The following is a 211,519-nucleotide window of genomic DNA, read 5'->3' on the forward strand; positions in this document are numbered from 1 at the left end:
AATCCTTACCGAAATTTCACCAACAGTCAATTTTGGCTTTATTTGGAATAACATGGAAAATAACAGATAACACTTAACATTATTTATTGTTAAATGATTATGCTGCTGTAATTTTCATGTGCATTTTAAACATTTATTTATTTGTAACTCCAGTGGAGTTAACACACAGTGTTATATTAATTTCTGGTGTACGACAAATATGCTGTAATTTTTATTGATTAGTTATTGAAATGTCTGAGGCATGGCATTTAATAAAAAGGGTTTGCCGGATGAGTTACAGTTAGGTACCTAAGAATCCAGGAAACCGCCTGGGTCAGTTGGACACCTCAGTCTCTGGACTTCAGTTTGCTCATCTGCAAAACAAGACATTATCCCTTCCTGGAGTCCTGGGTTTTTAGATGAAAATGGAATTCAGAAGGGAATTTAACACAGTGAGCACTAGAGGGCAGTAGCTGGTTAGTAAGTACAGCATCATATGAAGACAAACGTGGGAAATGACAGAAACAGGCTTTTCTCCTGTTTCCTCCTTATATCTTCCTTCTGCTGCTGCTGCTGCTGCTGCTGCTGCTGCTGCTGCGCGCGCGTGCACACACACACACACATACACACACACGCACACCAGTTTACACTAAGCTCATAAAGCTCATTAACAGGAAAGCCGGTCTAGTGAATATTCTACTTTTCATATATTTTCCAACTTAACAGCTTGACACAAATCTCCAAGGGGTTTACATAAGCTTTAAGTAGGTTGAATAAATAAAACTTTGAATCAATTTAACAAGTATTTATTGAATATCCACATGTAGGCCAGAATCAGATTAGTAACTAAATGCCTTGGAATTTTAAAATGTCTACTCTCTTTGTTAACAGAATTGGTTAGTGGGAATCTGGCTTTCTGTGGGTGTTTAGAAACATTTTCTTCTGGCTCTTTCATAGCTCTCTGTCTACCTTTTTGCACCGCATTCTTTCTGGCAAGGGAAAGACTTGAGCAGGCGCCCAGATGAGGGTTGCTTTGGGCCCCGACTCTGGTAGAGAGTCCGGGATATGCATTGTAGGGAAACAGCTGGATTTAAGACATGCATCTAAGGAGGAAAGAGTAGCTCTTCTCATGCAGCTCTCCCTGCTTATAACCCCCTGCTGCTGGGTCAGTGAAGAGAGCCTGCCTATGCTTTCTTGCAAATAACTTTAACAGTGACTAGATTGGTCAACCTTTTAGACAAGGTGAACTGAATTATGAGCCCCCTCCTTTGGTTTGTGGGAAGAGAAGTTGACAGCTAAGAAGGAACCTGAATATTAGGAAGGAAGCCCTGCTCAAAAATATCTCTCCATATTTTACCAACAGGGACTTTTCCTGGGTTCAAAAGCTATTCTTTTTTTTTTTTTTAATTTAAACTTTATTTTATTTTTTCAGTGTTTCAAGATTCATTGTTTATGCATCACACCCAGTGATCCATGCCCCCTCAATACCCACTACCAGGCTCACCCAACCCCCTACCCCACTCTCCTCCAAAACCCTCAGTTTGTTTCTCAGAGTCCACAGTCTCTCATGGTTTGTCTCCACCTCCACTTTCCCCCAACTCACTTCTCTCCAACTCCCAATGTCCTCTGTGTTATTCCTTATGTTCCACAGGTAAGTGAGACCATGTGATAATTGACCCTCTCTGCCTGACTTATTTCACTCAGCATAATCTACTCCAGTCCTGCCCATGTTGATACAAAAGTTGGATATTCATCCTTTCTGATGGGGGCATAATACTCCATTGTATATATATGGACCATAGAGGATGTGGAGAAAGGGGAACCCTCTTACACCGTTGGTGGGAATGCAAGTTGGTGCAGCCACTTTGGAAAACAGTGTGGAGACTCCTTAAGAAATTAAAAATAGAGCTTCCCTATGACCCTGCAATTGCACTACTGGGTATTTACCCCAAAGATATAGATGCAGTGAAAAGAAGGGCCATCTATACCCCAATGTTTATAGCAGCAATGGCCACAGTCACCAAACTATGGAAAGAGCTAAGATACCCTTCAACAGACAAATGGATAAAGAAGATGTGGTCCATACATATAATGGAATATTATGCCTCAAAAGCTATTCTTAAAACAGCTAATGACCTCTGAAGGGTGAAACCTATGGCTGACTCACTCTGAATAAAGACTTCTACACTCTTATTTCTCAAGAACCCCCTGCCTGAGTGAGGCATCCTTGAAACTACTTAGAAGGCTGTGGAAGGCGCTGCAGTTATCCATACAACAGCTGGCCCCAGTTTCACTTTTGCCTCATTTGTTGTAGGTTAGAAGTGTCAGAGTTTTTCCCAGTCCCTCTTGAAGTTAGGCATGGGCCCATGGCCCAGTTCTAGCTGAAAGGAAACCTACTAGGGGCTTCTAGGAAAAATTCTCCTCCTTAATAAGTGAGGGCGGCACAAGGAAAAAAGTCCTTTTTCCTTCCAACCCTCCTTTCCTACTTGGAATGCCAGTCGTGTAAGGGCTTGATACTTGGAGCAATTGCAGCCTTTCTGCCACCATGAAGGGAGACATCACTAACAAGCTGAGTATGGCAAAGTGCTATATGGGAAGAGACTGGTCCTTTATAACTTGGTTATCAAGCAACAGCACCAGCTCTGGAACAGTCCACTTAAAATCTTGTTCCATGATAAGTCTCTAACATTTATACCATTTTTAGTTGAGAATTCTATTATTTATTAATAATGATAGCAAATACTTATAACGTACTTGACAATGTGCCAGGCACACTTCTACATTTATGAAATTACTCCTGTAACAGCCTCATGAAGAACTTATTTTGCAAGCAAGGAAACTGAAGCACAAGAGGTTGAAGTCTTGCCTAGGGTCACCTGCCCAGGTAATCCGGCTCCAGCATTCTCACTCTGCATTCTTTTAACTGGAAATCATACACAGTGTAACCAAAAAAGAGGTTTGCAATAAATGAGACACATTTTAAAAAACAGCTTTTTTTAAAAAAAAGATTTAATTTATTTATTTGACAGATAGAGACCACAAGTAGGCAGAGAGGCAGAGAGAGAGGGGGATGCAGGTTCCCTGCTCAGCAGAGAGCCTGATGTGGGGCTGGATCCCAGGACCCTGAGATCATGACCTGAGCTGAAGGCAGAGGCTTAACCCACTGAGCCACCCAGGAACCCCTAGAAAACAGCTTTTAAATGGTGTTGAACCGAACTGTTCAGAACTACTTAAAGAGACTTTTTAAAAAATATTTATTTATTTATTTTGAGAAGGCGAGTATGCACACAAGCAAGGAGAGGGGCAAAAGGAGAATCCTAAGCCCACAACCCATGAGATCATAAACTGAGCTGAAACCAAGAGTTGGATACTTAACCCACTGAGCCCCCCTGGTTCCCCTTAAAGAACTTTTAAGTTATGTTTTACTTTTAGCCCAAAGTCTGGCAATTAAGATCAGTTGTCTCATTCTAGGGTAGGCTTCATGCACTTTGTCAGCCACTGATATCCTGTCTTCTTGTTTGGGCACTGACCACCTGTGGTGCTGTCAGTGTTGATTCTTAAGCCAGGAGCACACTGGAGTCAAGAACCCAACCTGTTCTGAGTTGACCTCAGTCAACAGTACCACCAGCCACCCAGTCTCCCTTGTATTGAGCAACTTCAAAGTCACACTCTATTTCTGCCTCCCCCTCAGCCTCCACATCCAGTGCTTACCACATATTATCTCTTCTCTTTCAGAAATGCTTCTCAAGTGACTTGGGGAAATTCGGAGGGGAGGACAAACCATGAGAGACTGTGGACTCTGAGAGACAAACTGAGGGGTTTGAAGGGAAAGTGGGGGGCTTGGGTGAGCCTGGTGGTGGGTATTATGGGGGGCACGTATTGCATGGAGCACTGGGTGTGGTGCATAAAAAATGAATTTTTGAACACTGAAAAAAAAAATAAAATCTTATAAACATTTGGGTCCAGCAGTCTGTCAATGTAAACATTAAGTTCCAATAAAGAATCCCACTTCAGGGCGCCTGGGTGGCTCAGTGGGTTACGCCGCTGCCTTCGGCTCAGGTCATGATCTCAGGGTCCTGGGATCGAGTCCCGCATCGGGCTCTCTGCTCAGCAGGGAGCCTGCTTCCTCCTCTCTCTCTCTGCCTGCCTCTCTGCCTACTTGTGGTCTCTCTCTGTCAAATAAATAAATAAAATCTTTAAAAAAAAAAAAAAAAAAAAAAAAAAAAAAAAAAAAAAAAAGAATCCCACTTCAGGGGAAAAAAAAAAAAAAAAAAGAAGTGCTTCTCAAAGTCAGCCCTTCCCCCCACCACCTCCTGTTTGGTCTCCTAACCTGTTTTTCCTTACTGCCAAGTTACACACTCCCTCTGCACAACCTCCCGTTACCTTAAAAGTATGACAAACACATGCATGCATGGGGTGCCTGGCTGGCTGAGTAAGTGGAGCTGGAGTCTCTTGATCTCAAGGTTGTAAGTTCAAGTCCCGTGCTGGGTGTAGAGGTTACTTAAAAATAAAATCTTGGGGTGCCTGTGTGGCTCAGTCGGTTAAGTGTCTTGACTCTCTTCTATTTTTTTTTTTTTTAAGATTTTATTTATTTGACAGAGAGAGAGATCACAAGTAGGCAGAGTGGCAGGCAGAGAGAGGGAAGCAGGCTCCCTGCTGAGCAGAGGGCTAACGCAGGGCTTGATCGAGGACCCTGAGACATGACCTGAGCCTAAGACAAAGGCTTAACCCACTGAGCCACCCAGGAGCCCCTAGCATCCCACTATTGATTTGAGCTTAGGTCATCATCTCAGGGTCATGGGTTCAAGCTCTGCCTCAGATGCCATGCTGGGTGTGGAGCCTGCTTAAGATTCTCTCTCCTTCTTCCTCTGCCCCTTCTCCCCTCACTGGCTCATGAGCATGCTCTAAACAAATAAATAAATAAAATCTTGTGAAAAATAAAAAATAAAAAGAAGATAAAAGCACAACACATACAATATACCACGCACTACACCTTTGTGGTCCCCTGTTGACTACAGGGGTGATTCCCCCCTGAGTGTGGGATAACAAAGCTCCCCATCTCTTGCCCCAAACTATCTGTCCATCCACCTTCCCTCCCACAAAACCTGGGCTGCAGCTACACATCTCTCTTCGCTATTTCTCGTATGTGCTAGGCACTTTCCCAAGCCACTCTATTCCCTCTGCTCATAAATACCCTTCTCTTTCTTCACCTGGCAAAGTTCCACTTGCCTCTCAAGACTCAACTCAAACATCATCTCCACCACAGTCTTCCCAGAGTCTCCCAGGAGAGCATTCCTCCTCGCAGATTTCTGGCTCGGCTGTTGATTTATACCATTAGCAAGACCCTCGCATATAACGTATCAGTTTATATATTCCATCACCGGACTGATACATTAGAGAACAATGTTATTCTGAGTCCACCATTCTCCATAGTGGGCCTGATGCATAGTAGACACATGGTAAATGATCGCGTGTGAACTTTAAAGCCTGTTTGTTACAGTTCATTCCTTTCAGCGATGGAAGGTAACGTGATCAGCTGTACATGCAACACCTCCTACATCATGAAGAGAGAAGCCAGTCGAGACCCCACTTACATGCCTTTTTTAGGAGAGTGGGATACAATCCAGGTCTATACAGCACTGAAGTGTATACTTTTATTTTAACTAAGACCATGTGCTGAGGATAAGCATTTTGGTTTTGTTTATTTTGCTCTTTAGAAGGGAGGTAGTACCGTTTACTCAGCCTGTAGGACGGTGAGCTGGCAGAATTTGTTTTTCTTTTTGCACTTATATTTTTGGCTCATTTTTTAAAAAGATTTTATTTATTTATTTGACACACAGAGATCACAAGTAGGCAGAGAGGCAGGCAGAGAGAGAGGAAGGGAAGCAGGCTCCCTGCTGAGCAGAGATCCCGATGTGGGGCTCGATCTCAGGACCTGGGATCATGACCTGAGCCGAAGGTAGAGGCTTTAACCCACTGAGCCACGCAGTTGCCCCTTTTTGTCTCATTTTATTTTTTATTCTTTTTCTTACTTTTTATGATTTTATTTATTTGTCAGAAAGAGAGAGACAGAGAGAGAGAGAGAGAGAGCACAAGCAGGGGGAGCAGCAGGCAGAGGGAGAGAGAGAAGGAGGCTCCTTGCTGAGTAGGGACCCCGATGCAGGGCTCAATCCCAGGACCCCAGGATCATGACCTAAGCCGAGGGCAGAGGCTTAACCAACTGAGCCACTCAGGAGTCTCTATTTTGGTTAATTTCAAAGGTAACTTTTAGAGTACCTCTATAGCCATGTTCAGGCCTAGAATCTAAGCTTTCTGTTCCCAAATTAAGATATTGCTTAGCAAAAGAGTCAAAACTGAAACCAAGAACTCTAACCTTTAGATTCAATATTCTCTCCACCATACTGTACTGAGTCCCTATAGAAATAATGCATCTAGTATCACACTCACCCAGAACATTAGGAGGGGAAGGTCCAATTTTTTAAAAAATATTTTACTTTTAAGTAATCTCTCTACCCAACATAGGACTCGAACTTACAGCCCTGAGATCAAGAGTTGCATGCCCTATTCACTGAGCCTGCCAGGTGCCCCAGGGGGAGGGTCCAATTTTGAGCCTGAATTTCGTTGTACATTATACAATTTCTAATGTCTTTGGTCATATTTGTTTGTCATCTTTTCTCAATGGGAAGTACCCATTTACATTTAAATAATAGAAAAGAAGGACACATAGGACTTGTTAAGGACTAAATTCTATCTCAGCGATTATATTAAAATACTGTCTTTATCAAGGGTCAACTATGCAACCTTCTGTATTCATCTTTTTATATGGATAATTTGTCTTCCCAGCAGTATGGAAAAGTGCCTGGAAAATTAGCACTTTACATTTCTTTTTTATCTGTTAGTGTCATTTATTGTTTGTCACCTGTGGCTAGAGGCTCAAGCCTATTTTTTTTTTCTCACCAAATCCTAATTACAGCCCATTAAAGGATAAGAAAAATACAGTTCAGAGAATTGAAGAGCTTGCCCAACCTTGTCCTCTGCTTCTCCATCCTTGCTTTTTCTGCTGCGACAGCTCCTGCTGGCCTGTGCATTGAATCGGTGATCAGTAAGCATCTGTTACTTGTAACATCTTGCAGACTTCTGAACTCTAAGGTTTGGGGCCTTTCTTTTGTGGGATGAAGGGAAGCCCAAAGGCAGCCAGACAAAAATGATAAAAATTTGGAATGGTGGTGGGCTCTTGCATACTTCTGTCCTGTGCCCCCCATCCGTCTTGTTCTTATCTCCTCCCTCCCCTGCACCGCCCTCAACGCCTCAGGCCCTGGGAGCATTGTTCCCCACCCAGAATCCTCTCTGCCTTGTGTGGCATGGCTCGCCAGGAAATGGGAGACTTGTGGAACCGGCGGGCTCTGCTGGAGCTGCCCATCTCCTCAGACCCTTCACCTGTTCTCACGGTCCCTGAAAGCCGTGAACTTGCACCACCATAGGAAAACCTTACAAGCTCTCACAACACATACCTGACCCTATACATTGGAAGGTCTTTCAAGGCAGGCTTATGCATAGTAAACATAAAAAAATGAAGAACTCTGAAAGGATAATGTGGAAGGAAGAAGGATCTGAAGCTAGTGTACACGTTTATAAGTGAGAGAGGAAGGGAGAGTGGGGGAAGGAGAGGATTCCAGGGACTTGGACAGATGAACCATGAGCCAGTGAATTGATGTCATTGGTTTACATTTAAGGAAAGTACACTCGGTGCTAAATTGATCGGCCTTGGCCAGTGAGCCCTAACAAACCACGAGGGTGTTCACGCTGGTGTTCACGTCCAGTGGTGCATGGGCCCAGAGCTGCTGCCTCACCTCCTCCTTTTTTCATGCCCCAGGGTAGAGAGGAACAGGGGTCAATGCATTTTCGCAGACAGGATGAGCTACCAAGGATGATCCCTTCCCGTTTGCCTGAGCCTGCTAGGGGGGCCTCATACTCCAGTCAGTCTCTACATCCTGATTTTCTTCATGTCACCTTCAGTTAACATCATCAGCAATCTTAAGACTTGGTGGTGGGGGATGGGGGAGTGAATTGGGATAACCCCCAAAACTTATCTTAAAAAAAAATGGAGGGGTGCCTGGGTGGCTCAGTCGGTTAAGCAGCTGCCTTCGGCTCAGGTCATGATCCCAGGCTCCTGGAACTGAACCCTGCATCGGGCTCCCTGCTCAGCGGGGAGCCTGCTTCTCCCTCTGCCTCTCCTTCATGTTTAAAACTAAGAAAAGAAAAAAAAAATGGAAAGCCCTTACGTTAGGAGGACTTTTTCCAGCGCAGGCACAGTTACTCTCATCCTCCCCACTCCCACGCAGTGGCAATAACAGAACGGGTATCCCTGGCTGGATTTATGACCTCTGGTCCTCCACCCCTTTAGAGGAGAGGAAAAGGTCACAACTCTGAGAAAAACAAAGTATCAGAGGTTGACGGTGTGTGCTGAACTTGAAAATGTTAAATTACGGTGAAAAATATTTTGGAAGAGAAACTATCTTCGAAATTGTGCTACATAGTAAAGTTAATGGAGCCCATATGTCGTCTACTAAAACTTAGAAAAACAAACTAAAAACAAGCCTTTCGCGTCTGCCAGGCTGAAATGTGATCTACTCCTTAATATTCACTCAACCCAGAGTAAAATGCTTTAAAATGGTAATGATTCCAAAGTGCTGCCTGAGCTCAGTGGATAAACAACAGACCTTAGACACAGTGGCGTTTATGTTCTGATCCCAGCTCTGGGCACAGAGCTTAATCTCCTGGTTCTTTCTCAATATTCTCAGCTCTAGAATGGGGATATCAGTGTTTCACAAGGTGTTTACAAGGCATCCTAAAATGATTGAAAAGCACTTTACGAATGTTCAATCACTGATGCTTTCTTCATAACTTGGCTTTGTGACAGCCTTCACTAGTCATTCAGTGATGTGGAAATCAATAAAGACACGCCAAATGAGCACAGAGGCTCTTTATTCCGAGTCTGGTATAGTAAGAGAGTCAGCCACCGTCACTTGCTCTTGGTGGGTACAAGAGCCAGGCAGGGGATTAGCTAAACCCTAGAGTGGGAAAGACGGAAGGCTTCAGGTAATCCCCAACTGGAGTTTATGGATATGGGGAAGGCGGGGGTGGGCTATCTAGAAGTGATGGGGTTGGAGAGCATATTTGGCTTTCTCGGGTTGGTCCTGGTTAGAATGGGGGTGGGGATCCTGAGTTTTAAGCCAAGTTGCTTGGCTTCTTCAGATGATTGCAGAAGAGGCTGTGGGTCAGAGTTCTGCTGCCATACAGGCCATATATTTGGCCACTGCCTATTTGTATATTCTGTCTCTAGGTGGAAAGTGAAAGGTGGGAGAGATCTAAATACACAAATTCGCACTGATACAACTAGGTACCTGCCTAGTAGTCTAGCAAGTAGCTTGTGCTTTTTACACCTTTCAATCACTTTTAGAGCCAGTGAATTCCGAAGATAGACTCCTGAACTAATAGTATTCTCTGTCCAGAATCAATGGCCATACCGCTCGACTTGTAATTAGGACCACTGGGTTCTAGATATGGTGATTCCATTGTGTCCATCCCCCAACCCCAGCCTGAGACCAGTGACACAACCTACCAGTTTCCTCACAAATAGGCTGAGAATTCCTATCTGTGTAATGTATCTCATGCTTAGGTTTTAAAAATAAGTGACTCGGGGCAATTGTCTGGCTCAGTCAGTGGAGCATATGACTCTTGCTCTCAGGGTTGTGAGTATGAGCTCCATGTTGGGGGTAGAGAGTACTTTAAAATAAAGTCTTGGGCGCCTGGGTGGCTCAGTGGGTTAAGCCGCTGCCTTCGGCTCAGGTCATGATCTCAGGGTCCTGGGATCGAGTCCCGCATCGGGCTCTCTGCTCAGCAGGGAGCCTGCTTCCTCCTCTCTCTGCCTGCCTCTCTGCTTACTTGTAATTTCTCTCTGTCAAATAAATAAATAAAATCTTTAAAAAATAAAATAAAATAAAATAAAATAAAGTCTTAAAAAATAAGTGGCTTAATGTTGGTACAAGGACCCTATAAAGCAGGTATTTTGAACTCTACAAAGCAGGTCTTTTAGGAGGCATTCTAAAAGTATCAGAAGGAAGATAATGCCTTTAAAGTTTCACCTAGTGGACCAGAACCTTAAATACTTCCCATGTGTTCTGTGAGGAGACTGGCTGACACTCCCTCAGACTCACCATCTTTCCCATCTCTACTTCCATTAAGCCTCCCACGCCTCTGCTTTTCTATTTGCCATCTCTCTGACAGGACCAGTAGAAACCTGGGAATTTCTTTAAGGCCCTAGAGGAAAGCTGCATACTTGATTTCTACTTCTCACTAATTTTCACCCTTTATCCAGATACAATGTGCTCCTTACTGTTATTTTTAAGGTAAATTTTAAATACTTTAAATAAATATTATTGAAATTTTTCATTTTTAAATTCTAATATAGTAACTATTGATTGCTATAACCAATATAAACAAAATCTCTTTAGGTCTTCAATGATAGTGAAGAGTGTAAAGGGATCCTAAGACTAAAAAATTTGTTAATCAATCCTAAAATTTGTTTGGAACCAGAAGAGACCCCAAATTGCTGAGGAAATGTTGAAAAAGAAAAACAAAACTGGGGGTATCATGTTGCCTGCTTTCAAACTTTACTACAAAGCTGTGATCACCAAGACAGTATGGTACTGGTACAAAAACAGACACATAGACCAGTGGAACAGAGTAGAAAGCTCAGATATGGACCCTCAACTCTATGGTCAAATAATCTTCAACAAAGCAGGAAAAAATATACAGTGGGAAAAAGGCTGTCTCTTCAATAAATGGTGCTGGGAAAATTGGACAGCTATGTGTATGAAACTCGACCATTGTCTTACATCATACACAAAGATAAACTCGAAATGGATAAAAGACCTCAACATAAGGCAGGAATCTATCAGAATCCTAGAGGAGAACATGGGCAGTAACCTCTTTGATATCGGCCACGGCAACTTTTTTCAAGATGTCTCCAAAGGCAAAAGAAACAAAAGCGAAAATGAACTTTTGGGACTTCATCAAGATCAAAAGTTTCTGCACAACAAACAGTCAACAAAACAAAGAGGCAACCCATGGAATGGGAGAAGATATTTGCAAATCACACTATAGACAAAGGGTTGATATCCAAGATCTATAAAGAACTCCTCAAACTCAACACACACAAAACAGATAATCACGTCAAAAAATGGGCAGAAGACATGAACAGACACTTCTTCAAAGAAGACATACAAATGGCTAACAGACACATGAAAAAATGTTCATCATCACTAGCCATCAGGGAGATTCAAATCAAAACCACATTGAGATACTACCTTATACCAGTTAGAACGGCCAAAATTAACAAGACAGTAAACAACATGTGCTGGAGAAGATGTGGAGAAAGGGGAACCCTCTTATACTGTTGGTGTAGCCACTTTGGAAAATGGTGTGGAGATTCCTCAAAAAATTAAAAATAGGTCACCTGGGTGGCTCAGTATGTTGAGTCTCTGCCTTCAACTTGGGTCGTGGTCTCAGGATCCTGGGATCGAGCCCTGCATTGGGCTCTCTGCTCAGCAGGGAGCCTGCTTCTCCCTCTCTCTCTGCCTGCCTCCCTGTCTACTTCTGATCTCTCTCTCTGTCAAATAAATAAATAAAATCTTTAAAAAAAATTAAAAATAAAGTTACCCTATGACTCTCCATTTGCACTGCTTGGTATTTACCCCAAAGATACAGATGTAATGAAAAGAAGGGTCATCTGTACCCCAATGTTCATAGCAGCAATGCCCACAGTCGCCAAACTTTGGAAAGAACCAAGATGCCCTTCAATGGATGAATAGATAAAGAAGATGTGGTCCATATATACTATGGAGTATTATGCCTCCATCAGAAAGGATGAATACCCAACTCTTGTACCAACATGGATGGGACTGGAAGAGATTATGCTGAGTGAAATAAGTCAAGCAGAGAGGGTCAATTATCGTATGGTTTCGCTTATTTGTGCAGCATAAGGAATAACATGGAAGACGTTGGGAGATGGAGAAGAGAAGTGAGTTCGGGGAAATCGGAGGGGGAGACAAACCATAAGAGACTGTGGACTCTGAGAAACAAACTGAGGATTTTGGAGGGGAGGGGGGTGCGGGTTGTATGAGCCTGGTGATGGGTATTATGGAGGGCACATATTGCATAGAGCACTGAGTGTGGTGCATAAACAATGAATTTTGGAAGACTGAAAAGAAATAAAATAAAATGAAAAAAAGTAAGATAAAGACTTAAAAGTAAGATAAAGACTTAAGATAAAAGATAAAAAATTTGTTAATCGCTGCTTTAGGTAATATTCCTTTTTGTCCCAATAATCTAGAGCATAGAATTATGCATAAAAATTCATATATAGTATGTTCATTGCAACACATTTATCAATATAACCAACCCAAGTCTCTCAACAAGTTAAGTTACATAATTCATATTATATTCTTAAGGTTACTGGCATATTGTCAAAGAATTCTAATGGATACAGACAACTGTTTTGGACAAAGGTGCCAAGAATACACAGATAGGAAAAGGATAGTCTTCAAAAATGGTGTTGGAAAGACACTGTACCTACATGCTAAAAATGAGGTTGGATGATTATTTGACAGCATACACAAAAATCAGCTCAAAATAGATTCAAGACATAAATCTAATACCCCAAACTTTAAAATTCCTAGAAGCAAATATAGGCACTGGTCTTGGCAATGATTTTTTCGGCATGACACTCAAAGTACAGGCAACAGATAGGACTACATCAAACTAACAATGTTCCACACAACCAAGGAAACTATCAATAACATGCAAAGGCCACCTATGGAATGGAAAAAAAATTGTCAATCACATATCTGATAAGGCATTAATACCCAAAATACATAGAGAACTCTTAGAATTCAATAGCAAAAACCATACCAAACCAAACCCAAATAATATGATTAAAAAATGGGCAAAGGACCTGAATAGACTTTACTCCAAAGAAGACATCCAGATGACTAGGAGACCCGTGAAAAGATGCTCATCATCACTCATCATCAGGGAAATTCATATCAAAACCACAATGAGATATCACCTCACAGCAGTCAGAATGGCTAGTATCAAAAAGACAGGGAATAACAAATGCTGGCAAAGATGGGGCAAAAAGCAACCCTTGTACACCATCGGTGGGAATGCAAACTGGTACAGCGACTTTGGAAACCATCATGGAGGTTCCTCAAAAAATTAAAAATAGAACCTCCATTTGATCCAGCAATCCCACTTCTGGGTGTGTTCTCAAGGGAAATGAAATCACTAACTTGAAGAGATATATGCACCCCCACATTCATTGCAGCATTATTCACAATAGCCAAGGTAGGGAAATAACGTAAGTGTCCATTGACAGATGAATGGAAAAGAAAATGTGGTGTGTATCTACATTTACAATGAGTATTACCCCACCTTTTAAAAAAGGAAATCCTGCCATTTACAAAAATGTAGATGAACACAGAGGGCATTATGCTAAGTGGAATAAATTGGAAAGAGATAGGCAAATACTCCATAGTATCATATATATGTAGAATCTAAAAGAAAGAAAGAAGAGAAGGGAAAAGAAAAGATCATATTTGTAGAATCAGGGTAGAACAGTGGTTACCAGGACCTGGAGGAGATGTTGGTCAAAGCGTATAAGCTTTCAGGTGTGAGTAAGATGAACGAGATCTGAGGATCTAGTGCACAGAATAGTGACAATGGTTAATAATACTGTATACTTAAGATTTGCTGAATAGATCTTAAGCATTCTTACACACAAAAAAAGATAACTGTGTGATGATGGATGTGTTCATTTTATTTTATTTTTAAAAGATTTTTTTATTTATGTATTTGACAGACAGAGATCACAAGTAGGCAGAGAGGCAAGCAGAGAGAGGAGGAAGCAGACTCCCCAATGAGCAGAGAGCCCGATGCGGGGCTCGATCTCCCCACTGAGCAGAGAGCCCGATGCGGGGCTCGATCTCCCCACTGAGCAGAGAGCCCGATGCGGGGCTCGATCCCAGGACCCTGAGATCATGCCCTGAGCCGAAGGAAGAGGCTTAAACCTACTGAGCACCCAGGCGCCCCAATTTTATTTTTAATCAGTTCGATTTGACTTCAAAATGTATGTATATATCAAATTATCATGTTGCATATTTTAAATATAACTTTATTTGACAATTATACCCCAAAAAACTGGGAGGGAAAGAATTCTTATGATATGGGGAAATGCTAGCAGGGTAATATTATATGAAATATGATACCATATTAAGTATAATCCCCATTTTGCTTCTGTGTGTGTTTTTGTATGTGTAAAGGTATAAAGAAAATTTACCAAATACACCAAAACACTCATGATGATTATCCATCTTTGGGTTATCAGATTTAGGGTGATTTTGTTTCTTTATATTTATCTGTATTTCACATATTGTCTATAAAAAACTAAAATTTTTATAATTAAAAAACACAAAACTCATTTTTTAAAAACACTTAAAACATCATATATTAATTACATTATATTATATTATTATATGTTATTTATTATTACTTTTTTTTAAGTAGGCTCCATAACCAGAATGGAGCCCAATGTGGGGCTCAAACTGCAAACCATGAGATCAAGACCTGAGTGGAGATCAAGAGTTAGGCCCTTAGCAGACTAAGCCACCCAGGTGCTCCCCACATTTATATTTTTAATGTTGAAGCTTCCAGCCCCCCAAAAAGATAAGGATCCACAATTTACATTTTTTTTTAGAAAAGGAGCATTTGCTACAGTGCTTATAAATATGAAAATTTACACAGCCACTGTTTCAATGTCTAATAGTGTGTCTGGAGTCTGAAAAGTCATCTCTTTCTTCAAATAGGTCTTTCCTAAACTCTAGCCAGGACAGGCCAGAAATCAGGTATACCAGTGGAGATAGGTGCATGCCTAAGGATGTAAGCCTTGAAGAAAATACCAAAACCCAAACATAAACCTAAAGGGAAAAGACAGATGGACTTTGACTTCTATAACCCAAGTCACGGTAGTATCTGAAGGTCAGCCCAAACTGGGGTGGGGCAGGCAGCAGCAGGTGATGGGAAGAAGGCCAAAGAGGCCATTGGCAAGAAGGAGATTCAGCAGCAGGGACTCAGGCACCAGCTCCAGGTACTGGAACTTATATGAGTGATTTGAGGGGAAGGAACCAGTGCACATGGTCCCTCAGTTCAAGAGGCTGTTGATAAAAATGGGAAAACCATGGTTTCAGAGACATACCTGAATGTCCTAGTTCAGACATACTCAGTTCAGCCAAGCCACCAAGTGCTAATTTCTACCTCGCAGGGTTATGGTGGAGATAATAAAACATGGCCGATGAAATATCCAGCCCAGAGCCTACATGGTAGAAATAAATTGAAGTCACCACTGTTATTATTGTTAGTGCTTTTCAACTCTCTCATCAAATGGGGACTTTGGTGTATGTTGTTAAGAATCCATGTTCCTTGGGATGCTTGGGTGGCTCAGTCCGTTAAGCATCCGACTCTTGATTTTAGTTCAGGTCATGATCTCAGTGTTGTGAGATCGAGCCCCCAAAAGGCTCCACATTCAGAATGAGTCTGCATGTCCTTCTCCTTTGGCTCCTCGGCGCCCCCTCCCCACCATTCCTGCACACCTGCTCTCTCTCTCAAGTAAATAAATAAAATCTTAAAAAAAAAAAAAAAAAGAATCAATGTTCCTCCCAAACATTTTGCCTGATGAACCAACTCAAGAAATTCTTGAGTAAAGTCCACCTGGGACACAGATCCCTCTTGACCTGCAGGAGCCTAGGTAGAGGGTAACCTCATAATGACATGCAGATTATTCTATCTCTAGACAAGGCTTTTTCACCTGCAACAGCAGCTTCTTCTTCTGCACCACACCTGTGGGTGCAGCCTGTAAAAATGGGGTTTTACTGCCTTTATTGGTCTCTGTTGGAATAAGAGGAGTTCAAAGCCAAGTTCACTTTCTTCTCTTAAGCCTTAAATCATAACATTCACAAACATTACACATTTTATGGTTAAGAAACAGAACCACACATATAGATTATGAATAATATTTTAACCCAATTGGCTATATGTTATATAACCCAGTTGAAACTTTCTGGGGAAGGATTATAAACGTTTACCTTCAAATTTCCAACATTATATCAACCACAACAGAAAAAAGAAAGGGAAACTCCCTTCTCATTTTATGCCCTTCACTCAAAGCTAGGAAAATATGCCCATATCTTTTGCTGCTACCTGTGTTGGAGCCTTGTGTTCCCAGACTTGTTTACCTGATCCTGAATGAAAATAAGATTCAGGCACAGCTAGTAATCACTCTTCAGGCCATGTATAGACTTCATGCACCAGGCATAATTAGATCCACAATCATAATTATTTTTTATTTTTTCCCCCTGCCCGGCATCCCTCCTGCTCCTTTAGGGAACACTATCTTGTGTTTTTGGTGGGTGTCGTGGATAGGAAGGGGCAGAGTAGGGAAACCATTCCTCCCTGGGGCCATATAGTCATGGTGGAACTCTCAAAGCCCTCTGCTTCCCTCACACGGGGATAGGCAATGCATTTATGAAATAAGACTTTCAGACTCCAGATATGTGATAGGATATTTAGGCACTGGTTGTACCAACCATCCCTTGAGATTCTGATTCAACTGGGGCCCAGGCCTCAGTATTCAAGTTCCCCAAGTGGTCCTAGCATGCAGAGAGTGTTGAGATCCACAAGATTAAGGTAAGCAAGCCACGACAGGAGATGCTGAGAGCTCCTGTCTCTCACTAACTCAAGGAGCTCTCTTGCCCTCTGTCCTTTTTTCATCTTTCTCCCTCTTTAATTTCCATCTGGCTTATCATATCATAAAGTAGATATTTGTGCTGTGACAGTTAATACAGAATTAAGATTTTTCTGATTTTAACTCTCCCCACCCCCCGAGGGGCGCCTGCATGGCTCCATCTGTTGAATGTCTGATTCTTGGTTTTGACTCAGGTTGTGATCTCATGGGTTGTGGGACTGAGCCCCACATCAAGCTCTCCACCCTCTGCCCCTCTTCTCATTTGTGAGCACGCACATGCACTCTTGCTCACTCACGCTATCTCAAATAAATAACGAGGGTGCCTGAATGGCACAATAGATTAAGTGGCTGGCTCTTGTCCTTGGCTCAGATCATGATCTCACAGTCCTGGGATTGAGCCCTGTGTCAGGTCTGTGCTCAGCGGGAAGTCTGTTTCAAGATTCTCTCTCTCCCTTGCCTTCTGCCCCTCCCCCCTCAAATAAATAATCTTTAAAATAAATAAATAAATACAATAGTAATAAAAATCCCACCTGAGGACGGGGGGATCATTTATGATGTTTTTATTATTCTCAGACCCAACTGCAGGTTTGCGTTATCTTTAACAGACTCTACAATTTCCAACATGGAATATTTGTGTTAACAGAAAGATTATTCCGCTAGTCCTGTGAGAAGGGGACTAGTAATGAGAAGCAGAAAGGAAGTTTGGAGGCTGTTTCTATAGTAGAGTGGGCATATTCTGTAATCCTAAAGTGAAGGGAGACCTGTGGCCCGATAAGATTAAAAGGAGCTTTGTAATTCTGTAAAAAGACAGACATACTCTTCTCACGGTTGTGCTGGACACCAGAATTTGTGGACACCAGAATTTTGGTTTAGAGACTTAAGTGGCGGGGCACATATGGTTCTGGAATCAGGTATATCTACATGTCCAAAACATACAGTTTTGATTCCTTCAGTCAAGACTTTATAAAGATAACAGACAAATGGGAGTGTTTGAAAAGACTGAGCTCATGCTGTGGGAAGCACACCACTGCACAGTTTACTCTCCCAGAGTAACAAACTTGAACATGATACTTGGTGTGGAACATCATTCAATATCTTCCTGGCAGCGGCAGCTGGACATTACTGTTTAAACACTTCACGCTCACTGATCCACAGGCTACCAAGGCACAGCGCTCAAAGTATTTAATTCCCTGTCTGAGGTTAGCCTTCCACCTGCTTTCCGGTTCAGTGACAGAGACACCTGTTGTAAGGCAGTCTGAGTTCATAAAAGCCAATGGTCTCCGGCCGATCTACAATTTTAATTAGTGAAATTTGAAAGCAGTGTTGGGACAATTTTCCTCCTTGCCCTCATCCATTCAACCTGCAGTGATGGAGCAACGTCTTGGTGTCAGGCATTGTGTTAGGAACTGGTGATTGAGAGAAAATACACAATTATAAGAAGTTGGGCCATGCATGATCCTAGAGGTAGGAACAAAGTATCATGGAGAAACAAAGTTTTTTTTAGGAAATTCAAGGTCTTTTTTTTTTTTTTTTTAAATAGGGGAAGTCATGTTCAAGTTGGGTCTTGAAGAGTAGATGCATGGGAGTTTCCCTAAGAGCAGGTAGACAATGGCACTCCAGGCAGAAAGAATAGTATGTACAAATGCATATGAGGGGGAAAAATTGTGGCAACTTTGAGAGGAGTGAGAAATTTAGTGTCACTAGTGCAATGGGTATTGCGAATAGGATTATACATGAGACTAGTGAGGTAGTTTTTTGGAAGGGTTTTTGGTAACCCTGCTTGAGAGTTTAGATTTTACCATATGAGCACACAGAGTAGTCATTTCTGAACATATGTTTTTGTTACAAAAGAAAATCTACAGGCTGTATGAGGAAAAGACTAGAAGTGAGAGGCAGAAAAGGCAGCCTCAAGGCTTTCTAGAGCAACAGTTCTCAACCAGGGGAGATTTTTGCCTCCAGGTGATGTTTGGCAATGGCTAGAGATATTTTTAATTTCATGAGGGGGGTTGAGGTTAAGGAGGAGCTGGTGGTGGCAATAAACAGTGAGAAGACGTCAGGGATGCCTCTAACACCTTACAATGGACAGGACAGCATACTCCCCCCAAACCCCAAATGAATTATCCAACCCAAAATGACAATAGTACCAAAGTGGGGAAACTCTGTTCTAGGCTGTAAGTGGGCAGCTTCTGCTTTGGGTTGCTGGGTGTCTCTTCCTTCTTCTTCTTAGGAAAAGCACCTTGATTTTTTCTTTTCTTTTCTTTTTTGTTTTCTTTTCTTTCCTTTCTTCTCCCTTTTCTTTCTTTCTTTCTTTCTTTCTTTCTTTCTTTCTTTCTTTCTTTCTTTCTTTCGAGAGAAAGAGAGCACACTCACCTGTGCCCACCTGGGGTGGGGAAGAGGTGAGGGAGGGGCAGGGGAGAGAGGGAGAGAGAGAATCCTAAGCAGGCTCCATGCCCAGCACAGACTTCCATGCTGGGCTCAATCCACCACCCAGAGATCAGGACCCAAGCCAAAATCAAGAGTCCCACACTTAACTCACTGAGCCACCCAGGCAACCCAGCATCTTGATTTTTTCATTCAGATGTTCGCCTTTTACTATAAACCCATGCGCTACAGGGGAAGCTGACCCCTCCCCAGCCTTCAAGGTGGGGCTGAATTGATTAAGCCAATCAGCTCATTCCGTTCCCATGGAGTATTCATTTGGGTAGAGGCCAAGATACGGTAACAAAGAGACTCCAAAATAGTTCTTTATGTATAATGGAAATTCACCTCTAACTCTCAGGAAAGTCAGTGACGGGAAATCTGGGGCTTGGGGGGTAATGCTGTGCCACCTGCCGTTAAGTAACACAGATTACTTTCATTTTACTATGCCGCATCTCCTAAGGTGTCATTCTCCCCCGGTGGTTGAAACTGGATCAGCTGCACGCCCTCGTTCCTTTCTGCAGGCAGAGCCAAGAGACGGTGCACTGGAGGCAGTTTTTGGTCTCTAAGGGGATGATCTGGAAGTCATACACATCACTTTCTCTCCCACCCCATTGACTTGAACTCAGACACAGGATCAAGTCCACCCAAAAGAGAAACTGGGTACAGGCCACGTTCTAAGCTGCAAGTGGGGGAAGTGCTGGTTCTTCTGCTAAAAGGAGAAAGGACAGTGTGGAAACTGAGGGGTAATTCATATCTTTATCACACCAAGTCGAGTCAGGGTTTGGCTGGGGAACATGACCATGAGATAGGAAAAATGTGAAAAACACATTTTCTGGTAGTAAAATTTAAATCAACCTAGAAATAACTTACGACGACCTGATATTTTTGTCGTAACCTTATTAGATCTCTTCCTCCAAACTGCGCTTTTATTCTTTGCATTTCTACACTGCCCTATTTCCATCAGTGGAAATCACCATCACATTCTTCCTATCATAATGAATTGATACTTGACATTCTCTTTGTAGCCTGATTACTAGTCCCTCATGAAATAAAAGTTCTATTTTCTTGTCCCTTTTTTCCCCCAACAACTTTTTATATCATTCCCATACCCTACAGTTTACTCATTTACAATTATAATTGCACCCAATTACAATATACATTTCTATGGTTTTTAGTATATTCACAGATAGGTACAACCATCTATAGTCAGTTTTAAAACATTTCATCATCTCAAAATGAAAGCCCACACCCTTTGGCTATCACCTCTATATATCTCTCACTCTCAACCTTAAGCAACCACAAATTTACTTTCTAGCTCTATAGATTTCCCTGTTCTGGACATTTCATAAGAATGGGATAATACAGTATGTGGTATTTTGACTGCCCTCTGTCTCTTAGCATACTGTTTTCAAGGTTCATTCATGGTGTAGCATGTAGCAGTGTTTCATTCTTTTTTATGGCTGAATAATATTTCAATCATGGACATGCTACATTTTGTTTAGCCATTTGCCAGTTGAAGGACATTTGTTTTGTTTCTACTTTTTGTCTACTGTGACTAATGCTACTCTAAACATTTGTGACCATGTTTTTAAGTGGATATATATTTTCATTTCTCTCATGCTTATACCAAAGAGTGATTGCTGGGTCATATGGTAATGCCATGTGTGAACAGTTCAGGAACTGTCAGACTGCTTTTCAAAGCTGGTGCACCATTTCACATTCTGACCAGCAGTGTTAAGATTTCTGATTTCTCCATATCCTTGCCAACACTTATTTTTTGATTCTAGCCACCCTCTCTCCTTTTCCAAGAGGCATCATCTAGTGTAAGCCCTCAAATGGTCCACTGGGCCCTGATTTCAAGGCTTTTCTAGCACTACCTCTATATTTCCTGTCCCCGACCCCCTAGTTATTCAAAATGAACACTTGGTTTACTCAGGTCCGCCTGGCCTTGCCTTCCTGCTCCCATGAGAGAGACCCATCAGGCAATGTGCAAGTTATCTGCTCCAGAACTGCCAGACCTCCCTACACACACTGAATTGGAAAACATTAAAATACCATGACCACAACATTATTGGTAAAAATGTAATATGGTATAACAATTATGGAAAACAGAGTGGTGGTTCCTCAAAAATTTAAAAATAGAATTACCATATGATTCAGTAATTCCACTTCTGGGTATACACTTGTGATGGTTCACTCCTAGATGTCTACCTGAGATGTGTCAACTGGATTGGGTCACAGCATGCCCAGGTGTCCAGTTCAACGTTATTTCTGGGTGTGTCTGTAGGGTATTTCTAGATACGATTAGCGTTTGAACAGATGGGCTGAATGGTATAGATGACCCTTCCCTATGTGGATGGTCATTATTCAGTCTATTAAGGACCTGAATAGAACAAAATGTGGAGGAAGAAGAATTCTTTTTGCCTGAAGGTTGAGCCGAGATATTGTTCTTTTGTTCTCAGAATGGGATCTACATCATTAGTGCCCCTGGTTCTCAGGCTGTCAGACCTGGATTAGAACTACACTATTAGCTTCCTTGATCTCCAGCTTGCAGATGGCACATCATGAGACATCTCAGCTTCCACAATCACATGAGCCAATTCCTCATAATAAATCTCATTACATAGTAATTTTCTGTATATATCTACAGTTTCCATTATATACATATATATAATTTCCATATGTATGTATCCTATTGTTTCTCTGGAGGACTGTAATATAATACACAAATGAATTGAAAGTAGGAGCTTGAACAGATACTTACAAACCCATGTTCATAGCAACATTATTCACAATAGCCAAAAAGTGGAAAAAACCCAAGTGCCCAGGTGTCCATCAACGGCGGAAGGGGTAAACAAAATGTGGTGTACACATTTGGAATGGAATATTATTTAGCCTTAAAAAGGAAGGAAATTCTGTGGCGCCTGGGTGGCTCAGTCAGTTAAGCATCCGACTCTTGATCTCAGCTCAGGTCTTGATCTCAGGGTCATGAGTTCACGCCCTGCTTTGGGCTCCATGCCAGGTGTGAGGCTTTCTTAAAAGAATTTTTTTTTTTAAGATTTTATTTATTTATTTGACAGAAAGAGTGAGAGAGAGAGAGAGAGAGCGAGTGCAGAAGCAGGGGGAGCTGCAGAGGGAGAGGGAAAAGCAGGCTCCTTACTGAGCAGGGGGCCTGATGTGGGGCTTGATCCCACGACCCCAGAATCATGACTGAGCTGAAGGCAGATGCTTAACTGACTGAGCCACCCAGGCACCCCTTAAAAGAAACTTTAAGCTTTTTTAAAAAGGGAGGAAATTCTGACACATGTCACATGAACGAGGCTTGGGGACATTACAGTAAGTGAAAAAAAGCCAGTTACAAAAAGGACAGATACTGCATGATACCACTTATAAGAGGAACTTAAAGCCATCAGATTCACAGAAACAGGAAGTGGAATGGTAATTACCAGGAACTGGGGGAAGGAGAAACTGGGGATTATCTTTTTTTTTTTTTTTTAAGATTTTATTTATTGATTTGACAGAGAGAGAGAGAGATCACAAGTAGGCAGAGAGGCAGGCATGTAGGAGGGTCGGGATTATCTTTTAATGGATACTTCTCAGTTTGAGAAAAAGAAAACATTTTTAAATGCATGCTGATGTCAGTTGTACAACAATATAAATGTACTTAATGCTACAGTATTGTACACTTAAGAATAGTTAAGATGGAAAATTTTATGTCATGCATATTTTACTACCACCAAAAATTATAAAAATCATGACCACAAAATACATATAAATGAGGTATGATTGAACCATAAAAGAGAAATGAAGCACTGACATATGCTACAATGTCGATGACCCAGAAAACACTAGTCTACATGGAAAAAAAACAGATAGAAAAGCTTATATTGTATGATTCTACTTATATGAAATGTCTAGAATAGGTCAATCCACAGAGATGATGGTTGCCAAGGGGCTGGGGGGGAGGAGGCAATGGGAGAAACTGCTGAGTGGATACAGAATTGTATTTTGGAGTGATGGAAATATTTTGCAACTAGATAGAGACTGTGGTTGCACAACCCTGTGAATGTATTATCACCTCATTACATTAAAATTTTTAAAAGAATATTTATATACAACATATATTAATAAAAATGTGTATATATGTATGTTTGTGTATGTATGTATATTATATATATTATATATAATATATATTACTGCTCAACACCAAGCACTGGAACTGCTCTACGTGGGGCAGCCCCAATTATATCCTCCTGTAGGGAGGCTGGTCATTCAATGACCCTCTTCTTCTCCTCTTTCTTAGGTACTCCCCCCCCTTTTTTTTTTGCCTTCTCTCGATTCCTCGACCCTCTTACCTTCTTCATTACCAGGCCTATCAGACTTGTCCCCTGCCTGACCCTCTGAGCTCTTTCCTCTCACCTTCCCCTTTGCTTACCGTCCTCCATGGACACTGGTCTCCCATTTGAACAGGTCAGACATGGTGTTCCCTCAGCTCTTGTACCTGCTGCTCCCCCAGCCTGCAAGAGTGGTGCCACGGCACTTGCTTGCTTTAACGCTCCCTGCATTTGGGTCCCCCTTCTAATGTCACCTACCCAGAAGGGCCTTTGTAGCCACTCTATCTACATTGCTAGTATTATCCACTGTGCTCTCTGTCTCCTTTCTCTGCATTTTTGTGTCCTTCAGAACAGTTATCACTCGACTTGTCGTATTTGTTTCAGATCTTTCTGAAATACAGAATATAGATGAAAGTCTTTTTCCCATCTCCCCCAATGTCACTCCTTTTTCCTCATTTACCAGAGGAAACCGCTACCATAATTCATGTGTTCTTCTACTCACGTTTTTATACTTCTAATCCCTATGTGTGGGTATAAGCAGCAGACAAATGTCTTTTCTCTTTGTTTGTAAATATTTTTATACAGTTATCTATCATGCTGCCTGTATCTCTACAACACGCATGCGCACACCCTTGTGTCTATCCAGTTCATTCATTTTAAGGGCTGCACTATATTCTAACAAAAGAATATACCTCAAATATTATGTAGCCCCTTATTGATGAAGGATTCCCCATGGTTTATGGTTACTATGATCCATGCTGCAAGATAATTACTTGGCATGTCCTTTCGCACATGTGGAGTTTCTACAGGGTGCAAACCTGGAGGTAGGATCATGGTATTCCAGATGTTCTCCATTTGCCCCTCAGACCCACTCTCTCCTCTACTGTGCTCTACGCCCCAGGAAGCCGGCCTTTATGGACTACATCTACGAATGCCCTCTCCCTCTACCTTCTTGCCGGATTTGGCCAATGAGAAGTGCTAGCAGGAAAGCAAGAGAGTGGGTGGGTGAAGGAAAGGGAGGTTGATATCAGGACCTTTTTCCTCCTGGTCCCCACCCTGCTGGGTCTCTGCGGGTTGGCTGTATTCACCTTTCTAAGGCTCCCTTAGGTTCCCCAAAACTGTTGCTCCTTGGGTTCTGGGGATCTGGTGACCATTTTCTCTCTTTGCCCCTTCAGACATAGGGATAGCAAGGAAGTTCCCCAAGCTTCCCTGATATTGCTACCCTTCTTGTTTTTTTAAGTTTCCATTCACCCTATCTGTGTTTTTGTAACTAGTTCTGTTATTAAATTTCAAGAGAGAACATTCTGTTTCTTGAAAGATGCCAACCAGTATACAATGATATGTGCATCTTCAACCTTACTACACGCCAATCAATTAAACCTTCCAGTCTCCATTTCTTCCAGGGTACTCACTGATGAAATCTTAAGATATTTTCTAGTGTTACGAAAATGTGACTTCTTTGCTTTCACCACCTGAAATCTCTGCTCCAATCAGACTGGGCTAGTCACTGGTTTCTGAACACAATTGCAGTCTTGGGCCTTCCTTGAATAGAATAATCCTCTCCATTCTATTTCCCCCCTTTTCCATACTGTGATCATCAGAGTCCGTCTACTTCTCCTCCCCCTCTCCCAGCTTCCTATGGGGTAATCTCACTTTGCTTCATGAAATCAAGCTACTGAGGGAACCAATGACTATGAACTCCTGGTACCTATTGTCCCCACCATGCAATTGGCTCTCTGCCTCTCAAAAATATCTTGTGAGATGTTTTCCACTATTAATTAGTTTTTCTTATGTATATATCTATTTTCTTCAACTACACAACACTTCCCTTAAGTGTAACTGACTCCGAGCTTTGTTTTTGTGGTATTCACCCCTATTATTTAAGTGCCTTATATAAGAGGTACTCAGTTAATTCTGTTAATGAATCAATAAATGAATTTACTGCTCTAATATCATTAATCAGCATGTAATATGATAGCCTAAAATCCTTTCTGCACTTGCAAATAGATGTAATTTTCCTTTTCTTGCCAGTTTAATTCGTTCTTAGGTCAAATGTGTCCTGTTGAATATAGGCTGTGTGTCTGAGTACGGAGAAGTGTACATTTTGGTTTTGAATGAATTAATGTCCATGAATTTACTGTAGATCTAAAACTACCATTACAATTAAAATTAAAATACTTATATTCTTGGGGCTTCTGGCTGGGTTAGTTGGAAGAACAGGCAGCTCTTGATCTTAGGATTGTGAGTTTGACCCCCATGTCGGGTATGGAGAATACTAAAAAAATAAATAAATAAACTTTAAAAAGAATTTGTAGTCTCATTATGAAAAAATTTCTTAGCAGTGAAAACAAAGATGATGATAACCAACCAAGTTAGTTAACAGGGATCAAGGGCCTTCTATTCTCCACCTACTCCGATGTGAAAATCTGAGGTTTCTTTATTGACTTTGAAGTATCTGTTAACATCTGCAGACATCCTAAGGGAAATTGGCACACAATAAATAGATCCATGCTATTTTTAACTCCACCAGGGGAAAAAGAAAGCAAGGAGAAATTAGGTTTCTCGAGGTGAAAACAGGAAGAGAAATGTTTTTCAGGAGTCTACTTAAGCAAAAAAAAAAAAAAAAAAAAAAAAAAAAATCAGTCTCAACCTCCTTCACAGTCACCCCAAATGTTGTCACCTTTCTCTTTCTATCTAACATATGCCCACTGGTCATAAAGTTATAGATAATCTTTAAGAACAGTCAAATAGTGGGCAGAGTGGACAAAAGATCACAGAGCATTAACAGAGGGAATGAACAGGGAAGAAAGAAATTGATCGATATAAGCAATTGTAAGCATTTGCAAGAAAAGGCGAGAAATAAAGTGATGTTAAGAAGTAGCTCTATTGGGACGCCTGGGTGGCTCAGTTGGTTAAGCAGCTGCCTTCGGCTCAGGTCATGATCCCGGCGTCCTGGGATCGAGTCCCACATCGGGCTCCTTGCTCCGCAGGGAGCCTGCTTCTCCCTCTGACTCTGCCTTCCACTCTGTCTGCCTGTGCTTGCTCTCGCTCGCTCTCTCTCTGACAAATAAATAAATAAAATCTTTTAAAAAAAAAAAAAAAAAAAAAAGAAGTAGCTCTATCAAGGGAAGGTGTTTTTGTCATTATGAATCTTGGATGTTGGCTGATAACGCTTGTCTCAGTGAAAGCACTGGCAGGATTATCTGTTGAGGCTAGAGATGGAGGGGGTGTTAGGGTAGTGGTTAGGGTGGTGGTCCTCAAAGTCTCGTCCCCAGACCAACAGCAGCACCTGGGACCTTGTCAGAGATGAAAATGCTCGGGCCACACCTCAGACCAACTGACTCAGAATCTCTGGGGGACAGGACTCAGCAGTCTGCACGTTAACAAGTCAGGCAGTGGATTCTGATGCATGCTCAAGTTTGAGAACTAGAACTACCATGCCAGGCCATTGTTTACACAATACCTACCTGTATGTGTGCCTCTGCAGTTAAACTATTTGAGGGCTTTTTTTCTGTCAGGAAATGATTCCCACTTTTTTCATCACTCATTCCAGCCAGGTGCACCTGTGAGCTCAGATGGACTCACACTCAGAGGTGCTATACACTGAGGACAATGTATAGAACTACAGGCAGACCAGAAGGTCTCTAGTCTGTTCTGGATGTGCTGGTTACCCGCATGTCTTTCTTTCCTATCCAGACTCTTCTTGAGCTCACAAAGTTACACTAATGAAAGTTGCTAAATATGAAAGGCTACACCCCTTCCTTCTATGACCTCACTTCTGTGTCTCTCTTGAGCCTTCTCCCTGCTTTGATACTCTCTGGCAAGCAGTCTGTGCAAGAAAACTAAGAACACTTTTTATGGGGTTCCAGCGCCACTGGATTAGCTCACAGACCTTTATTACCTGCCTGATGACAGGGGCTGTGCTAAGGACTGGGGTAAAAAAAGAGTATACCATTTTCTGCAAGAGAGAGTAAAACAAACAAAAACAAATGATTTAAATAGAGTAAATTTCAGGCATCGAGTAGTGGGCAGAGTGGAAGAAAGGTGAAAAGCTTAGTCATTTAAGCATCTGCCTTCAACTCAGGTCATGATCCTGGGGTTCTGGGATGGAGTCCAGCATCCCATCAGGCTCCCTACTCAGTGGAGAGTCTGCTCCTCCCTTTGCCTCTCCCCCTGCTTGTGATCTCTCTCTCTCTCTCTCAAATAAATAAATAAATGAAATCTTTAAAAAATAGAGTGAAGTTCAATGCTATGACAAAGGTCTTTATGGGATAATGTGGAAGCACAAAAAAAAGGACATTCAGATCAGAGAAGTTGTCCTGGAGAAATTAGTACCTGCTCTTCAGAGTGTAGTTTTAAAGAAAAAGTATAGAATAGCTGAGAGAAAAAGGGAGGTATATGCTTCTGGTAAAAGGAATAGCATCATCAAAGATAGGGAATTCTAACAGGACAGCAAATGCTAGGACTAGAGATTCTCAGAAGGCCACATTGAGAGGAGCACTTTAGGAGCTGGAGAGGGAGTCACAGCCATACCTGTCTGACTTTACCCAGAATGGTCCCAGCTTTAGCACTGAAAGTCCCCTGTCTCCCAGTTCTAGACAAACCAGGTTGGTTGGTCACACTCGGCTAGCAGCCAGGGTGCAGAAGGTCAGATGTGCCATGAAAAGAAGTACACACTTGACCATCAGGATGCCACTAAAGGCACCAGGATATATTTAGGAAAACCTTACACAGCCACATGAACTAGAATAGGGGCTCTAGTGGACTAAACCTACATAAGAGAAGAGAGGGCAAAGGCAGGCTCCCTGAGTTTTGCTGTCTCATATAAGTGGGAAAATCAAAACACATATTAAAAAGCACTGTTAAAGAGGGAGGAAGGCAAGGGGGGGCAGGGATAAGACTTGAAGTCTGGAGTTCTGTGTTCATTGTTTCCACTTACTCACACACATTCTGTAAGCTTCAGCTTCCACATCTGTGAAATGGGATAATACCTACCTCCTGGCTTTGTTTTGATGATCAAACAGCAGAGTGCATGTGAAAAAGCTTTGTAAACTATAAAGCACTGGATGAGTATTACTAATAAGAGCCCTATCAAACTCAAAATATATCCAACCACATCAATCTAGAGAGCGCAATTCAGGTTGTAGTTGCATCACATTGTTGCCTGCTTTTTACCAGCACTGTCATCATTAAAACTCCTGTATGTCAGCTGGCTTCAGTGGGGTGGGGGTTGCTGGGAAGAAGTGCCAAGGGAGAGGCAGCCCAGATTCTTCCTTCTCTTCCCCCATACCAGAAACATTCAAACCAGGAGAAGTGGCATTAAAGAACAAGCATGGGGACAGAAAGAAATGAAAGCGATTTGTTCTGGATTGAAAAATACCAACCTAAGTGTTGATATCAAATCAGATCATGCCCTGTTGATTGCCGTTTAATAATTCTCTTTTGCAGTCATCCTTCTTTGTGTTCTCAGTGTCTGGCACATACTAGGTGCTCAAGAAATACTTGGCAAGTGAATTGATAAAAACACAGTCCAGGGAAAACTCAAAATGGCCATATGTTGACCCTTGGCAATATCCTAAAAGGCCACGAAATAGGATCTTAATCCCTAAAAATCTGTATTTTTATAAATCTGTGTAAAATTCATAGTTCGATTACTGTTTTTTTGTGTGTGTGTTTTGTGTTTGTCTTTCTTGGTTTTGGTTGTTTTCTTCCTCAGCTGCCTCTCTTCCCTGTTTTCATCTTGGGTAGGGTTTCTCAATCCTGGCACTAACAATTCTTTGTTTTGAGACTGTCCTGTGATGGTAGTCTGTTTAGCAACAGTCCTGGCCTCTCACCCACAAGATGCCAGTGGCATCTCCCACCCCTGGTTTTGACAACCTAACATGTCTCTAGACATTGCCAAGAGTCTGGGAGAGGGGGCAAAATCCACCCTTAATCCCCACCACTGAGAACCACTAGTCTAGGGAATCTGCTGAAATATTTTTAGATAAGCTAAATTTTGGTAAGTACTGATTTTTCTCTCTTTTTCTCCAAGGCAAACATTTGATTCATATCCCTCCAAATTGAATAGATTATGACAATGGTGAAGAAAAGGAATTCCTCTTTCCCTATCTGCAGTGTTCCTTTATGACCTCATTCTCAGAAATGGCAAGGTTGGGGATGGAGGTTAGGACTGCACTTTATTTATCTAGACATATGCCCTCCAAATAGCAATTGCATATTTCTTTTATTTCATTTTGTGGGAAAGTGAAAAGAATGCAGTGTTTTACAATTCAAATTAAAGCTAAAAGCACATCAAGCTGTCTGATTTTCTGGGAGTGAGAAGTGGGGGAGGGGCTTTATTATGGCACAGCTGCATGAAAACTTTTCAACACCAGAAAAACTTTATGGCATGAAAGAAAAATGTGTATATTGAGAAAGAACCTGAATGCTGAAAGCACATTGTTACTATAGATTTTGAATCTGAGATACAATTCACAATGCTGCTTTACTAATAGTGCAATTTTAAACCTATTTAAGCTGGGAAATTTGTTATCAGGTGACTCATACATGTGGGGAAATCCAGTTCATCTGTGCCAAAGATGAAAGAAAGCGATTAGGTGTTTAAATGTTAAGATTCCATTCAGTCTTGTGAATGAACTGCAGTAATCTTGGATGAGGAGAAAAGAAAGGGCAGTTATTCATCAAGTTGAAAAATGTTAAAGGGCTTTCTGGATTTAAATAATAAAACCTTATATTTATAACATATTTATCTTCCAAATACCATAAGTACTTTTATTTCTTTTTTATTTCAAAACATTCACAAAGTTAAAAAAAAAAAAAAAAAGGAGTTAAGTACAGTACAAAGAACTTTTTGTCCTTAACCATTGGAGAGTCAGTACAGACCTGAGGCCCCGTTACCCACAAATACTTTTTCCTACAAACAAGGACTCTGTTCCATCTAATCATGATGCAACCATTAAAATCAGACAAGTGACACTGATGCATGACTATTGTCCAGTCCTCAGGCTCTCTACTCAAGTTTTGTCAATTGTCTCAGGGACATGTTTTCTAGCGACAGGCTAGAATTCCAAATCCTACACTGCACTGATTTGTCTCCCTCAGCCCAGAACAATTCCATGGTCTTTCTTTGACTTTCATGACCTTGACATTGTTGAAGAAGATGAGCTAGTTATCTTGTAGCCTGTCCCTTAATTTGGGGCTTAACTGGTATTTCCTTATGATTATATTCAGGTTATACAACCTTGGCAGGAATATCATAGAAGTGAGGCTGTTTTCATTTCTTTATATCCTGCCATGTGGCACATGATTTCAAGCTGCCCCATCACCAATGATGTTCAATTTGATTCCTTCCTTAAGGTAGTATCTACCAGGCATATCCTCTGTGAACATATTCTTTTTCCTATTGAAGCCATGTAAATAACCCCTTTCTCATCAAATTTTGAAGTACTCATTTACTTATGTCTTCTTACTCATAATTAATGGGTGATAATATTTTCCTGTCATTTTAATTTTGATGCTCAAGTTGTTACTGACTTGGCCAGTAGAAAGCCCTTCAAGTTGGCTTCTAGGTCCTTTTGAGACATTCATGTCATTTCTTGAGCCCTGCCTTGCTCTGACCCAGCAAGGTGTTCTGGACTCAGACTTTCCCTGCCCCAGATGTGGGGTCCGCCATTTCTCTAAGCAGCCCTGGTTCCTCTTGAAGGAAAATGTTAATTAGAAGCCAAGATCTTGAGACTAGCTGTGCTCATTGATATCGGGCTGTCAGTGCTTCCAAACTTGCCGTGGTACCTATAAAAATGTGTCACTCAGATCTCCTGCTACAGGGATCATAATCGATTGATAGCCCCAACTATTGCCCCTTGGATCTACCACCCAGTTTGCAGTGAGGCCATATCTCCCAAGGGTTACTCCCAGTCAGTGTTTAAGCACAGAAGGGACCAGTGGGCCCATTGTGGCAAAACGTAGGAATTCTTCCATGTATGACTTTGACTTGGGAACTCCCCATCTACTAGTAAATCCCTCTTGGAACTGTGCTGCTCTTCCAGACTTTTCCTACTCCAATCCTTCCTTCTTTGTCTCCTTCCACTAATGTCAGAATATATCTCAGTCTGTAGGATCTCTCTCCCTTCTTGTTTCCTACTTGTATTTGTTACAATTTCTCCCAAAATATATCAGTTTAAAACAAAACAAATACTTATTATTTCATAGTTTTTGTAGGCCAGGAATTTCAGAGCAGATTAGCTAGTCTGGAAACTCATTATGTGCTGTCAATATGTCAGCCACAGTATAGTTATCTGATGGCTTGGCTTGACCCTAGAGGATCTATTTTCAGGATGGCTCACTTGGCTATTGGCAGGAGATCTCAGGTCATCACCACATGGACCACTCCATAGGACTACTTGAGTGTCCTTGTGATATGACAGCTGATTTTCCCCTTACAGCAAGTGCTCTGATAGAAGAAAGCAGAAGCCACTGTTAAAAACAAGACAACAGGTCCAAAATGGAGTCACTTATGCTAAGCCCCATGTCACCAAACTGAAACTTAATCACAGTTTTGGCCTCTCCCAGAAATGGAATCTTAAACCAATCATCAGGAACCACCGGGTCAGCCCTAGTGAGGTAATTTGCCTGATAGACCCCAGCCATTCCCCGAAGGAAAGTAACTGTGCCACAGTGAATGCACTTTTTGTGGTATGACTCTTGTCCCACTCCTTCTGTCTATAAAAGTCTTCCATTATGTATAGTTCCTTGGAGCTCCTTCCTATCTTCTAGATGGGTTGTGGCCTGATTCATAAATTGTTGATTAAGCCAATAAGGTCTTTAAAATTTACCCAGTTGAAATTTGTTTTTTAACCATGTCTTTTACTGTCTAACCTTAAATTCATACTGTGTCATTGCAGCGATAGGTCAACTGTATTGAGTACAGGAGAGGATTTCACAGAGATGGGATTGCCAAGAAGTCAGAATCACTGGGGGCTGCATTGGAGGCTGTCACACTCCTCCAATATGTTTCTTGCACATCTAATCCTGTCTTGGTGACTCCTTCTCAGTAAATGAACTGACATATCTGCTTGGTGGACAGAGGTAGAGAATCCCCACTCACGGTCAGTACACATTCACAGCCATGTTCATTTCTATATCTATCCCCATATATTGAAAACCATGAATCCATATCAATACATCCAGCACCAATACAGCATCACAGCGTCTGTTCTAGTTTTTTTCTGTTTCTGTATTTGTAATTCCTTTGTATACATTGAGATATCCAGACTTGTACATTCATCTATTTTATCAAATATGGGGCGTTTTTGGCTCTTGCCTCTTCAAATATTCTTTCTGCGCTTTTCTCTTTCATCAGGAGCCCTGGTTGCTGTAAACCTTTGACTGTCTTCTAGAGCTCTGATAAAGAGGATTCTGCTAATTTTTGCCAGTTTTTTTTTTTTTCAGTGTTTATGGGAAGAGACAGGCCTTTAGATTTCCCTACTGCACCATTTTCATTGACATGGGCACCACCCTATTGCCCTTATATCACGGCTAGGATCCCTCCTAGAGCCTCAGGAAGAAGCCTGTGAAAGTGCGGTGGAGGGAGGAAGCTGGAATTTCAGCAGCTCTTGATAGGCACTCTCTTTCTCCCTTACCTGGAAGTGGTGGTCCCCCTCTTCCTCCCATCCAGGGCTAGTCCATCCAGCACTCTCCCTCTCTCTTCTTCTCTCCCTTTCTCCCTTCCTTCACTCTTTCTTTTCCTAAACAAAATCCCACCACACAGAACATAGTGTTCTCTAACTTGCTCTTCAATTAACAGTATATTATGGCTACACTTCCAAACCATATATATCAATCTACATAATTCTTTTTAACAGATGTATAGTATTCCCCAGTGAGGATAGCCTGTTGTTTATTCAACTGTTCCCTTTTGAAATGTGTTCAGGTTTTTTAAAATTAGATTGAACCATATAAAACTACCATATTTATAGGTTTTGGGGTTTTTGTTTTGTTTTGCTTTGTTCATTTTCTCTTTCTTTCTTTCTTGGTTTATTTATTTGTTTTAGAGCAAGGGGGGAGGGGCAGAGGGAGAAGGATAGAGAGAATCTCAAGCAGATTCCCTGCTGAGCATGGAGGCTGACACGGGGCTTGATCTTATGACCCTGAGAACATGACCTGAGCTGAAATCAAAAGTTGGATGCTTGGGGCGCCTGGGTGGCTCAGTGGGTTAAGCCGCTGCCTTCGGCTCAGGTCATGATCTCAGGGTCCTGGGATCGAGTCCCACATCGGGCTCTCTGCTCAGCAGGGAGCCTGCTTCCCTTCCTCTCTCTGCCTGCCTCTCTGCCTACTTGTGATCTCTCTCTCTGTCAAATAAATAAATAAATCTTTAAAAAAAAAAAAAAAAAAAAAAAGTTGGATGCTTAACCAACTGAGCCACCCAGGTGTCCCTGTTTTGTTCATTTTCTATTACAGTGTTATAGTAAATATCTATGTACATATATGTCTATAAACTTTTGTTCCTGTGGATAAAGTTCAAGAGGTGGGATGCTAGTTTAAAAGGTGTGTATATTTAACTCCTTGATTGCATCCCTAAAATGTTGGCATAATATATGCTGCCATCAGTGACATTTTTGGAAGTTATAAGTCACAGAGGCCTCATTTCAGTGGTTCTCATAGCAGACTTCTCCACTGCACCCTGTATTTGCCAGTTAAAATTTTATTTATTTATTTATTTATTTATTTGAGACAGAGAGAGAGAGAGAGAGAGAAAGAAAGAGTAGAGTAAGGGCAGAGGGAGAAGGAGATAATCTCCAGCAGACTTCCCACTGAGCATGGAGCCCAGCACAGGGTTGGATCCCATGACCCTGAGACCATGGCCTGAGCAGATCCCTCCGTTTGTTCCTAGGTATTTGTATTCCACAGGAATCTGCTTTCGCTCACTTTTCTAGTCACACTAAATGCCCTATTCTCCCCTTAGGTGTGGTTATGGCTTCTGCTCTAATCTTTACCTGTAGCCCACCAGTGAAGTGACCCAAAGTTGCCTTCACCTGAATTAGAAAAAGCCTTCCCTTCCTTATGTCTTCCTGTCACCATCCAGAAAACTGTGGTGGTAACTATTCAATCACTCTTCAATATTCCACGGTACATTCCTGGATTGTGTGGGGTGCAAGCTTCACAATCATCCGCAAACAGCTCTAGTTTCCATTCCTCTCCGGAGTCCAAACTTCTACATCAAAACGGTATTCTGGGTATCTCCAGCGGGGTGTTTTTCAGATAGGACCAATATAAAATATCCATTGTTTAACTTATCATCACCTCTTTTGAAATCATCCCTACTGATGCATTTCTTTTCATAGTAAATGAGCCTCTCATTCGCTTGGGTGTACAACTTAGAAACCTGGAACTTCCTCCTAGACTACTTCTCACTCTTCCTCTCTATCGCTCTCCATTTACATCTTATAGTTTACCACGTCCTGCGGTTTCCACCCTATATTCCTCAAATCCCAGACTGATCTCTTTTCAGTCCCCAGTGTTGCTGTCCTGATCATCTCTTTCACAGACTATAAATAACTTCCTCTTTGGTCTTCCTACTTTTGGCCTTGCTTCTCTTCTATTACCCACACTGCAGTCAGAGAAATTATTTAACAGGCAAATCAATTCTCTACCATGATAAAAATGCTTCAATGTCCATGCTGTCAGCAGGCTAAAATCTAAACTTCTAAGCATGATTTAAAAAGCTGTTTCTTATCCAGTGTCTACTTAATGGTTTGCCTCATTTTCTAACATTCTCTGGAAGCACCCTATGCTTCAGCTATATGGATCTGCTTTCAAATCTGCAACATGCCAAGCTCTCTAATAATTCAGTGCCTTTGCACCTGCTACCCTTCTACTTGGAATCCTTGTCAGTCTTGTTGGCCTGACAAACTCCTACTGAAATTTCAAGCCTCAGCTCTAGGGTTATTTTCCTTTTTAAAAAACTGTGCAGGCAAAAAAACAAAAAACCAAACACACACACACACACACAAACTGTGCAGGCAGACAAACGCTTCAGGCAGACAAACACTGGAGTTCCTTATGGATAGGTTAAACACCTGCACCCTAGCATTTTTAACATTTTAATGATTTGTTTTATCAAGTAGTGTTTCCAAACTAAGTTGTAAGCTTCTTGAGGGTAGGGACCATGATTAATTTCATCCTTGCAACTTGAGCACTTAACACAGTGACTAGTATTGAATATTTTTAATAGTCACTTGAATGGTTGCAAAAATAAACTCGTTAATTAGTGGGAATAATGTGCAGGCTAGGGTTTAACCTTAAACTATAGGTTTTCACTTAAGTACCTTTAAAAATTTGGAAAAAAAATATAGAATGTATTAATGGAAACTTAAGAACAGAAAAGTAAAGCAACTCTCATATTATTTTATGATCCTAATACCTGTTTCAACATACTTATTATTTACTTTTGATCTTTGCTCAAATATGTGGTAAATAAAAAATGTATGTTTGTACACGTATATATTTATATTTCACATAGCTATAACTCAAATGTATCTGCACTTTATTATGGTTTCAAGTTTAACTGTAAACATTTTCTAACACTGTTGCAAAGTCATCTGAACTCTCATTTTTAACAATGTATAATACTTCATCCCCCTACTTAGGTTGACAGCCTAAAGAGATTAGGTTGTACTCCATTTCCTGTTATAAATAGGAACAGATTCAGGTTTTGTGGGACTTGAAATTTATACAATTTTGAGAGATGTTTTCAGAAAAGGAATACAGAACCATCTTACTTTTGCAAACCATGAAGGCTCCCCCTGCCCCCTACCAGGGTTTGGAAGGGGCCTGTGAATGTGAGGCATCCTGAAGGTCAGTCTTCATCAGCCTCATGGTGATCCACTTCCAGTTATAAATAATCTTGCAATAAGCATTTTGAGCATGTGATTTTTTTTCCCCTCTTCTATTATTTTCCAAGGAATCCAAGTTATTATGACACCATTCACCTTGAAGAAGTTGGGAAAGGAAATGATCATTTATTGAGCACCTATTATATATTGAGCAGTTTATATATATTATTTAATTTAATCCTTACTAGAAGCCTGAAGGAGGTATGAATCCTACTTTACAGTTGAGAAAACTGAGGTACAGTGCATTTAAATATCATGCCCAAAGTCACACATCTTGTAACTGGTGGGGTTTGGATCTTTACTGTCTCAGTCCAAAGCTCATGCCTTCTCTTCTCTACTACATCATGGTCTCTTCACAGCCTCACTGGCTTCACAGTAATATTTTCTAGGCTGTTGCTAAAAAACCTCGTTCTCAGTTATCTGTTTCGAGGAGGCCAGGAGACAAAACTTGCAGTCTCCCCCCCCCCCCCAAATTTTATTAATTTATTTGAGAGAGAGAGACAGGCAGAGATAGTGAGAGAGAGCATGAGTAGGGAGTAAAGGGAGAAGCAGACTTGTGCTGAGCAGGGACTTTGAGATCACGACCCGAGCTGAAGGCAGACGCTTAACCCACCAAGCCACACAGGTGTCCCAAAACTTGCAGTCTTGACAAGGTTCTTGGAAGAAGGTGGTTTAAATCAGTGGTGGTTAGACTTTCTCAGATGAATCTAGGAAAAAGTGATTTGACTACTTCTGCCCTCTGTCTGCTAACAGACACGTGTCATCTTGGTTCAGCACACATTCCTTGAAAGAAGAATTATCTGAAGTTGAAAGACTTGGGCTGGGTTCGAGTCCTGCTATTCACTGGCGTGGCCTTGGTAAGTCATTACCAAGTAAGAAAACCTGCCTCACTCCAGGCTAGTTTTGAGTATCCAGTGTGATGATGTATGTGCAATCACCTAGTGAACTCCCATGTTACTGAGGGACCGTAGTGCCCCTTATCTGAGGTTTTGCTTTCCGAAGTTTCATTTACCCATGGTCAACCACAGTTGGGAAGTAGATGATTCCCCTTCTGCCTATTGTCAAAAGATCAATAGTAGCCTAAGGCGACCTCACAGTGCCGCATCATTTCACCTCACTTCATCTCTCATGGATACATTTTTATCATTTCATATCATCAGAAGAAGTGTGAGTACAGCACAAGAAGATAGTTTGAGAAATCACAATCACGTAACTTCTATTATAGTATATTGTTGTAATTGTTCTATTTTATTGTGAATTACAGTTGTTAATCTCTTACTATACCTAATTTATAAATTAAACTTTATTTTGGGTCTATATGTCTGGGTAAATACAGTGTATACAGGGTTGGGTATGATTCATGGTTGCAGGCATTCACTGGGAGTCTTGGAGGCACCCCCTTAAAGGTAGGGGAGCCTGCTGTATTAGTAACATTGTGGGAGTTGTTCCCCGCGGATGTGCCTCCAGGTAGGGCCCTGTGACAGCTGGACGGAATGCATCTGATGGCTCCATTATGGTTAACTCTGGCTGGAGTTCCTTCCTAGGCTGAAGCTGCCACTTCTTTTCAGGGGGATGTATGGGATGTTAGAAGAGGCTGTGCAAAACCAGTCTAAGACTCTAGTGAATCTCTTCCTCCTCAAGCTGCGAGCCGATCAAAAATGCCAAACACTTAGCAATAATCGCAACTTGTAAAATCCCAAACATAGTCCTTACCAATTGTCCCTTTGCTCTGTCTTAGGCGCTGACACATTTATCTCGGCATTTCACCGGCCGGTATAAGAAATCGGTAGTCCCTGTTGGACTAATGCTGGGGACAGTCTGTAATTTTGCAAAGCCAGGAGAGAAAGACAAATCTCCGCTTTGAGTTGGCGTTTGAACATCCTTTCGCTGTATCACGTTTACAGCTGGTGTTAGCAGCATTCGTCTTTATTTTCCCTAAAGGAAAAAAGCTGAAGCCCGTCCCCAAGCCCGAAGATTGAGCTCACGGCCCCGCGTCACGACCCGCGCGGCTCCCCGAGCACGGCCCGCAGCCCCGCCGGCGGCCCGCCGGCTCCCACAGCCCCGGCCCAGGTGTCCGTCAGCGGGCGCCCGGACCTCCACCTGGCTCGGCCGGCAGCGACCGCACAAAGAGCGGCGCAGGCGGCAGCCCGGCCGAGCCGCAGAAAGTAGTCCCGACCAGGCCGGGCCGATGTTGTTCGACGTCGCTTCACGCCCTCCGCGGCCGGCCCAGGAAAGAATCCCATAGGAATGCGCCGGCGGGAGGCCTTTTGCCTCCAGCTCTGCTCCGCTTGTCTGGCGGATCTCCCGGGGTCTCCACGCGGAGGCCGCGCGTGCGGCCCCCCACTTTCTTTCGTGGCTGAACGGGAGGCGGCGCCGAGGGAGGGGCTCGCCCGCGCGCAGGGAGACCTTCGCGGCGACCCGTGGCGGCGGCGGCGGCGGCGGCGGCGGCGGCGGGCCCGCGGTATCCCTGCGCCGCTGCGTGAGAGGAAGAGGCTGAATGAGGAGCTGCGCGGGGGAAGCGGGGCGCCGGGGGAGGAGGCGGAGGCATGGAAGCAGACGCTGGCGTCGCGCGAGCCCCCGGCAGAGCGGCGCGGTAGAGAGGGCGGCGGCGGCGACGGCGCGCGCGGAGCCCTGACGTGCCCCTTTCTTTCTTCTCTCTCTGGAAAGCTGGGAAGCATGAGCGTGCAGACCTGCCGCTGCGGCGGCCGCTCCGGCTCCTCGCCTCCCCCTCTTCTGGCCGCCCCTCGCCGGTGAGAGAAGAGAACGCGAGAAGGGAAGATGGGGGCCGTCCTGAGGAGCCTCCTGGCCTGCAGTTTCTGTGCGCTCCTGAGAGGTGGGAAGGGGGGAACGCGAAAGTTGGTGGGATTTGGGGGGGGGGGGTGGCCTTGTTTTGTGTGTGACTGGGGGGAGGGGGAGGGAGGGAGGAGAAGGGGAAGAGGAGCCAGGAGCGGCCTGGTCGTGGGGAAGGAGAGAGAAAGGGGCCCGGGAGAAGGGGCTGTGCGCTCCGCCCGGCCACCATGCAGACCCCTTCCCAGGGTTCCGGACCTTCCCTGGACAAATCGGAGCCTCAGTCCGGGCTGCTGGTCTGGGTGAACCCCTGGAGCCCCGTTCTGTCGCAGTGACTGAGGGGCTGTGCGTCTCTTTCTGCCTGGAGTCCTCCGGGAGAAGGGTCTTTGTATGCATTTTGGCTTTTAAAATGTTTGAGCCCAAGATGCCTTACCGTTGGTTTCCCCTCTCGAAGCCCCCACCTTTTCCGTGTCTCGTACGTGAACTTTTCGAGCCTTCTTACTGTTTTCCCAGGCCTCGTTACTACTAGTGATTGGCTTCCTTTGGGGGTAGAATGATCCTGGGTGAGGGCACAGTTGGAAAGTGACTTCGGGGTTATAGGTCCGAGTGTTTCAGCATTGGGATTCTTCTGAGCCTCAGCCCATCGTAGACAACGTTGCGGTTGTAACCCCGGATATTCGGGACTTGCCCCTATTTTCGGAGCATGCAAGTGTAGAGTTGGCACTAATAGGAAAGTCATCCATGTGGGAAGAGGCGCCTATCCTGGGACCCAAGTTATCATTTGCTGCGCTCCCCTGGGGACAGCTTGCACTTTGGTAAATAACATGGGCTAGCCTAGATAACTTGCTCAGAGAATCGCCTACATTCGATGGCCCTGTGGTTTTTTGAATTGGCCTGTAAAGCTGTCACATACGCTGTGACTTTTATTTTGTGACAGTTCACTGGGGTTTTTTGATTGGCCCGCAAGATTTCAACAGCTCTTCTCAAACTTATCAGTGTTGAACTGCTGATGACTCTTGTGCTCTTGAGCATTTTACCAGCAGAGGAATTTAAGTACGGATCGATGCTATTAGCTCTGGCTGTGGTTTGGTTAAAATTCTCATTTGTGTTCGTGGTAAATTCTTTTCAGGTAGAAGACCTTTTGTGTCGATGGAGATTTTTAACTCTTAATTTAACAAGCTAAACTTTTGGTAAGCCTCCAGAACTTGGTGAAGTGAAGTTTACAGGGCACGATGGTAACTCAGGATCTTGCACAAATGAGCCCAATGTTGCCATTTCTGTGTGTGTATATTTATTTTGGACGAATGCAATTGACTTTTTTTTTCTTTTTTGGAGGAGGAAGAATTTTATTTTACTCTTCTGCAGGATTATTGTTAGCATGTTATATCTACTTATACTTAATAATTATGACTCACTCTAAGCATATTCCAAACCATTTTCATATGTAACCCTTTAAAGATAGTGCTTACTTAATTTTCTTGGCAGAGAATTTAATGCAGTGTTGTGTCTTTGAGAGGTTTAATAAGTGTATGTTTATTTCGTTATAGTATACTCTTCGTTGAAAGGGATTTTGCTATAACTGTGAGAATCATATTTGATATAAGGATATGTACATTTTTAAGGACAGGAAATTAGTAGAATTAAATGTGAGAGTCAGCTGATTGGTTAAAGTCTTGGGGAGGTCCATAACCTGGGATACTTCTGGTTGCTCAGTTGTATTTCTCTGAGGGTAAGAGTGTGATATAAAATGCCATTTGTTTATTTTAACACCAAATTTGAGCCTAGAGTTGGGTTTGTTCCTTCCTGGAGTTTAGAAAAGTTGCACTTGGAGTATTAATTTGAAGTATGGTGTTATGTAACAAGACCTAAAAGAGTTAATGGTTTAAACAGCCTCATTTCTGGTATCAAAGTTTACATAAGTGGACCTCTCGTTTTAAATGTAGCATCTAATGATATAAGATGGTCTTTGAATTTAACATTACTTAAATGTGAGTACATAGTATTTGAACTAAAAAGGTATTTTGATGTGAAAGATTTTTATTCATACTGTAGATTCTTTTCATTCTTCTGTCATTCTCTGTTAATAATGGTGGCATTAGTTAACCTTGGAGTCTAAGAAAGATGTGATTAATTTGTTGCATTAAAATAATTATTTTTTCACAGAATGGGTATTAACATTGAAAATTTAACATTGGGATGGTGGGATTATGAGAGTTTGAGAGACCTTTTGTGCTGTAGTGCTGTTAAATCAACATCTGAAAGCCAAAGAATTACTTGCTGTCATCATCTGGGCATCCCTATCCCTACCATGGGAAGACAAAGTGTAATGGAAAGATTTGGGGATTTCGACACTAAAATCTTGGGTTCAAAGTCTGTGCTTCTCTACTTAATAACTGTGATTCCAGTCTAGTCATTTTCTCTGGGCTTCAGTACCTTACCTCTAAAATGTAGGTAGTAATGATCTGATTTACATGTGTAATGGGCATATTAAATGAAATGATCAATATTAATGATTTGCTAACATTACTTTTGTTATAATTTTGTATTGTGGACATACCCTCAAATGGTAGGAATTTGAGATTTAATTTGTATAAAATTTACAAATTGTTAGAAGTAGAAGAGATCCTGATAATTTTGGTCTAACAGCTTCATTTGCAAGGGGGGTTACTCAGATTCAGAAAGATTATGATTTGATTAAGCTCCTATAACTAATTAATGGTAGAGGAATATTAGGGATTTATTGGTAGGAATTTATTAATGGTAAGGATTTATTGTTTGTTCTTTTAACCCACTGAGCCACCCAGGTGCCCCAAGTGTTCATTCTTTTAGCAAATATGTTTGGAATACCTACTGGGTATCAGGTTCTGATATTATAGTGGTGAGGGAAATAGACATGTCCCTGTTCTAATAGATCTAACAATCTGGGTTGTCTTCCTTACTATTCTTTTAGTTTCATCTAGGTATTGATTAGAAAAGATTATATCTCTGATTTTTCTAGAGGGAATATTTTTATAAGAATATAAATTTTGGAATACCATTGTGCATATGATCTGCAGATACTTTTTCTCAGCTTGAGGAGGCTTTGTTGTTTCATAAACATTTTCTGCTACTTAGTTTTTTAAAAAGTATATTAGTTTTGGTGGGATGGTGAAAAATACTGTACAGACAAGCCACCGTGTTTTCCATCTTATCTTTTGTAGAAGTGGTCCTTGGGAAAGCTTTTTCTTTAATATCAAATGTAAAATCTCAAGGAGGTAGAATGAATTTTGGAGTGGGCATCAGGAAAATTAGATTCTGGTTCTAAGTTTGTCGTTAACTGTCTGTGTTTTAACCTTGGTTAAGTCATTTAATCTCTGTACACCTTATTTGCATGAGGATGATGAATCCTTCTTTTGGAGATCCTTAATTTACATTAACATGTTAAGGGCTCTGATAGAATGTGAAGTAGAGAGACCAATTTTAATTTTGTTTAACCCACTGTTTCCCAAACTTGATTTTTTTTTAAAGTTTTATTTATTTATTTATTTGAGAGAGAGAGAGAGAGAGAGAGAACACACAACCAGGCAGAGGGCAGAGGAAGAGAGAGAAACAGGCTCCCAAATGAGCAGGGAGCCCGATGTGGGACTCAATCCCAGGACCCTGAGATCATGACCTGAGCTGAAGGCAGATGCTTAACTGACTGAGCCACCCTACGTGCCCCCCAAACTTGGCATTTTTTTTTCCATAAATCCTTTTAACATTCGGCTGCACCTTTGATGCAGGCAACACACTTGGAGAGAACTGGATTGGATGACCCTTTGAGCATGAGGTTGATTAGTGTGATGATATTTAATGATAATTTCATGTAGTTGAATTTGATACTTTCCTACTTATTTGGTTTTAGGTTTGCTCATCGAGCTAGGGAATAATCTGATTAGTTATGTGTAGGGTTTCAGTTCATTGTTAATCATGAGGCTTAACAGAGATTTCCCATAGTTTGGTTTCTCAGAGTCTTTTATTTTGCTTTAATTGGAGGTTTGTCCATTTGCTGAACTGAAGTATTCTTCCATACAGTTACATTGCTTTATCAGAAATGACTGTCTTTTTTGACTATCAAAGAAGATTGTATGGAGGGTATATAAAGTGAGAATATTTTATGTGAGCTTAAAATTTAAACATATCAGAAAAATAAGTAAAATAGTAACCTGTTTAGGTCATGGGTAAATATTCTTGAATATTTAATCTCATCTTGGAAGTTTTATTGCAAGTTTATATTCAAAGAAGACTGTAAAGTGGGGCACTATAGCAGGAAGGTATGGGCTTTGTTGATAAACCAAGTACTACTTCATGCAACCTTGGATAAATAACTAAGCTTTAGTTTCCTCTTCTGTTAAATAGGGATGATACCTTACTAGATTTTTATGAGAACTGTTGAGATAATATTTGCAAAGGGAGAGTATAGTGCATAGTCAGTAGTAGACTTTGAATAAATGGTTACTAATATTTAGGTGGCTAAGTTAAAAGAAATATTAGTGCTCAGGAAAGATTAATAAAACATTTAAGTGTCAGGCACTGCTATAGGGAGTCAATAGTTTTAGGTCAGTGGTTTTTGAACTTTTTTTTTTTTTAACTCTTCCTCAAACAAAACAGAAGTTCCATGAAATGCTTTCACTTATGAGATATATATATATATATATATATATATATATATATATATATATATATATAAATAAACAAACTCAGGACCTCAGAACCCTCCTACAGTGTTGGTGGGAATGTAAGCTGGTGCAGCCACTCTGGACAACAGTATAGAGGTTCCTCAGAAAGTTTAAAAAAAAAAAAAAAGTTAAAAATAGAGCTACCCTATGAGCTAGCAACTGCGCTAATTGGTATTTACCCCAAAGATACAGATGTAGTGATCCAGAGGGGCATGTGTACCCCAATATTTATAGCAACAATGTCCTCAGTAGCCAGACTGTGGAAAGAGCCTAGATGTCCATCAACAGATGAATGGATAAAGAAGACGTGGTGTGTGTGTGTACACACACACACACACACACAATGGAATATTATGCAGCCATCAAAACCTGAAATCTTGTCATTTGCAGTGATGTGGAGGGAACTAGAGGACATTATCCTAAGCAAAGTAAGTCAGTCAGAGAAAGACAATTATCATATGATCTCCATGACATGAGGAATTTGAGAAACAAGACAGAGGATCTTAGGGGAAGGGAGGGAAATGAAATAAGATTAAACCAGAGTTGGAGACAAACCATAAGAGACTCTTAATCTTAGGAAACCCACAGAGGGTTGCTGGAGTGGAGGGTGGTGGGATGGATGGGGTGGCTGGGTGATGGACAGTGGGGAGGGTATGGGCTATGGTGAGCACTGTAAGACTGATGAATGACCTGTACCCCTGAAACAACTAATACATTATTTGTTAATAAAGCAAACTCAGAACCCCAAGATCAAGAGTCACATGCTCCATCATCTGAGCCAGATAGGCACCCCACTTCTGATATTTTCTGTTTTATTTTATATAACTAAAATGGCTACTATATTAAATTTATTTTAAAAGATTGCAGCTTTAACACTTTTAGGTGATTATTATAAATAAACTAGAGGATAAATAGTAGAGTTGATTGTGATACTTATTTACTTATTTAAGAGTTAAGCATGGGCAAAATAATTTTATCAAAACATTGTTTAACTGAGAAATTTTTTATTGTATTATTTCATTACAACAGTTATAATTATTCAGTTGGTAGACTTCTCCCTGCAGGATGGGTAAATGCTATACTGAGTTCTTGCATTACATGTTTAATTCTTTGTGTGAGAGTTTATGTATGTCCTGTAAAATGAGCCTCATCTTAATGAATAGAACACCATCATGTGAATAACTTTGAAATACAGTCAAATACGCAGACCAGGCAACCTAAGAATGGGATATTTGCCCTTGAAATTACTAATTTAAAAAATAATTTGTCATAAATACAAGGAAAATAGTGTTATTTGATATTACTAGCACATGCTTGGTTTCTTAGACTTGTGTTATTTGTGGCAGTGACTATCCTCACAAACAGTTCAACGACATTTACATGTGAGACAGGAAAATATTAAAATGTGTCTGGGCTCTATATGGTGAAGATTACTGGTACTTCAGTGCTATGATCCTTTTTAGCAAGGTAACTTGCTAATTTTTAAAAAGATTTTATTTATTTATTTGAGCAAGTGAGAGAGTGCGCAAGAGTGTGAGTGCACATGTGCACAAGTGGGGGGTGGTGGAGGAACATAAGGAGAGGGAGAAGCAGACACCCTGCTGAGTAGGGAGCCTGACATGGGGTTTGTTTCCAGGACCCTGGCATCATGCATGACCTGACCTGAAGGCAGATGTTGAAGCGACTGAGCCACCTAGGTGCCCCATAACTGCTAATTTTTATTTCTGTGATACCTTGTGTGGAAGGGCCAGGAGATTGGGGATGCAAAGGGAAATCATATTTTTAGGCAAAAAATTTATTAAGTGAATTTTTAAGTTATAAATTGACATTAGGACTAAAGTTGTTGATTACATTCTCAGTAAAAAATGCAGAGGTGAATATGATTGACAGTGATCCTGTTTTTCAAGGAAGTAGTCATTCAGATATTGGAAAAGTTACCTTTATCAGATTATGTATGTTTGGCCACGAAGCCTTTTTCTCTGATGGCCTTGGTTAGTCATTACTTTATTACTCTTAGACCAAAATCACATTAAGTGATACCCATATCGTTGATATGGGTATAGGGGTCTTTCTCATTATTGGCTAGCTTTATTGGGAGATGTAATTTAATTGTATCCATATATCCAATTTAAAGATGATGTATTTTGCAAGTCTGAGAAAGCTACATATGAACTTCATTAACATGAATTCTTAGCTACACTGTTATATGGTCTCTATTTGTAAGTTTCTTGATTAATGCCAGTGAAGACAACAGCTCTTTGTTAGATATAAAGTGTTTCAAGAATAGATTTTTTTTCCTCTTCATAGACCACCATGAACCAGAGCTTTGCATATATTAAATATTCTAAATTTTACACTTAACATGATATTAAAAGATGAGAGTTTTTATGACATTTATGCAGTCTAGGGCTTCATTTTGTGTTTTATCTCAAATTATTAGACATAATTTAAATTTGTAGCTACTATAATTTTTTTCTTATCACAGATTAGATAGAGAAAACTAATCAGAAGTAAATCAGTGTGTTTATGTCTGAGATTGAATTTGAAATGTGGATTTTGTAATGTGTTTTCTGATTTTAGGCTATAACTATTGCATTGTTAATACAATTAACATGTGCAAGTGTTTTTTTAACCCAGTTTTTTTTTAAAGATGTAATTCACATACCATAAAGTTCTCTGTTTAAAAGTGCCACTTCAGTGGTTTTAGTATATTCACAGGGATGTACAGCCATCACCACTGTCTAATTCAAGTACATTTTCATCATCCCAAAAATAAACTCTGTATCCCTAGTAGTCACTTTCCATTTCCCCTTCCCCCAGCGGTTGGTAATGACTAATCTACTTTTCTGTCTCTATAGATTTGCCTGTTCTGAACATTTCATATAAATGAAATCATACAATACGTGGCTTTCACTTAGCATAATGTTTTCAAGGTTCATTTATGTTTCTAGCCCATATCAATACTTCCTTTTTATGACTGAATAATATTCCATTGTGTGGTTATGTGAAGTACTTACAATGAGTATGGGTTTGATCATTGGGATCTTTATCTTCAGAAATTATTTCTGAAATCTCTTTGAAGTTATAGAAATAGATATGAAAAAAATCTAAGTTCTTGTTTTTCTGCTGGAAAAGTGCTCAGTTCACCACCACCCCATTTCTGTGTATTGACTTACATAGAGCCCTGTCTCAGTTGAACTTTTTTACCAAATTCCTATTAGATTAATAGGATAGAAGGGGTATTAGCAATTACCTGACCCAAATTCTTCATTTTTATAAAGTAGAAAGGTGAATGAATAACTTAAGGTTAGGGTGCTGGTACTTTGGACAGTAATTTCACATGTAGTGCTTTTTGTATGCACCTAATTTTACGTTGGCCTTTAAGTTTTGTACCAGTCATTTATTTTTTTTATTTTTATTTATTTTTAATAGATTTTATTTATTTTATTTGACAGAGAGAGATGACAAACAGGCAGAGAGGCAGGCAGAGACAGAGTGGGAAACAGGCTCCCTGCTGAGCAGAGAGCCCGATGTGGGGCTCGATCCCAGGACACTGAGATCATGACCTGAGCCGAAGGCAGCGGCTTAATCCACTGAGCCACCCAGGCGCCCCTACCAGTCATTTTTAATAGAGGAAAATAAATGCCATTGTTGTTTTGGAGTTTGCAAATTGGTGGTTTGTCATAATACTGTTAAATAAAAACCAGTCTGGATTTAGGTAAGGGGAGACTTTTCAAAATAATTATTAAAAAAGGAGAATGCTCTGACTGAAAGATCTGCAAGTGTCTCAAAATCAAACACACAAAAAAACTTTTATAGAGAAGGCTAACCAGGACCAGCAGGAACTTTGTATGGGAGTGAGTGAGGAGGGTAGGCTAGGTAAGCAGATTACATGATCAGGATAGCTTAACTGGATTTGTTTTCCCCTGTGGTCAGCTGATACTTGGAATTCCCTGTTAAGGAGGAAGTCCTGCACTACTTGCTTAACCTTAGGGCAAGCCAAAGTTTAGGAGCTTGTGGGAAAGAAGAAAAGCTTGACTAAAGTTTGGTCAAGCCAAATCAGTGGATAAGTAATGAACAGCATGAGCACATGGTCAGTTCTTCTGTTTAAAACAAAATTTTTCACTATTAGGGATATGTTTTAGTCAGTTAAGGCTTATAGCTTTTTGCTATAACAAAAATATTATAGACTGGATGGCTTATAAACAACAGAAATTTATCTCTCACAGTTATGGAGCCTTGAAGTCCCAAGATCAAAGGCGCCAGCATGGATGGTTTCTGGTGAGGATCCTCTCTGGGTTGCAGACTGCTGACCTCTCTCGGAATCCTCACAGGATAGATAGGGAGAGAGGAAATAAGCTCTTGGCTCTTGAAAGGGTACCTAATCCCATTCATGTGGACTTTACCTTCATGGTCCCTCACCCCCATGGTCCCTCACCCACCCCCCCTACACTCATGACCTCATGTAAGAAGGGCTAATAACTCCCCAAAGGCCTCACCTCCTGATACCTTCACATAGCGGGGGTAGGGTTTCAAGAGGATTTTGGGGGGCACATTTAGTCCTTCACAAGGTAGAATAAAAGTCATTGTGAAGTTGATATCATTATATTTGACCTGATTATTTCTGTAGGTATAGGCCTTGTGAGTTGGCCTTGCTGAACGTTTTTTTTTTTTTTTTTTTTTTTAAAGATTTTATTTATTTATTTGTCAGAGAGAGATCACAAGTAGGCAGAGAGGCAGGCAGAGAGAGAGAGAGTGGGAGGGGGAGGAAGCAGTCTCCCCGCTAAGCAGAGAGCCCGAAATGGGGCTCGATCCCAGGACCCTGGGATCATGACCTGAGCAAAAGGCAGAGAGAGGCTTTAACCTACTGAGCCATCCACGCGCCCCTTGCTGAATGTTTTTATAAGGAATCTTAGATTGGACTTGAAGAAAAAGTTATTATTAAAGTATAGTTGACATGCAGTGTTATAACATGCCATGTTCTGTTTCAGGTGTACATTATATAGTGATTTGACAGTTCTGTATATTACTCAGTGCTCATCATGACAAGTGCAGATGTCCTCTGTTGCTGTCCAGTCTTAGTTACTGGCTGTATTCCCTGTGCTGTACTTATCACCTCTGTGACTTATTTATTTTGTAAGTGGGAGTTTGTACCTCTTAATTTCTTTCATTTTTTCCCCATCGCTTCCCCCATCGTCAGTTTGACAACCATCAACTTGTTCTTTGTATTTAATAGTCTGGTTTTTTTTATTGGTTTTGTTTTTTAGATTCCACATATAAGTGAAATCATATGGTATGTGTCTTTGACTTACTTCATTTAGTATAATACCCTCTGGGCTCATCTGTGTTGTCACAGATAGCAAGATTTCATTATTTTTTTACGATAGAGAAGTAGTCCATTGTATATGTGTGTGCATGCACGCCTCATCTTCATTCATCTGTTGATAGATACTTGTGTTGCTTCCTTATTTTGGCTATTATAAATTATGCTATAGAAACAAAAGCGTACATCTATCTCTTCAAATTATTATTATTATTATTATTTGTTTTCTTTGGGTAGATACCCAGTAGTGGAATTACTGTATCATATGGTATTTCTATTTTTAATTTTTTGAGGAACATCTCTGCTGTTTTACAGTGGTTACACTTGTTTACATTCCCACAAAAAGTGCATGATGTTCCTTTTTTTCCACATTCTTGCCAACACGTGTTGTTTCTTGTTTTTTTTTTTTTTTTTTAAATTATTTATTTATTTATTTGACAGAGAGAAATCACAAGTAGGCAGAAGTAGGCAGAGAGGCAGGCAGATGGAGAGGGAGAAGCAGGCTCCCTGAGCCTGACGTGGGGCTTGATCCCAGGACCCCGGGATCATGACCTGAGCCGAAGGCAGAGGCTTAACCCGCTGAGCCACCCAGGCGCCCCTGTTTCTTGTCTTTTTAATACTAATCATTTTCACTGGTGCAAGGTGATTATCTCATTGTGGTTTTGATTTTCATTTCTCTGATGATTAATGATGTTGAGCATTGTTTCATGTGTCTCTTGGCCATCCGTGTCTTCTCTGGAAAAATATCTCTTCAGGTCCTCGGCTCATTTTTTAATCAGATTGTTATTTTGGTATGGAACTGTATAAGTTTGTTAGGTATTTGGAATATTAATCCCCTATCAGATAAATGATTTGGAAATATCTTCTCCCATTTAGTAGGTTGCCTTTTTGTTTTGTTGATGGTTTCCTTTGCTGTGCAAAAGCCTGTATTTTGTTGTATACTCAATAGTTTATTTTGGATTTCACATTTTTTGAAAGATTTATTTGAGAAAGAGAGACAGACAGTTCTCTTCCCTCCTTGAGAGAAACCCAATCAGACTCTACACTGAGCAAGTAGCCTACTTGGGGTTTGATCTCATGACCCTGAGATCGCAGACTGAGCAGAAACCAAGAGTTGGATGCTTAACCAACTGTATCTCCCAGGTGCCCCTGGATTTCAGTTTTATAAAAACCTCTTGAAGCCAAGGAAGCAAAGTCAAGAATTCACTATCAGGTTTCACAGGTAGTACCTGTAGATTCTGGTGAATTCTTGAGGTTCTCAAACATATCCCAGAGTTTCTGGGCCTGGAAGTGATCTTGCTTACCTCACCTGTGAGGCTGGGAACCCCAGGCCAGGTACCAGTATAGTTTTCCTCAGAGAACTGTGAGCACTGACTTCATGAGGTCAGCCATAGCTCCTTAAAACTGTCTGGTTATATTTAATTAAATGAGCACTGCTTTCAAATATGGCATTCTAGTCAAAGCCTCAGTTGCATAAGCAATGTTTGTTTCCACCTAGGGGACAGACTCTTATTGAACCTGTGCTAATATTTATATTGCTGTGAAAATAAGAATACACAATAAAAGTTTTTGAATGATGGAAGAGTTAGGCAGGGAGGAAAAAAAGTTTTATTTCTGTTTATAAAAGCATAGTCTGCTTTAAGTCACTAATAAGTTATAGATAACATAAAAGAAAAAAGAAAAGAGTTCTTTATATCCAGAAAAAGGAACATTAAAGCATCAGCAATATCTCAAATAAAACTCGTAAACATCCTTCATTGGTTTGTTCTATTCTTGTTCTGCTAGATCTTGGGTTAGTAGTTTTAGGAATCTGCTTCTCCACTAGCTTTTTGGAAATCCTGACTTAGTCCATTGGTATGGTCTCAAAGTTATTTAAGGGATGCCATTAGAAGCCCAAGACTATACTTGGTATAGTCCTTTTTCAACAGACCTTTTTGTTGTTGTTGAAGATGAGCACTCTAGCTTATAGCTGATTTGCAAGCACTTTCAGAGAAGCATCAGATAGAACAAAAAACTTACTGTAGATGACAGAAGACTTAAAATGTGGCGATTAACTTAACTCGATAATTTAATTAATTAACTAGTTAATTTTTAAATTATCTCCATGTCCAGTGTGGGGCTCAAACTCATGATCCTGAGATCAAGAGTCAGCTGCTCTACCAAGTGAGCCAGCCAGGTGCCCCACTCTGGTAATTTTAAAAGTGAAAGATCTGATGAGAGTGTGTTATAAAATATAATGCTAGTAATGAGGAAATTTGGTTGTTTGGTGGCATGCAAATCAAAGTCAGGTCAATCCAAAAAAGTTTTAAACAAATTATCTGTAAGCATAATAATTAACCTTATTTTAAAGAAGAATAGCTATTACATCTAATTTATGTATGAATGTGTATATGATCTTTGCAGAGAATGAAACTGTAAAATATATAATAATCCTGAGCCACATGTGCCATCAAACATATAGTTAGAGGACATCAAGAATATATCAAGATTAGGAAGGGGTGGTGGTGGAACAGGGTGGGAGGGGAACTAAACCAAAAAGAATATATCAAGATTATTAAGTAGAATTTTTTAGTAAGTCTAGAATAAATCCTAAACATTTGTATAATAAAACTCCTTAAGTAAGTGATGAGAATTCTGATTGAGAAACACTGGCCTGTCTGGTAGAATATAATGTATTAGATATACTGTACATGACCAAGTTAACATAAAACTAACTATATAACTGAAGTTATCAGTGATGATACTATAATATTGTAATCTAATATTAGACAAAACAGCACCAGGACTCCTGATAAATAGAAACATATGGATGGTGAGAGTATTGATAAATTTCTAGACTTCATATAACTTCTGAAATAATAATAATATATTTTACTTATATAGATTTAACCTAGCAAAGGTAAGCATCACTTCTGATTTTGAAGTGCTTCCCATGCAAATCATAACATTTGATCAAGTAAAACTAATTATAATTATTATTTTTTTTAGAAGATTTTATTTATTTATTTGAGAGAGTACAAGTTGGGGGGAGGAGGGAGAAGCCGACTCCCCACTGAACAGGGAGCCCAGTGCCTGGCTCGATCCCAGGGCCCTGGGGTCATGACCTGAATTAAAAGCAGATGTTTAACCAACTGAGCCACCCAGGCACCCCAATCTAATTATTTTTAATACCTCTCTTTACAAGGTGAAAGAAGAAATTCGTTGTGAATTCCCAGGAAACCTTTGGGAAATTTCAAAGATAGTCATAGGGGCATCATTTAGGATTTGATTTTGAAAAGGTGGAATGTCAGAAGTTGTCAGGAGAGTTAGAGATTTGAACATTTGGTTAAATAGGATCATGGGTCAGGGAGAAGAAATACTTGGCTACTTATTTTACCAAAGTGTCAAAAAAATTTTACTTAAAGTAAACATAGGAAGGAACATGATGAACCATAGCTCTTTCAAAAGTGAGAAGACTTTGTCTTTTTTTAAATAGTCAAGATATGATAAAGTCAGTTTCAAGCACAGGAAATTCTGATAAGATGCAGTGTTTTTGCCTTCTAGGGCGATTACTCAGAAGGTAAAGAAAAAACTTTTATAACCTTTATTCATTAAAATTTATTTATTTTAGAGAGTGAGCACAAATGGGAGAGGGAGAGAGAATCTCAAGCCGACTCCACATGGAGCCTGGTGTGGGGCTCCATCTCAAAACCCTGACATCATGACCTGAGCCAAAACCAGGAGCGGACACGTAACTGACTGCACCACCCAGGTGCCCCTTATAAACCCTCTTTATCAAGAGTAGACCAGTGACTCCAGAAAATTCTGTATTTTAATAGAAGATCAAATTTTCACTTTGTGCAAGTAACTGTATTTGATACTAAAGCACTTTTCAAAGCTCTTACAAAATAAATATATCAGATCTTAGCCAGCTTTGACCACAGGTTTGACATGATATAGACTACATGAGAGGTGGCTGAAAGTTTTAGGCACCCAGACATGGGGAAGTAGATTTTGGTGGTTTGAGTCCAGCTTTGGACTCAGAACTGGGATTGAGTTTTTTTTCTCTGCATCATAAACTTAATAATTGCTGGTCTTGAGTCAGGTAGTTAATATCTCTGAGTCTTGATTCTTCATCTGTAAAATTGGCATAATGATACAACCTTCCTTACAGGGTCGTTTTAAAAATTAAATGAGACACTGTATATAAAGCACTAAGATGCTGCTATCATTGTCATCATTATTTGCATAACTGTTTTATATTCTGTTGACATTTTTGGCATCATTCTGGAAGAGTAGAGTTGTGGTTATGGTAAGGCACTGTGGGTAAATGTCAGAGTGAGCAGTTCTTTTAAGAAAATCTGGAACCCAGAAGAAATCTAGGTTCTTCACTTACTGGCTCTGTGACGTGACCATGGATAGGTCATTTCTTTGCGTCTTTGTTTTCTTAATTACCAGCAAAGAAGGGACACCTGACCCAAAACCCTCACAGGGAAGTGATGAAACCAAATGGAATCATACATGTTAAACTGTTCTTAAAAATATAAAAATACTATATGTAAATGTTACAAAGATTAAACGTTAGTGAAGTTTTGGTGGGTGTGTCTCCCAAATGGGGCCCTATCAACAGGCTACTTGAGTGCCATTGCTCACATTTTGATTAATATTGATTATTAACTTGACCATATCATTATAAGAAGAACATTTATTTTAAGCGTACTGTGTGAAAGACATGGTGACCTACTTTCCCCTCCATACCTCTAGTATTGGAGGCAGGGAACACGGCTTCAGCACCAGCACTATCCTGTCTAGATACGGGACTTTGGAGTGGTCAGTTGACCTCTCTAGACATCTGTGCTCATTTCCGCAGTAAGGAATTGAGAGTAGTCTCTCTCTAAGCAATTCACTGACACCCATGTGTACCCTGGTTTAAGTGATCACTCTCTTGTGTGGAGTGCTGCAAGTCCTAAGTGATTTGTCTAATTTTGCTGCCTCTCCAGCTTCTTCCTCCACTTCTGTTTCACCTTACTGGTCAATCTTTTCCAGTGGTCATCTTTAGTACCTTTTTCTGTTGCCCTTGAGATAAAGACAAGCCCTTTTCTTAGGCCTCTAGACCTGTCCTGGTCTGCCCTGCTTGCCTCTTCAGCTAAAAACAGTTGCAGCAAACATCTATCTATATATCTATCTAAACACATAAACAGACACAAATAAATAGCCTATAGCTTCAGTTTGGAAGTTTCAGCCCACTGGTAGTCTATATAAAAGCTCTCATTGTTCCTTTATATTTTTACCATGGTTGTGTTTCTGGTAGATGGGGCAAGTTGAGGTTACCTGCCCAGTCAGTATGAGGACTGAAGTGTCTCCACCAGTATTTGTGGAGGAAATCTTTTAAGACTTTCTTTCCCTCATGTGTAATCTTATGGAGACTGTGTACCAAATTTTGGGTGAGAGACTAAAGACCAAGGGCTATCTGGGTGTCTAGATAGCTCAGAGCTCATCTGAGCAGATAAAAGATCCAGGCTGCTTCCAAGTCTGTCTGTCTTTCTTTCTTTCTTTCTTTCTTTCTTTCTTTCTTTCTTTCTTTGAGTGCAGGAGAGCGTGTATATACAAGTGGTAGGGGAAGAGCAGAGGGAAAGGGAGAGAGAAGCTTAAGCAAGTTTCATGCCTAGTGTGGAACCCACCACAGGGCTTTGTCTAATGACTGTGAAATCATGACGTGAATTGAAATTAAGAGTTAGATACTTAAATGACTGAGCCACCCAAGTGCCCCTCCAATTCATATTTTTAACTCAGGTCCCTGAGAGCCCCTGACGAGTTTCTATTAGGGAAAAGGGAGGTTAATGCTCAGGTGACTATAGGGAGTTGAGGGTTTGGAGTAGGAAGGGAAAGGTCTGATAGGGTAGATAGAGGGTTGGAGGAGATTGGGGTGCTAAAGGAGGATGGATAAAGGATTCAAGGAAACTGACAGGAAGGTTGAGGGTGGTAAAAAGGACGAAGAAAGAACAGAGGGTGATGGGAAAAGGAGAGGTTTTAGCTGAACCAGTTTGGGGAGGTGCCAAGTTTTGCAAGGAGGATACTGAAGTTCTAAATTGTCTCTAGTAAAGTTTTGCCATTTAAAAAAATTTTTTTGTAAGATTTTATTTATTTATTTGCCAGAGAATAAAGTTTTGCCATTTTTGAAGACACTGAGCTGAATTAGTGCTAAAATGGTGAAGCATGCAGTCAGTGGGGGAGGAGGGAGGGTGCTCAACAGAATGAGTTTCTTATGGGATTAAATGATTAAATCATAAATAAGAATTCAGAGGGGGGCGCCTGGGTGGCTCAGTGGGTTTAGCCTCTGCCTTTAGCTCAGGTCTTGATCTTGGGGTCCTGGGATCGAGCCCCGCATCGGGCTCCCTGCTCAGTAGGGAGCCTGCTTCTCCCTCTCTCTCTGCCTGCCTCTCTGCCTACTTGTGATTTCTGTCTGTCAAATAAACAAATAAACTCTTAAAAAAAAAAAAAAGAATTCAGAGGAACTGGGAAAGAGTACAAGTGTACATTGCGGATACTGTGGGTTTGCTTCCAGACCACCATAGTTAAGTGACTGTTGCAACAAAAGAAGTCAAATGAATTTTTTAGTTTCCTGTTTTATATAAGAGTTATGTTTACACTGTACTATATAGTCTTTTAAGTGTGCATTAGCATTATGTCTAAAAAAACAACATATATACCTAGATTTTAAAAGTATAGCTAAGAAATGCTGATCATATTCTGAGCTTTCATCAAGTTGTAATCTTTTTGCTTGTGGAGGGTCCTGATGTTGATGGCTGCTGACTTATCAGGTTGGTGGTTGCTGAAGGTTGGGGTGGCTGTGTTAATTTCTTAAAATAAGAAAGCAGTTGAAGTTTGTTGCATTGATTGACTCTTCCTTTCATGAATGATTTCTCTGTACCATGTGATGCCATTTGATAGCATTTTACCTATAGTACAATTTCTTTAAAAACTGAAGTCAGTCTGGGTGCCTGGGTGGCTCAGTCGCTAAGCGTCTCAGGTCATGATCTCTGTGTCCTGGGATAGAGCCCTGGCTTCCTGCTCAGCGGGAAGCCTGCTTCTCCCTCTCCCACTCCCCCTGCTTGTGTTCACTCTCTTGCTGTCTCTTTCTCTGTCAAATAAATAAATCTTAAAAAATTCAAGTCAAACCTCTCAAACCCTGATGCTACTTTATCAGCTAAGTTGACATAATATTCTAAATCCTTTGTTGTCATTTCTACAGTCTTCACAGCATCTTCACCAGGAGTGGATTCCATCTCAAGAAACCACTTTCTTTGCTCATCTGTAAGAAGTAACTCCTCAGCTGTTCAGGTTTTTTGAATTGGATGAGATTGCAGCAATTCAGTCACATCTTTAGGTTTTACTTCTCATTCTCATTTCTGTCACATCTGCAGTTACTTTCTCTGTTGAGATCTTGAACCTCTAAAAGTCATCCATAAGGGTTGGAATCCAAACTCTTGTTAATATTAATATTTTTTATCTCTTTCCATGATTCATGAATATTCTTTTTTTTTTAATTTTTTAATTTTTTATAAACATATATTTTTATCCCCAGGGGTACAGGTCTGTGAATCGCCAGGTTTACACACTTCACAGCACTCACCAAAGCACATACCCTCCCCAGTGTCCATAAACCCACTCCCCTTCTCCCAACCCTCCTCCCCCCAATTCATGAATATTCTTAATGGTATCTAGAATGGTGAATCCTTTCCAGAAGGTTTTCAGTTTACTTTGCCCAGATTCATCAGAGGAATCACTGTCTACAATAGCTATAGCTTTATAAAATATATTACTTAAATAATAAGACTTGGACATTGAAACTACTCCTTGCTCTGTGGCCTGCAGAATGGATGTTGTGTTAGCAGGCATGAAAACAGCATTAATCTTGATGGACATCTCCATCAGACCGCTTAGGTGACCAGGTGCATTGTCAAAAAGGAGTAATATTTTGAAAGGCATTTTTTTTTTTGAGAAGTGGGTCTCAACAGTGGGCTTAAAACATTCAGTAAACCCTGTTGTAAACAGATATGTTGTCACCCAAGCTTTGCTGTTCCATTTACAGAGCAGGCAGAGTAAATCTAGTATAATTCTTAAACACCCTAGGATTTTCAGAATGGTGAATGAGCATTAGCTTCAACTTAGAGTCACCTAACAAGAGAGTCAGTCTATCTTTTGACAATTTGAAGCCAGGAATTGACTGCCCTCCAGCTATAGAAGTTCTAGATTGCATCTTTTCCTAATATAAGGTTGTTTTGTTTTCATTGAAAATCTATTGTTTAGTGTAGCCATCTTCCATAATTATCTTAGCTACATTTTTTGCATAACTTGGTTCTGCTTCTATATCAGTACTTGCTGCTTTACTTTACATTTTTTTTTTTTTTTGTTACAGAGATGGCTTCTTTCTTTAAATCTCACGAACCAACCTCTGCTAACTTCAAACTTTTCTACAGCTTCCACACCTCTCTCAGCCTTCATAGAATTGAAGAGAATTTGGGCCTTGCTCCGGGTTAGGCTTTGGCTTAAGGGAATGTTGTGGCTGGTTTGATCTATATAGACCACTGAAACTTTTTCCATATCATCAATAAGGCTGTCATGCTTTCTTATCATTTTTATCTTGACTGGAGTAGCACTTTTAATTTCCTTCAAGAGCTTTCCTTTTGCACTCCTTGGCTAACTGGTGCAAGAGGCCTAGCTTTCAGGCTCTCTCAGCTTTTGATATGCCTTCCTCACTAAGTGTAATCACTTTTGATTTAAAGTGAGGAATCTGTGACTCTTTCACTTGAACACTTAGGGGCCATTGAAGGGTTATTCATTGGCCTCATTTCAGTATTGCTGTGTCTCAGGGAGTACAGGGGCCTGAGGAGAGGGAGAGAGGGGAATGTCTAGTTGGTGGCGCATTCAGAACACAGAAAACACTTACCAATTTTGTTTTTCTTATATGGCTGCAGTTTGTGGTGCCCTAAAGTAATTAGAGGAGTAGCATTGAAGATCACTGATCAAAGATTATCACAACAAATAAAATTATAATGAAAATGTTAGAAATATTGGGAGAATTACCATAATGTGAAATACGTACGTGAAGTGAGCAAATGCTGTTGGAAAAATAGCACTAATAGACGTGCTTGATGCAGAGTTGCCACAAACCTTTAATTTGTAAAAAATGCAGTATTTGGGAGGTGCAGTAAAGTGAAGTGTGAAAGAATGAGGTGTGCCTATATTCCCTTGTGATGAGCCAAGGAAATTCCCACTGTAATCTCCACTGGAGGAGTCAAGGGATAATAGAATAGCTGGGAATATTCCTTCTCAGGAGTCAGGGTGTGATTCTCAAAGAGCCGAAGAAAATTTTCTTCACTGGAAAATATCAAAGTACCATGTTGCAACAGACTAGATGTCTGGAGCACTGGTTCAAGAGCTGACCTTAAGGAAAGAGACATGAATCTCTGGACAAGAAAGGAATTTAAATATCATTATCAAAGTGGGGGTTGTGTGTGTTCACTGGTGAAGTCCAGCCCTCATCCAAGTCATGTCAACATACAGATATCAAAAATAAATCCCTACTTAGGGAGATTATTCAAAAAGATTATTGTAATAGGTAGAATATTCTGACCACAAGATATATAGGTGTCTCAAGAGCAAGCACAAAAAGACAGCTCTGGAGGTGAATAGTGCCAGGAGGAACTTTTTGGGAGAGTGGGATAAGCTGGTGGGAGCTAGGAGATGACATGGCCACGGTAGTTTAACAGGACATGTTTTTTTCTTGTGGTCACCTTATACTCAGAATGAGTCCTTAAGAGAGGGTGTTCTGTGTTTTGCTTAAGCTGAGAGCTAGCTAAAAAGTTCAGAGGTCTGTGGGGAGGAGATAAGCTTTACTGAACTTTGAACAAGTCAATAGGTCAGTAATGGGCATTTGTGAACTCTTGGCCAGAATTAATGTAAAATTATTTTGGGTTTATGACAAATATATTATTAAATCAGGTTCTGCAGCATTCTTTTTGGATATTAGGAGATATATTTACCGTATCACTGTCAGGCAGTGAACTCTTGCTATGTACTGGGGATAAACTTAGTTATATTGCTCCTGTTCCCAAAGGGCAGAGATCCTAGTTGAAGTAGAAAATGCTAATATCAGAAAAGTGGGAAAGACTGTAAGAACTCAAAAGAAGGAAAGCTGAAGCAATTGGGAAGATTCATGGAATAGATAAGATTTGAATTGGCCTTGAAGAGTTTGCCTGCTGGGATAATGAAAGGGAGGTATGGAGTGGGCGGGAAGATGAATATGCTATAGTAATGTAGTATGATGTCCTCACAGTCAATCTGTTCAAAACCAGCTTGTATGATGCAGAGGCTATAAAATTTAGAGTCTTAGGTAGAAATCACCTGGTGGTGTCCTGAAGTATTGAGACTTTATGTTAGGCAAAGGAAATCAGAAAGCTTTTTGAGTTGGATCAAGTAGAATTACTAAAAGTGGAAAATGGTGGGAGAGTGTTGAGATCACTTACTATTAAAGTAGTTTAGGCATGAGGTCATGAAGGTCTAGAGTAGGATAGTGGTTCTGAAAATGGAAAAGAGGCAGATTTAAGGGCATGCTAAAGAAGAGTCAGCGGGACAGTATTTGACAGACTGGGGAAAAGGGAGATGTCAAAGAGGGTGTCCACTGTGTACCCATAATATTAGGAAAATGGTACCACTGACTTTTGAAGATATATTTATGTATATGTATACATAAATCACACACACATATGTGTATGTATGTGTGTAGTTTTTGGCAGGTTGTGGGGGAGGTGATTAATTTAATTTAATGTATGGAAGAGATGGCCAACAAGATGTTATAGATGCAGTACTGACGTTTAGGCTGGAAATGATGATGATGTGATAATTATCTGAATAGAGTTGCTTTATTGACTAGGGGTGAACTTGCAGATTTTCTGTTTTGTTCTTTACATTTCTGGAACAAGAGACAATCTTGGGCATACCCATATTTGAGAAGTGGGAGGAAGATTTGAAACTAAAAAGCAGATGAAGCATGACCAGAAAAACGAGTAAATGTAGTATAAGGAGACTTTTACGTAGGTAGGGTTATGGTCTATTGTTGCTAAATAGAGGTCAAAATAAGGACTGAGAAAAGGCCACTGGATTTGCTTCTGGAGACTTGGCGAGAGCAGTTTTAGGTGAGTGATGGGTGGGAAATTAGTCTCAGTTAGACTAAGATGGTAGTATGAAGTGTATTTAATATTGTAAGATTTTGTGGCTAGGAGAAACATAATTCTCTTGGTGGTAACAAGGTTAGGGTTATTCGAAATTTTTTTGATAGCAGGCATCTGGCAGGAGCCATTGGAGACACAAGAAATAGGGAATAATCCATAGAGCAAAGTAGAGACTGAATCAAAAGTATTGCTTCAACCATAAAAAGGAGAAAAGGTAACTTGTCATTTGTGACTGAAGACCAGATAAAGGAGGATGGGTGGGATATATAGAAATCTTTGAGAAGTTCAAATTAAGATGTTGGGGATATATGCCATTTACCTTGCTTCCTGTCTCACTGAGATTATTTTAGGAGATGATCTGAGATGGAAGGATTCAAGGCATGGAATTTTTCTTTAGGAAAGCAGAAAAAGTTTAGAAAGGCTACTAGAGAAAGTTTGGTAGGAAGTTAAAAAAGGAAAATGAGGATTCCTAAGCATCTATGCAGGTTCCACTAAAGGGATATGTTGGCAGATATTTGGATTATCTGGCTATTAGGAAGTTAGAAGGTAAGCTCTTTGGAATGGAAGTTAATGGAATGCATGGCATATATGCTACAATTGTGTGTGTGTGAGTGTGTGTGTGTATGTATCCATTGTATTTCTTTCATAGAGTAAAACAATATTACCAATCAAATTATACCTTCCAGATATCTCATTTAACATATTGTTGAATAGATATTCGTTGTAATATTGTAGAAAGTATTCAAATATCAGAAGGGTGGTTAGACAGAGTGAATCCTGGATTTCCTTTTAATAGTTGGTAGGTTCACACAGTGTTCTTTATTTTTTTGAAAAGATTTTAAAGCAATCTCCACACCCATCATGGGGCTCCAGACTCACAAAACCAAGATCAAGAGTTATATGCTCTACTGACTGAGGCGGGTAGGCGGCCCTACGAATAGACCCTTAGAAATCTTAATTATAAATAGTACTGCTCAGTTAAAAGAAGTTAACTCGTCCCCCAATCTCAGCCCTCTTTTTTTACACCTTGTATGTAGAAGCCTTTTGAGATCTTAAATGATCAGAAAGGTTCTTTGGGTTTTGTAGATCAAATATTCAGTAGAAATATTAATGTTTGACTTGAAAGTCATAAACAGATAGCTAATACCTGATGCCCCATACAGATTTAGTACACAGTTTTCCAAGGATAGTGCCATAAAGAAAGATGCTCAATGAATATTAGATTATTATCACTTTTGGATTTTAAATTGTAAGTTCTCTCAGGCAGTTGTTTAACCTGCTTAGCCCTGTGTAGTACTTAGCATTGTGCCCCTAACTACTGGGGACTCTTTTCCTGATTTTTGTAATTGGTTCATAGCATGAAGGGCTCAGTATAAGAGAGTGCAGTGGATACTGGGTACTTATAAATCATTGTGCTGAATGAAGGCATGAAATTAGTTTAAAAGTGAATCTGTGAGGGAAATTTATTAATTTGCCAAAAGCAGTATTAGATAAACAGAATAAGCAGACAGGGCTCTTAGTTACTTTTTTAAAAAAAACTATCCACCTGTTTGTTTTTGATTAAAACAGATGGATTTAAGCTTAGGAGGGACATTCATGTTATACTTCTAGATGAAAATTGTGGACTTTATAACTCCACTTGGCAGCCATAATCCATAAACTGGATTATAGATTCATAAACTGGATAAACATCGCTTTTTTCTTCATACTTTTTTAAGCACCTTAATTTTTTTGAAATTAAATTCTCAAACAAGGTAGTGGTTACTTATTTATTTATTTATTTTTAAATATTTTATTTATTCATTTGACAGACAGAGATCACAAGTAGGCAGAGAGGCAGGCAGAGAGGGAGAGGAGGAAGCAGGCTCCCTGCTGAGCAGAGAGCCTGATGCGGGGCTCGATCCCAGGACCCTGGGATCATGACCTGAGCCAAAGGCAGAGGCTTTAAACCCACTGAGCCACCCAGGTGCCCCTAGTGGTTACTTTTAAATGGTACTTGGTATTGCCTTTGGACGACACAGCTTTAGACCTTTAGTTAAGTAATTGTGAGAGAAGATTGTGTACATTATTGCATAACTCTGTTATTATTTTTCCTCCCCTCATTTGTATTCTTCATCTCAGCCTTTAGATCTATGCTATCCAATACAACCACTTGTCTATTTAAATTTAAGTGAATTCAGGTTAAATAAAGATTTAATTTCTTAGTCACACTAGCCACATTTTAAGTGCTCTCTAGCATGTGGCCAGTGGATACTGTATTACCCAGTGGAGAGTATATTTCTATCATCAGAGAAAATTCTTTTGGATAGTTGTGCTCAAGATGTTTTTTTTTAAGATTTTATTTATTTATTTGACAGACAGAGACCACAAGTAGGCAGAGAGAGGAAGGTAAGCAGGTTCCCCGCCAAGCAGAGAGCCCAATGGGGGGCTCAATTTCAGGACCTTGGGATCACAACCTGAGCCGAAGGCAGAGGCTTTATTCCACTGAGCCACCCAGGTGCCCCCAAGATCTTTAATTACTAATGATGCCAGGAAAGTACGTGTCAGGAACTTGGAAAAGATATATAAAAACTCCCAAACCATAGAATTTATACAACTTACAATTCTACCAGTTTCAGCCTTTTAAAGTTAAATATTATTTCTTTAGGATAAGCCTTATATTTAGTTTTGATATTAGGTCTCATTCAGAGATCATTCTTTTTTTTTTTTTTTTTTTTAAGATTTAAAAAATTTATTTGACAGAGAGGGTACAAGCAAACAGAGTGGTAGGCAGAAGGAGAGGGAAAAGCAGGCTTCCCACTGAGCAGGGAGCCAGATGCAGGGCTTGATCCTAGGACCCTGGGATCATGATCTGACCTGAAGGCAACCACTCAACAGACTGAGCCATCCAGGTGCTCCCAGAGATCATTCTGATAACAATTGGAAACAGAATAAAGTAGTTGTGTTAAAAACGGCCTCTGCCAGATTGTTTATTTAACAGGTTTATTAAGATATAATTGATAATGTAATAAATTATGCATATGGAAGTGAATTTAGTAAGTTTTGATAAATATACCTCTCTCGAACTGTCCTCATAGACATAATACACCTATTACCTGTAGATTTCCTCGTGCCTCTTTATAATCTCTCCCTGTATAATCCTTTTCTTTTTGTCTACCTCCAGACAACCACTGATCTGCTTTCTTTCACAATAGAGTAATTTGAATTTTCTAAAATTTTATATAAATGGAGTCATGCAATTTATACTTTTTTGGGGGGGGTCTCACTTCTTTCACTGTATATGATTATTTTGAGATTCACATGTTACATGAGATCCCATGTTATGTGTACAAATAGTTCATTACTTTGTATTATATGAATATATCACAGTTTGTTCATCCATTAATTTGTTGATGACATTTGTGTTGATCCCCGTTTGGCCTTACTTCATATAAGCTGCTATGAACATTTATGTACAGGTCTTTTGACTATGTTTTTTTTTCTCTTGAGTAAATACCTTGGAATGGAATGGCTGGATCATATGGTAGGATGTATGTTTAACCTTTTAAGAAACTGTCAAATTGTTATCCAAAGTGGCTGCACCATATACATTCCCCTCCAGGAGAGTGTGAGTGTTGCACTGGCTCCATATCCTTTTGAATTCTTGGTATGGCCAAACTTTTTAATTTTATATGACAGACTGTTTTAATAACAAAAGACTGACCTAGTAGAATTATTTCCTTGCTCTTGCAACTTTTTGTATTTAAATGCTGCAAAAATAGTGTTTTGTTTGTGAAGAGACTTAAGACAGTCTTTTGTAGATTTATTTACTCTTATTTTTTATAGTATTTGTTCACTAATGTTGATTTGAAACTCAATTTATAGGAACCATTACATTTTCTTTCTTTTTACTTACATATTTTTCTTTTTCTGTTCTAGCGGCCCCTTTGTTGCTTTATGCAAACAGACGGGACTTGCGATTGGTTGATGCTACAAATGGCAAAGAGAATGCTACAATTGTAGTTGGAGGCTTGGAGGATGCAGCTGCGGTGGACTTTGTATTTGGTCATGGCTTGATATACTGGAGTGATGTCAGCGAAGAAGCCATTAAACGAACAGAGTTTAACAAAACTGAGAGTGTACAGAATGTTGTTGTCTCTGGATTATTGTCCCCTGATGGGCTGGCATGTGATTGGCTTGGAGAAAAATTATACTGGACAGATTCTGAAACAAATCGGATTGAAGTTTCTAATTTAGATGGATCTTTACGAAAAGTGTTATTTTGGCAAGAGTTGGATCAACCCAGAGCTATTGCCTTAGATCCTTCAAGTGGGTAAGTTTTGTGCAATGTACAGACAAGACTATCTCTGTTTCCTGGTTTCCATTTGCTAGCATAGACAACCCCCATTCCCATCCCCAAGAGAAAAAGAAAGATCAAAAACTAAATTTCAGATTCTTTGAGCTTCTTTGTCAAGTAGACTTGAATGTGGGAAATTATGTTGTGTTCTTCAAGTAAGGTGTTCCTGTAAATTTTGTGATAATTGTGTTTCTGACATTACTTATGGGATAGCCATAGATAGAGTTTTTGCATTTAATAATTACGAGAGGATAATTAGATGGCAGAGAAGAAGGGATGAAGACCTTACAAGAGTAGTATTTGATAGCTCAAGACAATGTAAAGCAGTCTTATGGATCTTACAACTTTTAGTGTATATGCAGTCATTTTGTTATACTAGTATCTTTTTATTAAACTTTGAAGTATTATTTAATATGTCAGTATTGAATGAAAAACAAAAATTGTTAAACAACTCATTTCTATTTAAACATATATGTGCTGTAAAGGTTTAAAGGTTTATTTTCTAAACAGAAGGGAAACTTCAAGCTATGAGTAAATCCCATTAGAAAATGTGAACTGTCAACACATGCTCCTGCTACTGTGCTTCACTTCTGTCATATACCATTCCTTGATACTTGTTTATTGAATATGTTCTTATGCCAGAGTCCATCATGATAGATTACTAAACATTAACCTGAAATGAGTTACTTGTAATTGTTTAAAATGTAAAGATACGTAACTTGCAAATAACCATCTTAACACTCTGTTTTCTTTGACTTTCAAGTATGTTGGAATGCTTTAAAACACATTTCTAGAAGGGAGTGGATTGATATTGTATAATAGAATGTGGGGGGGGGATGAAAGAAAGTTTTATGTGTGCTCCTTTGTGTTGGTATCAGGCCTTACTTGATGACAAAATTTAAAGAAGATGCCATGTTGTAGGAAAATGAAAAGATTTGTCTGTCCCTGAAAGATAATGTGGATAATACTGTAGTGAAACTTTAGGGAGAGAAGTTCTGGAACACATATATGTAATTTGTATAATATATGAAAAATACATTTTTTAGAGGGACACTAAGCGGTATCTGCTAAAGTCAGATGGTCTCTTAATAAAGCATCAGAAAGTATGTGGCTCTCATGATAGGAAAAAAGGGTTGACTGTCCCAAGGAGGAGATCAGAGATGCTGGATATGCAGTAAACTGTACTGATGAAAAATTTGGTTGTTGAGAACTTGCAAGATACTTTTGAGAAGTGGAATCTTTGTTTTGCCAACAGTTTGTGAGTCGCAGAGAGTGTTGAAATGTTTGTGAGGTTACTGCTTTATAGAATACACAGGGTTTTGGTGCTCTCAGTGGTCATTAGGGAATAATACTTTGGTGAAAAGAGAAATATTTCTTAAATTGTTTTTGACAAATTTAATCTTATAACTGTAAGGGCAGTGATGGCAGTTTAGCCAAATATCTTTTAAGTAGTATGTTTAGAGCTCTGCTTTTTTTGTACTATTGTTAGGGAGAGAGGAGGGAATATCTTTAAGGATTTACAATCTTTTTAAGGACAGAAAACTTGGACAAGAGAACTTTTCCTTCTTCAAAAGCATGTTTATTTGTATTATACAGTATGTATGTGGTGAGAGGAAGAGTGTTAAAGGGAATTGGAAGGGCCACAGGAGCTTTTATGGAGAAGGGGTGGATAATATAGCTTGGTTACCACAATTCCATAGCAGCATTTAGATCATTTCTACAAGGAATAATGATTTTATGATAGTACATACTCAAGGGAGCCAAATTCATAGGGAAGTCTTGACTACTCAGGATCTAATCATCTAATGATTAAACAAATCATTCTCATTTTGTATCCTAAAGTAATGGACTTTACTTCTTGGTGTCAGGTCTGATAAGTGTCTTAGGGAGTAAGTTTATCATACTATTAAAAAAATACATTAGAGTTTCTGTGGCTTTAGTTTACCCATGATACTTACCAGCACTGAAGGTGAGAAACTGCCAGTGATTTAGCAGATCAAGAATATTATTAAAAGAATCAATAAAAGTGTGCATTGAAGGTAGAAAGTAGTGTTATTTAAGCTTCTAAGGGATAATCAGTGAATACTTTTTCTTGAGGTCTTAAATTTTGATCAAATACTCAGCGAAATTTTTTTTTCATTATTTTTGATGGTTGTGGTTAGTGTTGCTTATGTGTATGAATGTGTGAAAATTTACCCTTCCCCCCGTTCTTAAAATCTTTTTTTAATTTTTGGAAAGTTATGGATCATGTGGCTATTTTTAAAATTACACAACTGAAAATTAATAGAATGCATCCAAATGGTATACATTTGGTAATTAGCATGATGGAGTGTAAAATTATATTTTAAACTCATGCATTTAAAAATACATTCTATCAGTCTTCACTGTTGATCTTAGATTTATGTTAAGGATTGTGGTTTTACTGGAAAAGTAATTTTGGATTGAGTACATCACTTATTGAACAGAAGAAATGATTTCCAGATTTATTTTGGGGGAGAGAAAAGAAGTTTACTTTCCAGAGAAAGTACATGAAAACAGTGCTGAAGAAAAGTGTAGGCTTTATCAGAGTTCCAGTATCCTGGGTTATAAGGTTCAGAAGAGCTGAGTGAACTCTCTCACATCAGCTTATGTAAAAGGAAAGCTATTGAATGACTGGTATTGTTTGAGCCCTGGGAACTAGTGCAGACATCTGTGTGCTTTCGGATGTATGGAGTTCTTTGTGTAATCAGTCCATTTAGCCTAGACGGAAGGAAGATTTTTATTTCCCTCCTGAAATTTGGCCTCTGTTAGTCTGAGATTTTTTTTTCCTTTTGAGTGATGGCAGTGTAGAATTCAGAATAAGGAACAGGAAAACCTGTGTATAGAAATTGTTGTAGGAATGAACAAACATACTTAAAGAGAGCAGTATTCTTTTAGTGAGGTAATTCCTGACTATTTGATTGCTCTACTTATGGAGTTCCTTAGTCTGTTCCACAGTGACTGAACTAATCTTAGTGATGTTGAGGGCCAGCTGTTTCAGGTACAAATAAAGTAGTTTTAAGGGTTTTTTGTTGTTAAGGATATCTGTACATATTCCAGATTCTTCTGAATATTTTTTAAAAAGTTAAACTTTAGGGATTCAGTCTGAAGTAAATTCATACTTAATAGCTTTAAGAGATACTTTTAAAATATATTTTTTATCCTCAGGAATATTTATAACACTAAAAGTTTCACTTTAAAAATGCTTGCAGAACTAACACAAAGAAAAAATAATGTATAATTTCCCTAACAAGTATGTATGTGTATATGTATGTATGTGTGTATGTATGCACACACACACACACACACACACACACATATATAATTGTCATATCTTGGGTATGTTTAGAAGTATTTAATACACTGGTGTGTTCCAGCTGACTAAACTCATTCCTGCCACATAACAGTGTTCAATAAATATTTTTGAGCAACCAGACCTTATACTTCCTTTCACAATCCTGTTTTCGTTGTTAGAGGAGAAAGTATTTTCTAAGCAAGTACAAATTTTAGCATCGTTTCATGAATTCTACCCCAGTATGGTTTTGATTACAATTGTTTATTTAAAGCATATTTAAGATTTTTAGTTGTTTCAAGTTATCAAGACAATAGAGCTTGTTTCATATCACATCTATATCTCTTATTTACCAGCAAGTCACTTTATTTTTTTGGACTTTAGTCCAAAACATTAAGTTTGAAAAGTGAGATATTTAAATAAGTACTCTATTTTAAAATTTTTATTTTACAATTATGGACATTATATAAGTCCGTTATTTAGGTATGCTAAACTTAGAATGTGTTTCTACAGAACAGATTTTTTTTCAAAAGTTTTATTTTATTTTATTTTATTATTTTATTTTATTATTTATTTGTCAGAGAGAGAGAGTGCACACAAGCAGGGAGGAGCAGAGGCAGAGGGAGAAGCTTCTCCCCACTGTGCAGGGAGCCTGATGTGGGACTCTGAGCCAAAGGCAGTCACTTAACCGACTGAGCCAGCTAGGTGCTGTATGGAAGAGAGTCTTGAAATTTTGTTTCTGTTGTCCTTATTGTATAAGTCATCGTACTCAACCTCCTTTTTTATGGCTGTTTGACCCATAACACCAGTTTGCTGATTCCACTGGATGTAAATTAGAAAATACTTTAAAATTTCAAAAGATTCTTTTTTTTTTTTTAAGATTTTTTTAAAGATTACATAGATTCAATATAGTTTGGTGGTGGGGTTTTTGAGATTGTCCCAATTTAAGAGAAATGTGTTAGAACAGCCACTAATCCAGGAAATTCAAGAATAGGATACCTTTAACTGAGTTTTGGCTTTCTGTATTTTGGTGGTCTTACGTACCTTGCTCTATTCCACTGTGACTGGCTCTTTAGAAATGTAGTAAATTAGTTTTGACTGGCACCAAGTATTTGTGCCATTGAGCCTTTAAGATTTTAGAAGGAGGAGTTTGCCAGATAGCTAATTTGTGAAATAGGAATAAAATGATTGTCTTTTTTTAAAAAAAAATTTTACTTATTAGACTGCATGCACATGATAGAGAGTGTGCTCCGGTGTGCGCGTGTACAAGGCAAGGGGAGAGCCAGAGGGAGAAGAAGACTCCCCTTGAACCGGGAGCCCAACGCAGGGACTCCATTCCAGGACCCTGGGATCATGACCTGAGCCCAAGGCAGACCTGGTAGACTGGGGAAGCCTATTTTCTACCCATTAAATCCTAGACCTGATAGGGAATCTTGAGGATCTTATAGTTAAATGCCTTCACTTTGAGGCTGAAGAAACCAAGGCCTTGGCTAAAATAGGAGACAGCCAGATTCTTAGTTGAGATTTTCCAGTTCCACATTTGTTTCTTTTTTCTTCATGAAAAGTATCTTGCTAAAGTAGTGTGTTTTGTTTTACAAATGGAATTACCTTAAAAATGCAATGTGTTAGCTTTATTTAAAGGAGGCTTTTATAAATTCTTTGTTTTTAGATTTACTCTATCAGTTTCTTATTTTACCATTGCTTTTTGCATCCACTTAATCCATTTGGGTTCAGTTTCCTTCTGCTCAGAGTATGTTCTTGAATATTTCTTTCAGCAAAAGTTGCTTAGTGGTAAACTCTTGGTCTTCACCTGGAAATGTGTTTAATTTGCCCTCATTCCTGAATGATAATTAGTTGATAATGGAATCTGGATGATAGTTATTTTCACTCAGTTGTTGGAGGGTATTATGATTTTACTTGTTGCTGTGAGACGTCTGGTATTTCCTAATTATTGTTGCTTTGTAAGTACTTTATCTTTTTTTTGTTTGTTTGTTTGTTTTTCCTGCTTCTTTAAAAGCATCCCCTGTGCATCTTTTGATATTCTGTAGCTTTTCCTACCCTGTGTCTAGTTGTGGCTCTATTTTTATATATCCTGCTTAGAATTCATGTTTGTAGAATCTAATCCTTATTGTTATCTGATAGTTCTAACTTACTATGCATTATTTCTTAACTTTTCCTTCATCATCCTTAGATTCCCTTGGAGCTCCTGTTTGATGTATGATGGACTAATTTTGTGCTCCATGCCTCTTGATCTTGCTTTCATATTGTCCCTCTCTTGGCTACTATGTGGTTTATTTTTTCACTTGTCTTCCAGATAACTAATTTTAAAAAACATGAGTTCATGTTGATATCTCTGCCACAATCCAGTTCCAATCCACCACCACAGTATTACATTAGAGTGTTGGCCCTTTCCTTTTTTGGTCAATTCTGTGTCAGTCAGAAACCTGGTTTATCAATATAAATATCAAATATTTATCAGATACACAATAGATTGTCATATATTATTCGTAGTGTGCAAGGATTTCAGAATTGCTAACCTGTACTCTTATGAGCAACAAATTTACTGTCTAGAGTACAATACTATGAAACTATTGTCTGCAGAGTCAAAATACTGTTTTCCAAATTTATTTGGGTAATTTCTTTCTTACCTGTTGCAATGTGGCTGTATTATTCATTCGTAATATATTTATCATGGTTTGTATTCATTTTGAATATCCACCTCAATATCCTAGCTGATTTTAAGTATTGATTTATATTGGAGTTATGTGAAACAGTTGCCACGTTTTTGAAAGTTAGAGATAACGAGAGTTAGACTGTGAGCAGTTTTCCTCCTCCCCATCCTTCTACCCTGGTCCTATTCTCCCTTTCTCTCTTGTCTGTTCCCTCTTATTTAGAGATACCTTACTCTTACTAATTTTTGGTTTTATCCTCTTGAAATCCTTTTTGCACAAATGAACTAATACATGAGTATTTTCTTATATTCTCTTTTTATCTTACATGAAAGGGTAACATACTAAAGTGCTCTTTGGCATTATCTCTTTTTTTACTTACCAATACATCCTGAATATCATTCCATAGAGCTCTTCCTCATTCTTTTTTACAGTGATTATAGTATTCCATTGTATGAATGTACCATAGTTCATTCAACCACCCTCTTATGTTTAGACATTTGGGCTGTTTTTTTAGCTCAGATATTTTAAAGCAAACCCACACAATGATCCCTCGCTTGTGAATGCTTCATTTTACATTCCTAAAAGAGAAAAACATTTTCTTCCATAACCACAGTACTATAATCTTCCAGATACTCCAAAATGAACAATTCTTTAATATTCTAAATTACTCAGCCTACATTCAGATATGCAAAATAGTCTCAGAAATGTCCTTTATGGTTGGTATGTTTGAATCAGGATCCAAAGCAAGGTTCAAAAGTTGCATTTGGTTTTGCCTCTCAAGTTTCTCTAGAACACCATCCCCTCCATCCCCCTCCTTTTTTTTCTTTCAGCCTTGACTTACTGGAAAGATTGTGCAGTTGTCCATTAGAATGTTTTAGATTTTGGATTTTCTAAGAGATTCTTGTGATGTTTAACTTAATTTTATTCTTTTGTATTTCTTATAAAATGAGATTTAGAATAGAAGACTTAAGTGACAAATTCAGTTTTTGTCATGAATGTTTCATAGGCAGTATAGTAATGAGTACTTCATATTCATCACATCAGAAAGTATATAATGTCTTGTCCTACTTACAGTGATACTGAGATTGTTCAGTAGGTTCAGATGCTGAAAGTTAGTATCTTTATTATAAGGTTGAGTTTTTCCTCTTGTCTGTGAATAATTTGTGGGATGATCCTTCTGTACCTACCAATATCCATTTCTTCATCACATGATTGTTTTAACACCCACTGGGGATCATTTTTTGTGTTATTTCATTAGGGATATTTGTTACTGTTTTATGATGTTTTACCGCATGTATTGTATTCCATCTTTTTATGTGTTTTAATCGTTGAAATATTTACAGTTTCTATCAGATTGGTCAGTTGTCTGAAGTTCTTAGAAATTCACTTCTGTTCTTTGTTATATTTGCTGATTCTTGCTTAAGGTGAACTGTTTCCTTAGATGTCATATAGTTTGGTTATGAGCTGATCTTCAAAAGGGTTGTCAAGAATCCTGAGTGCCTCATGGGGGTGCATATTCCTCCAGAGAGGTTTTAGTTTGTTTCTACCAGACACCCTAGGGGTGTTTCCAGGAACAATTTTATTTTTTCTTTGTAAATTAAAGTATAATTTCTATACAGTAGAATGCATAGACCTTAATCGTGCAGTTTTGACAAATGTGTACATCTCTATTATCATCTCATTCAAACAGAGATTACTTTTTATGTTTATTTTTTTGAGTTAGAAGTTCCTGTACCATATACTGAGAATTAATTCAAATTCTAAACCTATGTGAGCGAGCGTTGGATACAGAGTTTTTGGTGATTTTCCCCACCTTTTCAGAGCTTAGGCCAAGACTGTGAAAAGCTTCTTTGCCTTTCTCTGCCAGTGGCATATTTTTCTACTTCATTGTTCCCTGAGGGTCTGTGCTTTGTGCAAGAATCTTACATCTAACACAATGCTTCTTATGTGTCTGGGCTTTATCTTCCCTGTTTCACTGTGGAAACACAAGTACCTCAGTTTCTGAGATGAGAAAATCCTACAGGATTGTTGTAGCATCAAACATCCACTGTTTTTTACCTCCCTGTTCATTTTTGGCTCTGTAGATTTCTCCTACTTTCACGGTACCTTAGCTGTACATTTAAGAGGGTTTATGTATTTTTATTTTGTGTATATGTATTTATTAGTCTTTTTGGGGTCTTTAACAAAATACTACCTACTCGCTTATAATGACAGAAATTTATTGCTCACAGTTCTGGAGTCTAGGAAGTCCAAGAATAAGATGCCAGAGTGGTCCCTTTTTAGTAAGGGCCCCTTCCTGGTTCATAGCTGTGCCTTCTTGCTGTGTCCTCACGTGGTGGAACAGCCTAGGGTTTGCTTTGTAGCTCTGTCCTCACGACTAAACACCTCCCAAAGGCCCCACATGCTAATACTGTCAACTTTGAGCATTAGGACTTCAACCTGTGAATTTTGAGGGAACGCAAACATTCAGACTATAGCAATGTATAAATCAAATAGACTAACCAGTGGTTCTAGAGGTTTTGTGAAAGGAGGGATTTCTGGTTATTTTGTTACTAAATTATCAGAAATAGAAACTCTGACTTTTATGTTTTTAAATATTGCCTTTTCTTATTGTGGATATATGTACATGATAGTTGAGCATTATTCATACTTACTAATAATGTGTATTAATGACTTATTTTAATTATAGGTAGATTATATAAGTAACTTCAAGGATCATGAAGTGATTTATGATCTAGTATAGATCTGATTCACTTAGTTTTTATGACTCAGTTCTAAATGTTTTCTTAATTAGCCATCATTTTGTGTAATTACATCTTGTAAAGGGTGAAAATTTATCCCTTCAGTTTAGGTTTATTGAATATTTTTGAATATTTTTGTTATGGGAGACTGGATGCAGATTGAGTAACATGCTAGATTAGGGGTTTGTGAATATTTTGGAAAATTTATTATTTTACCCTTACCTAAATTTTAGACATTATATGCTTTGGAATGTAATAAATCTGTATAAGACGAATTTGTATAAAATGGCTGGAATGTAGTCTGATTGTTGGTTGAGATATTTTTACTTTCTGGCATAAGAAATTTTGATGTTTTGAAAACTTAATATTTTCTTTACTTACTGTAATTACTTCCTAATTTAAAAAAATCCCGTCTTCTCCCTTCACTTCATTTAAAATTTATTTTCCAGAAAGTATTGCAGTGAATATCAGGCCAGATACAGTGATAAAATTACATTTGTATGGAAACTAGTGAACAGCATTTAACAACCTGGTACTGGTTTATGATTTTTGATGAATAGCAGATGTGAATACTATGTTAAACTGGCGCTGTAACCATGTATATTTAATTCTTCAGTATCAAGTAAGAATGTTTATCTTCTCTTAAGTCAAAGCCAAAATAGAACGCATTGAAGCCAAAATAAATTAGGGGCCAAATAGACCACATAATTGGAGAGTTGGTAATAATTGTTGGTGAAGAGAGATTTCTTCTATGTGAGCCTGTAGCCTGGGTTTTGAGAAGCCACAGGATATATTTATCAGACACTCTTGCATTTCCTAAAGGATACTAAAATTAGCTTTTAAAAAAAAATACTGATAAAAAAGCCTTTGCAGAATATATACACAGCTAGTCGAATTTACCAACTTTATTGTTAAGTACTTTTAGGTAATCAAAGGTTTCTAAGCTAGGTTAACTGCCCCAAACAAAAGAAGTAAGCCTAACCAAACCTACTCCTTAATATGTGTACCCCAATTATTTTTTATCTTTGGAAAGATAAAGTGATGTAGTCAAGAAGTTTACCTCATAGTCTAATTTTTTTTTTTTGAAGATTTACTTTTTTATTTGAGAGAGAGTGTGCATACATGAGACTGGGGGATTGCAGAGGGAGAGAATCTCCAAGCAGACTCCCCACTGAGTATAGAGCCCTGCACTGGGCTGGAACCCATGACCCATTAGACCAATGACCTGAACCAAAACCAAGAGTCAGGTACTCAGACAAGCCACCCAGGCACACCAACCTCGTAGTCTAATTTTTAATTGCTGATTTAAGGGGAAGGTTTGAAGCCTCAGTGTCAAATATTCCTTATTCTAATAACAGAAAATGTTTATGTCCTATCCTAACAGAGAATATGGAGAATTTTTTTTTCCTTAGGAATCTTTTTTCCCCCTGCATCCTGAAATCTCTATTCTGCTACAGTCTAATGTTTTATTCTACTAGTAGATCTTTAAATAAAAAGTTTACACCTCTCTTATTGGCTGGTGCCCAATCCTCTTTAAAGATTAATGCTCTCTTAAGAATATCAACACCTAGATATTGCTCTTTATTAAGTCTGATACCTTGGTATGTCACTCAGGCTTTAAACAGGTGCCCTTTCCCATAACCCACCTGATTTCTGACAGTCTCTTACACAGCTTAACAATTAGAGCCAGACTTTCTATATATTTTAGTGCTGGAAATGGTCTTCCCTTGCCTTTCCAGCACAGATGTAACTCTTTATGATTTATTTGACATTCATTGCCCCCATGATGCTTTGTATTGGCAACTCTACTCTGTTTCTGGAAATTATGAAGTCAGAAGTATTTTGAAAAATGACAAAAATCCCTAAAGGATTCAATTTTGTTTTTAAATTATCTCTGTATAATAAATTTATGTGAAAAAATTGGAAAGTTAAAAAAGTTTACTGGGAATTCTTTTTTAAAGATCTTTTTATTTATTTTAGAGTGCACATAAGCCAGGGAAGGAGGAGAGGGAGAGAATCTGAAGTAGACTTCCCGCTCAGTGCAGAGTCCAAGCCCAGGGCTCAATCCCACAACCCCGAGATCAGGACCTGAGCTGAAATCAAGAGTTGGATGCCCAACTGACTGAGCCACTCAGGTGTTCCATTTATTGGGAATTTTTAAAGCTAGTTTATAAACTTGTAATTTTCTTAGTTCACATAAATCTTTCAGACACATAGAATGGACTTTTACTTTCTTTAGTACCTAGATGTCTGTTACATTTGTAGAGATGTTTTATCTTTGTACCATGTCTGGATTATACATATTTGAGAGCAGAACATGCTAGTCTTTTCTTGGACTACACTTACACTAAGGAATATAAATTGATATTCATTTGATAAAGTTAAAATACTGTAACTCAACTTTTTCTCATCACCTGACCCAAAAAAGTCCTCAGATAATCATAACCTAGGTTACAGAGTAAATCCTCTTTGTCTACATTGGATACAGAAGATACTTTGTTTAATTTTGGAGGACAAATCCCGTGTAGGTGTTTTCTTTTCTCTCACTAAAGTTGTTCTCTTCCCGTCATGCTGAATGATGAGTTTGGGTTGCAAAATGGTACCATCCTTGAGAGTAGCTGCTATAGTGCTTCAGCATCACATCCCTCAGAAGTTCAGTAGCTTCTGTTCCCTTTGGATCAGCTTCATTGATGCATCCCTGAGTGCCATGAATGCTTCTTTCCTGACTCTTTAGGAGTAAAATTGCCATTTTACTGCACTCCCTGGAGAAGGAAAAAGTCTCTTAAGGCAGATTCTGAGCCTGAACCCTAGGGAGAAATATTGTGTGACTGCTGTGGAGAATACTCCATCACAGAGTCTCATTCTGCTGTCAGGTCATTGCATTACTGGAGATACTCACTAGTTACATTTTAGAAATAACATTTATCTTTTTCAGGCTCTGTTTCTTATTCCTTCCTGTAGACACATAATTTAGCTGCCTTTGGGAAAATGTTCCAATTGACGATTTGGTACTAATCTTACTGACCAGTGCAAATGAGCTTTATAGAACAGCAAGGCTTTATAGAACAGCAAACTAAAATAGACAGGGCTTTGTCTTTTTTTTTTTTTTTTTTTAAAGAGCAGTTTTCGGTTCATAGCAAAATTGAATGGAACAAAATATTTCTAATTCCTCCCTTCCATAATAAAAGTTTTTTATTTTATATTCACTTTATTCCTCCGCTAATGCTTTTTCTTTAACGTAGACCTAAGTTTCTTACTCATGTCATTTTCCTTCTCTCTGCAGAACTTCTTGCAAGGTAGGTCTATGGGCAATAAATAACCTCAATTTTTGTTTGAAACCATCTTTTTTTACTTTTGAAGGATAATTTTGCAGAGTACAGAATTTGAGATTGGTAGGGTTCCCTCCTTTCACCTCCGTAAATATTTTACTCCAATCTCTTCTTGCTTGCATGGTTCTGAGAAGTCAGATGTCATTCTTATCCTTGCTCTTCTGTATATGAGTTGTGTTTTTTTTTTTTTTTCACCTGGATTTTTTTTTTCCCCAAGACTTTTTTCTATATCTTTGATTTTCTAGAATTTGAATATGATATGCTTAGGTTTTTGGTTTGTTTATTTTGGTTTTGTTTTTCTTTGTTTTTGATGCTGCTTGGCTGTTCTGTGATTTCCTTGGATCTGTGGATTGGTATCTGACATTTGGAGAAATTCTAAGTTATCACTGCTTCGAATATACCTTTTTTTCTTTTCCTTCTGGTATTCTCATCACTCATATGTTATATCTTTTGTAGTTATCCCGCAGTTCTGTTTTCCCACACCCCCTTATCTTTTTTTTTCTTTGGCTATTTCTGTGGACATACCTGTAAGGGCAGAGATTCTTTCCTCAGCTGTGTCCTGTCTACTAATGAGTCTATTAAAGGCATTCATTCGGGGAACCCTGGGTGGCTCAGGTTAAGCATCTGTCTTCAGCTGAGGTCATAATCCCAAAGTCCTGGGACTGGGTCCTGCTGTGGACTCCTTGCTCAGTGGGATCCTGCTTCTCCCTCTGCCTGCCGCTCCCCTTGCTTGTGTCCTCTCTCCCCCACTCTCTCTCTCTGACAAATAAATAAATAAAACCTTTTTTGTTTTTGTTTAAAGGCATTCATTTCTGTTACAGTGTTTTTGATCCCCAGTATTTTTTTTTGGTCCTTAGAATTTCTAGCTCTCTGGTCATATTATTCATCTGTTCTTTTATGTTGCCTATCTTTTCTATTAGAGTCCTTAGCATATGAATCATGGTTATTTAAAATTCACAGTCTGGTAATTCCAGCATTCCTACCATATCTGAGTCTGTTCCTGATGCTTGCCTTGTCTCTTCAAGATTGTTTTCCCTTTAGCTATGTCTTATAATTTTTTGTTAAAAGCTGGGCGTGAAATACTGGGTAAAAGGAATTGCACTGAATAGGCCTTTAGTAATGTGTTGAGATAATTGCAAGAGGAGAAGCATTCTATAATTCTGTGATTAGGTGTCAGTCTTTTAGTGAGCTTGTGCTCCTGAGCTGTGAGCTTCACAAATGCTTCCCAGTTTTTTGTTTGTTTGTTTGTTTTACCACCCCTTAGATGGTGCAGGATGCTATAGGTTGCTGGAGTAGGGTAATTCCCTTCCCTTAGGTCAGTTATGCCCTGGTAAAATCTGTGGTAAAATAGTTTCTCTTGAGGACAGGCCTTTTTGTTTTGTTTCGTTTTTTTTTTTTTTTTTTTTTTTTTTTTTAAGATTTTATTTATTTATTTGACAGACAGAGATCACAAGTAGGCAGAGAAGCAGGCAGAGAGGAGGAAACAGGCTCCCTGCTGAGCAGAGAGCCCGAAGTGGGGCTCCATCCCAGGACCCTGGGATCATGACCTGAGCTGAAGTCAGAGGCTTTAACCCACTGAGCCACCCAGGTGCCCCGAGGACAGACCTTGTTAAGAAGAATAAAATGCGCTGATGTATTTAAAAATGGCTAGCTTATCTTTCCCACTGCTGGAAGCATGAGGTGATTTTTCAGTGATCTTCACTGTGAGGACCTGGTAGAGTTCCTAGTGGTAAAACTTACAACAAAAGTGTGAGGACCCCCTCATGACTGGTTCCCTCTGGAATTTTTAACTTTCAAATTTGTCCACACTAAGCCTCTTAACAAGTCAAATATAGTTTAGGTTTTTCTCCCCTGGTACTGGTTCCCATGGAGGTTTCTGTTTATAGGTTTCTGCTCCTTAAGTTGTGACTCTCTGGATTTGCTTGTCTGTCTCCAGTTTTAAGGGCAGCAATTTGCTTTGTAACCCTTTTTCTCTGATGGATCTAAGAATTGTTAATTTTTCAGGGTTTTGCTTGTTGTTAGAATGGAGTGATGGCTTCTCAGCTGCTTTTATCCTGGTCTGGAAGTTGGAAGTCAGGGTTTTACTTTTCTTGCATTAAAAATCTGAATACCTGAAGCGTGGGAAAAGAATAATATAATATCTAGTAACTAGGAGGATCTTACATAGTATAGTCTGGAATTTTAATTTGGATAGATGAGTTCTAGGAATATTCAGAGGTTTTTTATCTGGATTGGGGGAGGCTTTTAGGAATAGAACCTATATGCTCTTAGGTCTTATTTATATCCTCAGTCAAATTCCCTGAGCCATTGGTATTGGATCTAATAATATTGTTATTTATTAAAATAGTTTATCTACGGTAAACAAATACTGTTTAGGCTGACTTTGTTTAAAAATCTTTAGTGTGACTGAGCTGAGTACGTGAATCTACATCATCTCAGTTTATATATAGGAAGACCAAAGTAGAAGAAAATCAGTGAAATGAATTCATAACTGTCTTTATATAAGCTTTCTTTACTTTCTTAATGATATAAGTGTAAGTGAAACTCTCAGAACTTGGTTGTAAAATAAGGTGAAATCTATTTTCTTATATAACTAACACTTTTCTTTGAAGACTCATCAGGAACGACTATTAGTAATCTGGAAGTAAAGTTTTCTGAAATGAGTCTCTTCAGAGATTGTGGAAAAAGTGGTATGTGCATGGAGATAAGATTACAAACATGTAAACTCTGTATCCTGTTTAGTAGAATTGAAGATGGCTTTGGAAATGTGTGTGTTTGCCTGAAGCATGAGTGATAAAATCATTTGTAAGATGTTTTATATTTATGAGAAGCGTCATAAAAGAGCACACTATACATTTATCAAGACCCATAGATCTTTACCTCAGAAAGTGGATCTTAATGTATATAGTATAAAAAATCATTTAGGAGGTTAGAGGATCCCAGGGTATATTGCAGATTGAGACAGAAACATCTAATTCTCTTAGAAATTATGAAAGAATCTCACTGAATAGAATGGGGGAGGAAAGGTGCTGACCTAATTAACTTTGGAAATGCATGGAACTTGTAAGACTGAAGGCAAAAGAAACTGAACATAAGCAGTGTACTCTAGTTGTCAATATTGCTTCCCATAGAGGTACATGAACAATTCTGATAGCACCCTAGAATGAAACAATTAAGTAAAACAAATGGTATGTGGTGGGAACCAGGTTTCTTACTCTTGGAATGGGAAGTTACAGATAAACAATGAGAGAAATTTAGAAGGATACTTATGGTAGAGGGTTACAATTGAAGACATCAGTAGGAGCTTATATTTAACATAATATACAGTGTACATTTTAAATGAGTTTAGTTAATTAACTTCAAAGCAATCAAAAGTAAAAATTTCAGCCCTGGAGTTAATGCAGTGTTTGTTTGTTTTGTATAATTAAAATAGGACTAGTAGAAAAGTATATTATAGTTAATATTTTCAGCATTTGCTTTAAAAAGTATTGTAGGATTTGTCACTTCTTACAGAATGTGGGAAAGTCCTAAGTCCATACCTGTGTATTACTAATCATATTGTTGAATGATTTCTGATATGAGGGAGATTTGATACAAATATATAACCCTTGATCTAAAGATTTTATTTAGCAGTATTTGTAATTTTCTCTAAATTACTGTTAAATTTATGTGGCATACTGCTTTCTTCTCTTTCATTCCCAAGAGGAAACACAGAAACAGAGTTTCAATGTAGGTAATACTTGTGCCTAATTTTTAATTCAATAGTTTGTGACAAGACTTGTAGAATGGCCATTTTTCAAGTCCTTGTGGGAGGCTGAGATAAACGACTATAGCATGCCATATAAGGGCTTGCGAAAATACAGGCCCTATATTTTCTTTTGATGAAAGAAAGGGCTTGAATAAAATAATTAGGGAAATATTTCTTAAAAACCTTGGAGTATCTTTGTAATTTGTATTATGCTTAGCTAATGGCATGAATGCTTACCACATTTTCTGGGAGAATGATTTAAAATAATTTATCTTGGTGTTGGGCTATGTCAGCTATAATTTTGGGTTCAGAAAATGCTGTCACAGTATCATTGAGATATGATTGATGCTTTTTCTGAATTGATGTAGATTTATCCTAGAAATATTGCTTTTCTAGAGTTTTATATATTACTTCTATTACATGTTCACTGAGTGTTCTATGATTTTATAAAGACACATCTGTATGGAAAAGTAGTACTTTGGTTTTACTGTCCTGTAACAATAAAGATTCTGATTTAGTAGTTCAGTGTAGAACTTGAGATTTGCTGAGACTGTTGGTACATTGTTTACATTTTGAGTAGCAAGGGGGGTCCAGAGTTTTCTGGAAAGGTCCAGGTTATAAATGTTTTAGTCTTTGATGGCCACAAACGGTTTCTGTTGGATGTTCTTTTTTCTTTTTCGTTCTTTTCCTTTCTCTTCCCTTCCCTACCCTATCTGTCTGTCTTGTTTTTACCACCTTTAGAAATGTAAAAACCATTTTTACCACATAGGTTCATACAAAAAGCAAGGCATGCTTTGGATTTGAACCCCTGACCATAGTTTTCCTATTTTTGCTTTAGAGAAAGGGTGTGTGCATTTAGTTGTTGACATAAGCAAAAATTCTAGAATTGGTGTTTGTTGTGACTTTCCTGCATTTCAGATGACTATATATCATTTTCTTTGACATATTAATGAAGTGAATTATCACTGATGGTTCAGAAGCTTGTTGCTGTTGTTTTCTTTTCCTTAGTTTAATTGAGGTATAATTTTACATACAGTAAATTTCACCCTTTAGTGTATGATACCGTGAATTTTGACAAATGCATACAATTGTGTATTGTCAAAACTGGAAAAAGCTGGACCCTAGTTAAAACAGTAAGGACAGAGTTTAACCATAATATATTATCGCAACATGGAAAAGAGTGCAGCATAATTGGAACCCTACTTTGATTTGTACATGAGTAACTCAGTGTTTTAGAGGGAGTAGGGAGGAGGTGAGCAGGGGTTCAGTAGAGTCAGGGGAGTGATGAATTACAAAAAGCTGGAAGGGGAGATTGGTCTATGTGAAACCATCTGGGTTGGCTAACTGGCACTTATCCAAGGTTCCTACCCTCCCACAGAGACTGGCAGACAGGGGCCCTATGTTCAAGTGTTGGCTGAAACAAATAGTAAATTCTTTTGGCAGCAATGATTTTCTCAGGCAGGCACTTTATGAGGGACTAGGGTCATCTTAGGGATGTGGCCTTGAGATGTTAGAAACTATGTTAGTATTTTGTTTAAATCTTTGCAGGTCAAAGTTGAGGCCAAGCTGAAAAAGGCCTCAGTGGAGCCTGGCTAGAGTTCGATATCAGCATTGTCCATATCAGCACCACAATTGAGATGCAGAACTATTCCATCACTCCTCAGAATTTCCTTATGCTTTGTTGTACTTAACCTTCTTGACCCCACTCTCAGCTCCTTGTAGTTACTGACTTGTTTTCTGTCCTGTAGTTTTCTGGAATGTCTATGAATGGAATCATACAGCATGTTTACAGCCTTTTGAGATTGGATTCTTTGACTCCGCGTAATACATTTGAGGTTTATCTGTGTTGTTGTGTGTATCAGTATTTTTGTTGTGGCTAAGTGGTAAGTATTACAGTTTGTCTATCCATTAATTAGTTCAAGAGCATTTTGGTTGTTTCCAGTTTGGCAGTTACAAATAAAGGTTCTTTAACTATTCATATATGGGTTTTTGTGTGAACTTAAGTTTTTTTTTTTTTTTTTTTTAAAGATTTTATTTATTTGACAGAGAGAGATCACAAGTAGGCAGAGAGGCAGGCAGAGAGAGAGAGGAGGAAGCAGGCTCCCTGCTGAGCAGAGAGCCCGATGCGGGACTCTATCCCAGGACTCTGAGATCATGACCTGAGCCGAAGGCAGCGGCTTAACCCACTGAGCCACCCAGGCGCCCCTGAACTTAAGTTTTTATTTCTCTTTCATTACTCTTGCGTAAATACCCAAGAGTCAGATTGCTGGGTTCTGTGGTAACTATAATTAACTTTATAAGAAACTGAAATTTTGCCAAAGTGGCTATACCATTTTTTATTCCCACTAGCAGAGTATGAGAGTGTGAGTAACTTTGCATCCCCACCAGTACTTGATATTGTCCGTTTCCTTTAAGCTATTCTTAAATGTGTGCAATGGTATCTCGTGTGTGTGTGTGTATGTGTTTTAAGAACTGTCAAATCAGCTTTATTATTCAGAGCAGAATTCAGAGTATACAGCATATGCATTTCATAGGTTGTTTATATTTATTATTCTAGAGATACTCAAGAAGATTCAAGTATAAATGCAGTGGAGTCTGAGCCTTGCCATGTGCTGCTTCTAAGCAGGGAGGGTGGTGTTGTCCAGCTTGGGGGACAGATGGCCCCCATTCTCAGGGCTGATTAATCCCTGGGTAAAGTCACTAATTTAGGCTCTACCTGGGTTGGCATATAAGTCAGGGTATGGCTGGTAAAACATAGGCTACTCTAGGTTTTTTTAGACAGGAGATTTTTAAAAATTATATTCCATAATTATATTATTTAAAAGTATAGCACTTGGGGCCCGCGGGTGTCTCAGTCGGTTAAGCATCTGACTCTTAATTTCCCCTCAGGTCATGGTGCTCAGGGTCATGAGGTTGAGCCCCCCCATTGGATCTGCACTGGAGATGGAGCCTGTTTAAGAGTTCCTCTTCCTCTCTCTTTGGGTTTCCCCCCAACCCCCTGCCCCTTGCATGCTTTCTTCCCCCCCCCAAAATTGTTCTTTCTAAAGCTTTTAAATTTAGCTGACAGATCTTATTTTTAAAATCAAAGTATAGTTGACATGAAGTACAATAGTTTTAAGTGTATAACATAGTGAATCAACAATTATATACATTATAAAATGCTCACTGTGAGGAGTGTAGTTACCATCTGTCGATATACAAGGTTATTACAGTATTATTGATTGTATTCCTTATGCTGTAGTTTTAATCCCTGTGACTTATTTATTAACTAAGTTTTTAATTCTTTTTTTTTTTTTTTAAGATTTTATTTGTTGATTTGACAGACAGAGATCACAAGTAGAGAGGCAGGCAGAGAGAGAGAGAGGGAAGCAGGCTCCCTGCTGAGCAGAGAGCCCGATGCAGGACTCGATCCCAGGACCCTGAGATCATGACCCGAGCCGAAGGCAGTGGCTTAACCCACTGAGCCACCCAGGCGCCCAAGTTTTTAATTCTTAATCCCCTTCATCTATTTTGTTCATATACCCTCCTTAAAACCACTTTCACTTTTGACACCAGTTGCACGTGGGGGGTCCACAGGACTAACTTTAGGATCAGTCATTCACTATTACTCTCTCAGAATTCACTGAAGGTTGTTATATGTTAGTTATGGTTTATATCAATACAAATAGAAATACCATAGAAATCAACCAGGGAAAGAGGTGCACAAGACAGGGTCCACGAGAGTTCCAAATGGGAGATTCCAGTGGAGTTAGTTGTGTGGACTGTTTACTTCTGCAATGTGTGAGAACATGCAGAATAATGTAAACCAGGTCATTACTTCCTGTTTGGCTGACTTTAGTCTCTAGCCCCTCTAGAGATTCGACCTAATCACACTGTTCATCTAGATTATCTGAGGTGGCTTATGGCCTCAGAGAAACAAAAAGACTATCTTTAGACAGAGAGTCTAAAAGACTCTTTTCAGGAAGACAGTCCAAGGGTTTAGAAATTAACCTTTGCCCTGGCTGAGGGCAAAGACCAGACCTCTCTTAGGGCAGGGTTAATCATTTATTGCATATCTGTGTTTAGAAGTATATTGGTTAATTTCCAAATTTTTAGGATTTTGTAGATAACTTTCTCTTATAGGGAGACTAGTCTAATTCTCTTGTGGCCAAAGAACGTACTATATTTCAGTTCTTTGTTACATGGCCCATATTCTTGTGAATATTCTATATATATGAGAAGACTCTTTATTCTCCTATTTTGGGGTGTTTCCTTTTCCTGTCTGCGTAGTTTTTGTTTTAGGATTAGAATTATTTGGTTTTAGAGAATTTTAGGGTTTACCAGTAGATATGTGGGCTCTGTCCTCCCTTTTGCTCCTACCTAGGAAAGATAAATTTACTCTTTTGATTTTATTAATAGTTGTAGCTTGTTCAGGTTTCTAAAAACTTGTCTTGATATAGTTTTGTAAGCGCATGTTTTTCCTGTGCTTTTCTCTGTGGTGCCTTCTTTCTTTTCTTTTTTTCTAATACTTTGGGGATTTCTTCTCCCCTTATTTTTCTTGTACTTTCTTTGGATTAGCTCTTTACTTTAAATACGTTTAGCTTTTAGTAATTTAAAGGTCTTTGGTACTGTTTTTACCTGTTTTGTGTTCTTTTGCAAACTAAATCATTGTGAAATGAACCTATTTAAAATACATTTTTCTGATGTTTAAAAAAAAGTTTTAAATAACTGCTTCTGTTTTGTTTTTTCAGTGGTTACCTTAAATTTTTTTCTTTGACTTGTTTGACTCCACGGTGAAATTAGGAGTAACTTATTCCTGCTTTTTGGCTCCAGATAGTATCCAGGTAGCTCTAAAATTAGCACTATTATCAGAAGACTGGAGATCTTCTAGATCATATTTCACCCTGATTCTTGGAGTCTCAGAAAGAAATGGAGTCAGTAATTTTGTCAAAGAGTTTTGATGTCTCCCCTACCTCCACAAAGAGTGAGTTGGCTTTGCGGTGTATCTGTCTGCCATGGGTGTCTGATTAAGGTTGAAAACTTTTCTCTGCTTGATCTATGTGGACTTGAAAAAGAGAGTAATTTGCGATAACTTTTATTTTCAGGAGTGTTTAAATGCTTAGAAGTATACCAGTTGTCCCTGGTGAAATCTCAGAATTATTAATTGCTTTTGAGTGATGAAGTTTTGTTAAAGTCATGATGGCTTCTTAAATATTGATCTCCTACTTGACTGGACCTACCTGAAGAACAAAACAAAAAAACTGTAATTACCTTAAAAAACGTTCGTTCTGTGGTCTTTTTCACACTTCAATTGGCATAGCTAAGGGTAGATGTGAGTCACACAGTGTCAAAGTTAAAGATTGTCAAAGTGACTATTTGTAGTGTATATATTTTTATGAAAATCATAGGTAACTAACATGCTTCTTCTCCCCCCCCCCCCCATTTTGGCAGCATGTTCCAAATTAAGAATAAGAGCTTTTAAGGGATATTTATTATATTCGTTTGTTCATATCCTATAAGTAAAATGAGGCTCTGGTGTGTGTAAGACCGTCAGTGAACAAGCACACTTAAAACTCCATTGAGGGTTGCCACTAAATATTTTTGTATGTAAAGAATTGAAATCTAAAAGTTTGAAAATTTGTAATAGAGATTTGAAAATCTACTTTCATCTTTATATATTTTTGGGTATTTATACTTAGTACAATTTTAGCAGTAATTGTGAAGTTTAAAAAATCCCATTTCTCAAGTTATAAAACTTTTGAGGGAAATACGGAAGACTGTTGTGTGGGAAGTAATTTATTTGATGCTTTGCTTCCTTATATAATCTTCCACCGTTTTAAGAGCTACTTATTAACTAATATTTAGGGCCAACTGGTTAGTGAGTTAAATATATTAATGCTACTATGAAAGAACAAAGTGCTATGGATAAACAGATGCTTCAAGAAATCAGATTCCTAAAAAAAAAAAAAAAGAAATCAGATTCCTCTTCACTGGTTCTAAACCCTAAGTAAATTAGAATTCCTTGAAGAGCTTTTATCTTTTTAATTTTAAAAAAATATTTATTTATTTATTTGTTTATTTTGTTGTCCACCTGTTAAAGTGATGTTCAAGGCCTGAGCAGAGTGGGGAAGTGCCCTGGAATTGGATAGGCAGGCAAGGCGGGTGGTTCACAGGCCCACACCTGACCCCAGGAGAGGATGCCAGGTGGTAGGGGCTGGCCCAGGCACATCAAGGGGAGTACCAGAAGGGTGGCCCAGGCAGGCAGACCTGTAAGGCCAGCCCTTGAGAAGGTATCTAAGCCAGGTGGTGAGTGCCCAGGCCAGAGCCTAGCCCAGGGAGGCAGGGTTGGGGCTGGTTGGTGGCTCCCAAAGCCTAGGGACTGGTGCCTCTAGGACCCTCCCCCAGCTGCTGCTGGAACACAAGGCATGTCTGCCAGCTGGACTCAAGCAGCTCCTGGAGGCAGGCATGGAGGTGGTGGTTCTTCTCTGTGAAGGTGGTCCAGGTAGGAGTCAATCTCCTCCAACATGAAGTGGATGGTGGCATGTTCTGCTTTCCCAAAACTATTGTCACCTTTTGCACCTTCCTCCACCAGCATGCCCAGGTCCCCACTGGGGCCCGACCGACACCGTGGGCTTGGATGCCATGAGGGCTGCGCTGTGATGGAACATGCTGACAGCTGGTGTCAGTTGGAAGGTCGAGGAGCTTTTAGGCAATATTGATGTGTGTGGGTCCCAACCCAGACCAAATTAATTAGAATCTCTGATGGAAGAGCCCAAGTTACTGATATTTTAAGAATTTCTGAAGTCATTTCCAAATGCTGCCAGGTTTGAAAATTGGCATCATCATTATCATCACTAGTATTACTGTTATTAGTGTATTTGTGTTTGGAGTGGAGAGCACAGCCTAAGAAACATTGTGGTCGAGAAAACTTGTATTAGTCTATTCAGGCTTCTATAACAAAGTACCATTACTGGTGGCTTATAAAGAGCAGAAATTTATTTCTCACAGTTCTGAAGGTTGGAAAACCCAAGATCAAGGTACTGACAGTTTTGGTGTCTGGTGAGGGCTGGCTTTCTACATGGCTGTTTTTCACTGAAATCCCACAAGGTAGAAAGGGGCAAGGGAGCTTTCTTGGGCCTTTTTAATAAGGGCAATAATACCATTCATGTGGGCTCCACCCTTAAGAGCTAATCACCCCAGAATCCCTACCTCCTATAATACCATCACATTGGGAGATTTCAACATAAGGGTTTTGGGGGTGAGAGACTTTCAGACCATAGCATAATTGTTAATTATAGTTACAATTCTAGCTTCTGAATATTCAAGAACTGGTTATGTCATGGTCATTATGAATTGGTGGTTACTGGGTTTTGAAGTTATGAAAGTGAGTAGTGAGTAAATCAGACAGGTTAGTTGAGTTTTCATTGTTTATGGTGGCATAAATGCCAAATTTTAATGTGAATTTGGCTTTTCTGTCATAGATTATTCCACTTTACATCAGTTTTCATCATGATAATGTTTTAGATAAGTGTACAGATGGAAGTTTCAGGATGTAATTTGCCTGATAGTTCTCTGCTAGTCATTCTCATGAATGTTGACATTGGCCCTTATGAGAGGAGTCCTAGTAGATTGAGGGAAGAGCTGTGAAACTTTTGAAACATGTCATTTGTAAGATGTTGATATGGGGAGACTTCTAACATAAGAGGCTGTGTTGGTAGAAGTGTTGAAGTGACCATCTAAACTTTAAGGTGATGCTTTTGGATGGTGTTGGATCTAAAAATGCATGTGAATATTCATAGTTTTAAGTAATAGAAATCCCCGTGGTTTAAACAGAAAAGGTATTTTTAAAGACATTATTGGGTTACTCATAAAATTTCCTAAGTTGTAGAAGAACCAGGCTTGGAGTATGTAGCCAGGTACAATGTTAATAAAAATCATATCACAGACCTGGTTCAGTGATGGCATCACTGTTAGGTGGCATATTTACCACTGTTCATACTCTCACTGATGTGAGGCAACAGATACTCCTAAAGGTGCTGGTAGTGCTTCCTTGCAAAACTGGGTTAAAGAAGGATGGATTAATTCAAACTGGATTTAATTAGCTTTTGCTTTTGCCCCCAACCTCACCAGCATGGATTACTTGTGGGCCTTGCTGCTGCTGCTTTACTGATGCTTCCTTCTCTTCCGCCTCCATTTTCTCTTTTTCTTGGTTTGTCTGATAGGCAAAACCCAAACTTTTGCCCTGATTCAGCAGGAACAATACCAAAGAAATTTGTCACTATGGATATTATAGCAGCTTTCTTATGAGGACTAATGGGGGTAGAAATCAGTTTCATTATCAGGAGTAAAGATGGTTTCTCAGAGAATGACATGTATCTAAAGAATATAGGCCCCTATAAAAGTAGGTAAGATGAGCTTGAGAGGTGAACTGAGGAAATACTCAAGGGTAAGGGCAAGATTCTCCTCAAAAACTAATTTCCAGATTCCTGTAGTGTATCAGACAGTAATTAAAGGCATGACCGAAATAATTTTATCTTGAAAAAAGAAATTCTCTTCACCAGAGCATTATAAAAAAAGTGGAGCTATCTATGTAGAGCTTCTAGCTTTGGGTGATGGGATAATCTAGCATATCCTCTGAAGTGACCCAGTAGCAAAACATGAATAGCATAATTATATTAGTATGCTGTCTACTAAATAGACTAATTTATCTATCTAAAAATAGATTTATTAGTTATAAACCAGTTTTAAATTTAGGGAAATATTGTTCCAGTAAAGCTTTACAGATATTGCTATAGAAATCTGTACAGTGGGGGATCAAAGGAAAGAGTATTCAGTTTTATTTGGGGGGCTATTTCAGATTGGCATTTCCTAGCCGAGTGAGCAGTTTTTTTCCAGGGAGAGTGTATGAATATGGGTAATAGCTTTTAGTCAATAGGAACACTACGTGCCAGACTCTAATGCCATTGCACATTCAAGGAATAGCAAACAGCTTGTAACTGGAGCATAGTAGAAGAATAATGATATTCATTAAAATAGAATTCTGCCTTTATTTTTTAAGGACATGCTTTCTGTAATAATACACACATACAGAATGGCAGGTGTCGCAGACACATTAAGCATTTGAATGCTGACTGTACATACACTTGCCATTATATGAGGTTTTATTAGGATAAGGGATAACAATAAATAAAACAATAAATAATAACAACAATAAATAAAACAAGGACCTGGAATAAAGAGGGGTAGGAGTGTGTAAACAGTCCTAATATTGTATTATTTGAAATGTACAGAGGAGAGTATGCTTGAAGGAGTCGTGAAGTGCTTCACCAAAATTTGGTGACGTTTGAACTCTTCTGAAGAATCAGGATATTTATGAGAGTGTATAGAAGGAGGAGAGAGGCCTTCCAGACAGTTAATACATCATCATTATTATATTTAGAGGAGCTGAAAATGCATCACTTATAATTTCTTCAGAAAGAGGATTGTAGATAACAGCAATTGGGGAAGATGCATAATTGGGGGATATTGAGGGTTCCAGACCATGGCAATAAAGTGGATATCACAATGAAGTGAGTCAGGTGAACTTGCTGGTTTCCCAATACATATGAAGTTATATTTACATTGTCCTGTAGTCTGTTAAGTGTGCAGTAGCATTATGTCTAAACAAACTGTGTATATACCTTAATTACAAAATACTTTGAGGAAAAAAAATACTTTATTACTAAAAAATGCTAATCATCACTTGAACTTTGAGCCAGTCATAATCACTGGTCACACATCACCATAACAAATATAATAATGGTGGGAAATTGAAATATTGGGAGAATTACTAAAATGTGACATAGAGACATGAAGTGAGCAGATGCTGTTGGAAGAAGATTCCAGTAGACTTCCTTTTTTGCAGTGTTGTCACAAGTCTTCATTTTGTAAAAGGCATGGTATCCACAGAACATAGTCTAACAAGGTATGCCTGTACTATAGCTAGCATTTTTTTTTATAATAGTAGGGAATTAAATTGATTTAGTATATTATTTATTCCCAGGTTTATAAGCTTTTTCTTCTAGTAGTATACCAAATGTTATTTCTGAATTAAGTACATTCTTTGTATTATGCCCACTAGGTTTTAAAAATTAGTCACCTAGACTGGGCATTTAAGGATCATTCTTAGCAATCTAATTTTCTCTGTGAAAACCAGTTTATACATGTAGAATTCCATTCTGATGGATATTGTCACAGCAAAGCCATCTCCATATTCTTTCTTGTCCCTTAATAGTAGAATGTTTTTCATCTGATTACTATACATTTTCCTTAAAAACAAATCCTCTAAAATGAATATTTTCACTATCTTATTAATCATCTCTTATTTTTAAGATATAATACCAACACAAATAATTAAGTAGAGGGGAAGCATGGAATTATAACACTTATTCACAGTTTTTTTCTTTGTAGTTCTATCAGGAAACATATCCTTGAAATCTCCAACCTCCTCTTCACTTAAAAGCCCAATTTACTAACCAAAGTTAAGATGGAACTGGCTCAGGGATCAGGAAGTGGATGGATATATGAATTTTGCATGGTACCTTTTCTTTTCATTCTCATTAGAGTCAGAATTTTTTTTTCTACTGGTCATAAAATTTTACCATAATTTGTCCCATTATGTTCCCATTGACCCTTACACTTTGGGGCTGGTTTGGTTTCATATGCAGTTTTTTATTGAAGTTTCTTTTGCCCTGTTACTATAGTCCAACTTTGACTATTAACATCCTTTTAAATTTATTTGCCTTTTCTATGTTGCTTTCCTTTAATTTTTATTCTAGCTTTTCTTTTACTATGTTGACTGGTTCTTTGGCTATATAAGGAAAAACAATGAGGTGAAGATGCTAATTTCATCCTTATCTGAAATCATCATGTTGCCCCCTAAACTCTGTATTCCATATTTTGCTGAATGACACCAATATGGACTCATTCAAATTTGCCAACTCTTGAGAGCCATCCTACTCTCTCTTGTTGATCTTTCTTCTCCCACACTGATCCGTCTTTCAGCTTCTGTCTTCATTAGTTCTCATTTGGAATATTTCTGTAATTTCTTCCCCTACTAGCCAGTCCCTTGGTGTTATCACCAGTGATTAAAGGATAATCTTACGACTTGACTTTTCTGCTTAGTCTTAAGTACCTTGTCACCACCTATAGGTTATACAGTTCAAACTTCTTTGTACAGCAGAATAGGTCCCTTCAGTGGGACTCCTTTTTTTTTTTTGGCCAGGTGTTCCCCACTGTAAATATACTATATGCTGCAGCTCTGCTGATCTTTTTGCTCGTTCTTGAACATGTCATGAATTCTGATGTCTTTTTCAAATGCTGTGTCTTCTTCTGGGAATGCTGTTTCTCTTTTTGGCAACTACCTAAATAAAAGTATTGTTCTTCTGGTAAGCTTTTATTGAAAACTCTTAACATTAACTAGCTTGATTGAGTATCAATTCCTTGTACTCTTATAGCACCCTCTTCATACAACTCATGCCACATTTATCACTCCTTGCCTATATGCAATTTTCATACGGGCAGTTGTTTTGCCTTGCTTATTTTTGTATTATATCAAGGGTGATACAAGGCTCCTAATAGGTATTTAGTACATTTTAAAAAATTGAGTAATATCTTGGCAGTTTATAAAACACTTCTGTGTTTTTCTATTTCCTGTGCCTCGTTCCCTTTCTATATTAAATTTATAATGAATTTTTACTTTAAATGTTAATCAAATAACATGGAAATTTTAGTATTGATGAAATTTATTATTTTGCATTTTAAATATTTGGATAAATGAAAATACCCATAAGATTCACTTAAAAATTCGAAACTTTTATCATTCTTGATAGATGTCTCCATTTCTCTTTTTGTATTTGAAGTCTATCCTTGAAGTACTATGACCTGATACATTTTTTACTGTTAAATAATGTGAGAGTTATCTATTAGCTTTGAAGAAGCAGCAGCATGTAAATAATTTTATTACTGAAATTCTTATTGAGATAATTCATTTGTTAGCTTTTTATTTCACCCTAAACTAGATACCAAATTTTTACTTATAAGTTTAATGCTTACTTAGGTTAATGACATTTGTGAGAAATACCTAAATTTTATTATACAGAATAGACAACACCACTTACTGCTGTATCCATCTGGATGGTGTGCAAATTGCTTATGTTCAGTCCATATGAGTTCTTCATAATTTATATATAAAGTGTGGTAAGTACAGTGAAACCTGTTCCAGGAGCACCTAGGAGGGAGTAATGCTGGGTAAGCTAGGATATGCTTCTATAGAGAAGAAGGTACTTTTGAATTAGCTTTTAAAAAATCATCTCTTGTTTCTTATATGTGTTCTAGGCAACTTTAATGAGATATAATTTATATGCAGAAATATGCATATTTTTATATTTATAAAAGTTTGATGTTTTGATAAATGTATATGTCTACCATTACTCCCCCCAAATTTTCCGTCACCTCACTCCAGAAAGCTGTCCTGGCCCCTTCAAGTCAACCTCTGTTTCCACTCTAGTAACTACCGATCTGATTTCTATCACGATAGATAAGTTTTGCTGTATCTAGAACTTCATCTAAGCGTCATGAAGTAGGTACTCTTGAGTCTAGTTTCTTTTCTTTTGCCTAATTTTAAAAATCCATTCTTGTTGAATGTAAGAATAGTTACTTTGTTTGTATTGCTAAGTAGTATTCCACTGGATAAATATACCAGAGTTTATGTATCATCCTGTTAATGGATATTTATGTTGTTTCTTGTTTTTAGCTGTTATAAGTTTCTTTGAATTTGCATATACAGTTGTTGAGTGGATATGTTTTTATTTTTCTTGGATAAATACCTAAACATGAAATTGTTGATTCATAGAGTTTATAAGTTTATAAGATACTGCCAAACTGTTTTCCAAACTGATTATACTAGTGGTGTATGACAGTTTCAGTTGCTCACTTGTCACCAACACTTAGTATTGTTAATCTTTTAAATGTTAGCCATTCTAGTGCATGTGGAGTTGGTATGTTACTATGGGGTTATTTATTTTTTATTTTTGTTACTGTAGTTTTAATTTGCATATCCTTGATGATTGTTGAAATTGAGCATCTTTTTATGTGCCACTTGTCTACTCATGTGTCTTCTTTTGTGGAGTATCTAGTAAAGTCTTGTGTCCATTAAATAAATTTCAAGTGAAATTTACCTACATTACATTTACACTTTTTGGACTAGTATTGCTTGGGATAATAGCCCTCTCTGATTGTTTGCTGTGGAGAGCACTCTTATTTTTGATAACATTCCTGGGCATAGACTTTTCCATTACTTCAAATAAAGTCAGCATTCTCTTGCAGAGCCAGGTAGCAAGGTCTGTTGTGTCTGCTCAGGGTAGAACTTTGGTGCCATAAATCTAGCAGCGTGGATGGCGGTGCAAGTAACTTGTCACATTGACAACTTGAATTGTCACTTTTCCTCTGAGAGTTAGTAGATTTTCTTGAGTAAATGCTTCTCATCTTGTTGTTTATCCTTTGATCAATTTTCAGAGACTAATTATTTTTTACTATCTTTTCTTAGTTTTTCTTTGGTTTTAGAGGAGAGCCTCTGTGTATTATTTTTAGTTTTCCTCTAGTCTTTATCTCCACTGTAGCCAATCCCTTCTTCCTTAGCAGTCCTATTCCCCAAACCTCACAAAGCTAGTCATTTCACCTCCAGTATTCAAAGTCTTGAAGTATCTTTATGTTACTCTCAGAATAAAATCCAAAAATTTTAATATGGTCTAATATTGTCTGGCTTGTTTTTTTATATAGTTTTACCTTGCATAAATCTAATCATTCTCCTGCTCCTCATTCTGGATGATATCCAGTCGTTATCCTCATTTTAGGGAATACTTTGCTTTCTATTCCTTATAACTTAAAGCTCTGACCTGTGATAAGAATTGTCTTTGGAATCTGGGGGATGTAGGTTTGAATTTCTGTTCCCCATTTATTAGCTCTCTGACTTTGAGCAGTATACTAACTTCTGAATTGTTTCATCTGAAATACGGTGATGGACAAATAATATTTCATAACACTGCTTAAGTGAGATAAAGTATATAAAACCATTAGCACAATGCCCTGTGTCTAGGAAGTATGTTATTCCCTACTTCATACTCTCTTCCCATAATTTCATTGAGTAAGCAGTTTATATGAAATATCTATTTGTACAAATGGAATCATCTTAATTTACTATTTCACCAATTTTTTGAGTAAAATTTATACTTGAATTTTAGTTGTGCCTGAACACATTTATTGAGTACATAATATCTAGTTCATAGCACCCTCGTTACCTTTAAAAATATGTCTTTGGGGGAGCCTGGTTGGCTCAGTTGGTTAAGCATCCAGCTCTTGATCTCAGCTCAGGTCTTAATCTCACAGTTGTGAGTTTGAGCCCTGCATTAGGATCCACACTGGGCATGGAGCCTACTCCATGAAATATAGTATACTAAGAGTTTTACCTTTAACAAAGAAAATTTTTTTTTTTACCTCTGGAATGAGACTATTAATAGGAGACTTCCATTTTTTTTTGTATTTTGAAAAAATTTTAAACTTGTAGAATAGAAGCAAAAATGGTACAATGAAATCCTATATACCCTAACCTCATACCCTAACCTCAGTACAATGATCATATTTAGGAAATTAACATCAGTACATAGCTGTTATACAATTTGACAATCCTTCAGATTTTGCGAGGTTTCCCAATAATGTCTTCATAGCGCTTCCCTCAACTGATCAGTCCAGAATTATGCACTTTATAGTTGCCATGTTTCTTTATTGCCCTCTGATCTACATTGTTTCTCAGCCATCCTTTTCGTAACATTGATATTTTCAAAGACCAGTTGTTGTCTAGAATTTTCATCAATTTAGTTTTCTCCCTTTCCTCGTAATTTTGGTGAGGTTACAGATTTTTTTTTTTTTGCAAGAATACAATGCAAGAGAATATTCATGAAATATGGTTTGTCCTTTGCAAGTATGTCACATACATGACACCAACTTGTTCCCTCTTTCATTGATCATGTTAACTTAGATGATGGGCTTAAGGTAGTGTTCAGCACATTTATTTTCTCTAAAGTTACCATTTTCCCCTTTGTCCTTAATAAATAATCTGTGGGGAGATACACGGAGACAGTGTAAATACCCTTTTCCTCAGTAAACTCTGATCACATAGTTTTTTGCATGCTGATGATGCTTGCCTAAATCAGTCTTACCAGGGTGGTGACAAAAAGGTAGATTATTAAAATTTTGATAATTTCTAAGGGTTTCAGTAGTAGTGTTTTTGAGAAAGCTTTCTTTGTCTAATAGTGATAATTACAAAATACTGGGCTGTTAACCTGCTTATATCATGGGTTTATTTGTTTATATGGTTTTTAGGTTCATGTACTGGACAGACTGGGGAGAAGTACCAAAGATAGAACGTGCTGGAATGGATGGTTCAAGTCGCTTCATTATAATAAACACTGAAATTTACTGGCCAAATGGACTGACTTTGGATTATGAGGAACAGAAGCTTTATTGGGCAGATGCAAAACTAAATTTCATCCACAAATCAAATCTGGATGGAACAAATCGGTAAGATGGCCTCATAAATTTAATTTTAAATTTTAGGTAAATATCATGGTGTTTTAATATCATAATCAGATTATAAAGGCTAACTTTATTAAGAACTTAATGTGTTTTTGGCTGAATGTCAAAGAGGAAGAAGAGCAGACTTTTAGTTTGCTCTCAAAAAGAGGTAACTACATTTTCATCTGTCTTGGTAGGATTTAGAATTTACAGACTGTATTTTCTTTTTCTTTACTCTGAGCTAATTTAGTTCTTTAGTGATTCTTAAACAGGGATAATTTTTCTCTCCCAGAGTGTGGGAAATTTTGGTTAACGAGGAGTGGGAGTGTTGCTGGCATTTTACTTTTAGTTTATGGGGGGTCAGAGATGGTAAACATCCTGTGGTGTGCTGGACACCCTGAACAACAGTTATCCTACTTAGAATTATCCATAGAGCCCCTAGGTGCTGCTCAATATGATTTCTGTTGCAACTACTTACCTCTGCTGTTGTGGTGTGAAAGCAGCTGTAGATAACACATCTATGCCCATTCCCTTATGTATTTAGTAAAACTTACTTACAAAACATATGATAAGTCAGTGGGCTGTGGTTTGCTGACCCCAGGACTAGGAAGAAATCTGAATGCATGCTGCACACCAATATTCAAGGAAGACAAAGTTATAATACATAAACATGGAATTTCTAGTCAGATCATGTTCAGAATTTTAAGGATACTATCTATGTTCTTGTGTTTGAACGATTATTTTGGTTTCTAGTAGTCTCATTCTTAAGGTCTTAACAGAAACAGAGAGTCTTAGGAGCAGTTGAAGGCATTTTTTCCAAGTGTGAACATTTGTGAGTTATCTGAACTATGAATCAGGAAACATTTAGAAGTATTGAAAATCATGAAAGAATTTAAAGAATTTATTAAAATAAAGTTTTTGGAATTATGGAATTGAAGTTTTTTTGTTTTTGTTTTTGCCTCGTTTTAAAAGAATGGAAAGGGGTGCCTGCTTGGCTTTGTCACTAAGCGGCTGCCTGCAGCTCAGGTCATGATCCCAGGGTCCTGGGATGGACCCTCGCATCGGGCTCCCTGCTTGGTGGGAAGCCTGCTTCTTCTCCCATTCCCCCTGCTTGTGTTTCCTTTCTCACTGTCTCTCCCTGTTAAATAAATAAAATCTTCAAAAAAAAAAAATGAAAAGACATACAAAATGGTTTAAAAATAAATAGAAATAAGATGAGAAATAATAAGTATATGATGAATATAAAAACACAATTTCTTTGTTTGAACTTCAAATTTGGCTTTAAGAGGGATGGTAGGAAGTAAATCTGGCCATATCATTGTTTTTTTGACTTCCTCAAAATACACAAAAACTAATGAATAGCAAATCCAGAAACATACCATGAAACTAACCTCAGGCATCCAGATGAAAAAGCAGGTGTAAGAGCAAACCACTAAGAGCTGTAGCACCTCCATAGCGTTACTGTTTGTACAAGAGTAAGCTGAGAGAATTGAGTGGGGTGTTTCACAGATCTTAAAAGCAGGAGACCTCCAAAATAGCCTCAACTATTTACTAGATAATGTGGTGGACTATATTAAGAGCAGCAGCTGAAATGAGGTGGGGAGGGTTGCCCACTCCAGTATCAGCCAAGTACAATGTGTTCATGGTAAAGACAGGATAGAGCAATTTGGCTCCAAAGAATTCTTGAAATGGAGCTGCTAAAGATCTCTACCAGCGCACAGGGTACTGCACTGAATGGAAACAAAATTGAATACAAGAGTGGCATAAAAATTGAACAAAACAGGGAAAATTAGAGGATCAAAAAAGGAAGGAAAGAGAAGGTTCAGATAAGGATAGGCTGAGAAAGAGCTGGGAGGTCTCAGAAAGGAAGCTACCATATTGTTTAACATTACATGAAAACAACAGAAGAGTGAATTCTGTAGAAAAACTGCCTTAAACACCATCTTCTAAAATTTCAGGAAAACTAATTATCCATAAACTTGAGACACACAGCAGTATCAAAGTAAAAATCCCATTTAAGGTTATTATAAAGAACATCTTATATTTATAACAGTATTTTAAGCTAGTAACAACTTTGAATGCATCTTAAGCTTTATAGTTTTTACTCTTCCTCCCACATTTAATGTTTCTGATGTCACAGTTCACATCTTTTTACCTTATTCATCTATTAACACATTATAGTTATTTTTACTATAATTTTTTAACCTTCATACTAGATTTGTAAGTGATTTGCCCAACAGTATTACAGAATTAGAGTATTCTGAACTTAACTATGTATTTACCTTTTTACCAGTAAGATTTATACTTTCATGTTTTCTTGTTAGTAATTAGCCTCTTTTGTTTCAGCTTGGGGAAGTCCCTTTAACCTTTCCTATAAGGCTGATGTAGTAGTGATTAACTCCTTCAGCTTTTCCTTGTCTCAGAAATTCTTCATTTTTCTTTCCATTCAGAGAGCTTTGCTAGGTAGAGTAGTCTTGGTTGGCAGTTGCCACCCTTCCACCTTGGCACTTTGAATATATTTTGCCAAACCCTCCTGGCCTCCAAAGTTTCTGCTGAAAAATATGCTGATGGTCTTATGGGGATTACATTGTGTGAAACAAGTTCTATTTCTGCTGTTGTTCTTCTTGTTTTTTAACTTTTGATATTTCAGTTATAATGTGTCTTGGTGTGATTTTTTGGGGGGGGGGATTCATCTTACTTGAAAGTTTATGCATTATATTTGGATGTCTGTTTCTTTCCCCAGGTTAGGGCAGTTTGGGGGCATTTTCTTTCAATAAACATGTGGCACCTTTCACTTTATCCTATCTTTCTGGGACCCTTATCATGTGAGCAGTGGTCCACTTGCTGGTCTCCTAAAGCCATCTTCATATTTATTCTTTTTTCTTTCTGCTTCTTTGGATGAGTTCTGTTGCCCAGTCTTTGAATTTGCTGATACTTTCTTCTACCTGATCTAGTCTGTTGAACTTTTCTATTGAGTTTTTCAATTCAGTTTGAATTCTTTTCCTCTCTGATTTTCTTTTTTTTTGTTTTGTCTTTCCTGTATTTTCTGTCTTTGTTGAAATTCTCACCCTTTTCATGTATTGTTCTGCTCACCTTAGTGAGCATTTTTATGATTGTTATTTTGAAGTCCATCAAGTAACTCATGTATCTTTGTTTCATTAAGGTCTGTTTCTGAGTTTTAACTTGCTCTTTTGTTTGGAACATATTCTTTTGTTTCTTCATTTTTCTTGACTCTCTGTGTTGGTTTCTATACATTAGATAAAAAAGGCTCCCTTCTTAGTCTGGATGGAATGGTATTCTGTAGAACATGAACCTTATCTTATCAACATCCTGGTCTGAGTTCTTGGTTGTTTCTCAAACTTTTGTGATTGCCCAAACTGCTTTCTTTATTCTTAGTGGGACTTCTTTCTTTATTCTTTATTCTTAGTGGGACTCCCCAGTGTGCCAAGATTTGCCAGGTGTTCCAAAGGGGAAAATCACAGCACCTAGATGTAGGTAGGTTGATTGGAAGCTGGATCCCCCACATAGTAGCTGGGAAAGTATATAGTTAGGGGTCTTCCAGAGACAGACTTGGAGATGGACATTTTGTCTGCTCCCTCTGCCCTGGACCCAGGTATACAGCCACTGAAGAGGTTGCTATTTAACCCATATTTAAGAACTACTTCATTGCCTCAGTCCTGTGCGAAGTATGAATGCAGGCCCCATTGACTTTCAGAGACGGGTGATCCAGGGGCTCTTCCTTTGGGTGATATTTATAAAAGCTAGGGACACCAGATGTGTGTATAAGCTGATTGTGTAGAGATACTTGAGATTTGGATTGAGCTGGAGAGAAAAGGTGGAGGTGGTGTCTTCAGACTTCTCTGGTCTCCTGGGAGGATTGCTGTCAGCCCCTGGATGTCTGCTAAATTAGAAGCCTGACCTTATATTTCCTACAGGGAAATACTGGGGCATGGATCTTATTATTTCCTCTTCACTGAACCCTGCTGTGGCCAGTGTTGTACGTAAACCTCCTGGTAAAAACCAAAAGCAAAACATCTGTATAAATAGAAAAGATTAATAGGAATCTGAGCATACTACTATAGAAATTCAAATCACAAAGAAAGCAGAGAAGAACAAAGGAACAAATGGAATACAAAATAGCCAGAAAACAATGAAATAAATGACAATATTAGGTCTATACCTATCAGTAACTACATAGAAATGGACTAAATTCTTAAGTGAAAACATGTTGAGTGGCTGAATGGATAAAAACACAAGACTCACTATATTGTCTGCCTAAAAGAGACTTTAGTTTTAAGAGAACACACAGTCTGAAAGTGAAGGAATGGAAAGATACATTACATGTGAATGGAAACCAAAAGGAAGCAGGGCTTACTGATATCACACAGTGATACTGATATCACACAGAATAGACTTTAAGCCACAGACTGTAACAAGAGACAAAGAATGTCTATTATATAATGATAATGGGGGTAGTCCAATAAGAGGATATAACTTTGTAAATATTCATACACTCGACATCACAGTGCCTAAATAACATAAAGCCAACATTAACAGACTTAAAGAGAGAAATAGGAAGCAATGCAGCAATACTAGGGAGCTTCAGTATCCTGCTTTAAGCAACAAAGAGATCACCTAGGCAAAAAATCAATAAGGAAACATTGGCCTTAAATTACCTGCTAGCCTGGGTGGACTTAAGAGATGTTTAAAAACAGTCCATCCAATAGTACCAGAATACACATTTTTCTCAAGTGCATATGAAACATTCTCCAACATAGGTCATATGTTAGTCCACAGACAGGTCTTAATAAATTTAAGAAGGTCGAAATCATATCAGGCATTTTTTCTGACCAGTGGTATGAAACTAGGTATCAGTTATAAGAAGAAAAGTGGAAAATTATTACCTCATACCCATTAGAATGGCTGTTACGAAAAAGACAAGAAATAAGTGTTGGCAGGGATATGGAGAAAAGGGAACTCTTGTGCCTTGTTGGTAGGAATGTAAACTGGCACAGCCACTATAGAAAACAGTATGGAGATTCCTTAAAGAAAAAGAACTGCCATGTGATCTGGTAATGCCACTTCTGGGTATCTATCTGAAGAAAACAGAAACACTAACTTAAAAATGCATATGCATTCCCATGTTCTTTGTAGCATTATTTATAATAGCCAAGGTATGGAAACAACAACTTAAGTGTCCTTTGATGGATGAATGGATGAAGAAAATGTTTGTGAATTCCAAAAGTATTTTTATTCAGAAATAAGAAAGAATGAAATCTTACCATCTGGAATAACATTATGCTAAGTGAAAGAAGTAAGACGAAGATAAATACTGAACTCACTTATATGTAGAATTAAAAAAAAAAGAAAAGAAAAAACCCACAAAACCACCAAAGCTCATAGATACATGGAATAGATTGGTGATTGCCAGAGGCAGGAGTAGGGCATGGTCAAAGGACGGATGGAAGGAGTCAGAAGAAAAAGGTACAAACTTTAATTATGAAATAAATAATTCAGGGGGATATAACGTACTGCATGGCAACTATAATTAATAATACTATACTGCATACTTGAAAGTTATTAACAGTAAATGTTAAGTGTTCTCCTTATAAGAAAAATACTCTATGTATGGTGATGGGTGTTAACTAGATTTATTGTGGTGATTATTTTGAAATACATGAAACTAATATAATCCCTGTTATTCCTTAGTTTAAAAAAAGTTAAAAATTGGAAAATTTGCACATATATGGTGATTAAACAAGATCTTCCTGAACAATCTGTGGGTCAAGGGAGGAATCAAAAGGGAAATAAAGACATGTCTGAGACAAATGGAAATGGAAATGCAGTATTCCAAAACTTAGAGTACAACAAAAGCAGTCCTAAGAGGGAAGTTTTATAGTAATAAATGACTACATTAAGAAAAAAAAGATCTCGGGCGCCTGGGTGGCTCAGTGGGTTAAAGCCAGTGCCTTCAGCACAGGTCATGATCTCAGGGTCTTGGGATCAAGCCCCGCATCAGGCTCTCTGCTCAGCAGGGAGCCTGCTTCCTCCTCTCTCTCTGCCTGCCTCTCTGCCTACTTGTGATTTCTGTCTGTCAAATAAATAAATAAAATCTTGGAAAAAAAAAAAAGAAAAGAAAGATCTCAAACAACCTTAATTTAGAACTCAAAGAACTAGATAAGAAACTAAGCCTGGAGTTACCAGAAGGAAGGAAATACTAAAGAATTAGAGTGGAAATTCATGAAATAGAGACTCTAAAGATGAAGGAAAAGATCTGTCTGATCAAGAGCCCTTCTTGAAGAATGGAACAAAATAGACAACCCTTTAGTTAGACTTAACAAAAAAGACTGAAATCAGAAATGAAAGAGAAGACATTACAGCTGATATTGCACAAATACAAAGGATCAGAAGAAACTACTATGAACAAGTATATACCAACAAATTGAATAACCTAGAATATATGGGTAAATTCCTGGAAACATACAGCCTATCAAGACTGACTCATGAAGAAATAAAAAATGTGAATGGACCAATTACTTGTAAGGAGATTGAATTAGTAATGAAAAACCTTCAACAGACAAAAGTCTAGGACCAGATTGCTTCACTGGTGAACTCTACCAAACACTTGGAAGAAGAATTAATAACAGTCCTTAAAATCTTACACAAAATAGAAGAGAGGGGATCTTTACTCATTTTATGAGGCTATTATATTACCCTGATAGCAAAACCAGACAAGGAACCTATAAGAAAAACTATGGACCAGTCTTCCTAATGAATATAGATGCATAGATCCTTAAAAGACACTAGCAAACCAATTCAATAGTACATTAAAAGGATCATACACAATGATCAGTGAGATATATTGCATTGACAAAACGCAGTATTCATGACAAAAGTCTTAACAAAATGAGTATGGAGGGAATGTACCTTAACATAGTAAAAACCATATATGACAAACCCATGGCTAACTATATTCAAAAGTAAAAATCTGAAAGCTTTTTTTTCTAATCCAAAGAAGATAAAGATGTTCATTCACTCTTGCTGTTATTCAGTTTAGTACTGATGTTCCTAGCCAGTGCACTTAGGCAAGGAAAAGAAATAAACAGCATCCATAAATGAAAGGATTAAGTAAAACTGTCTGTATTTGCAGTTACATGTTATATGATGTTATATAAAGATAATTGTAAAACCACCACAAAACTATTAGAATTAATAAATTCAGTAGAGGTACAGGATACAAAATCAATATGCAAAAATCAATTGCATTTCTATACACTAGTAACAGACTATCAGACATAGAAATTAAGAAAACAATTGTATTTACAATAGCATAAAAAAAATATGTATATAGCCCACAGTAATCCATTTAACCAAGGAAGTGAAACACTTGTAACCTGAATATTATAAGGCACTGATGAAAGAAATTTGAAGACACAAATAGATGGAAAGATAATCCCTGCTCATGGGTTTCGAGAATTAATTTGTTAAAATCCCCATAGTACCCAAAGCCACCTACAGATTAAGTGCAATTTTTATCAAATTCCAATGAAGTGTTTCACAGCAATAGAATAAACAACCCTAATATTTGTATGGAACCACAAAAACCACCTATTAGTTTTGAGACACCATGCTCCCTGATTTCAAACTGCATTGCACAGGCTACAATAATGAGAACAGTATGGTGTTGGCATAAAAACAGACATAAAGATCAGTGGAACAGATTAGAGAGCCCAGAAGTAAACCAGTGCATATATGAACAATTAATTTATGACAGAAGGGCCAAGAATGTACAATAATGTAAGGATAGTCTCTTCTTCAATAAATGATATTGTCAAAATTGGGCAGCTGCACAAAAGAGTAAAACTGGACCTGTTTCTTACACCATACACAAAAATCAACTCAAAAATAAGTTAAAGACTTAAATTTAAAACCTGAACCCATAAAACTCCAAGAAGAAAACATGGGATAAACTCCTTGACATCATTATTGGTGGTGATTTTTGGATTTATCAACAAAACAAGTTGGATAAATAAATAAACAAGTTGGACTACATCAAACTAAAAAAGCTGCATGGTAAAGGAAACAAAATGTCAACAAAATGAAAAGACAGCATGCAGAATGGGATAAAATATTTGTAAATTATATGTTTGAATAAGTTGCTAACATCCAAAACATGTAAAGAACTCATGTAGCCTGATAGTAAAAAAATGTCATTAAAAAGTGGGCAATGGAACTTAGTTTAATTTTTCCAAGGAGGATTTGCACATGGCTGTCAGCTGCAGGAAGAGCTCAGTATCACTAATTATCAGAGAAATGCAAATTAAAACAACAGTGAGTTATCACTTCACACTTAGAATTTCTGTCATCAAAAAGTTAAGTATTGGCAAGGATGTCGAGAAAAGGAAACTTTTTTGCACTGTTGATGGGAATTGTATATAGGTGTAGGCAGCTTGGAAAACAGTATAGAGGCTCCTCAGAAAATTAAAAATATCACTACCATGTGACCCAGTAATTCCCTTTTGGGTATATTTCGAAAGTAAATCAAAATAGGTTCTTGAGGAGATACTTACACCCCCATGTTCATAGCAGCATTATTTATAATAGCCAGTACCTAAAAATGTTTATGTCTGTCAATAGATGAATAGATAAAGAAGATGTATGTATATATTCAGTGCAATATCATTCAGCCATGAGAAAGAAGGACATCCTGCTATTTGTGATAACATGGGTGGACCTTGAGGACATTAGGTTTAGTGAAACAAGCCAGGTAAAGAGAAATACTGAATGGTATCAGATATTTTTGGACTTTTTTTTTTTTTTTTTTTTAATGTTAAACTCATAAAAACAAAGAGCAGAAAAGTGGTTGCCAGGGGTTGAGGGGATGGTGTAAATAAGAAGAGGTTTTGTAAAAGGGTATAAACCTTAAGATAGAAAATGAATAAGGTCTGAGAATTTAATATATAACATTGTACTTGGAGTTGATAACGTGAGTTCAAGCCCCACATTCGAGCCTCCATGCTGGGCGTGGAGCCTACATCAAAAAAAAAAAAAAGTTCAGAAATGAGAAGGGATGACAGAACTAAGAATTATAACTAAAAGAAGAAAAATTATTTGAGTAAAGGTAGTTAAATTGGAAGGACCGAAGAGTGAGTAAACAGAAAAGATCTTCGGAGTTGAAAAGGAAGAAAAATCTGAAGACCAAAATGAAATGTAAAAATATAAAAAGGGTGGGAGAGGAAGTAACTAATATTGAAGATAGTCAAAGAAGAAGCAACACAAATAGAAGACCTTTTTAGGAAGATAACCAAAGCAAGGAAATAGAATACATAAGAAAAACTATAAGTCAGGAAAAATTACTTAAAACAAGATTTTAAAGTTCAGTTTGAAAGAGAGAACACTATTGGGGGCACCTGGGTGGCTCAGTTGGTTAAATGCCTGACTCTTGATTTTGGCTCAGGTCATAATCTCAGGGTTGTGGGGTGTCCACTTGAGATTCTCTCCCTCTGCTCCTTCCCTGCTTGTGTGTGCTATCTCTCTCTCTCAATTAAATAAATAAATCTTAAAAAAAAAAAAAAAAGCAAAGAAAAGAAAACACTATGTACCTGAGAATAATAGTCAAAGCAAACAACACCAAGACATATTCTAGTAAAATTATTCTATAGAGAAAAAAGTATTCTCTTGGCCTCTAAAATAAATTACTTAAAAGGAAAAGAAAACTGAATTAGCATCAGACTTTCCCACAGTTTCACTTCATGTCAGAATTAAGTGGAGTAGTATTTTCAAGATTCTCAAGAGTAAGAAAATGTGAGGCAAGCTTTTTTTTTTTTTTAATACATTATAACTGACTCTATCCTATAAAGCCACTATTACCAGCATGCAGGAAGTCAAAAAATACAATTTCCCTGAATCATTCCTGAAAATGTGCTAGGGTCTGAGCTTTAGACCAACAAAATGATGAGTGAGATATCAAAAAAGGTTTGATGAAGCACATTAAATATATAATTACTTGTAATATAAAAACTAAAGGAGGATTCAAATTCGGAGAGTATAATATGTAACAGTTATTTTTAGATAAGGTAAAGTATGACCTAAAAAACTGGAGGGAGAATAGAGGGTACTATATACAAAAACTTTGTAGAACTCTTCATAGTAACTACATTGGTATATTAATACTCATTCTGAGGTTTGTTTTTTTAAGACTGTTTAATGTTGGATTAAGTGAGTAATCATTGAGTGTATTCTATTGCCCTTGCATATGCAGGATTTTCAGTATGAAAGGAAGTAAATATAATACTGTAGAGCCCTGTTAAGTAAGGAAAACTGATAATTCTGAATTTCACTTAGAAGTACTGGGCACCTGGTGGCTCAGTGGGTTGAGGCCTCTGCCTTCGGCACGGGTCATGATCCTGGGGTCCTGGGATCAAGCCCCGCATGGGGCTCTCTGCTTGGTGGGGAGCCTGCTTCCCTCTCTCTGCCTACTTGTGATCTCTCTCTGTCCAAAAAAAAAAAAGAAGTACTGGCATGAGCTTATAAGGTATTTTATGTTACACAGATAAATACACACAAATATGTTTATTTCGTAACTATTAGCACTGAAGTGGAATAGGGGGAATAAAAGCACCCATGTTATATTCTTGGGAAACTGTTCCATCTTAAAAAATATATATACCTTTCAGATGAAGTTGTTTCTGTGTCTGTGGCAAGAAATACACAAGATGAGTGGGAATGTATGTCATACCAGATAGTAAAGAACTGTTAAGAGACTCTAGGGTTGTTTTAGTAAGCCTGGAGAAATAACTTGAGGAGCCTCTCTCAGTTCAAGAATGGAAAGAAACTCATCAAGTGTGTTTAAATCCTTGAGTTCATAATGATACTGTAGAAAGGAAGTGGTCCATTGGAGAGGATGGTAGGGAACCAATTCATCATTATTCCTAATGTTGGTAAAAAGGAAAAGAAGCAATTTATTTTCCCTTTCTTCCTACATGAATCTACCAGTAGCTAACAAAACAGTAGATAGGGGAAAGCTGTTCCCACTAATATATGAAAAACAAGTGATACTATTAGAACATCAGCAAAGGAACTATTGGATCTAGGCAGTGAACGTGAGTGGCTGCTAACATCACAACTAGGAAAAGAATAGACATTATTTGCCTGCATTTGGAGGAAAAGTGCACTGTTTCATTTTGCCAAAGGTATCAGTTCAGCATGAGTCTGATTGAACTTGGAATTTGCAGGAAAAACAGAGGACAGAGGAACATAGTCAGCTGCTGTTTGAGTTTGCATCAGTGGCTCTGGACCCAGAGGTTAAATATATCCCAGGTCCTTCAACAGATGAGCTATAAAGAATGATGATGGAACCTGTAGATTAAAAGAGACTGAAAAGAGCGTTGAGGGAGGATGAGTAGGCCAACCACAGGGTTTTTAGGGTAATGAAAATAATTCTGTATCATACTATGATGATGGATACATGTCGTGCATTTGTCCAAATCTGTAGAATGGACAATATCCAAGACTGAACCCTAAAGTAAACTTTGGTCCTTGGGTGATTATGATGGTAATCATAAACCAGTGTAGTTTCATCAAGTGTAACAAAAGTTACTTTTTTTTTTTATACTACAAAAGTGGTACAAAAGTACCATTCTGATGGGGGATATTAATGGTGGAGAAGACTGTGCATGTATAAGGGCAGGAGGTATATGGAAAATTTTCTGTACATTCCCTTCAATTTTGCTGTGAACCTAAAGCTGCTCTAAAAAAATAAAGTCATGAGACTTAACAGACATAGGAAACTAAAAACAACAGGTGGCCAAGACTAAACTTTTCTGTGGATGCACACTCAGCTAATAAAACTAAAAAGTAAAAGATTGCTGTAAAGTCAGAATAGTGGTTACTTTGAGGAGAAGGAAGGGTCGAGACAGGGTCCATGAAGAGTTTTCTGAGGTTGTTAGGAAATTTCTTTCTTGATTTGGGTGAAGGTTACACTGGGTTTTTTTCTGTATCAGTCTTATTTTATAATAAAAAGGTAAAAAGCAAGTTATATTGAAGCTTCTCAGCAGGTAGAGGAAAATGAATCACCAGCACACATTGGAAAGGTGGAAACTTAGAGGAGTTCTTTGCAAGAGAATGTTTTCATCAGATTAAATTCGATGAAAAAAAAATTGACATGTAGTCACTAAAGGATGTAATGTACTTTAAAAATGCAGTTTTTGTGTATATGTTAATTTTATATTACTTTCCCATGGTGGTCTCTGTTTAAAATTGGGGCATAATACAGTAGAGGTAATTCTACAAATGGGATAGACATCTTCTGGAAGTTAAGATAAGAATAGACCTTGGAGTACCCAGGGAAGGAATAAACTCTGTATGCCTTTAGTCTTCCTTCAGTGATCAGTGTTTTGATTTTTGCTTTTGATAGAAGCATGTAGCAGACCACAGTACCTAGTATTTTTTAGGAATTCAGTGAATGTGGGCCAGATGATATTATTTATTACAGAAGAATAATTGTGTGCAGTTCTTTATGAAAATGGTGCTTTTGACTAGTCATTAGCAATGCATGATATTTTTAGCTACTCTTCTGGTGATAATGGATTTGTCCTTAAACTTCTACACTTTTGAGTTCTTTTTGAGACGAACACCAATACATTTGTCAGAAAGCCTTACAAATACTTGAGGAATGCAGTTTGGTCTTGGAAGGAGTAAGCTAATTGATCCTCAGTTGAGAACAATATACTTAACCTTAGGTCAGTTACTTTCTGCAAAGAAACCTCACACAAAAGTAAAAAAAAATTATCTTAACCGGTTCAGTTCTGGGAAAAGCTACATAATTGTTGATTCCAAATCTGAAAAACCCACATGAGCTGTACAATTTCCATGATGAACTTCAAAGATTCATTTCTGCCCCTCTTCCTTTAAAGAAAATAAATAACAGGAATTTATAGTGTATACTTAGTTATTTACATTTGTATATCTCCTTTCAAACAGTCTTCATATAAGCTGTGCAATGTAGCTTTAAGTATCATTTGCCTTTAGACACAGGTTACTCAAAGCTCTCATAGGCATTTCCTAACATACATTAATATTCCTAAACACTATCTCTGCAGAAGATACATCACCTGTAAGAGTGTTATGTGCTTTGTGAGATATAAAATTCATAGTTCTTTGATCTTCAGTTGCAACAGGGGGAAAACTTCAATATATATCTTTGGGAAAACTACAATATTTAGTTTTTAAGAAAATTGTCAAGGTGCGCCTGGGTGGCTCATTCAATTAAGTGTTCAACTCTTGATCTTAGCTCCGGTCTTGATCTCAGGGTTGTGAGTTCAAGCCCCGCATTGGACTCCATGCTGGGCATGGAGCCTGCTTAAAAAAACAATTATCAATATACAGTTGACTCTTGAAAACAAGGGTTTGAACTGCACAGGTCCGCTTACTTGTGTATTTTTTAAATAAATACAGTACAGTAAATGTATTTTGTCTTATGATTTTCTGAATAACATTTTCTTTAGCTTACTTTATTATAAGATATAAATAAAGATACATATACAAAACATTGGTAAATTGGCTATTTATGTTATCAGTAATGCTTCTGATCAACAGTAGGCTATTCTTGTTAAAGTTTGTGGGAGTCAAAAGTTATGTTTGTATTTTCAGTTGTGTTGGGGGTCATTGCCCCTAAAAGTTCCAAAGGAATTTTTGAATGTATGTGTGCACACTTAAAAAAAATAAACAAAAAACAAAAACCCAATTGACAAATTAAATCTAAAGTTTGTCTGGGAATGTCTAGAATCTATTAAAATAGTTCAGTTGATTTTATCAAGGTAAAAAAACATAGCATCTTTCAACTTGATTTCAAGATTTACTGTAAAGCTAGAATAATTAAAACAATGAGGTATTAAATCTAAGGATAGAGACCAATGGCACAGAATAGATTTCAGAAACAGGTGCACGTATAGGTAACTGATTTTAAAGTAGATATCAAGGGTGTAAATAAGCTATTTTAACCTGCCTTGACAGACACTGAAGAAAAATAATAAACTTGAACATCTTTAGGGAGGGGCGCCTGGGTGGCTCAGTGGGTTAAAGCCAGTGCCTTCAGCTCAGGTCATGATCCCAGGGTCCTGGAATCAAGCCCCGCATCGGGCTCTCTGCTCAGCAGGGAGCCTGCTCCCCCCCCCCCTGCCTGCCTGTATGCCTACTTGTGATCTCTATCAAATAAATAAATACAGTCTTAAAAAAAAAAGTATTAAAACTAACCTCTTTAAGGAATAATAAAAGCCCTCTGTGAAAAATAATTCCTAACAGCTAGGGTCAGGTTTTTTTGTTTTCCTTATTTTATTTTATTTTTTTAAATTTATTTTCAGCATAACAGTATTCATTATTTTTGCACCACACCCAGTGCTCCCTGCAATCTGTGCCCTCTATAATAGCCACCACCTGGTACCCCAACCTCCCACCCCCCGCCACTTCAAACCCCTCAGATTGTTTTTCAGAGTCCATAGTCTCTCATGATTCACCTCCCCTTCCAATTTACCCCAACTCCCTTCTCTTCTCTAACTCCCCATGTCCTCCATGCTATTTGTTATGCTCCACAAATAAGTGAAACCATATGATAATTGACTCTCTCTGCTTGACTGATTTCACTGAGCATAATTTCTTCCAGTCCTGTCCATATTGCTACAAAAGTTGGGTATTCATCCTTTCTGATTGAGGCATAATACTCCATAGTGTATATGGACCACATTTTCCTTATCCATTCGTCTATTGAAGGGCATCTTCGTTCTTTCCACAGTTTGGTGACCGTGGCCATTGCTGCATAAACATTGGGGTACAGATGGCCCTTCTTTTCATGACATCTGTATCTTTGGGGTAAATACCCAGGAGTGCAATTACAGGGTCCTAGGGAAGTTCTATTTTTAATTTCTTGAGGAATCTCCACACTGCTCTCCAAAGAGGCTGCACCAACTTGCATTCCCACCAACAGTGGAAGAGGGTTCCCCTTTCTCCACATCCCCTCCAACACATGTTGTTTCCTGTCTTGTTAATTTTGGCCATTCTAATTGGTATAAGGTAATACCTCAATGTGGTTTTAATTTGAATCTCCCTGATGGCTAGTGATGATGAACATTTTTTCATGTGTCTGATAGCCATTTGTATGTCTTCATTGGAGAAGTGTCTGTTCATATCTTCTGCCCATTTTTTGATAGGATTGTCTGTTTTGTGTGTGTGGAGTTTGAGGAGTTCATTATAGATCCTGGATATCAACCTTTTGTCTGTGCTGTCATTTGCAAATATCTGTTCCCATTCCCATTCTTGACTGTTTTCTTTGCTGTGCAGAAGCTTTTGGTTTTGATGAAGTCCCAAAAGTTTGGCTTTTGTTTCCTTTGCCTTTGGAGACATATCTTGAAAGAAGTTGCTGTGGCTTATATCGAAGAGATTACTGCCTATGTTCTCCTTTAGGATTCTGATGGATTCCTGTCTCATGTTGAAGTCTTTTATCCATTTTGAGTTTATCTTTGTGTATGGTGTAAGAAAATGGTCAAGTTTCATTCTTCTACAAAGAGCTAGCTGTCCAGTTTTCCCAGCACCATGTATTGAAGAGACTGTCTTTTTTCCACTGTATATTTTTTCCTGTTTTGTCAAAGATTAATTGACCATAGAGTTGAGGGTCCATATCTGGGCTCTCTACTCTGTTCCACTCCCTTGTGTCTGTTTTTATGCCAGTACCATGCTGTCTTGGTGATCACAGCTTTGTAATAAAGCTTGAAATCAGGTAACGTGATGCCCCCAGTTTTATTTTTGCTTTTCAACATTTCCTTAGCGATTTGGGGTCTCTTCTGATTCCATACAAATTTTTGGATTATTTGCTCCAGCTCTTTGAAGAATACCGGTGGAATTTTGATTGGAATGGCATTAAAAGTATAGATTGCTCTAGGCAGTATAGACATTTTAACAGTGTTTATTCTTCCGATCCAAGAGCATGGAATGGTCTTCCATCTTTTTGTGTCTTCTTCAATTTCTTTCATGAGTGTTCTCTAGTTCCTCGAGTACAGATCCTTTTCCTCTTTGGGTAGGTTTGTTCCCAGGTATCTTATGGTTCTTGGGGCTATAGTAAATGGAATCGATTCTTTAATTTTAGGGTCAGGTTTTTAATTTAAGGTTATTAAAGAACACTTTTTTTTTTTTTTTTTTTGGATCAGTGTTATTTAGCAGCTGTAGGGAGTGGGGCAATGGTTGGAGGCAAGTCTAGGAGGATGGATGGAAGCCAGATCATACAGGTCTAGTATTCTAAGAAAAGGCATTTGAGTTTTATCCTGAAAAGTAGTTGGGAGTCATTGCAGATTCTCAAGTAGCAAACTGACTTGGCTAGATTTGTCTTTTGGAAGTCCCAGGTTGATAGTTGTATAGAAAATGGTTTGAAGATTATTTATAATTAGTTCACTTCCTTAAATCTTCCAGTAACTCATCGGTATTCTCAGGTGAAGTACAAACTCTTCATTGACTTAAATGATCTAATTCCTTTGTCTCACTTAGGAAAAATGGTCTCACCAATTCCTTCCTTACACACTAAGACCTAGTCCTAATGAACTACCTGTAGCTCTCTGAAGATATATCTTTGATGACTCCTTTTTCTACTTTGAATGGCTGGTTAGATGGAAGTGCCATTCCTTTGAGAGGGATTCAGAAGAGTAGAATAGGTTCCTTTTACTTCTCTTTTTTTCTTTCTTCTCTTTTTCCTGTCTTTTTTTTTTTTTTTTTTTTTTTTTTTAAATGTAGGAAGAGAGTGAGGTTGAGTTCAGCTTTAGACATGTTTGCAGTTGAGTTGCTTAGAGAAAACTATGGTTATGAATTCTGGAGAGCTTTGGATATATGAGCCTGCAGCTCAGCAGAGCAGCCTCACAGAGAGAAACAGATTTATAGTCATTATCAAGTTAAAGGTTATTAAAGCCATGAACTATAAACATAGGGGAATTTTGTATCAGTACCAGAGACTTAGGCAAAGATAACAAAATACCAGAAACCTTGAAGAATTTCTGCATGGTTCAGGATTGAAGGATGTCCCAATCTGACTGAAATGTTGTGAGATTAATCATCCATTTTTGTCTGGGTTTCAGGAAGCCCCTTAGACCTAGGCAGACTGACATGATTCATTACCTCCGGAACTTGTGTAGAATTGACTTCTCAAACAAGTTGAAGAGATTTGCCCAAATAAGCAATAATAACCTCATATCTCCAGAGATGATGGCTGGAGGTAGGGATGAGGAGGAGGAGGGAAAGGAGGTGGTGGGCTAGGGTGAAAGTAGGCCTCATCTGGATTCTGTTAGTACTTCTGGGAAATGTACCAGGTACTGAAGGACACATGTATTATGGCAACCATACTTGACATGACTGAGCACATTAGGCAAAGATCAGAGGTGTAGTTAAAGCTGGTTGTGAATGAGCACAATGGTGTCAGAGAATAAGCAGACTCACGACAGTAACAGATTTTTTAGGGTTACCAGAAACATGGGAAAAAAATACACGAATATGCTATTATTGCTAGCCTCAAATTCTCCCCCTCTGTGCGTGATTTGATTTCCAAATCAGTCTACGGCCATACCACCCTGAATGCGCCCGATCTCGTCTGATTTCCAAATCAAAGTAAAACTGCAAATGAAAATTTATTTACCTTCTCTCTTCTTGAACTGAAAACCTGGACCAGGAATTTATAGGCTATAACAGAATTGATCTCAACTTCCAATAAAGTATAGACTTTTCTCTAAAATATAAGCAAATAGAAAACAACAACAACAGAAACAGGGCATAAAGAAGCTACTACAATCCAAAGAATGACCTGTATCAAGGAACCAGAGGAAATGACTTCCTGTAATCTCCTGTAAGATAGTGGAGAAAAAAATTATCAGAGTTCAAGAGGACACAGTATACATGCAAATAGAGTTAGTAGTATGAAAGAATACATTTAAGATCAGTAAAAACAATGATAGTAAACAGCATGATTGTTTAAAACATTTTAAGCAGTGAGGAGTAAAAAAAAAATCAGTGGAAGAGAATTTAACCTTGAAAAAATCTCCCAGAACTCGGAGAAGCAGAGAAGAAATGATGGAAGAAAAGATCTGAGATCTGATGGTTGATGCAGGCAGGTGTTGTTCATGTGTTAAGGCAACAGAAAGGCATAAGATATGCAAAGAATCAAAATAAACTATTTCCATTTGCTCTCTCTGAAAAAGTTACTTGATATGCTTTAGAATTAAAATGTAGAGCTTGGGCGAAGAAGTCAGATAATTAAATATTTGTGAAGAATGAAACCAGTTAAACGTGAAGCTAAATCTTGTAATTGCTGTTAAAACAAAAGTGTTTTTAAAACTTAGACCATGTGATATTTTGAAATAGAAAATAATGACGTGCATAATAAATATGTAACTATCAGGTGTTATCAGTAAAAAAGAGAAATGATGGTGGGATGATTAGATGAGGAAACAGGGCCTGCAGTTGTAAAATCATCTTAACATCTTCCCTTGTATGTAGGGCTCTCAGGATAGATATACTGCTTATTCTTGCAGTTGATAGCTATCTAAATTGGATCAAATATGATTTAAAAACATAACGATAATTGAAGTTGAGTAAAACAGTTTGTATATCCTCCAAATACCTAGAAACATAAAGGGAGCATGTAAACTCAATCTAGTGGAAAAAGTCTGTGAAAAAGAAATGGGGGGAGAGTAAGGAAGGAATAAAATGGACAGCATAAGAAAGAGTAGGATCCAGCAGTTATGCTGTTAAATATAAATGCAAGATACAGATTCTATAATCTGAATGTTGAACAATATCTGCTTTTAACCATACTGCCATTTTTTTCGATGGCATGATTTTAATGATTTCCAGTGTCACACACAGTGTATGTCTGCATCTCTTATTATTTTTATTACATTAAGTTTAAGAAAAAATTTTGTCCATTTTAAAATTTTAAAATGTTTTACTTATGTTAATTGTATTTTTTCTTACTGATAAAAGCAAGTATTTTCCACAGTGTTAATTATAGTGGAGTCTCAATATTCATGGTACTTGGTTCTTTAAAGTTGTTAAAAACACTGAGATAGTGAATACAGAATCAGTGCTCTTGGAAAATACAGAATTAGATTGCTGCTAGCTTATGGTTAAAATATTTTCATCAGCTGATCATTTCATAATCTTTTTAATGTAAGTTTCTGCTTAAAAACACTTGAATATATAATGTTGAGTGTTGAACAATAAGGATGTTTAAATTATAGCACAGTCATTCAATGTAGTGTTATATAGCTAAAAGAAATGTTTAATAACATGATAAAAATCTTTACAATGCCTTGTTAAATGAAAACAGGTCTTTATGATGCCACAGATTTACAAAAACTCAATTTTGTAAAAAAAAAAAAAAATCAAGACGAGAGAGTGAGTTGGTCTTTTCAAAATAACTTAACCATTTTTCTCAAGGCAAATTAACCACTGTTGAGAAAGATGGACTTTGGGGTCTTGTTGCATATATTCCCAATGAAGAAGCTCAGTAATTTGGGGTGCTAAATGCTCTTTATTCTTGGCTTACTGCAGGTGCCTTCATCATTTCTTGGTTTGGCTCAGCTTTTTTCCTTCTGTCCTTCGGGGGCTATGATTTAGAGCAAATGGATTTTTACTATATTTTAAATTCTGAACCTTATTCGTTAGTTGGTTTCCTGTTGTACCTTAACTTTACAAAAATAGAAGCCAGTTTTTCTGTTTCTAGATGTTTGGGAATTGGCTTGTATTGGTATAGATACATGTACGTATTGTGTGCATGCTTTAGTAAAGGACTAGAAAGATGTTCTTTTCATTTCTCTTTCCAAATTTTCATGGGGAACATACATGTATTTCTTATATAATCAGGAAAAAAGAATTACTTTGGAAAGAAGTAAATACCAGATTTTGATGAAATGATTTAGATACCTTTAATGTTTCTCTCTTTCTATTTCAGATACAGTATTTACTTTACTTCTGTCTGGCCTACCAGACACAGTATAGTTCCTTCATGTGATCCCCAGTTAGATATATAAGACACTATTCAAGTTGTTTGCCCATTTTTATTTATTTTATTTTATTTTATTTTTTGTTATTTATTTGACAGAGAGAGATCACAGGTAGGCAGAGAGGCAGGAAGAGAGAGAGAGAGAGAGAGAGAGAGAGAGAAAAGCTCTCAGCTCTCTGCTGAGCAGAGAGCCCTATGCGGGACTCCATCCCAGGACCCTGCGATCATGACCCGAGCCGAAGGCAGCGGCTTAACCCACTGAGCCACCCAGGCGCCCCTGCCCATTTTTAAATTAATGCATTTTTCGTAGTTTTAAGAATCTCATTGTATTCTGGAAATACTTTTTTCATTACATATATGATTTAGAAATAATTGCTTTTCAAATTGCAGCTTTTGTTTTCATTTTCTTATTGGTGTGTTTTGAAGCACAGAAGTTTTTTATTTTGATAAAGTGTAATCCATTAGCTTTTTCTTTTGCTAAAAGAGTTTTTGATGTCTTTAGAAATTATTGCCTAACCCAAAGTCATGCAGATTTACAGCTTTGTTTTCTTTCTAAGAGTTTTATTGTTTTAACTCTTGCATTCAGATTTATGCTGCATTTTCTGTAGGGCATCTTACACTCTTATGTCAAATTTATTCTCAAGTATTTATTTAGTTATTTTTTTGTGGTGTTGTGGATGAATTATTAATTTCAATTTATGTATTCTTTTAAGATGCCACATCTAAATGAAATCATAGAATATTTGCCTTTCTCTGACTTATTTAATGTAGAATAATGTCCTCAAGGTCCATTCATGTTGTTGCAAATGACAAGATTTCCTTTTTTGGGGGGACTAGTTGAATAGTATTCTGTTGTACACACACACACACATTTTCTTTATCCATCCATTTGTCTATAGACACTTAGGTTGTTTCCGTGTCTTGGCTTCTTTAAATAATGCTTAGTGAACATGGGTGTATAGATACCTTTTTGACATAGTGATTTCATGTTTCCTTCAGATATTTACTCAGAAGTTGAATTGCTGGATCATCTGATCCTATTTTTAATTTTTTGAGGAACTTCCATACTGTTTTCTGTAGTAGCTGTACCAATTTACATTCCCACCATCAGTGCACAGAGGTTACCTTTTCTCCACATTCTTGCCAGCATTTGCTATCTCATGGTGTTTTTTTTTTGTTTGTTTGTTTGTTTGTTTTTGTTTTTTTGGTTAATGTGTGCCTAGCCCTGTGGGCCCTGTGGAAAGGTCTACTGGGACATCCGTGGTTGAGCTGATTTATCATTTTCCTTGTCCCCATAAGGAAACATCTGCCTCTTTTCCTCACTCTTTAGTATTTTCTATATTTAGAATCATGGCACTTATGAATTAATGACAGTTTTACTTCTTCCTTTCCAATCTAGATGCCTTCTCTTTGTGTTTGATAGTACTGATTAGAACTGTTACAGTGTTGAATTGCTTGATCCTGACTTTCGGGGAAATAATAATAATAATAAATTCATATTATAAAATTATATATTATAAAATTATATATAATTACATTACACATTATAATTATATATTAAATATATATTTGATATATTAAATATAAATAATATGTTTATATTTATATATTTGTTATTATTATTATTTTGCCATTGAGCATGATTTTAGCAGTAGGTTTTTTTGTAGACACCTTAATCAGGTTGAGAAAGTTTCCTTCTATTCCTAGTTTCTTCACAATTTGTACCATGACTGGATATTATATTTTGTCCAGTGCTTTTTCTACATCCACTGAAAGATCATGTGATTTACTTTTTATTTTTTATTTTTTGTGAACATGATGAATTACATTAATTGTTTTTAGTTGTTAAACCACTGTTGCATTCTTGGGGAAAATTCCATTTGGCCATGGTTTAGAATCCTTTTTAGATGTCCCTAGTTTCAGTTTGCTGACATTCTGTTGAGGATTTTTATGTCCTTATTCATTAGAGGTGTTAGTCTATAGTTGATTTTTCTTATTCTGTCTTTATCTGGCCTTGGTTATTAGTATAATACTAACCTCATGGAATGAGGTGGGAGGTTCTTCTTCCTCTGTTTTCTGGAAGAGTATGGGATCGATATTATTTCTGCTGCAATATTTAGTAGAAGTCATCAGTGAAGTTACCCGAGCCTGGGGATTTCTTTATGGGAAGATTTTAAATTATTAAGTCAACTTCTTTATTTGTTCTAAATCTTTAGGTTTTTAAAAATTTCTTCTTGAATCACTTTGGTTAACTCGTTTCTTTCTAGGAATATTTCCATTTCGTCTAAGTTGGCATAAAGTTATTCATCATATCTTCTTATAGTGTAAGGTCAGTACTGACGCCCCTCTTATATTCATGATCTTATTCACAAATTTCCCAATTTACATCTTTTCTTTTTTGGGGAGCCCAGTCTACCTTAAAGATAGTCAGAGTTGTGGATCTTTTTATAGAATCCACATGCAGTTTTATTGACTCTTTTTCTCTACTGTTTTTTTGTTTTAATATCTCATTGATCACCACCTTAATATTTTAATTTTCTTTCTTATGCTAGCTTTGCATTTAGTTTGCTCTCCCTCCCCACTCCCAGTTTCTTAAGCTTACAGCTTAGTTTATTGAACAGGCACTTAAGGGGTAAATTTATAGAATTTACCCTAAGCACCGCTTTAGTGGTATCCTATATATTTTTTAATAAATGTTTTATTTGTTGTATTTTCATTTCCTTTTACCTGAAATACTTAAAAGAATTTCTTGTGATTTCTTCTTGGATTTTCTTATTGCTTATTGAGAAGACATTAAGGAAGAATTTAGAAAAATTTAGAATTTAGAAAATTCTCATTTATGGATTTCTCAAATTTTATTGTTGTTGGCTTATTAATGAATTTTGTAGTTCTCAGGAAATATACTTTATATGATTTAGGTTTTTTTTTTTTTAAGATTTTATTTATTTAAATGAGAGAGAGTGTGTGCATGAGTGCCCTAGGATCGTGACCTGAGCCAAAGGCAGATGCCCCTGATTCAGTCTTTTAAAACGAATTGAGATTTATTCTGTGACCTAGAATGTGGTCTATCCTGGAGTAAGTTCCATGCATATTTTGAAGAATGTATGTTTTATTACAAGATGAGAATTTTCTTTAGAGGCCAGTTTAAATTGGTTGATAATGTTCGGATTTCCATATCCTTGATTATTATTATTATTATTATTATTATCCATATCCTATGTCTAGTTCTTTTTTTTTTTTTTTAAGATTTTATTTTTAAGTAATCTCTATACCCAATGTTGGGCTCAAACTTACAACCCTGAGATCAAGAGCTGCATGCTCTAGGTGCACCTAGGTGGCTGGCTCAGTCATTTAAGTGTCTGCCTTTGGCTCAGCTTGTGATTCTAGGGTCTGGGATCAAGCCCCACATTGGCCTCCCTGCTCAGCAGGGTGTCTGCCTCTCCTCCTCTTTCTGCTTCACCCCCAACTTGTGTACTGTTTCTCAAATAAATAAATAAAATATATTTTTTTAAAGTTGCTTGCTCTATCAACTAAACCAGCTAGGCATCTCATTTCTGTCTAGTTGTTATATACCTCTGTGAAAGTAGGGTGTTGAGATCTTGGACTACGTCTATCATAGTTTTCATTTCTGTCAGGTTTTTCTTCATTTGTTTGAGGCTCTGTTTTTTGTTTTTTGTTTTGTTTGTTTTTGTATATGTTTATAGTAGTTTCTTCTTGATGATTGGAATCTTTGTATAAAATGTGCTTCTTTACCTCTTATATATTTTTTGTCTTAAAGTATATTTTGTCTGATAGAGTCACTCCGTCTCTCTTAATGGTTACTGTTTACAGTGACCTTTTACTCTCAGTTTGTATCTGTGAATATAAAATGTGTCTCTTGTAGACAGCATATAGTTGAATCTTGTTTTGTTTTACCTGGTCTAAAAATCTTTGTCTATACATAGGGAAGTGTTTTTTTTGAAAAGGAAAAACTGTCTATATTTAAGGTGCTCAACCTTTTAGGGTTTTTTTTTTTTTTTTAATAGATTTTATTAATTTATTTGACCGAGAGAGTACACAAGCAGGGGGAGTGACAGGCAGAGGGAGAGGGAGAAGCAGGCTCCCCGCTGAGCAGAGAGCCCAGGACCTGGGATCATGACCTGAGCTAAAGGCAGAGAGAGAGGCTTACCCAACTGAGCCACTCAGGTGCCCCCAACATTTTGTCTTTTGATTGAAGTGTTTATTCACATTTAGTTTATTAATGATATGCTTGGGTTTACATCTGACATTTTGATGTTTGTTTTTTCATATCCATTTTTGGGATTTTTTTTTTTTTTTTGGTTCTTTTCTGCCGCCTTTTGTATTAAGTATTTTCTAATAGATAATTTCTTTGTTGATTTTTTAATTTAATTTTTTTTTCAAGAGTGGGAGAGAGAGTATGGAGGGGCAGAGGGAGAATAGAGACTCTTCAGAAGGACCCATACCCAGCACAGACCCCATCTTGGGGCTCAAAATCACAACCCTGAGATCATGTCCTGAACCGAAATTAAGACTCAGACACTTAACTGACTGCCACCCAGGCATCCCAATTTTTGAACTATATATATATATATTTTAATTTTTTTTAAAGATTTTTAAAAATTTATTTGACAGATCACAAGTAGGCAGAGAGACAGGCAGAGAGAGAGAGGAGGAGGCAGGCTCCCTGCCAAGCAGAGAGCCCGATGCGGGACTCGATCCCAGGACCCTGAGATCATGACCTGAGCCAAAGGCAGCGGCTTAACCCTCCTGAGCCACCCAGGCACCCCTCTTGAACTATATTTTTGAGAATAAAACAATTTTAGTGATTATTCTAAGAGTTACAATATGCATTTTGTTAAAATCAACTTTATATAAACTGAGTTACTTCCTATAAAGTATAGAAATTTTACTCTAGTGTTTCTCCATTCCCTCTCCCTTCCTTTTTGCTATGATTGTTATTTATTTACTTATTTATTTATTAAAGATTTTATTTATTTGACAGAGAGAGAGACAGCAAGAGAGGGAACACAAGCAGGGGGAGGAGGAGAGGGAGAAAAGGCTTCCCACTGAGCAGGGAACCTGATGTGAAACTCTATCCTAGGACCCTGGGATCATGACTGAGCTGAAGGCAGATGCTCAACTGACTGAGAGCGACCCAGGTGCTTGTAGGCTTTTTGTATTAAACTACATATTTGCTGATTCTGGTACTTCCTAATTCTCAGGTTACCACTCAGGTTACCATTCGGTCATATCCTTGCTCCAGTATAATTCTGCTCTCCCCTGTCCTTTGTATTTCATATCTTTTATTTTTAAATTTCTTCTCCTATTTCTTTTTGATCTTTAAAAATTTCTCCTTATGGATGCAGTGTACAGCATAATGACTGTAGTTAATACTGTTGCATGACATACAGGAAAGTTACTGAGAGTAAATCCCATGAATTCTCATCACAAAGAATATTTTTTAATTTTTTAAAATTTAAAATAAAGATTTTTTTTTTTTTTTTTTGAAGTTTCTACATGAGGTGATGAGTATTAGCTGAACCTATTGTGGTAATCATTTTATAACATATGCTAATCAAACCATCATCGTGTATGCCTTAAACTCAATACAGTGATGTATGTCAATCATTTCTCAGTAAAACTGAAAAAAAATCACAAAAAAAGAAAAAAATTTTCATTTTCACTTTGTTTCCTTATTTGTGTGTTTATTGTGTCTTGTATTATTTCTACTTTAAACTACATTTCTGAAATGATTTATTCTTATTTTTCTTATTCTTTCATCAGTTCTGTCACCTCAGTTTTGAGGTTTTTAATTTTAATTTGTGTTACTCTTTTGTGTTAAAGTATTATTTTGCAATAGGTTATAAATTTTATTTGTTCAAGAGCCATATATTTCTGGCATATTTTAATTGTCTGTAGAGATAAGATTCTTCTCTTTATTTTTGGTTTTGTTTTGAATATTAACTTTTTAAATGGGATTTCCCTTAATACTTCTTTTGTCTTACTTTCATATGTGATTGTATTTCTTGAACTCGTCAAAGAAGGCAGGGTGCATCATAACTTTTGTAATTTCACAGAACTCTCGTTTTGTGTGTGTGTATGTTCTAAAAATGGCAGCTTGCTTTCTGATGTTTCCTGATTCTGATTCCTTCTCCCACTTTTTTTTTTTACCTTATTTTTCCATTATCTTGCTTGTACCTGTCATTCTCATTTTTCATTCTACTCCCAGTAATTTATCCTCAGTTTGGGGCTTTGTCTGGAAGGGAGCCCTGGAATGTCAGCTTTGAGAGTTCACAGTGGGTTAAAATGCACTAGCCCCATTCAGTGCCAACCATGAATTCATTGTATTCAATCATTCTTGGAGTGGCCAGAACCCCTCCTAGTCAGCTGATGTTCTCATATTTGTTTGCCCTACTTTTCATTGTTACCTATCTTGTGTGTTTTCCTGTTCTTAGGTCTCTTGATGGCCCTGTTTTTTTTTTCTTTCTTTTTGATTCCTCCTGCAGATACTGATGCCACTCAGCTCTTATGGCTCTTGGTAGTTTGCCATACCTTTTTGGATTTGGGGTTTTGTGGTAATATTTTTTTACTTGGCTCTGTTGTGAACGTTGTCCATGGGTTTTGGTTTTGCTACCTGGTTGTTGTGTTTTCTTGTGGAGGGCTTGTGGAGATTTTCAAACCTGTGCTGCTACCACTGGGAGCAGAGGTATATATATATTATGTATTATAACAGCTTCACTACGATGAGGGAAGCTCCCTTCCAAAGTTAGGCTCACATGTCAGAATTAATGACAGTAGTGCTTTGGTATGACCAAACAAAGATTTATTACCCACACAGGTGGGGGAATTCTGAAACAGGGGCAGAGGACAGCGTTCTGGGAAGAGGTCCAGAAACAGAGAAAGTGAATTCAAGTGCACAGGTGTTCTGTAAAGGATAAGTCCAGTTGGTACAGAATTTGAGAGAGGCACCCACCAAGCATGGAATATGAAAGAGGCAGCAAGTGGCTTATGTACTTGGGGGTATTGGTGGGATTGAGCCATATCAGTACACTGCTGAAAATGACAGACACGGGGAAGGGATGTTACTCAGAGGTTGTCAGCACTAAATCAAAGTATCAACAGCAGTCTCAGTTTCTTTTCTTTTGTCTTCATATTGGAGATCCATATTTTAACTCCTCTTGTTGTGACATACTGCTGAAGAGCTGGGCTTTGATCTTTCTGCCATGTTTGTTTTTGGTATCCATGATCAACTCCTCCTTAAAGAAACAAGTTTTCAGGGAGAAACCAAGAGATGGGCCTACTTAGTAATCCTAACCAGAGAGATGAAAGATGAAGGCTATGTACAGTTATTTCCATTTTCAGGAACAAGTCACCATTGGTTGGATGAATCAATAAATGCCCAAAAAATATGTTAAGAATAAGGGATAACAGGGCGCCTGGGTGGCTCAGTGGGTTAAAGCCTTTGCCTTCAGCTCCGGTCATGATTCCAGGGTCCTGGGATCGAGCCCCACATCATCAGCTCTGTTAATTACATATATCATTTAAGATATTTAATTTTAGGGGTGCCTGGTTGGCTCAATTGGTTAAGCGTCTGCCTTTGGCTTACATCATGATCTCAGGGTCCTGAGAATGAGTCGAGTCCCACATTGGGCTTTCCACTCAGTGGGAAGTCTACAGCTCTCTCTCTCTCTCTCTCTCAAATAAATAAAATATTTTTTAAAAATTTAATTTTATCAAGCATTTCCTGAGTACTGAGTGTCTAATCATCCCATTTAATTTGTGCACAGAGTTGTGTGAGATCTTGGGAATATAAATAAGCCAGAGTATAGTATTTACTTGATTCTAAAATGATATTGATTTTTAAAACTTTTTATTGATTTATAGACTAAAACAGGAAATGTACACCTCAGTTGTAAAATGCTACCCTATCTCAGAAATACTAAAATATTGAAAAAATGTATCCTAAAATTGAGGGATTATTCGTAAAATGTTTATTAAGTACCAGACATAATGCTAAATGCTTTTGCGTATATTATCATTTAAACTTTATAGTAACTCAGTGGGGATAGATTATTATTTTTCATTTATAGATAAAATAAAACTTAAATAATGTAAGTAATAAATGTCAGAGGGACATTGAACTCTGGCCTATCTGATTTCTTACTGATATATAAATGTTTTTAGTCAGTATATAAAGTGTATATCTTTTATAAGTGTGTCTTTTAGGGAGGGATTTTGTTTTTACTGTTTGTTTTCCTGGATTTACTTCATAGGGTGAATTTTAACTTTTTATTTATTAATATTTAAAGGACTTAGAGGGCTTTTTTTCTTCCCAAAGTTTTTCAAAGATTTTATTATGGAATTTGTAGTTCTTTAGGGTACTTAATGAAATTCTAAGTCATTTATTACTATTCTTCCTTTTCCAGTTGTGTAACTTCTTTCTTGGCAGCTTCTCAGAACTCTCTTACCATACCGAATTTTGATAGATTTTAGTGTGAAATATGTAGACCTCATTAAATTTGGACTTAAACTATGATATTATTCCTATAATTAACATAACCACTTTGGTAAACTTAATAAAGCCGTTCATTTAAAAATTGGAAGAAACCACCTCAGAAGTTGACATTGTGACAGTTCTTTTGGGGAAATGAAAAGGAAAAGTAATCTGCTACGGGAAAAAGAAGAAAAATGAGAGAAAATTGTGGTGACGTGGGCTGGCAGAGTAGGGATGAGTGTCTAAAATAGAAAATTTGTTTGGTAAGCCAGTCATGCTAATCTTGTATTCAGTTTTTTAAAAATCTGGCCTGAATTTAAAACACCTTAGGCTAGGACCATTCCATGTGCATAACAGATATTAACTCTGCCTAGATAAAAATTACCTTACTGCTCTTGAATTTAATTTTATATGCTCGTGGTCTCTTCAGTATTTGAGATCATCAAGTAATGTCCAGGACCTTAAAAACTGGATTGTATTCCCTACAATATGTGATGTTGTTTCTTTCTCTTCGGTTGCTTATACTTTCCATTCCTCCCTCCCAGTCTGTCTATGAAAAGATTATATTTGACATTAGGTAAATACCAAAGAATTTTTTTTTCTTGAATGTTATTTTGGAGCAGAACATGATTTGTTTGTTATTCAGGAATATTTATTGATAACTCTCCATGACACTGCAAAGTTCTGTGGTTGAGCACTAATCAGGCTCTCTGCCTTTCCTTTCATATAGTATGGATTGCTTGTGAGATTTTTGGGTCTGTTTTGTCTCATGAACACAAGTGGCAGCACTTGGTGTTTGTTTTTTTGTTTTTGTTTTTGCTACCTGACTTGTGGAGGTTAAGTCACTATATAGCAGAAAGTAAGTAGAAGTGATCCTTTACTAGAGCTAGACTGGGGTTTGCAGAATGAGATCCACCAAAACACCTTTTTTAGCCTCAGGTATATGTTTTTACTTTCAGTTACCAAAACCATAGGAAATGATGGAAGAAACAGGCTCAGATTCTTTGTTTTTACACATCAAGAAGGGGAAAACCTATTGCAAATTTAAATTACTTCACAGTGCCAACTTCAAACCTGGGGATTTTTCTTTTTGTTCACCTAAGAACATGAATTTTATGGAAGAATGGAAGATGTGAGTCCAGAGATGGGAATTGACAGCAGTGCTAATACTTGAGCCTTCTCTCTGCTAGTTTGTAATGAACCTGGGGCCTGTTGCCAAGTACTTGGTTGGGAGTTTTGGACACTATGAAAATATATTCAAATTTATTATGTGGCTTATTTTTCATCGGTGTATTTGACCTTAAGATTTGTGTTACTTAGGATTTGTGTGTGTTATTGTGGAAAACAGGATGTTTTAATGGGCAGAATCAAGTTTTGATAAAATTTAGAAATGTTTGAGTTTTTTTGTTTTTGTTAATAGGCAGGCAGTGGTTAAAGGTTCCCTTCCACATCCTTTTGCCTTGACATTATTTGAGGACACATTGTACTGGACTGACTGGAATACACACTCCATTTTGGCTTGCAACAAGTACACTGGCGAGGGTCTGCGTGAAATCCATTCTAACATCTTCTCTCCCATGGATATACATGCCTTCAGCCAACAGAGGCAGCCAAATGGTAAGTGATCTTGGTTTTTAAATTGCAAGTTGGAATAGCTTTAGCACTCAGATGTCTGGCTTTAGTGAAGGCAGGAGCAGAGAGGTCATATCCAAAGGTAGTGGGAAGGAATTAAACATGGGGGAAATGTCAAAATGTAATTCAGGTTAAACAGCAGCCTAAGCCATTTGTAGTTTGTTATCTATCACTATTGGCCACCTTAATTCCTTTGTTTGGATCTGGGGTTATGGTGGTTGAGAAGAGAGAAATAAAATAAGAAGCTGAGATAGCTAAGCTTATGTACAGATGCATTTCTTTATATTATTTCTCTCTAGTGTGTTTTTAAAAAGAAGCACTTTTTAAAAATAGAAACCTCTGTGACTCTAACTGGTGAATTTAAGTTCCTTAGGTTTCCTGATGAAATACCTGCTTAAACTTTTCTGTGCACATTCCCCTTCCAACCTTTCCCCCGCCCAACATTCCCCCGCCCCAACCTTTTTTCTTAGTTTTGCTTCTATTTTTGGTCAACCTATGCAGTGACTTGGACTTCGACTGCTGGCAACAATTTTTTATAAGAGAGGAGTAGAACTAGGTTTAAAAGGAATATGAGAATGTTAAGTGTTTGGCACTTGTATATAAATAAATGTCTGGCATGTGTCTAAGTATATTTCAGATTGTATTCCATAGCCAAAAATAAAGGGTATTTTGATTGTGCATTGCTTTGTATTAGCTCTGTCCATTTAGGGGGAGATAGTTAAATAATATATTATTGGACTCTGATGATCATGAGTCCATAAAAATGTTTTAAAATATATGTGCTACCCTTTTTAACAAATGCTGTATGAATTTTTTATTATCATAGTTAGCCGTTAGGAGAGAATTTCCCTGTTTTTTTGTTTTTAATGGCACTGTTGAACCTTTATGTTTTACTAGTTTCAAAATTTGCAGTCATCATTGCTTTACGTTTCATATTTGGTTGGTCTCCATCTTATGTTGTTCTTTTATGAATATTATTTAAATCCATCCCTTTCCATAGTTTTGACAAAAGTGCTAATTAATCTCTGCTTTTCTGTTTTTCCTCTTTTAATCAACCATGCCTATCCTTTCCAGTTAATAAATCTTAAATCTTTCCAAAGTGGATTTTTTACCATTCTAATTACCATCTTTGCTTTCAGTGCCATCCACCACAATTTGTTCCCATTCTCTCTGCTCACTCAGCTCTAGTTCTTATTAGTCAACAGAAATCTGAATATTTAGTTAGACTATTTGCCTTATTATTTTTCCCCGTGTATAGCCTTCAAGCTCTTACTCATACAGTTTTACCACATTTGAAATGTCCTCCTATCTTTCCTATCCTTCAGGGGTCCTGTCATGTCCTGTGTCCTCCATGAAAGTTTTCTTCTTTAATTCCTAGTGATTTACTTTCTATTTGACTCTATAGTTACTTACGGTCTGTCATGTGCAAGATAGCGCTTAGTTTCATTGTTTTGTATAATTTTCTAGCTTGTTAATTTTGGTGTACTGATTAGATTGTAAGCTCTTTTAGGGCGGGGGACTCCTGCTTTATTTCTTGTGTATTCCTCTTTGGGTACAGAATGCTAAGTCATTTCTCACTGATTAATTCCCTTCCTTGCAAATGGTTTGGTAGCCAAGCACCTGGATGACATTTGGTAGTAATTTCATTTATCACAGTTGCTCATGTTATGGTTGTTAACCTTTGTGTACCTAGAGAGAGGGAGGGCATCCATAATCATTGGTATTAATCAATGTGATTTATATTTGACAGCTACAAATCCATGTGGAATTGATAACGGTGGTTGTTCTCACTTGTGTTTGATGTCTCCAGTCAAACCTTTTTATCAGTGTGCTTGCCCAACTGGGGTCAAACTCCTGGAGAATGGAAAAACCTGCAAAGATGGTAAGAAGATGGTCTCCAAGAAGGAAAAAATTCAGATAACAACTGAAATTCTTTATGATTTATTTTATTTTTCTATAATAATTTCTGTAGGTTACAGTATTTGGGAGACTAGTTGCTTGATCTTTGTCGTCACAATCAATTATATAACGAGTTGTTTTGTGTTTTTAGGGCATCTCTTTAATACTGTTTTGTAAGTTATTTTAGCATTTTAACTAAATTTTTAATGTGCTATTTTTGAAGAAAATTAGGTGCTATTTCTTTTTTTATGAAATGTCAGTCATTTATATCACATTGTGTTCTTGAAAATGAGTATTTTAAAATGAGAGATCATAAGTAGGCAGAGACACAGGCAGAAAGAGAGGAGGAAGCAGGCTACCTGCTGATCAGAGAGCCTGACGTGGGACTCAATTTCAGAACCCTAGGATTATGACCTGAGCCGAAGGCAGAGGCTTAACCCACTGAGCCACCCAGGTGCTCCCGAGTATTACTTCTCTTAAAAGGGGGGGGATATATATATATATATTTTTTTTTTTTTTTAAGATTTTATTTATTTATTAGACAGAGATCACAGTAGGCAGATAGGCAGGCAGAGAGAGAGAGAGGGGAAGCAGGCTCCCTGCTGAGCAGAGAGCCCGATGTGGGGCTTGATCCCAGGACCCCGAGATCATGACCTGAGCCGAAGGCAGCGGCTTAACCCACTGAGCCACCCAGACACCCAAAAGAATATATTTTTAACAGTAGGTAGTATTTGTAAATAAAGAACCTCTGCAAGGAAGCAGTGTTTATTAAACTTTCAACTATAATGACTTATCATGGGGTAGATATATTTCTAAAAAATTATTGAATGATATTTTTAATTGCCTTTTAACAACTGAGATGTACTTTCAGAAGAAGAAAAAATATTCCATGTTCTGTTTTTAAAGCAACCTCTTTCTATACTTAACCACTGCCTCTTTCCCTTACTCTCTTAATTCCCTATAGAAAGAGGGCATATCGGAGAAATATGTTGACTTAGGACATTTCAGGGGACTTCTGATTTGGGAGTACACCAGTTCTTCTCTTTTTCTTCTTAATGAGAATGTTATTTTTCATTCTTACCTCTGTGGATCACTCTCTGGTCTTCTAGCCACCAGCAAGACCTGGTGAGAAAATTGTTGCATTTAGCAGTGGCTTCTTTATGTAACTGTGAAAAGCAGAAACCTTTATTTCAGAGTAGGTTACAGAGTTCCTGGCAAGGGGGTCAGGGAGTCAGAGGGATGGAATTGAGTTGGTGTACAGGATATTTGTCATGACTTGGCATTGATAAATTATCCTCCTAGTCAAAGGTGAAGCTGGCTGACTCTTGTCAGACAGTTTCCATGGCAAACAACAATTTGGTTTCAATTTAAAACAAAAGGTTTTTGTAATGTTTTTGTTTAAAAATGTAGCCTGACTTTAAAATAGAGGATTTATTTTAGCAATAGTGGTCTGACTACTGCCTCACATGTTTAACTAGTATTTTGAATTTTAGATGTGCATTTGGCATATAGTAGCTTCAAATTAACTATTCTGTTTTGATCACCTTGCTCAAATTAACAGCTTCACTTTCTATGACTTCTTTGTTTGCAGAGTTTTGGGACTGGCTTCTTTTGGTATTTAGCAGAGGCAGTGAATGGTACAGAGTTACTCCTGCTTGGTGCCTGCTATGGCATTCAGAACTGTATTTTCTCTGAGATCAAGTTCATTTATAATTAGTCCTTGAGTCAAAAAGCTGTTGTTGAGAGCTTTACTCTTCTTCTCAGTTTTTTCAACTGTAATTCCAGATTGATGTAAAGCTAAATGCCAGTATTTTCTTTTAGTCTCACTTCTTTGGGAATCTTTTTTCACTCTTCAGATGTCAGCATCCTTATTATCTTTTATAATAGCTGATTTTACTGGTGCTGTACTTGAACAATTAAAAAATCAAAACAAACAAAAGAATGAGCTTAACGTCCTCATCCTCAGCTGTGTTTTTATTCAATACTACTTTGAGTTAAAAACATTTCATAAATAAATCTGACTTAAAACTCGGTGAAATAAAAATTTGAAAATGTTTCTTTTCTGGGCACCTGGGTGGCTCGGTTAAGTGACTGACTTCAGCTCAAGTCATGATCCCAGAGTTCGAGTCCTGCATCAGGCTCTCAGCTCCATAGGGAGTCTGCTTCTCCCTCTGACCTTCTCCCCTCTCATGCTATCTATCTCACTGTCTCTCTCTCAAATAAATAAATAAAATCTTGGAAAAAAAGTGTTTCTTTTCTAATGACAGTAATAATATATTAGCTAATATTTACCAAATACTTATATGTTCAGTATATTCCTGAATTTTACACGGATCTTATTTAATCTTCAGAGCAATCCTTGAAATACAGCTGAAGAAACTAGTTTTAGAGAGATGAAGTTTTGCCTAAGTTTGTATAGGAACTTGAATCCACCAGTTCTGTCAGATCCACAACTCTTACTCTTAAGTAGTATGACATTTAAGTGTTTCCCTCTCTTTGCTGCTTCTTTTTCCTTTACCATAGCTCTCTCTGTCATTAATTATGTCAGGCATTGCCTTATAGGTCTCTTTGTTAAGACAGCTTAACTGAAATACAATTTACATGCTATAAATTTCAGTCATTTCAAGTATACAATTCAGTGGTTTTTGACTAATTTATAGTTGTGAAACCATCACAATCCAGTTTTAGAACACTCTCATCAAACACAAAAGATCTTTGTCTTGGATTCATTACCTTTGTGAACATACTTCTCAAACAAAGGATCTATATCCTATTTCTCCTTCTTCCTTTAATATTTAGCTATTCAACCTCTTAGTCATTACCTAGGCACTCTTCATTATACCTTTAGTAACTATTATTAATTCCAGGGACTACATAACGAATGAACCTAAGAAAGAATCAGAACTTGATTTGAGGAACTGAGCCATTATAGAGGTTGACCTCATAGTCAAGCTCTGTGTCACTTTCCACTTCTACCCAAAATGGACCCCAAGTATTCATTTATACTCCTTTACTTTTCATTCCTGAAGAAGTTCTACATTCTTTATTTAGAGTTTTATTTAAATTTTGCCTGTGGGTTTCGATTTTTTCTTCATTTATCTCACTTTATTGTTCTAGGTGCCACTGAATTACTGCTTTTAGCACGAAGGACAGACTTGAGACGCATTTCTTTGGATACACCAGATTTCACAGACATTGTTTTGCAATTAGAAGACATCCGTCATGCCATTGCCATAGATTATGATCCTGTGGAAGGCTATATATACTGGACTGATGATGAAGTGAGGGCCATTCGCCGCTCATTCATAGATGGATCTGGCAGTCAGTTTGTGGTCACCGCTCAAATTGCGCATCCTGATGGCATTGCTGTTGACTGGGTTGCCCGAAATCTTTATTGGACAGACACTGGCACTGATCGGATAGAAGTGACAAGGCTGAATGGGACCATGAGGAAGATCTTGATTTCAGAGGACTTAGAGGAACCCCGGGCTATTGTGTTAGATCCCATGGTTGGGTAAGAAGCTCTGCTGATAGAAAACTTTGTCTGGTGTTTCTGTTTTCTACAGGTTCCTAAAAGCATTGAGAAAAACAATATGAAGTATGTGTTGTTTTTCAATAAACATTTTTAGAGCATAGTGATTAGAATAAAATCTCAAGTTAAAGAATTGCTAGGATTTTTTCCTTGAATGTTTTGAATACTTTTCCTTTCTAAATTAAGTCAATGCTTGCTGATTTGGGGTGTTGGCTACACATTTTGCTGAGGTTGCATCATGATCATGAAAAATATGGAAAGAAAATGTTTTCAGAACTTCCCCTAGAAGATTTAATTTCGTCCCATTTTTGGTACTTCTAGAATGATATGGTATATTCCAAGATACATGAATGACTTGATTTTTTTTTTTTTTGGTCATAGCACCCTGGCCACAGTGTAGGGAAACACAGCTTTCTATATACTCACTAATGTTATTTGTTACTATGAGATTCATTCTAAAGGTGAGTATAGTGACACATTATTATACGTTAGTGTATATCAATGCCTTGGAGCCACATAAACTCCCAGGAACCACAGCAATTACTTGGCACTACTGAAGGAGTTAACATACTGGTTGGTTAGTTTGTCATCTGAATATCACTATTGGGATAGCCTTTTTATGTCAGGTGAGAAACCAGCAAGAAAAAAAGATGACTGAGGTGTCTGACTGGCTCAGTCAGGAAAGCATGCAACTTCTGATCTTGGGGTTGTGAGTTCAAGCCCCATGTTGGGTATAGAGATTACTTAAATAAATAAAAAGTTTAGAAAAAAGAAAAAGATGATTGGTAGTGGAAAGGAGCACAAAATATTTTGAAGAAACATAACTAAAAATAGAACTCATTATTGGAAGACATTTTTATGATCATTTCTGGAAAACACTGATCTGAAAATTTCCTATAAGGATGTATATACTATTATGTCTGTGTTAAACATAAATTTTGAGTATGTTTAAGTCCTTTTTTTTTTCCTTCTATGGCGTTAACTGATACCAGTGTAATATGAGCGGTGGACCTTACCTTTAGAATGTCTGAAAGTTACAGTTTATTATCTGTTTTTAGCTCATTTTTTGTATACTTCCATAGGTATATGTATTGGACTGACTGGGGAGAAATTCCGAAAATTGAGCGAGCAGCTCTGGATGGTTCCGACCGAGTAGTGTTGGTTAACACTTCTCTTGGTTGGCCAAATGGTTTAGCCTTGGATTATGATGAAGGCAAAATATACTGGGGAGATGCCAAAACAGACAAAATTGAGGTTTGTTCTTGCTTTTTCATTTTAAAACCAGTTTTATAATGGTTTTTAAGTTGATGTTAATTTGATACAGATCTTATTGCCTCTTGTTTGGGGTGCGAGAGATACCTTTTACAGAAATTTTATTCAACTTTAAGAATGCTAGGGATTATGTATTCTTCTTCCACTGAACTCTAAGATTTCTGAGCTCTCTACTGGCATGAGAAATCGATATTCCTCTATTTCTAGCCCTAAAAGCTTATGTGAGTGATTTTCCTTATTATGGGTAAAGCCACTGTATGAATTTCCTAGGGACAGTTTCTGCACAAATCAAATATTATATAAGACCTATACTGGAAGAGCTGTTATTTCTGTCAGGAGAACAAAGCCCATATGTGTATATATAACTTTTGCTGTTAGTAGTGTTGGAAACAGGTGGTGGCATATATTAAGTATTAAGGTGGTTACATGCAAACAATTTTTAAATTGACTTATGAGCTGTGTAGGAAAAAGATTAATTAACTAGAACTTGGGGGAAAATATTTACCATATGGTAGAATTAAGTTGTGGCAATCAGAATAGAATTCTGGTAGAAAAGCCAGTGGTGAATCACAAACCAGTGGTTTATCACAATGTTTTGTAGATGGCATATACCTTGATGTTGAATGTGAGCTCTGAATTTCACAACTTTGAGTTGGGTTATGCTCGAGGTCCTATGGATCATGTACTTAAAACAGTTTCTTGTACAGTATTTCTTTGGGGGATGCATGACCTCTCGTGTAAGGAGTGACTTGGAATGGCTATTCAGAGCCATAGCACTTATCTCCTAACATAGATAATTGGGGCTCCAGAGCCATTATTTTAGAAAGGTAATTCTTAGGAGTGCCAGAGACTCTCAGGGAAAAATAAAGGGCCTTCTTTTTCAGAATGGAAACTTGGAATAGAAAAACCCATTCGTATTTCACAAGGCTCAAATACTAAAAACTGCATTACTTATTTGTGCAGCTGGTTTGCATTAATAGAAAATTTTGCATAGACTTGAGTATATAAATTTTCTCCCTCTTAGTGTTTCTCTGCCCCCTCCTTAAATCCACCTTAGTGTTTGAATCTTTAGCAGCTTTGAGTGCGGTGCTAATGAAATGAAAGTTATGGGCTCTCTTTATTTCTTTCTTTCTTTCTTTATTTTTTAGATAGGGTATTAGCTTCCTACTTGGGTCAGCCTGACTATAAATTGCACACCCATTTCTAAGCAGTTCACAGATGTGTATTGTAATACCATACATGAGAGTGTAGGTATTACTACTCTTAGAAAAACAGTTTAAAGCTCATGTGTCCTACAAGAGTGTTTGTACATAAGGGAAGAATACTTGATTTATTATTTTTTAGGAATTTAAAAAATTCTGTTGTTGGTATCTTTTTAAGCTTACTATGACTGATTGATTAGATTGTAAATAAGACATTTGTTTCTTACTTGGTGTTTTTCAGGTCTTATTTCCCACACTTCAGGTTACTTTTAGTATTTAGATATAGAAATTTATTCAAAATCATGAATAGTTTAGGATGATTTAGGTAGAGAACTGAGAATTTTTGGAGGTTCTGAGTGACAGTGTTTGGAAATAAGAATGAATCCTATTATATAACAAAATATAATATTGATTAAATAGGACTTATTTTCTTGGTCTGCAGTGCCATAGATCTTAAAATTAGCATTCATTCTGACCTGTTCTGTCTTCTAGAGCTATATACATGTGTATGCAGTGGTGTCATTTCCTTCCTCACTTCCTTTTTTCCTTCTTCCTTCACTGGTACCAGCATCCTTAAAAGCCTGCCTTTCTCATCTATTTCTCCTCTTCCAGGTTTGCTCTGTGTCCTTTTTGACAGATTATTTGGTGTTAGTGGTACATCTATCTCCACCAGATTATACATACAAAGACCTCCCTTATACTTTGCCCTGGAGATTCTGATGAAGTTTCTCTAATGGAGCATCAATGCTTTTGTCATTTTCTTTTCATAGGCACATCTGGGAAGTAGAGAGTAGGTGTTATTATTTATTCTCTTAATTTATGATGATGTGTAAAATTTCTGGTATACAGCATATTAAGGAAAGAGCACAGCTCTTCATCTAAATTAATCTTGCATAATTAGAGGGAAAAAAACCGTTAGTTTCTCTTTCTGAAACTGTTGATGATTATAGGAGCAACTGCCACAACCAACTTTTCATCTCCCTTTACCCGATTCTAGGTTGAATATAGTGAACTTGAAAACTTTTGGAAAAATATATAATTTTTTAAATGCTTCTCTTTCTAAAGCCATTATTTGCTAACCTTTTAGTATGTAGCAGGTGATCCTATCTACTGATCTTATCCTGGTCTAGGTGATATGCTTCCCAACTTTTTGGTAAAGCTGTTTTTTCCTGGGACCCTAAGAAAATATTAAATAATAGTTGTAGAGCCTTGTTCTCTTATGAAAGACTTTGAATTTACTTGGGATGAGACTCTATGAGTTTATAGTACATTTGAAAAGAAAAGATTGTGATTTGGTAAAGTTTTACATACTGATATAAGGCATAGGAAACTCTTCATTTTAATTGGGTCTTATGGGGAGAGCTCAGAATGTTCATCCACCTGTGCTCTCTGTACCTTCAGATCAGGTTCTCTCTCTCTTTTCTGCAAGTGGTGATATAACAGATGCTGGATATATTGGAGAGCTATGGGTTTCAGGTTTGGTTTTTATTGTGCAGAGTTGCAGAAAGAACATAAAGGTTTGTCTCGGATTTAAACAAGCTTCTGCAAAGAGAGATGGTACACAGGGAATTGCTAATGATACCACATTTTTTAAAAGATAGTCATAATATTGGCTGGTGCTTTAATACAAGAAAGTGTTAGGGGGACCTGGGTGGCACAGTTGGTTGGGCATCCTACTCTTGGTTTTGGCTTGGGTTGTGGTCTCAGGGTCATGGGATTGAGCCTGTGTTGGGCTCCATGTTGAGCAGGGAGTCTGCTTGGGACTCTCCCCTGCTCTCCTGCTCTCTCTTTCTAAAATAAATAAATCTTTAAAAAAAAGAGAGAGAGAGAGAATGTGTCTGTGAGGATAAATCTGATTTTTCTACCTGTTAGCTGATAGTGACCACATATCTGTAGATGTTATATAAAAGTTGCATGCTGGTACTTGTTTATGCTTATTCATTATGCTAAAATCATTTCATCACCTTTTACAAACAAGCGTCTTGGTTACTTGTCTGCACTGAGCTCCCTTTCACCCCCCACCCCTAGGCCCACCCAAGTGTTACTATAGTATTCTAGGGCTTCCTTATGTAATACTAAAGCATTAGCAGAAAGGATCATGTCTGTTTTTCTGATTGGACATTCCTCAAATAAGCCTTTATTTCTTTTTTATAAGACCCTTCAGTAGGCAGAAGCACATTGTGTCTTAACATTCGTATTTTTCTTGGTCAGGTTTCACTGCCAAAAACATCTATAGCACTGAGGGTATGTAGTACTGCTTTTCAGTAGTAGAGACATATCATTAATAATTTATAAGTTTAAAACATTTTGTTGCCATTATGTAAAATTAAGAATGTTACATTAGCTTGGGGTTTTTTTGTTTTGTTTTGAGGATGCTTTTCTCATTATATACAACTTACTGATTGAAAAAATTAATCACTGTGCTTTGAATCACTGGTTTTATTGAAATGATGTCAGTTAAATTATTCTCACAATGTATTTTTTTTATTATATGCTTTTTATTTCATTTTTCCTTCTTTGATTTTTGAGCTTCTGACAAACACAACAATGCCTACTAATTATAGATAAAAAGAGATGTCTTACCTAATTTATGGGCATGTAGATTTGTTTTTAGTCTTTTACTACAAATTTCCCTTCTTTAGAGAAATATAATGTCCATAGGTAGTTTGTCCAAATTTAATTATACCTGGCACAACTTTGGGAAACAAATTATTAGGGCCTTAAGTACGAAGAAATTTTGAATAAAGAGGGTATTATTGTTTAGGATGTTTGCTGAAAACTTGATAGTTGGTGAATGATTTATTTCATATTCTAAGCCTGAAATTACAGGACTACATTTTCCCCATGTGACAACTTCCTCTGTTTTATCAATATGCTAATTTGTTTTCCAAGTATTCAGGTTTCTTTGTAATTTCTTTGTCTGGCATCTTTAGCCTGTGTATTGTGAAAGTCTGTTGAAGTACACAAGGGCCCATTATGATTTTTCTTAATCGTTTGTTTCTAAGATTAATTCTTCCTTAAGAAATTAATATAATCATCTGCTGTTGAGATCAAGCTCTTTTGATTATATGACAAGTACCAACAAGTACTTCCTTTTGAATCTTTGCCAGTTTAAAACATTCAGTGCTCCTTAAAATTGATTTTATTTTCAATTTTAGGGAAATATTCAAGATAATGAGCCTAAATACCTGAATCTTTGCCCATTTCTACTCCTTTCTAACACTATATGAATGTATATTTTTCCCCGTTTGTTCCTGGCATATTATAACTGAAGAATGATATTGATAAAACACCATCATTAGATTCCTCAGCTCAACAGAATACCTAGATTAGCAGTTTATATTCATTGAGATGTAAACATGGTGCTATCCTTTTATATCATCTTGCATCTGTTTGGAGTTATTTTATGATAACATATTTTTGAATTCCTATTTGAAAGTTACCTTTTGATGTACAATTTAAGCAACATTATTTAACTTGTTATAATCTACAGCAGCCAAAGTAGTACATCATCTAATTATATGTCCTGTTGTCTCATTATCCACTCTACTGTGTCTGGCTCTAAAAAAATTATTACACATATATAATGAGAGAAACTTGCTTGATGATGATTATAATCATGCTTTCCTGAAATGCCACAACAAACTCTTAGAGCCTCACCAAACAAGATGCTTTGCCTCACTTAGTAGTTAGTGTAGTTTTATCTATGTAAATTAGGAAATTTTCATGCATGTTATTTTAGGGACAAAGTTTGAACTTGCTCTTGGATCGTTTTTAAAATGTTCTGTTGTTGGGGCGCCTGGGTGGCTCAGTGGGTTAAGCCGCTGCCTTCGGCTCAGGTCGTGATCTCAGGGTCCTGGGATCGAGTCCCGCGTCGGGCTCTCTGCTCAGCAGGGAGCCTGCTTCCTCCTCTCTCTGCCTGCCTCTCTGCCTACTTGTGATCTCTCTCTGTAAAATAAATGAATGAAGTCTTTAAAAAAAAAAAATAAAAAAAAAATAAAATGTTCTGTTGTTAACCTTCTTCTCATGTTTTAGCATAAAACTATAATATGTGTGGAGATATTTTTCATTTCAATTTTCCTTTTTTGTTTCTTTGGTTTTTGTACTCCTGAAGTAAAGGAGTGCTGATTTTAATGTCCTACTTTCTTAAAAAGAGAAGTTAGCTTCTTTACAATTGGTAACAGTGTTTAGCTATTATGAGTGGTAATTAATCTCTAGATCTTTATTGAAACATTTTGTAATAGCGCACCCTGACCTTAATTCTTGTTTGATTTTTCATTTAACTGAGCGACCTTAGATAATTCACATAACAATCTGGTCTTTGTATTTTGACCAGTAAGATCATTTAAACCAGATGATCTTTAGGTTTCTTCCCATTGTTACATTTTCCAGTGTTTTTTGGTACTAACTGCATTATTTTAGATTACGAACAAATAATTCATTTGCCTTGGAAGAGTTCCTTAAAGGAAATTTATACTCAGGTGACCTGAATATTTTCTTTTTTCTTTAAAACATTCCTTATCTACAGTGCATTGAATCACTATTAACGAAAGAAAACTTGCCTATTAGGGGTTCAAAATCTTTAGTATTTCAATTTTCCTGAAAGCAACTTCTCCTTGTAATATTTGTTTATATTCTCTATTGACCTATATACAAGCTATTCCATTATTAACATGCTTGGGAAGTTTAAATAAATGTTTAAAGCTGTTGTTTGAAATTAGCCAAACATGTAAATGTTTTTTATTAATGGAGTCCGTGTAAAACATCATTTTTTGAGAGGTTTTTTCTCTGTAGGTAGCAAACTATTATATTTTTCAGGGCTCATAGAGATTTTATTTTTACTGATTTTTAAAGGGTTTGGAAGGGGTAGGCAGTCAAATACTGGTAAAGACCACAATTCGGGGACTTCTTAGGAGGGAATTAACAAAACTCTGAGCAGTTAAAAGTGACAAGTATTTTTAACTTCCTACTTAAATTTAAAATTCTCACTAGCTATTTAAAGATCTTGTGTAATAGTTAAGTTAGCCAAAATGAAGAAAGGCTTCTCCTTTATTTTTTTTTCTTTTTTTCTTTTTGGCATTTTAAATGTAGTTTACAATTTAAAAATTTAGACCTTCTAAGAATATTACAAGGCAGGCCCTGTGATTTTTTTTTGTTGTTGAACTCATAGATTTCCCAAACTATTCATTCATTGTACTATAATTTTTTGTTGTTTTTAGATTTGATCTGAAATAACAAAATCTTGGAGAAGGATTAGACTTCCTTTGGTTATAGTTAGATTTTTGTATACTGTTATTTGTTTAGTATTTCATTTATAATTAGGAGCTTCTGAAATTTTCCAGGCTTCTAGAGTTTCTAAGTAGGAATGAAATTAGAGGCTTTATGCAATTAATATCACCCCTATTCAGAGACTTTTTTGTTTTGTTGTTCATTTATTTTTTATTTTGGGTTAACTAATGACTTGGCTTTTATATTTGGTTGCAATTTATAATATTGCTTTTATGTTTTAGCTGCAGTGTTACTCTTAAAATATGAAAAAAACCCTCCTATGCCATAATGGATTTCATTAGTTTCGAGAGAGTAAGTAAACAGTGTTTCATGGGTTTTCAGAATTGTTTTTGCATTAAAAAACCGTTTTTAGTTCTCATAAAATTAACTATGGTTTCTAGATATAATGCCTACAGAAATAGTAGTTCTTTCTGCCCCAGGTTTCTCTTCCTAAAATTCAGCATTCTTTGGCGCTTTTTGTTTAATTTGCTTCTTTTATTTGCCTGAGGTCATAAACTTCCTGTTTTAGGAGAAAAAAAGAATGGAATTCCAATTTCCTGATTCCTAATACAGTACTTTTTGTGTTGTGCTCCATTGCCTCTTTTTTAGACTATTCATTTTGAGATAATTTCAGACTCAGTATTTGCAATACTAGATCTCTCACCCAGTTTTCATTCTACATACTTACAGAACAATTATCAACACTAGGAATTTAACATTGATGCGATTTCCATTATTCCTATTATATTTATTGATTGGAATTTTCCTGTAAGAAAGAGCTATTCCCTCTCTATTCAGCTTGTCATATGTATATTAATATGGAACCATGGATATTTATTGTTTAAAATTGTAGAATATTATAAGGTTATATTCCATTATTATTGTTGCAAATATTATCCCAGAATTGGAATTAGTAGCCCCTTTGACTTGATACCTGTGACCTTTTCACGAGCCTCCATCTCCTTTTTTTAATTGTGGTTTAAAAAAAAAAAATCGTATGAAATCTTCCATAACCACCTTTAGGCAGAGAGAAGAGTAGTGCTAATTATGTGCATGTTGTTGTGCAACACAATCTCTAGAATTTTTGATCTTGCAAAACTGAAATTCTGTCAACTTCCTTTTCCCCCCTGTCCCGGCAACCATCATTTTTTAATCTAAGAGTTTGACTTCTTTAGATACCTAAAGTGGGATCATATAGTATTATGTCTTAGTTTGCTGACTTATTTTACTTAGCGTAACATCCTCATAGTTTCTCCATTTTGTAGCATATAACAGGATTCTCTTCTTAAAGGCCAAATAATATTTTATTTTATGTATGCACCGTTTTTCTTGATCTGTTCATCCATCAGATAAAGGATATAAAGGATGGTTCCTCCTTTTGGGTGTTACACGTAGTGCTTCAGTGAACATGGATGTGCAAATAAGTATCCCTTTGAGATCCTGTTTTCAGTTCTTTTAGATATATACCCAGAAGTGGGATTGTGGATCATGTGGTGATTCTGTTTTTAGTTTTTCAAGGAACCTCCCTTATTTTAAAGCACTTTCTAGAACAATAATATATTCAATTTTACCTTACATTTCTCTTTCCTCAGCCCTGGACTCAACTATTACTCTAAGGAGCCATAGTTCTATTTAATGAAGAATAGTATCTTTTTTTTTTTTTTTTTTAAGATTTTATTTATTCCTTTGAGAGAGAGAGCACAAGCAGGGGGATAGGCAGAGGGAGAGGGAGAAGCAGGCTCCCTGTGCAGCAGGGAGGCTCAATCCCATGGGGCTCAATCCCAGGACCCTGGGATCATGACCTGAGCCAAAGGCAGACTCTCAACCATCTGAGCCACTGAAGAATAGTATTTAAAAACCACTATCTGGGGAGTGACTGGCTGGCTCATTTGGAAGAGCATGCAGCTCTTGATCTCAGGATCTTGAGTTTGAGCCTCACATTGGGTGGAGAGATTACTTTAAAAAAAATTTAAAAAAATAAAAATAAAAATATATGAACATAAGGCATGCTCACTGGTACTGGAGTACTTTGCCTTTGAGTAATAAGCTGTTGATTATTATTTCTACTCAGACTCCAAGTTGAATTTATTTTAGTTGTGCTTGAAGAGAATGAAAGGAAAGGGAGCAGTTTTCCCTAGTTAAAATGTTTATGTTTTCCCACATTAGAGGTTTTTTTTTTGAAGACCTTAGGACAGTGGGACTCTCAGAAATGTCTCATGAAATAGTTGAGTATAATTGACCAGGGCGGTGTTGTATTCATCATAATGATGCCTTGAATTGAAAATCTCTTCTTAATTTCTAGTTTTCCTGGGTAATTTTGGTTTTAGAAAGCTTTGGTCACCGTAGCAGTTCTTAGCTCTATCTGTAAAAGAGCATAATAACTGCAGCCATTTAATGCTCTAAGCATGACTCCTTGAAAAAATAAAACTACTCAATCAACTATGGTATTTTCTCTTTTCACATTAAAATTCACTTGTATTTACTGAGACATAGTAAGTCTTGAACTAGGTTAAAAGGCTTTAAAGGACTGTGATTGCCCTTATGCTCTCTTACCAAGGTGCATGGCATCTCTTTACTTCCCCTGCTAGTTCCAAAGCATTCCTCTTTACTTGTTACCCCAGTGAGCTCCTGAATGATTGAATTGTTCTTTCCATGTGTATATATTCCATTTTTAAAAATACCATTTCTGTGGAATTATACTTTATACCCTATTGTTATCAGTTAGCCTCCAATGAGATCTAGTGTCTCTTTATATGTAAATATTAATTCACTACTTGCATTGGATATTGGCTGGAACATTAGAAGAGGAATGGTTCATTGTGAGCATAATTTAGGTTTTTCCTTTAGGATGTCATAGTATTCGCACTGTAGCTCATTTTATGATAGGTGCCTGGTTGTCCTGTTGTCATCTATTTCTTGAACGTGTCTAATCAAGTGAAGTTGCATAGCAACAACTTTGGTAGTAGACTGGCTGCATTCCAAAATTTCATGGGTAGTCCTGTCTTGACATTTAATAAGCTGATGAAACTGCTCAAAAAACCAGATGTGATATCCATAGAAGATTTGCTGTTACCTCCTTTCTGTGGAGATATTCTGGTTAACCCACATCTATTTCCTGTTGTACTCTATATTCTCAGTGTGGTTTGTAATATTTGGGAATGCCTCAGAATAGTTTAATCCCTACCACAATGTGGTTGAAGCAGTTAAAACCACTGGAGACTCTGGTTCAGATTTGGAGGTAGATTTCAGAAGTGACAGAAGCCTAATGTCAGTTTAACTAATTAAACCACTCTGAGGTAATACAGCAAAGCACACCCTCAGAAGCTGCCAGAAGATTTAATTAGTGTTGGCTCGACTTTTAAAGCACAAGGGTAATCTTTTGGAATTGCTTAAAATGGTTCATTTGTTCTGGGTTCAGAATGTACAAGCAAGCTTTAACCAGGATTTGTGTTGTTATTTTAGACATAAGGGGCTTAAAATCATATTTACAAACCTAATAACCTGTCCAAAACAGTTACTTGTTGGGTATGATAAATGTAATAGTGCTTTTCTTTGAGATAAAGCAACGTGTTGTTTTTCACTGTGTTGCTTCTGCCCAGTAGAGATTGTGTGGCTGGTAAAAGAAAAATATTTAGGGGAAAAGCCATTTTCTAATAGAAGTGTCACATCTGCAAAAGTAATGGGAGGAAACAAGAGTTCGGAAAGTCATCATTGGACTCTGTGTAAAGGGGAATATATGGTCTTTAGATGTAAGGTCTCACAATCAGGTTTTTTTAAGTTGTTGATCCCTTAATCTCTTCAGAGGATTCTTATAATTGCTTTCCACATCATAACAAAAATGATAACAGCATTTGTTAATGATAGCTATTATTATTATTATTATTATTCAGGAGCCCTTGGACTTGGACCTTATCTTTCCTCCCTTCTTTTTTTTTTTTTTTTAATTATGAAAAATTTCATACATGTGGTAAAACAGAGTAAAGATTCTCACGAACTGTCAGCTTTAGCCATTATTAGTAGTACCTGGTCAATCTAGAATACTCTCTTAGTGGGCGGGTCAAGGAGATGGCAGATATAGATTATCTTTATTAATATAACTGTGGTTGTAATATTTAAATGTTGGGATAGCTTAAAAGAAATGAAAGAATCAAGACTTTGTCCTTATTCTTACAAATCTCAGCTAGTGTTGAAATTTAAACTTTCAAATATGATAAAAACTGGGGAAAAAAGCATTTTATTAATTTTTCCCATCAGAAATAATTTTTAAAAAATAATTTTAACCTGTATTAGAATTAAATAGAGCATAGCTGAAGAGGGAGGAAAGACCAAATGGAAGACCCTTAATTGTTTGTGGCTTTACTGAGCCTGAAGGGTATATGGAAGCCTCGTCACAGGCAGGTGTGAGAGAGGACAGAGATGTCCTCTTGAGATCTCTTATGGATATCTAAAAAAAGAGTACATTAATTTTGTTGTACACTGTGTAGTCACCACCATGAAATTCTAATACTGCACAGTCCATTTTGGTAGCCAGTGGGCACATACATCTGTGGAGTACTCAGAAAGTGGCTACTCTAACTAGAGGGGCTTGAAGTGCAAAATACATATATGAAGAAGGTCTTGTATGAAAGAAACATAAGAGTCTCAATATATTTTTAAGTATTGATTACATGTTGAAATAAAAATATTTTGGATATGTTGAATTAGATAAAAAACAGTATGTACAGTAAAAAATTAATTTTAGCTGTTCCTTTTTACTTTTTAAAATCTGGCTACTACAAAAATTTAAAATTAGACACGTGACTCACATTTGCGGCTTAAATATTTCTCTTGGGCAGCACTGTTCTAGACTTGACCCTGCTGTAAAAGCTACGGCAGACAACAGGAAGATAGGAAATTAAGGCAAACAGTGTGCTGCTTATAAAATTACATTAAAAAATCTTTAGCTCATCTTAATTACATTGTTTAATTGGAAGTAGATGTGATAGATACAGCTTTAATGTGCACTTTATTTATTCCCTCCCACCATACCCCTTTCTATGTTGGGAGGGAAGACTTCTGGTTTTTGCTTTTAAAGTGAAAGAATGATTAGTTAAAAGGGACTAGTGCTGTAGCAGGTAAAGCTACAAAATCCTTAGTAGTGGCTTTTAGGGAACTATATTTGAGTTCCTGGCCACTGTGCTAATCTGAAGATCTTTGTAAGACCTTTATTACCATTTATTGCTCAACAGATGTTTCTAAAAACTTTTTAATATGTCCTTTGCTCATTTTTCTTCTTCCTGAGACCCTGGCTTGCACTTAGAGCAGCATTAGCCCTGATCCGTACACCAGTTCTGACAAGGGCCTAGACCAAAGCATTTCTAGCTCTCAAAACTAAGTTATTTCTGCTAATTTATTTGGTGGAAAACCTGACCTGAAGCAACGTAAGGCTATCTGGAGTCTTCATTTATCCAATTTTGCGGGAATATGTATATGTTTTGCTGCACAAAATATTCACGTTTGGCAACTAAGTGCTACCCTGGACCCAGGCAGAGGTGATGTGCTATGTGCATTGTGTTCACCTTTGTAAATACCACAAAAAATCCGAATTCGGAAATATGGCTAGCTTTAAGACTTTCGGATAAGAGATTTTGGACCTCCATTACCACCCCACAGTAAATGAAAATATTTTATTAACCATAATTATGTACTGAAAATGTTTATTTTTAGCACAATCAGAACACAGTGAAAGAGGTAAATGAGGTCTTCCTGAAATAGAATTTTGTCATATCACCCTCCTTTAAGTGCTCTCAGAAGTATCATGTTTTCTCTAGTTCTGATCCTGGAATTTCATACCTGCCGTAGGATGGTATCTGCCTAATGTTGTCTCCTTTGAGTCCCTTTAATGTTTTTTCTGCCTCAGTGCATTTCTTTCAAAGTCAGTCACACAAGGCATCTTTGACTGTGTCTTAACATGTGTTATTTCTTTTATGTTCTGGAAAATCCTTTTCTCTTTCTCTTTGTCAAAATTCTTCTAATTCTTCAAGATGGATTCAAGCTCCTACTATTTTGTACACTTTTTCCTGATAAGCTACAGGCCAGAGAGGTGTATATGTGTATGATTTTAATGTAAATATAGTTTATCGACTCAACTAAATTGTAATACCTTTGCTAGAAGAGGCCCTTTTAATTAACTTTTGAGCATTCAGCATGATATCTTTCATGGTGATTCGCATTCATTAGATATGTTTGACAGTGTTTGATTTGGGGCTGGGGGAGTGGAGTGAGGATCTGGTAGAGCAGCAAAAGTATATGTATTCTAATTACCAAATTGTTTGTTCATTTTGGCTTACTGTTTTAGTCAACATATGTCTAAGTAGATAAGCGAACAGTCCATTTGGGGGCTGGAAATGGGAATAAGGCTGCATGCCTACAGTTCTCCACTGGTTTCCAGGACATAGAAAGGGTCTATATTGTTTTTATTCTTCAGTTTAACGGTGTGTGGTTGTTTTGGTCTTTTATTTCCACATATTCTTTTATATTACTGTATCAGCTTTTATTTTGAAGTACTGTATTTTAATAAATCCATTACAGCTATTTAAACATAGCTATATTTGGGGCGCCTGGGTGTCTCAGTGGGTTAAGCCTCTGCCTTCGGCTCAGGTCATGATCTCAGGGTCCTGGGATCGAGTCCCACATTGGGCTCTCTGCTCGGGGGAGAGTCTGCTTCCTTCTCTCTCTTTCTCTCTCTCTGCCTGCCTCTCTGCCTACTTGTGATCTCTGTCAAATAAATAAAATCTTTAAAAAAAAAAAAAACCAACATAGCTATATTTACCTCAAGGGACTAAAGCATTTTATTAAAATAATCTTAAAGGGCACGAACTAACATTTGCTGAGCATCTACATATCCAGTACTATGCTATATATTTAATACAATTTTCTTTAATCTTAAATAATTCAGTGATTTAAGTTCTTTTCCTGTTTTACTTGTGAGGAATTGCCTAGCGGTACCTAGTGAATGATAGAGCTTATATTTGAAATCTCAGTCTATCTAGTTGTGCCAAAACTAGCAAACTAATGTTTGCTAATGATTGGAGATTTGTAGAGAGTGGGAGCATAGAGAGTAACTGCTAAATAGAAGATGCTTAATTGTGTAAGCTAAAAGGATCTTTGGGAATTGTGCTTTTGTTATTTTTCTTACTGTGAGTTTTGGTTTCATTCTTTGCCCATTATCCGGATCATACTAAAGCTGCCATCTTTTAAGTTGTTCGTTTATCAAAATGAACAAATAGAAACATGGCAGGCTAAAACAACTGAAAGGAGAAAGAGTTGGTTGACCCTATAATGTTTCTGGAGGAAAAGTTTAAATTCTGTCTTTAAAAGAGGTTCAGTATTAGGCATTTAGTGTAGCCTTTAGATCAGCAAGTAAATTTTAAAAGGCCAGTATTTGGGCATAGTACAGCAAAATTAGTATTAATTTGTTAAATGTAAGATAATGCAGAATAATTGTTAAAGATAATACTGAAACTAGGAATAAAATCAAGTCAGACATGTTTTAATATATCATAAGCTTATAAGAAATTAGTATTTAGAGTGTTACAGTGCATGATATTTAGTACTGTGTGTTAGACACTCTCTGATGGGATGATGAACTCTGTTTAACAGAGAACAGAAGTTCCCTGTTAAGTATATGACATTTTAGATGAGGTAGATGTACATTTTCCAGGAGATGCAGTTGAAGATAACTGAAACTTAGATTAGAACTTTACATATTTCTTATTTTTTTTAACATAAGATAATAGTAGAAGCTATAAGATTTGATAGGCTTTGAAAGATGATTTGCAAAGAAGAACTCAGGAAGCCTTGGAAAGTATCCAACCAGGTTTGAAAAAGGAAGGAGGGAACTAGTAAAACGAAAAGATAAAAAGCCATGATGGCTATAGGAAAAGAGATAAGATCACATGGTGCCTTGAAAATCTGATGTATAGTTTCAGTGGGAGTTAAGCGTATCAAATGTTAAAAAAAAAAAGTAAAAGAGCACAAGAACTGAGAAAAGCAAGGAAGGAGTCATTGACCATTTCTAGTAGATTTATTTCATCTGAGTCATAGATTCGAAGTCAGTTGTAGAGTTAAGGGAATGAGTGGTAAGAGGTGGAGGCAGCTGTTACAGATCACATTCAAAGAATATGGCAGTAAAAGCACAATCATTCAACTTTTAAATCGTGTCTTTCTAAGTTGGTGGAAATTGTGTTGTGATAAAGGCAGAAAAAAAGGATCCTGTGGAGAGGGAATCTGGGAAGGAAGGAAATAGTACTGAGAGGAAGTTCTTATAAGGGGCTTAGAGGAAGATGCTGGAGGTCAAGAAATAATCTCTGTATTAGGATGCAGATAAAAATAGAATTTTTAAAAAAAATTTCCCTACCTAAAATAAAGGCATTTCTATTGTATGTCTAATAAAGGAAAGATTTTCACTCTGATCATAGTTTCCAGACAGTAATACAGTGTGGCCAGAAATTCTTTCTTGGAGCTCTGCTTTTAGGAGGGATCAGGAATGTATTCATTCTCCAAAAATAAAGAGTAGTATGGATTTAAAATTTTTACATGGATTTACAATTTGGGCAAGAATACCTTTCATTCATTCAAATGGCTAAGCTGTAGGATCTAAGGATAAGAATTTACATAAATTTTCATTTTCAGGAAGGTTTCCTGAGTGTCTTAGGAAGTTATCTCCTTTTAAAAAATTATTTAACAAATATTTATGAGTTCTTTGCCAGACTAATAATAGAAGTGGTGGACACATAAGTGGATGAATTAGTTTCCTGCTATTTTAGAAGTTATATTTTAGTTAGATATGTAAACACATTATTGACCCTTTTTCTTTGCTTAGTCTTTTCTGCTTTTAAATACCAAAGTAATTTTAAGATATAACATAGACATAACGTATGTCCACGAATGATCTGTTGCAAGAAAATATGAATGTAAAAAATCTAGACTCATGTCTCAAGGAGAAATTATTAATTTTAAACAGTATTTAATGTAGGAATTGAATTAGTGTTTATTAATTCTTTTAAACTATATTTTTTCTTATAGAAAACATTCTGTTTAAATACAGATTTATATAGCTGGCTTAATAGAAGTCCTCTTGTATTTGATATGAACAGATAAACATTCATTTAATATAATCTCTTCTATCAGGTATAACTGAAATATTTATTTATACATACAAGTGAAAATATAAGGATATAGCACAATTTTGCTCACTCAGTTTTTAAGTACTTTGTTTCCAAGGTTGGGCTCTTCTTGGAAGGTCAGCAAGAATTTTAAAATTTTAAAGAGGAGAAATCAAGATAACATCTGGTTGTCATTCCATTTAGGCAGTCACCGTATTGACTTACAGGGATTATTTCCTACTGATTTTATGGAAAAAAAAATTCATACTTGAGTAAAAGATTGGGATACTATTTTTAGGAGGGGGATGCAGAAATTTCTTGCATGTACTTGTTTTTAGTACCAGAATAACATTTCTGAAAGCTAGTTTGCCTGGCACACAGGCCACTTTAATGATAGAAGTGGTCTCAGCTGGGGACTAGCTAGTTGATGCTTTAGAAGACTTGCTCCATCTTTTAGAACCAAAGATTAGTACATGGTGCTAGAATGTCAGGGACAGAAAAGATGCCTTTGCCACTTTTAGGGAAATTGTTGACCTTTATAATGAGAGTGTCAGAATGAATTTAATAATATTGCTACCTAGGGTAGTTGGAAAGAGTAGGTACATGCTAGTTACTTGAAACTTAGTTCCAGAGATTTATAAATTCCGGGTGCATTACAGTTATAATCTGAGGAGACTGAGAGATGTATTGAGAGCCCTTTTATCTGTGGACTTTAAAAAAAACTTTAAACAAAAAACAGTGATCAAAAACAGCAGTATAGTAAGTGGAAGGAGTCCTAAAAAATATACTATGTTTCCAAGCTGTGTGATCTTATATGAATTTGAGTTTCCTGCAGAGTAAAAAGATAAAACTCTCAGGAAAAATAAGATGTTATAGAACAAAATATGTAATAAAGTAATGTATACAAAGGTACATTATAAAAACAAATGTACAAGCAAATTTAAGGTAATTGTATTTTATTTTTAATTTTTACATAGTTACTTAATGGAAGAGATACATACTAAGCTAATATTGTCAGAATTTGTAGAAGGAAGGGTAATAAGAGATTGGAGAAATAGAGATAAAATATGAGCTTACACTGAGTATTTGAAATCATTCTTATTAAATTAGCATGTTGTCCTTTTGTGAAAGAAGGCATTGTAATAGGAATGACCAAGATGACACTTTTCAGTGTTGATACAGCAAGCAGTTGGATTTGTTATTTTTGTATACATTTTAAGAATAAGTACACATCTTTAGTTCTTGTCTTTAAACTTAAATTTGAAGGTTATGAATACTGATGGCACTGGGAGAAGAGTACTAGTAGAAGACAAAATTCCTCACATATTTGGGTTTACCTTGTTGGGTGACTATGTTTACTGGACTGACTGGCAGAGGCGTAGCATTGAAAGAGTACACAAACGAAGTGCAGAGAGGGAAATCATCATCGACCAGCTTCCTGACCTCATGGGCCTAAAGGCCACAAATGTTCATCGAATCATTGGTAAGTAATTCCAAAATTCTCTCAGAGATGAAAACCAGGAATGAGAAAAATACAGAGTTAAGCAGCACTGTAAATTGTTGATGTTTTTTGGAATATAGAAATCATCTGTTCTTTTTTAAGCAGGAATAGGCCTTTTAAATGTAGACTTAGTACTCAAAATATAGTACATAAGCCCATTTCTGACTTGGGCCAGTGCACCAGTCCTTAAGCTGTGTGGTGGGACCCTGCTCCTAGGAGGTCACCATATTGATGCTAACTTAATGTGGACAGCAGACTAGCATAGTGCATGCACTACAGCCCAACTCCTGGGGTCAAGTGTTCCTCCTGCCTCAGCCTCCTTAGTAGGTGGGACTACAAGCCTGTGCAACTGCACTGGCCTTTTATTCCCTGTTAATCTTCATAGTGTTTATTTATGAGATTAGAATTGTAAGTATATTTGGGAGCAGATATAAATCATGTCTTTGTGATCCACATGCCCAGTCATTTTCAAGTGAAAATATGTTGATTGTGTCAATGTATTTGTCCTTCTGTGCCCCTTTATAATTAATACATCTTTTAGGTTCCAACCCCTGCGCTGAGGAAAATGGGGGATGTAGCCATCTTTGCCTCTATAGGCCTCAGGGCCTCCGCTGTGCCTGCCCCATTGGCTTTGAACTCATCAGTGACATGAAGACCTGCATTGTCCCAGAGGCTTTCCTTTTGTTTTCACGGAGAGCAGATATCAGGCGAATTTCTTTGGAAACTAACAATAATAATGTGGCTATTCCTCTTACTGGTGTCAAAGAAGCTTCTGCTTTGGATTTTGATGTAACAGACAACCGCATTTACTGGACAGATATATCACTCAAGGTTAGTCAAAAGAATTGGAATGTTAAAACTGAAGACAAGGAGGAAGAGCTTTAAAATGTCTGAGTCTTCGTGCTATGATCCCTCTCTCTCATTGCTTAGTAGGCAGAATGCAACCAAAGCCCTTAACTTTTTAAAAGAAGTCAAGGCCAAGGTCCATTCAGTTTTAATTGTCTTTTTTTTTTTTTTAAATATAAGATGCTTTGCTTGACTTCCTCTGTTTTGTTCCATTTGAGGATAATGAGTGACATTTTCTACAGATAAAGAGTAAGCAGTTATATAAATGGCTTATAGAAGCTTGACTCTTAATTTATTTTAAATAAAATTTGGTAGTCTGTCTCAGGTAGAAAACTCCAATTATGAGTTATTATATATATATATATATATATATATATACCTTTATTTTCTTTTTCCTAAAATAAGTATTGAAAAGCATACTTAGTCAGTAAGAAGGAAGAGCTCCTGACCAGAAAATCTGGAGAATAGCTTTTGCTTCTTCTAGATAGTCCTGGGCTTATTTCAGATAACTTATATAAAATTTGTCTAATATGCAAAAATCATGGGGTATTGGAGCCAGAGTTGAAATCTAATGGAATTCAGTAAAATCTATTAATTGAGTGAATGAATGAAGTAAATAAATACATTTGGCTTGTATTGTATGGCCTTCTATGTTTTCTCATCTTGAAAATAGAGATAATGCCTATCTCGCAGGGCCATTTTGAGGGTTAAATGAGAAAAATATGTATACAAAGTACTTAAGGTATGCTTGTCGAGAAGTAGCAGCTATTATTAATAACTTGAATTATGCTTTTGAGTTTGGGGGGGGATTCAGAATTACAGTGGTAATAATGTGATAATAATGTGATAATGGTTAATACATCTTATATAAGATTGCTGAGATTTTTTCAGATGGACACAATGACATGACATACTCTCAAGAACCCTCAGGAAGCTGACTACCAGTTATGAGTCCTCAACATTCTGGTCTTATCTTTTTACTTGATTACTAATAGATTTTAAAAGCAAAGTCATTCTGCTGTCTTACTAGAATAAATTTTTGGTCCTTAAGAATTATAAAATTTTCTCCCTGGCTTGATAGTAAAACTTGAGGTCACAGTTGCATTTGTTAGAGGTTGACATCAGGTTTTTTCTGTTCTTGTAAAATATGTGAATTATATTAAGAAACTATGCCTCTGGCTCTTCTGGATCCTCCCACCCAACAAAAACCAAAACAAACATTCTTTCTGGATGGTGTTTTGTACTTAAGCCATGTGACTTTGTTGTTAATCTTATTTTTGCAGACCATCAGCAGAGCCTTTATGAATGGCAGTGCACTGGAACACGTGGTAGAATTTGGCTTAGATTATCCAGAAGGCATGGCAGTAGACTGGCTTGGGAAGAACTTGTACTGGGCAGACACAGGAACAAATCGAATTGAAGTGTCAAAGTTGGATGGGCAGCACCGACAGGTTTTGGTGTGGAAAGACTTAGATAGCCCCAGAGCTCTTGCATTGGACCCTGCTGAAGGGTAAACAGATTTTATGTATGCATTCTTTGCAACTATGTTGCACATAGCTCAACTATGGATTGTATTTTTGATGTCTTAAGTAATGCTGATTAGGAATCTAATAACTAAACCACAGGCTGGCTTTATTTTAAAACCCTTTAGTTAAGGGGTGCCTGGGTGGCTGAGTCAGGTAACATCCAGCTCTTGATTTTGGCTCAGGTTGTAATCTCAGGGTCTTTAGATTGAACACAGAGCACCGGTTTTGGCTCTGCGTTCAGAATGGAGTCTGCTTGAGATTCACTCTCTCCCTTTCCCACTGCTTGTACTTGCACTCGCTTTCTCTCTCTCTCTCTCAAATAAATAAAATCTTTAAGATCCATTACTTGAGATTTCACTGATTTAGAATAAATTACTCACTAGATTTTGCACTTGTCATTATTAACATTAGGTAGAGAAAGAGTAGTGAAATGGATTAGTATTTAAATATTACCAATCATACTTACATGCTAATAAACAACCTTTTTGAAGGTATCAACTTTGCATTCGCTTACCCCCTCTCTCAAGTTAAACCAGATTCCAAAACCCACTGAAATAAGGCCATATACTAAGAAATAGTTGCATTTTAAAAAGCTCCATTTTAGAATAGTCATTAATTCAAAATGGTCAATTAGTTTGATCATTGTTAAAAGCTTAGAGAACTTTGATATTAAATAGTAAACTTTTCAATTAATGGTAAATTTTTTATTTGCAATATGATATATTTTTCAAGGATAGGTGATCCTCTTAAGTGATTTAGCAAGTTTAAAAAAGCCAACAGCTAAGAAATCTAGAATTTGAAGAATAATTCCACATTTATATATTTTATTTATTTTAAAGATTTTATTTATTTGTCCGAGAGAGCATGTGCACGTGAACGCACACAAGCAGGGGGAGCGGCAGGCCCGGAGAGCAGCAGACTCCCTGCTGAGCAAGGAGTCTGATGTAGGGCTCGATCCCAGGACCCTGGGATCATGACCTGAGCTTGAGGTAGACGTTTTACTGACTGGGCCACCCAGGCATCCCAGTAATTCCACTTTTTTTTTTTTTTTTTTTTGACAGAGAGAGATCACAAGCAGGCAGAGAGGCAGGCAGAGAGAGAGGAGGAAGCAGGCTCCCTGCTGAGCAGAGAGCCTGATGCGGGGCTCGATCCCAGGACTCTGAGATCATGACCTGAGCTGAAGGCAGCAGCTTAACCCACTGAGCCACCCAGGCGCCACCATCAGTAATTCCACTTTTAAAAGCAGAAGTTAACAATGTGAACATACAAGCGTAGTTTCCTTGAAATAACATTAATCGCATTATTAGCTCATTACCATCTGGTTAGAAGGCCATAGCAAAGTAGTTGTGTGTGCTGACATGTTGTGATTGGATTATGGGGATCTTTACTCTAAGCATTAGTTACCAGACAGATAGATTTAATAGCTGGGACTAAGGACTTCTAGTTTACGTGGCTGCTGGCAACCATGACATTTCTCTCTCAGTTGTTCCTCCTTCCTTCTTGTGTGCATGTGCCTGTCAGCTGACAAGTGCAAATACAAACAAAGCCCAGGACTAACTTTAATTTTCAGAAAGGCATGTTCATGCGTTGCTATCAAATCAGCCATCAGCTGACAGGCTGAGAAGTGAATGTGTGTCTTCAGGTATTTGCTGAGAGTTGGCATGTGCTTTCCTAGTCCCAGTGTTCAGAATGTCTCAGAACTAGCACCTTACCAGTTTACTTGAAAAAGCATTTAGCTAAGCATTAGATTCTAGTTCTCGCTCTGCCACGTGACTGAGTTGAAGAAATTAGATCATTCACATTTCTTTTATTGCTTTAGCCTCTTTACATCTGTAAAAAGTCTATACTGTGGGGGCTATTGTAAGGTCAATGTGAAAAACTTGACAAAATAAAATAAAAGCAAGAGAATGTTCTAAAATTTCACAGGGATTATAGTAGTAGTGTCACTGCCCACCTGACGCAATAGAAGGTCACTCATTGCTTTTACATCTATAGTATGTTCCTTTGTACTGCGTGACCAAATACATTTCAAACTTTGCTTTTTAATTTCATTTAAAGACTATTAATTTTTACCTCCGGTGTACTACTGCAACTTGTTTTTGGGGAGAGTTGATTATGTAAGTCGAAAAACAAGTCTAAAAATTTAAAACTCAAATTACTTCTGTTCAGAAATATATAAAAAGAGATAAAAATATTTTATTTAGAAGTGAATCAGATTCTGAGACCAGAGCTTTAATTTATTGGTATCTTCTTGAATATTAGTTTTATAAATGCAAAAGCTGCAGTAAGGAAATCATTGGTTTATTTTCAGTTTCTGGGTTTTGGATGGAACAAATTCATTGGAAAGACTAAAAGAAAGCTGACTCACTTCCTTTTTAGGATATGAGAAAAAATATTTAGTTGAGGTTGCCAAAATAATTGAAAAAATTGTAACCATGATTTTGTTTTATCAAATTCTTTGATTGAATGCGTATTTTCCTTATTTAGTTACTGTGTGCAAATATGGCCCTTTCTCCCAAATAACCAAAAGTGAACTGTTAAATATCTATTGTTTTGGATTTAGATTTATGTATTGGACTGAATGGGGTGGAAAACCTAAGATAGACCGAGCTGCCATGGATGGAAGTGAACGTACTACATTAGTTCCAAATGTGGGCCGGGCAAATGGCCTAACTATAGATTATGCTAAAAGGAGGCTTTATTGGACAGACTTGGACACCAACTTAATAGAATCTTCAAATATGCTCGGTAAGCTTTACTTCTTTTTATTCAGACAGATCATATGTTATTCTTCCTATGCAGAAATCTGTGGCTGCTTTTTACCATTGGTTAGGTACTATTAATAGAACTTCATATGAATGTCTAGATTCTTCCTCTCTCTGGCATTGTATCCTGTTTATTATTATTAATAGTGGGCCAGGTACTTGGGTTCACATCTCTTTATTTTGTGGAAATTTCATTATTGTTGGGCTTGTAATGGAATATATAACTCCTTAGATATTCCTGAAGTGACTTTTTGTACTAGTAAAATACAGTATATTCATTTCCATCTTTTTATTGAAGGAAGAAGAAAAGTTCAACTTATAGACCACTATGGAGAGAAAATAAGACTGCAGTCAAAACAGACCATTTGTAGGAGTTTAAACAAACTCATTGATTTATAGCAAGAATATAAGTTTGAGGCATGGGGTCAGACTGCAGATGGATTGATTTCAGTGGCCCAGTCTGGTTTTAAAATTGCTTTTAAATAAATTGAGATAAATAAAATCCTATTTTAAATTGCTTACAAATGTCAGGGTGCCTGGGTGGCTCAGTGGGTTAAAGCCTCTGCCTTTGGCTCAGGTCGTGATCCCAGGGTTCTGGGATCGAGCCCCGCATTGGGCTCTCTGCTCACAGCAGGGAGCCTGCTTCCCTTCCTCTCTCTCTGCCTGCCTCTCTGCCTACTTGTGATCTCTGTCAAATAAATAAATAACATCTTTTTAAAAAAAATTTAAAAAAAAATAAATTGCTTACAGATGTTATATTTTATATGCTACAGTCCTTTTTTTTTTTGACCAATAAGAATTACACTCTCACGTTTCATACCTCTGCTTCTCCCCTGTCTGCTGCCTTTCTGAAAATAGGACTTAACCGTGAAGTTATAGCAGATGACTTGCCTCATCCTTTTGGCTTAACTCAGTACCAAGATTACATCTACTGGACGGACTGGAGCCGACGCAGCATTGAACGTGCCAACAAAACCAGTGGCCAAAACCGCACCATCATTCAGGGCCATTTGGATTATGTGATGGACATCCTTGTCTTTCACTCCTCTCGGCAGGCAGGATGGAACGAGTGTGCTTCCAGCAATGGGCACTGCTCCCACCTCTGCTTAGCTGTGCCAGTTGGAGGTTTTGTTTGTGGATGCCCTGCCCACTACTCTCTCAACGCTGACAATAGGACTTGTAGTGGTAAGCTGTGTTTCCCCGTAAAGCAAACTAGAATTCAAGGAGAAAGGAGGATTTTGAAAACACTGTGTCGTTCATGTTCTTTCTAGAGTAAAAAGTAGTTGAAGTCCAGAGTTGATTGTTTAACAAAAGAGAAAGACTAAAGATGGTAAAATGCAAGTTTTTGTAACTTACTATTTGAGGATATCTAATTGCTGTTACTTTTGAGCATTAAATATTTAGTGCACAATTGCATAGCTTCATTGAGAAAGATAGTCACACATGCATTACTCTACATAATTTATATTAATTCATTTTTATAAAGGAAGAGCAGTAAAAACAGTACAACAAGGAGAATCTTCAAAATACAACCTCCTTGTCCTTTGAAGTTCATAAAATAGACTAAAGGTAAAAAATTTAAGTGTGTAAGAGTCCGTGGAAAATGCATATGAGTAAATTTAGCCTGGTATGAAACAGATGTAAATATATGGGAATTAGCACATGCTGTGAACGTAGTGGGTGTTCAATTCCAGTTGATGACCAGATGACCAAATCTCCTCATCCAGTCACGAATCCATATTTTTTTTGGCTGCAGTATCTTCTGATATATAAACATTAGCAATAATATTACATATTACATATTAAACACACATAATCACACACACACTTTGCTAAGAACAGCAAAACACAGTGTGTAATAAACATTTTTGGCTTAGGGAAACCTGGTTTCTGACTCAAGTATATGTGCTGCCCATGTCTTGATGGATAGACAAGAAGTAAGTGGTAGATATGATAAAGAAATAGAGAATTCAATCAGAAAGAGTAAATTCATGGCAGAGAATTTTAGGAAATGGTTCACTAGGGTAAGTGGTAACAGAACTGCTATAGGATATTAGATTAACTATTAATTATTCAATTAGTAATATATAACAACATATAAATATACAGATAACATATAACAAAGTAAAAATATATATCATATAAATATATAAACATTTAAATATAACATATATAATTATAGTAGATAAAGTAACAAATAATAGCATGATATAAAATAACTATTAACTATTCAATTAACTATTGAAATTATTTTGTGCCTTGAAGTATAAGAAGTCACATAGGAAAGGATTTAGTGTGTTCTGACACAAGGCTTCGGGTGTGAAAAAGGAAGACTATAAATTTATGTTCAATGATTTGGAATCTTTGCTATGTATTAGTTTTGTGTTCTACTAAAGCAAGTCACACAATTTTTTTTTATGTGTGCAGTGTTAGGGCTGGGCTGAGAGAGAGAAGCAGACTCCCTGCTGAGCAGGACCCTGAGGCAGGGTTCCATCCCAGGACCCTGAGCTGAAGGCAGATACTTAACCAACTGAGCCATCCAAGTGCCCCAAGCCATGAATTTTTTAAGCCTTAAATTTCCCATTTGTAAATGGGAATAATAATAACTACTGTGTAAGGTTGCTGTGAAAATTAAGATACAACATGATTTAATTGTATTTGAAGAGAAAAGGCATGGTAGCTGGGAAGTGAACTAGACTGGTGTGGTAATCAGGTAGATTTGCTTGGGATGGTAACGGTGATGATGGAGAGAAGCTACAGATTAAAGGTCTGTTCTGAAGCTAGAGTGAACAGAACTTGTTAATGGGTTGGATGTGAGGAAGAAGAGGATGGAGGGAGCAAGGATGACTTAAATTTTTGGTTTGAATAGTTAAGTTGATAGGAGATTAGAAGACTAGAGAGGAAGACTAATTAAAAAGTTCAGTTTTTGGCATGTTTGTATTGATTTTCCTATGGGACATTGAAATAGATACATTAATTATATAGTTGAATAGAAGAGGGGAGACATGAGGGTGGAGATAATAGATTTTGGAATTGCTAGCATGTATTTAAAATGGGTAAGATTACTTAGGGGAGAAGGTTTAGAGCTGGGGTCCGCAAACTTGCTGTAAAGGGCCAGAGAGTAAATATTTAGGCTTTGTGAATCATACAGTTTGTCACATCTGTTCAACTCTGTCCACTGTAGCATGAAAGCAGCCATTATCAAGATATTTCTAAATTATGTCTGAATTCTGATAAGCTTTATTCCAAAAAAGGCAGCAGGCCAAGATATAGCTGTGAGCCATAGTTTGCCAACTCCGGGTGTAGAGACAGGAAAGGATCTGGTAACCTAAGGAACTTTGAGGAAAGAAAGCACAGCCAAAGATGTAGAAGGAAAAGCAGGCACCAGAAATAGGATTACTCCCAAAAAGAACTGTTGAATGCTGCTAAGAGGTTGAGTTAGGTGAAGCCTAATCTACTGGATTTTTTAATAAGGTGGTTATTAGTAACTCTAAAGAGAGTAATTGCAGGGAAGTAGTGGTGAAAGATTAGAGTTGGTCAAAATGTGAAAGGAGAAAGGGAAAGGAAGGTAGTATCTTTTTCAAGAAGTTTGACTTTGAATGGAAGGAGAAAATAGAGGTAATGACTGATGGAGGATGGAGACAAGGGGAATATGGAAAGACTTTTTGAGATCATTATTTTAGCTGCTTATATCTGTGCATAATAGTTGGTGAGTGAAGGCCATGAGAAATCAGTGCTGGGAGTCCCTAATATCCGTCTCTCTTTGGTTACCTTTTGGTGATAGATCTTTAGTGTTTCACGAGGCTTTCTGTTGTGTGCTCTTTCTATAATGAGTACTATTTAATGTTTGTGTAGAGATATATTAGATTCCAAGACAGATTATGAGAGAATTTTAACACAAAGTACTTGCCATCAGAATGTTGTCCAGCATTGTGTGTGATTTATTCCTTGACCTGTGTTTCTTTCTTTCTTTCTTTTTTAAGATTTTATTTATTTATTTGAGAAAGTGAGAAAATAGACAGTGGGAAGGAGCAGAGGGAGAGGGAGACCTGCTGAGCAAGGAACCTGATGCAGGGTTCAGTCCTAGGATCCTGGGATCATGACCTGAGCCGAAGGCAGACACTTAACCAAGCCACCCCTGACCTGCACCCCTGACCTGTGTTTCAAAAGTGAAATCAGATTGTGTTGTTTCTCTGCTCAAAGCCTTGCAATGGCTCCCCATTTCACACGAAGTAAAAACCTACTTCTTATAACGGCCTACAGGTTCCTACATGTTCCATACCCTACACTTTGCATCCCTCCCCTTTTGCTTCTCTAACCTCAGCTTCTACTCTTTTCTCCCTTGTTCTCCTCATGACAACCACACTAGCCTTTTTGTTACTTTCAGATATGCCAGTTACTTCTGCCTTAGGACTGTTGTACTGCTTCTTGCTCTTTGAAATGTTTTTCCTGCAAATATTTTCATGGATATACTTCACCTCCAAGTCTTTGCTTAATTGTGACCTACACAGTGAGACCTGGTCTACCTTATTTAAACCAAATCATCCTTTCATCCTTTCTAGCATTGCCAGTGTTCTTTACCTGTACTTTTTCTTTTTTCTGTAACACTTACCACTCTTTTATATCCTATACAATTTATATACTCTAATATTTATATACTATAACTTCTTTATTATGTTAATTGCTTTTGTCTGTCTACTGGAATATAAACTCCTTGAAGCAGCATTTTTTGTTTTGTTTTGTGTTTTCACTGATATATCTTAGGTGCCTACAACAGTGCTTGGTAAATAGTAATGATTCAAGAAATCATGTTAAATAAAAGGATGAAGAAGCAGTACAGACAGGACTTGGAAAAATACATGTGCTCTTTAATTCAACAGCTATGTGACCTTGGGGAAAAGCTTAACATTTCTGAGTTTGCTTACCTAAAAATGGAGGTGATAATTTTGGGGATTAACATCTAGAATGATGAGTGATATGTTGGAGGTCCTAAATAAATAAATGTTTGTTTCTTTTCCTTCCCAATTTTCTAGAACAATTTTATTCTTTTACCTTCAGAATTATGGCTACAGGGCTTTCCATAGTTATTGTCATCTAATGTATATTTCTTTATGTGTTTATTCCTTTATTCTTTCAATGAATATTTATTGAATGTCTGCTACATAATGGGCATCATTTGAGCCAGTGGAAAATGTAGCAGTGGATGAAATAGACATCACTCTCTACTCTCATGGAGCTTCTATTTTAGTGGAACAGATATTGAACCCAATAAGTAAAATTATATCACGGGTTAGGAGATAAATGTTATGGAGAAGTATTAAGAGCAAGAAAGGGTGAGGAAGATTGCAACATTAAATATGATGATCAGAGAAATCGTTACTGATAAAGTGACATTATGTCAAGAACTGAGAGAGATAAGGAAATGAGCGAGGTGGATAGCTGGGAGAAGACCTATTAAGTAAAGGGGATAGCAAATGGGAAGGCCTAAGGAGGGAGAATGGCATATCAGAGGAACACCTAGGAGGCCAGTGAGTAAAGAGATTAAGTCACAGAGGAAACAGGAAGCCAAATTGTGGAATCCCTTGTTCATTACTAAGGTGCCAGGTCTCTGTGGCACCTTTGTGCAAATTAAGGAAAGGTGTTTGCTTCGGGCAGCCATGCCCAAAGGTGCATGGCTTGGTTAATGACATGTGAACTGGATGTTGGTCCATACTCAGTGCCCTTGGCATAGTGCACAAATGGCCCATCACATGCAATGGACTTGGCCTTGTAGTTTATGAAGGTCTTACACAAGAGTGTCGCCTCCCTTTAAGCTGCAGGTGAACAGTTGTACCTTCAGAAGAGAGCTGAAAACCTCCCTCCTATGTAACACCTCATCTTTCAATTTGTGTAGCTGTCTTCATTGTGGAAATGCAAGACTCAGCCTGGATGACAATTTTTAAAGTACCAATTTGCAGAAGTTAATTGGGTTAGAGGTTACATAAATTAAGATGGATTTAGATTTATAAAATTGCATATTCTTTTTTACTTTAAGCACTGGATGACTGAATCAAGTCTTCATTGAAGTAAGTCAGAACATTATCTTCCTCTTAGAAATACTGAGCCAACTAATGTTGTTAATGCCATCCACAGACTTCTTGAAACAAGCATTTAGGGGACCTGGGTGGCTCAGTCTGTTAACCATCTGCCCTTGGCTCAGATCATGATCCCAGTGTCCTGGGATTGAGCCCTGCATCAGGCCACACACAGAGCAAGGAGCCTGCTTTTTCCTCTCCCTCTGCCTGCTGCTCCCCCTCTCCCTCTGCCCCCTACTTATGCATGCTCTCTCTCTGTCAAATAAATAAAATCTTGAAAAACAAAAAAAAACAAGCATTTCTTTGGAGCCATATTTGGCTTTATCTTATTCTACATTTCTAGAACACCAAACTATGGAATCTAATTGAAGGTTAAAACTGACTCAAACCTCCCAAAAACCAAAAAGCCCAGTAAAACAGTAGGAGCCAAATAAAAATTTGATTAATTGTTTTCCAGGCAGGAGAAGTTGGCAACTAAAACTCTTTAGTCTAAGCTTCATTGTATGTCTTAGTGTAAGTGGTGATTATTCTGTTAGAAACTTACTGTTTAGAGCCCCTCCCCTTTTTTTCTTGACTTACAAGAAAGTAATACTGCCAAAAAAATAATTCTTTAAAAAAAGAAAAAAGATAGCTACTCTGTTGTGACATGTATTCTTACTACTTAAGGCATGGGTTCAACTAAAACTGCTAAAAGTTGTAAGTCAGTATGTGATGGAGTCAACTCCAGATAATGAAGGATTCCACTGGAATCATTGGAATACTTTCTGATCTTCTAAGCTGGATATGGGCTTTTAGCCAGTGAAGTACTTATATAAAGCAGGATTTCTATGTTGTGAATGTAACATTGTGTGTCAATGATGCTTCACTTAAAAAAAAAAAAAAAATTTAGTGTTGTGAGTACCAAGTTTCTTTATGAATACCAGTGAGTTTCTTTGGGATTGAAGCCAATGTACATTTGGGTATAAATGTAAAGTAAACCAGGGAAGGACACATAATGGAGTTGTGAAGAATGGGGCTTAGGAAGAAATAAAGCAAGGAGTTCTGGATCGCCCATTTATGTTTGTATCCATGAGAAGGACAAAATTCTACTGGATTTAGGTGATGACTGGATACCAAGAGAATAGAGTGTAATTATGGAATTTTTATATATTATGTTTTAATGAAGATGTTCAAAATGCTAGTAGACTTTGAAGTTGTCAGAAGCACTGTCAAGTGCTGTTGTTTTCTAGATATTTGCCTGCATTAAAGATAATTACATAGTAGTAATCAGTGGCTTACTCCCCAGGAAAGGGAAATTTAGTCTGTGTTGCATTTCCCCATTTCATAAGTTTAGGATATCATCTTAGCATCAGAACAGAATATTTTTTAGTGAAAATATAAATACAAGGTTTTTTTTAATGAGGATCGGAGCTAATGAGTATAACGCATTTGTTTTTACTAGTTCTGTGTGTGTCTGTGTGTATGTGTGAGAGAAAACGAGAAGGAAGGATGGAAAGGGGAGGAGAGAGAGATTTTTACTGGCTCTCTGTCCTTACAGTTATCATATATACACAATGCAAAATAAAACCTGTATCTGTAGTCCATGAGGGTTTGTTTAATTTCTGTTAATACCAACTTTATTACTGCTACTGCTTGATAATAATGAGCAATAATTATTTTACTCTACATTTATATAATTTTTCATTGAAGTATAATTGACATAATGCATTACAATTTTTAAAGTATCTTTATATATGTTGTAAAATTCTTAGAGCAACTTAATGAGCAGGATGAGATCATTATAACCTTATTTTAGAGTTGAACAAACTTTGACCTAAAGAGGTTCATTGACTTACTTATGATCAAGTGACTAGATAGTAAGACAGCTGAGACTAAAACCAGTCGTGAAGCTTTTGCTTTGACCTATGGAAGCTATGTTCCTGCCACCCACAAGAATAGGTTACGGAAGAGTAGGATTATTCATTTGGTGGACAAGGAGAATTTTGATATCATTATCAAATGCTTCTTGAAATTGAGTCTCCTTTTATACCACTGTGGACAAGATGGAACAAAATGGGCTAGCAGCGTGTCACTGAATAAATTCATAACTGGTTTGCATAGTGCTGATTAGTGTCACCTTGAGAAGAGTTTCTGGGAACATTCCAAAGGGTTTTGTTCTCAGCCCTACTTCCTTAGCATCTGTGTTTGTTTTGTATGAAATACAGGCAACAAGTTAATCAAACACTTGGGTGATACAAGACTTAGAGTAATTGTGTTTCAAATTTGTTCTTGTCCTTCTTTAAGCTCCAACTACTTTCCTGCTCTTCAGTCAAAAGAGTGCTATCAACCGCATGGTGATTGATGAGCAGCAGAGCCCTGACATCATCCTTCCTATCCACAGCCTTCGCAATGTCCGGGCCATAGACTATGACCCACTGGACAAGCAACTCTATTGGATTGACTCACGACAAAACATGATCCGAAAAGCACAAGAAGATGGCAGCCAGGTAATTCAGGGCTCAGTTAAAAATCTGTTTTTTTTTTTTTTCCTGGTAGTTGGAGTAACCAACCATCCTGTTTTACTTAATTCTTGAGAGAGAAAGAGAATGTGTGTGTGTGTGTGTGTGTGTGTGTGTCTGTGAGAGAGAGAGAGGGAAAGAGGAGAGGGGGGGGGACTTCGAATTCTGGACCTAGCAGCTTTTTTCCTTCCTAATGATCTTTGAATAAACAATTGATGATTCCATTGGATTAAAATTTGTACAAGGAAGGTGCCTGGGTGGCTCAGTTGGGTAGTCGACTTCCTCCGGCTCAGGTCATGATCCCGGAGTTCCGTGATGGAGTCCCACATTGGTCTCCCAACTCTGCGGGGAGTCAGCTTCTCCCTCTGACCTTCTCCCCCTGACCTTCTCCCCTCTCATGCTCTCTCTCTCTCTCAAATAAATAAATTTTTTAAAAATTATACAAGGAAAATTTATGCTCATATGTTGGGAATGACTTTGTCGCTGCCACTCATATCTGTTTTTGTAGTTTTTTCCATTATGGCTCCATTTACATGGAATGTTAGAAGCTTTTAAATCAAATAGACCTTGAATTTGATCTCAGCTCTGTCACTCACTAGGATTCTTATGAACTTCTTTTTTAAAGATTTATTTATTTATTTGAGAGAGAATCCTCAAGCAGACTCCCTGCTGAGTATGGAACTGGCTATGAACATGACCTGAACTGAAAGCAAGAGTAGGCTGCTTAACTGACTGAGTTACCCAGGAACCCCTTTTATGAACTTTTTAGCTGAAAACTATGCAAAGCTCATAGTCCACTATCTGTTACATAGTAGGTGGGGACGCAGTAAATAACAGTTCTATTATTATTAACTATTTTTAAAACGTTCAGAGGATAGGAAACTTATCAGTAAAATTAAAAACATCTAGGATATGTTATCACTAACCTAATGAGATGGAGGGGCTATTATATGGTGACTGTGGGATGGGGATGAAAATGCTATTAACAAATCTTGTCTATGTTTACACACCAGTCACAGTTTGCATGCTGTTTTCCATACTACATGACTTTCTGTGGCTAAGCAGTTTTAAACTGGGATTGCCATAAATAATTATTAGTCTTCCTTATAGCAGTGATGATGGATTTTGAGTGTATCAAACTTTGGGGAAATTGGATTACTAACTTTTGATATGTCTACTATTTCAGAAAAAAATAGCAAGGAGATAATGTATTTAGGGGCTGTTGAGGGGTTGTTGAGGGGGTACAGTTATAGAGGTGTATTACAGATGCACCTTATACTACATAGGCCAGGGCTAACAGGCTAAGTAGTAGATAGAAATTATATTATTGCTGTTATTATACAGCCGAGGACAGAAGATAAATGAGATAGCTTCATTAAGGAATATGTTACCACAGAGTTGCCAAGTGAAGGAAGTGTCATTTATTTGGGTAGAACAGATGAACTGAACATCTCTAACTACTTTGTTAAAAAAATTTTTTTTTCGGTGGTTTGAGGATTGGAGAAAGACATGACTGGTAGGTGTGGTTTGTAGCCCTAATTGCTATTGTCTCTGTAAGCAATTTCTCCCCTTCAGCACTGTTGACATTTTTTAGGCTGTATAAATAGGTCTTTGTTGTGGAGGGATGATCTGTACATTGTAAGCTGTTTAGTAGCGTCCCTGATCTCTATCCACTAGATGCCAGTTACATCTCCATAGGTCTAGCAGTCCAGAATGTCTCCATACCATGCCAAGTGCCCCAAGTTAAGAACCACTGCTTTAGTGGTATTTCTGAGGAGTGGTTCTAGCTGAGACAGCTGCCACCTCCTCACTCTAATCAATGCACTGTCAGGTCCCTAGAACAATTTATATGGCCTCCGCTCTCTCCTCTGCCCCAGGTCATAGTAACCAAAGGGAACATTTGAAATGCATGGTAACAAGGAGGCACATTATCCATAAAAAAATGTATTAGTAAGGAATGTCTGGTGAGACTTGAGCATTCCTTCTCAAGTTTGTAACCACATATGTGTAAGCATTGTGAGTGATCACCTCAGGGCTCTTTGGCTTGGAGTCTAATTTTCTGTGTGTATGTGTTTTTCTTTCCCCAGGGCTTTACTGTGGTTGTGAGCTCAGTTCCAAATCAGAACCTAGAAATACAACCCTATGACCTCAGCATTGACATTTATAGCCGCTACATTTACTGGACTTGTGAGGCCACCAATGTCATTAACGTAACAAGATTAGATGGGAGATCAATTGGAGTGGTACTAAAAGGCGAGCAAGACAGACCTCGAGCCATTGTGGTGAACCCGGAGAAGGGGTATGTTACTGAAGTTGCATTCAGATATCTTGGTGTCTGAGACCCTCAGCAGCCTTCCTTTTCATCTCATGTGTTCTTTACTGATTTTACTGCCTAGAATTTCTTTCCTTAGTCACTGTTGCTATAGTTCTAATTTCTAACTGTACCTTCAGGACGATTGGAACCTCAACATCCTGTACGAAGTTTTCCTTGATCTATCTGACCCCAGCCAGATGTGATTTGCCCCTCTCCCAAGTATCCAGCCCTCTATCTGTGCCTTTCTAGTTATTTTTAGTACTCTACCTTACACTCAATTGTTTTTCAGGTTATATTTTCTACTGTAAGTTCCTTTATGACAAGAACCAATACATTTTCTTCATTCAATACAGAGCTTTACATTTAGACTCATTTGCACCTGAATGAATAAGGAATTCATCAGGGGAACTAGCTTATTTCAGAAGAGAGGAAAGAGATGAGCTCTAGAAGTTAAATATGAGAAATAATTCATGTATGACTTAGTTTTAGTTATGAAATAGACTAATTGGAGAAGGAATTTAAAATTTGGTGTTCAGGTCTTCCTGGTTAACTGTTCTTTTATTTCTTTTATTTTATTTATATATTGTAATATTCCAAAAGCATAAGTATGCCTGTGTCTATTACTTCATTTTATTTTTAAGAATCTTTACATCCAGCGTGGGGCTTGAACTCGAAACCATGGGATCAAGAGTTATCTATCCACTGAACAAGCCAGGCACCTCTATCACTACATTTTAATCCGTGAAAATTAGCTCCCTAAGAACTTTTATGTACCTGTGTTACTATTACTGAAAGTAATTAAGGTATCCCATAGCCTTAAAAATACATATTTTAAAACTTTTAAAAACAAGATTTAAAAATATTCTCCTTTTATCTTAAGAATGTTCTCATTTTGCACGGTTTCTTTGCTGACCTGTTTCCTTCTCTCTTCAGGTATATGTATTTTACCAATCTTCAGGAAAGGTCTCCCAAAATTGAACGGGCTGCTTTGGATGGAACAGAACGGGAGGTCCTCTTTTTCAGTGGCTTAAGTAAACCAATTGCATTAGCCCTTGATAGCAGATTGGGCAAGCTCTTTTGGGCAGATTCAGATCTCCGGCGAATTGAAAGCAGTGATCTCTCAGGTACCCAAGAAGTGTTTTTCCTTGTTTTAATTTGAGTTATTGAGATGATTCGTTAAACATGTATTTTTCTTCCATCCTATTCATTTTATGCACATTTCTTTACAGTTCTATTTACTAAAGGGTAATTAGCATCATGTTGTTGGGAAGTACTTTTTCTTCAACTGTCAACATGATTAGTTCCTCTGTTATCTAATAATTTCCTGATTTTCTTGATTTGGGCTCTGTAAATAATATATTTCTAATGCATCACTTCTCCCTTCCTAATTTTTATGTTCTAGTTTATGTTCTTGTCTTCTCTGGCCTAGGGTCTAGCCTATGAAATCTCCTCCCTGCTGATTTTCCCCCCTTGAAAGTTTATACACTGTTCCTAAATTTTTTGAAGCATGGTTTCTAATCATGTCACTGCTACTAAAAAAATCTTCAGGATAGTTTCAGAACCTGAAGAAAAAGTCTAGTTGGATACTTAGTTTGGTATTTGCCTTTCACAAACCCATCGTCAAACTCAAATAATCTTACCATTGCTGGTGTTGTAACCAAATTAAATCATTTTTTGGTTCTTCACATGTACTTTTACTTTTTTATTGTCTTCACACCTCTGTCTAAATCATAGTTACTTCACCTCCCCCCAATTTCTGATGTCCAAATAACTCTGTGTTGCCTCACTAGTGATCAGGTAAATGAAATTAAAATAATACATTATTTATGTCTATCAGAATGGCAAAAATATGTTAAAGTTGATTACACCCAACATTGGTCAAAATGGTAAAGAAAGGCATGCTCTCATGCACTTTGGTATAAATGGAATTGGTAAGATCTTTTTGGAGGGCAATTTGCCAGTGAATTTCCCCTGTGGATAGCTTTTTTATTTTTTTATTTTATTTTTTTTTACAGAAATACCCATTTGTATAAGGGTCCCTGTGAGCATTATTTATAATAGTTTGTTGCAAAGAAACATTCTGGTATATCTAGTGTATAGAATATTACAATCATTTTCCAAAATATGAGGTAGATCTGTGTGCACTGACATAGGAGGATAATTTTTAATAACTAAGTTGCATAACAATGTTTATTAAGATCGTTTTGTTTAAAAATTATTTATTTATTTATTAAAGATTTTATTTGGGAGAGGGAGTGAGTGAATGAGTGAGAGAAGGAGCAGGGTGAGTTGCCGAGGGAGAGGGAGAAGCAGACTTCCCCTGAGCAGGATGACATGGGCCTCCATCCCAGGGCCCTGGGATCATGACCCAATCCAAAGACAGATGTTTAACCGATAGAGCCACCCCAGTGCCCCAAGTTTTGTTTAAAATTTAAATTAACTTTATATATGTCTGCACACACACTACATTTGATGACAGCTTGCTCTCTAAAAATATTTATACTGTGTATACACATGTGTATGTATACACTCATACCAATAGGTATACATACTATTAAAAAACATATGAGTCTTTCTCTGATTGACTTATTTCATTAAGCATAATACCCTCTAGTTCCATTCACGTCATCGCAAATGACAAGATTTCATTTCTTTTGATGGCTGCATAGTATTCCATCATGTATATATACACACCACATCTTCTTTGTCCATTCATCTGTTGATGGACATCTAGGTTCTATCCACAGTTTGGCTATTGTGGACATTACTGCTATAAACATTTGGGTGCACATGCCTCTTCAGATCACTACATTTGTATCTTTAGGGTAAGTACCCAGTAGTGCAGTTGCCAGGTCATAGGGTACCTCTATTTTCAACTTTTTGAGGAACCTCCATGCTGTTTTCCAGAGTAGTTGCACCAGCTTGCATTCCCACCAACAGTATAGGAGGGTTCCCCTTTCTCCGCATCCTTGCCAGCATCTGTCATTTCCTGACTTGTTAATTTTAGCTATTCTGACTGGCGTGAGGTGCCATCTCATTGTGATTTTGATTTGTATTTCCCTGATGCCGAGTGATATGGAGCACTTTTTCCTGTGTCTGTTGGCCATCTGGATGTCTTCTTTGCAGAAATGTCTGTTCATGTCTTCTGCCCATTTCTTGACTGGATTATTTGTTCTTTGGGTATTGAGTTTGATAAGTTCTTTATAGATTTTGGATACTAGCCATTTATCTGATAGGTCGTTTGCAAATATCTTCATGAGGGGGTAGGGAAAGGGTGGCGGGGTTATGGACATTGGGGAAGGTATGTGCTATGAAGTATGTAACCTGGTGATTCACAGACCTGTACCCCTGGGGCTAATAATACATTATATGTTAATAAGAAAAAAAGAAAGAAAGATACGAATGTATATGTTTGTATGTTCCTCAAGGAATAAGCAAGCAGATATATCTTGAGAAAGGACTGGAAGGCTAGCATACTAATCTGTTAAGAGTATTTATTTCTGTATCATTTGAATTTTTATGTTGAATATATTTGTTATTTTTCTAAAACCTAGAAAATACTCGATCTTTTCAGATTTAGGTGCCTCCTTCCATTATGCCTTTTCTGATTGTGGTCATGCACACATTTATGTACACATACCTCACACCGTATATTCTTTCCCTCATCGGATCACTTGTATCTCATATGTCACCTCTAATTTGAATAATAGTTATTTATGTTAGTGTTTTAACTCTTTTTAGTCTTGAGGGTGGGGTTTTTTCTCCTTCTTTTCTTCCCTCTCTTTGCATTTGTGATGTTTACTTTTCGTTTTTAAAAGCAATGTCCATTAAAAACAGCTTAGAAAAGAAAAAGAAGAAAAAAATCCAAAACACTATTATTAGTAACACTTAGTAACACTTTAACTTCCTTTTCTTTTTTTTTAAATTTATTTATTTGACAGAGAGAGAGAAAAATAGGCGGGGGGTGGGGGGAAGCGGGCTCTCTGCTGAGCAGAGAGCCCGATGCGAGGCTGGATCCCAGGACCTTGGAATCATGACCTGAGCTGAAGGCAGAGGCTTAACCCACTGAGCCACCCAGGTTCCCCAAACTTCCATTTTTTTTAGTGCATTTCTTTTTTCCCACCCTTAATTGGTTCCAACATACAGAAATTATAAAGTTCCAACATACAGAAATTATAAAATTCCTGCCATCCAACTTTGTTAAATCTAGAGTTTGGGGCCATATTTGCTTCCCTTCCTCCTCTCTTACTTGAGATGAAACATTAGAATTTTGAAGCCCTTACATATCCCTTCCCAAATCTTTTCTCCTCCCTCTTTTCCCTGAGATAACTTTTGATGTTTTTCATGGCCATGCATATTTTGTATTCTGTGTGTGTTTTTTACCATACCTACACACAAATGCATTTGAACATTTTTTTTGTTTTTAAACTTAATATAATATTCCCATGTATCCCTTTGTAGCTTGAATTTTTCACATATAGTTTTGAGATAATCCCTGTTGATCTATAATTCTGTTCACTTATTTTCATCACTAAATAGTACTTCATTGTATGAATCATTCTACACTTTATTCTGTCTGTCTAAACTGCTATTCCCAGCATTTTGGCATTAAAAGCAGTGTTTTAAAAATGAGTATTCTTATGCAGTTATCTGAACATTTCTCTGTGGCCCTAAACCTTGTAGTAGTATTGCTCTGTAATGTGCTATGTATACATTCATGTTGAGCAGTTGTCCAGGTTGCTGTTCAGTGATTATATCAATTTAACCCCCCCCACCAGAAGTATATGAGTTGTCCCTCTCATATTTGATATTGTTAGACTTCTAAATTTTTACCAGTCCAATAGTTTAAAAAGTATATCTTATTAATAAAATTTGTACTTCTGTTTGATATTAATTTATTAGTTATTCTTATTTCTTTCGTGAATTGCTATATTGCCCATTTTTCTACTACTGATTTTTAAAAATTCTTTATCTGACTGTTTATCCATTATCAAGTTACATATATATTGGAAGAGAATTGGCATGTTTAAGTAATTCAGTCTTTCATTCATGACTGTGGCATATCCCTCCATTTTTTTAGGTCTTGTTTGATAATTTTTAGTATATCTTTACACTTTCCTCTGTAGAGAAGGAGAGATATTACATAAATCTTCTTCCAGTTTGTGATTTCCTTTTTCATTCTCCCAGTGGTATCTTTAGATGAAAAAATTCTTAATTTTAGTGCAGTATAGTTTACTAATTTTTCCCTTTAAGATTAGTACCTTTTATGTTCTATTTAAGAAATCTTTGCCTACTGCAAAGTCACAAAGATATTCTCTTGTGGGTTTTTTTCCCCCCAAATTTTTAACTTTTCTCATTGAGATGTATGATCCATTTGGAACTTTTTTGTGTGTATGTTGTGAGGTAGGGGTTAAAAAAATTTTTTTCCCCATATTACTATTTGATTTAACATCAGTTTTTGAGAAGATAATTCTTTCTCCACTGTTCTCTAACAACATCATCTTTGTTATAAATGAAGTGACTGTATTTGTATGAGTTTGTTTTTGGAATCTAATGTTCCTTTGGTCACTTTGTCTTATGTGATATTTTATTGTCTTAATTGTTTATAATGTTATAACAAATTTCTCTGGCAGTGTTCATCTTTAATATTTCTTCAAGATAGCTATTTGTTGACCCTATTTCCATTTACATTCTAGAATCTGCCTCTGAGTTTCCACCAAAAAATTCCAAACCTAGTAGAATTTTTGACTGGGTTTGCTTTGAATTTATAGGTCAATTTAGAGAGAATTACTATTTTTTATATTGGTCTTCCAAATCATGAACATGGTATATACCTCCACTTATTCAAAACTTGAATTTCCCTCAGTGTTTTATAGTTTTCTGTATAGAGATCTTTCCCATTTTTCATTAGAGTTATTCCTTGGTATTTGAGGCGTTTGAATGTTAGTGGTAAAGAGTATTCTAAATATTTAATATTTCATTTTCTGACTGTGGCAGGAATAAAAAATAGTTACTTTTTTTTCTCTCATTCTGTTATTATGAGCTCATACCCAGGGACCTTGCTAAATTCAGTTATCTGTGATTTCTTTAAGATTTGAACATCATAGAACCATTTATCTACAAATTAATGAAGGTTTCTTTTTCCTTGTTGCGTTATTGTTCTGGCTAGGACCTCCAATACAATGTTGAATAGAATAATAGAATTTTGGGTTTTTTGGTTTTGTTTTATTTTTGTTTTTCTTAATTTGGGGCAAAGCATTCAGTACTTCATGATTAGGTATTATCTACTAAGGTTTTTCTGTAGATGACATTTTTATCAGATTAGGGAGGTTCCCTTCTGTTCCTAATTTGCATTGTAGAAAATGCTACATTTTCCTTTTTATATATTGCTGGATTTTGTTTAAATGTTTGTGTTTGTGTTCATGAGGATGAGTACCCTATAATTTTTCTTTCTTACAAAATTGGCATTTTGCCATCAAGGTTACATTAGCCTCATGAAAATAATTGTTTCCTCTTTTTCTGTTTTCTGAAAAAGGTTAGTATAATGTTGATAGTTGGGTTTTTTCCCCCTTCATTATATATTCACAAACAAACACTTTTATCATGGGCTCTCTTTCTACTTTATATTTCTAACCTCCCACAGAGCCTTATACATTGGATTATATTTAGTACTTGCGTAGTTTATTGAATAAATGAACATGTTTTTTCATTGTTGACTCCAGAGTTTTATTTAAAAGTACCATTAAAATAGATCAGGTCCTTATCATGTTTGGGATCCTGCAGTGACACTGTTGACAGCTCTTTTTTCTCCAGGACCACTTGAAGCCATCCTCACACTACCATCAGCTAATCTTTTTTATTTACTCTTATTATTTTAGGTTTAATTTTAATTTTCATTGAAGTGATACATGTAAATATTTGTGAAAATCAAATGCTTCTACTTAGTTTATAACAAGAAACAAGTCTTCTGTCCTACCTACTACTCTCAATTCCCATGCTGAGACATCTGCTTGTTATTTTTAAAATAACTTGCTTAAAACAGCTATTTCTTGATTTTTCAATTTAAGACATCACAAGTTGACTTCCCTTGATGGAAAATAAATATTTTGTTGTCTTAAACTATATAGCCCCAAAATACTCATATGAACTCTCCTCCCATCCTGCCAGGATAGTTATATTTTTAAAAAATATTTTATTTATTTATTTGATGGAGAGAGAGAAAGAGAGAGAGAGAGTGAATGAGTGGGAACACAAGCAGCGGGGAGTGGGAGAGGCAGAAGCAGTTTTCCCACTAAGCAGGGAGCCTAACTCTGGGCATGATCCCAGGACTCCGGGATCATGAGCTGAGCTGAAGGCAGACGCTTAATGACTGAGCCACCCAGGGGTCCCTCATAATTTTAAAGTTCATACTTATTATTTATGGCTACGAAAATATTACCATTAGCATGTTTCTTTCTATAGCTCTTTTTCCCCAAGTTAATCTTGTCTAATATAAGTATTGTTTCAGTACCTATAGAATAGGTTCATTGAGCAGTCCATCCTTTTTCTTTTTAACTGAATGCATGCCTCTTGAATTTCTTTATCATTTGCTCCAGTGTGAATTTTCTTGCTTTTTAGGCCAACTTCTTTTCACTATTAATTCTGGTAATGTACTTGCCAGTCTCCTTGGTGCTGAAACCTATTTACTCGATTCCATTTCTCTGGCTAATTTCTTTTTCTTGCTAGAACACATCCTCTGTTAGCTTCTTCTTTTTTTTTTTTTTTAAGATTTTATTTATTTATTTGACAGACAGAGATCACAAGCAGGCAGAGAGGCAGGCAGAAAGAGAGAGGGGGGGAAGCAGGCTCCCTGCTGGGCAGAGAGCCCAATGTGGAGCTTGATCCCATGACCCTGGGATCATGACCCTAGCCGAAGGTAGAGGCTTTAACCCACTGAGCCACCCAGGTGCCCCCTCTATTAGCTTCTTAAGGGAGTTTATAGGAGGTTAAAATATTTTGTATTTGTCTGAATTTTTTTTCCCCTCAGACTTGGTTGATAATTCAGATGTATATAGCATTCATGTTTTATAACTGTTTTCACCCAGTTTTGAAGGCAGAGCTATCTCTGTTGTCTTCAAGCATCTCATGTTGTTGGGAAGTCTGATGTCATTGTGATTCTTGACTATTTTTATGTGATCCTTTATTTTCCCCTCCAGAAGCTTTTAATATCTTCTCTTTTTCCCAGATGTTGTAGAATTTAATGATAATGTGCCTTTGTGTGATCTCTCCCTGACTTCCCTCTTGGTCTCTTTCTTTCATTGAACTGGCAAGTCCTCTCTATCTGGAAACTTACATCTTGAGTTCTGGAAAGCTGGTTTTTGGGTGGGGGTTTCTTTTGTGTGTGTGTGTGTGTGTGTGTGTGTTTTAATGTTTCTTATGATCTGTTTTCTCATTCTGGAACTTCTACTCTGTTGTTGGATCTTGACTATAACTGTGTTTTTCTCACTCATTTCCCATCTCTTTATCTTTTTGTTCTGCTTTCTGAGAGAGTTTTTCAAATTGTTTTTCCAAACCTCTTCCCCCCCCCCGCCCAGGTATCATATTTTTAATTTCCAAGGACTCTTACGTTCTGTGGATGTCTTGCTCCCATCACAACAGCATGTTTTTTAGGGTTTTGTTGCTATTGATTTGGGGTTTTTTTCTGCTTTTAATTGCATCTGTTTTTCTAAATTTCTTTATTCTATTTATTCGTTTTGGACTTTGAATTTAAAAATTGTTTTCCTTAAATATCTGGTGATCTTTAGTTGTCTATATTTAATAGTGAGGCATTAAAAATGCTGCCTTTCCCATTGCTGCTGCCTGTGAAGGAGTAGGAATCTTAAGGACACCTGGCTGTTTTCTAATGGGATTCCCAGGTGACACTGTCTGAAGTTTGTTTCTCTTGGAAACTTCAGGGGTTTTATTTGATTATTGTTGTTGTTGGTTTGTTTTTTCTATAGGGGTATAGGAAAGTCTTCTGTAGGAGGATAAAAGCTGGCTGCTAGAATTCGTGGAATCTAGTGGGAAAAGAGACAACTTATAATGGAGAGTCTCACCAATTAGAAAGTAGACTTTTAATCAATGCCCCTGTAAAATCCCATGTATGGCACCACCTCTTTGTTTTTGCCTGGTGTGTTAAAATCTAGTTCATCCTCTTTAGAAAGTATATGTTCGGTCTCCTAATAAAGGAAGGGAGGAGACCCAGGAGCTGAATAACTTCTTATACTTATTTTCAATCAGCCCTCTTCTCTCAGCCCCAACCATATAACTCCTCCCTTTGTTTTGTTTTGAATTACCTGGTGCTCCCAGTTCCTGAGCTAATTGATTTTGTTGCTGGCTTCACGAACTGCAGGCTTTTAGTTTTCTATGGGCTGCTATGTCCCTGGTCTGTTCCAATTTCTGAATTTTGTATAATTTTGTGCTCTGCTTTTTTGTTTGTCTTTACGGGGTTTTACCTTAACTTTTTACTACAAATTTTAGGAGCCTAAGAAAATTTGTGTTTAACCCACCCTTGATCTGAATGTTGACTTAGGCAGTGACTTCTCATCTGGAGCATCTCCCCCTTTTTCTCCCTTTATCAAACTTAGCATTACACTTGCCTCTTTCCTAGAACTTCCCCTGATATTTCTAAAATACAAACTAAGGCCCTTTTTTAATTAAATTCTCATTACTTAGGTAGCAGGAAAATGTTCTATAGCTATTTGAAGGACTATTATGGGGAGGAGGGGGAATGAATATATTTTTTTCTTTTTGAATGAGGGAGAAACTATGGGGATGGAGAGAGTGGGGCACAGATTTCAACACTGTGTGAAAGAACTTCCGTATAGTTCAACAGTAGAACGGTTGCCTGTTCAGATTTAACATCCCATGTCTGGGATGTTGTAGAAAGAATTCTTACTTTGTGGTGTGGTTTGAACCAGATAATCTTTGAATCAGTCATTTTTTCTGTGTTCTGAGTGGCCAGAAGGCGTGAGGGTGGAGTGGTTCTTCACAGAGGCCTCAGGTGTACTCAGCAATAGGGGAGGCCAAGAGCTCAGAGCTCTGGGCTCACCACCACTGCTTTATCCAAAGAAGTCCGTTTTTATCTGATTTATATGTTAAGGCTTTTCATAAAATGTAATTTGAAAAGTGGACTCTGCCTTTAAAAAAATTTTTGAAAACCACTCTGTGTTTTCTGTTTCTTTGAACTAGAGTATTTACTATGTATTGGGCACTTACTTGCTTTTGTTTGTATTTAAATGTCTAGTCTGTTCTGTGGTATGTCTATATCTTTTCAGAATGCGTTTTAATTTTTGTGGTAGATACCTTATATTTTCCATTTCAATACTTTCGGAATCAAAAGAAGTTGCTGAATGTTTGATTTGACCTACATGAATCATTTCTGTTGAATGTTCTCTTTTCCAAGGTGCCAACCGGATAGTATTAGAAGACTCCAATATCTTGCAGCCTGTGGGACTGACTGTGTTTGAAAACTGGCTATATTGGATTGATAAGCAGCAGCAAATGATTGAAAAAATTGACATGACAGGTCGAGAGGGTAGAACCAAAGTCCAGGCTCGAATTGCCCAGCTTAGTGACATTCATGCAGTGAAAGAGCTGAATCTTCAGGAATATAGTAAGTGCTGATGGCAGACTGATAATTGCAGGAATCATGTTTATTGTAAGAAATTAAGACTGAATTAAGATGTTCCTGTCTGTCTTCTTACCTTTTTAAAATTTTACTTATTTATTTATTTATAAGATTTTATTTATTTGAGAGAGAGCAGGAGCAGGGGAAGGGGCAGAGGGAGAAGCAGCCTCCCCTCTGAGGGACTCAGTACCAGGACCCTGAGATCATGACCTGAGCCAAAGGCAGACAGTTAACTGAGCCACCCAAGTGCTCCTTCTTACCCTTTTTTTAAAAGATTTTCATGCACTTTTAATCTTGCCAATTTTTTAAACTGTGTTTTTAAAGCCTTACATCGAACTCACCTGGGAGCTTTTTCAAATTAAACACCTTTTCCCCATAAAACAGGAGTGGGGGAAAGGAATGGTCTGGCTCATTTTCAAAAATTTCCTCAGATATTTATATATGTAATATATATTTATATATATTTTTATGTTTTTTAATTTTTTTGAAGATTTTTTTTTGTTTATTTATTTGACAGAGAGAGATCACAAGTAGGCAGAAAGGCAGGAAGAGAGAGAGGAAGGGAAGCAAGCTCCCTGCTGAGCAGAGAGCCCGATGAGGGGCTCGATCCCAGGACCCCGGGATCATGACCTGAGCCGAAGGCAGAGGCTTAATCCACTGAGCCACCCAGGCGCCCCTATATTTTTATGTTTTATATATATATATATATAGAGAGAGAGAGAGAGAGAGAGAGAGAGACTGCTTGTCATGCTTTTTTTTTTTTTTTAAATCTTGAACCCCTTTAAGAATAGTGGTATAAAGTATGTATTTTTTTTTGTTCCCTGTGTGCCCCCATAGTTTGAACAAGAACAAAAATTATATTTATATAATAATATAGTTATCTTGGAATAACTTTATTAAGCAGAAACAAAAACTAGTGTGTTCATAAGTTTTTGAAGTGAACTTAGAGAAGATTGCTTAATGGATACTTTGTTTTCTTCTAGATAAATTTCTCAATTGTATTCTCATCTTAGAAAAGTACTCAAATTTTTCTGAAAGCTTTTGAATATGGCTAATCATCTTGCCTTAATTTCTTGTTAATTTCAAAAGACTTCTCATAGCAATTACTACTATGGGTTTTATGTGATTGTCCCAGGAATGCTAATGTTAAATGAAATATTAAAGAGAGAACTATTGAACTCCTTAACTTCTCAACCTGATGCTTTCAAATCAGACTGGAGTATGAAAGGAGAATAGTGGAATGGGAACACCATTGCTTGTTCATGTCTTCATTTTGTTGTCACTGTTGATGAGCTTTTAGAAGTTAGAGACATTTGAGAATTAGAGTTAGAATTGTTGTCATTCTAATTTATGACATGTGACTCAAGCTGAATATTTAATAGAAATAAGGCCTTAATTTCTAAGCTATTTATTCACTTGACAATGAATATTTTATTGCAGAAAATCTCCTTGGAGGTTTTCAGAATTTTAGGGGGGAATGTCTTTTTTTTTTTTTTTAAATAATTAGACACTTAAATATGGTCTTAGATTTGGAAAAGCATTTTTTCAAATTTCTAATGACTTTAAAGAGAGTGAGATTTTTGTTTATCAGAAGTGTCATGGCCGGGAGGAGGTGCCTGGGTAGCTCAGTTCGTTAAGTGTCTGCCTTCAGCTTGGGTAATGATCTTAGAGTTCTGGGATTGAGCCTTTTATTGGGCTCTCCACTCAGCAGCTAGTCTATTTCTCCTTTTCCCTCTGTGATCTCTCTTTCTTTTGCTCTCTCTCAAATAAATAAAATCTTAAAAAAAAAAGTGTCATGGAATTAAAATGTTGTAACTTTGTAGGTTGTGTGTTTTAGTGCAGTATGAACTGATGTCTGTTTCGGGACATCTGTGTAGTATAACACCTCTGTTCAGTTTCAGATAGCTGCCTCCCTCAGTCTCATCCATGCACACTGAAGCAGGACTGAGGTGTTATTGAGAACACAGATAATAAATAGGAGGCTATAGTAGATGCCGCTATTCTGATGACAGATATCAAGTTGCTTGTAACACAGGCTAAGTAGAAAATTCAAAGCAACTTCATTAAGTCTAATTTGTAAAACAGACTTTGAAAAATTGCCCAAGTTTGTATTTATTTAATTTAGCCCAAATTTAAGGAAATTAAACATTTGTAACATTGCAAGTTACCTTTTGCAATTGATTAAGCAAATAATTTTGATTGTCTATGAGTGGTTGCAATCCATGTGAACTTTTTTCTTCTAACATAATAACTCTTAATTTTCCATATTTCATTATTTCTGTATTTCATTAAACTACAGTTTTTGAATAAAATCATCTGTTAGAATGGTAGAATTTCTGAGTTAAAAATCTTTGGAAGAGTTTTTGTATTTTACGTAGAATAATGTCCAGGTTTCTGCATTCTCCCTAGCAATGTTTTTAGTTTCAATGATCAATTTTTTATATATATAAATATTTAAAGACAGTGGTTAGATATAAATATTTTGCATTATTAAATTGTCCTCCTTGCAATTGTGTAAGGATACACAATATTCTATTGTTAGTAGAATTAAGTCCAAGGTAATTTTAAATTTGGTGTTCTTGGTAATTCATAAATAATTAATTTTGACTTAGCTGCCCTTTCTTTCCTTCCTTCTTCCCTCCCTTCCTTTTCTTCTTTTTTTTTCTTTTTCAGGACAGCACCCTTGTGCTCAGGATAATGGTGGCTGTTCACATATTTGTCTTGTAAAAGGAGATGGTACTACAAGGTGCTCTTGTCCCATGCACTTGGTTCTGCTTCAAGATGAGCTGTCATGCGGAGGTAAATATGTTATTTTCTTGTGCAGTTAACCTGTTCTGTGACTTAATCTAGCATTCTGTGATTTGGCAATGAAGTTTCTCTTTCCCCTAACTTGATTAGTCAATTATATTCCATTCATCTGTACTATCCTAGCCTTTTGGGTTACTTTGAGAGTGAATCAATCCATCATGATGGGTAGCACATAACCTAATCCTGGGACTAAGTTAGAAGTGCCGTTATTTGGGGGGAAATTAATCTTGTGAATGAATGCATTTCCTAATAATAAAGTAGCTTTTTTCACCCCAGAGAGTGAAAAAATGAATTAATTCTACCTCCTATAATCTCCATCTACTGAATTCTAGATTCTACAAAGTTTATGTGTCATTGCCAGGAATATATCCAGTGAAAAGAACATTCTTTTATTCACATCTATAGGTAGTTGCCTATTGTTTTTACTTATTTACCTAGCCAAAAAAAAAAAATTTTTTTTAATATCACTCTAATATAATATGGTAGCGAAATTGGTTCAATCACTCATGAGAGCATAACAAATTGGTACATTCCTTTGTTAAAGCATAGTGTGGTAGCATCAAATAACGTAATAATATTCACTCCCTTAATTCAGAAATTCTCCTCTTGGCAATAATTCTAAGTTAATTCAGTTGAAGGGAAAAGACTCTTCTCTACAGTGGCAGTTTATAGACTGAAAGCCATTTAATTTCTAATGATAGGAAAATGAAGTAAAATAACTGAGTTTATACAGCTGTTAAACATTATGACCATCAACTTATGTAAAGAATGTAGCCAAAATTTGACTTAAATAGAAAAAAAATTTTTTTACATGTTTCTCTATGATGACAACTGCATAAAGTACATACTTCTGTGAACAAAGACTGGTTTATACATTCAAAATACAGAATTATTGATAAGATGGTATTATAAGAATATTTTATTCTAAGTTTACTTTTGTAAAAAAAAGTAAATAACATTGAGTAGCAGCTGTGAGGCACTCTGCTTGGACTGTAGGAGATTTGAAGATCTTTGAGAAAGAGCATTTAGTTTAGTTGGGGAGAGCAACTATGTGTGTGGTAAACATGGTAAACGTTAAGCTCTGGTACTTGAAGTGTCTTTCCACAAAATAGCAAGTGTTGCACAATAATGTGAATGTATTTAATGCCACTGAACTGTATACTTGAAAGTGGTTAAAATAGTAAAGGTTGGGGCCCCTGGGTGGTGCAGTCAGCTGGGCATCTGCCTTAAGCTCAGGTCGTGGAAGTTGAGCCCTACATTGGGCTCTCTGCTCCGAGGGGAGGCTGCTTCTCCCTCTCCGTCTCCCTACTGCTCCCCCTGCCTGTGCTCTGTCTGTCAAATAAATAAATAAAGTCTTTTAAAAAATAAGTAAACTTTGTCACATATATTTTACCACAATAAAAAAAATTAGCAAGTATTTTCATATCAGGTCCTAGGTTGTTACTATAAGGCAAATCTTAGAAAAATTACTTTTATGTAATGGTAACATAGATAAAACTGAGTCAAGGATATCATCTTCCACTTAGAAAATGTCTTTTAAAAGACCTTTGCGAAGACAACTATCATATGATCTCCCTGATATGAGGAAGTGGAGATGCAACAGAGGGGGTTAAGGGCATAGGAGAAGAATAAATGAAACAAGATGGGATTGGGAGGGACACAAACCATAAGTGACACTTAATCTCACAAAACAAACTGAGGGTTGCTGGGGGGTAGGGAGGTGGGGTTATGGACATTGGGGAGGGTATGTGCTATGGTGAGTGCTGTGAAGTGTGTAAACCTGGTGATTCACATACCTGTACCCTGGGGGATAAAAATATATGTTTATTTAAAAAAAAAAAAGGTATAAAAAAAAAATATATATATATATTTTAAAAAGACCTTTGTGTTTTTTCTTCACATTTAGTGAGTATTTTAAATGCATGTATTAAATTTTTAAAAAAATATATGTATTAAAATAATGGAGCCTTTTAGTAAATGTGTTACCAACACACAAACCAGGATATACAATGTTGTCATTAAAAAAAAGTACCCTGGGGGCACCTGGGTGGCTCAGTGGGTTAAAGCCTCTGCCTTCAGCTCAGGTCATGATCCCAGGGTCTTGGGATCAAGCCCCACATCAGGCTCTCTGCCTGGTGGGGAGCCTGCTTCCTCCTCTTTCTCTCTCTGCCTACTTGTGATCTCTGTCTGTCAAATAAATAAATAAAATCTTAAAAAAAAAAAGTACCCTGGTATCCTTCCATAGCCACTTCTTTTCTAGAAGTAACCACTATTCTGATTTTTATCCCCATAATTTAGCTTTTCCTGTTCTTGAAATTTATGTAGAAATCATGGCATATATTTTTTTAAGATTTTATTTATTTATTTGACAGATTACAAATCGGCAGAGAGTCAGGCAGTGGGGTGGAGGGAAGCAGGCTCCCTGCTGAGCAGAGAGCCCAATGCAGGGCTCAATCCCAGGACCCTGGGAGCATGACCTGAGCTGAAGGCTGAGGCTTCAACCCACTTAGCCACCCAGGTGCCCCATATGTATTCTTTTTGTGTCTGATTCTCTTACTTAAGATTTTGAGATTTAGCCATATAGAGGAGTGTATCAGTAATTTGTTTCTTTTTATTACTGAGTAGTGTTTCATTGTAAAAATATGCCATAGTTTATTCTGTTGAGGGGCATTTTAATTGTTTTGTTTTTTGGTTCTGAAGAATAAAACTGCAGGGGCGCCTAGGTGGCTCAGTCAGTTTAAGGGTTTGCTTTGGGCTCAGGTCATGATCTTGGGATCCTAGGTGGAGCCCCACATCCCTGCTTAATGGGGAGTCTGCTTTTCCCTCTCCCTCTGCCAGTTCCCCTGCTGCACTTGTGCTCTCTGTCTGTCAAATAAATAAATAAAATATTTAAGAAATGAAATATCTTTTCTAAAAAAAGATTTTCGGGGGGGGGGCACTTGGGTGGCTCAGTCAACCGGTTAAACATCTGCCTTTAGCTCAGCTCATGACCCCAGGGTCCTGGGCCGAGCCCCGAGTTGGGCTCCCTGCTTTTCCCTCTGCCTGCTGCTCCCCCTAGTTGTGCTCATCCTCTCTCTCTCTCTCTCTCTCTCTCAAGTAAATAAATAAAAAAGGGGTGTTTTTTGTTTTGTTTTTGTAATTTAACATTGATTTTACTGTGGAGGCAAATGAAATACAGAATTTTAATTCATCTGCCTGACTTTCAGGATGTGTTTTCATTTGAACCTGTCTTACCTATCCATTGCCTTTTGTATCTCACTTTATTTTTGTTTGGCTATTTAGAGTTTGATGATTACTGTTGCACGTCCTGTTTTGCTTTACCTCAGTGGACTTACTTGTGGTATTCCAGAGTTTTTTTTTTCTTTTTTCATGCCATCTTAAACCTTAGTTATTTTTCAGGGAGCATCTCCTCATGATCTTTAAACTTTCAATAGCCATTATTGTTCTCCTGTTTCTCTGAATTGTAGCCCTGTTACCACAGTTTGCCTGATATGCAATTCAGAATGATGTTTTGTGTTGTATTAATGAGTCTCTTCCTAGCCCCAGTTAAATTAAAAGTTCTTTAAGAACATGGACCATATATTTTACCTATTTTTATCTCCACGTGATCTGTTATAACGCTGAATACATAATGGGTTCAAATTCCTGTCTAAATACTATCTCAAATACTCCATGCAAACTGTTCACCTGTGATTTACAGTATTCTCCATTTTAAAAATAAAAGGTTTGGGGCGCCTGGGTGCTTCATTTTTAAGCATCCAACTCTTGTTTCTGCTCAGGTCATGATCTTGGAGTCATGAGATTGAGCCCCACTTCAGACTCTTTGCTCAGTGTTGAGTCTGCTTTTGATTCTCTCTCCTTCTCTCTCCTACTCTCTCTCAAACAAGTAAATAAAATCTTTTAAAAAATGATAAAAGGTTTTCTGATCCATAGTCATGTTAATAAAATTCTTGTATCTAGTAAATTTACTAACAGGTATTTAAATGAAGTCAGCACTGCTGTGCTATAATAGTAGAGGCAGTGGGCTAAAACTAAGGAGACTGCCCTTCTGGTCCTGTCTTTTTTTTTAAATTATCACTTCTTTATAGGAAGCGCTGTGAGCTTGGGCAGTCACTTAGCGTCTCTGAGCCTCAGTATCCTCATTTGCAGAAACAAGGGCTTGAATGGGAATTCTCAGAGAACCTCAGCAACTTTTACATTTTAAAAAATTATTGAGGACCCCAAACACCTTTTGTTTGCAGAGGTTATGTTTATCTATATTTAGTGGTTGAAATTAAAACCAAGAACATTGAAAAATTAAAAATAATAATAAACCCTTACATGTTCTCAAGTTAAACCTGTTAAAGTTGGCTATGTTTTCTGAAACAAAATAATTTTAGTGAGAAATGCGACATGGTTTTTACATTTTTGTAAATCTCTTCAGTGGTGGCAGGATTCTCATGTCTGCTTCTGCATTCAATCTGTTATAGTATGTGATTTTGGTTGAAATACATAAGGAAATTTAGCCTCAGACAGAAGTGTAGTTGGTGAACAGAGCTATAGTAATAGTCTTTTCAAATAATATTGCATATATCTTGAATTCTGTATCAGATATTGCAAGTGGTAGTTTTCTGTAGGTTAAGTTGCTGTATGGAATTTGAAACCATATTAACTTTTTATAATCTCTTATATTAAAAACCATTGATCTGTTTTGTGCTCCGAATGGATATTTTACCCAGGCATGATTTTGTAACTTTACACCATGGTCATTTGGAAATACTAGAATTCCAGTCAGAAATTCCAGATCTTCAGATTTTAAACAATATCAAAAATCACGTGTTTATATCACCACCAATCTCATTAGAAAAAACTTTTTTTTAAGTAGGGGGAATCTGTCAAGCTTGCAGTGTTGGATACAGGTTTTCCAAAATTATAATTTCTGATTGAAAGCTCCAGTGTTATAATATGTTGCAAAAGTATAGTGATGTTTGCCATTGTTTTCCTTGAAGTAACAGGCTTGCTAATTCATTTTTATTTAAATTCAATTAATTAACATATAATGTATTCTTAGTTTCAGTGGTAGAGGTCAGTGATCCATCAGTCTTGTATAACACCCAGTGCTCATTATATTACTTGCCCTCCTTAATGTCCATCACCCAGTTACTCCATTCTCCTGCTCCCTCCCTTCCAGCAACCCTCAGGTTGTTTCCTGTAATTAGGAGTCTCTTATGGTTTGTCTCCCTCTCTGATTTCATCTCATTTTATTTTTTCCCTTTATTCCCATATGGTCCTCTGTTTTGTTTCTTAAATTCCACATATGAGTGAGATCATTTGATTATTGTCTTTCTCTGATTGACTTATTTCACTTAGCATAATACCCTCCAGTTCAGTCTACATCATTGCAAATGGCAAGATTTCATTTTTTTGACAGCTGAGTAGTATTCCATAGTATGTATATATACCATATCTTTATTCATCTGTCACTGGGCATATGGGCTCTTTCCATAGTTTGGCTATTGTGGACATTGCTGCTATAAACATTGGGGTGCACGTGTGCCTTTGGATCCCTACATCTGTATCTTTGGGGTAAATACCCAGTAGTGCAATTGTTGGGTCATAGGGTAGCTCTGTTTTCAACTTTCTGATGAACCTCCATACTGCTTTTCAGAGTGACTGCACCAGCTTGCATTCCCATCAACAGTGTAAAAGGGTTCCCCTTTCTCTACATTCTCACCTCTACATCCTCTGTTGTTTCCTGACTTGTTCATTTTAGGTGTTCTGGCTGGTGTGAGGTGGTGTCTCATTGTGATTTTCATTTGTATATTTCCCTGATGCTGAGTGATGTTGAGTACTTTTTCATGTTGGCCATTTGTATGTCTGCGGAGAAATGTCTGTTCATGTCTTCTGCCCATTTCTTGATTGGATTATTTGTTCATTGGTTGTTGGATATGATAAATTCTTTAAATATTTTGGATACTAGGCTTTTATTTGATAAGACATCTGCAAATATATTCTCCCATTCTATTGGTTGTCTTTTGGTTTTATGAACTCTTTCCGTTGTTGTACAAAAGCTTCTTATCTTGATGAAGTCCCAGTAGTTCATTTTTGCCTTTGTTTCCCTTGCCTTTGGAGATATGTCTAGCAAGAATTTGCTGCAGCCCAGGTCACAGAGGTTGCTATCTGTCTTCTCCTCTAGGATGTTGATAGATTCTTGTCTCATATTTAGGTCTTTCCTCTATTTTGAGTCTATTTTTGTGTAAGGTATAAGGAAATGGTCCAGTTTCATTCTTCAGCATGTGGCTGTCCAATTTTCTGAACACGATTTGTTGAAGAGACTATCTTTTTTCCATGGGATATTCTTTCCTGCTTTGTCAAACATTAGTTGACCATTGAGTTGAGGGTGCATTTCTGGGTTCTGTATTCTGTTACATTGATCTTCGCATTTCTTTTTGTGCCAGTGCCACACTGTCTTGATGATTACAAACTTGTAATAGAGCTTTAAGTCTGGAATTGTGATGCCATCCACTTTGGTTTTCTTTTTCAACTTTTCTTTGTCCATTCAGGGTCTTTCCTGGCTCTTTCCAAATTTTAGGATTATTTATTCCAGCTCTGATGGTATTTTGATAGGGATTGCATTGAATGTGTAGATGGCTGTGGGTAGCAGAGACATTTTAACAATATTTGTTCTTCAATTCATGAGAATGGAACATTTTTCCATTTCGTTGTGTCTTCCTCAATTTCTTTCATGAGCATTCTATGGTTTTCTGAGTATAGATCCTTTACCTCTTTGGTTAGACTTATTCCTAGGTATCTTATGGTTTGGGGAGCAGTTGTAAATGGGATCGAGTCCTTAATTTTTCTTTCTTCTGTCTCATTTTTTGCATTGAAATGCAGCTGGTTTCTGTGCATTGATTTAATATCCTGCCACTTTGCTGAATTCTTGTATGAATTTTAATAGTTTTGGGGTAGAGTCTTTTGGGTTTTCCACATAGAGTATCATGTTATCTGGGGAGAATGAGGGTTTGACTTCTTCTTTGCCAATTCAAATGCCTTTTATTTATTTTTGTTGTCTGATTGCTGAGGCTAGCATAAGTACTATGTTGAACAACAGTGGTGATAGTGGACTTCCCTGCCTTGTTCCTGACCTAAGGGGACAAGCTTTCAGTTTTCCCCATTGAGAATGATACTCACTGTGGGCTTTTGTGTAGGGCTTTTATGATATTGAGGTATGTTCCCTCTGTCCCTACACTGTGAAGAGTTTTAATTAAAAACGAATGCTGTACTTTGTCAGATGCTTTTTCTGTATCTATTTAAAAAATCATATGGTTTTTGTCTTTTCTTTTATGAACATAGTGTTATCACATTGATTGATTTGTGGATGTTGAATCACCCTTGCAGCCCAGGAATAAATCCCACTTGGTCATGGTGAATAATCCTTTTAATTCACTGTTGAATCCTCACCTGGTGTCTTGGTGAGAATTTTTGCGTCCATGTTCAGTAGAGATATTGGTCTGTAACTCTCGCTTTTGGTGGGGTCTTTGTCTGGCTTTGGGATCAAGGCAATGCTGCCCTTATAGAATGAGGGGATCAAGGCAATGCTGCCCTTATAGAATGAGTTCAGAAGTTTTCCTTCCATTTCTATTTTTTGAAACAGTTTCAGAAGAATAAGTATTAATTCTTCTTGAAATGGTTGGTAGAATTCCCCTGGGAAGCCATCTGGCCCTGGATTCTTGGTTTGTTTTTTTTGTTTTTTTTTTTTAAAGAAATTTTGATTGCTGCTTCAATTTACTTCGTGGTTATGTATCTGTTCAGATTTTCTTTTTCTTCCTGTTTCGGTATTGGTAGTTTGTACATCTCTAGGAATGCATCCATTTCTTCCAGATTGCCAATTTGTTGGCATATAATTACTCATAATATGTTCTTAAAATTGTTTGTATTTCTTCAGTGTTGGTTGTGATCTCTCCTCTTGCATTCACGATTTTCTTTATTTGGGTCCCTTCTCTTTTCTTTGTGATAAGTCTGGCCAGGGGTTTATCAATGTTATTAAGTCTTTCAAAGAACCAACTTCTAGTTTCTTTGATCTTTTTGTACTGTTCTTTTGGTTTCTATTTCATTGATTTCTGCTCTAAGCTTTATTATTTCTCTTCTCCTGCTGGGTTTGGACTTAACTTGCGTTCTTTCTCCAGTCCTTTAGGTATGAGGTTATGTTGTGTATTTGAGACCTTTCTTAGGTAAGGCTTACAGTGCTATATATTTCCCTCTTAGGACTGCCTTTGCTGTGCCCCAAAGGTTTTGAACAGTTATGTTTTCATTTTCATTTGTTTCCATGCATTTTTAAAATTCTTCTTTAATTTCCTGGTTGACCCATTCATTCTTTAGTAGGATTCTCTTTAGCCTCCCTATATTTGAGTTCTTTCCAACTTTCCTCTTGTGATGGAGTTCAAGTTTCAAAGCATTGTTGTCCGAAAATATGCAGGGAATGATCCCAGTCTTTTGTTACCAGTTGAGGCCTGATTTGTGACCCAGTACATGATCTGTTCTGGCGAATGTTCCATGTGCACCTAAGAAGAATGTGTATTCTTTTGCTTTGAGATAGAATGTTCTTAATGTATCTGTGAAGTCTGTCTAGTCCAGTGTGTCATTCAGAGCCCTTGTTTCCTTGTTGATCTTCTGCTTAGACAGTATGTCTGTTGCAGTAAAATGGGGTGTTGATGTCCCCTATTATTATTGATTATTATCAATGTGTTTCTTTAATTTTATCAATTGGTTTATTTAATTGGCTGCTCCCATGTTAGGGGCATAAGTATTTACAATTGTTAGATCTTCTTGTTGGATAGACCCTTTAGTTATAATATAGTGTCCTTCCTCATCTCTCATTACCATCTTTGGTTTAAAATCTAATTGTCTGATATAAGGATTGCCACCCAGCTTTCTTTTGATTCCATTAGCATGATAAATGGTTTTCCATCCCCTGAGTTTAAATCTGGAGATGTCTATTGGCCTAAAATGAGTCTCTTGCAGACAGCATATCAGTGGTCTTGCTTTTTTTCCAAACTGATACTCCATATCTTTTGATTGGGGCATTTAGCCCATTTACCATTCAGAGTAACTATTAAAAAATACAAATTTAGTGCCATTGTATTATCTATAAAGTCACTATTTCTTTATATTGTCTCTGTTCCTTTCTGGTCTGTGTTACTTTTGGGCTCTCTCTTCACTTACGGAATCCCTTTCAATATTTCTTGCAGGGGTGGTTTAGTGATCATGAATTCTTTTAGTTTCTGTTTGCCCTGGAAGTTTTTTTTTTTTTTTTTTTTTTTTTAAGATTTTATTTATTGATTTGTAAGAGAGAGAGAGAGTGAGAGCAAGCACAGGCAGACAGAGTGGAAGGCAGAGTCAGAGGGAGAAGCAGGCTCCCTGCGGAGCAAGGAGCCCGATGTGGGACTCGATCCCAGGACGCTGGGATCATGACCTGAGCCGAAGGCAGCTGCTTAACCAACTGAGCCACCCAGGCGTCCCTGCCCTGGAAGTTTTTTATATCTCTATTTTGAATGACATCCTAGCTGGATAAAGTGTCCTTGGTTGCATATTTTTCCTTATTTTGCACCCTGAATATATCATGCCAGTCTTTTCTGGCCTGCCAGGTCTCTGTGGTTCAGTCTAATGTTTCTACCCTCATAGGTTACAGACCTCTTGTCTGGAGTTGCTTTCAGGATTTTCTCCGTGTCTCTGAAATTTGCAGGTTTCACTTTTATATGTGAGGGTGTTCACCTATTTTTATTCACTTTGAGGGGTGTTCTCTGTGCCTCCTGGACTTGAATGCCTATTTCCTTCCCCAAATCAGGGAAGTTCTCTGGTATAATTTGCTCCCATATACTTACTGCCCCTCTCTTTCCTCTTCATTATAATATCGTTTCTCTTTATGAGAAACTTATCTTTATGAGAAACTTATCTCTCAAATTCTCCCCTTGTGATCCAGTAATTATTCCTCTCCCTTTTTTTCAGCTTCTTTATTCTCAATCATTTTGTCTTCTCTATCACTAATTCTTTCTTTTGCCTCATTTCTCCTAGCAGTTAAAGCCTCCATTTTTTATTGCATCTCACTAATAGCATTTTTTATTTTGACTCGATTAGATTATAATTCTTTTATTTTTCCAGAAAGAGATTCTCTAGTGTCTTCTGTGCTTTTTTCAAGCCCAGCAAACATCTTTATAATCATTATTCTGAACTCTAGTTCTGACATCTTACTTAAATCCATACTGATTAGGTCCCTGGCAGTCAGAACTGCCTCTTGTTCTCTTTTTTTGAGGTAAGTTTTTATGTCTTGTCATTCTGTCCAGAGAAGAATAGCTGAATGAGAGAACAGAGTACTAAAATGGCAGCAATGCCAGAGAAATATAGACTAGACAAATCAGAAGAGACCCCAAATAGAAAAACAATAAAATTAAAATAAAAAAAATATAGCATATAATCAGACATTTGAACAGAACCGAGCAGTACACTGGATCCTATGTATATTTTGGTCTGTGAGAAAACTGGGTCCCAAAATTGTAAAGAAAGAAAAACTTATATATGTACAAAAATAAAATTAAATACAATTAAAGGATAGAATGTAACTGTAAAAATGAATGCTAAAAGAAAATAAACAAAAAAAACAAGAAAGATTATAAACAGACAGGTGAACAGAACAGTGCTGAGTGTATTTTGGTTGGTTTGTTAGAAAAAATTACATCTCAAAATTGTAAAGAAAGAAAAACATATATATATATATATATATATATATATATATATATACACACACACACACACACACACAAATAAAATTAAATACATTGAAAAGATAGAATGTGATTAGAAAGATACTTTTTAAAAAGACTTTGGCAAAAAAAAAAGTAAAGTAAAAAAAATATATATGATCAGACAGGTTTAAGAGAACAGGTTCATACACTAGATTCTGGGTGTGCTCTGGTCTGTTTGTTAGAAGAAACTGCATCCCAAAATTATAAAGAAAGAAAAACTTATATATACAAAAATTAAAAGGATAGAATTTAACTGTAAAAATGAAAATTTTTTAAGTTGCTAAAATAAGAAATTGGTTGAAAAAGGAAAGACAAAAAAATTAAAATTGAAAGACTAAGGAATCATGGTGGGGAAAGCCATGAATTCTATATACTATTTTCCCCTGGTTCTGTAGTTTTGCATTTGTGTATGATGGTGGATGAACTTGGGCTTAGCTGGATGGATGTTCGTGCTGATCTTTTGGAGGAGGGACCTGTTGCATTGATTCTCAAGTGTCTTTGCCCCAGGTGGAATTGCGCTGCCTCTGCGAGGAGGCAGATAAGTAAGTGGCTCCAGATTATCTTCTGTGACTTTTGTTCCCTGAAGGCTTTCCATTCCCTTTAGAGGATGATAGTGAAAAAGGTGGCTTCCCAATCTCCAGCCCCTGCACAGAGAGCTGGGGCCCCACTTCTCAGTGTGCCCTCGAGGAAAAGCAGTCGGTCACTTCCATCTCTGACCGCTATCTGTGCTCACCCAGCCTGTGACCAAGCATTTCTATCTCAGGCCCACAACCCCATTTCAAGGATCCAACCCCTACAGAATTGTGTGGTGTGCACCTGTGCCACTCTCCCCAGGGGAGAAAGTAGGGTCTTGCCGTGGGTCTGCTGCTCACTGAGCCCCTGCTTGGAGAGCAGTTGCCCCACCGTGCCTGGGTTGGCAGTATATGGCAGCTCCAAGCTGAGAGCCCACTCTTGAGCTCACTGATTGCAGCCACATTCCCTGCTCCAATGCCTGGGAACTTTGCTGGCTCAGGCAACCCTGGTTGTCTTGTGACCCCGAGGATCCCGAGACCACACTGTCCCACCCAGGTTTCCGCCCTGCTTCGCCATCTGGCACCTTTTAGTCAGGGACATCTCTCACCAAGGCAGACTTCTAAAAGTTGTGAGATCTGTTGCTCTATCACTTTTGGGTGCTGGCTTTTGGAGGCTCCCTTCCCCCTCAGTTTATCTTCCAATATATGGCCTTAGATTCACTTCTCCACACCTCCTACCTTGCAGAAAATGGTCACTTTTCTATCTGTAGAGTTGCAGTTATTCGTAGATCTCCAGTTGAGTTCACAGGTGTTCAGAGTGATTTGATAGCTATCTAGCCAAATTCCTAGGACCAGACGAAGCTGAGGTCTACTCCTCCACCACCTTGACTCTCTCCTCGCTAATTCATTTTTTCTTTTTTAACTTCTTGCCAGATACCTAAGTGTAAATAACTATAGTTTATTTGTCAGTTCTTTCAATTTAATATAAAAATGGCATTCCATTTTGGTCTGAGCTTACACCTCACAGTCTCCCATGAGAAACTGTCATACTGAGGTATGTATCTCAATGGGTTAATGAATTTTTACACATTCTTCCCATTTTCAAACTCTATTGAAGAGACAGCATGTATTCCAAGAGTTTATTTTAATGTAGTTAATATTTTTACTGATTCATCAAGAACATTTAAATATAAAACTGGCATTTTTTTTTTTTTTTTTTTTTTAAACTGTGAGTGTGTGGTTGTATGGAATGCAGTGACTACTAGTAATGGTTTGATACCAGTGCCTTGAGTTTGCTAAGGTGCCAAGACTTTTACCAGTCATTCCTTTTTGATGAGTCAGGGCAAGTGTAGCGAGAAAGGCAAATGGCATCTCAGTATTATTATAAAATGGTTTTGACTTTGTAGATCCCCTATTCCTGGAGCACTCTTTGAGAACCTCAGCACTAGAAAACTTATGAATTCTGGGCTAACTTTAAAACATTTGTAGGTTGATGATTTTAGTGATTATTCCTCGGTTATGTGTGAGATTATAATGGATTGCAAATAATCATACTTGAATTATAATATATGAGCAAACTTTCTGTCTTATACTTTTGCAAGTTGGTAAATCTAAATGTAGTAGTGTAAAAATTGTATTTCTCCTCTGGTTAGATGGGTTAGTTTACATATTTTATCTATTAAATGTTTTGCCTATGTTAATTATTAAGAGAGCTTCACTCAAGTATGTTTGTACATTTGTGTGACTGTTGTGTTTTTGTCACTTTTCTCCCCCTTGTTCATTTGAAGAACCCCCAACATGTTCTCCTCAGCAGTTTACTTGTTTCACGGGAGAAATTGACTGTATCCCTGTGGCATGGCGCTGTGATGGGTTTACTGAATGTGAAGACCATAGTGATGAGCTCAACTGTCCTGTATGCTCAGAATCCCAGTTCCAGTGTGCCAGTGGGCAGTGTATTGATGGTGCCCTCCGATGCAATGGAGATGCAAACTGCCAGGATAAATCAGATGAGAAGAACTGTGAAGGTATCCAAAATTCCTGGGGCCTGGTTGTGTCGTCTTTTTTTCCATTAATGTTCAGTTGTTTGAAATTTAGAGTATTGTTTTGGCTTAGTAGATTTGGGGTTTTTTCAAGTGCATTTGACTTTATGTTTAACCTAATAGCATGTTCCAAATTGTTGTTTTATTCCACTTAAACATAAGTTTAAGTGGAGTAAAGGTCTATACACCTTAATAAGCTATACATAAGGTCTATACACCTTAATAAGCTTTGCAGATTGAGGGATGAGGCACAAAAGTTAGACCTTCAGTATGTAAAAATAGTCCTTGTTTCCAGTGAACTCTGAATTAGTAGCTTTGTTTATTACAATATAAAATAGTTTCATATTTTCCTCTTTGCACCACTAACCTTTAACATGGTAAAAACAAATTCTCTAGAATTGTTTAATGTCTAGAAATGCACATAGAGGGCACCTGGGTATCTCAATAGGTTAAGCTCTGCCTTCCGCTCAGGTCATGATCCCAATATCCTTTGGATCCAGCCCCATGTCGGGCTCCCTGCTTAGCAGGAAGTCTCCTTCTCCCACTGCCCCTCCCCACTGCTCATGTGCACTTTCTCCTCTCAGATAAATAAATAAACCTTAAAAAAATGCACATATATAGAATTCTTTAATTCTTATCAGAATTATTAGTGAAAGAGGATCCTAATTTCATATAAAGAACAAAATAGGAAATTTCCTGCTGGATTTCCTTTTTTCTACTCTTTTCTCTCTACCAATGGAAATCCCCAGAGAATAATTTTTAAGTTATATTTTAAAGTCTAATTTGTTTTTCATTTACACCCAGAAAGTACTTTTTGACTTTACATGCTAGTAAAAATAAGTAAACTATTTACATTTTTTCCCCCAGTGCTTTGTTTAATTGATCAGTTCCGCTGTTCCAACGGTCAGTGCATTGGAAAACATAAGAAATGTGATCATAATGTGGATTGCAGTGACAAGTCAGATGAATTGGATTGTTGTAAGTAGGACTAAAACCTTATATAATGCTCTTACGGGAGAATTTTTAAAATACTTTTTCCTTTTCTTCATAGGTGAGTTTCTCTTATAATTAGTATTTCTTTATTAAGAAACAAGCATTAGGGGTGCCTGGGTGGCTCAGTTAGTTAAGTGTCCAGCTCTTGATTTCAGCTAGGTCATGATCTCAGGGTTAGGAGATCAAGCCCTACATTGGGCTTCCTGCTCAGCTGGGAGTCTGTGTGAGAGTCTCTCCCTCTCCACCTGCTGTGCTCTCTCTTTCTCCCTAAAACAAATAAACAAAAATCTTAAAAAAGAAGAAGAAGAAAAGAAGCATTAATATTAAGTTAATTATTTGTACCAGGATGTTTTTGTTTTGCTTTACTAATTCCTTACAGATAGCAGTTTTCTTTGCACAAATATCTTCACAGAAACATTAAGGAAAACATCAGAAAGGAATAAATATTATTTTGCCACAACTAAAGTTAGGAAATGCTCAAACCATTTAGATATGTAGAAATCAGTGGTGTAAACTTGAGATTCTGAACATTAGCCCATGTTTATCATCTCTCACTTTTTCTTGACATGTTTCTACCAGTTTCTTAATGACGTTAAGAGCTTCCTTAAAGTGAAGGCTGAGGATTCGTAGGCCAATATATACCCCTATGCCTAAGGACTCTAGCGTACATAACTGATAGTTTCATCAAGGTTCATAACTATTGACAAATGCCCTGACATAAAATATATCCCAAAGTGATAAACTTAGTTCTGAATAGAATTCAGCATAAGGCAGGTCTACCTTGTCAGACTGATTTAATGGAATTTAGGTAGAATTCATTTAAAAACTTTTTACACGTAATGAAAACTTCAAGCTGGTATTTTTACAAAATTCAAATGGGGTCCTTGCTAAGACTTTTAGAACCTATTCATTTATTCAGCAGGCTTTGACTGAATACCTGCCATGTGTTGAGGTTTCCTGTACCAAGTTTCTCAGAGTCCTCTCTGGTTGAGGTAATAGTAAGAATAAAGATTTTAAAGCTAAATGGAGATGGATTTTAATTCTAGCTCCACCTCTTACCAGCAAATTATTTGTTGTTATCTTTAAAATGAAAATAATATTTAGCTTGGTGGCTGTGAGAAAATGAAACAATTCAGTGTATATAATATCTATGGCCCAGCTCATAGTAGACACTCTTGATAAGGGAATGTAATAAGTGATACTAAGTGTACTGTAATAGAGATCTGTGTAAGTAGTAGCATCAAAAAAGAGAGTGGTCCCTTCAACCCCAGCCGCCAGCAACTTCTTCCTAGAAACATCACCAAAGGCAAGGGAAGCAAGGACGAAGATCAAGATCAAAAGCTTTTGCACAGCAAAGGAAACCGTCAACAAAACCAAAAGACAACTGACAGAATGGGAGAAGATATTTGCAAACAACATATCAGATAAAAGGCTAGTATCCAAAATCTATAAAGAACTTATCAAACTCAATACCCAAAGAACAAATAATCCAGTCAAGAAATGGACAGAAGACATGAACAGACATTTCTGCAAAGAAGACATCCAGATGGCCAACAGACACATGAAAAGTGCTCCATATCACTCGGCATCAGGGAAATACAAATCAAAATCACAATGAGATGCCACCTCACACCAGTCAGGATGGCTAAAATTAACAAGTCAGGAAATGACAGATGCTGGTGAGGATGTGGAGAAAGGGGAACCCTCCTACACTGTTGGTGGGAATGCAAGCTGGTGCAACCACTCTGGAAAACAGCATGGAGGTTCCTCAAAAAGTTGAAAATAGAGCTACCCTACGAACTGGCAATTGCACTACTGGGTACTTACCCTAAAGATACAAATGTAGTGATCCGAAGGGGCCCATGCACCTGAATGTTTATAGCAGCAATATCCACAATAGCCAAACTGTGAACAGAACCTAGATGTCCATCAACAGATGAATGGATAAAGAAGGTGTGGGGTGGGGGTGTGTGTACACATATACACACACACACAATGGAATATATGCAGCCATCAAAAGAAATGAAATCTTGCCATTTGCAATGAAATCTTGCCATTTGCAATGATGTGGATGAAACTAGAGGGTCTTATGCTGAGTGAAATAAGTCAGAGAAAGACAATTATCATATGATCTCCCTGATATGAGGACGTTGAGAGGCAAAGTGGGGGGCTTGGGGAGTTGGGAAGAAAAAAATGAAACAAGATGGGATCGGGAGGGAGACAAACCATAAGAGATTCTTAATCTCACAAAACAAACTGAGGATTGCTGGGGGGTGGGGTTGGAGGGAGAGGGTGGTTGGGTTATGGACATTGGGGAATGTATGTGCTATGGTGAGTGCTGGGAAGTGTGTGAGCTTGATGATTCACAGACCTGTACCCCTGGGGCTAATAATACATTATATGTTAATTTTTAAAATTTTTTAAAAAGAGAGTGGTCCAATCTTTAGGAATGAAGATGGGGTTCATCAAGGAAACAACATCTTAGAAAACTGGTACTTAAGATTGGGTCTTGATCAGTGATAGCATTAATTAAACAGATAAATGGAGAGATTGTATTCCAAGCAGAGGAATATGCTATCCAAAAACAGAGTGAAACAGGCACCTTTGCGAAACTACATGTAACTGGGATTGCCAGAATACAGGCAATGTCTTGAGGAAGGGTATCAGCAAGAGAACATGTAAAGGTGAGATCAGAGAAGACTTTACTTTTCTTTGAAAGAGCCTAGACAGCATCCAGAGTAACAGAGAGCCATTGAGAAGCTTAAGTAAAGGACTGGCATGGCTATGTAATTGTGAAAGCTGTAAAATTAGATGGATTTTAAGTATAAGATTATAGGCAGGGAAATGTTAGGTTGATTGCTTTCACACTTTTTGATCACATCAAGAGGAATACAAAGATATGGGTGTTCACATAAAGAAACAGAAGCGTCATACAGCAGTACTTATTCATATGATATAGAATGTATTCTGAAGTTCTCTGTTTTTTTTTTTTTTTTTTTGAAGTCTTCTGTTTTTTTTTTTTTTTTTTTTTTTAAAGATTTTATTTATTTATTTGACAGAGAAATCACAAGTAGATGGAGAGGCAGACAGAGAGAGAGAGAGGGAAGCAGGCTCCCTGCGGAGCAGAGAGCCCGATGCGGGACTCGATCCCAGGACCCTGAGATCATGACCTGAGCCGAAGGCAGCGGCTCAACCCACTGAGCCACCCAGGCGCCCAAAGTCTTCTGTTTTAAAGTGAGGATTGCAACCCACTAATTTTTTTTCATCATCTGTTGGCTTGCAGCCTCTAATTTAAAATACTTAGGAGGCTCTTATAGTTCAGGCAGAAGATGATTCTCTAAATCAAGAGAAGCAGTGGTGGTGGAAAGGAGAGGTTAGATTTTAGAAATAGAATAAAAAAGTTTTTGTAACCATGACAGGTTTAGGTTGACTTACAAGCACCACACTGAGTGACTGGAGTCATTAACGGGAACATATAGCAGAGACTGAAAACTGAAGAATCATTCCATATCTTGGGCTGCAGATATAATATTTGTCTGATATAGGTTTTTTATTACTTTTTAAAATTTAATTTAAATGCCTTTGATTTGCCACAGGTGCCATCATTTATTTATGATCTGCTTTACCCTGGAAGCCACAAAACCTGTTGGATATTGGTGAAGATGAATGCAGGGTAGATAGGTTGCATTCAAGTTGTCAATGGGATATCCCATTGAAGCTATTCGGGAAGTTGTTTTCAGTTGTATAAGTCTTTAGCTCAAGGGAGAGATTTGGTCTCTTTATTAAAGATAATTGAAGCTGAGACAGTGGATGAACTCTCTTAGAGTCCTTCTTAGTAGAGGAAAATAGCGGGACAGAGACAGAACTCTGGCAAACACCTGCACTTAAGAGATGGAAAAGAAGGAAGCCAACAAATGGAAACAGAAAAAGAATAGTCAGAGGTAATAAAACTAAGAGAGTGGTATTTTGGAAGGATATTTATTACACATTTTTGAGAAGAAAACAAGAGCCATCGGTTTTGAATGGTTGGAGAGGTCAGTAAGATGAAGAGTTTAGTGAATGGCAAATAGGAGAATTTTGACTTTTGTCAGACAAGTTTCACTGTGGCCATGAAGATAGAAGCATGATTTCAGTGAGTTAAGATATGAAGACTAAGAATTGGAGATAGTGAGTATAAACTATCCTTTCTTGCATCTTGGCATTAGAAGGCAATGTCAAGGCACTGGAAAGGGATAAGAAAGATAGATGGCTGCTCACAAGGAGTAGGGGGAATCTGTATCCCAGAGTCCATAGACAAAGTATCTAACTGCCAGCTCCTGCATATTCTGAAACTTAGTGATAGCATTTTCTCTCATTTATTTAATCTAGTGGAGGGCAAATTTAGCTGTGTGGGTGGGAGATTTAAGGTAAGATGAAGCAGAAGAAAGGTTTTTAAGGAATCTGCAAGTGTAAGGCCCCTGAATGATCAGCCGGTTAAGCATCTGAGTCTTGATTTTGGCTCAGGTCATGATCTCGGGGTCATGGAATTGAGCCTCTTGTAGGGATCTGTGCTCAGCAAGTAGTCTGCCTTCGATTTTCTCCCACTCCCTCCACCTCTGTCCCTCATCTCTGCTCTCACTCTTGCTCGCTCACTCGCTGTCTCGGGGGGAAAAAAAAAAAAAAAATATATATATATATATATATATATACACACACACACATGCACGCACGCACACACACGAACGAAAGAGCTGCAGTGTGAGATACGGTCCGACTATTCAGAATGGAACCATTTTCCTTCCAAATAGAGGAGTAATGCTTTAAACTTGAGCCCTTTTACTGTTTACCTTTTCCTGTGATACTGATGCCCCCTGCTTCTAAAGCTTCACATAGCTCACGAATCTGGTAAAGGTGAATGCCATGGGCAGGATCTTCCTCTCGTGCTCTCTAGTTCTGGCCTTTGTAAGTACTCAAGTCTTGGAGACCTCAGGCAGTAGATTCACCCTAAAAGCACCAGCATATTGGGTGTAAGAGCTAATGCTCTCTTTAGCTTCTAATCTCCCTTCACCAGGCCTGGATGTTACTTTTCAAACCTAAAATCATGCTCAGAGCTGCTTTTGGCTTCTTCATTATGCTGGGTAAAACATTTGATGACTTTCCTAGGTCCATCCCTTTTGAGCCTAGAATTTTCTCAGAAATTCAAAATAACCATGTTACTTTATGACATACAAAATGAAGTAGAATAAATTTTATCTATGTGTTTAGAACTTAATGACATTTAAATCTATGATCCACTTTTTTTTCATCAGTTTATAGATATACTTTTCAATGTATTGTTTTATTTCTGTCTTCACTTAAAAATAGTTCATTTTGATTTCTAGTGATACTTAACCTGTATACCCAATGGGGCATGGTGAGTAAGTATTTATAGAAACAAAAAAAATGGTTGTGCGTTGTCTTCACTAGACATTCTACCAGAAGCCCTCTTTTTAATAACTATCTTGAGTCTACAGTTATTTCTCCTTTATATAACTGTACTGCATTCTCATTTTAGATCCAACTGAGGAACCAACTCCACAGGCCACCAACACCGTTGGTTCAGTTATTGGAGTAATTGTCACCATCTTTGTGTCCGGAACTATATACTTTATCTGCCAGAGAATGTTGTGTCCACGTATGAAGGGAGATGGGGAAACCATGACTAATGACTATGTAGTTCATGGACCAGCTTCTGTGCCCCTTGGTTATGTGCCACATCCAAGTTCTTTGTCAGGATCTCTTCCAGGTGAGTTAAGACTGATCCACTGAGAATCAAGTCTGGGATCCTGGCAGGGTTGCCAACTTTCCATTATGAAACAGGGTATTACCTAGAGTCTGTTTCAAACTAGACTACTTTGGGTTTAAAAGATTTTAAGAACAAATGTTCTCTTTTACTTTTAGCACTCTTTTTATAAAAGGTTATGAAGCAAATATATAATAGTGCCCACTTAAACATACCAACTGCATTTATTGCAGATACAAATACACTGCATTTTTGGATGTCCTCTCCTGAAAGTAAATCACTAGACATTGGGTGGAGAGTCATAAACCACAGGTTCTTTAGGCACACTACCAGGGGACCTCAGTACTACAGAGCCCAGCAACTAAAGGTGGGGGAAAAAAAAGATTAAGATTCCTTTTCAGCAGAGATTTGGAATTAGCTGAGTGATAGTAAGGAGGGATATATTAGGCTATGCCTAAGTAACAGCCAGAAATTCAATGTCCTTGGGTAGACCATATTGCCCTAGGGAGGTATAGCTTTCTTTTCAGTGCCTTCTGGTGCCTATAGTGAAAAGAAGTCTTTTTTTAATGAATATGGAGAAGGAAGTGTCAGGCAAAATCTCTCAAAAAAAAAAGAAATTTTTCTGGGTATAAATCTAAGAAAACGGTTAAGATTTTTGAAACTGTTAATGATTCCTTATTGCTATAACTATTTTCAGTTAGTGAAATATGGGAAGTCACTTAGAAAATAATAGAATTTTTTCTTTAGCATCAGTGGTTGTGATTCCAACAACATTTGCATCCAGAAGATGAAGAAGTAATCTGTACTTTGTATTAATGTCTTTAAAACTGGATTAGTTTCCTCCTGAGTAAATCTGTTGTTTAATCTGTCCTGCCCACGCTCCGTAGTCCTTTTCTTCTGCAAATCCTCTAAAGTTGAAAACGTCTTATTTTGAAGAGTTCTGCTTCTGTCCTTGGAGAGAAGGGATGGTGGTATTTACTTGGCCTTGTTCTAGGCCAGCTCTCAGAAGTGTTCACTTCTAGAGAATATTCATTTCTCTTCTCCATTAAGTATTTTCAATTATTATTAGGAAAAGAGAGCATAAATTGTTTTGAAATCAAACCATTTGGCTATTGGTATTTGTAATCCTAGTATTGAATAAAACCTTTTTGTGGGTGGAAATAATTCTTATAGATCTGATTCATCTTCAGTATTTATCCTTCATTTTAGGAATGTCTCGAGGTAAATCAATGATCAGCTCCCTAAGTATCATGGGGGGCAGCAGTGGACCCCCTTATGACCGAGCTCATGTCACAGGAGCATCATCAAGTAGTTCTTCAAGCACCAAAGGCACTTACTTCCCTGCAGTAAGCAGTCTGTTTTTCTTTGTTTGACTTTAAATGCTAAGTTAAATGGGATCCTAGATTTAAATGGGGGTACTCAATGGTAATTAAAGTTTGGTACTACTAAAGATGGTAATGTAAAGAGTTTTTTAGTGTAGAATTTAGGCATAGAGGGCTTACAGGTAGGATTTACCACTATCATGCAAGCACCCTTAAATCTAAATCTTTAAGTTACCATGTAGTAACCAGCATGTTTGAAAGCATTAGGCAGTAATTTCATAGTTTGGGTAAAAGTAGAACTACTGAGTAGTATCTCCTGAGAGGGTTAGAATCTACATTCTGTGACCTCTCTAAAAAGGAAGCCTACCTGGTATTTCTCCCAAGTCAGTAATGTTTTTCTAAACATTTATAATTTTAAAAAATCAGAACCCAGCTGTGCTGAACTTAAATCAGTGACTTACAGATTTCCTTCTTATCACATTTCGCTGTGTAGCCGTGATGAAATGGTGTTCTAGGAGTAGAGAGCCCCATTCCTAAGCACTATTGGAGGTCAGTTCTTTGGGAAAGGATTGTGCTGATCCTGTAATGGAAAGGAATACCAAACAGATGAATGAAGAGCATGTAGGAAAGTGTAATGGTCTTTATGTGGCATAGACTATTATTATTTTAATAACGTAATTATTTTTCCGTTTAGATTTTGAACCCTCCGCCATCCCCAGCCACAGAGCGATCACATTACACTATGGAATTTGGTTATTCTTCGAATAGTCCTTCTACTCATAGGTCCTACAGGTAATGCGTATCTTCCTCTAGTATAATCAAGGTATTTATTAAAAGAAAGAAGGACTCTAGTTGTGGGTTTGATGGAGCCCTACATAAATAGATGATGGTAACTTGAGAGAGAATAGGCATTTTGTCTTGGTAGTGCTAATGTTGCCCCTACCACACATCCTTTTCTTCCAGACATTATATATTTTTTTAAAGAGAGTCACAAATGCTAGGTTTCAAAGTAATAAAGTAGAGCCCCTAATTTTTTTGGCAAAATTCTAAGGAAAAGTTACCCACCAAAATAACTGATCTCAAAATAGGTGACTGCTCAAGTTAGGTTTGACCGATAGTCTAATTGACATAAGATAGTCTATTGACATAAGACTGTCTAAAACCCCATCCTTAGACTGTCAATCAAACCTAACTTCAGAGAGTCATGAGAGCTGTAAATAGCAGGGAGAGTAAGCACAGATTTCGAGAGAAATCGAGAGAAGCTGAAGTTCAGGCCTTGCTTCACATACTGTATTACAATCGGGAATGAAAAATTTCTCATAAAATTGCTTGGAATAAATCATGACTCACTAAAATGAATGAAATATATTTGTAAGACAGAAAGGGGGAAATTATGCCTCTCTGCTACTGTGTGTCTGTAGAGCATAGTGAGCAGGAGTATTAGTGTATTGTATCCTTACTCTCTTCACTATCTTTCAAAGGCCAGCAGAAAGTCAACAGCGTGATGATCTCTAAGTACTGAGTGTTGTGTTTATTGGCATCCCTGAAGTGCCTGTTATCTTCTAGTTAAGGTGTTTCCTAGACTTGTAGTCAAATTATCCTGATACAGCCTTACAGATGTAGAGAAGCCAAGTGGAAACTGTTTATAGCATCTTATTCAGCACTTGCATTTCATTTTATAGATAAGACTGTTTGAGACAGGCTTGATTCTGTCTGATGTTGACATTGAACTGATGTTTTTGTGTTTTAAGTGTTGATTTCCTTGCCACTATTTTGTTCTCAAAAGCCAAAATAGGAAGCGGAAACCTGTAAACTGAAAAAACAAAATGAAAGACCTTAATTTTTATTTTTAAAAAACTAATTTCTTTGGGGCACCTGGCTGGCTCAGTTGGTAGAGCATCCAATAACTCTTGATCTCAGGGTCATGAGTTCAGGCCCTGCATTGGGCATGGAGCCTACCTTAAAAATAAATAAATAAATAAATATTTATATTGAATAAAACATTGATTAAAATGAACATAATTGCATCAAAAACATTTCTTATTTGAGATTTTTGTCTGGACTGGAATGTAAAAGAATTTTGTTAATTTTATTTCCTTTCTTCTTAGCTGTTTTGTTTTTTTTTTCCTTCCCCATGAAAATGGAAGTGTTGGGCCTTTAAATGTTGAGCCAGGAAATTTCACCAGGACTCAATGTATGATTGGACAGAAAGATAAAACCTAAAAAGTACTATGACATCATGTCAATATTGGTAGTGAAAACGCTTGGGAACCTGCTCAGCAGGTCATGTAACTTTTGGTCTTTGGCAGCCATTTCTTTTGAGGCAAACCCTGGGTGACACCAAATGGTGTATATATCTTAGGATAGTATCTTGTGGCAGTCTGTAGCACTGGTCATCTTATGGCTTGTTCCTTCAGTTTTACACATGCTCCTACCCCTCTCTGGTAGTCACTTTGTTTGATGACAAAGCGTTTGTAGAAACCTTGATTGGGATAAATATGAAATAAGAACAGCTTTACGATATTTGGAATACAAGTGGTATATGAGGTACGGATAGAAGTAGAAACGATAGAAAGGCTAGCACTTCTAGCTCTTCTCTTCACTGGTGTGTTCATATCTTCTCAGTTCCTTTTTTATTAGTGAGCCATGCTGTAAACTTGATTAACGGCTGTAGATTATTTGAAAAGGTGGAACAATAAGTGTAAGAAATAAATTAGGTCTCAAACACATATTGGAAAATACACTGTCCCTACATTATTTAGATATTTAGAATTAATCATTTTGTTCTTAGGACAGTATGCTTGTCTGTATACAGGGGATCAAAACTCTTTCCTCCAAACCATAGCACTCTTTCTTGGCTGATAGTGACAGTAATGGGATGGATATGCCCCTTAGGCTGTCTACCAAAATTCAGCATGGCTTGCACAATATTTGTTTTAAAGAGAGAATGAAGTCTTCAGACATTTTTTAGATTATGAAGTTAAATTAAGTTTATTATTAATAAATTAATAAGATTATTAAGTTAAAGAATGTTAAAGGAATACTAACATGATTGAGTAAGATTAAATATGTGAAGACCCATTCTTCTCACAGACTATGGGGCAGCAGAAATTGGTGGGGCACCTGGACGGCTCAGTGGGTTAACCCTCTGCCTTTGGCTCAGGTCATGATCTTAGGGTCTCCAGCCCTGCTGCCCCCTCCCTCTCTGCCTACTTGTGATCTCTGTCTGTCAAATAAATAAAATCTTAAAAAAAAAAAAAAAAGAAAAGAAATGGTGAGGTCAGTCCACTATATAGACTAAATGCAAAACGTATAACAGACTTTCCAGAGATGATAATTAAGTACAACTTTGAATATAGTGAAATGGTTTAACTTAAGGTATAAGAACACATCCAGAGGCTAGGTTGAGTTTACCTCTGTATGACCAACCTATCCATTTTTAAATGCCTCTAGTCACATTTTATTTGCAAATATGAAATGCGTGCTATCTTCCTTTAATTGGTCATTGCAAATTGTCTCTTGGTCTGTACAAATTTAAATTGTAGTAGCGCATTATCTTCAAAGTGAAGTTTACATTTAATAATTCTATATTCTGATAGGGAAAATAGCTTTTCTGTAAAACTAAGTGTCTGCTTCTCTTGATTTTCCTCCTATACCAGCTACAGGCCATACAGTTACCGGCACTTTGCACCCCCTACCACACCCTGCAGCACAGATGTTTGTGACAGTGACTATGCTCCCAGCCGGAGAATGACCTCAGTGGCAACAGCCAAGGGCTACACTAGTGACTTGAACTATGATTCAGAGCCTGTGCCTCCACCTCCCACACCCCGAAGCCAGTACCTATCAGCAGAAGAGAACTATGAAAGCTGCCCACCTTCTCCATACACAGAGAGGAGCTACTCTCATCACCTCTACCCACCGCCGCCCTCTCCCTGTACAGACTCCTCCTGAGGAGGGGCCCTCCTCCTCTGACTGCCTCCAATGCAAAAATGTAAATACAAATTTGGTTGAGATCTGGAGGGGGGGAGGGAGCTATTAGAGAAAGATGAGGCAGACCATGTACAGTTAAAAATTATAAATGGGGTAGGGAATACTGGAGATATTTGTACAGAAGAAAAGGATATTTATATATTTTTCTTAAAACAGCAGATTTGCTGCTTGTGCCATAAAAATTTGTATAAAAAATAAATTTGTATTAAAAGTTTTATTTTTGCAAACTAAATACACAAAGCATGCCTTAAACCCAGTGAACTGACTGAATACAAAGGAAACAGAAATAATAAAGGCATCACTGACCAGGAATGTCTGGGCTTTATTGATACCAAAAAAAAAAAAAGAGAGAGAGAGAAAAAGAAGAAGAAGAAGAAGAAGAAAAATTTAAGTCCATCTCAGAGCAGCAAACCACAGATACTTGGAAGTAGCCAAATAGCCTTCATGTTAACTAACATTTGAGGGCCAACAAGTTTAAGAAATCACGAAAGGGAAAAAAAAGGAATTAAAACTAACTTTGGACAAAGGGCTTTGTTTTCTCTAGGAATCCAATTATTTTAGTGAGGAAAATAGGTATTTATAAAAATCCCTTCTGGGTGTTGCTATTTTAGGAGATCAGCTGTCTGGTAAGAAGGTGTGGGGCTCTTTGTGTGTGCAAGTCTTCTGTCCCTACCTTGGAACCCACAACTTCTGGCAAAAGAATTAATTTTTTCACTAGGTGTTTTTTACCTTGCTTCCTCCCCCAGCAGCTTTCTTTGTAGGACATTTTGCCAAGATATCACAATTTATTCACAACTTTTTATCTGAGGATTGATTAAATGGAATTTCCTAAATTAAGGTTGCATTTTAATATTTCTACTAGCTCCATTCCTCTGTAGGCTTAGCTCTTCAATTTGACTGCTGTTTTTGCATAATGATCAAAGGTTAGACATATTATTGCTCCTCTTCCAAGATTGTTTTAATGCTCATTAAAAATCTTTTTACAACACATATAGGCAATGTTTAAGAATTACAAATTTAACCATTATGTTTTTGTTGTAAATTAATCATATATCCTTGCAGTACTTTCAGCACATAATATCACAATATGAAATCGTTTATATATATATGTTTTTTTCCTAGTAAAACATTTAAATATGTTCCAGTTAGAGACAATCTATTTAAAAAGAGAATTTTTTTTGTTATCATTAGATTTTCCCTTTATTAACTGTTTGTGACATTTTCATGTTCTTTAGGTTACTTTTTCTCAGAACAATGTCTACATACATACCTCTTTTAATGTGTGACGTGAGTTTAATATCTTCCTGTTACCCAATGTGAATGTTAAGATTGTTTTCAAATTATCCACAAATTATTCTTATACTCACCTCTTATATATTTTTGTGTGTTCTCTCTTATCCCATTATGGATTAAGATGATTTAACAAATTTATCAATATGGATTAAATGAGAAGGCCAACCTAGTAACTTCTCAGCTGTCAGAACTTGGGTGGAGGGGAATAATGGAAGGCTCTTACATAATCAGCCTGCCCCGCCTGGTCCTTGGGCTGCTGCATCTTTAGCTCTCAAGGGCTGACGAGGGACAGTTCTAGCACTGCTCTGCCACCTTGCCACAAGTCAGTTTCCTGCTTTTTACGTGTTTCCAGCACTTCTCTGCTAAAACAAAATGTTTTTAAACTAATGTATTTTTACTTTACCAGATGTCAGTCAATTAGTTACCAAATGATTTTTTTTTTTTTTTTTTTTTTTTTTTTTTTAAATTCTGTCTTGCTGAGGCCTCCTCTCTGGATTTTCGGGCCAAGAGAAAACAATGGAAGAAGAGATTCAGAATTCTGGCAGGGATGAAGTAAACTTTTTAAGCAATTAAAAATACCTAAGGAATCTTTTTAAAGAGGAAAAATATGTGGTTTCAGAATAATGCTTAGATTGTTGGGGACACCTGATATGAATCAGGTGCACTTGATTTTGCATATAAAGAAATGGTGATCCATCAGTGTCTTGCATTTCAGGTGAACAAGCATTAACTCTTCCTGTTGGTAGACAAAGTGCTCACAGTTTAACAGAATGGACACTGGAGTTGTATTCTGTGACACGAGGCCTTTGATGCTTAAATGAAGATAGAAAGGTTAGCAATAACTGGGTATCAATTAGAATTTGAGAATTCTATATGTTTACATTTTTATTGTGCATCTTTATCCGGTGGGCTTCCCATGTGGAAACTTGCACTATAATGAATTAAGAAGAATACTGCCTTGTTATATCTCAGTCCAAGTGCTTGTACTGCGATGGCAATGGCCTCTTCTTGCAAAATACTGATTTGTGTGCCAATTTGTTTGAAATTATTTGAAGGCAGTTCCGCTTAATCTCAGAATCCTCTTTCTGGGGTATTTGAGATGGATTCTTAATGTTTTGGGGAGGGTACCTTTAAATGAGAGAATTATCAAAATTCAGGAAAGATTGGCCCTCAGATTACATGGACAGTTAAGCATAAGTAAACTCTTTTGATTATTAGACACAAGAGGTTTAATTGGAGAAACTGCAGATAAAAAAACATGAGCACAAATCAGGGGAAAAAGTAGAAAAGGATTTAGAATTTGGTATGTTGCTATATTCATTATCCATGAAGAAAAAAAGAATAAAATGTTGTTAGAGTCATTAAATACTGAAGTATTTAATTTTGAACATATGCCTTATTCTATTTACTGATGTGATTAAAATTATCTGAGAAATGAGCTCTTGCATAGCATACTTTTTATGTACTATGTAGTAGACTAGACTTCATTGAGGTGGTCTTTTTAACTCTGAACAGTGGCCTAAGGGATTTTGCTGCTTAAATCGAATAATGGCATAGTCACAAGGAAAAAAAACAAAACAGAGTTAAGGGATAGAATTCTCGGTATTAATTTTTCTTTCATGAAATTTTATTATGCCTTTGACGCTGCTGCTATTCTGTAGTAGCTTAGATGTCTGTCTAGCAGGAAATTAGTTATTTTAATATAAAATACTGTATGATACACCATGAGGCGCTATTATGACCCTTGAGAACAGCTATTCTGAAGAGATGATATATATTTAGAAATGAAGACTTTACAGTACATTTCCATCTATAGGCCATTAATTTGGGGGCAGGACTTTTGAGCAGTAAAATTTTAGCATGAATTGATATATTTGTTCATCATTTTAAAATACTCTAAAGTCAGTAATTGTATAAGGCCAACTCCACCATTTGCATTAGGTAGCCATTAGTTTTGGGGTAAAATCTTTTTGTTTTGCCGTCAAGGCCTATTAATGCAGAATACTTCAAGCCGAGTTAGTAGCTGCAGCTTAGCTAGCCTATTGATGAATCTGTGTATGTTTGTGCAACCTGATACCAGCCATCATAATAGACTACTTCTGCTTCTCTGATAGTTGTGCTGGTGGAGTCCTGTGCCCAGATTCAATTCCTAGAAATGTTTTTAAAATTGTTTTTTCTCTTGCAGGGGAAACTTGCCACTTTATTGAATTGGCATGCCATAAGAGTTGTGTATTGGTTACCATTACACATCTAACAAAATTGAGAAACAAAGTCTTGGGCTTTTCATACCCCAAGCTTTTAATAAGCTTAAGTCTGTATAATGACATACGTAGTATGTTTGGAGTGTGGCTATGAGTATGTGAATATCAGTTGGCCAACAAATGTTTGGGCATCCACAAATGAGACTATACATGAAGTGTAGACAGGGACTGAGTCATGAGTTTATAATCAAGTGTTGTTTAAAACATGTTCTCAGAATTCTTGAACTCAAATTTAATTTTATTTGATACTCCTCTCTTTATCCGAAGCCTAAAATGAGCCAAGAGAAATAACAGATGATTTTAGAAAGTACTGGTAGCATATGTGTGGTTTCTGACTTCTGGGATGGCATCATTTCATCATAGTCCCAAAATTTGGCTTTTGAAATTTTCAATTTTAGGGGATAACGTTTTACATTTATAGTTTAAAATTTTTAAATTATGAGCATCATGAATCCATATACTCAGGATATTTCCATTGGACTTGATTCTGCATCTCATTAAACTAAGCCTGCCCCTGAGTAGAAGGGGGTAGTCAGTAGGAATCTTAGATCTTACTGACTACCCTCCTCTCCCTCCTTCAGTCCAGGTAAATTTTACTTGGTTTTCCTTTTTCATAACACATCCTTAAACTGTTGTTAAGTTTATTGCAGGAAAAAATCTTCATGACTTTACAGATACAACTATAAACTATGTGATTTCTTGTACTCAGAGTATAGACCTAACGAAAACTAACTTATAGATTTTCACCATTATGTAGGGTTTACCCAGAAGTTTACACCAAAGATTTAGAAACAGTGTGCTTTTGCTTACGCTTAACTGTCCATTTTTTTTAAACAAATATAAGCAGGATATATGTATATACCTAAATATGAATATTAAAAGGAAAAGAAAGTGAATAAATCTAATTTTACATGAAATTAAATATCTGGGGTTAGTAGGAAAATTTGAAAAGAGTTAAGAGGATACCAAGAAGCTTAAGCTGGACTAGCCTTATTTGCAAGTGAAGGATCTGGTGCTGCTTTCAGATGTTTATCCTTTGTGTTTTTAAATTTTTTTCTTAAGCTTTAATCTTTGTTATTGTCTTAAAGTCAGCTGGTGTTTCTTGTTCATGGACTTTGGTACGATGGTGCTTTGCAAGGATGTATTTATATTTTAATGGCCAACATTTGGTCAGCCCTTGTCCACTATTCACTTCCCCCTTTTTGTAAAATAAGTGCTTTAATTGTAAACTGTATAAAAATACCTTGTATAAATCCCCTTTTGATTATTACAATAAGCTGAGTTGTAACAAATGAAATGTTGATTTTTATAATAAAACAGTGGAAAATAAAAGTGTCATTTCTTTTTAGCAAGAAATCAAAACAGCTGATTGTGCTTTGCTGTGACTAGTGTTTGGGAGACAACAAAACCCACCTTTATTGTTTACATTTCAAGTAAAATACAACCTTGGAAGAGAGGTTTGAGAAGGCCTGTTGCATACTGCAGTGTTTGGCCATACCTGTGTTGGGAACAGAGAAAAAAGAAAACATTTTGTGCTTCCTGCGCTGGTTTTCATTCAACTCCTGGAAGGAACTCCGCTGTGGATGCCGAACCTCCCTCTTCTCCAAATTAGCATTAAAAATAAACATTGCTCCTCCTGATGCAGAGTCCAGTATGCTATGATACTGAAGAGTAGCAGAATATAGCACCTCAAAATATGCCACTCGGGCTTCTTGATTGTTTTGCATCAGGTAGGTGCTTTAAAAACAGATACAGGGGCGCCTGGGTGGCTCAGTGGGTTAATCTGCCTTCGGCTCAGGTCATGATCCCAGGGTCCTGGGATCGAGCCCCACATCAGGCTCTCTGCTCAGCAGGCTCCCTCTCTCTCTCTATGCCTGCCTCTCTGCCTACTTGTGATCTCTGTCAAATAAATAAATAAAATCTTTAAAAAAAAAAATAAAAACAGATACAGATAGAGGGTTTCTTTGAGCTCCCCTTACCAGCCTTAAGACAGATCCTTTAAAAGGAGCACATGACATAAATCATAAATCCCCTCCTGGAGAGTTTCATCAACCAGGGATAATTGATTCTTATCATAAATAAGGGGACTAGAAAAAACAGCCTGATAAACTTTGCTACAACTTTCACACCTCCTACCTCCTCTCCTAAGGGCCCCTTCATCTTTCCTGAAAGTCACTCTTTCCCAAGAGGCCTGCATCATCCCTCGCCTTTTCCTATTAATATGCTATTTATCCCTTGCCTTTTCCTATTAATATGCTATTTAAGCCTGAATCCTAAGTCATTTGGGGGAGTTTCTTGGTATTTCCCGTGTATACATAATAAGTGTGTACATAAGATGTACACATTAATAAAATTTCTGTTTGCTTTCTCTTGTTAATCTGTTTTTTATTACAAGGGCCTCAACTAAGAACTTAGATAAGGGTAGGCAGAATATTATTTTCCTCCCCTACAATACTCTTTACAGAGAGGAATGAAAGAAACAATGAGGACTCAAAACCTCTACTTGAGTCAAAGTTGTCTGGCTTAACAGGAAGAGAGGAAAGTTTATTATCTGGCATTAGTTAAGCTCAAACATCGGGGTTAGATGGAACAAATGTTAGTGTAAAGGTCTTTTCTCAGCAGATGCTCTCGAGTAAGTGAGCTTACCTTGACTTCTTCGCTGACCCCTCCCAGTCTTCTGGAGGGCAGCTATGCTCACCACTATACCACTAACGCTCACTCCCAGTCTTCTGGAAAACAAAAATCATGAGTTGTGCTGTTCTCACTCTAGTCAAAGAAAGGAGAAGCAGAACCATGATGGTTTTGCCTGATTTAAAGGCAGGCTCAGAATGGGAAGGACAGTGCAAGTTGTTTCAGGTCATTCTCTCTGCAGGTGGGTTTTCTG

General features: G+C 37.3%; 1 protein-coding gene across 3 annotated transcripts; it reads left to right on the plus strand.

The window, feature by feature from the left end:
* Positions 1-38,971: 38,971 nt before the first annotated feature.
* LRP6 (LDL receptor related protein 6) lies at positions 38,972-209,967 on the plus strand. 3 transcript variants are annotated; one of them, XM_059186068.1, is made up of 23 exons: positions 38,972-39,318; positions 64,424-64,817; positions 96,038-96,235; positions 126,173-126,369; positions 128,135-128,266; positions 131,401-131,797; positions 132,898-133,069; positions 149,970-150,186; positions 150,746-151,035; positions 152,334-152,560; positions 155,140-155,324; positions 156,200-156,526; positions 163,699-163,901; positions 166,001-166,212; positions 167,161-167,351; positions 176,651-176,860; positions 179,549-179,674; positions 192,761-192,997; positions 193,880-193,990; positions 199,539-199,769; positions 200,976-201,112; positions 201,783-201,883; positions 204,745-209,967. In XM_059186068.1, exons 1-23 carry the CDS (start codon positions 39,264-39,266, stop codon positions 205,040-205,042), a joined length of 4,848 nt encoding a protein of 1,615 aa, XP_059042051.1. In that variant the 5' UTR covers positions 38,972-39,263; the 3' UTR covers positions 205,043-209,967. The 3 variants fall into 3 exon arrangements, with proteins under 3 accessions (XP_059042051.1, XP_059042054.1, XP_059042052.1); XM_059186069.1 differs by having other exon boundaries at positions 38,973-39,318; positions 201,783-201,880; positions 204,748-209,967; XM_059186071.1 differs by lacking the exon at positions 156,200-156,526.
* Positions 209,968-211,519: the final 1,552 nt, after the last annotated feature.

Source organism: Mustela lutreola, chromosome 8, assembly GCF_030435805.1.
Source record: "Mustela lutreola isolate mMusLut2 chromosome 8, mMusLut2.pri, whole genome shotgun sequence".
Lineage (NCBI taxonomy): Eukaryota > Metazoa > Chordata > Mammalia > Carnivora > Mustelidae > Mustela > Mustela lutreola.

What these genes read in the sequence shown, in the direction of transcription:
- LRP6 (XM_059186068.1), top strand. Translation starts at nt 39,264, where the DNA reads ATGGGGGCCGTCCTGAGGAGCCTCCTGGCCTGCAGTTTCTGTGCGCTC. An exon ending in GTGTTAGATCCCATGGTTGG is followed by an intron (nt 131,798 to 132,897) that starts GTAAGAAGCTCT and finishes ATACTTCCATAG; the next exon opens with GTATATGTATTGGACTGACT. An exon ending in TGAAAGCAGTGATCTCTCAG is followed by an intron (nt 167,352 to 176,650) that starts GTACCCAAGAAG and finishes CTCTTTTCCAAG; the next exon opens with GTGCCAACCGGATAGTATTA.